The 288,358-nt window shown below is 46.4% G+C and overlaps 1 protein-coding gene across 2 annotated transcripts; it reads right to left on the bottom strand.

The window, feature by feature from the left end:
* Positions 1–66,495: 66,495 nt before the first annotated feature.
* Positions 66,496–260,154, bottom strand: EGR3 (early growth response 3). 2 transcript variants are annotated; one of them, XM_069617694.1, is made up of 3 exons: positions 260,056–260,154; positions 201,117–201,257; positions 66,496–71,865 (listed from the first exon to the last, which is right to left on the bottom strand). In XM_069617694.1, exon 3 carries the CDS (start codon positions 71,855–71,857, stop codon positions 70,874–70,876), a length of 984 nt encoding a protein of 327 aa, XP_069473795.1. In that variant the 5' UTR covers positions 71,858–71,865; positions 201,117–201,257; positions 260,056–260,154; the 3' UTR covers positions 66,496–70,873. The 2 variants fall into 2 exon arrangements, with proteins under 2 accessions (XP_069473795.1, XP_069473794.1); XM_069617693.1 differs by lacking the exons at positions 201,117–201,257; positions 260,056–260,154 and adding an exon at positions 75,606–76,835.
* Positions 260,155–288,358: the final 28,204 nt, after the last annotated feature.

Here is a 288,358-nt window from a genome sequence, read left to right as displayed (position 1 = left end):
GAGGACAAACGATCTCAGCTTTCTGGCACATTGGGTATTGGCCTCGTTATGTGAGAAGCGGAAGTTAGGATGGGTGGTTTTCGGGGAAGTGACGTGGCCGGATTCAAGGCCGGCAGTTGGCTGAATAAAGGAGTAGAGACCAGTCACGCTGTGTAGACCTCCTTCAGTTAAGGGACAGGGCCTAGTTGACTTGGGTACTAACTGCCTCCATCCAGAGGCACCTGCGCCTCTGACAATGGTGACGAGAGAATCCGCTGTGCCAGCGACACCCTGGAGATAAGTGTTCGCACTGCACTTATTGCAGGCACTGCCTACAGCCTATCACCCAGGCAGCGGTGGTTTAAAGGGGCGGAGCACCCCGAATCTATAAGGGCAATCCCAGTCTGAGATCCACAACATGACATGGGTGGAGGGTACACAAGAACACATGCCTGACTGAGTTTTTTTGCTTCCCGCGAGGCGGGAGAGCTTTCATACGGATGCATTCAAGGGGGTGTGTCTCTCTGGAGACAGAGCAGGCCGGGACCAGTCACAGCTGCACCAGGGCCCAGCAACACATGGGCCAGCAGGAGGATGAGCCCCCCTCTGAGGGGCATGTTGAACAGCATGTGGGGCCCACCTGAAAAAGACCCAGAAGGTGACGAGGTACAGCAAAAAAAAAACAGAAGATGACCAGGCACAGCAGCCAATAAAGGTGGCCCATCCACTGGGCGAAGAAGCCTCACAGTAAAGGATTCCAAGTTAGCGGATATCAAGATGTCAGAAGAGGAAGGGCCAGCAACGGTGTCTGTGCGCTCTTCAGGGATGTTTCAAATGGCGCAAGGTGAGGCTATACCATCGGAACTGCCAACATCGTTTGACCTCAAGGACATGTGTAACCTAGGCCCGAGGTGGATCCGTTGGGAACAGGACTTCAAGGTATATATTGGTGCCACGGTCCTCATGGATGATGAAAGAAAAGTATGTTAACGCTGGCAGTAGGAGCACCTGTGTGAGACATACTATACAAGTTGGTAGATGAGGAACAGGTGACGTTTCAGGAGATACAAGAAGCATTGCCAATGTATTTTTCTCCACACAACAACGTGGACTATGAGAGACATGTATCTCATACAACCATACAGGAGATAGGTGAGACACTGGATGACTTTGTCATGTGCCTTCGAATATGCATTAAACACTGTTTATTTAATTGTTTTTCCAACAAAGAAGCATTACGTTCCCAGGTTACAGTGGGCTGCGAATCTCCTGAATTTAGGAAAAAGTTCCTACAGAAGCAAAGGTCACTAGACCAGATCCTGGCTATGGCGAGAACGGAGTCAGCCATCTCACAAAAAGTACTCAACATGGGCAGAGTGAAACTGTACCTCGCGTCAAAGGAACAAGAATCTGTTGAGAAACTTATGCCAGCTCCAGCAGAGGGCCAAGAACACAATCAAAACATGTTTCCGATGAATTCCCTCATGAGAGCTCATTGGACAAAAATGTGGAGGGGACAATCACTTTCGGTCACTGTGTCAAACGCCCCTGCCATGACCCCACAGGACGCATCACCGAGAAGCGACACCAAAAGTACCGCCCAGATGATCGGAATCTGAGCTGCGACGGTGGCAAATATCAGCGAGGAGATTTTATAGATTACCAGAAAGAAGAGGGTTGCACAGGACATGAGGAAATGTAACATATGTAGAAGTTCGGTCTCAGTCAGGGAGTGACTCATCTTCCTCCCCAGACGAAAAGCAGCAAAGGGGTTACGTGTGGGCAATGCTAAAAGAGGTTGCCAAGAAACACAGTCCCACCCTCATTTTGCAGGTCAACAATACACCAACTGAATTTCTGATCTACACTGGCATGACAGTGAATGTAATGAGTGAAGAAGCATATAACCAAATTCCCCACCCACCGAAGTTAAAGCTGTTATCAGTGAACATCTATCCGTATGGATCAAACACACCCTTACCCAGCAAGGGCATATTCACCACAGTATGTGTCCACAAATCTCACACAGCATGCGTACGATTACATGTGCTTTCCACCGAAACCAACAGCTGCTGCATATTAAGCTTCAAGACTGCTGTTGATACGGGACTAGTGCATATCGTGTTCCACCACATGGCTCATTGCGCCAGATGGCGATGCAATGAAGACATTCCCCAACTTATTCAAAGGTCTGGGCAAGCTACAAAACTGAAAAGTGAGGCTGCACATCGATCCATCAGTCAAACCCGTTGCCCAGCACTACAGGGGAATATCGAATAACATCCACAAGCAAGTATAGTAGGACATTATGCGTCTGCTGGATTTAAACATCGTCAAACCAGCAGTCGGGCCCACTCCCTGGGTCTCCCCGATAGTGCCAGTTCCAAAGAAATCAGCAGAGGGCTCCATCAGGCTATGTGTAGACATGCGGCGGCCAAATTAAGCCATCCAGAAGAGAAAGATACCAGGCCCCCAGGATTACAGACATGATCCATCTCCTCAATGGGACAACAGTATTCTCCAAGCTAGACCTCAACAAAGGTTACCATCAGCGGGAGCTCACTCCTGAGTCACGCTACATTACTACCTTCGTGACCCATATGTGGTTGTACAGATACAAAAGGCTTACCTTTGGGATATCTTCCGCAGCTGAGATATTCCAGGAGGAAATCCATCAGGTCATCAAACACATACCCAATTGCCTCAACTATAGTGATGACATCTTAATATTTGGCAAATCAATGAATGAACATGATGATACATTACATTGTGTCTGCCTGGCGCTGGAGGCGGCCAGAGTGACATTGAATAAAGACAAATGCGAATTTAGAAAACAAACACTGACATTCTTTGGCCACATTTGTTCAGAACGAGGCATGCGACTGGACCCGGACAAAGTGGCTGCATTAAGTGAAGCCCCTCGGCTCACCAACATATGTGACCTGGGGTCATTCTTAGGTTCAGCCAGCTCACTGTATTTTAAGAACTATCGCACAGCGAATACCCTGCTACAGGAGCTCATGAAGGACCAGCAGGAATTCAAGTGGACCCTGTGTGAAACCTGAAGGTATCCTCATATTTTCTCCCTTTAGGTCCTTTGCTCATATGATCAGGGAAAGGCTATCATGATTCGGTGTGACCTTGGGGGTGGACAAGCGAAGGATGATCACCTGAGTAGGGGGTCCTTGGGGAGCGGAAGGAGGATGCCTGAGGGTAAGACACAGCCCCCTCCCCTTCCCAGTTATCCATCACCCTACTCTCCCTCAACCTTCATGGGTTGGACGTGGTATCCCAAAGGGACGATAGGCGAGTAAGGAAGAAGTCCCTGAAGCCTTCATGGGATATGCAGGCTCTGTTGTCCCTGGTCCAAGAGGGAGGTGGGAGCATTGCACCAGAGCAGGAGCCGACAGTAAGAAGGGTCAGGTGAGACAACGGTCTGGCTTTGACATCAACACCGGTTTGACTTCCCCTACTTTAAATCCTAGGGGGTGCTGTCAAGACCATTATCTTCATAACAGAGTACCTGGGGTAAGGAATAACTTGCAAAAAGGGGAATCATGCCCATTGTATAAAACCAAGACCAGGGGATTCCCTTCCTTTTACTTTCCATAACCCTCTGATTGGTACCCCTTTCCTAATTGTAAACCAACCCACCCCCCCTCAGCCTGTATGGGGTATTTCCAGTCTCACCCCATCTTCCCCTCCCCATTTCCAATAAGCATTGTGACAAATAAGAAGCAACCATGAGTAGCAAGGATTACCCATAGGAATAACATTGGGAGGCAGGAAGAGGCTTACTAGATTTCACCACTAGGATGTCTCACTATTAGAGTCAGGCAAGGTCAGGCATTTCACCTTAACCATGCACACCTGACTCCACTTGACTCTCAGGTAGGGTATAAAAGGTGTGGTTCTGCCAAAGAAGATGAGCAAGCTGGGATTGATGGTTGGAACGTGAAGCCAGGGAGCAGGAGGCGGAAACAAGAGAAGCCTCAAAGATCCGGAGGAGAGCGGAATGCCAAGATGCTGACCTGTTGGTGTCAGAAGGGTTGCAGCGTGGCGAAGAAGCTGTGTCTCCAGGGAGCTGGAGTGAGGCATGCTGCCAGCTCCTGGCCATGTCCAGCCCAGTGCTCGTTCCCCTGGGACGTGTGCCGGTTCCAGGAGTGTCTGAGGGGGAGGTGGTAAGACCCTGACTTCAATCGAGAGATCCCGAGGACCAGCTCGCCAGCGCAGCACTAGCGGGTGAGTTTCGCACAGAAAGAGAGAAACTCAGTAGCGTGCGGATGGCTGGAGCGGGAGCAAAAGTGATGAAAGATCCAAGCACCACGTTAATCGGAAAGCAGAAAGAAAGTGAGGAAAACCAGAGAAACAGTGCACTGGTGGCGTGAAGACAGAGAAAGACAGAAAGTGTGACTTTAAAGGGAGTGGAAAGCAAAGAGGGGGTGCAAGAGACCCGAAAGCAGGAAAGAGGGTGCAAGTGACTCGAAAATTGGAAAGAGGGTATCATTGACCTGAAAGTAGGAAAAGGAAGTTGCAAGGGTGCACATCAAGAAAGAAGAGTGTGCCAGGTGCACGGCAAAGCAAGAGCAGTGTGCAAGAGGCACAATAAAGACAAAAGGAGGTGCAAGTGTGCACAGCAAAGTGGAAAGAGAGCTGAAAGAGAAGCAAGAGCAGAGTGGAAAAGGCACCAGAGGGAAAAGGTGCCAGAAGACAGATACAAGGTGCAAATAGAGGGGTCAGAAGTCAGAATGGTTGTGCAGGGGAGGAGCAAAAGCCCAGCGTTTTCGAAAGTCTCTGACACTGCCCCATGAAAGGACTATGGGGGTCATTACGACCTTGGCTGTAAGGGGTTAACGGCGCTGGTAATGGTGCCGGAGCCATCAACCCCTTAACGCCCCATTACGAGTCTGCTCGCGGGACCCGCAAAGGGCGCCTGGTAAAACCAGGTTCCCTTAGCGGGTCCCGCTAGCAGACCAGGGAGCTAACAACGGGCCCGTTATTAACGGGCCCGTTGTTAGCTCCCTCCTCATTCCCATTGAGCCCTATGGGGGCTCGAATGGGAATGAGGATGTACCGGGTACGGGTTCCTTGAATGAGGAATTACTGGGTCCTCCAAGATTGGAATGGCCTGGTAATTCCTCATTCAAGGAACCCTGACCCAGTACCCCGTAAGGGGGTTAGCAGGCCGCAAATTGCGGCATGGTTACCTCCAAGGTCGTATGACCCCCTATGTGTTGAAAGGTACATCCTGACAAGGTGAACTTTTGTTTGAAACTAGGGGGCCCTAAGCTTGGGGAGGGGAACCCTGAGAGGCCCAGAGACATTTGTAGCTTTGCAAGAGAGGCCTAGTGTCAACTCCAGGCGTCCCATGCACTCCCAAATCCCACTCCTCCTCACCTGACTCTTCAGATGACGATTTCCTCCTTTGTCCTTTCTTCTTCTGTGGCTTTTTTCGTGAGTAGAGGTAAGGCAGTCCCCGGATGGAAGCCACCCTGATACCCTAATTGGACAGGGATACAGGGGACTCTCCTCCGGAGGGGCCAAAGAGAGGAAAAAGCAGATGCTAAAAAAACCTCTCTTGTAGGTGGTTCAAGCTGGGCGTAGAAATGTTCCAGTATCAAAGACGGTAGAAGGAGGTGGCAAAGAGAGTCTCTTGTGAAGCGACTGAAGGTAACAATCTTCAACTGTTATTCTCTTGCAGGTAACTCTCTTGTAGAGAAGAGTAGTTTTCCGTGGGAGGAAAAAAGCTGGAAAGCGGAGTCTCACTGGAGGGTCCAGAGCAGGCATAGAAACAGAGAAACAGGAGGCGGACAGGCCGGGAAGGGGAGAGAGGAGGCAGGTAACAAGGAGTACGAAGGTAAGAAGAGGCAAAAAGGCTGGAAGGCAAGAACCAGGGAAATAGACAGAGAATGTAAGAAAATACACTGGCCCGCCCCGTAAAAACGGAGTACGGACAGAAGAAAGACAAAGACAAGAAGGAAGGAAGGTGAACCGGCACCCGTTACGAGGGAGATGGGCGGCGGCACGCAGGAAAAAAAAGAAAGGTAGCGAGAGAAGCAACCAAGGGGAAAAAAAGGAAGGCAGAGAAATGGGAACGAGACCCGGAAGAAGGCAGTGACAGAAGCGGATCCAAAAGGGAAAAAGCGCAGGCACCCGGAGCAAGAAGCTCCGGGTGTCTAGGAAAAGAGGCGTGGCTTAAGAACGGAAGCAAAACAACAGGAAGAAAACGACTAGACCGATAGACACAGAAGTGAAGAGAGGAAAAGTGCAACATAATAAAGGCAAAAAAGTTGCCATCTACCCCACAAGCGCCATGATGGAAAGCGCGAAAGACGCAGGACACCTAGACTTGAGTAAGGGAACCCTGGGATGCCTAAACAGAAACTGTGGGCCTCATTATGAGGAGGGCGGTAAGGGGTTAACGGCACCGGTAAAGGTGCCGGAGCCGTTAACCCCTTACCGCCCCATTACAAGGTCCGCTTGTGGGACCCGGGTCCCGCGAGCGGCCCGGCATGCTAACTACGGGCCTGTCATTAACAGGCCTGTTGGTAGCATGCTCCCTATTCCCATTGAGCCCTATGGGTGCTCAAATGGGAATGGGGATGGACCGGGTCCGGGTTCCCTGAATGGGGAAATACCGGGCCCTCCAAGGTCGGAATGGCCCGGTATTTCCCCATTCAGGGAACCCGAACCCGTGTTTGGGGGTAGCCATGCCCTTATTAAGGGCATGGCTACCTCCAAACTTGTAATGAGGTCAGTGTCTTTTTTGTTTGAAACTGGGAGGATTGAAGCTTGGGAAAGGGAACACAAGAGACCCAGAGACATTGAGAACGTTATTGACTGGCTGCAAGAGCCCTACGTGGAAGGTTCTGAGGGCAATCCTTTTGAGTTGAACTATTTTTGTAACTGGCAGAACTACACCTGATGGTAAGGCTGTTAAGAATGATGGCAAGGTGCGCGCTCTGGTTCCCAGTCAAGTTTTCCTGCTATGGCAACAAATTCTCTTCTCTTCCAAACGTTTTCTTGACTCCATCAATCATCAGGGAGGCTGTGTTTCTTTTCCTTTTCAGGCGTGTCTAGTTACATTTCCTTTTCAGGTGTTTCAGGTTAATTCACATTCATGTCTCTAAGGATTCTGGTACTTGTATTCTCACACTTATTTCAATTGCAGGTGACTGGGAAGCAACTCCCTCCAAAGCACAAATCTTACCCTTGATAGGGGGAGGGGGAAAACCATGTTTATGGCTCTCCATAGTAAGGCATGATGGCCCTGGTGCTGCAGCCTCTTGAGCTCGGGACTCCTGGAATATAGTGTTAAGAATGATGGCAAGGCGCGCACTCTGGTTCCCAGTCAAGTTTTCCTGCTGTAGCAACAAATTGTCTTCTCCTCCAAACGTTTTCTTGACTCCATCAATCAATCAATCAATCAATCAGGGAGGCTGTGTTTCTTTTCCTTTTCAGGTGTGTCTAGTTACATTTCCTTTTCAGGTGTTTCAGGTTAATTCACATTCATGTCTCTAAGGATTCTGGTACTTGTATTCTCGTACTTTTTTCAATTGCAAGTGACTCGGAAACAACTCCATCCAAAGCACAAATCTTGGTTTGCATTTCTTTTTTTTGAGCCACCATTCTTTCTTTAAGAAGACACCAGAACACATTGTGTCTAAGAGTGAGGGCAAGCATAGGTTGTGACACAGACAGATTTTAGTTTTGGACCTACGGACATCAACGCCCCTTAGAAACATCAGCTGAGGGAACAACCCCCTTAGAGTTAGGGCCAGTTAGGTATTACACCACCCCAACAAAGGTTTTCAGTAAAGGTTTTCAAACTGTTGCTTTTGAGTCTATGTCTTTCTTGATACCGTGCCTGTCTCACAACCCCTGCATGCCAAGCAAGCTCTGAGACCATACGAGCGAATATTGCATCTGCCGCAGACATGGCATACTTCAGCTTGTCGAAAAAGACAGTAGTGACAGTGGATGCTAGTCCAGTGGGTCTGGACGCCATTCTGACGCAAGATGACAAAAGAACACCACACATCAAGCTGATAGTGTCATAAACAAGCCGCAGTCTATCGACCACCAAGCAGATATACTTGCAGGTAGAGAAGGGGAGCCTGGCGGTAGTCTGGGCCTGCGAGCAGCGCTGGCTCATGGTGCGCTCAGGGTGTGCGGCTGCACAAGGCTGCCTTGTCTCCAGTTTACATGACACTGAGCTAGAGGCTCTGGTTCAGTGTCATGTAAACTTAAGTATCGGTCTGGTCCGGCCAGTGCCTATTAAAGAATCACACTGCACAAACTCATTTTACAAGAACAGCAGGGGGCTCAGTTATGTGGTTCGGCTGAGAACCAACCAAAATACCTGAGCCCCCTGCTGTTCTGCATTTGTGGTTGGATGGTGGGGTGGGGCACACTGAAAGATCTTGCACAGGGCACTGGCAGACCTGGGGCCGACACTGCCTGAAAGTACTTCCATCTTTTCCTCTATAGGAAGGATTTCATAATTGTCATGGACCACCAGGCGATACTCACTATCTATGGCAACCCAAAGGCTAGGATACCCCTGTGGATAGCGAGATGGGGGCTCCGTTCTTCAAGACCATAAATGCACGATTTGCCACAGACCAGGGAAAGACAAGAATCTGGCGGACTACCTGTCCTGCCACCCCACAGGATCCACCTGGCCGGAAATATTCGATTGCAGAGGCATACCCTTACTACGTTATCCATCAGATTAAGCCATTCCCTATCACTTGAACGACGCTCGAGTCAGCAGCAGACCCAGCACTGGTCATAATTGCTCACTGCATCACTACAGGACAAATGAAACATGCCAAGGACAAGACAAAGCACCTCGACCATGCCTCCCAGGAAGATGTCAGGGGCATGGCTCTCGTACAGGAGGAGCTCACAGTCACAGAGGACCACATCGTTATGAAGGGTTGTTAGATAGTGTTGCCCAGGTCGTTGCACCAGCAGATCATCAACTTGGCACATGAAGGCCATCAGGGGTTGTGTCGACCAAGAAACTGTGCAAACAAAAGATATGGTTCCCACAGCTGGACAGCAGAGTAGAAGAGACCCTGAAGAACTGCACCATCTGCTGTTTTATAGCCCTGGCCCCCTGACCAAATACCAACAGATGTCACAGGGCATTTGAGAGGAGCTGGCAATTGACTTTTTCAGCCCAGTCTGGGATGGCTCCTATGTCTTGGTAGTAATGGATGAATACTCGAGATTCCCTGGACTGCAACCTATACCCTCCACTGCTGCCACTTTGGTAATACCGGCTCTGGATCGCATTCTCACGGCATATGGCATCCAAAAACCATCAAGTCAGGAAACGGTTCACCGTTTACGAGTTAAGATTTTGCCAATTTCACACAGTACACTGGGTTCAAGCACTGGAGGATAATGCTCCTCTGGCCCCAGGCCAATTGTATGGTCGAAGGCTTTATAGGAAACGTCAAAAGGGCACGGCAGGTCTCCCATGTCTCAGGCAAACCATTTCAGCAAGTGTTATACCCACTTCAGAGGGATTACCGACATATGCCTCACAGCACCACGGTATGTGCCCGGGAGACCTGAAGTTTGGCAGGAGTATCAGACTCAAATCCCGCAAGGTCCAGAGCTAGGTGAGCAGATGGCCTGTGACCAGTGGGTTTGCGAGAAAGACATGGTGGAAAAAACGGATATGAAAATTATTGCTGACTCCAGAAGGGGTGCCAGAGAAGATTCTTTAACTGTTGGAGATAGGGTGGTGGTGAAGCAAGTGAAACACAAGAAGGAAGACCCTGTGATTTCTCCCGACATTCTCACAATCACGCAAAAGAAAGGCACCATGATCACGGCAGAGGGCAAGCAAGGGACGGCAATCACGAGAAACAAATCTCACTTCAGGGAATGCCGAGAGGAGAAGGACGATGCGTGGAACTCGCCCAAAGGAATCGAGAAGGCGTGGGACTCTGAAGAGCCATATCAGGGAGACTGTGAAGAGTGCAAAGCGCCATATCAGAGGAAGAGTGGGAGGTGCCAGAACATGTCTCGCAGAGAAGAAGCCTGTGCCTGCAGAGGCAGGGGCAGCCATGACAGGGCAAAGAAAACATGTAAGACTAATTAAATAGATGGGTTAAGTTACAACTGTTTGTTTAAAGAAAGGGGGAGATGTCCCATTGGGTATTGGCCTTGTTATGTGAGGGGCAGAAGTTAGGGTGGGTGGTTTTAGGGGAAGTGATGTGGCCTCCTTCATTTAGGCATAGGGCCAAGTTTATTTGGGTAAAAACTGTCTCCATCTGACACGCTCCACATTAAAGGCTGAAGTAGCTATGGTGCTACAGGCCATGGAATGCTTCCATTTTTCCTGTGCCATAACCTTGAGTACTGGTACTCTCCTTCAGCTTGTTAAAGTCCCAGTACACAATATTGAGAACAATTAAAAGTGCCTGGCCTGGGAGCAGGCTAGGAGAGGACAATTTTAATCACTGCTGGCCCTACATATTTGGACTGTGTCTGTGTGCTGGTATTAAAACCTCCCAGTCCCACAGTGTGTGCTGGCCCCACAGTCTAACAGAAAGCGCACGTTCTGGAATTAGACCGGCAGTGAGTTCACATTTACAGGCAGACTATCAGAGAGAGAGTAGGGCCTGTTCTGTCCCTGGATCCCCTATTGTGCGGGGGACCCGGACAGCTATATGGGCACGCTCTGGCCTAGGGATGTCACGCAGCACAAGCGAGATAGGACTCGTTAGGCTCCCGCCCCCTAGCACGTGACCCGGTCTCCCGTGACATCACATTCCTCCAAAACTTAGAAAGCTTTTTCCAACAATAACAGTAACATTGCATAACTTCTTCAATGTCTATTCTAGTCTCTTAGGGGCGTGACCTGGTCATGCTTGACCGGTGATAGACGCCCTGTATGACGTACCCTTGGAGGCGGGGTGATGGTTGCGGCCTCTCCCTCAGATGGTAGCGGGGATGGGTTCTTTCTGTCTCCTCCCTTCAGGGAGTCTCTGGTCGGGCCTCGTCTCTGGGTGGTGTTGGTTCTTGGGACTCTTGGGATGCGCTGTTCTCCTCTGTCGTCCTTGGGCCTTCGGGTCGATGGGGTGACTTTGGTTCTTCTCGTGGGCTCCTCGGCTCTTCTTCCCACATTGCTGCGGGGACCTTTCTGAAATGGGATATGTTTCTGGTCACGGTTTCACTCCCCCTGGTGGCTGTGATCATGCTGTGGTTCGTGCTGCATACGGTGCATGGTCGGGACTCAAAGTTCAATGACATCTTCTTGGGCGGAGCCCGGTTCTTGACCAGCACTGTGTCTCCTGGCTGCAACTCCCGGTGGCTGGCGCATGGGGTGCGGCTCTCCTGTTCATTTCTCCTGACCTGTTGTTCCTCTAGGAGGGGAATGTCTGGATCGGGGGCCACCCAGTTTGGATGTACTGGGAGTTCCGCCTGGATCGGCACCCTGAACATGAGAGCTGCGGGGCTGATGCCGGTTGATGAGTCCCGGGACTAGCGGTGAGTCCCCAGGAATCAGTACACAGTGGTTAGCCATGAGTGGTTGCATCCTTTTGCAATGCGGGTCACCTTATTCAGTGATCCCATAAAACGTTCAGCATCCCCGTTAGCCGTTGGAGGGCCGTTATCACTCTTAATCTTGGTCGGGATCCCATGTGTTGCGAATATCTTCTCGAGCGCCAGGATCATTGTCTCTGCGTTGGAGGACATTACATGTTCGACATGTGGGAAGCGGCTGAATTCGTCCACTAGGACCAGCAGGTAGCCTTCTCCCGCGATGGTGCAGTAGTCTATGCTGACAGACTCCCATCATTTGTTGCTTCTTGGTGCACTGATGATTGGTTCTGGGTTTTCATTTCTCCTGGTAGATTGGCAGGCTGCGCAAGAGTCTATGAGGTCCATTACTCGCTGCTGCATGCGAGGCATCCACATATGGGACTTCAGGTATGAGGTTGTTTTCACAATCCCTTGGTGCCCACTGTGAGCTAGCTTGAGCGCTCGCTATTCCAACGTGGTTGGTAGCACAATTCGGTGTCCCTTTAGTATTACCCCCTTCAGGGGCTACGGTGAGCTTGTGGCGGACACCAAATATGGCTTGTAGCTTCTCCTGTGCCGGTTTTGTGCGCTGGGATCCCAGGGCCAGGAAGTTTTTCCAGTTCCCTGTCTGGATGGCCTCAGTGGTTCGAGTCAAGATTGTGTCTGCTTTGGTCTTGTCAGAGACTTCTTGTAGTGTGACAGCCCATGGTGGGGCGCATGCGACAACGTGACACACGTGCTCTTCCGTCTCTGCCGCGTGTTGCGTCTCTTGTTCAGTAGGGCGCCGCGAGTTGCAGGATAGAGAGTCTGCAGGGTTTTCAGCCCCCACCCGGTACTTGACCTCAATGTTGTAGAGTTGTAGTTGTAGCATCCACGTCTCAATTTGTGCCGGGGGTGTGGTGCAGAGCACTTGAAGATGGGATGAAGGGCTTATGGTCTGAGAATACCTTCGTTGTTTTCCCCAGTAAGTACACCTTAAAGTGTCTGAATCACCAGAGGATTGCTAGCGCCTCCTTCTCAATAAGCGCATAGTTCTGTTCGGTCTTGGTCAATGCGCGGCTAGCAAAGGTGATGGGGTGCACGTTGCCTTCCTTATCATTTTGAGTTAGTACGGCCCATAGGCCGAGTGGGCTTGTGTCCACAAGGAGCTCAGTGTCTCTTTCGATGTCAAAGAATGCCATGGTAGTGGAGGTGGACAGAGAGTCCTTGATTTATTGGAATGCCTGTTGGTGTAGAGGCGACCATTCCCATTTCTGGTCTTTTTTCATGGATTTGCGGATGGGGCTCGCCAGGGTAGCAGGGTCCGGGATGAACCTGGCACAGTACGTGACCATGCCCATAAAACTTTGTACTTCGGTGGCGGATAGTGCGGCTTGGGTGTTTTTGATGTCATTCACCTTCGCTGGATCTGTTGACACACTTTTAGCGTTAAGATGTATCCAAAGAAGCAGAGTTCTTCCTTGCCGAATTCACACTTCTCTGCGTGCAATGTGAGCCCTGTGTCTTTTGAGTCATTGTAAGACGGCTACTAGGTGTTTGTGATGTTGTTTGTTCCGTACACAATGATGTCATTGCTAATGTTCGTCGTGCTTTCAAGGCCGCTCAGGACCTTCCGGATTTCAATTTTGGAAACCCTCAGCATTCGAGGAAATTCCAAAATGTAGGTGCTTGTATCTCCTCAGACCAAGGTTGGAGGAGAAGGTGGTGATATATCTTGACTCCTTTGCTAGTCGGAGTTGGTGGTACACCGACCTGATGTCAAGTTTGCTAAACAGCGTGGCGCCCATCATGTCAACAATGAGTTCATCAATGGTTGGTGGGATGTGCCGCTCTCTCCCGATTGCTGCGTTTGGGAGCCTCATATCTATACAGCTTCTCACAGCGTCAGGTTGTTTGGGCTTTTGCGCTACCACCATGGGGGACACCCACGGGGTCTGTCCGGAAGTTTTCTCTATGATGCCGGCCTTCTATAGTTTATCAAGTTCTTTTTCGACAGCTTCCCTCATGTGGAAAGGTATCCGGCGGTGTCTCACAGCTTTGGGCTCAATGGTAGGGTCTATGTGTAACTTGATGGACCTGCCTAGTAGGCAGCCGATACCCTGGAGCACGCGGCTGTGCTTTTTGAGCAGGATATCGAGCTCTGCAGGTTAGATGCTGAATGCGAAGTGAATTAGTTGTAGTTTTTCCGCTGTTCTGCAGCATGGGAGAGTCTTGCACCCAGCATCCACAACATAGATTCTTGCTCGGCAGGCTGTTTCGTTGTGGGAGAGGTCTGACCGGAAGGAACCCTGCACCGGTAGCATTTTCTTACAGCCATAAGGAAAAGCTGCACCTTCCTTTCGTGGAGTGTTGATTTTGGGTCGAGTTTGTTGAATTCTCTCTTTGGCATCACATTGACGGTTGCCCCTGTGTCGATGACTACTTTCATTGGTCTGCCCTCCGAGATGACGGTGCAGGAGGGCCTCTTCCATTGTTTGGCCTTCTTTCCGAGTCTGGACTTTTGTGATTCTACGGCCGAAATGACGTGCACCCGGTGTATCTTCTTGCGCCTTTCTTTCTTGCGCCTGTCAGGCGAAGCACTGACATCGCTTTCTTCGCTTTCGCTGCTGGGTGACTCTTGTGCATAGTCCACGGCTCTTGCTCTTCCTTTCCTCCCCGGTTGACGAGGGGTTTCCCGTGGTGCAAATTTCCTTCTGTGCTCCTGCGGCTGTTGCGGTGTCTGCTCTCCGTCTCTTCCACCTGGTGGGTGAAAACAGACCGCCGCATAGTGGTTGAGGCGGTTGCACTTCCAACATGTCGAACCCCATGAGGGGCATGGTTCCGCTCGGTGCCATGGGCCTCTGCACCATTTACAGGAGCTGTCCCACCCTGGAAGTTGGTAGGATCGGGGGGTGTTAGGGCCCTTGCCTCCTTGATCTCTGGTGTTCTGTGTGGGGCTGAGGTGCAACGAGACAGCTGCTCGGTCCCAACGGCAGGTGCAGATGCTGGCAGGGCGCAAGTCTCGAAGCGCCGTCCTCATCGCCAGTGTTCTGTACCTGGATCCCTTATGGTGCGGGGGACCCGACAGCGATATGGGCTCGCTCGGGCCTATGGATGTCACGCAGCACAAAAGAGAAAGGACTCGTTCGTATGGTGCATAAACCCGGACTGGCGCCAAACCGCCAGTTCCGGTGATTTCTTTATTTCCGGCTCCCGCTCCCTAGCACGTGACCCGGTCTCCCGTGACACGTGACATCACAGGGCCTACAGTCTGTCTTACAGCCAGCGTTTGCTTGTCCAAATGTGCTGTTCGTACAGTCTGTCACTGAGTGGTTATCGCGCAGTCGCTCTTTCTGTGTGTGGTGGTGCGTGGTGGTTGTGCGGTAGCTCTTTGTGTGTGTGGTGGTTGTGCAGTAGCTCTTTCTGTGTGGTGGTGGTGCGTGGTGGTCGTGATGTTGCTCTTTCTGTGTGTGGTGGTGCGTGGTGGTTGTGCGGTAGCTCTTTGTGTGTGTGGTGGTCATGCAGTAGCAATTTCTGTGTGTGGTGGTGCGTGGTGGTCGTGAAGTCGCTCTTTCTGTGTGTGGTGGTGCGTGGTGGTCGTGCAGTAGCTCTTTCTGTGTGTGGTGGTAGTGCAGTCGCTCTTTCTGTGTGTGGTGGTGTGGCAGAGAGTCTGGCAGATATTTCTGACCATTTCGAGCTGTTGCTTGCTTCATTGTGAGTGTGTGCGGTTGCTGCCAGTCTTTTAGTGACTACCGGTCACAACCTGTCACAGAAAGACGACCCTTCATTATGCGGGTGCTGAACCGGGGTGTTCCTGCTACAGCCTGTCCGTATTTGAGTCTGGCACTGGGGACGCCGCTGGCTCTTGGCTCTCTTTCCAGCACTGGCTCCGATTTATTTCTATAGAGAGTGACTAATGTTTACTGAGGGGAAAAAAACAATTGTTTGGATCCTTTCTACTTTCCACCAACTGTGAGTGTTAGTCACATTTTCTCGGGAGTTGTTTATTTATTTCTAGAGTAGTTTGCTATTTTTTTCTTGCAGTTGGGATTAAAAATATCACCAGCTCTTCAGCGCGTTGAAGGTGGGGGTTCTTTAAAGGCTCCGAACACCCACGGCTCCCACCAGCTATGGGGGCGCCACTAAGCCCACTCGATAGAAGGTGTCTGGGGGCGAACCTCGGCAGGTCTGCGTATCTTGGGCTATGACTCACTCAGTGTGCAGTTTTTACAATATGTGTGCTTGACGCTTCTATTCGGGTTATCTAGGGCGCTCCGGCCTGAGCCACTCGCCCCTCCTTTCCGAGGCACCGCGCGGACTGTGGAAGAGGTCTCAGACAGGCCCTTCTGGTGAGCGTTGTCCCGTCTCCATAAACCCAGCAGATACACTGCAGGCTGACTGCAGCTACACAGATCTCTTCACATGGCCAGTGGGTATTTCTGACAGACCACGTGCTGCCTGGCTCTCTGCAAGACAGCTAATGCCCCACGGAACCTTGGTCGTCAATGCTGCTGTGCTAGACGGTCGGCCCAATCCCTGCGCCAGGTGTGGATGTCTGGTTAACACAGCTATTCTAGCATGTCCCAGATGCCAACTCGAGGCCTCCCCCTGCCCCTTCAAGGTGAAAGGTTGGAAAAGTGTACTATGGTTAATCTTTATTTGCAAACGTTTTGTCGCTCATTCGTAAATTCCCGTCTTTACATCTGAGCATTTCTAAAAATGACCGCACCTTCACATGCAGCACACAGCATTGGCTGACCTTGCCTTGGGACGTAAACAACTGTGTCTGCAACGTGCTCCATGCCTTCATTTCCTGATGCCTGCATCCAAAATGCTTCACTCAAGGCACTTCAGCAACTTTCAGCGTGCCATGCTTTTGCACAAGTGCATTAAGCATGCACAATCACATCCAAATTAACACTTAAAAAAACACTTAAAAAAGAGATTGCCATTTTGGCGGATGACAAGGGTGTTGCTATTCCAGATGGCAAGGGTTGCAACTTGGATTTCTTGCTTCGTAAAAGGGGTGTGCCATCAAATGCACGATCTCTTTCGAAAATCAACAGAATTATACAGGGCTTTAAGTGGGCTATGGCTAGCTGGGTCAGAACCCCAGCACTCTCCAAAAAAGAGGTAGCAGAGAAGCCAATGTTGTCTCTTTTTTCTTCGCATCCCCGTTTGCAGAAGCCAGTACGTTGGGAGCAAAATATGGCCCAGGCCCCGGGCCGCATGAAATGCAGGACGATAGAGGGTCTGGGAGTTTAGGCGCGGGGTGGGGGAAAACGGCGCAAAAGCGTAGGGAGGGGCGTCCGAACGGCGCCACAAGAAACAAAAGCCCAGGAAAGGGCAGGAAGCAGCACCTGGGAAGGTGCGAAATATAACAGCAAGGGGTCAGGGGGGTAACCCGGCTGCCCCCAAGAAGGAACAAAAGGCCAGGGGTGTATAAGTAAGCCAGGAAAAGGAGAGGCGGCACAAACCAGGTAAGAGCTCACCTCTCTCGGGTAGGCTCTTAGTGCCTGGATAAGGGGAAGGAAAAACGTTTGCTCTTGCGGGCTCACACATTTCCACCTCCTCTGATTTCGACCTAAACACAGTGGCTACGAGTCGCCCAGTGGTGCCGGAGCAGGAGCGACCCAGAAGTACCAGCTGTGAACAAACAAAGCACCTTCGCCGTGGACAAACGAGACGAGCGAGGAAGATCGGGAGTAGATAAACCAGAAAAAATAGAGGACGCACGGTGCGGAGGAGCCGGAAAGCGTGGCTGACAGAATTCAGACGAGAAGGATGGCAGAAGGAAGAGCAAAAAGGGCCCAAGAATTCTCAGAATGGGCGAGAAAGGCAAAGAAGGAATATGGGGCACAATGGGTGCTGGAGATAATGCAGAAAGAAGAAAGGGCGAAGGCAACGTCACCGCTGCTGTTCATAGAGCCCAGCAGCAGCGAAGGAGAAGACGAGGTACCGCAAGGACAGAAGAGGGGGAGAGCGGAGTCGAAGAGATCGGAGGAACAGACAGAGGCACCAACCAAGAGAAAGAAAAAAGTTAAAAACAAAAAGGTACTGTGAATAATAATGTGGGGAATCAAATTGTAAAAATGTTTAAAAATTGCGTCACGGTTTCGGGTAAGTCACCCAGAACCAATGGCAAGAAGAGCAGACGGGAGAAGGAATCCAGGGAGGAGCAGCAGGGGAGTTCCTCAACTGAAGCAAGCAGTGATGACGAAGAAAGGGATCATCTAAGGGCTTGGGTAAAATGGAGAGGAGTGGTGAGCAGGGAGAAACAGAGAGGGGCAGGGGGGCAGGGGCAGAACCCAGGGAAACCCCGGTCCTGGCACCGCAAGGGGTACCAGTAGTCCCGGTGCCGCAAGGGGCACCAATAATCCCGGCACCACAAGGTGCACTGGTAGGGCCAAACGTAGGGGGAGCACCACAAGGACCCAACCCACAACCGGGGGTGCCAAAGGGGGCACCAGAGGCAACAGTGTCAGGGGACCCACCACTGGGGGCAGCACCGACGGTGGCAGCGGCAGAAAATGGGGGGCCACTCATGACAAAATATGGCAGGCCATCCATGGGTAAAGATGCACAGGGCAGGTCAATGAAAGCAATGGCTTGGTACATAAATGACAAAGTAAAGGAGAAAATATGGAGGAAGGAATTGATCGATATTTTCACATTTTTAGATTGTTAAAAGAGAGGGATGAACGTGACCCTAGAGGACATTAAGGAGGACGAAAAAAGTTTACTAAAGAAGGGGCCAGTGGTAAGGAATTTTGACAACTGGATGGCGGCCTTCACCATAATGTCTACAATTATATTACAAAAATTCCCGGAAGACAGGGTAGCATTAGTGGCGTATCAGCAGAGGGTGCTGAAGGAACCCGCGGCGTTTGGTGGTTACGCATGGCTGGAGTATGATCACGAGTTCAGAAAGGAGATGGACTGCTTTCCGGATATGGGTTGGGATGAAGAACACTTTAATCCCTACATATTTAATGTGCTAGAGGAGAAATGGGATTCCAAGGAGAGAAGCACAGGGGGGCTGCAGAGAAGGCAGTATTGGCAGAATGATTACAAAGCGGATTATAGATACAATAACAGAAGGTACGAATCCAGCTATGACAGAAATAGAGACTAGAGTTTTCGGAGCAGAAATTATGGGTCACAAAGAGGGTGGCAGAGCAGCCTGCCCCCGACAACACAGGGGGGTGAGGCAGCGGGAGCACGGGAACAACACGAGCAGAACCAGGACAATGTCGGAGTTTTGAAAAGGGGGTACCCTGTAGCTGGGGATGGAAGTGCAAGTTCAGCCACAAGTGCGAGAGATGTAAGGGTGACCACAGCAGCGCCAAGTGCACAAGGGCCGCAGCTCCAAGCGGCAGAAACGATGAGACGCGGAAATAAGAACTGGGGCGGGAAGGGGGCCACGTCGGTAAAAATTGAGAGGATGGAAGGGTGGCTCCAGAAATACCCAGACCAGGAAACGGCAGATCAGATCAGACAAGGCTTTAGAGAAGGTTTTAACATCCCGTTTACCGGGCAGGGTTCGCAAGACATTCCTAGGAATCTAAAGTCGGCAACCGAGAACAGAGATATAGTGACCAGTAAGATCCAGAAAGAGGTAGAACTGGGGAGGGTGGAGGACCCCTTTACGGCCTTACCATTTGAAGAATTTGTATGCTCTCCACTGGGGCTGGTGCCAAAAAAAGACAAAGGGGAATACAGGCTGATACACCACCTATCCTACCCCACGGGGGCCTCAGTGAACGACGGCAGCGCCCAGAGCGATGCAACAGTATTATATTCAGACTTCGAGGAGGCAGTAGAACTGGTCAGGAAAGCGGGAAAAGGGGCATGGATGGCGAAAGCCGACATTAAATCTGCATTCCGCCTGTTGCCAGTCAACAGCAGATCGCAAAGATGGTTATGCATGCATTGGGAGGGGGAATACTTCGTCGACAAATGTCTCCCGATGGGGTGCGCCATCTCATGCGCATATTTTGAGAGGGTAAGTTCATTTTTGCAATGGGCGGTAACAGAAGAAATGAGGGAGTCCACGATGGTACATTACCTGGACAATTTTTTATTTGTTGGGCCCAAAGGTTCAGAGCTATGCAGGGCAACCCTGGATAAATTTGTGGAAATAACAAGCGAGTGGGGTTTTCCTCTGACGGAGGAGAAAACGATGGGCCCAACGCAGATTATCCAATTCCTAGGAATAGAAATTGACTCAAACAAAGGAAGGTGCCGGATCCCGGATGACAAGGTGACAGATCTGCTGAAGACAATAAAGGAACTACAAGGAAGAAACAAAGTGACAGTGTGTAACGCTCACCTGATTCCCACGGAGGCGCAGGTCTGGCTTCGGGACTCTGAAGATGGACAGGAAGGGCCCTCTACTCTGGCTTCTCCGGCTCGCAGGAATATTCCCCTGTGCGTGAAAAGGGAGTATTACCTACTGACTGAGTTATGCTCAAGCCTCCCACTCTCTTCCAACCCAACCCTCCACGATACCCTTCCACGATTCCCCGTGAAGTCGCACCTTAGGGTCTGAAAGGACGAGCTCTCCATCCTGCTTCTGACGCAGGGGCGCGTTGAACCCAGTTACTTCACTGGATTGAGGTTGGATGGGAGTTCAGGTAAGCTTGATTACACTGGTAAGGCGTTGTAAAAGTTCTGTTGCACGTTCAAAAGTTCAAGCTTTAAATAATAATGTTCATTGTCTTTTTTCAGGTGATGAATGAAGATTCCTTTGGAAACTCCTTGCAATAAAGCGCTGATGTTGATATCTTTTCCCCATAGGGGCCGGGGTTCGGAATGCCGGAGATATGGCGCCGACCCGAAGTGAAACGTGCAGTTCCAGTAAAGATCTGGTAAGTCATAGATGAGCGCTCAGGTAATGTTTTTGCATTCGCTCATCTAATGTCTTTGTCTTTTTTCCCCATAGGGGCCGGGGTCCTGCTTGGAAGCAGCAAGACCCGAAATGAAATGGGAATGACCCAGCAGGTAAGTCTTAGAAGGAAACTGAGCTTTTCCTATTCCCTTCCTTCTCTCACCTCTTATTCTTGTCTTTTTCTCTAGGCTCTGGGAAGTGGCTGTGTATCCGGATGATCGCTGCTGAAGATGGAGGAACCCAGGAAAGGTGAGTGAAATGCAGCGCTGCAGCGATCGTAACGAAATGCTTTTAAAAATGTCTTCCCTTTCAGGATCGTCGGTGATGTCTCCGTGGTGCGGTTTAGCTGGTAGGTCTCTTGTCTCCCTTTGCAGGTGACCCAGGATGCTGACAGGCGTGGCTGAAGTCCAGATGCAGGAGCCGACACGGTGAGCGTCCAGCTGCGAGGAGCAGAACAACGCGAAGCGTGAGTTGCTGATCGGGTGTGGTTTAAATAGCTTTGGAAGAAGTCCCAAGTATGTATCCTTCCTCCGATCAGGTATGTATCCTTCCCCGACCACACCCGGGTGGAAAGTAATCCCACAGGTAAAGTAGTTCCATTCAGGCCTCAAGAGGGCCTGGATGTGGCAGCATGGTCTGCATCAGGTAAGTGCACATTAAAACATTTGAACATATGTCTAGCTTTATGAGCCTGGCACCTAAGGCGCCAGGACAGAGGTCCAACATGAGCCTGGCACCTAAGGCGCCAGGATTGCGTCCAAAGGGCCCCAGCTTGGGCCCGCTGGCACTCCCCTGGGGGAAATGATGCCTGCCTCTGGGGTCGCTGGGTCGGACCTGGCTCCTTGGAGGTAGGCATCATGACAGTACCCCCCCTCAAGGCCCCTCCCAAGGTTCTTCCCTCCGGGGGTTTGGGCTTGTTCGGAAATCTCCGGTGAAACCTTTGTACTAATCGAGGTGCGTGGACATGGTCACTAGGCTCCCACGATCTCTCTTGAGGTCCATATCCCTTCCAGTCAACAAGATAGAAGAGTTTCGACTTAACCACCTTGGAGTCTAAAATGTCTTTAGCTTCGAATTCTAATTCCCCTTCAATTTGAACTGGATCTGGAGGCTTGGACAATCGGGTTCCTGGTTGTACTGGCTTCAAAAGTGATGCATGAAAAACTGGATGAATACGCATGTTGGACGGTAGATCCAGTTTAAAGGCCACTGGGTTGATTATAGCTTTGATGGGATAAGGTCCTATGAATCTGGGATTGAAGGTTCACGGGCCCTTGAGGGGTAAATGTTTAGTTGCTAGCCATACCTGGTCTCCTACTTGGTAAAGAGGAGTTTTACTTCGGTGCAAATCAGCGTTTTCTTTATACTTTTTCTTGGCTTGCTGTAAATGAGTTGCAGCTTCTTTGAAGGCTCAGGTTATTGTGGAATGCAGATGATTTACTGCGGGCATTTCCAGGGTCAGAGGTGGATCTAGGTCAGAGGTCCGAGGATGGTGACCATACAAAGTATAAAAGGGGGTTTATCCGGTTCCTGAATGCACTGAATTGTTGTATGCATATTCTGCGATCCAAAGGATGTCTTTCCAATTTAACTCGGATTGGTGTAACATGCACCGAAGATATTGCTCGAGAGTCTGATTGGTTCTCTCGGTTTGTCCGTCGGTCTGGGGGTGGTGGCTGGTGGATAACCGCACATCTATTTGTGCTAGTTGGCAACACTTTTTCCAAAAATGTGAGATAAATTGACTTCCACGATCCGAGACTAATATGGAAGGGAAACCATGTATGCGAACTATATTCTCCAGGAATTCCTTGGCCAAGGTGGAAGCTGAAGGCAAACCCTTTAAAGGGATAAAGTGGGCCATTTTGGAGAATAGGTCCACAATTACAAGGATTGTGTTGTAACCAGCACAAGGAGGCAGATCTGTTATAAAGTCCATTGACAGGGTGTGCCATGGCGCCGGAGGAATATCCAAGGGTTGAAGTAGGCCGGCTGGCCTTTTCTTTTGAGCCTTGTTTTGGGCGCAAATTCCACAAGACAGTACAAAAGACTTTATGTCTTTTCTCCAAGAAGGCCACCAGAAGTGGCGTTTGATTTTTTCCTCCGTTTTAGCGATACCAGGGTGTCCTTCCATTAAAGATTCATGATGATGGGCAATAACAAGTTCTTGCAATTCTTTACTTGGCAGAAACAACCGCTCCTGGAAGTAGGGTAAGTCATCCTTAACGGTGTAATGAGGACCCTTTTGACTCCATTCCAGTAAGGTTGAAGAGTCTAGAAGTTGTTTTACTTGCGTTTGAATATCCTCAATAGATTGCAATGAAGTTAAGCCTAAGATTCTTTGCTCAGGTATGATGGGCACAGGTTCTGAGCTCGAATTAGGTTCTTCCATGCCAATCCGGGATAAGGCGTCTGCTTTTCCATTCTTGCAGCCAGGGCGATAGGTAATTACAAAATCAAATTCCGCAAAGAATAGAGCCCATCGGAGTTGTCGTGAAGATTGAGCTTTGGGCGTCTTTAAATACTGTAAGTTTCTGTGGTCCGTAATTACGGTGATGGTGTGTCTTGCCCCGAGAAGGTAGTGACGCCAAGCCTTGAAAGCAGATTTGATGGCCAGTAACTCTTTATCGGTAATTGCGTAGTTGATTTCAGGAGGAGAACATTTTCTGGACCAAAAGGCCACTGGGTGTAGCTGGTTAGTTTTTGGGTCTCTTTGCGACAGGACAGCTCCCATGGCCGAACTGGAAGCATCGGTTTCCACTATGTACGGGAGATCTGGGTGCGGGTGCTTCAATACAGGTGCAGAGGTGAATTTGGTTTTCAGGTCCTGGAAGGCTTGTTCGGCCTCAAGAGTCCATTCGAAGCATTTGTTTTTCTTTAGGAGAGCGGTGATGGGTTGGACTGTTCGGGAAAATTCCGGGATGAATCTTCGATAGAAATTGGCAAAGCCGAGCATGCTCTGAACTCCCTTCACCGAGCTTGGAGATGGCCATTTGAGGATGGCGTCCACCTTTCGCGAGTCCATTCGGACTCCTTGAGGTGTCAGGATGAATCCGAGAAACTCAACTTCTGTGGTATGAAAAACACATTTTTTGAGTTTTGCAAATAGTCTGTGCTGGCGCAGTTTCTCAAGAACTGCCCTAACATGTTTTCTGTGATCAGATTCTGAAGAAGAGTACACCAGGATGTCGTCAATGTAAACAATGACGCAGACATCGATAAGTTCCCGAAGAACATCATTCATAAAGTACTGAAAGGCGGCAGGTGCATTGCACAAACCGAAGGGCATCACCTGATATTCGAAGAGCCCAAATTTGGTGCGGAATGCAGTCTTCCATTCGTCGCCTTCTTTTATGCGCACCAGGTGATAAGCTCCTCGGAGATCTAACTTGGTGTACACACAAGCGTCTTTCACCTGGTCGATAAGCTCAGGGATCAAGGGCAGAGGATAACGATTCTTAATCGTTATTTGATTTAGGGCGCGATAGTCTATACACGTTCTAAGGTCGCCTTCTTTTTTTGGCACGAAGAACAGAGCTCAGGAGACTTGGACGGGCGAATAAAACCATTGGCTAGGTACTGATCTAAATACTGACGCAAATGCAGGTTCTCAGGTTCCGTAAGAGCATAAATCCTACTACAAGGTAGTTGAGCATTGGGTACCAGATCGATCTGGCAATCATAAGACCGTTGGGGAGGTAACGTGTTAGCCTGTTCTTTCTGAAAAATGTCTTGGAATTCTTGGTATTCTGACGGTAGCTGTACAGGGGTGGAAGTTGCTTGGCTAGACCCATAGCTGGATTTCTTGGATAACAAGTTGGTTCACAATCAGGAAAACTTATCTTCTTTGCTCGCCAGTCAATTCTGGGATTATGTGTTTCTAACCAAGGAATTCCAAGAATTACTTGAAATTGTGGGGCCTTGATCACATCAAACACGATTGCTTCCCGATGTCCATCCTGACCCACCAGTGTCACTTCAACAGTGGAATGCGTTACAGGCCCTGAGGCTATTTCGGTTCCATCTACTGTAGTAATGACATCTTGGGTTACTTTCGGGCGGAGAGGAAGCTTAATCCTGGAAGCCAATTCACGGTCTATGTAATTTCCAATAGCTCCACTGTCGATGTATGCTTTTATAGCATGCAACTGCTGAGGCTGTTTTGGGTCCACGAGCACCATTGGCATGACGAAATGTGAGGTCAAAGAGTTAGTTTTCAAGCTCGGCAAGCTGACCCCTACGCTTGCCGGGCTAGGTTGTTTCCCGAATCAGGTGTCACTAATTCGTTATCAGTAGCTCCAACCACCTTCTTAAGTGGTTTAACTGGACATTTTCGAAGAAAGTGACCGGAAGTCCCGCAATACAGACAAAGTTGCATTTGCCGCCTTCTCTCTCGTTCTTTCTGCGTTAATGGTCCTTTAACACCACCGATTTGCATAGGTTCAGATACGTCGGTACTCTTGGAGGTAGCGTGGGTTTGGATCGGTGCTCGGTTTTCATACTTGAACCGATCTGCTTTTCTATTTTGAAGTCTGTGATCAAGTTGAACCACCAAGTCAATGTAGTCTGTGCAGACCTGGGGTGGGTTTACCATCTGAGCTAGAACATCCTTAAGCTCTCCGTGCAGGCCTCGATGAAACAATGTGATCCTTTTGCTTTCTGGCCATCCAGTTTCCACAACCAGTCTGTTAAAGGTGGCTATGTAGGACAGAAGATCCTGATTACCTTGTCGTAAGGATAGCAGTTCGTTATCAAGGGCCTGTCCTTGAGAGTGTCGAGCGAACAATCTTTCCATGCGGCCTGGAAGCCCTGAAAATTCTGGAGAATGGGATCATCCTGATTTACCAATGGAATAGACCAATCGGCAGCACTGCCACTGAGGTAAGATAGTATAAAGGCTACCTTGGTCTGGTCGTTAGGGAAGGCTCCGGGTCTGCATAGAAAGTGTAAACGACATTGGTTCATAAAGACGGCATATTTCTTGGGATCCCCCGCAAAACATTCAGGCGGGGCCAAAGGCATGTGTCCAGGTAGATTAATTTGTACCGGGTTACTCAAACCCATTGATGTGGAAATGTCTCCGGAATTAGGTAAAGGAGTGTGCCCTGCCTGGGCCTGTAATAACCTTTTGGCTAGGTCATCAGTTCTTTCCTTAGATAAGATCAGTTCTCTTTTGAGAGCGTTAGTCTCCTGGCGGACTGAGTGCACCTCTGCCCGTAATTCCCCCAAAAGCTGGGCCAGCTGGTCAGTCTCGGAAGTCTCCATAGCGCCCGGGTGGGAAATTGTGGGTAGGCTTCGCGTTCTGTAACGCTCACCTGATTCCCACGGAGGCGCAGGTCTGGCTTCGGGACTCTGAAGATGGACAGGAAGGGCCCTCTACTCTGGCTTCTCCGGCTCGCAGGAATATTCCCCTGTGCGTGAAAAGGGAGTATTACCTACTGACTGAGTTATGCTCAAGCCTCCCACTCTCTTCCAACCCTCCATGATACCCTTCCACGATTCCCCGTGAAGTCTCACCTTAGGGTCTGAAAGGACGAGCTCTCCATCCTGCTTCTGACGCAGGGGCGCGTTGAACCCAGTTACTTCACTGGATTGAGGTTGGATGGGAGTTCAGGTAAGTTTGATTATACTGGTAAGGCGCTGTAAAAGTTCTGTTGCAAGTTCAAAAGTTCAAGCTTTAAATAATAATGTTCATTGTCTTTTTTCAGGTGATGAATGAAGATTCTTTTGGAAACTCCTTGCAATAAAGTGCTGATGTTGATATCTTTTCCCCATAGGGGCCGGGGTTCGGAATGCCGGAGATATGGCGCCGACCCGAAGTGAAACGTGCAGTTCCAGTAAAGATCTGGTAAGTCATAGATGAGCGCTCAGGTAATGTTTTTGCATTCGCTCATCTAATGTCTTTGTCTTTTTTCCCCATAGGGGCCGGGGTCCTGCTTGGAAGCAGCAAGACCCGAAATGAAATGGGAATGACCCAACAGGTAAGTCTTAGAAGGAAACTGAGCTTTTCCTATTCCCTTCCTTCTCTCACCTCTTATTCTTGTCTTTTTCTCTAGGCTCTGGGAAGTGGCTGTGTATCCGAAAAGGTGAGTGAAATGCAGCGCTGCAGCGATCGTAACGAAATGCTTTTAAAAATGATGTCTTCCCTTTCAGGATCGTCGGTGATGTCTCCGTGGTGCAGATTAGCTGGTAGGTCTCTTGTCTCCCTTTGCAGGTGACCCAGGATGCTGACAGGCGTGGCTGAAGTCCAGATGCAGGAGCCGACACGGTGAGCGTCCAGCTGCGAGGAGCAGAACAACGCGAAGCGTGAGTTGCTGATCGGGTGTGGTTTAAATAGCTTTGGAAGAAGTCCCAAGTATGTATCCTTCCTCCGATCAGGTATGTATCCTTCCCCGACCACACCCGGGTGGAAAGTAGTCCCACAGGTAAAGTAGTGCCATTCAGGCCTCAAGAGGGCCTGGATGTGGCAGCATGGTCTGCATCAGGTAAGTGCACATTAAAACATTTGAACATATGTCTAGCTTTATGAGCCTGGCACCTAAGGCGCCAGGACAGAGGTCCAACATGAGCCTGGCGCCTAAGGCGCCAGGATTGCGTCCAAAGGGCCCCAGCTTGGGCCCGCTGGCACTCCCCTGGGGGAAATGATGCCTGCCTCTGGGGTCGCTGGGTCGGACCTGGCTCCTTGGAGGTAGGCATCATGACACAGTGAGAGAGTTACAAGCGCTGGCAGGAAAGCTGAACTTCGCAGGAAGAGTCATACCACAGGGGAGGGTGTTCCAGAGAAGTATTGAGCTGAAAACGAGAGGTGCTACAAGGGGGCACCACAGAGTCAGGCTAGGGGGAGGAATCAAGAAAGATCTGGAAGTATGGGTAGAATTTCTGAAATACTTCAATGGGTCGGTGATATGGCGCTCACCAGTGAACGAGGAAGGTAAAAGGGTGTTGTTCACCGATGCAGCAGGTGTCCTTGGTTTTGACACGATACTGGGGAAACAATGGTGTGCAGGCAAGTGGCCAAAAACATTGCAGGTGGCGGAATGGACAAAAAACATAACGCTGCTGGAGCTCTTCCCGATATGGGTCGCGTTATGCGCATGGGGGGAAGACCTAGGAAACAAGGAGTTGGCAGTATGGTCAGATAACATGGCGGTGGTGCACGTGTTAAATAAAGGAAGTGCGTCATGTATAATAGTGTTGGAATTAATGAGGGCAATCACGCTGGAAAGCCTAAAAATGAATACATGCATAAAGGCGAGGCATATCGCTGGGGAAGTAAATGTGGTGGCTGATGCAATCTCTCGCTTTCAGTGGGAGAATTTCAGGGAGCTGAGACCAGACGCCGACAAGGAAAGAACGCCCACGCCGCGGAAGGCATGGGTCCCGTTGGAGGCACTGGAAAGGAAAGCACGGTTGGCCACAAAGTCGACTCAAAAGAAGTGGGAGATGAACGTAGAAAGGAAAGGGTCATTGACAAGCTGACCAGGAACGCCCTAACGTACAAAACGGGTAAGCAGTACGAAAAGCATGTAAAAGATGTGTTGGTGGAAACAGGTGTAAAAAAGGTGGAAAAGATTTCAACTGAAAAAATGTGTGAATTTCTCAAAGGGGCATTTGCCAAAGGGAAAAAGAAAAGCTGGGCAGCAGCGCACCTAGCGGCGGTGGCATATACCACAAAAGTGGCGGGCATACCGGACCCAACCGACAGCGCTAAAATAAAATACGCTATGAGAGGATGGGCGAAATTAGAGGGGAAGAAACCAGATTTTCCGGGAAATTTTGGGAAGTTGATAATTCTGTTAAAAGTACTGCGAGACACATGCAGCAGCACGTACGAAACCGCACTGTTCAGGGCAGCATTTGCGCTAGCACACTATGGGGCTTTCAGGGTAGGGGAACTGGTGGCCAGTAATACAGTGGCAGGAGACGGCCTGGCAAGGAAAGACATTAGTATGGGAAACAAGGGGATGTCTATAATGCTAAAGAAATCTAAAACAGACCAAACAGGGAAGGGGAGAGCAATAGACCTCAATTGCATCAGAGAGAAGGACCACCGTCCCAGATGCATCACCCAAAAATTCCTAGATCTTCGACCAGTGGTCGACGGGCAGCTATTAATACATAGGGACGGCAGCGCACTCAGCAGGTACCAGTTTCAGGCGGTATTGAAACAGGCGGTGGCAAAAGCAGGATGGGATCCAGCCGAATTTGGAACACACTCTTTCAAGATAGGAGCAGCGACCTTTGCATGGGCGGGGGGCCTGGGAGCGAAGGGTGTGAGGAGGATTGGGGGATGGAAGTCGCAATGTTTTAAAAAATACATAAGTGAGGAACTGATATAACACTTATCTTCCCCGTTTCCATAGAGGCCGGACCCTACAAATCGACATCAATAGTGGGGCACTCTTTCGTGACCCGGGCAGGCAGGTGGCTGGAAGAAGAGAAGCAAGTACTACATTTCAGAAACACAATTACATCCTGGTGGGGCCTCCCGGGGATGCACTGGGATCTTCACGACAGGCTGTCGGACCTGATAGGTTTCAGGGATCCCCCCCCCCCCCCCCCCCCGAGTACCTAGTTATACATCTCGGAGGGAACGACCTGGTGAGCACAAATAGGGGTAAATTACAAAGGAACATTTGCGAGTCGCTGCATAGCATAGCCCGCAGCTGGTGGAAAACCGAGATCTTTATGTCAGAAATAATACCAAGAAGGGTCTGGTATGGGGCACAGAAGAGGCACGCAATCAAAATAGCTAGAAAGAAACTAAATAAATCAGTAGAAAAGTACTGCAAGAGCACAGGGCTGCACTTCATAAAACATGGCTTACACTGGAACAATCCGGACATGTTCCACCAGCATGGGGTACACCTATCAAGGAAAGGGATGGGGGTTTTTTCCGACAACATTTTTAGGGCACTCCACGAACGGGGTTGTAGGTAGGGTGCTTTTGGGGGGGACCTGAGTGGGCGTAAGGAACACCCGCTCAGGTGTGGCGGCATGTGCCCAGGAACGAAGGCCCAGGGATAACAAGGACTCAGGAGGAGCCTTGGGCAACTTCGGGACTGGACACAAGGTGCCCAAAAGCATATGGCAGTGTATTTATTTTGTTGTGTTGTATTTTCTGTAAGAAAATAAAATGCCTACGGCCTACAACTTTTCCATACACATAAGTTGTCTGTGATTTATTACTTAGGTAGGGATCTGGAGCAAAGCGAGCCCACACTACTCCGCCTATGGCCCAGGCCCCGGGCTGCATGAAATGCGGGACGATAGAGGGTCTGGGAGTTTAGGTGCGGGGTGGGGGAAAACGGCGTGAAAGCGTAGGGAGGGGCGTCCGAACGGCGCCACAAGAAACAAAAGCCCGGGAAAGGGCAGGAAGCAGCACCTGGGAAGGTGCGAAATATAACAGCAAGGGTTCAGGGGGGTAACCCGGCCGCCCCCAAGAAGGAACAAAAGGCCGGGGGTGTATAAGTAAGCCAGGAAAAGGAGAGGCGGCACAAACCAGGTGAGCTCACCTCTCTTGGGTAGGCTCTTAGGCCTGGATAAGGGGAAGGAAAAACGTTTGCCACCCAACCCACCCTACAATAATAATAACGGAAGAAGAGGGGTGCCGGCAGGAGATGGTACGCCGAGTACTCTTTCCGTACACGGTCCAAAAAAGGCACAAGTGGGAACGCCGAGTACTCTTTCGGTACACGGTCCAAGAAAAGAAGGAGCAGGCAGAAGTGGGAACGCTGAGTACTCTTTTGGTACACGGTCCGAGACATGTCGTAGGCGGCATGTGCCCAGGAACGAAGGCCCAGGGATAACAAGGACTCAGGAGGAGCCTTGGGCAACTTCGGAACTGGACACAAGGTACCCAAAAGCATATGGCAGTGTATTTATTTTGTTGTGTTTTATTTTCTGTAAGAAAATAAAATGCCTACGGCCTACAACTTTTCCATACACATAAGTTGTCTGTGATTTATTACTTAGGTAGGGATCTGGTAAGAGGAGCAAAGCGAGCCCACACTACTCAGCCTAGAGGACTGGCTGATCTAACTGGAAAACATCCACACCCATGGATCAGATCAGACAGTACCCTTATTTTATGGTTTTATTGTTAATTTTGTGGGTGAGGTTTTGGGGCAATAGCTGCCTGATGCAAAGAGGCATTTACCCCTTTTATTTTTTGAACCCTAAATGGCATGGCAGGATATTTTTCTTTGTTGCCAACTTTATTTAACCACGTTCAGTTGCAACAGTAGTAATCATCAAATCAGACTGTAGAAATGAATACAGTTAGCTGAAGTCGCACTGTCTCCCTTTTCACCACCATCATCTCCTCCTCTTCCATGTGTCCACCCCCCGCCACCCCTGGTGTCACTCAGAGCCGTAAAAAACGTTCTAAGGACCCAGGTTTGTGTGCTGGGTAATTTAAGTCAAGACCATGCACAGATGACCAGATGTCCGCGAACCTGTGGAGTTAGTTGTCCACAGAAGCTGTAACTTTCACTGCCACCAATATGTCCCACACTTTAGCCCACAAAGTGCAACCAATGGGCCCTCTTCTGCTGTCCAAAATGTAGCAATTGTGATTCTCGCTGCACTAATAAATGGGTAAGCAATTTGGCCCCCTCTGCCCCAATTTTGGATATTTCTCCATCCAAGGAGCCCCTAATAAAACAACCACCGGATCCATGGGCAGTTGCTCCCCTGTCGTATCTGTTATGGTCGCTAAGATTTGTTCCCAATAGGTTCGGATGCTTGGGCAATCCCACCACATGTAAAAGTAGGAGCCCGGTAGGCCACACTTACGCCAACAGCGAGGGTCAATTGAGTTTTCGATTCTATGTAACATAACGGTGGGTAATACCATCTGCAAGTCAGATTTAATACACACTCTATTTGTGACACATCTGGAGGAGCAGTCATTTTTGGCCCATATGTCTAGCCAAGTGTGGTCCACGATTGGCTAGTTCCTATCAGTTTTTCAAGTACCTGTATATCTAGGCCTAATCACCACCATCTATGTTCTCAGAATCTTATATAGTCTGGAGATAATCCCCCTAGTTGCACCGTCCACAACAGTAAATTCTAGAGTACAGGGAGTTCACAGTGCTGCCTGTTTAACTTGTGGATGGACAGTCCAGTGCCTAATTTGAGAATATCGGAACCTTTTCCTTTCTGTGATTGAAAATGTCTCTTTGCAGCCGAGAAAGGTTAGGGGCAATGTGTCTCTAAATAGTTGTGAGATATATTGTAGCACCCCTTGTGTCCAGATTTTGAAACCCCTTGATCTAAGCTCTGGGGAAAAGTCTGGATTATTGAGTACGGGAACAAGGCGCCCAGGCCTGCAGAGATTTTTTGTTCTCAATTCCTTTCCCCAATAGTGCAATGTAATTTTGGTGGGCGATAGCAACAGAGCCCAGTGCGCTCGGGCCGTGGGTGTTATATATGATAAGACATGTAGGGGCGATTTCGTCCTTGTCTGTTTTAGATGTACACATTTTGGGGGAGAGTCAGCATTATTCCACTTCACAATGTGTGAGATTTGGGTCGTAATGTTATACTTGGCCAAATCTGGTTCTCCCATTTCACCCAGACGAGCATCTCCCATCATAATTGCCTTGTCTATTCAGGGTTTTTTACCTCTCCATATTAATCAGGATGTCAGCGAGATCTTCACCAGAAGCGCCGAGCAGCAACAGAGGTACCAAGGAATCAGGTTAATTTTCACCGCCATGATTCAGCCCACTAGAGAGATTTCCTGTTTTCTCCATCATTTTAGGTCTACCTCCAGTGTCTTAAAGATCTAAAAGAAATTGATCTTAATGGCATAACTTGGAAATTCAACTCTTTCACAAATTGCAAAACAAAATGGTCGGTCTATGGTATAAAATGTCCATGTGGTTTGATATACATTGGCAAATGCAAACGAGAAATCCGACAGCAGATTCACAAATATAAATCTTGCTTAAAAAACGAAGTATGGGACAAACCAATGGTTCCATACTTCAAATCAAAGACACATCTTCACACAGACCTATTTTGGTTCATTATTGAAATGGTAAAAAATCCTTATAGAGGGGGCGACCGCGATATGATGCTACGTCGCCTAGAACAAAAGTGGATTTATCGCTTAGATACCGTTAGGAAGGGCCTTAATGTTTTTATAGAGTGGAATCTGTTTTTCAACTAAACCCAGTTTACTTTCCACACCCTGTAGACAGACTTTGAGAGATAATGGTCAACTGTCTTAAATCACACCTCGCTGTGTCTTAAAGTATATTACAGACCTTATCATGTACACACATGTGTGATGTTGTTACTATACACCAATCTATTCTGTCATCAAGGTCCAGGATAAAACATATATATGTGATCCTTGCTTGGTCGTCAATAACATGACTATGCCCCCTAATCATTTATGTAAATGTAACTAAATGACCCTGGGAGTTTTTTCAAAAACGACAATGCATATTTTCATTTGTCAAATAGTGGACCATTCTTTAAGCCAATTGTGTATAAAAAGTTCCTACTATACATCTAATCTATTTTGTCATCATGATCTACGACATAACATATATATGTGCTCCTTGATTGGTCGTCAATAACATGACTATGCTTCCCCTCTTATTCACTTATGTAAATGTAACTAAAATGACCTTTTGAGATTCATACCATCTTTATTTTCATTTGTCCAATAGTGGACCACTTCTAAAGGCAACTGTATAAATGGAAGCAATTAGTATGTTTTTTCAATATGTTTTTTCAATCATTAAATCCAACACGTGACATTCTGCTCGTACGCTAATAATAACAATGATGGAAATGGTTTTTAGAACTCTGCGTAAAGCATTCCTAATTTTCGAATCACGAGCCTATCTCGACCAGTAAGTAAGTCTGTGCTCGATACAGCTCCCTTTTTCACGGCAGAAACCAATAAAGTGATTCAGAGTTCATTGTCCCGGCTCTCAATGCGTCTGCACATATGCGAGAGCCTAGATACTGCGTTACAACGATCGCATTGTTAGGGAACAGGCGAGGGTGAGTTTTCTGCTTTTTGGTTCCTTTTTTGATCTATCAGTCAGGCATTATTGGGCTCCTTTTTCTGTGCTTAAGCACAGAGCCATGTGATTTTACCCGTGTTGACAAATCTTGTCATACGACACAACGTGCCCTTAGCAATCAAAGCCACCATACGCCATTACTTCTACTTTGCTCTAGCGTCCTTAGCTACCGGGTAACCTAGAAGCATTGACTTTGAACCGCACCTAGCCACCAGCAAGAGATAGATATAATTGTTTTGAATTATGCAAGGCTTCATTAACATTTTGATTTTCCCACATGCTACCTATAATTGAATTTTTAGTTTCTCAGGAGTAGCACATGCTGATTTTTTTTCCTAGGGCAACTTAGAAGCGTCCATCGATGAATGAGCCAGATTTCATTACTGGCTTAAGGAACACCTTACCCTCTATGCCTTCAGCTATAATATGCTGATGGTTCCAATCACAGCATATGATGAACATGTTTTATTACGTGACCTAAATATCTTCTTTAGGTAATTAACCACCTACCCTGCTACCATGTATTTAGTATTTATAACTATAGCATGTAGTTCTAATCAGATTCTACGTCTCTATCATTCTAAGTTAGCCGCTGGGCACTAGAAACCTCCTGCACTGTACGTCAGACAGTTGGAATTTAACCTTCAATCCCAAGACGCCACTTATTATTGAAAGATGAGGTTTAACCTTTTTTACCCTATTCCACCTGCTCAATAGTAAAGGGCAATCACACTTTTTAACCAATACATCATACGTAATTTTAATATCCCAAACCTGTTACATTTAACAATCTTCACATTGTCCTGAAGAAAGCTCGGAGCTCCTGAAAGCAATTTGTTACTACACATTAATCTATTCTGTATTCAGTATTTGTGACATGACATAAGCATTTGCCTTTTTGGATGACAACGGGGACCTGTTGCTCTTTTGTTTTTAACGTGCTGTTTTTTTAAATTAAACTTTTTTTTATCTGTATGATTATGAGTATGATCCTGAATAGCTAGCTTTAATAATTACTAGCTCTAATTAAGGTTTCCCCCTTGTACGTTTAGAAGGGAGGGGTAACCTGGTCTCTATTTCCCTTTTTCTTTCATATTGACCTTGCTTTCCAGAACCAGGCCCCCCGTTAACAAAAAAGAAAGCTATCGCCCTTATATTCTTTCTGCCTTAAAGAGTTTGGGGACATTTTCCAAGTAGGTAGTTTGGGGGCATGAATGGATCTGAACCCACAGGTATTGCACTGTGTCAACCCCCATGTCCGTGGACACAGTAGGCTTTGATATCGCCTGTCAGATTGTGTCACGCAATGCCTAAGGCTACCGATTTCTGATATTTGATTGCAAAGGCTGTTGTTCACTACAACAAATCGAATTCTGACATGGTCTCCGTTATTGAAGAGTGCAGGTTCGTCAATAGTAGCATGATGTCCTCTGTGTACAGGAAGATTTTATACTGCCCCCTTCCCTGGTTAATCACTTCAATATTGGGGTTCTCCCAAATCCGCTTAGCAAAGAGTTCCATTGCCAATCCAAAGATTAATGGGGGTAGGGGACATCTTTGCCTCGTGCCACAGGAGATTGGTATGGGGTTGGTACGCTTACGATTCACCCATATTTTCGTAATGGATGTTTTATAGTTGGCCAGTATCGTCAGCTGAAATGTGGTGATAAAATTGAAAGCATGGAGCGTGGCTCTCATAAAGGGATTCACCCATATTTTCGTAATGGATGTTTTATAGTTGGCCAGTATCGTCAGCTGAAATGTGGTGATAAAATTGAAAGCATGGAGCGTAGCTCTCATAAAGGGGTGTTATACATGGTCAAATGCTTTGGTGGCATCCAGTGTTAATTTGCCTTTTAAAGTTTTCTCCTTTTAGCTATTTCCATTAGATCTAGTGCCCATTATATGTTATCAAAGGTGGTTCTCCCGTTAATAAAACCTGTTTGGTCGGGATCCAGTAATGATGGCATCACATCGGACAATCTATTTGCCAAAATTTTTTAGTAGATATTGGCATCTATATTTAGTAGTGAGATAGGTCTATTTGAGGCACAATCATTGGGATATTTCCCTGGTTTGAGTATTAGCATGGTGGACGACACCTCCATTGTGTTGGTCACCCGTTCCGTTTGGAGGAAAGAATTATATAGTTTAGTGAGGAGTTTAAGTAGTTGGACTCTAAACGTTTTTTTTAAATTAATGTTTAATAGTTAAATATAACCATTGACATATTAAAAAAGAAATAACACTTTTGATAACAATTGAACCTTTTACATATTAAAAGAAATATTTCCATTTTAAAACGTTCGTGTGACTTGTCTGAATATTCAAACAAACATCCATCTCTAATATGGCACAGCAATCACGTTCATTTGTAAATAAAGGTCATCCCACAGATAAAATATCGTAAAATTCATAACCACATTTTCCCCAGAAAATAAGCCCAAAATTGATTAGAGCAGATAAAATACATATCAAAATCCTGATATACATATGCATTTTCATACATTGTAATAAGTTCCACACATTCCATCAACAAATGTCTGGGGGTTTCTAGTGTTTTATTACATATTCTACATGCACATTCTCAAAGCAGTATATTGTAGCGGGCAACAATGGTGGCCAAAGTCGGAAGTTGATTGAATCATAACAACATTATAAACCGCCTCACATAGGAATTTTGCAAATTAGATACCAACAAGGGACATTTACCAGGAAGGCTTGTCTAGAATATACTCCATAATTCGTTTTACTAGATAGATAAGTACATCTAATTTCACGATCCCAAACCTCCACTTTTTACTTGATTTCTTTAAATAAGTGGAACACACTTTTGGTTGGATCAATAAAACAGTCTATCTTCTCCAGGAAGTTCTTAATATCTTTTGACCAGGGATTTAAGGTCTTACTATCTGCAACATTCCCACTATTCTCCACAAAAAGTGAGTCAAGGGATCTGTTTTTATCTTTATTCATCAGCATCTTCACATCAAAATTGCACATGGCTATCACCTTTCTCGTACCTCGAGAAATGAGCCAGAGTTCACTACATATGGCTGCCACTGGCACCGCCTGTGATAGCCAAAGGGATTTCCTCCATAATTTCCCTTCCAATTAGTTTAGCCATGCTGTTTCTTTCATCGTACATATCTCTAGCCCATATAAGATACTAGGTACAATACAGGTTTTGTACAACTGTATTAATCCCTCTGCAGAATATCCTCCTGTCTTAGATATAAATGATCTAACTGCTGTAAATTTTGCAGAGACTATATTCTCTATGTTTTTGGCGAATTATGCTTTATCCATATTATTAGTAATAAGTGCTCCAAGATAAAGATAACTGTTAACTTCCTCCAGCTTTGTCCCTTAAGTTTCTTCTATTGGATTTTACGGTCATAATTTTAGTTTTCTGTAAATTGATGATTAACCCATGGGCTACTGCACATTTTTCTAATGCTTTGAGGCTATGTTGAAGACCTATCGCTGTCTGGTCAAAGATAGCATCAGCAAATGATAACCAGGGAATAGGACAAGATGATATACGAGGAGGAGAGTTACCACACTGATGTAAGGCCCTACCCAATGCAGCCAAATATATGTTAAACAGGGTGGGCGCCAGGGTACAGCTCTGATTCAGTCCATAATTAACTTCGAGTTCTTTACTGAGTACTTGGTCCAAGTTATTTCTTATGTAAACCTTATTTTTCATGTATAGCGCTCGTATGAAATACAAGATTTGCATATGTAGGTTTCCTTCTTTCAGTTTATTCCATAAAATATGCCTATCCGCCGTATCAAATGCCTTAGTAAAATCTATAAAACAAATGTACATGGTCTTCTCTTTATTCAATAAAATATCCTGAATGAAATACATTAAAATCCAGGTCCGTCACTGTATTAAAACCCTTCCTAAAACCTGATTGCTGTGCCCAAATCATGTTTTTTCCCCAATGATTAATTAATGTCCTGCAAAAGTAATTTACAAAAGATTTTAGTGCTTGAATCTATCATTGCCAGGATTCTATCATTTGTTGGTGAACCTCTAGCTCCCTTTTCATATGTTGGGATAATCACTGACTGCCTCCATGACGTGGGGATCTGTCTCGTGGCTACAATTGTTTGAAAGATAATGTACATGATTTTACTCCACATCTTTTCCTTAGTTTTGTACAATGCATTCGGGACACCATTCAGTCCAGGAGTTCTGGATGGTTTTAATTCCATTATAATCTTTTCCATATCTTCCTTGTTAAATGTAAAATAACCCCTCTCTGTTAATGTTTTGTACTGCTCTCCTGTCTCTAATACTGTGTTATGATAGTATAATGATAAGATATAATTTTCCCAAATCCCATTAGAGATGGGATTGATTTCCCTCATGTACATATGTCCATGATTATGTTTATGGAATATACACCAGAATTGTTTTCTGTCTTTACTTTTCAGTGCATTATACATGATCTTCCATTGTGCTGATACCATGTTCCCTTCCTGCTCAAGATCCTCGACAAAATCGCCTACTCACAAATACAGCACTACCTCGAAAAAACTTGCATCTTAGGCAAAAGGCAATCGGGCTTCCGCCCGGGGCATGGGACCGAATCGGCCCTATTAGACCTTAAAATCCAACTTAACGACATCATGGACAAAGGCAAACCGGCTCTCCTCCTTCTATTAGACCTATCTGCTGCCTTCGACCTGGTCAACCATGACATCCTAGGCACGCAACTCAAAAATGAAGCTCACTTCTCGCCTGAAGCCGTCTCCTGGGTCAAATCCTTCCTCGAGGGTCGACTTATGAAAGTCTTTTCTGATTCGGCAAACGCTACCCCAACCACTATCCATTGTGGCGTCCCACAGGGATCCTGCACTGCACCCACCTTATACAACATTTTCACCCTCCCACTGTTCAATGACCTCGACCATCGCCACATAGCTTACACCAACTATGCTGACGATACACAAGTCCTGCTCCCCCTTACTGGGGTATATGAACAAGACGCCGCAGCACTAACAAAAATATACACAGCCATTCAAACCTGGATGGCAGCCAATGGACTTTGCCTTAACAGGGACAAAACAGAGATCCTACTAGTTGGCACCAAAGAAACACTAAACAAACTCCCGCCTCTATACAAATCCTTTAACGTTGATAACTCCACCATCACAGTCTCCACTGCAGTAAAAACACTAGGAGTATATCTTGACTCCACTCTCTCTATGACACGGCAAGTCAATGCCGTAGCCTCTTCTGCTGCACTCACCACTAAGATAATCAACGCCGTTAAACCCTTCCTATCCTCGAAAAACTGCTTGAATGTAGCCAGAGCCACAGTAGGTACCAAACTGGACTACTGCAACGCCCTCTTCCTGGGCACATCTGCACAAAACATTAAAAAAATGCAAGTCACACAAAACAATGCCCTAAGAGCAGCCCTAAGCATTCCAAAAAGGGAGCACATCTCCCAAGCCAGAAAAGAAGCACACTGGTTACCTATAAAAGAGTGCATACTATTCAAATCCATGGCTATCACCCACAGATGCCTCTCTGCCAATGCCCCACCCTATCTTTCTGAAAGGATCACCCCCCATACTTCCACTAGACCCACCAGGTCACACATGACCAAACAGACCTATGTACCCACCTTTAAAAGAAGCAAAGCCGGAGGGTCCAGCTTTCAACACCTAGCACCCAAAAACTGGAACGCACTCCCCACCGCCTTAAGGAACGAAAAATCATACCATGCCTTCCGTAGACTACTCAAAACCACGCTGTTCAACTAACCCTGCCTCACCTGTATTCTCACCACTGTATATTTGGAAATAACAGCAAATGTATGAAAATATGCTTCTATGCAAATCTGTCTATATGTATATTCACTATGCATGCCTGTAACAAGTAAGACTTCTTTAGCGTCACGATGCCCCCGGGCAGATGTGCGCTCTATAAATCCAAATAAATAAATAAATAAATAAAATGGCAAACTTATCTATTTTATGCCAATTCTTAAATTTCATTCTTGTACTTTTTATCGCCTTTATTTGCACATGTGAATCCCCACATTTTTTTACATTGTGATATTTCATATTTTTATAATTTCTTTTTCCTTGCAATTTCATAATCAAAGACCTTGTTATGCTTTTTGTTAACAATGGCTATTCTTTTCTTCTGTTTGATTGCTAACTGATCAATAGTAGTCTTAGTGCTCTTCGTTGAGAATTTGGATACCTCCTCTCCAAGCATTAATTTGGCACTAGAAATTGTCAGATTTCTCTCTGTCCATTTTATATAGTTTCCTCTATTGGCACATGATCACTCAGGCTATTCAGGTTCAGTATAAATGATTTTATCATCATAAAAGTAGTTTCTGTTGTCAATACAAAATCAATGCATGAAAAAAGTGCCCATTCATCTAGGTAAAAATGCAATCTTCACTTTTTACATTGGCCAGCTGAAAGAGTTGATGAGCCAGGAATAAACGTAACCAGGGACTGGGGTCAATCATAGACTCCTCCTCAGCTGGGCCAATTGCCCAAATGTTTTGCCAATTTTCAAAGTAGCTGTAATCTTGGGATATTAGAACCCTATTTTTTGGAAACTTAGGGTGATGGAAATGTAGGTCACCTATCAGAAAATGTGACCCACTAGGGTGTTTACATATATCGATCAAATCTTCTAAATGCTCTACTGTACCCTCAACTTTCTCATTACCCATTGGATTGTATATATTTATCAACAGAAGTCCAGTTTGTACTTAAGTTATCATTATTTCAACCTTATTTCAACCTTAATGGCCAAAACCTGGTCCAGGTAATTATCCTGGACAAATTCTGTGCCTTTTAAATGTTGGCCTACTGCTGTTATTAACCCTCCAAAGGAGCGCCCTTTAGCATTTTCTGGGGCTTTCCTCTGAAAAATAACAAACCCATTCATTATTACATCTTAGGTAACCCATGTCTCTTGAAGTAAGAATATATCTGCTATGACCAAAAGATGTAATCCCTTCACATTGTCCATGAATGATCTGTACCTGCTTGTATTCCAAGACATTATCGTAACATGAGTATTGATCAACTTCTCCTGTCATTCTACTTCATCCCATCCAAGGCGCATGTTTGCTTCACTGTTTTGAGTGCCTTTCTTGATGACACTGTAATGAGGCACAGATCTTTGTTACAATGTTACTAATTATATTGTTGGAATGTCTCCTCTGCGGTGTGGTGAGATGGCCTTTTTCTTCTGAGTTTTTGTTTCCACTTTTTCCGTCCCGTATCCAATTTCCCGAAAGAGATTAGCGTGAGTCATAATTAGTTCAGTGATTATAGGAGAAACTAAATGTATCACCGCCCAATTTTGTTCCCAGGATTTACAAGGAATTTCTACTAGTTTTAGATCTTGACTAGTAATCATTTGCAGAGAAGAGTTTTGATGCAGTAATTCAATCACATTTGATCTATTTAAATAGGGGCTTTCTGTAGTTGCATAATAATCAATGATTTTTACTTTGTTGGATGCCATGTTCTTAGTTTGTGTACAAATCAACTCCAAATCTAGCGTGTTATTATTCTACTAATGAGGCAAATTGTCCAGTTTGTTATTAGCTTCTATTCTTTCCACAAGATTGTCTTTATGTGTATCCATGTTTGTGTAGCTGGCTGCCGTAGTAGCCTTTTCATAGTCTGCTTCTGTATTTCTCAGTGAAAGGAAGAAGTTATCTTTTAAAATATCGCCATTCTTTGTTGCTTCTTTAGTGGGTCTATTGCTATGCTTCAGACATAGACCCGGGATGTATCCTTGAGGGTTCCTTTTATGATCTTTCTGGGCTTTCTTTGCACTTATTAGGAAGCTATTAGCTGTCTCACAGCACTGCACATGTTTTGGGAATGTGGGGGCCAACCCTTGAATAGCAGTCGCTGGTTTTGTAGTAGGCTTGCCAATAATGTTAGTATGATTTTTTTTTCTAATACATTTTCTATTGGTACCTACTGTTCGTTTATCAACCTTTAGAATTCCCTGACCCACCACTTTCCGATGTCTAATAGGACGAGGGTCCAGGGAATATTGCACAGTGATCACTGTGTTGTTCTCCTCGTCAATCTTATTCTCACCCACGTCTTTAATTCTACGTTGGCTTGCCTCCTGTATTAACATTGTTTTCTCCTAATATACATATCTTTCATTTTATTACTTGTTGGTCTTTATGGATATTGTTACATAGCGCTGGTTATGCTTTTAAAATTGGCATTGATTCTGGTTTTATCTGCGAGTCTTCCAACAGGGAAGAATCAGTGGTCGAGTATCCCTCTTGTCTTCTGGGGGAGGAGGCATAAGCTGCTTCAGAATAAGATTTGTGGATTTAGCTAAGTCAGTAGTTTGAATACTGTATTCACTGCCTGCCTCTACATTATGATCTTCTACTGCTGTAGGCCGATTCTCCATATCTCCTGCTGCTTGTCCGCTCAAGTACAAGTTTAACAAAGAGTTATTATTATCAATAAATTTATTTAAAGAGATGCTGGAGATACAGTGTGTTTCCTAGTTTGTACTTCAGTATTTTGAATAAGTATTTCTTCTCTGGGCGTAATTTCCTTAATAGGTTTCTAAAAAGCACTTATTTTTCCACAATCGTGGTCCTTATATACCATTAATTTCCAAAATGGATTCAGTGACTCCTTTGACTAATGCCTTTTTGCAGCATGGGTTTACGATTTTGTTTTTTCAGTTTCTTCATAGCTGACAAATCTCACACACGCGGCTCGTTCCTTTGATCTTGCGAGAAATTCCCGGCATCTTATCACATCCTCTGCCTATTAATCATACAGCCGTTTTAAACACGTGTTTCGTGTGTTGGAAGATCTCTCTTGCTCATATAACACCTTTACATATTATATCAATAGTTCTTTCCCAGGCTTTCCCAATCTTTTTTCCCTGTAGAATATAACATTATCGGGATTGTCAGGCAAACGGCTGTTTAATCACTTGTGTATGTATCGGTCAAGTAGGAAAGTTTCGTGAGGGCCGTTTGTAGTTTTCTTTGTTGCTTGATGTGTGCGTAACAGCCTTTTAACTATACTCCTTCCCGCATATAACCGGGAGAAGGTCGTTTTCTGCTTTAACACTGGACAGAGCTGACCACTTCCGAGCTACAGCTGGTCCCAGAAGGCTAACTCAGCAGAGCTCTCAGGGGTCAAATGCTGTCACTTGAAGACTTTACACAATCTCCCACCATACGCTGCCCAACACTTTGGAACACTTTCACTGTGGGGGCACTTCAATAGGGCCACTCACCAACTCATTGGTGCAACAGAGCAATATTGAGGCACAAGGCCAACTGCCCACAATGGCCCTAAAATGCAAACTCAGTGCGGCAGTGTCAAAACACGTGGGAAGCCTCGCGCACCTTTAAGCCCACAAGTACACTGCACACAGCCCTCTCTTCGTGCCCCTTCTGTGCTCTATTCCAATGACAAGAACAGTGCTGGAAAAGCCACACAATTATAGTCTATGTCAGTGTCCTGTCCTGTTTTGTTTGCAGGGTGCAATTGCACTCACTGCTAGATGCTGATGCAAGTTTACAGGTCGTTACAAGGGGATACTAGAGAGAGAGGGGTGAGTATGAACCACGGGCCGTTACCTGACTGGTGCTGGTGCAAAGGAGCCCATTTCTTACCCGGGCTCCTCCGCACTCCTCCAAACTTCGGCTCCCAGGCTTCCTGACTGGTAGGCAGGCTGGTATGTCATGCACGTTGGAAGGAGGCCGGACAGGAGAGCTTATGATATTAGCCGCGACCCGGGACTCTCCACTCTGACTCTGCTTCCTCTCACCTCTGCCTTTGCTTCGGCTTGCCACTTTTGAAAATACTAGAGGAAAGGGCCTAGAGGCATCCTGAAACGTAACTGTCAAGCCTCACGACGGAGTAACACAGCGAAGCCGCTTCCGACAGCCTGCTCACGGCATCATTGCGTTCTATATTGTTGTATCTGAGAGCGAGGCAGTGGAGTTTTTGCAAAAGTCGTAAGAGATCGCCTTTGCGATGTGATCCCGAAGGGCAAAGACGCTTAAGGATGGGGTCATATGATTTCCATGAGGACAAGTCAGGATATTTTATAGTGCGCTGCAGGGGCGTTGCTAGGGGGGGGGGCTAAGGGGGCTATAGCCCCTGATCTTTTGGTTGTAGCCCCGGATAGAATCTCAGGAGCTACAGCCAAAAGACTAGCTAGCCCCCAGTCCCAACAGTTCCGACATCAGCGTAGCCCCAGGTCTTTTCCAGACCTAACAACTCCCCTGGTGCACTGGTGAAGGCTATAAACCTGCTGCCTAGCTGTTGTCGAAAAGTAAATTCCACTCAAATCAATTAATTATGCAATGCATCCTATGTCCACTGTATTGCATACAGTTTGTGTGTTTAATGTACTAAAATTCCTGTAGGGTTTTCCATTTTTTTGCTAACAATATATTTTGATCACTTACAAAGACCAGTGTTGAAATGCATATGGATAGATTTGAGTGCCACTATTGTTCAGAAGATTGCTCAGGGTGTTAAACACTTTTTATAAAGATCATGGACTTCATTACGAGGTTGGCGGTAACCCGCCGGGCGGGTTGCCGCCAAGCCTGTAACACTGAATCCGGCGCCTGACTTCCCGTTGCCACCGGGACATTACAAGTCCCGGCAGCACGGGAAGTCAGGGGCCGGATTTTGTAAGTCCCCATTCCCATGGAGTCCCATAGGACTCCATGGGAGTGGGGAGATGGAAGCACCGGCACCGTTGCTAACGGCGCCAGTGCTTCTGTGACGACTCTGCCTACCAGGCTGATGCGCTGGGCAGGGTCCGACCAGCCTGGTGCAGCGGCACCGGCAGGCAGACTCGTAGTGCGGCGGTCCGGAAACCAGGGTGCCAGTGAGCTTACCGGCACCCTTGTTTCTGGACCGCCACACTTGTAATGAGGCCCCATGTTCATATAACAGATCGCAATACCACGTTCGGGCAAGGTTCACTCTATCTTTCCTATGGCTGAGGCTGATAAACTTGCATGTACATACACCTGTGATTTTAATGCCTACTTTTTTTTACAAAACAAAGTACCTGTACCAGTTATAAAAATGAACATAGCATCAGTATGACTTTGTATCCATGATTTGACTTTGGCCTTACAAGTTCTTTATTGAACCAACATATTTTCGTACTACACCTCTTCTTTGTGATTCTAGATGTAATGTAGCCATGATGGCGGTTTTGGATGCGTGGTCTAGATCACAGAGTCCCACGTTGTCTTTCATCTGGTAAAGGCTGTTGGATTGTTCTAAGGTGCATTAGAAGATTACATATAGCTTTGTTTCTTTATGTTATAGATGGTGGAGTTACTAGGTTATTCTTTCCATAAGGTGGAATCCTTCATCTCAAAGAAAAGCCAAAGGTGATGGGAGCAATCTATATGTTTACTTTACACATTGTCAATATGGCAATTTCTTGATAGAATGCAATCCAATGGTGAGGTGCAAGGGAAAGATTACATACACTGTGTTCAAATACAACGTTTTTTAAGGTAATCCATAGGTCGCAATCCAGAGGCTCCAGATGCTCTTCAAAACCTAGGTTAAATTCCCCCGAGATTAGCGGGTTACATTAAAGTAGGTCAAATTGAATGTAATAGCATTTCCATGAAATTGTGATTTGCCCAATGAGTGCGGTATAAAAGCAGTCCTGCTTTCCAATCCGCTGCTCCTGCTCTCTGATCATGTCTTTCTGCGTCTACCTGGGAAAGAGATACTTATGCGTGTGTGGAGGGATTTGTGGGTTAGAACTATAAGTGGTTCTATTTTTTTCATATCTTAGCAATTTCACTGCTTTCACTACTTATCATGAGGCACCCGCATTTCTGTAACAAATATTCTGCTGAATAATGTATTTCTTCCTCCAAGTCCAAACACAACTGGCCACTCCTTGATAGATATCCATGTGGCACCTCACACCGTTACAAGTGGAGCAGATAGAAAACAATTGGGTATAAGGTGCATCGCTCACTTCCAATGACTGGTTGCTGGAATTTCTTTTATATAGTATCAAACAACATGGGGATACCTTAAAACAGCATGGTATGGGTAGGATAACATTTGTTTAGCAAATAAGCTGTAATAGCTTACTTATAAACTATGTACAGTTCAGTGCAGTAGACCACAATTGTATTTGTTATGGATAGGAAGCTAAGAATGTCCAGCGTGTACAGGCAAGGCCCAATCAGCTATAAACAGATTACGGACTAATGATCAGATTGGTGATTTCAATCCATTGTGCTATACCGTCCCAAGAATTAACACAGCAATTTATTTATTTAATTGTTTTGTTACCCGAGTTGGGTTTCTGTGCACGGATCCAGGATTCGAACCTCTGTTGCTCTGCATGGTCTTGCTTTGAAGACCAGCGTGCTGCCCCTGTGCTATCCTCCATTCAATTATGACCTCACCAAAGTCTGAGGCATTTCCAAAGGGAACACGCTATGCAGACTTTGTTGCTTGAACATGCCACCACTTAAAGGATGATGTAATCTGGAGGAGGCTACCCCTGGTCTGATGAGCAGGGTTGAGGAAGGTGGCCCAGCTAATCCAAGTAGTTGTGTTGTAGGTGGCCCAGCAAATATATTCTCAGATGTTTTCCCTAATACGCTCACTTGGGCTACTGTATCTCCCGCTACACTCAGCCCTGCAGATAACGGGTGTATCAGCCACTTTTACTCCTTAAAAATAGGCAAATACTCCCCAAAAATTTAAATAGGGAGTAAAAATACTCCCAACAAAAAATAGGAAATAGACACGTAGGAGCTTGTGCCCCTGCTTTCACTCACCCAGCTATATGTATACGTTTGGATCAGTAGGGCACGTATTACCACAGGAAGAAACTACTATTATTACTGCCTGATCGGAAGAAGTAAACATGTATCTCTTAATGTGTATGAATAACTAGGTGCAAAAAAATAATTATTTCTAAAACTTTCAGTTTTCCAGTTAAAACATATTTTTACTCACTTATAAAATACTCCTATTGGGAATTGGACTTACATTTTTATTCCCTAAAAAATCATTTTACTCCCAACTTTAAAAAATAGGGAATAAAATACTCCCACTTCCTTATCTGGAGCACTGGCTACACTGCAGCCTATGCCAGATAAAAAGCCTGTTCAAAATCCCTGATTGCTGGTGTGTGCAGCAATTATGTTATTTGAAAGAAGAATGTGAAAGGATTTATATGGCTTGAGTTCACCTTGGATGCTCTGTGTGTAGGGAGGTTAAATCAATGGGTGGTTTATTTGTACACCCAGAGGGTAGGGGTGGCGCATCAGCATGTTGAGGGCAAACAAAAAGATGAGTACCTTAAGTCCCGTTAAACAGGCTGTGCAGAAGCAAAAGAAGATTTTGGAGTATAAATCAGGTTATGCTCCTATTGCTTCAGAAGACATTATTGCAGAGAGAAAAAAGAATTGCATGATAGAAGCCATGCCGTAAAGCGTGTGCAGAGTTTTAAACACAGATTTCGGCCTGGCCAAAAAGAGTGGGCCATTCACAGATCAATAGACCTTCAGGAAGTGAATGGCAGTTCAATGGGCAGTGTGTTGTGCAGAAATGCTACAGCAACTGAAATAGTGAGACATATTGCATCAGAAATGCAACAGAAGCTACATTAGAGAACTCAAGCCAAAGATTGCTGTGCGTGTGGGCGAGAGCATGACGATAAGCAATAAAGCCACATTCATTATTTGTCTGGGGGGGACTTTTTGAGACTCATAATAAACTAGTCACCATTTTCTTTGGCCTAGTTGAGCTGCAAGAAACAAAACTATTGACCATAAAGGCAGCTCTGTTGGGTATTCTGAGAATGCTGGTATTACAAGGACTTTATTGCATGATATCTGGAATGCTGTTTCTTGGGATAGTGGTGCAGTTGTAATGTTTGGCACAAATTTGTGGAGTGACAACGCCATTGCAACTCGAATTTCCAAATCTGGTATTATTTTGGCATTGCCAGGCTGACCACTGTGAACTTGCTGTAGAACAGGGGTCTGCACCCTCTGGATCTCTGGGTGTTTTGAACTACAGCTCCCATCAGCCCCAGCGTATATAGTCAATGTCAACGCATCATGGGAGCTGCAGTCCAAAACATCAGGAGAGCGACCGGTTGCAGACCCCTGCTGTAGTAGACACAATTGATGAAGTAGGTACAGCCAATCATTTTAAGGTGTTCGCATGCCCTTTGCACCCCACATACAGCATGTTTCAAAAAAGACTCAAGGCAACTAGAAATGGGTGTCCATGATCTGGGTCTGCAACTGCAGAAAATAGGCCAAATGCTTGACACAAGATGGGTTGCATCACGTTATAGAGCCCTGCCGCTGTTTGGAAATGCTCTCTTGCTTTCTGTAATCATTTCAAAGAAGCTTCAAAGGAACCCTCAATACTCATAAAAGGTCAAACCAAAAATGAGGGTCTGCCAAGGAAGCTTACCCCCTCTTCATTTGTAGATTGAGAGATGATATGTAATGCCCTTCAAGAATCAGAGGACTTGTCACTGGCTCTAGAGAGGTGGGATATCACAGTTCTTCATGCTCAGACTTTTTGGTAAGGGGAGTACATCCGTTTTCTGCAGATAAGGAATCTCCTGGTGAGTTTGATTCTGTTGTTCACAACTTAAGGACACTCCCATTTGCCAGGGAAGGGGGAACTTTGTGTCCAACAATGAAAGGCAGTCTTATGCAAGTCTCAGTTACTATTGCTAAAATGTGTGCTTCTGACGGTGACAAATAACGCATTGCCAGTTTCGCAGTGCTCGATGCAAATCATAGACCTGGGAGTGAAGAAATAGTTGAATATGGACAAAATGAAATTCAGACACACGGTTTAAAATTAGAACTTCTAGTCAGAGAATCCATATATTCCTACAGATACTTTAAGGATTTTGGTGGCAAAAGGTGTCCTGAACCATTTAGGAAATAAGTTGTCTGCATGGAAAATGTGCTTAACTTTACAAGCCCATCAGAATCAGCCCCGAGTGATATTATGCAACGCGGCGTCTGAGCCCTTCAGGACATCTACCAGTGTCATGCTCGGGCTCGAACAGGGGCTTCCATGCTGCTTCTGTATATCGGCTCCCTCAATGAGCTGTCAGTGCCACACCTGTGTTTGACTACCTTAATGATCACAGTCCTAGCAATACTGTAAATGGACACTGGGTGTCATTGGTGCACCCTTATTTGTCTACTCCCTTCTCAATAGTCAAGGCCAACTCGTCCCTGGGCGTCTCCGTTTATATTCAGGCTTGCGAGTGTCGAGCAGTCACTGGTGGACTAGTCTTTCGTTGCTGTTGAGTGTCTGTAGTAAACAGACATTGACAAACCCAGCAATTTTGGCGTTTCTGTAGGCAGACGTTCCAAGTATTTTATTAAAATGATGTGTTACCATTTTCTAAAAATGATCCCAATACAAGCATGTTACTCTACTGTTCATGGCTGTATTTATATTTATAGACAACAACCTGCTCAATGGTCTTCTTCTCGATCACAAGCGCTCGCCCCTCCAACTCCTTGCCCCGTTATTCCCTATGAGCATCTGCAAGGTGGTTGACATAGACAACTGCTCACCCCCCTCCCAAAACGAATCCATCCACCTCTGCGGCTTCGCCTGTTCCCAGATACTCTCCCTACATGTCCCTGTTTCGTACCCCCATCACTCTACCCAGACTCTGCAACCCACTACCCCAGTGCTGTACCCTCCAAGCCCCCCAGCCCTGATTCCCCCGGTTAGTTACCCCAGTTCGCCCACCACTCCCCACCTCACAAGCATACCCTTATTTATTTATTTCATTTGTTGATAGCGCCCAAACCCCGAAGTATCACGGCGCTAGGTTACATTGGTTGAAAAAAGAGTTGAAAAGAACAGTTGCTGGGTTACATAATTAATTTGGTTGCAGCAGTATTGGTAAGTAGGATACAGTTAGACTTATTTGTTGAACAGAATGGTTTTGAGTTTTTTACAGAAGATCAGGTAAGAAGACTCGTCTTTGATAGATGGAGGGAGAGCATTCCAAAGAGTTGGAGCAATAATTGTAAAGCTGGCTCCTCCCGTTCTTTGTCTGGTGAATCTGGGCGTCGTAAGGGAGGAGGAAGTGGAGGATCTCAGGCTGTGGGGCTTGTGTTTTTTGGAGATGCGCGCAGTGAGGTAAGTGGGTGCCCTCCATCATGCATTGCACCTACCCCCACAGACCCTCCCCAAACTACTTGCATACTCCCCACCATGCATTCCTCCACAGCCTTCCACCCAGCCCCCCTACTCACCTTGTAGACTTTGTTGCCTGCTCATCCCTAACTGATCGATTAGCTTCACAGGTCGACCTGTTTAAAGGGTCTGTCTACCAGTCCAAAAAAGCAACCACTTCATGATGAGCACGTTCAGAAATATTTATAACAATAGAAACTACTTGATAGCTGCAATTAACCAATTACCTTTAAGATAAATACTTTTGTGGGAAGAAATGTCTGTTAACCACACAATGTAAAAGGAATTTAAATAAAGGGTTGCTGAATGTCTCCAATAAACCTATGGTCTTTTAGAAACTGCTTTTTTAAATCACAAACATGTGACAAGGATTAAGATAACACCAAGACCTTGTTACTAGTTATAGTACTGGTGTCCCTTTAAAATGCCAGAACTAAAAGTGGCAAGCACACATATACATTGAACACCAATATCCCTTTCTCATACATATGTCTATTGCCAACTCTATGGCCAAGAAGACACTGACAATATTTTGGTTAAAGATGTCTTAATGGCTTTTCTGAAGGCCAAGGTATTAGCACATTGAGCTTCATTATGAGTTGGGCGGTGTGGGTTAAATGCGGCTGCATTACCGCATACCTCCGCAATACTGCACCGCCCAACTAAGACTTGGGTGGTAAGTTTGAGAATTCTCTGCCAGCAATGAGCTCGAGGTATAACAGCCAACTTACCGCTGATTTGGGCAGAATTACCACTGTGGCAATTCCATCGAAAAGGCCCCATGGAGTCCAATGTACTCCAAATAAATAGGGATTAACGCTGCCACCGCCACTTGTAATCCGGCTGTAATACCGATAGGCTAAGTGGTGGTAACTAATTCCATTTGGTGGTATGACAGCAGATTTACTGCAGAGATACCATCAAACGCATAATGAGGCCCATTATGTTAACCAAGCGAGAGTTCATTGCACGGTTGCTTAGGTTTAACTGTGATGGCATCCCTCAGAACTTATCTTAAAGAATTTGGGCATTTGGAGAAGTCTGGATTATGATGGGCATTTGCTGTGTCGTGTTTGGTGGTCTTGAACTAGTGAACCAAGAACAGTGGCCCTCAATGGTTGTAGACAATGGATCAACCATGGTGATTTTAATTGTATAATCTGGAATAATTATAGTGAGTGTGGTGCTCTGTATTGTCTCAATGACACCAAATCATTAGCAGGTGAGACTTTAGATCGAAAGATCAGATAAGGATAGGTGATTTTTTACTTCAACTATTGATTTAAATTCTACAACACCTCCAGGTTAAGCGGGCAACATAACACCCTACTAAGGTTTCAAGGCAATTTATTGGGCAATCTAGCATGAGTGTTTTTTCAGTAGTGATACGGGCATATATTTGGCCACACCAGCATGACAATGGGCCTCATTACGAGGTTGGCAGTAACACGCCAGTGCCACTGGTGGGTTGCGGCCAACCTCGTAACACTGTTTCCGCTGCCTGACTTCCCGGTGCCACAGGACATTACGAGTCCCGGCGGCAGGGGAAGTCAGGCGGCAGAAAATGTTAGTCACGGTGCCGGTGCTTCAGTGAAACTATGCTTTCCGGGGCCGTTGTGTCCGCGGGTAAGTCCTGTCGTGGTGCAGAGGCTCTGGAAAGCAGAGTTGTAGTCTGCCAGTCCAGAAAGGGTGTCGGTATATTGCTGCCGGCACTCTTATTTCCAGGCTGGCAGACGTGTAATGAGGCCCAATGTCTTCTTACAGTGGCAATGCAAGCATTACAGCCATGTTTTGCTTACGTGGCATCATGAAAGTGTTTTATAGGAGCAATTCTGACATATATTGTAGGTACACAAGGCTTCATGAACATGTGCTTTATTGTGAAAATGCAGGTACATTGTGGGCATAGGCATCATGAAGCTTGTTTTTCAGTTGCAATTCTGGCATATAGTGTGGGCACAGATGCCGCATGGGCTTTACAATGATGGTGCTTGCGTATACTGTCTTTGCATGCATCATGAAGTGTGTTTTACAATGGCAATGCTGGTATATATTGTGTGCAAAGGGCTCCTAAGTGTTTTACATTAGCAATGATGGCATATATTGTAAACAGTGGAATCATTCAAATAGGTTTTTTAATGCTCCTGTGTACTATTGGTAACCTGGCAACTATTGCATTTTTCACATGTTACATTAAATAAATGGTTGTAATTGAATGGCATTTTGCACATTTGTTGGCACAAATTGCACTGTAGAATGCACAAATTCAACCCATTTTAAAAATGTTTTAAGGGGTGAACACATCCAATATCCTATAGGTACATACATTAATACAAAGTAACACCATAGTTACAAATTATTTTTAAAACTCTTGCCAAAGTCGAAGTTTTTTTTTAAATTAATGAATAAATGAAAAAAAGTGCAGTAGATGGGGGTCACTTAATATTTGACATAAGAATGATTACAGAATATCATGCTGTATATGTAATATAACGTATGGACTGTGGTGTAAAATAAAGGCATTGCTTATAGAATGAATGGACTGCTGTGAAATATATGGCTTTGGTAGTCAATGATTTTCTGTGTTGTAAGGCCTGGTATTATAATAATGTATGGTATGTCATGTAACAAATGGCCATTCATAGAAAATCAGGCAGAGCTGGTCTTGTAATTTAACGTTGCAAATGTAACATTCTATGTGGCTTGTCGTGCAATATAATTCTGTAAATTGTGGCTATGGAGTACTGTGGAATGGAAGGCTTTATACATCGGTTGCTATATAGTATGGTAGTATATACGTCTTGCGACTGAGTGGCCTATAACGTAGTTTCTATCGTGTAACACAAGACTATAGAACGAAGGTGGGGTAGGACTCGCCATATCATTCCCATCCTACAGATTCATTCAGATGTTTTAGGCCATTTGCCTAGTAGGTTTCTCATGTCCATACAAGAAAACGTGCCGCTCCCAAGCGCCATATTTCCTTCCGGCATTCAGGCTCCACTGGCAGTCATCTTTCTTAAGGAGAAGTGAGCCTAAGCACTTAAGATCTTTTTGGATTTCTGCTATTGCGATATTTCCATGTTTGCTTCTTTGTGTCTTATTTAAGTACACAAAAATTCTCCATCGATTTGTGAAAATCCACACATATGATGTGTGGCTTCATACCCTGTAGACACTTGGATTTGCACAGTATACATGTTTTACGGAGTCACACAAGTACAAAACTGTAAAATGTAAAAATATATATATAAACAAGGAATTTTAAAAAATGAACACATATTCTGGGGATATCAGGTGTTGGGAACAAAGGAAACGAACAAGTAAAACGTTTTAAATGTACAACTACTTAAATTGAGCACACCTGAAAAATAGTTTTGTGTTTTTTTTTTATATTGAACAAATCTCACTGCGATTTCTACAATGCGGTCCGGTTGAAGTGCATGCTTACCAAACTTGCTGGGAAGAGCTAGTTATACTGATTGACTGGTCTCTGCCTAGTGGTGTTGTGGGTGGGATGCACCCAGGGATCTTCCTCCAAGACATAGAATTAGTAACTTGGCATGGACTATGAAGAAAAAACAGGAATCATGTAATATAACTCTAGAGAGTAGGTGCTGTGCAGTCAGAAAGTGTCCTTTAATCTATAAAGCCTTCACTAATATTAGATTTGGTTGGCTGCCAAGAAGGCTCTTGAGTTATCCTTAATTAGTTAAAGGTACCTTTACGCTTTCCGTATAATGTGCCGTCTCCAGAAAATGCTGCAAGATGGTATACAGAAGTGTGGCGGCCACCAGAGAGCCATTATGAACAAGACACACAAGATTAGGAGGAAGAGGGAGTCCACTTTTAAGAGAATTACGGGCAGAACATTGGAGGTTACCTCTCGTGACCAAGGTGCGAAGGGGCCAGAACTTAACTGGTCCAGCATGTAAATCTATCTATGCCCCAGTAGAAACTTAGTATCTGGTGTTAAATTCGGAAATTAAAGTTGAAAAGATTTAAGTGAAGAAAAGGGAGAACTATTTCGGAAATTAAAGTTGAAAAGATTTAAGTGAAGAAAAGGGAGAACTATGTCGACAACATGAAGGAACCATTAAAAGTAAATAAGAAACAGGCGCCATTTAGTTGTGGGGTTGAGTAAATGGAGTGGATGGGCAGAGGGGTACCAACTCATTTTAATATGAAAGGAAATCTTTAAAAAGGGCAGAAAGGCAGTTAATGTAATGGAAATAAGGTCTTCAGGCACATAGGTGGAAACGGGGATGTCCTACCGTTATAATGTTAAAATAAATTGCAAGTGTGTGTCATGACTTAGAGAATAGGAGGAAGGACGGAAAAACGTAATAAACAAATAAAATGCACCAAAAAAGAAACATTTTCAAACTTACGTTTTGGAACTTCAACGGATACAATGCAAAGTATATGAAAAGATGAACTTTCACTTTAGAGGTTTAATTTTCAAATTTTGTTCTTTCAGACTACATTTTCAAACTAAAGACCTACAAACTTAGAATCTAGGTTTAAGGTTCATGCCCACTTTCTCAAATTACAAGAGAGAGGAAGAAGGGACTTTAGTAAAGCGCTCGTTTGAGGAAGAGTTGGGACCAGAGAACTTGCCTCAGTGAGGGAAGTCAATGCTTTCAAGACCATAGAGAAAGATTCAAGTTAACCAGAATGCTATGAAACTGGAAGATGAAGGAGGGAATGGGACTTGAACACAGTGGTGAAATCGAAAGGTGGTTTGGAGGTGGCAGAGGAGAAGTATTCGGGAGGAGGAGAGTGTGGTGATGAACCGGCTGAGGGTTAGCAATTGACATTAATACAGCGCCTTTATTGCACTAATATGGCCTCAACACGCTTGTGGTGGAAACGCCCTTGGGGGCTGAAGCCAAGGTATGGAAACGTTGTCCGTCGGCTTAGAATGCGTCTGTGCATTTGGCCAAGTTAAGGAGTTAGGTGGGCTAGCGGAGCTCCATTAAGCTACCCGTTGGGTCAGGCACATGAATGGGTGCTGAATGTGCAGATGATTATGTGTTGTGGCAAGAGAAAAGTTATGTGTCCAGTTGGACCGAATTTGTCATAGGTCATTGCTGCATTCTGATGGCAGAGGTGCTGTGCACTGTGTTTGAGTCTGGTGGCACGCTATATATCCAGCTAGACTGAATTACCATTGTAGGTCATTGCTGCATACTGGTGCATGCAGGTGGGTAGCCGTGCCTGCGGCAGATGTCCACTGAAGGGGTGGGTGCATGCGTACCTTCAGGCTGGATGGATCTTGTCCTTGAAGTAGCTGTGTGAGGATCATCTGCATAAAGGCTGAGTTATCTCTAGTGCAATCGACATGCTGCTCTTATATAGCTTCTAAGCTCAATAGGTAGGCTATACTCCTGAGTCCAAGATTCCTATATCTAGTGTCTTCTAAGTGCAATTTTATCAGCATTCCACATGAAAGAGCAAATGACAGGCTAATATCATGGATCTTCTATGTGCGAGATCAAGGCTGAGTGCAATAAACAGGTAACCCCATACATCTTTTGCGCAACAGGCAGGCTACCCTAAAACCTTTCATGTGTAATAGACAGGTTACTTTCAAATTGTCAGAAGATTATATACAGGATGCAAGTGTGCCTAGGACCGAGAAGGGGGGCCAGTTGGGCTGGCCACACTCCACCGAGCCTTCCTGGATGGTCTAGTGTATGGGGTGAATTTGGTGTATGTCCTGCAGGTCTGAAATGTGTTATAGGTGGTATTCGCAGTCTGATGGGTGTTATGCATTATGTATTTGTGTACATTGTGTAGGGTGTGGTTGTGGTTGTGGGTGAGCGAGGGCGGCTGCTGCAACAATGGCCAGCATACGCAAAGTGGTGTATGGCCACATATCTCGTTGGTGTTTTATATTTGGTGTTGCCAAGAGACTCTGCGGTGATCCGACTGTTCTGAGAACAAACTTTACTTTGCAGTGGGAAATGTTCAGGATACACGAGAGACGCTGAAGGGGGTGTAGGATGCTGTGATGAAAGAAATGAAGATCGAGAGGAGAACATTCAGATTGCCAAAGGGAATAGCCACGTTTTGAAGGCCTTTCTGAAGAAGAGATAGTTTTCATTGAGTCAGATGTATAGTGGGAGGGAGTTCCGGGCTTGGGCAGAGAAGGCGGATCCTCCAATTCTGGCAGAGTTGTAAGGGAGATCACAATGAGGAATGCAGAGTCAGGTCTGAGGATTGTGGTGGGTTGGTAGCATATGAGCTTGTCCTGGAGGAATTCTGAGCCGGTGTTATGGTGGGCACGGTGTGATGCACATGGCCTTAAAGGCCGCACGTCGGCTGATGGGAAGCTTGTGTAGTACTCTAAGGGCAAGTGCGATGTGTTATCTGGGTGAGAGGGCAAGGAGAAGTCTAGCCGAACTTTGGTTTCGTTGGAGTTTTCTGAGCTGATATGCTTAAATGTCCAGGTCGAGGGAATTGGCGTAGTCTAGGCTGGAGAGGATGATAGCAAGAATTGCAGAGACTGTGGGCCTCATTACGGGTCCAGCGGTAACCCTGCCGGTGCTACGGGCGGGTTGCGGCTGGACCCGTAATATTTTACCGGCGCCTGTCTTTCGGTTGCCACCGGCTCATTACGAGTCCAGCGGCCTGGGAAGTCAGGCGCTGGCAAATTTTAAGTCCCCTTCCCATATAGTCCTATGGGACTCTATGGGAGTGGGTACACGGAAGCCACGGCACCGTTAGCAACGGTGCTGGTGCTTCCATGAACAGTCTGCCTACTGTGGCCGCAGCACCCGGCAGGGTCAGACCTGTTGGGCATAGCGGCCATGGCAGGAAGACTCAGAGTTTGCCGATCCAGAAACAAGGGTGCCGGTGAGCTTACCAGCACCCTTGTTTCCGGACCGGCAAACCCGTAATGAAGCCCAATGTGTGGGCAGGACAAATAGGGGAAGATTTGCCTGATGATGCGTAGGTGGAAGTGGCAGGTTGTAGATATGGTGTTGACATTGTGGGAGAGTGATAAGTCTGAGTCCAGAGTGTGGCCAAGGTCCTTTACAGTTGAGGACTCTACCACTGTTGCCCCTAGGGGCCGAGGCCAAGGGGTTGGTTGGGGAAGGAGGAATGGTTTGCTGCATATTAGGATTTAAGTTTTGCCAGGGTTGAGAATGAAGTGATTATTTGTCATCCATTGGTCAATGTCAGAGAGACAGGAGGCGAGGTCAGGGCGGGCGGAGTCCGCAGACTCGAGAATCTTGAGAATGATCTAAGTGTCTTCTGCATAGTTATAGCAGGTAAGGGTATGGGAGCAGATGAGTGCTGAGAGGGGACTGAGGTAGAGGTTGAAGAGGAAAGGGGACAGGGGACATGGAGCCGCCCTGAGGGGCCCCTTTGGGGACAGGGCAGGGGAGGAGAAAGGGGGGAGGATAATGATTTGTGAGTTGTTAGAAAGGAAGGAAGTGATCCATCTTAGAGCCGAGTCTCTGATGCCTAGAGAGTGGAGTTGGTTTATGAGTATGGTGTGATCGATAGTATCAAAACCGGCAGATAGGTCAAGGATTGCAAGTGCTGTGCCCCCTTCTGAGTCTACCATTATTTTTAAATCATCCCAGATGGATACAGGAGAGGATTCTGTTCCTCGAGCAGGTCTGAAATCAGATTGGGCGGGCTGTAGGAGGAAGTTAGATTCGGTGAAGAGGCCAAGATGCCTGTGTGCTGCGCAGTCTAGGAGTTTGGCAATGAAACAGGTGTTTGAGATAGGGTGGTAGTTGGTTGGAAGGAGGGGGTCGAGGGTGTTTTTTTTTAGAAGGGGCTTGACATAAGAGATTTTGAAGGCTTCCGGGAAGATGCCAGAAAGAAGGGAATGGTTGATTTTGAACTGTGCTATGCTGCTAGCACAGGTGGTGGATAGTATGTTCTTAAGGAGAGAGGAGGAGCAGGGATATCGAGGAGAGCCGGATGGGCGGCTTTTTGCTAGACAGTTCAAGAACTCTAGACAGGAAATGGGAGTGAAGGAAGAGAGGGTCGGTAGAGTGGGCAGATGGGGGGCTAGGTAAGGGGGGGAAAAGGAGGGGGTGAACAAAGCTAGTTTGGAGATGCTGGCGATATTATGTAAGTGGTCAGATAGTGCATTGCAGAGCGATTGCAATTGTGAGTTGTGGGTGGGGGGTTTTGAGCAGCCAGGTTTCTTGAATTCTTGAATTCTGTGATGGTCCTGTGGAGTTCCCTGCTGGGGTTACAGGAGTTGGAGATTCGGTTTCCATGGAAGTTTTTTTTGGCTTTGCTAACTTCAGTTTGTTAGGCCCTGGTCAGTCTATCGAAGGAGGATTTGTTTCAGAGCGTCAGGCAGGTCCTCCAAGTCTGCGCCAGGTGATGTTTGAGGGGTTTAAGGGCTTTGAGGGAGGGTGTATGCTACTTGGGGTTGGGGACTGATCTCTGAGGGGTGCGTCTGGTAGTAGTGAAAGGGAGAAGGGCGCCGGAGTACCAATGATCGAATGTGTCAATCGATGGGCCTGTTCATGGAGTGAGAGTGTTAGAAGTGAGTTTTGAAGGGCATTAGCCAGGACGGAGTGTATGTACAATTTAGTTCCAGAGGGGAATAGTGGATGGAGCGATTGAGGGGGGGGGGGCGGTGGGACGGGGGAAGGGGTCAAGAGGGAGAAGAAGATAGTGGAGTGGTCGGTCCAGATTAGAAGTTGGGGAGGCCGGGTGGAGATCTGGTCCCTGGAGCTGAATAAAACGTCACAGGTATGTCCTGCTGTGTGACTCAGTGCGATATCAGCTGGGTCATGTTGAGGGCTTCTAAGTTGTTAGAGAGTGAGAGGGTCATAGGACTGGAGGGGATGTCAAACCAGATGTTGAAGTCTTCTCATAAGATGATGAAAGGACATATTAGGCTGGCCAATAAGAAGTCGCTGAAGGAGTCTGCAAAGGTCCTATTGTAGTCAGGAGGTCTGTATATGATTAAGAGGATGTGGGTGGAGGATGGGGAGAGTAGAATGTTTTACTAGCAAAGATTTGCAATCAGTGTTGCAGAATGATTTCTCTGTTAGAAGGACTGAGAGGTGTTGTTTGTAGAGGATGGCTATGCCTTCAGCTCTGATGGACCTGTTGGTGTACAATCATGGAGTAGCCGGGGGGAAGGCCTTGTGTGTGATGGGCTCGAAGTCAGTGAAGCAGGTCTCTGTGATGAAGCGGATGTCTGGGTTTTCATCAAAGATGAGATGGAAGATGCTGTGTTTGTTTTTGGAGACCGATCTCATGTGAAAGCGGATGCAGGAGAGCAGCTGGGGGTTCTCAATAGGGTTCTGAATGGAGGAGACAGAGGGGACTGCCGACATGGGTGGCGGGGAGAGGTGACAGGTGGGAGGTCAGTTTGAGATTGGCTGGAGTGTGAAAGACCATAGAGTAGAAGGTGGAGACAGTGAGTTGAGGAGGTAGGTCTGAGGGTAGATGGGGAGGTGGAGAACGGGGGGAGGGAAGTTGTGTGCTGGCAGGAGTTTAGGGTTTAGGAGGGCAAGAGAAGGGTTCAGGATAGGAGGGGAGGGCTGGTTGGTGTAAGAGGGGGTGTTTGGTGAGGTCCTGTGCGGAGCCGGGGAGAACACTGAAGGTGTGAGGTTGTGCGGTGGGTGAGACGTGAGCATTTTGGCAGGCGTATGTGGACAAACAGAGTGTGAGTGAGCGTAGGATGGCTGTTGTACGTGGTGTGTTGGCCAGGGCGGCCCGCACTGCCTTCATGGAAGGGAAGGGAGAATTAGGGAAGCTTGGAGTGGGTTGTAATGAAGAAAGGGGAAGAGAGGCTGGTGGCGAGGGGTGGAGGGGTCTAGGGGGTGCATGTGTGGGTGTGCGAGTGGGGAAGGAGCAAGTGAAATGAGGAGAGGGAAGGGGTGTGGCAGTTAGGTCTAGTGTTTTGGTTTGTAGAGCGCCAGCGTGCAGCTCTATTCTGGGATGTGTGAGGTTCGCATCAGGGGAGGGGGGAGGGGTTGGGAATGGATATGGAGAGGGTGAGAGGTGGAGGAGGGGTGTGGGTGACAGGAGAGAGGGAAGTGTGGGTAAGAGAGAGGAGAGCGGGGGAGAAGGAGGAATGGGAGGTGGAATGGTTGGGTAAGGTATTAAGGTTTTTGGTGCGCCATCATGCAGTTCTGGACCGGGCAGAATGGGGCATGATGGAGAGAAAGGGTGGCCTAGTGTAGAGAGGGGAGGAGAAGGAGCGGCGGCTGTTGGGATAACATTAAGTGTTCACTATAAGTGTCAACATTTAAAACATGAATGAATAGTGCTTGGAGACTGTCTAGGTGCAATAGCAGAAAAGTGCCTAGAAGAACTGTCTAGATACAATATATGAACAGCGCCTAGAAACTGTCTAACTACAAAACATGAACAGTGCCTAGAACAACTGTAGGTGCAATACAAGAGCAGTGCCTAGAAATCTGTCTAGATACAATATGTGCTGGAGGAACCCCAGGCAGAGTGTGTTATCAGGGTGAGAATGAGGAGTGGACAAATCGAGAATGTGTACGGGAAAGTAATGGGGAAAGGAAGGAGGAGAGTAAGCGATACCAGGAATAGAATAATGCCCATCAAGCTCAAGGGTTACAAGGTGAACAAAATAAAAAAGAGAGTGGGGTGCAGTGTATCATTCAGCCTCAGAATCTAGCATGTAGAGTAGGAACTCTCAGGGTCCCCAGGTCTAAAATGTGAGGGGAACAGCCCCATGTTATACTCTACATATCAGAATCAAATAGAGGGTTACCCAACTCCAGGCCTCGAGGGCCGGAATCCTGACTGGTTTTCAGGATATCCCTTATTAATTTTCATGAGAAGAAATGTGTATACCTTCAGAATCATTGTGTGAAAATGTATCTCGTGAATATTAATGAGGGGCATCCTGAAAATCCGATAGGTTTCAGGCCCTAGGGGTCGGGAGTTGGGCAACCCTGCATGAACTTTAGCATCTATGGGGAAAATATTAGAACGGGTCGTCTGTATTTTGAAGGTAGCTTCTGTTGTACAATTTAAAAAAAAAAAACGTAATGCTTTGGGCTTTTACCAAGGGTTGTTTTACCCCGACAGTCTGCAGACCTGCATAGATCGAGAGCTCATCTCTCTGCTTGTCGCCCCGTTTTGTTTGTTCTCTTCATTTTTTAGGTTGTTTGTAATTACTTAACTCTGGAGCTTCATTGATCTCAAAATGCTCACATTAAAGTGAAGAGCCCCAAAAATGGCAAACACTAGTGGTTGCATGACTTCTTTGGCTGACTGTGCTGCATTCAAAGTGAAAGCCCCCATGTAGAGCAACATTTTACAGGGCTGTTGCTTGGAATTGCTGAGGTGTGAAATGGGCGTCGTGTCCCTCTCTGAACATTGGCATACCCACTGCTTCTGCCTTGATGCTCGAGGTGAAACTCCTTGCTAAAGAGCTGACCGGAGGGATGGGGACTGTTTGGTGCATAGCTAATCACACCAAAGATATATTTTCACTTGACTGATTGTCAAGTGGTTCTGTCCACTTTGTTTCATGACATACCATGTATTTATTTACTACGGTTTTATAGTACATGTGAGGCCGCTTATTCACTGGCACATTGCCATTGCTCTATGACATCTCTTGTATGTGTATCCTGCGAGACTTAATCAGATGGTTACACACTTCATTATCTGCTTCAGGTATTGCCCTGGGGCCTACTTTAAGGCCCTCGCTTCGCTCGGACCTGTACTATGGGCCCCGGGGCATTACCTGAAGCACTAATAGCCCACCATCTCTGGGCTTATTGCTTAATTCATTTATTTACTGTATTTTCATTTATTTGTTTCAAGCTGTATTTATTAATTTACTGACATTTTAAAATGCCCCTCATGCAATGCTGCTTTATCACTGGCACTGTGACATTGTTTCATGACATATCAATTATTTATTTACACAGGATTTATAATGCGGCATATTCCAGGTCGTTTTATCATTGGCATTTTGAAGTTGTTTCGTGATATAGCATTTATTTATTTACCAAGGTTTTATAATGCACCACATGCAAGGTTGCTAGATCACGGACATTGAGACGTTATTTCATGACATGATTTTATTCACCGAGATGTAATTATACGCCACGTGCAACGCTGCATTGGGACTTTGTTTCATGACATAGTTATATATTTATTTACTGAGTTGTATAATGCACCACATGTGAGGCGGCTTCTTCGCTGACATTGTTTTATATCATTAATTAATTTACTTTCGGGGGTTTTATAATGTGCCATATGTGAGGCTGCTTTATCATTGGCACTGTGACGTCGCCTCATGACATATCATGTATTTACTAGGGCTCTGTTATGCGCCACGTGTTAGGCTGCTGTATCACTGGCCTCTGACCTTGCTTCATGAAATATCATTTATTTATTAAGGTTTTTATAAAGTTCCACATTCAGCGCCGTTTTCTCACTGGCACTGTGTCGTTGTTTCGTGAGGTGCCCCGGGTGAGCATGGCAACCGGGGTGGGAGCTGCGCTTTTTCTTGTGACCCATAGCCAGCTGCCCAGGCAAGGCTGCCCTGATATATGTATTTGTTTACTGACGTTTTATAATGTTCCCCATGCAAGGCTGCTTTCTCACTGGCACTGTGACGTTGTTTCATGACATATGTATTAGTTTAGTGACGTTTTATAATGTTCCCCATGCAAGGCTGCTTTCTCACTGGCACTGTGTCAGTGTTTCATGACATATGTATTAGTTTAGTGACGTTTTATAATGTTCCCCATGCAAGGCTGCTTTCTCACTGGCACTGTGACGTTGTTTCATGACATATGTATTGGTTTACTGACGTTTTATAATGTTCCCCATGCAAGGCTGCTTTCTCACTGGCACTGTGTTGTTGTTTCATGACATATCTATTAGTTTAGTGACGTTTTATAATGTTCCCCATGCAAGGCTGCTTTCTCACTGGCACTGTGACGTTGTTTCATGACATATGTATTAGTTTACTGACGTTTTATAATGTTCCCCATGCAAGGCTGCTTTCTCACTGGCACTGTGTTGTTGTTTCATGACATATCTATTAGTTTAGTGACGTTTTATAATGTTCCCCATGCAAGGCTGCTTTCTCACTGGCACTGTGACGTTGTTTCATGACATATGTATTAGTTTACTGACGTTTTATAATGTTCCCCATGCAAGGCTGCTTTCTCACTGGCACTGTGTTGTTGTTTCATGACATATCTATTAGTTTAGTGACGTTTTATAATGTTCCCCATGCAAGGCTGCTTTCTCACTGGCACTGTGACGTTGTTTCATGACATATGTATTAGTTTACTGACGTTTTATAATGTTCCCCATGCAAGGCTGCTTTCTCACTGGCACTGTGTCGTTGTTTCATGACATATGTATTAGTTTAGTGACGTTTTATAATGTTCCCCATGCAAGGCTGCTTTCTCACTGGCACTGTGACGTTGTTTCATGACATATGTATTAGTTTACTGACGTTTTATAATGTTCCCCATGCAAGGCTGCTTTCTCACTGGCACTGTGTCGTTGTTTCATGACATATGTATTAGTTTAGTGACGTTTTATAATGTTCCCCATGCAAGGCTGCTTTCTCACTGGCACTGTGTCGTTGTTTCATGACATATGTATTAGTTTAGTGACGTTTTATAATGTTCCCCATGCAAGGCTGCTTTCTCACTGGCACTGTGACGTTGTTTCATGACATATGTATTAGTTTACTGACGTTTTATAATGTTCCCCATGCAAGGCTGCTTTCTCACTGGCACTGTGACGTTGTTTCATGATACATAATTTATGTATGTATTTCCTGGGGTTTTAGAATGCACCACATGCGAGGCAGCTTTATCATTGGCATTGTGACTTCACTTCATGGCATATGTTATCCAGTATGTATACTGTGCCCATCACCACCGTAGTGGTCTTGCAGGCTTTCAGATCAATTACTTATTTATTGACTGAGGTCGTATAATGTGTCATATGCGAGACAGCTTTCTCACAGTCATTCGGACGTCTTTTCATGAAATATGCATTTACTCGTGCAGTGCTGCTTTATCTTGGTTACTGTGATGTTGTTTTAAGACATTTCATGTATTTGTTTACAGGGGCTTTATAATACTGCACGTGCAAGGCTGTTAGATCACTGACATTGAGAAGTAACGCAGCGCCACTTTGTCACTGGCATTGTGATGTTGTTTCATGACATATTTGTTTACTGACGCTTTCTACGTTGCACATACATGGCTGCTTTCCCATTGGCATCGTGGCTTTGTTTCATGATATATCCTTTATTTGCTGAGGTTTTTATAATGCACCGCAAGCGAAGCAGCTTCTTCACTGGCATTAATTCATAACATATAATTTGTTCATTTATTTACCAGGTTTTAATAAAGCAAGCGCCACATGTGAGACAGCTTTATCACTGGCACTGTAATCTCAATTCATAGCATGTATTATGATGTTATGATATCCAATATTTATACTTATAGTATAGTGGTCTTAAAGACCTACATATCATGTATTTATTTATTTACCAAGGCCTTATTATGTCCCACATACGAGGCCGCTTTGTCACTGGCATTGTGATGTTGTTTCATGATATATTTGTTTATTGTTTACTGTTCCCATTGGAACGCCCCATTAACACAAGAAGACCCTCCTGGTAAGTGCGGGCCCATCTTACACTCGCTGCACCCCCAAAGGCTCCATTTCGATTCAAATCCCTCCCTTTGCGTGACCCTCCCATGCCCTTGTCTTCCATCCCCCTGCCCGCCTTCCTACCCACCTGATTAGAATGTGATCAAATCACATGACAGGAAGACCTTTTCTTCAGAGGCCCTCCCAGAGCAGCCTTGCCTGGGCAGCCGGCTATGGGTCACAAGAAAAAGCGCAGCTCCCACCCCGGTTGCCATGCTCACCCGGGGCACCTCATCCAAGTCCCAAAACTGTCTACAGGAACCTTCAGGTAAGAGACGACATGTGTTTCTTTTATGTATTGTTAATTACATAGCTGAAGGGAGGTGTTTTAAAGTTCGGTGCATGTTTAAATGATACCCACTGCATTGAACTTAGGCACACACCAAGTCCATAGTCAATGATTAAATTCAGTGCATTTCTAGAACATAGCCTCTATTCTTGCTGCGCTCCAAAGCTGGTCAATGTATTGCATATAGAAGAATTTATGAGGGTAGCCAATGTAGTGTACTTAGATTAATTTATGAGGGTTGCCAATGTATTGCACTTAGAAGAACTGTGAAAGTAGACCATGTGTTGCACTTATAAGCATTAATGAGGGTAGCAAATGTGTTGCACTTAGAATAATTTGATGGTAGCCAATGTATTGCACTTAGAAGAATGTTGAGGCTAGCCAAAGTAACTACCCCTGCTCCTCTCCCGCATACCTCGCAAGTATCACACACGCCCTAAGGGCCAGCCAAACTACACACACAACACACATCCAACATAACAAACATTTGCATACAACAAACTATACCAGACAAAGGTCCATACCCACCTGGATACAACAAGCCACTGCAAACAATCAAAACTCACTTAGATAGCTGACTCACGCACAGATGCTAGTTTCTCCTGGTTCTACAAGCATCAACAAAAGAGCACCTCCTCTATACTATCCCTATTCCCTCACTAACCCACCCCGCCCTCTTTCTTACAGAGCCACACGAGCTCCTGGAGATCATGCTAATGGGGAGGGTGCACGATATAAGTGAACTTAACATTGCATAACATTGCCCTTTAGAACATTCCACGTGGCATTGAGGCCTTGCTTCATAACATGTAATGTTTACAATGTGCCGCCTGCAAGGCTGCTTTATCACTGGCACTGTGATCTCATTTCATGGCATATGTTATTGTTACCCAGTATTTATACTGCACCCATCGCCACCATAGTAGCCTTACAGGCCTTCATATCATGCATTTGTTTATTGATTTACCCGGCTCTTACAATGTGCCATATGCGAGGCCGCTTTGCCACTAGCATTAGGACGGTGTTTTGTGATATATCATTTATTTATTTATTTACTGGTATTTTACAGTGCACCACTTGTGACTGGCCTTGTGAGGAAATTTCAAAGCATATCATGTATTTCTTTATTAAGCAAGCATTTCCAATGCGCCATATTGGAGGCTGCTTTATCACTGGCCTTGAGAGGACGCTTCATGATGGAGCATTTATTTGTTTTTGGGTTTCAGAATGCCCACATGCAAGGTTGCTTTCTCACGCTCATTGTGACGTCTTTTCATGAGATATCATTTCAATATTTAGTGAGGTTTGCTAATGCACCACAGGGAAGGTCGCTTTATCACTAGTGCTAGCTATGCTGCTGTTTTATGCCATTGCATGTGTTTATTTATTTACCAAAGTTTTATAATGTACCTTGTGCAAGGCCGCTTCACCACTGGTATTGTGACATTATTTCATGACATATAATGTATTCATTTATTTGCTGGGTTTTTATAATGCACCACATGCGAGACCGCTTTGTCGCTGGGATTGTGACGTTGTTTCATGGCATCCCATTTACTTGCTTTTTCTAATGTGCTACACGCGAGGCTGCTTTATTGCTGGATGTGTGATGTACGCTGTGAGCAAAGGAGTCCTACGTAATCATTTGGAAACGTTGGGTTAAAGCACGATCATACAAGAAATACCCAGAATTTTTTTAAAAAAAGGTCGTCTTATTTCCCATTTGTCAAACATTCCCCGTTGACTAGCACCTGTCACAAACCTGGACAAAAATAATATACAATGAACACGGAAATAAAAGAGTCTCACAGCTCAAGTGATTGTCAGCAAAACACAATATATTTCTCGCGTGTAGCATTTGCTCACAGTGCAAATAGGAGCTGAAGACATGGTGGGTGCAGAGCTGGGTCGCGCCCCCTCCACGCGTTACAGTGCGACAAAGAGCGAAGGACAATGGCGATTCATTATCCTGTCACGTGTCTTGACAATACGAAGCATCGTTTACACCTTAGTATAAGGTACAGTAGAATTCTAAGAAATAAAAACAACCACAAAATATATTACATCTGGAGCGGTTTTTTTTTAAGTTAATAACTTTGTACAAAACTCTTTCAGAAAAATATCTTCACCCCAGGTTGGTTTTCTGCCCAAGCCTGTATTTGTTCTCAGAGTCCATACGTGTAACAGAATGCAGTCTATCTCCGTGCATGCAGACAGGAACACTGGACAGCGGGACCTTTTGGCAGCAAAGAGTCTTAATTAGCTTACAAAGCTGACCACTGTTGCAGTAAAATAAAAATAAACCGGAAATCGTCATGCAGTGCATGCACCCACTGAAGAAAGGGGGGCAGGCGAGGGTGTGGGCCTGGACCCCTCCCTCTGGAAAACCACAGACAAGCTTACATTGCAAAAGGATTTTAGGAAAAGAACAACCTGGGTTTCACTGGGAAGCAAAGCTCCCCAAGGCCCACCCCCCCTACTACCTACACAAAAAAAGTGGGCCATAGGCTCGGTATGGTTCGCCGGTGGGTGCCATGTTCTCCTTGTAGCACAGCCCTGGAAGAGGCAACCCTTTGGTGGCAGGCTAACCCAACGCACGGTGGGTACCTGCAAAGGGTGCCAAAGAGGACTTGGAAAAGCAATTCAGAGGTTGGCCAGCACCCCTAAGAGTCACAAGGCCCCTGCATAGTGAAGCCTTAGCTGGCGGACCCGTGCGGGGTGGGGGCTAGGCCGCCCAGCAGCTCTCGTGGACTGGGGTGAGGCTGTACATTCAGGACTTCGGGGGAGCCCTCGGCGTAGTCACGACTTTATCAAATATATATTTATACACACGTTATAAAAGACGCAAATGTGCAATCTGGCAACTTCTCTTCGCCCATTGTGTCACACACATCACCATGTATTCTTCGTACCGTGTGAACGGAGGGACGCATTCAGCAGCTCAGGGAGAGGGAATTTGGTGCAGCGTTGCATGGGCTGCGGGCAAAGAAACCTACAGCTCGAATGTGTGGAACACTCCGACCCACAATGGCCCCACTACAGCTCCAAATCCTACCAGCCCCAAAGTCTTTTATGGATTGGAGCAAACAACACAAATAACAATATTGAATTTGACACGGTAGTTGTGTTTTAACAGCAATCATGAAGTCATGTTATTATTCAGTCAGGGCCAATAAGGTGTGCAAGCTTGTTTGAGGTGCATGGGACTAGCCTGATGTTCATTCTTCATTTACATGCAAAAGTTCCTAAACGTCACCAAAGTTGCCATGTGTGCTCGCCTCTAACTAAGGCAGCCGCACAGCCACATTGCTGAACTTTCAGGGACAGAGAAAAGGAGCATGGATTCGTTTTCCTATGCAAAGTGCCATGTAAGCTTCACTATATGTGAATGAAGTGAAACAGATATTATTGTGCGAGATTGCCCTTCAAGAGGTGTTGCAGTCATGGGCCACAAGACTCAAAGAACGTTTTATGGCGCTGCAAACCTGAACACGGCATGTTTCACTATACATGTAACACACAACATGCATACAAAGTCGCCTCAGGGAGCCGAATGGTCAATTGTTTGTTTGATGGTCAGCAGTTCTGATTAAAATGTTGTGAAAGTAACTGTTACCTTTTGCTTTTGTGTGTCAACAGGACTGTGAGGCTGGTAGCCTTCACCACGCCACAGCTCCCTCTCCCTTGCCTCCAGGTAGGGCTAAAAAGACAAACTCAAGCAGGATTTGAAGTGGAGCCGACTATAAAATCATGGAGTGCGGGTATTACCCTGATGACGTAATTGAGTGTTAGATGTCATCGTGGGGTCGGGGGATAGCTCAGGGGCAACGCGTCTGTCTAGGAAGCAAGACAGAGCAGAACAATACCGGTCCGAATGCCCCTCCTAGAGACTTGTCTCCGTTGTTAAGCGCGTAATAAAAGATGAATTAATGGGGACATCAAACAATTTTAGATATCTTCACAGGCAGGAGATATTGGAGACATATCTCCCCAAATGTTTTCACTGTTTTGCAGCTAGGTTGAGTGCACAGTGACATGTTGATACCTTCATATATAAGCATGAGCGCCTGATGGAAACCATCTGGGTTTAACTAGGAATCAGGCCTGCTCTGCCTTTCATACTCCTGGGTTTAATAAACTAAGTACCACTAAACAGTATAATGACGTCATGTGTTAGTGCAGTGCTACGACGCCCCAAGCCACTGGCATTAAGTGCTATATAAAAGGAACTACATCTCAGTTCTTCTGTGACATGGCCTGGCTTATAACTGAAGCCATTGGTGTCTGAATACTCAATTCTGCATGACACCCACACTCCCCCCTGCCCCCCTCCCGCCCCATTGGACAGTTAAGGTATTCTTTCGGGGATTGCGAGAGACCCGCTGTCATTGTTCATCTGTAAGTGCTTTGGCATGGGATTAATATAGTGTCATATATTATCTGTAAAATGAGCCTGAAGGTTTATGATGGCAGCACTGGGAAGCAGTCTTTGGACTGCAATGCTGCACTCCATGATGATCAATATTTAGATACAGGGGATGCATAATGGATAACCGTGCATTATGGACTAGTGCCATCTAAGGGGTTCCGGTGACGCAATAAACCTCAAGAACAGAAGTTCATTGTGGTTCTAAAGACACACGAATCTCAAAAGTGAAAGGGGCCACTTGGGCTATGCTTGGCGGTGGCCATATGGAACGGCGTCTCTGGGGGTGACATTGAGTAGTGTCCAGTCACAGGTACTCCCTAGAGCTTTTGATGCATGCATGTGCCCATATAGCCGCGCACACATCACGTGTTTGGATGTGCATTTGAGAGAGTTTTAATTCTTACCCAAAATTTCTGATTTCCACCAGTACGCACCCAGCACATTATACATGCAATAATGCCATGTGTGCATTGTATTGTGATTAACATACCGCTCAGCCTTTGGCACTTGCTTTATTCTCATTGTAGCACTAGAAACGTGCCATCCACTAATATGGCATATATGTTTTATGCTTGGAAAATGCCCAGAATCGGACCCCTTGCCCACCATATTCGCATTGCCCACCCAACCTGCATGCAGAGATGCACGGCCATCCCTGTTCTCACAGGAGCCGGGTGGCACCTGCCTTAGAGTCCAGTGTCCCCAGAGACATTGCTGCATGTCTCGGGAGGATAGCTCAGGGGCAACGTGATCGCCTTGGAAGCAAGACGAGACGGAGCAAAATGGGTTCGACGCCCGGGTCCGCGCTTAGAAACCTCTGGGTATTAAGCACGTTATAAATAACCAAGCATATCATAAGCACTATTGGGGTAATGTGTGCACGTGGTCAGAAGTAGCCCCTCATGTATGCAGCAAACAGCGCCTGCAAACCTTGGCAAGCGGGCAGGGCGTAGGCTAAACTGAACCCCACTCTGTAAGCAAACTCTGCTCTGAAGCGTGTCCTTGCCCCACCCCACCCCCACATACCGTGCAGCAAGACATGAACCCCAACACGTTACTAACAAATACGCACAGCCACACAATTAAATAGGCCCGGAGTATGCACAAGACGGATTTTGTTTTTGTAACTATCACCCCGGATGATTCAAGTGTTTTCTTTTTGCTCTCGATGTTGAGCAGAGGTTTCAACGTTAATTAAAACAGAAATGTGTGTGGGTACTTGTTGGCAGGGAGGACGAGTTTTGCCTTTAATGGGCGCTTGTAGTTAAGTGGGAGCGAAAATGAAGCGACAATAGCGAGTAACACAGATGGGAGGAATGGAGAGGCGGACAGCAAGAGGGTGCAGAGCTGGGGGGGGACATTTTGTAGGGAGGAGGATTCTCGCACACACGCACACAATCAGCAGCAAGGCTCTAAGCATTTCTTTAAGAAACATTCCAGCGTGTGGAAAGCCACCTTCTCGAATGGCAGCAAGGCTCCCTGCGACCAGGGCTGCCATCCATCGCCCTTTCAGCATAGCACCACCTGGACAGTCCAAGTGCAGGCTTTAGGGACTGAACCAGCAGTCTCCACGCCTGCCAGTCACAGAGACAGCCATGGGGCCGGGGAGTGGACTGCAGACCAGGGCCCTTAATGTTCACCTCCCCATGACTGCAGAGACAGCCACGTCGACCCATGGCCACCTAAAGACGGCAGGCCTCAAGCAGTGAGGCACTTTCCCCTTGGTAGGTCCCTTGTCAATCCCTTATGGCTGTAGGCCCATGGCTTCATGCACAGGTAGTGACCACAGGTGCTAGTAGCACGGTGGGTGAGCTGGAGCCCTTTTCACCTTTCTTGTCCTTCTGCTTCAAATGGATCTTGGCATGCCGCTTTCGCTCGTCACTTCGTGCAAATTTGCGCCCACAGAACTCGCAGGAGAAGGGCTTCTCACCCGTGTGGGTGCGAATATGGGTGGTGAGGTGGTCGCTACGGCTGAAGCTGCGCATGCAGATGCGGCACTGAAACGGCTTGTGGCCAGTGTGGATGCGCAGGTGCCGGGTCAACTCATCTGACCGGGAGAAGCGGCGGTCGCAACCCTCAGCCGGGCAGGCATGAGGCCGCTCGTGTACTGGTGTCTTGCTGGGCCTGTTAGGGTACTTCCGAGGCCGGATGGGCTTGAGAGTCAGCGGCTGATGTTGGAGGCTCCCAAAGCTGGGATGGATCTGTTTGTCCTTGAAGGCCTTGATGGTCTCGAGGGGGGTGATTGGTGGAGGGTTGACCCGAATGGGGTCAAGGCTCTGGAAGGGCTTGTGCTCAATGATGGTTCCAATGTCACTGCTGTGATGGTAGAGGTTGTAGTCTGGGATCATAGGGAAGATGCTGGAGTCCATGGACTGCTTGCTCGTTTGGTAGTCTTGAGGCGAGTACGGCAGCGAGGTGGTGGTCTGAGGGTTGTGGAAAGAAACCTGGTCCTGGTAGAGGTCACTGCAGCTCGAGTATGGAGGTAGTCCGTGATACATTTGGTCGAGATCACCCTGATTCTGGACCATGCTGGCCGTGCTGGTTTGTGTGGTGATGGTGCTCGACGCAGGCGGCACCCCCAGAATGCCAGCACTCATCAGGCTGATGATATTGTCCTGACACCAGTTGGAAGGAGAATCAAAAGCAAATTTACCCAGGTAAGTGACGGTTTTGCTGCCGGGGGCGGGCTGGTAGGTGCTGGAGTACGAGATTTCCTGGCTGCTCTTCTCGTTCGCCAAGCCCATCTCCATGGCATTATCTGGAAGGAGAAGAGGAGCAGAGTGAGTAACGCGGCATCAGAACCTTCCAAGATGGAAAACAAGCGCTGTTTTCTGAATTGGGACCAGTGCCATGTAAGTGTATCGCAGGAGAAGCGAGAAGCTCGGGATGTGGCTGGCAGATGGCACGGGCCTCGAGATGTTTGCAGGAATCCATCTGGGCCATGTGAGCTGCGCTGCCATGGTCTATGTGCGGTGGAAATCCCTGTGGAGTCAACCCTGGGTGGGGGGTGGGGGGGATCAGGGACAAAGAGCTCAGAACAGGTTAACTTTGAGAAAGGCCTCCAGATCAAGGAAGGGATCCCACCCACCAAGCAGGAAAGCATAAAGCAGAGGCCGGCATTGTGCAGTGCCCATGACTCTGTCCCGTGCACATACCTTGCATGAATTCCAGCTCCCCCATGGCCAAATCAAGTGCTCCCCCTGCGCTTTACTTTCCTAATATGTAGAACACGGAGGAACTAGCAATAAGGCACAGGTCACTATTAAGCGCAGTATTACAAAATGGGCGTGTGCATTAGCTATTTACTCAAAAGGGAATCCTGGGCCCCCTTGTGAAAAATCCACTGCAGTTCTCAAGTGTTCAAGTCAATTCACAAATGACGGAGAGATACATGCAACCTCCAGGGTCGCGATAATAATGGGCGTGTCCTGATTCCGCAAAGGCGCATTCTGCATTATTTATTTATTTATTTATTTATTTATGCGTTTCCGTTCTTAGACCTTTTCGTATATAAATTCACATTACACATAAGAAAAAAAGTATTAACGTAAAATTTCACATCATTTACATTGTGTACTTCATTTCATCTGCAATGTACCCTCAGGGCACGCAACACGTTATAACCAAATACTCATACACATTCTGCATTATACATTCCCCGCAGGGTAACTGATGTACTGGTTGTTGTTACCTAGATGGTTTTACCTTTCTTTTGTTTATTTTTGCCGGCAATGTGATGGGCGGACCGTGCCAGTGCACGTATTGAAAATAGGAAAGTGCCAACGAAAAATAAGGACGTGTCCAGACTGCAGGACGCCGACCAAGGAAACACACCGCACGGAGTGATCAGTCCCCGGAGGAGATCTGAGGGGGTCTGGGGCCAGCGTGGAATGTAGGTACATGTTGAGATGAGGCCCACCCTCCCAGGTGAGTCTTAGCACGCACAGGTTAGGCATGCGCCCACACTCTGAATCGGGGTGCGAAGGTGGGGCGCCGGGATCCAAGAGACACAAACAGGAGACTCCCGGGTACACCCGGGCCTGGCTTCACCCCGCACAGGAGCGCTATTCAATGAAGTGATCAGCGCCACGCACAGGTGTGCCTGGTGCTGCGGGCCAGTGGGGGCCACCTGTATGGATTCTGGGAGATTTCCCAGTTTCTTGAAGCGGTAAGGGCGGCTTTATCCGTGGTCGGCCATTTTACGCGTGACATGTGCCACTGTGGAGGCACTATCCTGCGGGCAAATGCCTGAATTTCAATATAGACACTGCAAAACTGCACGCGGGAAGCCAATAGGAGCTTCCTTCGAACACACTTTCCGCTCCGAGGGGCCAATGGCAGGTGGTGTACCCACATTTACAGTGCGTCCATCGAAGAGGCCGTGAATATGGTTCTTCGACGCTTTTACCAATAATAAAGCAACACGCACACACATATGGTGCCTTGCCGCGGTGCTCAGATCGCCATAGAGCCGTGTCTGTACACTCCGTCCCCTTTTCTGTTGCATTCGCGCCTCCCTCGGCTGCTGCCCGTCGCCATGGACCCGCGCGCTGCCTCCTGCCAGTGTGGGAAAAGCACCGGCAGTTTCCAGCGTGTCGGAGCTGTTCTGTGCCCGTCAATCATGCCTTGTCTTGTAGACACTGTGGCACGTGCGGGCTGAATTATCCCTGGCAACTGGCGGACACGGGCGAAATACGGAGCTCGGGAAAAAGAAGGGGTAACGGCCCCCCCACCATGGCCTGGGGCGCATGAAAGCATGACCAGTTCCCGTGCCCGCAAGAGGGGTGTGGGCAGAAAGGTAGAGTCCTTTCCCCAGCGACCCTACCCAGGCGAACTCATTATTTCAGCCAAGGGCCCTGGCACTGAGGGTATGGTATTAACCGAGGGACAAGGCGACACCAGTGTCAACGAAGACGGTTCATGGGGGCAGAGAAGGGGCCTTCTCCCAGTGACACTGCGCAGGAGAATGACCCACCAGCGACACATCAAAGGGGGAGGTTAGGCTTTATGCGCTGAGCCCGCGGAGGAGACGCGGCCCTTTCCAGGTGACCCACCTGAACTGGCGAGAAGAGGGTAACTCTCAGTTCGATTGGTTGATTATGTATTATAGGTTCATGCAATACAAATTTGAAAATCAAAAGTTGTACGAATAAACAACATTCTTTTAACAGGTAATCTATTCCAAGGAGCTTGACTCCCATTCGGCAAGTCTAGCTCACCCTGGCCGTGACGGGCATGCGTGACCCGATGCCCACCCCCCGAAGTTGTATAGCCTTTCTTCGGCATACTCTATGCGGGTCCCTTCTTAGACTTCATCATAGAGCTCATGCCGATCTGTGCAATTTCTGGAGATTATGATAATCTCGGTTTCCAACCAGCACCCCCGCCACACAGTCTACTTGCTTCTCGGTTTGCGACTGTCTATGACCTGTCTTCTAATCACGGCGGTGCACACGCGCCATCTCGTGCGATCCTCGGCAAATCACTACAGCTTGCAATGCATCGCTATTCTGATCTCACACGTCGGCAGGGTTTAGAAAGACGCCATCGCCCCCAACTAAGCGCTTTTGACATTAAAGGCTAACATCTACTCCGTAAATTTCATTGTTAAGGGAGATTAGCGCAGGGTTGTTTGGAGGCCCACTCTCGCCCTACACGTCTTCTCTAAGGGCCACCAGGGGGGGAAGAAAAGGAGACGCGGTTCTGATGCCGGCAGTAGACGGGGGTCTATGGAGTCGAATTTAGAAATGAGTCCCTCTGCGTTCTTTGGGAAAAACAGGCAGCACCGCGCCTCTCAGGGCGAAAGGCCCCGGTTCTCGAGGGGAGCGAATGAGCGTCGGTGCCCGGCTGGGAGAGACACTGTACCCCTAAAGGTGTGTGAGGCCCTGCGGTACACCCCAATCAATACTCCCATCTCCCAGTACCCCTTGCGAAGATAGAGTACCCTCCATCTTCAAAGAGAGACGACCCCAGACACCCCAGCAGTATCCCAGTAGAACTAAAACAGACACCCCTTACTTCTTCTCAAGGCGTGGAACCCCCAAAACGGACCCTTCGTGGGCCCTTCTTCCTGTGCACAGGCAGAGACCACTCTAGTAACCCTCAGGGAGAGACCCCGCGCCCCCACAGTAAGTAGTCTTTAGCGTCCAAGTACCAACCCCACCGCCAGAACCCCTCAGGGAGACGAGTCCATTGGGGCTGTCCCCACCCCAGAGGAAGGTCTAACCTTAACACACTCGATGCCCAAACGAGGCCCGGTCCTTAGGTCCCCACCGGAGCAGTGGCGCCGTCCTCCCCATGGACAGTCGGGCACACTTATCTTTCCTAAATCAACCCGTCTGCAGCCCCCCACCTCACCCCCCTGCCACTAAACGGCCACCTGGTCCACTAGGTCCTGCGCGTGTCTTCCGACCACACACACTCGTGCTCTCGCCTGCCACTTCCCAACCCATCAAAGTCCGCGGACCGACCCCCCGCCCCACCCCCACCCCCGCTCACCTGTAGCCATGTGAGAATAGTGGCCCTCGGCGCTGCCGCTGCTGAAGAGGTTCATGGAGCCGGGCAGCTCGTCCTCGGTGTAGATGCTCTCCGGCAGCTGGTTCAGGAGACTGCTCATGGTCACCGGGAGCTTCTCCAGTAATTTCCCCGTCATAGCCCCGCCGGAGGAGAGTCGACCAGGTGAGGACCTACATCAAGCGACAGCATCCGTGAGTCCCCCCCCCCCCTCCCTCGCCGCCTCCCGGAGACAGCAGGGGCTCCGTGGCAGCTAGAACGGTGCCAGGGGAGGGCAGTGCCAGGGGCAACCAGTCTAGGGCGCAGAGGCGGCAGTGGTAGAGGCCGCAAGTCCAGAGCCACGGGGAGTGTGTCCAAAGACAGAGGCGACAGGGGGGGGGGCAACACCTGCACGGGCGAGGTTGCAGCAAGCCTTGATCCTGGGTGGAGCGGCTATGGGGACACGCTTCTGAAGCCAGGGGTGATGGGTCCAGCGGGAGCGCAGCCCAGAAGCAAACTCCTAGGCACCCAAATGCTGCCTACGAGGGCGAGCGCCGGGGCTCCAGGGGAACACTCTACACCCCGGAGAGCAATACGCACAGCAGCAGGCATGACGCCTGCATGCTGGCCCCGAATCCTGGAGGATCCATGGGGAGCGCTTCTTATATGGGGGTGCCACCATAGGTCGTTGCGGGTGCTGGCCTCCGCGGGCACGGAGAGGTTGTTACGCAGGTGCTGTGGTGGGGCGGGACGCGTGCATGCCGCCGGCGGGTGGCTTTATTGCTCTCATTTATGATGGAACCACCTTCAATCCTTCTCACTTCTGAACGGAGGAGTTCTTGTGCGTTCCACTGGGCGGAGACCGCTGCTCATTTTTTAGAGGTTGCCCCCCTGCTGTTCTTCATTATAGGGGTCCATGTGGTCTTCCTCGGTGGACGGGGCGCTTTCTAAGGGATTGGGGTCTCTTTGGAGTCTCTGGGTCAGGAGTGCTGTCTTCAGGATGAGAGGGGGTCGTCGTTCATTCCTTATTGGTGCTTTGCCTTCTCCTAGGCGGGGATCTATCAGCCTCTACAGGGTGAGTGCCCTGCTTCCGCCCCGTGTGGGAGAGGGTACTCCCCTGTGTGGGAAGAGCAGAGTGCACGATTTCCCTCAATTCTAGCGCGGGGTCCCCGTGCTGTCTTCAGGCAGCACAACTCCTTGTCAGCGCGCTCTCTCCTCGCACAGGGAACTCCCCCGGCATCTTATAGCGGCCCGGGGAAGGCTCCGTGACGTAGCTGCCCATATATGGACACCCAAAGGGCCGCTCCGCTTCGGCTACGTCACAATGGAAGCTTCTTACAATGGAGCGTTAGAGCAGGAAGCTTGAGGTAAGGAGCTGCAGAGGCACACGGGCAGAGCGGCGCAGGAAGGTACAGTGGGCACAAGGACGAGACTGGGCACCGGAGCAAGGTGCAAGGGGGGACGGGCAGGCAAGGCCCCGCCGAGGTGCCGCGACAGGCTGACAGCACGGGGAGAGCAGAGGCGCTGCTTAGAGTAGGCGAGTCTTGGGGGCACACATATATCGAGTGCACAGCAGAGAAACGGCACGGAGGCGGTGCAGGCGGTCTCATTGCGGAGTAGTGGCTTACGGTGCACACTGTGGGAGGCATGGGGGCAGGATGAAGTGCGGAGACTCGTGCAAGAGGACCAGCCTGGGGAATGCATGAAGTTACAGGCAGATGCTGGATGGGGTGGAGTGGTTGTGCTGGCACGGATCCGTGGAGGAGCCACACGGAGAGTTGCAGGGCTGCACCTAAGTGCTATGCTAATAGAACATGCCTCCCTGCGAGGGAAAGTGGAGAACCAACATGTTATGAGTAGGTTGGCGCCTGAGGCACAGTTTCCCGAGGATAAAAACGTAGCCGATGGAAGAACACACCTCTATTCCAGACATGTCCAAGTCACATTATCAGGCTGCAGAGAGCTGCAGAGCCCCAGCGCAGGTATGCACGCCCAGATTGCACCTTACCCACAGATCTTCATTGCACAGAGTCCTACTTTTCCCTGTCACAGTTCCTATTTCACTTGCAAGGTCCTTCTGCCTCCTCAGGCACCCTTTTCTATGATGGTAAGCTTCACATTAACCCTTTGATTCCCAGCTACTAGATGGGAAGATGACGGGACGAGGAAGCGTAGGACTCAGTGCAATTAATATTTCCGGTAAGCAATCCAGCTATTCGCTCTTCATCCATGTTCCTTGTTCCAGTCCTTAACATGGGAGTGCGTAACAAGCATTTTGTGGTCCCTCTGGGCCGCCTGGAGTCTTGGTCCGCTTCTGGGCCGCACGGTCCTGCTGGACAGGCCAAACACTCTTAGGCTGAGCAGTGTGGGTTCACTTTGCTTCTCTTACCAGATCCCTACCTAGGTAATAAATCACAGACAACTTGTGTGTATGGAAAAAGTTGTAGGCCGTAGGCATTTTTTTTTCTTACAGAAAATACAAACACAACAAAATAAATACACTGCCATATGCTTTTGGGCACCTTGTGTCCAGTCCCGAAGTTGCCCAAGGCTCCTCCTGAGTCCTTGTTATCCCTGGTCCTTCGTTCCTGAGCACATGCCGCCTACGACATGTCTTGGACCCTGTACCGAAAGAGTACTCGGCGTTCCTTCTTCTGCCTGCTCCTTCTTTTCTTGGACCGTGTACCGAAAGAGTACTGGGCGTTCTCACTTCTGCTTGCTCCTTCTTTTTTGGACCGTGTACCGAGAGAGTACTCAGCATACCGGCTCCTGCCTGCACCCCCTTCTTCCGTTATTATTGTAGGGTGGGTTGGGTGGCAAACGTTTTTCCTTCCCCTTATCCAGGCACTAAGATCCTACCCGAGAGAGGTGAGCTCTTACCTGGTTTGTGCCGCCTCCCCTTTTCCTGGCTTACTTATACACCCCCGGATTTTGTTCCTTCTTGGGGGCGGTCGGGTTTCACCCCTGACCCCTTGCTGTTATATTTCGCACCTTCCCAGGTGCTGTTTCCTGCCCTTCCTGGGCTTTTGTTTCTTGTGGCGCAGTTCGGATGCCCCTCCCTATGCTTTCGCGCCGTTTTCCTCCATCCCGCGCCTAAACTCCCAGACCCTCTATCGTCCCGCATTTCATGCGGCCCGGGGCCTGGGTCATTCTCATTCTATGCAGCGTCCCGGTCAGCGCCCGTCTGCATGTCGGGCTCGTCTTGGCTCTCATGGTTCCTCCTGTCCAGTCCTTCGTTGGTTTTTTATCTTACTTCTGCCATTCACTGTTCGCAAACCACTAGACTGGTGAAAGTGGTTCCAATGCGTACTCAGTATTGCTCCACGTTTCCTCGTCGTCTCAGCACTGGGTGGATAGTGAGATAATAATTCACTAGTGCTCCTCGTCTCAGTATTCTAGTTGAGTTGGTGTAGCAAAGTAGATAGGGTAGGAGGGTAAGTGTGAAGAGAAATGAGAGGAAGGAAAGATGGGGCAACTCTCCAAAGGAGCACTAGGGTGATGTGCTGGGCAGTGGCATAACACAAAATTTGGGGGCCCTCTGTGAGCCATGCTGAGGCCCCCCCTCAAATTCGGCAACATATCACGGGTCATGCCACACTCTGGGCCGGCCTAGATTACCATGCTTGTGCAATACGCTCAAACATGCTGCTGCAGGGGTACGCTGTACAGTGCACTAGGAGAAATATATAAATGTGTTTTAATGTATTATACAGCACACTTTCTGAGAAAAATTGGCTAAAATGCCAGAGCGTTTGCGAATTGTATTGTAGGGTAACACCAATCTAAAAATCCAATACATGCAAATCAACAACAGTGCACACGAACATTAATGCTACAATTAATATAATGCTTTGCTATTAAAAATGCCATGCCACATTGAAAACCTGTCCAACTGGCTGCACAATGTAGACCAGTCTAGACACGTAATAACATATTATAGTAAAACATGCCAGGCCACATTTAGACATACCTAGACTGGTTGCACCAAAATGCCAGTCGAAGCAATAACATTTATCATGGTTATTTTATCACAAAATTTCCCAGAAAAATATACAATGCTGCAGTAAGAAACAGCTAAACTGACAGCACCCAAATGCCAGTCTAGCCAGGTAATTACACTTAGCAGGACTGCTTTATCAGAGATGCCCAGTTAAAAAGGTCAAGCCAAACTAAGAAATTACTAGACTGGCTGCACCAAAATGACTCTCTAGCCACTAATACCACATAGCAAGCCTGCTTAGCCTGGACATGGATGACCATTATGATTTATCGCACAGTCCCCACCCCTCTGTAATGCGTTTGCGAAAATGAGCTAAAAAAACATGGCACCAGTGCGCTGCTATTTTGGACATTCACCTTCATAACCACAATGGAAGTCTTTTTTTCTGTGAGCTCAATTAGCAGACATGAGTTCTGCCACGGTTGCAATGTTTATATTTGGAAGCAGACAAGCTCCTTATGGAGGATAATTGGCACATTGTTCCATCAAGGATGCACCAAAAAGGGAGTCGGAGTAGTGCAGGTGCAGTGATAACAGGTGCTGGGAGCGAGCGCGTGGTAGACGAACTGGGTTTTTCCACTATTAACTGGATTTTTCCACTCTGCACCCCTTTGCTTGCTGTCTGTCCTTTGACCAGGGACGGTTGACAACCTAAGGTGGGCAGGGATTTTTGTTCCCCATAAGAAAGGAGGTATCCGGGTAGAAGAATAGAATTGGAACACACGGGTGATGAAGTCTTGCTGAGAGGGAGGACACTCTGTTTCAGACCCCGTTAGCACGCATGATCTCTCTGCCTACCTGCCTTGGGACTGCGTAGTGTCGTAGTGACCGAGATGAAGTTCTCTCATTCAACTACACTAACAGTGATGTAACTCTTCTATTTTTATTGATGTACATGTTTATGGATTACCAACCTTATTATATTCTATGTGAATAAAGGGCCTGTAAAGAGCCGATTATATCCTATCGGTCTAGGAAAGATGCACATTGGCTACCAGTCAAAGAGCGCATTCTCTTTAAAACCATGGCGATTACCCACAAATGCCTAGCACTAAAAGCCCCTCCATACCAATCAGAGAGGATTACCATCAACCCTACCTCTAGACCCACCAGAACACACCTAACAAACCTGATCTACGTCCCCTCCTTAAAACGATTCAAAGCAGGAGGCTCCAGCTTTCAACACCTAGCTCCCAAAAACTGGAATGCCCTCCCCACCGCACTCAGGAATGAGAAATCCTACACACTATTCTGGAAAATGTTGAAAACCAAACTGTTTAACTAATCATATAATGTCGCTGTAATTGCAACACTCTTTCAGGTGGATATGCTGTTCCCTGTAACCAACAAACATGCATTTCCCCCACAGTCCTCCAACTTTGTGAGCTGTGTTGCTTTGCCACTGTAAGCCTGCATTAAGAAAGCATTCTGTAACAGCGCCACAATGCCCCCGGGCCGATGTGCGCTATACAAATCCAAATAAATAAGTGTGGGTCATTGCCTCCCTGAGTACAAGAACTTTCGGTCTGTGTGGTCTGGTATGTGGTTTCTAGGTTAACTACACATGACAGAAAAGCGAAACACCCTCTCCCTCGCACCCCCTCCCCTAACACCCAAAATCTGCTTCTCAGCCCAGAATTACCTCCACATCATTTTTTCTTGTCCCAGTGCTTACATATGAGGCTCCTTGCCTCACAGGCAAGTACTGGTAAGAGGAATAGTGGGACTAAGAGTAATGAAGATTACAGGTAACTAAGTGTAGTATCCCAGCTATATGGAAGGAAGTTTGCCTGGTGGAAGAGAGACCTGCCTGACTATGTCATGGTTCCACTACCACATTTCATTGGTGGAGCAAACATCAGCTCCCTTCTGCATTCTGGAAAATAGAACTCGAGTTGAAAGACAACTGTTGTTCAATTGTTGCTGGCTTGAGCAGACTCCCTCCTCCTTTCCCCTTTCATTGTTACCATATACTTGTGAATATATTAAATATAATATTCTCTTATAATCATACCCGTGTAATGTCCATCATTCCACTCCAACACTACAATTGGTGACGAGGATTTCCTTGTAATCGACCTCTGGCTGTTTCACACGGAGCCGCTCCGCTCATGTCCGAGCATTGAAGGGGCCCCCCGGTGTGTGTCCTGAAGGTAACGCGCTTCGCTATGTGCTGTATATTCCATCGATCCGTGCCAGCATAATTCCTCCCGCACGATCGCTGCCTTTGGCGTACATACGCAAACTTGATTACTTCGCTGCAGTTCGCCGTTACATTTCCTTATTTGCACGCGCGCATGCGCTCTGATTGCTGTTGCTGAATCAACGTTACGACGTTTTTTAAAGAGACACTCACTTCGCTGCTGCTCGCCAGCATGTGTATGGACAGGGAATCTATATATGAAGTTTTATGAAGAACAAGACTGTTCTATTCCACAAGACAAGGCTGTTCATAGACATACACACAATTCTGCTGCATGTAATGAGATGGTGATAAGGAACAGCAAACTGCATGCCTGTTGGACAGTGATGGACAAACTTTAAAGGAGCCTGCACAGAAACCCTATACAGGCTGCAACACTTACAGTAATCTCATTTTGGATTGAAGTGGTTTCACGGGAAGTTCCATATCAAGCTCAACATTTCACACCAGTCTCATAGATGGTGTTTGTTGTCTATATTAAGGGCTCCTCAGACACGTTAGTGAACAAATAGTACACCACTCAGAACTGCACTAAGTTTTCTCCTTCTTCAATACTCCACTTTATTGTATCATGGCCTTCAGCAGTGTACCCCCACCTGCATTTTTTTATGCTGGGTACTGATGAACCTAACATTCCATGGAAAAGATGGATCAAGTCATTTGAGCACTATGCTGGAGTTGTCTGTGGCCCTAATTGCAGTGCAGAAAAAAGAAAGTCGCTGTTGTTACATTGTTTGGGCCCAGCTGGTAAGGAGAAATATGAAACCCTGCCGGAACTATCAATAGAAAAAGGTTCTGACATCAGTGAATATGAGCGTGCTGTCAAGAAGATTGACAAACACTTTGAAAAAAAATAAGTATTATTTTGGAAAGGTATACATTTGGGAAGAAAACACAGGAGGAGGGAGAGAATGTGGAGAAATGTATTACTGCCCTGAGGAAGCTTGCCAAATCGTTCAATTTCAATGAGCAGCTGGATGAGAGACTAAGGGACCAGTTTATGCTGGAATGCCGCAGTGCTAAAGTGAGAGTAAAACTCTGGTCAGAAAATGACCCACCCCTAGATACAGTACTTCGTGTAGCGAAGGAAGTGGAACATACCGAAGAATGTGTTAAAGAATCGGAAAATAAGATGAAACATATGCAGATGGAGAATAGCAATATTAAACCCATCAAAGCATCTTGTATTAATGTTGAGGAAAATGAGTCCATATCTATGATCAACAATACTTCTGTCAGACGGAGGGTGCGTAATAGGCAGTATGGGTCATCACAGCCTGATAAAGGGAGACACAAACCCAATCATAAGGGATCTGTCAGTGATCGTAACAGGAAAGATAGCCCCTATAAGCAATCCACGAACTTTAGAAGGAGACGCCAAGGAAGATGTTACAGGTGCGATAGTGTCAACTACTGGGCCGATGACCCAGAGTGTCCTGCTTTAAAAATCATCTGCAGTAAGTGCAAGGGTAAAGGTCATTATTCAAAGTGCTGCGGATTTCGAAATACTTCTACCAATTGGATAGGAAGTAACTCGGATAGTGGCAATAGTTGTGGAGAAGAAGGTGAAGAATGTGTATTTGTCATAACTGGAGATGATGACGAAGAAGTCCTGGAGAGTCCCAAAGCCTTGGTTTCGATTGATGGTGTAGAAATAAATATGCAACCTGCAAGGAATCGGATAAGAGTGAAAGTCAGACATTTGAACTCTTATGAACTACATACTTAGGGCGTCTTGCCGGGAATCTGAGTCAATATTGTTCTGGAACTCACCAATTCCTTCGATCCAGTGAAGCAACTGTTTATCAACGCGCCCGTGCGTTCAATGCAGGACGGAGAGCTCATCTTTCCAAACCATCAGGTGAGACTATAAGAGGGGACATCAAAGGTGATCAGTGGGGAGAACAGCGGGAGTGGGGGAGGGTTAACGCTCAACTCCATGGGTGGTTAATTCCCTTTCTCCATTTGCAGAAGAATATTCCTATGGGCCAAGCAAACGAAGCTAGGTAGGCCAGTCCAGTCCGTCATCTCGGCACTACGCGTCACATTGGTGGAACCCGCAGCTGTCCAGTTCAGATCGACGCCCCTGTGGGAGCCAGGTGAGCGTAACACGTCCTTCAGGCTGTCAGTACTGAGAAACTTTGTTTCTCTTAGTCTTTTAAATTTGTTGCCACTTTTGATAACATTTTATCATCGCGCACATTACTGTACCACGCAGTGGGGTCCTTGTGTTTTCTGGCCCTAGTCATCCCTGCAGGCTCCTGCAGGTCACATGTGTGGGTACCCAAGACGTGGGCTGGGACAGTCTGGTCCCAGTCCACACTACTGGTGCCAGGATGTCTGGTGTGCACGAGAGCATGTGAGCCACAGTGGTCCCTGATTGGAGCACTGCTGGCGTGCATGAGTGTGGCAGACATTTTCTTAGTGGCCGGCTGGGTGCAGGCACTCGGACTTCTGGATATGAAGAGGGATCCTGAATGCGGACCAGCAGATCAGTAACAGGTCTGAATCAACCTGTAGACAGAGCCAAGTATACAGAAGAGCTGAGCAAATCCAAGGACTATCTGGAACCACGCTGAAGAAGGTTGGCACCCTGAGCCCGCTGTTGTCCTGGTAGAGCCCTGCTTTGCACTCAATATCAGAAGACCTGCAAAGGTGCTTTGAACCTTTAGAGTGGTGGGGATAATCACTCTCGACGCCTCCTGGTTGCCCTGCAAAAGAGCGTGTTCGGAAGTGTTCCTGGGCCATCTAGTAAACTGTCCAGCTCAAACATTGGCATCAGTGCAGGAGCGTCGCTGCATTAAGTTTTGCTCCGAAACTTTGGGGAATCTTAACTTCCATTGCAAAGCACATTTTCCACTGAATTTTGTCATCCTAGCAGCTTCGGGCCGCGAGAGAGAAGGTTGCTTCAGATCACTAGAGTTAGGTGCCCCTGTGTCACAGTGCGAGAGTCATTGAAGGGGTGCTTCCCGTTTTCCTTATTGTGTTCTGAGACCAGCTCCATTGGTGTTTTCTTTGTTCATCAGCCGAATCGAGAGATACAGCTCCTGTTGCAAACTGGACCCGTATCTGCACCGCAGTGCCATTGCACTTTGAAGCCGAAACCAAGGGCAGGAAATCGAACCTTTGGCAACCTCTTCCAGATCTGCCAAGTTTGGACCAAAACTGAGCTGAGGGCGGTGAGTACTGAAACAACTTACCGGTGGTCCCTTGTTCATCCATAATGTTTCACGCACAGAGGATCCCTTGTGATCCTCCCTTTGGCTTGGGTAGCCTCCGCTTCCTAAAGTCCTCCGAAAGTTGGGAATAGCTTTGTCCATCGCAGCAGTCCCCCCCCCATCCACTAACTCTTGGAACCTGTTTACACCCTTCAGAATTCTGTCTCAAACTTTCCCTGCTTCCTAGAAAGGTACTTTGTGACTTTTACACACAATCAATCGATTTTACGCATGCATCGACCATTGAGCACAAGGCTCCATTCATTGTAGGGTTGGACTTATAAAGTTAGGGTTTTCCATTTCTGAAGATTGTCTATGCTCTAAAGATTGCCTGCCCTTTTTCCTTACAGGCATTGGTGGAGTTCCTAACTTTATCGCATTGACTCCAGTGACTGTATATATTTTACATAGTGGGTTGCTTGTATGGTATTTTGCTATTGCTTTTCATTATTCATTTGTGTTCATTAACCCACTAACCCTTTGCTCAAATCTCTGCATACCTAAATTCACACGAAAATCCACACAACCATCTTCTCGCTCAGCAAACCGCACCCACTTCACCACACCGCAACAGCAAACAAACAGCACATAAACCGCACCAACAGTACACAAGGTCTTGCATCAGTCCGATATTCACACCAAAGCTCAGAACACGATGAAAACCGAACGGAAGCTGCCAACAGCATGCCACTTCTCTCACTTTCCTACTCCCTCTTACCCTACTAACCCACCCTGCCTTCCTGTTTACAGATCCGCCAGAGTACCTGGGGACCAATTCCGTTGGTGACCGTGCGCTGTATAAATACCTTTAACATTAACATTATTTTTGGGCCTAATACATTTTATATTTTCGTATACTTCTGTCTAATGGTAATTCTTGGTGTTTCACTCTGTGCACTTATCAAAGACCTCTGATCTCCTCCTGATATTTGGCATTGACTGCTCTGCAAGCTACCATGAATTGCTCTGACTATCTTCTCTGAAGTGTCCCCTGTTTCACTAACAAGGGTGGCCTCCTAAACCTCTGTCCACCAGGCCAGAGTTTATAAATCAATTCTAACAGTTATTAGTTTCTACTAATTTAGTGCTAGTACCCCCACCAGGAACCTATATAAGGTTAGCTTGTAAATCTATTTTTGCCTGGCGGTTCAGTCTAGATGTCATGGCTGGAGTAATAGATCTCGACTTATAATGTGAAGTGAAAATCCTAGTACAAAAAAACAGTAGAAATCCCTATCAAATTAAAGTGGGAGAGAAAGGCTTTGGGGAGACAGATGAAACCATACCTGTACCGTCAAAGCCATTACCATAAAAACCTAGGGACAAGGACACAGAAATCATCCCAGACCTAGCGTTTGCCCAGCGTAACATTCCCATGTTAGCCGAAGCCTTCCTACATGACATTGTAGAGGAAGAGGGAAGGAAGGAAGGAGGGATCTTTTTCTTTTATCCAACAAGGGTTGTTGTACAGGGGAGACACTGGTCCCGAGGGCATGCATAGAACCCTGATTGTGGTCCTCAAAAGTCACAGAAGGATGGTCTTAGAAATTGCCCACTTGCATTTAACAGGTGGTTATTTGGGAGCCACTAAAACACAAGGACAAGTGATAACAGATTTTATTGGCCTGGCATTTACGCCTATGTAAAAAACATCCTTACCTGTGCCTTGTGTCTGAAAACCAGCCCACAGATACCTACCCCCATTACCCATTATTGATATACCCTTCTCCCATATTGGTATGACATAGTGGGACCTTTAGAACCATCTAAGTTAGGGAATCTGTACATTTTAGTCATTTTAGATTACGCAACCCGATATCCCAAAGCTTTCCCTCTAAGGAATAACACCTCCCAGCAAATACTAAAACACTTGATTCCTTTTTTTCTCCAGTGTTGGCTTTCCTAAAGAGATCCTAATAGATCAAGGAACCACCTTTATGAGCAGACTAATGGCAGAAGTAAAGCAGGTCCTACAAATTAAAACGATTTGAACATCATTTTATCACCACCAATCTGATGGGGGGGTTGAGTATTTTAACAAGACTCCGAAGAGCGTCCTTAGGAAATTGGTGGAGGCAGATGGGAGGAATTGGGACCTCATGGTACCCTGGGCTCTCTTCTCCATCAGGAAAAAAAACAATCTTCCTTAGGCTTTTCACCTTTTGCTTATGGTAGAGAGCCACAGACTATTTTGGACATGTTAAGGGAGACGTGGGAGGAGAGTGAAGAAGCTTTGTTACCCCATCTCAGACCACCCTAAGTCTGAAAGAACATATGACAACCATAAGTTCTATGGTCTACTCCCATTTCGCTAAGACGTAGGAACACCAGAAATTCTTTATGATAAAAAAATTGACTCTCAGGTCTTTTTTGATAGGACAGAAAGATCTTGTCTTATTGCCAACCTGTGCAAATAAAATGTTGTCGAGGTGGCATGAGCTCTTTGAGGTCCTAGAAAAGACAGGTTCTTGTAATTATCGAGTCTCCCAGCCGGATAGATGAGTTAGAACCCAGGTATATCACATTAACCTGATAAAGGAATGGAGGGAGGATCCAGAGGCCTCCACAACTGTGATAATGGCAAGCCTTCTAACTGCCGGACCGGTTGAGAACAATCGAATGCCTCCAAATCTTCCACAAAATCTAAGACAGGATTTCCAGGACCTACTGGCCCAGTCCCCAGATTTTCTAGCCATGAGCTGAGAGTGAAATTAGCATTTAATTACATTCATACTCCTCATGGGACAGTTATAAACTAGAAGCCCTTTAGAATTCCAGGAAGAAGATAGTCGTACAGGAAGTGGAAAAGATGTTAGTTGCCGATATTATTGAACCATCTTAAAGTCCCTGTTCCTCCCGAATAGTCCTTTTCACAAAACCTGATAAATCGGGGAGGTTTTGCATCGATTTTCGAAAGGTAAATGCAGTATCTCAATTCTACAATTACACTATGCCATGGATCGATGACTTAATTGATCGATTGGGCTCTGCTGTTTACCTGTCTGTGATTGATCTGATAAAGGGCTAATAGCAGGTATCAGTGAATCCAGCGGACAAAGAGAAAAATGCCTTCTCCACCCCTGTGGGGCTATTCCAGTGCAAGGTATTGTGTGAGGATAGGCCCATCAGCAAAAACCGAGGGGCAAACAAGGGCACACCATTTGACAATATAATTGTTAGATATTCACATATTTATACCATACTCAGTGGTTGTTTGTAAAATGTCATATTTTCAGCGATAAGTGTTCAAAGAAATACAATTTCAATTTCTAATACAAAAATAATAATCACATAAAGAGACTACTAATCTTACAATGCTTCCTGTCTTATACTCTAAACACTATTTTGCAATTGTGAGTTGTATCATCAATCTCCATAATTTAACAATAATCCATTCTTAACTTTCAAAATGTACATGCAGTCAAAGCAATATTTTCATATTTAGATTCGAGTTTATATCATAATACAGGTTGTGAGTCTGTGGCTAATCATGATATCGCGATAGGGATAATAGTCGATTTGTGAATTATACTGAGCAATCTCAGAATGACATCTCCTATTCTTTACTATGCGTTCGGTCTGTCGTGCCCTTCTTCAGGTATGGATATCAGGATTTATGATTTTATTCAAATGCTAGAGTCATGCGCTGGTTCTTAGACCTACAATTCTATTAGTCTAGCATAAAACAGAGGAAAGGAAAAGAACAGTGCAATGTGGATGACCTTTCTCGTTTCCCAATAGGTATAGGAGAATCCACACTCCCTCTCCAGAGAAACCCTCTTCCCATATGGCCAGGAAAGGGCAGCTGCTACCTAATCCCAACCCTGGGGGTGGCTGCCCGAGGGAGCACCATACGGGAGAAGAGGACCCTCATGGGGGGGAAAGAGACTCGTTGGAAGGAACATGGTTTCCTCCTTTCTACTCAAGGTATGATATCCCTCTAAGTTCAATAACTGTTATGACCTATTGTGATGTTGAACCAGTTGAAGCCCCCCATGCTGACAGAAGAACTACTTTTGAAAACTTGTGTCAAAACACTGAGGCAAGGAGGAGCAATGCAGAGCGCTAAATTCTTGGAACTGGAGGCACACTCTAATGGTTGGAAACGTCCAATTAGGACTTTGACATTTACAATCCTGCCAGCTCAAGGAAGATAGAGTTCTACTTTCCCTGACGCCGGTCGGGTGACGAGAAGCAGAGTAGCTGCAGCAGAAAGCAGAAGTCCCTTTACCACAGCCGTCTCAAGAGACCCAGAGAGAGAGAGTGACTGCATGCAGACTGACATCATGGAAGGCTGGTGAGCGAAGGTCCAGGCACGGTGAACACCAGGAGACAGACGAGACGGGAACCGAAGGAGACACTGCCCTGCTGGAGAGTAAAAGAAGCCCAGAGAACGCAGAAGCAGCCAAGCAATACCGGCAAGCCCAGGGAAGAGACATGGGTAACCGGGGCACTTTGCAGCATGTACCTCACACCAAGAGGGGGCAGAGACTCTTACCAGGCGAAGCCAAGCAGGGCAGTTGGGACGCCAGAGTATTTGAGAGAGAAAGAAGGAAAAAGGGGAAGCGTGCAGGGATCAAGGACCGATGTTTCAGAAACCCAAATTGTTACACTGAAAATAAGTCCTGGCAGCAGAGTACACCAGGCAGTTCATTGGGAGTCTGGAGACCTGCACCCAAAGAGAAAGAGAACATTGACAATAAGTCCTAGCAGGAGAGTATGCCAGGCAGCCTGTCGTGAGTATGGGGACTGTGAGAAACCTGAGGGTAACCTCACTTCTGGTCCCCATGGATCCTCTATGCAGGTGGCAAGAGAAGGCCATCGCTCTTGGATCCCGACCCTGGTGGTGAACAAGCGAGGAAGGATCACCTCGGTGGATGATCTGTGAGGAGTAGGAGTGGGATGCCCTTGGGAGAGACATGGTATCTCCTTTCCCTAATATCACTTATCACTTAGGGACTGGGACGAAGAAGAGGCCTGCTGAGAGCAGTAGAGGTCAGGCATGTCCCTTTGATGAAGGTCAGGCAGGGCTAATAGTGCATTTACACCTGCAGCCTGTTACAGGGATGCACGTGTATAAAAAATCCCCACCTAATGAGTGTGAAGAGAGGAGGAATGATGACAGACACAGCTGCTGTGATTTTGCAGCAGCAGAGAGGCCAAGAAGTAAAGCAAGGTGTACTGTTCATCAGCAAGACGCTTATGGTTCATGGAGGAGCGGCCCTTGAGCAGGGGCTCCTTAGAACTGACAGAAGAGTGAAAGGGGAGTTGTGATGTAAGGCTGTCCCTTTTTTGACTATTCAAGGTGCTCGTCCTCCTGGGGTCAAATGCTGGCCCAGGAGAGACTGAGGTGTAGGAGGTGGAGCCCTGAAGTGAGAGCAAGATGGCTGGGATATCTGCGTTGCTAGCATCAAAGCAGCCAGTGAGTTTTCGAGACAGATGGAATCCCGGAATGCAAGTGTTTGATGCCGCCCGTAAGGTTACTGAAGATGGATGTCCAAGTGTGGCCCTCGTGGCCCTCAAGACGTTCAGTCCGAAGGCAGAGAAATGAGAGCTGTACATCACTCCTGGGCTCTTCATCATCATAGTCAATGTATCGAAGATGTGAGAAACGTTACTCACTCAGCAGCCATCCAAACCGTACCCAACTGACAATATGGAGGATATAGGTTGCCATTAATCGATTAAGTCGACTGACTAGAACTTCGGAAGATGATGATGTCTCAACTGACATCAAGACGTAGATGCATTTAGACATGAAGTTTATAGGCATCCATGCGCAAAGCTACACAAACACATTTAGTTTATTGCATATAGAAACAAAACAAATGCTTATGACTCATGGAAGTTAAAGGCTGCTTACACCAGTAAATCTTAAGCTACGGTGATACAGCAAGATGCCAATAATACGTACAATCAGCTTGCACATGCTTAAATGCGACTAACACAGAGGGCTATAAGAACAAAGATGGAAGCCATAGGTATACTGAAGTGAATGGAGAAGGCAAGACAGACTTCGAATACATGGGGATGCTGACAGCTTGTCTCTGCAGAAGGCAGACAGACTGAGCTTACAGCACATACATGGTGCACATGCTAGCCAAGGTCAAGCAGAGACAGAAAGTATCCAGTTTACTGAGATGATAAGACACCTGCAAGGAGTATAGCTTATAATCCTCATAATTACAAGCAGGAGAGCTCCATTTCGTGGTCCACACAAACGTGACTAGGACAGTGCCTATTGTGAGAAACTCATGGTGACAACAAGTAAGACAGACACAAGTGATCACAGTTGAAGGATGTTTATTGAACAATGAATGATGTGTGCAGGTTGGCAAAACACCTAATCTAAACCTAAATCTAAGATGGGAGCAAGCGACGACCATCAAATGAAAAATAAGGCGGTCCTAGTGGCGTTGTGTCAAAAATAAAAAGGGCCTATACTAAGAAACCTATTGCCAAACCCTCACAACTAATACAAAAAGGGGTGTAGGATAGATCTCAATAAAATAAAGAAGGGCTCTCAAATAATAGGTCAGGATGCATTAGCTTAGGTCTCCCTTCCCCACGTTTTGGACACGGGTTAAGATGGGAGCTTGGAACACAGTACAGTCTCAGGCTGTTCCAGTATGAGACGACAGTTCCAATGGCAGTTTTCAGGATTGTCGATGGCCAAGTCTTGTTTCCTTAGAAAGTCTCTTGCCTTCAGGGCCTGATGTGCTCAAATAACAAAAACAAAAGTTCCTTTAAAAATTGAAAGTTTGTTCCAATGTTCGTTGGGTGATGGGTTCACCCCCTCTTTTGGGAGTCGACCATTCTCAATCTCATATCAGAGTTTCACGTAGGGTGACTATTTCACCGCTGGGTCCCCCCTCTTCTATGCATTGACTCTTCTTGTATCGTATTCCAAAAATATACCACAGTTTCTTTATCAAACAACTTTGGGTGATAGCTTCACCCCTGGATCACCCTTGGTTGGGCTCAGACCCCTCTTGACTTCCTTTTCACTTTATTCTCAAGTGTTACAGGATTCACTTCCCTTGCTTTCTCTCGATGCGGGATTCACGTCCCTTGTTATCTCTCAATGTGGGATTCACTCCCCTTGCTTTCAAAGTGCTTGCAGATCAAAGTCTATCCATTGTACAGGGATTTTGTATGACCACTTGGACCTATTTCGCTGGCCCTCCTATGGCCTTCTGGTATCTGTAGTTTTCTCTGATATGGGGATCGACCAGAGTCTCTTGAGTTACCACACACGTGGTGCCGGTTTCCCACTGCCGCTGGTCTCCCCTTCACACTTTGTGCAGTCCATTCAAAGTTTATCAACTTTGATTCAAAACTTGCCACTTTGCGATTCCTATTCAACACAGCCCAGTTCTTATCAGTTCACCCCTAGACTCACCTGCAGTGATGAACCGCTTGGCTGTTGGCTTCTCTGCAGTCATGGCCGGTACCACGGACGCGGGAGCTTCCCTCGCTCCTGCTTATCGGCATAGGTTTGCCCCATGTACCATTGACATCTGCTGCAGGACACTTGTGCTATTGCTCGCAGTGTTAGGCTCTCTTCCACGAAGGCTCTGCGGGTCTGGGACGAACAGGGCAAGGTCACTTATCTCCTCGCCACCCTCTCGATTCCTGCTGCCTTTCTCCTTCTTTTGAACTGTTGCGTGGTAACCGTCTCGTCATGCTGTCTGCTCTACTTGCCTAGCTCATACTGCGCTCGCTTGCTCCACCTTTTATCCCTGTGGGGAAAAGGAAGGGCCATCAGGTGTATGTGGGTCAAGTTAATCGCCTCACTTTGCCTGACTATCGGGTTGGGACTTGTCAGGTACACAAACTTAACATTAGTCCGTTGTTTGTGGTGTGCAAGTGTTTGTGTCAGAAAAGGGGAAAGTTTGAATGTCAGAGCATCCTACCAAGTCGGAAGGGAAAGAGGTGTTGTATGGGATCATATCCTTTTTATTTGGGGTGTTCTTGGAAGGGTAGGTTTTGGAGGGTTTGTTAAATGGACGAGAATGACCGGGATGAAGAATAGAACATAGGGGATTGTGGGAACAATAGTGTTCTGCCATAGCAGGTTGGGATTTTGCAAATGACAACCAGGGAGATGGGATTGGTAGGGTTTGCAGGATAAGCGGGAATAGCTGGGGTCGTGACATGATTGTGGGAATCGTAGTGTTTTGTCTGATCAGGTAGAGAATGCAGAAAATTATACTCAGAGGAACGGAAAGAAGAAGGATAGGAAGTATTCGAATGGAGACCGGTGAAACAAAGATTGTGGGAGTTATGCTTTTTGGATGTAACCAGGTTTGGGACCTTAGAGGATTGATTATGTACAGAGGGTTTGTTGGATCTGGGATGGAGAGATCTAGCAGGAAAAAGGAGGCATATGCAATTCAGCCCATGGAAGCCTCAGATGTCTCGCCTTTCTCTCCTTCTCTGGCACAATACCGGGTCTTCCCTAGTGTATTCCCCCGAGCATAACCCTGGGTTCCCCTATCCAGTTGATCGATCCTCACTGGTCCACCCCCAGGAACTGGATCCAACAGCGATGGCCATGTCGTGGCCATCTGAATAAGGGATTCTAAAGGTTTTACTGGGAGAACATCCTCAGGTTTCTCACACTATTAATTCGAAGCAGATGGAGGAAAGCTGCTCACATCGAAACAGAGGTGGAAAGATAATATTGCTACACAAGTTAAAAGCTGGATGTTCAGGGTGGGGATTATAATTATAATTGGTAGTTTAAACAAATGTGTATGCTCTCAGGGCTTAGGCGATCAGAGATGGCAAGATGATGGGAACATACAGCACCTTCATGATCATTCCCATTGCCTTGAGTAATTCCACTCAGCCTGGTAGTTGTCCATGATCCCAAGGCTGGGTAGACGTGTCCTATCCAATCCTTAGGTACCTTTCACATTAAAGCAAACTATGTTGCAGTGGGCAATAATTTCCCTGTTAACCTGCAACTTTGTATTTGTTACATTTAGAGGTGGTTCCAGGAGGAGCCATCAAATATGGTGATTCAATAACCAAACTAACCCCTATATGTTACATATATAGTTATCCTAAACTGACCAATCCCCATCCCTGATAGTTTCTGAGGGATATGCCTTGTGTTTGTGATGTCACTTATGCTTAAAACTGTGTGACACATGTTTAGAGAACGAGAACCTGTGGACTGCTATGCCGTTCTAGTGTGATCCCTGTCACTTTGTTTGAAAATAAAGACAGTAAAATGTGCTCTATGGTTGAGTCTTCCATTCTTGCAGCAGGGATTTTGTTGGGGCTCAAGTACCCTCTTTCTGGTAATCGGGGTTGCTGCTAAGAGTGCCCCTGCCGCTCCTTTGCAAGTGGTAGCAGAGGATGGCTGATAAGACCTTTCAGCACTAAACCAACCTCGTCCCGCAGCATGCCTGAAGGGCTTAGACCCCAAGACCACGCATGACAATAATTGAAGAGGTCATCAGGAGCCACCTTGGAGGGATTCCTGCCTGCTCCCCGTGTGACGCCAAGCAGACCGGACGGCAGAGTGGCAGATTGTGGGAGAGTCGGTGTCTGAGGGGCTTCAGCGGATCACGGAGTGTAAGTATAGACTCAACTATACGGCAAATATAGGGGAAGGGAAAGTTCACGCTTAGTGTTGTGTTTCTGTATTTTTGTGTTTTATGTGACGATCACCCGTTCTTTAGGTGGTCAGCTTAGCTGGTCAGCTTAGTGTACAAATGAAAAATACAAAATAACACTATAAAAAGGTTACCTGTACTCGAGGCGTTAGCTTGGTTTATGGATAAAAAATACTAAAAACACAAAGGATACCTATGAGTTAGGCTGTTTATCTTGGTTCATGGATGATTATGTATGGTACCTGTGTATAGGTATTAGCAAGAGACGCTAGCTTATATCACGGATGGTGGTTTCATAATTTATCTCACTGAGATGTATTCCTATATGCAGCAGTATAGAAGAAGGACCACATGCTTTTTTGGGATACCCTGTGAGCCAGGAATATGGCTGTGCTTTATGTTATGTTTGTTATTGTGATTATGTTGTCAAAAGCGGAGACATATATCAAAGTATTAGGGGTTTTTCTTTTGACAGTTGGTGATGTCACATGTGAGGTTGATGAATAGGACTTGAGGTGCCTGGAAGATGGTGGATCCCATTCTGTTGGACTGTTTAAATTGATGAAGTGTGGTGCCATTTGGGCGGAGCTTGAGGAGCACATGAATGAAGTTGCAGTTTGGGCCTTAAGGGCGGAAAACGCAATATGGGCGGTGCACGGAGCACGCTCTTCTTGATTGTGGTGAGCCAGACTGGTTGTTGAAAAGGTTCCTTGGATTGCCATGGTTTTGCGAATTTGATCGAAAAGTGATGTTAATTATGTAAACTGTGAATTGCCAAAGGTAAATTGAATGTGTCGGAATCCCGATTGGAGATCAAGTAAGTATTGACGATTACAAAGTAACGTGCCAAAATGAGGAATACACCCCTTCAACATTTATGCAAGTCCCTCCCACGAGATCAAGACAAATTATACAAGTGACCGATCCAGCCTGCCCACCATGTCTGTGGTCAGATCATTACATAGTCAACCTCACTGTCTGTCTTCCAGATGCTCCTACGCGCCCGACAAACAGCCGAGAATTGTAAAAAACCGACGTAACTTTAGGAATGTTACTCCCACTAAGTTAATCACACTCCTCCAAATGAAACTGCCTCTACCTGAATCACTTTACAATGTGACATCCTTAGTTCCCCATCTGTCCTCCTCTATCTCCTCTTTTATTGAGGTGCTAGCCGCAGAAGAAATCAAGGTCATCAGACCTGAGACTGTAAAAAACTCTTGTTTCAACGACAAAGTCCTTAGCTCTAGACTATTGAAATACACTAGAGAGAGTGTGGCGGAAGAAACGCTCACCTGAAACTCTTAGGAACTATAGAAATGCAGTAAACAAATACAAACTGGTTATTGTGGAAGAAAAATCTAAAAAGTTTAATAATAACATTTGCAATGCCAAATCAAGAACAGGCGAGCTGTTTAAAGTATTAAAGGAAGTGGAGGGCAAAAATATTGACACCAATAGCATCAAGCATGATGCTGCTTGGTGTCAGATGAGTTCTCTAACAATATTCCTGGTCACCAAAAAGCCATTCATGCAAAACAACAATCTGGCTCAAATACTAGCTCACAAGAAACATCGACACTCACTGCCTCTATTAGCAGTACACCAATAGCTGAACTCAAGTTTAAGCCATGCTCTGAGACTGAGATCATTGAGATAGTCAACAACCTGAAACCCACATCCTGCAAGGGTGATGTCTGCCCTGCAGATATCATTAAGCAATCCATTGAATTTCTGAGCCCCATGATCACTACAATGATTAATTTATCATTTAGTGATGGTGTGGCCCCCCCCTTCTCACGAGGAGGTAGGGATAACACCCCTTCTGAAAAAGAGCTCATTGGATCCTACTGTAGCCAATAACTATCGCCCCATTACCAATGTCCCATTTCTGCAAATAAATCTTGGATAACGTGGCCTAACTGCAGTTCCAGGCTTTTCTGGAAATAAATAACATCTTAGGTATCCATCAGTCCGTTTTCTAGAGCATGGCATGGGACAGAGAAGGCTTTCTTGGACCTTTAGACCACTCTGTCCAGCATAATGGAGAAAGGTCACTCAGCACTGTTGATGCGGTTGTATCTCTCGGCCTAAGGTCTCGAGAGTAGCAGTGGAGGATGTTCAATCTTCTCCCAGTTTCATCAATGCAGGGCTCCTGCATCTCACCATCGCTCTTTAATATCTACAAAAGACCTTTGCTAAATCTAATGGACCACTTGGGCATCCGATAAACCAACTACGCGGATGATACCCAGGTGGTCCTCGAGTTATCTAGCAACTATGCCCAGGATTCTGAGATGCTTAACAGCGTGTATGTTGCAATACAGTCATGGATGCTGTCCAATTGTTTGGCTCTGAACGACGACAAGACAGAGCTCTTGGTTGTGACCACTGGCCAGCGTCTTGCAAAACGTGATGCCTCCCATAGAAGCTTTAACATTGCCAACAACCAAATTGTGGTGTCAGACTGAATCAAAACATTGGGCCTCATTACGAGTCACCTGGTCTGGAAATAACGGTGGCGGTAAATCCGCCGCCACTGTTGTTTCCGGACCGGGTGATCTCGAGTTCTGCAGGCGGGAGGTGTCATTCCCGCCAGGTCTGACCTGGCGGGTTTAACACCACCCGCCTGCAGGCGGACGTGGAAACACCGGCACCATCACGATATGGTGCCGGTGTTTCCACTTCCCCATTCCCATTGAGTCCTATGGGACCCATTGAGTCCTATTTACCGAATTCCACCGTAGAATTGCCCCGATAATTCCGGGAATCACGGAGGCGGAATAGTAATACGAGTCCAGCGGTAACCTGGTGGAATTTCAGGCACGGTTACCGCCGGACTAGTAATGAAGCCCATTGCGTGTTAACCTGGATGTAGAACTGAACATGAAGGCCCATGTATCCCATATGCACTCTTCTTGTGATTATGTGGTCAGGCTATTGAATCAAATTAGACCCTACCTATCCCTTGAAAACAGATACATTCTTGCCTCTTCCCTGGTGAACTCAAGACTAGATTATTGCAAAAGCCTGTTATCAGGAACAACACAGGCCAATGTACAATCCCTACAGGCAGCCCACAATGGGGCAGTGCCCGCAGTCTTTGGGGTGCATAGACAGGACCATGTAACAGAGCCTAGAAGGGCCTTGCATTGGCTACCCCTTAAACATAGGATCCTACACAAGATCCTATCATTAACCTACAAGTGCTGGACATTGATTGCACCTTTGTACTTGACAAAGCAACTGATCATAGATCTCCCTTCCCATTCTTTGCCATCCAATCACGGCCATAAACTCAAACAATCTCGTTTTAAATTGGGAAAGGTCTGGTGGTAACAGCTTCCAAGTACAAACTCCCAAGGAATGGAATGTGCTTCCATTGGCAATACGAGCGGCAAACTCACTCTCTGGGCCTCATTACAAGTTTGTCGGTAGAAAATCTGAATTACCGCCATGCCGGAGCTACCTTGTCCGTGTGGCACTGCTGCCGGAATCAACAGTTGATTCCGTGTCACGGTGCACATGCATTCCGGCATGCTGGAAACCGTAGCACTTGCATGCCGGTAACACCACCAAACGGCCCCAAAAGCCCCCATACTGGCAGCCTCGCTGCCGCTGACTCCGATTCCGGCTCCGCACTCCCTGACCTCCGGCACAGTTGTTACTGGTACTGGTATTACCATGACCGGAAATAACATGATCGTCAGAACAGGAAATGTACCGATGGCCATTAACAAAACACAATCAATTGCAATCCTTAGTGCACAGGAGTCAGAGCCATATCCTAAGCACTGACAAAGTGCCCCAGACATGTCCTCAAGGCAACCAGCTGCACAGAGAAACAAGCCGCGTTTCAACATGGCTGAACTTAACATGTTGGCCGATATACTAGTGGAGAACTCAGAAGAAGTCTTCTGCAGTGATCTACGCCGGCAAACCCAATTGCGGGAAAAGGCCATCTGGGAGGAGATAGCCCAGAAGGTGTTGACGGTCAGGACAACCCTCAGAACAGTCAGGGACTGCCACTAGCGGTGGGACGATCTACGTCTTTGGGTGCGGAAGCTCCTTGCCGCACAGCGCGCCCAGGGCACGGCCACGGGAGGCGGACCTGCATCACCAATCAAACTCCAGGCCTGGGGAGAAACATGCAGCAGCATCATGCACCTGGAGGCTATCGAGGGAGTCAGAGATGCGGAGGCTGGAGGGGTGTCACATCTGATGAGGCTGGTGAGTCTCCGTAAGCCCAATATCAGATCACATACCTTGTAGCCGCAATGCAAATGAGTAGGCCAACATGTCAAGCATGTCGTACCCAAGGCCAGTACAGCCTTGCTGGCAGTCCACCCACCGTCAACCAGGTTGCACGCATCCACATCGAACTTGCCTGCAACCCACATCCATACACCACTCATACATCACACAGTTCCCCTGTATCGCCCCCACAAGATGTACCTGCAGGCACTCAGACACACATCCGCTTGACACTGCACAACTGCTGTTGTCACCGCCGTGCTACCACATGCCCAAAGTCACGTCAGTATCAAGCACCTCCAACACCAGCAAATGATAAGATGCACACATCTAGGATACATGTGGCCACTTTTCCCATCCACCATGTCCCATCCTGCTAAATTATCCTCAACGCAGCAACTGCCATAGGCAGCAGTCACATGTGTAACACATCCGTGTCACAATCAGACACAACAACATGTCATACAACTTGTGTGGCACACCCATAACACCCAAACTGGGAAACACCAGTACCCCAGGCAACAGTCACTGCATACACCATGTACGCACATCACACAGCATCCCCGACACATGCATGTGTGCACCATGCCATGGCCACCATCATGCCCATGACAACCCACGTACATCGGAAAGTACTAGCACTTATGTCTGTCTGATGAATCCACACCCATCACTGATGCCCTGCCTTTCTGACCCACACAGGCACATCATCTGGCAATGAGGCCGAAAAGCCGACCACATCCAGGAACACCAGGCCATGCTGCTGCCGGACAACCACCATCTCCACCCAGGATTCAAATGCATCCACCAGCAGATGGGAGCAGGCAGCTACTCCTGCTGCCCAGACACCACCCGACCAGGTGGCAGCTGCCACCCAGCCACCACCCGAACAGGAGGCACCTGTGGCACATCCACCAGCACAGCAGGAGGAACCTGTGGCACAAACACCAGCACAGAAGGAGGAACCTGTGGCACATCAACTAGCCAAGCAGGAGGAACCTGTGGCACATCCACCAGACCAGCAGGAGGAACCTGCACCCCTTATGCAAGGGGGTCTACCCGACAACATTGGGAACGATGGTGGAATCGAGAATCTATCTACCGACCAGAGATATGCGGAGGCTGAGGGATTCAGTCCTGTAGGCCCAACGAGCCCCCAACCAACACAACCACCACTCCTACGCAATGTTAGGGATATAGAGGGGCGCCTGTCTAGGATGGAGGCACAACAGGAATCGATGGCCAGAATGGTGCAACAACACCTGCACAAGGTGCAGGTCATGCGTGAGACACTTCAGGCCACCTCCAGGAGGTCTGCACGAGTGCAGGGCCAAGCCACAGCAGCCATCTACTATCTGGCATGGCGCGTGAGGGAGGGGAACGGGGTAATGTCATCCCTGGTGGAGTCCATATCGGTGTTGGTGCATGCACATGCCCTTGCCACTGGCACCATCCACAAGTACCACCCCCGCAAGTTCCCTACCAAACAGCGCAAGGCGTAGATCAGAGCGGCTGACTCGCCCTGTAGAAGGGCACACCCCTCAGCCTAAAAGGTGACGTAAATAGGACACAGATTGGGGTGGGGGTGTGTGGGGAGAGATAGTTGAGAAGGGGTTGTGGGGAGGGATAGTTGGGGAGGGGGACTGGGGAGGGATAAGTGGGGAGGGGGTGTGGGGAGGGATAAGTGGGGAGGGGGTATGGGGAGTGATATTTGGGGAGGGGGTGTTCAGAGGGATTGCCGGGTGGGATGGTAGAGAGTGTTAAGGCCTTTTTGTGTGTAACAGGTGCTCAAAAGTAGTGATCAATAAATTCCCAACGTGTGACACGTCCATCCCTGCCATCGCGATGTTGACCAATAGCCTCCTCATCATCAGTGTCCTCATCAGCCTCTGGTGGCAGCATGTCCACGTCGGGGGGCAGGGGGCAACATGGCACATGCAAGCACAATCTTTCCAACCTTTTCAGGGCTGTACATCAGCTTGTGCCACCAGATCTGCTGAGGCTGAGGAACCTGGCCTTCAACAGGCCGAAAGTCTGCTCAATGGTGCAGCGAGTACGGACATGGGCACGGTTGTACGCCTGTTCGTCGATGTTGTGTGGTTGCCTGACGGGGGTCAATAACCATGGCTTCAGGGAATACCCAGCACGGGAGCAACAGAAAGTGTACATGCCATTTTCCAGGTTATATCATGTTGGCACAGGCTGTATAGTGTACATTTGAGACAAATAATATGCACACGCAAAAGTGAGTTTAGCTCTCATTTTTTATTGTGCGTGTACCAGATAGGGCACTTGGTCAGTATGCATGTGGAGTGTGTGTTGTGCAGTTGCATTGACATGGACCATTCATACACTATATGAGCTGCATCACTTCTCGTGCAAGTGATGCACATGGAATTGATGTATGTCAGTTATGGGTCACACATGAAAATGTACTATATATCCACGGAGCACGGTGTCTTTAGCATTATGCACCATGATGTGCAGGTGTGATTTAGTGGTACGAAAGGTATCCAGTCTTCATGACAAATTCTCTATATAGACTTGCCTATGTGTCGTGACTCACACATATGGATGCAACATGTGAGGTTGGTGAGGTGTAGTAGCTACAAAAGGGTGGGGGAGGGTATTTAGAGATGGGAGGGGTTGGTTGGGGGTAACCACTCCAATCATTATATATTGGAGAGGGTATCCGGTACTAATAAGCTAACTGTACCAGTCACATGTGTGTGCAGCAAGATGTTTTGCGGGCTGTAGCCTATGCATCCTGTGGCTGTGCATTATGAGTTATGTGATTGCTTGACTGCATTTTTGCTTGTTGTTGTAGTCACAATGGTGTGGTGCATTCTGTAAACATGTAGTTTCTAGGATGTTGCGGTACAGAATAGATGTAGTTATGTATGCACTGTATATTCATCATACATGGTGGCGGCTGTCAAGGCCTTTCACTCTGGCATGGTACTACTGTATTGCGCCTTGACTTACACCTACACACTTGCACATTTCATGCACTCACATCGCTGAGTAGGGTCCTGTGCACTTCAATGTATGCGGTTTACTGGTCTGATAATTGTGAGTATGATTTCAACTTGCTATTATTCTTCGTCTTCCTTCGCCATTTTATGCCCTGTGCGGCCTCTGCGCACCTTCACAGAAGTCTGCTAATTGATTCAGAAAATTGCAGTAGGAGTAATGATGGTTTAATGCATGCAGTGTGCACATCCACTGGTCATGGGTGTCATACTGGGACATGATTCAACACAGCACATGGCCTTGTAGTTAGACTCACCCAGCTGCCAGGTATGCTATGCTGGTTACTGCCACCCCCCCAATTCAACAAAGCACATGGCCTTGTAGTTGGACTCACCAAGCAGCCATGTACGATGTCCAGCGTGTCGTGCCATGTACCAAGGCAACGTGGAGTTCCAGAGCACCAGGGAGTCATGTGTTGAGCCAGGAAATCTTGCACAGCAATGGGTGATGAGGTGGTGGGCATCACACACCATCTGTATGTTGAGTGAATGATACAGCCTCCTGTTGCAGTACACTACCTCCACAGCATGCCTAGCCACCAGTTCCACATGTGTGCAGCCCACCGCACCAATAACATTAGGCATTCCTGTAAGGGCATGGAATGCTATTTTTGTGGCATTCACCTCGTCAGCAGTCCGGGGTAAGCTGATGTGGTCCCGTACGTGACACAGGAGTGCATCAAGCACCTGGAAGAGCACACAGGAGAAACACGGTTGGGAGATCCCATGAAGCTACCCAACTGTGTGCTGATGTGTGCCTGTGACAAGAAAGTCTAGTGCAGACACTACCTTCAGCAAGGAGAGGATGCCTGTACGGATATTAATGAGGCTCACCAGATCATCATGTATCAGGTCCACTATAATGGTGATGGTGTCCCTGTCTAGCCGGTACAGGGTGTGAATCTGACCGGGGGTGAGGTTGAATGGGGTGGCCCTTAGGCGTAGGATTGATGGCTGCCTGCGGGGTGCAACCTTCTGCAGATTGTGCAATTTGCTAGGCCATGATGGCCCTCCTCCTCCTCATGCGCCTGCGCTGCATACTCCGCCTCACTGCCTCTTCAATAGATAGTTCTGCAGGCATGGCCTCCAGGTCCTGTACTGCTACAGCTACTGCTATCATTGTGGTTTTGGGTGTGGGATGTGGCAGTGGACCGTTTGTGCAATGGCACAACCCATTGGGGCCAACTGTGCTACTTTTGAGCACCTGTGCCATGTTCCTACACACCACAGTCCACTTAACTCCTGGTCCGCGATGCCAGTGTTTCCGGCATCGTTTTCACGTTGGTTGTTACTGGCATGTCCATGCCAGTGATTGCGTGTCTGTGCAGCTCGGGATGTGCACTTACGCCATGCCGGTATCTCAGGCACAGGTACTGCCTGTCTCCGCAGATACCAGCAACGGTGTTGCCGGATGCGGTGGGTCACTTTCGGTGCCTGTGTTACAGACATCGCGACTCAGACTATGCCAGGAAAAAGGTGCCGGAACGGATATATCGGTACTGCTATTTCCGGACCGGCATACTTGTAATGAGTCCCTCTGTCTTTAAGAGGGTGTCCAAAACATATCTATTCAATGAATAACCAGCGCTCTGTTGGCGTCCCTGGTCTTTTGATCCTATCTGTATTTGTCCTGTTTTCTTTTGTTTTATGTGAGCCCTAAGGCCCACGGGCATGTGGTGCGTAACAAGAAATAAAAACACAACAAAAAAAAAAGTACAGCGCGGAATGGACTTGCAATAAAGAGCAAATTGGCAAAGCCATGGGCCAATGACGGAAGCTTTTCCAAATGTGTGCAGCAACATATGACCACATACTTACATGCAGCCTATAAGGGGAAGAAATTGAGCAACTGATAGGCTATATCAGAGTTATGGAAAATGTTTCAGGATGAGGAAGGGGACCTGACCCAAAAGCAATGGAGGTTGAGTCAACGTGATGCAGGAGTCAAAGTGCCTTCGGCTCCCCCCATCCTCCTCAAACTGCCGACATAGACCCAACAGCAGAAAGTCAGGGATTTTATCCCTTAAGGGTATTGAAAGCACCAGCAGGATACACCAATCCTATTTTTGTACCTCCAGCGGATACACTTAGCAGCGCAAAGCAGGTCAATAAAAAATGTGAGGTTATCAATGGAGAGCATACAGAGCGCAGCGAACTACAACTGAAACTGACAAAAGACGATGAGGGACGGACAGGATATAGTGGGGATCATGAGGCGCAAGTCCCGACAAATTAATGGGTAGGCAGACAGATATTGCTTAAATTGGACGGGATATTGCTTAAAGACCACTAGCAAGCTAGAACGTATGGGAGAGGAAGCTCCAAGTCGGAAAGATGTGGAGGCAGAAGCTAAAGAATGGGCAGAGATAATGGAGGAAGTGCAGAAAAGAGAAAGGGAAGAGAAGAGAAGGAGGAATACAAAAGGTTAAGAAGAGAAGGAGAGCGAGCACAAGAAAGGGAAAGAGAGGGGAGAGAGAAGAAAAGGCAAAGAGAGCTAGAGGAGGCAGCGACAAGGAAGGCCGAAGAAGAGAAAGAAAGTTAATTGTAAATAAAGAAGGAAACGAGAAGGTTGAAAGCCAAACGACTCGTTAAAGAGCACCAATGCAGAGATGAAGAGGAGGAAAGGAGACACGAGCAGGAAAGAGACGAAAGTAAAGAGAGACACTCTAAGAAAACAGCTGACATTAAAACGGACTTGACACATCTAAATGACGATGAGGGAGAGGGGATACGAAGAAGAATAGGGGAACTTTGTAGGAGCAGAAGGGACAGTTTGGTTGCCCCAAAGGCAAGTAAGAATACTACATGTTGAGGGGGATAAAACAAAGGGGAAACAGTGGAAGAAACCAATGTTATGGAGGCTCAGATTTGAGGATGAAAGAGAAGGAGACAGTGATGATAGTATTGGGACTATGGGGTCAGATGAAGATCGACAAGAAAAAGAGGACGACGAGAGAGAGAGGCCTTGATGCCACTCCAGGGAAGTAAGCCCGGACAGAGACACTTTGGGCCTAATTCATGGAAGCGTTTTATAATGGCAAAACCCCATTGGAAAACATTCTGTGAATAATGACCATTATGGGGGGACAGGGAAGACGGGAGTAACACGGGAAGAAAGACAGGGACAGGCACATAGTGCAGACAAGTGCAGATGAGTGCAGACATAGGAGAGACGTTGGAGACACAAGAAGAGACCCAGGCACAGCTCACATAGTGCAGACAAAATTATTCCATATGAGCAGAGGCTCAGGGTCCTGCCACGATGGAAACGGGGAAGATGACAAAGGTCTTCACAGCCACCAGAGACATGAGTAGACGTGACGAGGGAATGAGGCTGACACAGTTCCCGTTATTAGAGAAGGTGGGATGGATGGCCACAGTATATACCATGGCAACAGATGGATAAGGACAATTTGAGGTGTAAGCTACCCTTGTTGACTGCAGAGGCTGGAACATGGATTTACAAGATAGAAAGACTGACAGCAGGGACAACATTGCCAGTGGGCGACATGAAAAGCCTACTCTCAGTCATTCTTGGGGAGTGAGATAGCTGATGATGTTTGTAAAAGAGCAGGATACCCCGGAGTGACAGCACAGAACATGGCGCATGATTGCGCACCGTTCAATAACTGCCAAGCAGCCATGTGGCAAGCTCCAAGGGTACAGTACCCGGACAAATCTGACATGAGCGTGATTATGGCATGCAAAAAGTGTCAAGACGAAGATCCACTCCAATACATTCAGGAGATTCAAGAGCATTGGTGTCTTGAGACAAGAGAACCGTGGGATAAAACAGTGGGGCTATTTTACCATATATTATGTCAAGGGTTGCCAGAACAAGTACAGAAACAACTGAAGAAATTAGTGGGGATGGTGGCTAAACCATGGTCAGAAATCCAAATAACAATAGCACACTATTGTTAGTTAATGCAAGCTATTGCAAGAAAGAAGCGTAAGGAGAGAAAGCAGGAAGACGAGAAGTTAGTGCAGAAAAAACTATCGAAGTACACAATGGAAGAGGTGATGTTGACGAGCGGAGAGAGAGTAGTTAACCAGAATATGCAAAATTTACCGCAGACAGTGGGAGGAGGCTTCGTAGGCAGGGGCGATGTAAACCACTGGCCAAGGGGACAGGGAGGAGTGCCCCGGGAAGACATTTGGGATATCCGATGGAACAGGGTGAGGATGGATTGAATGGGGGACAGTCAAGACCATTGGGGGGGCCAGTACAATGCTGGCTATGTGGAAGGATAGGCCACAGATGTAGAGGCAGGGGCAGAATGCAACAGAAGAACAAGTTAATTACCAACTGGTAACATTCTTTTGACTGGATGTTCTTCCAACGTATTCCACATCTTTGACATGTATTGTTCACAGCTGTACACTTCGGAAACTTTTTCAGCAGAGGGCGTCCTGTGTCAATGACGTCGGATCGATGTCCCTCTAAGGCCTCCGTCAAGGGCGACATTATCGGATGTTATAAATAGGACGCACGGCGCCCGTAGCCTCAGTTTAAATTTTTTCCCTCAGAACGTGTGGCACCAGTCTCATGCCTGCTTGACTGCACTTAGCCTTGCGGAAACGGAAGCTGCAATCACATAGGAAATTCTCCAGAGGGGCAGGCTAGGAGGGCGATGTGGAATACATTTGAGGAACATCCAGTCGAAAGAACGTTACCAGTTGGTAAGTAACTTGTTCGTCGAATGGATTGTGTCCTCCAACGTATTCCACATCTTTGACAGACTCCCAAAGCAGTATCAGTAAATGGAGGAGGGAAAAGAATTTAGAGTACCCAATTAGATTGCGGAATAAAGAACCGCCTTCCCAAAGGCAATATCCTGACCATGGATTGTATCCAGGGAGTAATGTTTAACAAAGGTGTGGATTGAAGCCCGTGTGGCTGCATCACAAATATTCCTAATAGGAACCCCCCGCTGTAGGGCTGTGGAAGTAGCCACGCCCCTAGTGGAATGAGCTTACAACCCTTCAGGAGTGTCCTTACCCGCCAATCGGTAACATTCTGTAATGGTGAGGATAATCCACCTGGACAAGGTCTGTTTGGTAACAGCCTGGCCCAATCGACGTCCAGCATATCCTACAAAGAGTTGATCGTCCACTCTGACCCTGGACATCCTAGAAATGTAAAAGCTCAGAGCTCTACTAGGATCCAACCGATGGAGTTGCTCCTCTTCCTTAACAGGATGAGGAGGAGGCTAGAAAGATGGAAGAACCACCCTTTGACTCAAATGATATTCATAGACTACCTTAGGTAGAAAAGAGGGACGTACCCGCAGTACAACCCTGTCCTTATGTAACACAGTAAAGGGTGGCTTAGATGAAAGTGCCTGCAATTTACTTTCACTCACTCTGCGAACGGAAGTAACCGCAACCAAGAACACAGTCTTGAACGACAGTAATCTCAAAGGACAAGAGTGCAGAGGTTCAAACGGAGCATGCATGAGAAATTTCAAAACCAAAATCAAATCCCAAACAGGCACCTGGAAAGGAGACGACGGGAATACATTAGTCAGTCCTTTAAGAAACTGAGAAATCAAAGGTATCTTAAAGTAAGAACATTCTTCAGACAAGTGCTTAAAGATAGACAGCACCACCAGGTAACCCTTAATGGTACCCACCTGAAGGCCCTTGTGGGCCAAAGAAAGTAAGAAAGACAAAACCATAGGAATGGAGCACTGAAAAGGATCAACATTGTGACCTCTGCACCAGTCGCAGAATTTACGGCAATGGTACAGGGATTTTGTTGCAGTCCACCTGGCCGAAAGCAACACCTCCATCACGTCATCCGGGAGGCCCCAATCCTTATTCCTCAACCTTTCAGCGTGAAGGTTGAGAGTCTTGACCTCTGGATGGAGAACCTGACTCCCCCCCGCCTCATGCAAGAGCAGATCCTCTCGTTAGGGAAGACGGCGTGGAGGGCAGATGGACATTTCTAGAAGGTCCGGGTACCACGCTCTCCTGGCCCAATCCGGAGCAATGAGGATCATGTGAGAACCGAACCTCCGTAACACTTGAGGAATGACGGGGACTGGAGGAAACGCGTACAGCAGTGTGAATGACCAATCCACTATAAACGCGTCGCCTAAGGCTCCTCTTGGAAGAAATTCCCTTGAGCAGAATCACCCGCACCTCCGGTTGACACTGGTGGCGAAGAGATCCACTTGCGGGGTTCCCCAAAGGGCGAAGATCTCCTGAAGGACTTACTGAGCCAACTCCCACTCGTGAGAGATTGTGCTCTGCCTGCTCAGAGCGTCCGCCGCCGCATTTTCGTCGCCGGCCAGATGAACTGTCGAGATCGAAATTTGTAGATGGATGGCCCAGAACCAGAGCTGCATTGCCTCTCTGCACAACGAGAGTGACCCTACCCCCCTTTTTTGTTGAGGTGTCCTTTCTGTGACCCTTTTTCTCCCACTTCACCCCTTGCCTCCACACTCTCCTCACCTGAGCTGCTCGATTCGAAGCTTTCGGAGGACAGGTTTCGTCTGGCGAGGTAGTCTTTCTCCTTCTTAGATGGTAATTGCCTGTCACGGAGGGAAGCCACAGTGAACGCTGATGGAACAGCAAGCCTGTGGCTCCCTTTCCGGGAACAAGCCGATACACAAGGGAAAAAGCCAAGCGGCAGAAAAAACCCTTGTCAGGCACCGCAATGCACTCTGTCCGACTCCAAGTAGAAACCTCCGATGTGGTGTTGCAGACGGGAAGGAAGACTGTAGCAGGAAGGGGCGCAGGACCCAAACAGCGAGGATCCGTAGCAGACGTGGAGCCAGAAGGCGTGTCTGGTGTCGAGTGCAACCAGGAAGGACACAGGGAGCACAGGACTCAGGAAAGAGAAGAGAAAGATGGAAATAGGAAACAGACCGGAAATCCAACTGGAGAGGGAGAGAGAGGGTTTTGGACAGATAAACTACAGGATGTTCCACTTCATTCACTGTCTGTAACAAAACTGTTCCTATGGCTATGGCAGAGGCATCTGTCTCCAAGGTGAAGGGTAATGTCTGGTCTGGATTTCATAGTATGGGGGCAGAACAGAAGAGTCCTTTGAGAAGGGAAAAGCTACTTTCAGCTTTGGTTGACCAGTGGAAAGGGAGAGCATTCTTTTTAAGAAGACGGGTAATGGGATACACCACTTCAGAGAAGTCTGGTATGAATCGTCTGTAGAAATTGGATAAACCAAGGAATCTTTGTACTTCTCGGACTGAAGTAGGGGCAGGCCAATCAAGAATAGCTTGAACCTTGTTGCAATCCATGTCAATACCCTCTGCTGATAAGATGTACCCTCGATATGGTACCGAAGGAACTGCAAAAATGCACTTCTTGGCCTTGACCAATAGTTGGTTCCTTTGAAGACGATCCAAAACCTGAGTGGCATGAGGAATGTGTTCTTCCATGTTGGAGGAAAAGATGAGAATGTCGTCCAGGTAGATAATTACGGAAATGGTGAGCATGTCGGAAAACATTCGGTCCATAAACCGTTGAAATACAGCGGAAGCGTTCACCAGGCCAAATGGCATTACCTGGTATTCGTATAATCCAAATGGAGTGCGAAAGGCAGTCTTCAAATCATCACCTTTGGCTACGAGGAGCATAAGGTATGCATTCCTTACGTCAAGTTTAGTGAACACCATATCCCCCTGGACTGCTTCAATGATGTCTGTGATGAGAGGCATCGGGTAGCGATCCCGGATGGTGACCTTATTCAGACCCCTGCAATCTATACAAGGCTTAAACTCGTCGGTACCTCCTTTCTTAATGAAGAACAAAGAAGCCCCAGCGGGGGATTTTGAGGGCTGAATGAGGCCATTCTTCAAGTTGGTATCCAGATAACCTCTTAGCACCTGTTTCTCTGACAGTGTGAGGGAGAACATTCTACCAAATGGCACTAGAGCGTTAGGCTCAATGTCGATGGTGCAGTCCTCTGGTCGATGTCGGGGTAATCTGGCGTGATGATTCTCTTGGAACACCTCTTCAAAAGGTGAGCAGAACCGGGGTAGCGCATGCACTCCAAGATGGGTATCCGGAATAATAGTTACAGACTGTAAATCACACCGATCTTTTAAGGGAAGGCAATTGGTGGTACAGTAGGTAGAAGAGAAGCTCAACTGGTTGTTCGTCCAATCAATACAAGGATTGTGTCTCCGGAGCCAAGGAATCCCAAGAATTATGGGGAAATGGGCTGGTCGTATGATGTCGAACTTCAGCATTTCAGTGTGATGGTTGATGGTCAAGAACAGATCCTCCATGGAATGAGTTATTAGACCGGAGGACAAAGGGGATCCGTCTACACCTTCGACCTGTTGTCCTTCTTGACGGGCGATCCTGTGTAGGCCTATTTTGTCAGCCCACAGGGTATCAACAAAGTTCCCTGCAGCTCCGCAGTCCAACAGGGCTAAAGACTCGACCTGCTTACCCTCCAATCTGAGGGCCACGGACAGAACCATGAGTCTCAAATCTTCTTTGGAATCCAGAGCTGACACTGAGAGAGAAACGTAGGGACAAGACATAGAACTTGATGATCCTCGGATGCCTGTCCCTACTGGCGCCGAGGGTAGTCGTTTCCCGATTTCGTGTTGGGTACCTCCATGCAGTCTTTCAAGAGATGCTGATCCGAACCACAGTAAGCACATAGTCCTTTTTCTCTCCGTCTTCATCTTTCCGCTGCTGATAGGGGTGTTCTTGTAGCTCCAATTTGCATAGGTTCGTCTGAAGACTTAGTAGTAGAGAGAGAGGGGGAAGGATGTGAAAGGGGGTCCGACAAGGAGCCTGAAGTGCGATGCTTGCGACATTCAGATCTTCTTTCCTGGAGTCTAAACTCTATGTGGAGAGCGGCTGCGAGTAGATCAGAAAAAGTCGGTGAACGGGGAGATCTGGCTAGTTCGTCTTTAATCTCCTCTCTTAAGCCCCTCCCAAAGATGGCGTACTGGGCGGGTTCTGGCCAACCTGCCCCAGCCGCCAAGGTCTTGAAGGAAGAAATGTAGGATAAGACGTCCAAAGAACCTTGTCTGACATCCAACAGTTCCTCACAAGCGGTAAAAGTTAACTCAGGTCTCTCGAAGGTCTGTTTAAGCAGGTTCTGGAATCCCGTAAAGTCATGCAGTATAGCATTGGCACTGGTTACCAATGGAGTTGCCCATGCCAACGTAGCCTGATCGGTAGCTAAAGTGCAGGGTCTAAACGTGAAATAGACAGTACAAGCCTCCAGAAACTCTTTTACCCTTTTGGGAGAACCATCAAACTTTCCCGAGGAGAGTGGCATGGGGGGTTATTCCACAGTAGGATGTTCTCTAGCCGATACGATTTGTTTGAGAAGAGCATTCTCTGTTTTCACTCCCTGTAGCTCTACGGACATCGCTTGAAAAGCTTTCCAAAGCTCTTGAACTTGTTTCTCCGCTGACATCTTGTTATGCTTGGGTGTTGCAATCTGTCCTTTCTGTGACCCTTTTTTCTCCCACTTCACCCCTTGCCTCCACACTCTCCTCACTTGAGCTGCTTGATTCGAAGCTTTCGGAGGACAGGTTTCGTCTGGCGAGGTAGTCTTTCTCCTTCTTAGATGGTAATTGCCTGTCACCGAGGGAAGCCACGGTGAACGCTGATGGAACAGCAAGCCTGTGGCTCCCTTTCCGGGAACAAGCCGATACACAAGGGAAAAAGCCAAGCGGCAGAAAAAATCCTTGTCAGGCACCGCAATGCACTCTGTCCGACTCCAAGTAGAAACCTCCGAAGTGGTGTTGCAGACGGGAAGGAAGACTGTAGCAGGAAGCGGCGCAGAACCCAAACAGCGAGGATCCGTAGCAGATGTGGAGCCAGAAGGCGTGGCTGGTGTCGAGTGCAACCAGGAAGGACATAGGGAGCACAGGACTCAGGTAAGAGAAGAGAAAGACGAAAATAGGAAACGGACCGGAAATCCAACTGGAGAGGGAACCAGGGGAACGGAGAGGAAAGAGCAGAAAGAGAACAGGCACCGGGTCTCAAAGGAGGGAGACGCAACCCGGGTGAAAGGACCAGGTGAAATCGGTAAGAGGCAAAGTAGTGAAGAGAAGGAAACATTCGTACAGAGGACGAAGTCAGTAGCAGGCAAAAAGCACTGACGATCCGTACGGAGAGTCAGCAGCAAGCGTAAACCCGGAAGCTGGGAACAATATCCAGAGGGGTTGCAACGCAGTGTCCACCGGAAGGCGGAGGATTAAATAGTCCCGGCGGGCTCCGCGCTGAGGGAACTGGGACAGCAGCTAGAGCCGTAAAAATAGAGGAAGGACTACCAGCCTCTAAACCCATACTGTAAGCGACACAACAAAGGTATCTGCCTGTCTCGGCAGCGGCGGATGACATGAGGTAATGCATGGCTACTGTGTTGTCCGTCATGATCAAGACACTCTTCCCCCGTACAGAGGGCTGAAAAGCCTTCAGGGCTAGCCTGATAGCCCTCAGCTCTAACAGATTGATGTGGAGGCTGGTCTCTGATGGAGACCAACGACCGCTGGCGGTCAAGGCGTTGGCATGAGCGGCCCATCCTGTGAGGGAAGAGTCTGTCACTACAGTCACCTCTGGCCACGGTTGCCAAAACGGTTCCCCCCTCATCAGGTTCCCTTCGTTGGCCCACCACAGAAGATCCTGGGAGACCGAGAGTGCAATCTGAACGGGATCCATCATCTTGCCGGAGAACTGCGATCACTGCATCTTGAGGACCCATTGCAGGGATCTCATGCGCAGCCTGGCCTCTGGCACCAGAAATATGCAGGATGCCTTGAGGCCGAGCAACCTTAAGAATTTGAAAGCCGGGAGATTCTGGGCATGTTGAAACTTGTCCACCATCTGCACAAATGTGATGAGCCCTCACCTTGGGGGGTGAGCACTTCCCCAAGGACGTGTCTAACACAGCCCTGATGTACTGGAGCTGTTGGGTGTCAGATGCGACTTCTTGAAATTCAGGGAGAAGCCCAGCTGGTGGAGGGTACGGCAGGTGAGACCGAGGCGATCCAATGCTTGCTCGGGAGAGCGCGCCCGGATCAGTCGTCCAGGTAGGGGTAGACGTGAATCCCCCTCTCCTGAGATAGGCTGCCACCACCACCATTAGCTTGGTGAAGACCCTTGGGGCGATGTCAATCCGAATGGCAGGACCCGAAACTGAAAGTGCAAGTCGCCAGCCGCAAACCTCAGGTACTTTCAGTGCTTGGGATGAATCGGCACATGAAAGTAAGCATCCTGCAGGTCCAGAGACACCAACCAATCCTGAAGTTGAAGGGCCTGGAGGACATGAGAAAGAGTAACCATCTTGAACTTGTCCTTCCTGAGAAGTTTGCTCAACCAACGCAAGTCCATGATGGGTCTCACTCCCCAGTCTTTTTTCGGAATAAAAAAATAAGGGGAATACCACCCTGTGTTCTTCTCCGCTACAGGCACCAGTTCTATAGCGCCTTGCTCCAGCAGGGTTAGGATTTCCTGTGCAAGGAGCGGATCCGGAAGCTTCAAAGAGTTTCCCCAGTGGATTGTCGTGAGGCCGCTGAAGGAAGGGAAGGCAGTAGCCGTGGGCAATGGTATCCAGCACCCACACATCTGAAGTAATGGCACGCCATTCTTCGAGATGGTGAGACAGTATGCCCCCAACCGGCAAACCATGGGACATGGCCTCATGACTGTTTGGAAGCAGCTGCGGCAGTGCCTGAAGGCAAAGAGGCAGCTGCCTGAGCGGCTTTGGCACCGCGATTTCCCTAACCACCACAGGTACTTATTCGCAGACCCCTTTGACTGGCGGCCCCTCTCGTTCTACCAAAGGAGGAGTAGTAACGAAAAGAATCTCCCGTCCATTGCCGTCCCCTAGGACGAAAAGGCGGAGGTTGACACACAGCTGCGCTTAAAGATTTAGCTGCAGCTTTCGAGGTCTGCAACCTCTCAAGGCTCTCGTCAACCTTGATGCCAAACAAATGTGCACCATCAAAGTGCATGTTGAGAAGATGGCCTGCACATCCCGGGCAAAATCCGACTTTCAATACCACGCAAATCTGCGTATAACGGTACTCGCAGCCATGGATCGGCTAACACTGTCGGCCGTATCCAGACCCGATTGAAGGGATTTGCACATGGCATCCTTGCCGTCCTGCACGAGAGCAAGGAACCCATCCCTTTCTTCCCCTCGGGAATATGCTCAGCAGCTAAAGAAAGACAGTTCCATAGAGTGTGTGAAAACCTTGCCAAGATACAAGTGGAGTTGGCCGATTTCAATTCCAGGCTCCCAGCAGAAAATACCTTCCGGGCCCAACCGTCAAAGCGCTTGTCGTCCCTATCCGGAGGGATGGTAGGGTATGCCGCCTGCCTCGAGGTGGACGTAGCCGCCTGAAACACCAAACTCTCTGGAGTGGGGTGAGTAGATAAAAAGCTGGAGTCACTAACGGAAATGTGGTATTTCTTTGTCAAAGATTTATTAACAGCCAGAAGAAATTTCGGGGACTGCCACACAGCTGCCACCCTTTTCTGTAAGGTAAAATGAAATGGCAAAACCGGGTCAGAGGACGGACCTTGATCTAAGGTGTCTGTTAGATCATCCTGTACAAAGTCTTCAGGAGGACTGGACCAGCCCAGATACTCTGAGACCCTTGCCATGAGCCTCCTGTACGAAGAATCTGCATGAGCCCTAGGCTCAAGCCTACCAAATTCCACTTCCGGGGAAGCGTCCAACCCACTGGCATCATGGAGGGTCTGCCTCAACTCCTCCAACTGACTGTCTCCAGAAAAAAGTGGAGCTTCAGCAAGTTCCCCAAGGTCCTCAAACACAGACCTCCCCTCCTCTTCATAAATATCAGGCAGAGGGAGTTGAAACCCAGGTCTGGCAACAGAAGAGGGCCTGGAGTCCAAAACAGGTCTCACAGACTTTGCCGTAGCCTTCCTAGGAGGATCCACCACATCGGGGTACTCCAAAGGTAGATTGCAGGCAAAAATACCCAAAGGCGCCGAGAGCACTGAAGGCTTCGACGTCGAAAGCGTCGACAACCTAGTTGTCGTGAACGCCCCAGGCTTTGACATCGGCAAAGGGGTGCCGATGGCACTTTGGGCTGATACGATGGCAAAGCGTCGACCTCCAAGTCGACGCCGACATCGAGCTCTCAGTAGGTTGCTGCGGTCTCGCTGGGGAGGAGGACCAAGACCTAGATGCACATCTCTTGCAACTTTTCGGAACCTTGTCCGTACGGGACCTCGAAGACTCCCGATGCGAGTTGCGACGTGTACCCGAGCCCGAAGGCGTGCGAGCCACGGAACTAGACCGATCCTGGCCGGCTTCATTAGAAGGAGCGACCAGACCCACGCCCTACGATTGAAAAATCGCTAACATTCGTTCTTTAAACGCAGCCCATTCCTGCGGAGTCGAGGACTTCGTCGGGCATGCTACCTTCCTCGAAGCACCATCCTCCGAGGAGGACGGGGAAGGCGACCAGTGATGGTGCTTCCTAAAGTGCCGGGATGAGGAAGACGAATGGCGGGAACCACTCCGGGACTGAGATCCCCAGGACTCCTTCCGATGCAGAGTCGCCCCTCGAGTCATCGGTGGAAACCCCCTTGGACTTAGATTTGGATTTTCGGGACGGACTTAACAGGCTTAGAGCCCCTACCTACCTGGAGCTTCCCCTTCTGCTCCCCCAAAGCCTTGGCAGTCAGCAACTGGCGTTTTGAGCAGTCGTCAGTGTCGTGCGACTCGCCCAGGCACCACAAACAAATGCGATACAGGTCGGTGATCGACATTTTCGACTTGCAGTCCCGGCAGGTCTAGAAGCCAGATCGCTGAGTCGGAGGGGTCGAAGAAAAAGACATTGTAAGGATAATGACACATGAGGCGCCCCGAGTCCTATTTATAAAATCCGGTGATGTCGCCCTTGATGGAGGCCTTCGAGGGACATCGACCCGACGTCATTGATGCAGGACGCCCTCTGCTGAAAAAGTTTCCGAAGTGCACAGCTGTGGACTTTACATGTCTAAGATGTGGAATACATTGGAGGATACAATCCATTCGAATGGGGGAATGCCACATCAACCAACATCAGACAGAACAAGCCGACTGTTGTGCACAAGATAACACGCATGCGCAGACATATGCACCACAACCGCTGCAGGCACAGAGCATGCGAATTCAGCATACCAACCCATGACACATGCACCGCAAGCACAGGAACATACACAGCCACTTCAACCAATACAGCAAGCACCGATGCAGCAGAACCTTGTAGCAACGACACACAGACTCCATGATGCAGACTCTCGTATGAAAATTGGGAGGAGTGACTGTAGCAAGGGGCAATCCTTATACCTGGACAGGAATGTCAGTATATCCGCAATAGGACAGTCCACAGACAAACCTGATGTGGTCGATCCCATCTGTTACAACCAACCCAAACGAGGAACCACGTATAGCAGTGACAATGCGTGACAAGACTTTTGTAACGCTTACCTCAGGTGCCCTGCAGGAGTGCCTGGTCCAGGTCGCTGGAAGTGTGTTCCTCTTGGATGATATGCAAGTCCAAGCCACTCCCTTCCCACTGTTTCGCTGCAAGGCTGCTGCCCAGCACACAATGCAGATGGGAGCGGTTTGGCTAGGTCCCTCAGTACTGTCAATAAGGATGGTGAGCGCTCCAGATGAGCCTACGGGCAAACAAGTGAAGTGCACTAATGTCTGTTCTCCCACTCTCCCCCCACCTCCTTTCCACTACCCCTAGGTTGACTGGCTGGAGGGGGCAAAGGGCTCACCTTCGTACTGCAGTTGGGCTCTCAACGGATCAGGATAGCATCAGGTTCAGTTCCATCACTGGAGAGTAGTGGCCCAGTCCTGCTGCGGCGCATGCAATGCTTTCTACATAACAATGTCTTTCTCTGTTCTGCAGTTAAGTCTTTTCTTGCACTACAATGTCTTTCGCTGCTCTGAAGAAATGCAGAGTCCTTATGAATGCTGAGAGAGTTCTAGGTTGCTTTGTTGTTTTCCTTCCAGATGGCGCGATGCTGTCAGCTGTGAGGATTCGCGGAATGCCAAGGTAAGCAGTTTCAAAGGAGTCACCGGGGGCACAGGATTCAGAGTTCTCAAAACTTACTGTATTGTTCTGCCTTTCCTTTACAGGTGCGGAGAGAATGCTGTGGTGGACTGAGGAAGCGTTCGAGTAAGTATGAGAGCCGATGGGGCCGCTGCAGTCTATCGGAGAAGAGTTTCATTCCAGCTAGCTCCGCGTGAGTATAAAAGCAGGCGAAGTTCTAGAAGAACAAGCAGACTACTGGAGGTCCAGAATCAGGTACGTTTAAACTACCGACGCAGGAAGTGTTACACCACTTGCAATCAGCAGGGAAAAAATGCTATGCACTGGGCGTGGCAGGTTGGGGTTTTTATAGTCCCGGACTGCACCCTTCCACTAGACCACCAAGGATGCTGGAAGTATGAACTACTTGGGGGGTCATCTTGGTTTCTGAGTTGAGTCCTGACTAGGCGGCCATCTTGTTGGGAGCTGCCTGTATTTGCAAATAGGTGCCCACGCCAGCCAGCAACCCTCACTGTCTACTGCTTACCCGTGTCACTGTCAAGTACACAATAATGGGAGGAAGGTGTGTCAACACTCTCCCCCGAACCACAGGAGCTGAGTGTAGTCGATCCTCCACCCGTGGTTGGCACAGATACCTTATTTTTAAATACAGGATACCACGTGGCAGCCAATGGGGGGAATAGGGTTAGAGAGAGGTTGTGGACGGGAAGGGGAACATAGGAAAACCGGAGAGAGGGTTAGGAAATGCCTAAGGTGCATAGGTTCGGGGAAGCAACAGGGAACAAACCCTACACTGTCTAATGTCACATGTAATAACATAGACCAGAACATGTAAAACAGCACACCAGTAATACCACTTAATACAGGTTAGTGATGCACATCCTAGAAACCTTGCAATTCCTAATACCCCTTGATACAGGCATAGGTTGTCATACACTTACATGGACCACATATAGGCAAGCAAAAATGAAACAGACTCTTGGGATGACATTCCCACATGAAACCACATGACACATGGCCCTCTGGGCAAGCAGTAGCAACATGTACAAAACATAAAACATATATAGTCATAGACCTGGCTCAGACCCAATAATATGCGGTGAACACCCACTCTGAGGTATCGAGTTAACAACACTGATACTCGAGTAACGTGTATTTCAGACCCTAATAACGACAAGCTAAGTAGCGTGCTCCTAGACACGTTTTGGAATGATCAAGTTAGCCGCACTAGTACTCGAATAAATGGCAACCAAGAGTTCATACACGTGGGCGCGGCACATTAGGAGTTCTTTCTCGTATCGAACAGAAACATGATTCCACAACATCAACTGATACCAAACCCCTTCCCGCACTTATCTTTTCGTCTGGGAAGCTAATAAGCTTTCCCGGACGTAATCTGTTGTAGCCTTGACAGCAGCGCAGGTTCTCCTTCAGCTGCTGAACAACCCCGAATGCCGCTCCGGACAATATATAACTCCGGCATAGTATTCGCGCGTCTCCTCCTCTCGCTGCTCTCCGCTCCCACAGTGACCGCTCAAGAGAGGAAAAGCATGGGCAGGCGCGGGTGAATTTCCTCAATCCTCCGGCAAGGCTTTGCCTCACAGAACAAAATAAGCCACACCTGCCGTGCGCCGTTGGCCCTTGATAAGCTGTTACCAATTAGTGTCAGCTGGCTAAACGCGCACGGCAAGAACTACTGAATACTCGGGAGGATGCTGGGAAAGGTAGTTTATAGCTTAAATCATGTTCTTCAAGCTGTCTGAGACCTCCGACACCTCTTCAGTCTCCACCCTCCCATATTCATGACAGTTACTAAACCTCCCCCAGTAGTTGTGTGAGAGAGTGCCTGGCGTTCTGCTTGGGATCATGACAGCACTCGCCTCCAAAGCTCCCCCAAGGAAGGTTATCCCTGTACCTGGTCGATCTGGGTAGTTACGGTGGTAGCGAGCTAATCAGTGTGGTGCATGTATGTTACCTGCTGGTTCCCAGGGCCTGTCCAGTATGCTATATCCCTTCCAAAGAACAAGATAATACAGTTTTCTTCGTATGATTTTGGAGTCTAAAATATCCCTGACTTCATACTCGGCTTCCTCTCCCTGTGCTTTTACAGGAGGGGGTAAGGTGGTGGAGTCCTGAGTGCCGGTTGCATCGGCTTTAACCGTGATACATGGAAAACTGGGTGTATGCATAAGGTGGAAGGTAACTCAAGTTTTACTGTAACAGGATTGATGATGGAAACAATGGGGTATGGACCAACGTATTTTGGATGGAATCTCTTTGGGCCCTTTAGCTGGATATGTTTTGTAGCGAGCCATAACTTATCCCCTACCTGATAAGTAGGTGCTTCTATCCTCCGTTTGTCTGCAAAGTGTTTGTGCGCTGCCTTTGAGTCACGAAGGGTCTTTGTGGCCTTTGCAAGGGTTTCTCTAATGCTCGTGTGCATGGAAGTTATGGCTGGCAATTCCAATGGCATGGGCGGATCAAAGGCAGTAGTGCGTGGATCCCTCCGATGTAAGAAAAAGAAAGGTGAAAACCTAGTGGAACTATGGACAGAATTATTATAAGCATATTCTTATCAACCCAACTTTTGTCTGCTTGAATGAACATGCAACGCAGGTATTGTTCAAGGGTTTGGTTGGTCCCATTGGTCTGGCCATCGGTCTGTGGGTGATGACTGGTGGATAATCGGATGTCAATTTGGGTTTTGGCACAGCAACTCTTCCAGAAATTGGAAACAAACTGGCTTCCTAGGTCGGATATTACCACTGATGGAAAACCATGTAACTTGACTATGTTCGCCAGGAATACTTGCGCCAGTGTTCCTGCATTTGGTTACCCTTTCAGAGCGATGAAGTGTGCCATCTTGGTCAGAAGATCAACGACAACAAGGATAATGTTGTAACCTTTACATGGCGGAAAGTCTGTAATAAAGTCTAACAATATGGTATGCCAAAGGGCAGCTGGAATAGATAATGGGCAGAGTAAGCCTTGTGGTTTGCTTTTTGATGTCTTGTTTCTTGCACAGGTATCACATGTTTTAACGTACTGTATGGTATCCTTTCGCCATGTAGGCCACCAGAAATGTTGTTGAATCTTGGCCATGCTTTTTGTGATTCCTGGATGTCCTGCTGTAAGTGTATCATGATACGCATGGAGGACCTTATTTTGCATAACAAGATTTGGTCGATATAAACGCTTCTGGTAATACAGGAGCCCTTTGTCTTCTGTCCGCAAGGGGTCCCGAGAGACCCAAATACGTAGTTGGTCGGGTTTCATGGCACACCTGATTTCATCCTGCAGTGATTATTCAGAAGATGGTTTGGTTCCCATAACCCCCAACAACTTGTCTTCTGGAAATATTGTAACCGGCATGGGAATTGCATACACGTCCTCACCTTCCGCATCCCAACCCATACGGGAGACGTCGTCAGCCTTCCCGTTTCATGCTCCAGGACGGCACGTTACAGTGAAGTCATATTCTGTGAAAAACTGTGCCCATCTAAATTGGCGAGGAGACTGCGCTTTGGCTGTTCATAAATATTGTAGGTTATGATCATCGGTAAGTACAGTAATGGTGTGGCGCGCTCCAAACAGGAAGTGCTGACATTCTTTGAAGGCTGCCTTAATGGCGAATAAGTCCTTATCAGTCACTGCATAGTTCAATTCAGCTGGGGTGAACTTCTTTAACCAGAACCCCACAGGGTGCAGCTGGTTGGTCTCTGGGTTCCATTGGGACAGCACCAAACCCATTGCGACGTTAGATGCATCGGTCTCTACTAAGTATGGGAGTTCTCGATCCAGCTGTCAGAGTAACGGTGCGTTGGTAAACTGGTGTTTGAGCTGAGTGAAAGCCTGTTCTGCTTTGATGGTCCAAGTAAAGGTTTTGTTTTTACGGAGTGATGAAGTGATGAGATGGGCTATGTTTGAAAAATCAGAGATAAATCGCTGGTAAAAATTGGCAAACCCCAGGAAGCGCTGGACTGCCTTTACCAAGGTAGGTGGCGGCCACTGGAGTATTGTGTCTACCTTGCGGTTGTCCATTTGAATTCCTTACGGGGTAAGGATAAACCCTAGGAACTCGACTTCGGTTACATAAAAGGCGCACTTCTGTAACTTGGCATATAACTAACGTTGTCACAGTTTTTGCAAGACCGCCTTCACATGTTGCACTTGCTCCTCCCTCGTTCGAGGAGTAGATCGGAATGTCGTCTATATATACCATGGCGCAAACATCTAGCAGTTCCCGTAGAACATTGTTCATAAAGTATTGAAAGGTTGCCAGCGCATTGCATAAGCCGAAGGGCATAACAGACAGCCCAAACTTGGTACCGAAGGCCGTCTTCCACTCGTCACCTGCTTTTACGCGTACTAAGCGGTATGCCCCCCTAAGTTTGAGCTTGGTATACATCTTGGCACCTTTTACTTGGTCCAGCAGTACAGGAATCAGTGGCAGGGGATACCGGTTCTTGATCGTGATCTTGTTAAGCCCTCTGTAGTCTATACAGGTCCTAAGGTCTCCCTCCTTCTTGGGGATGAAGAAGAGAGCCGAGGAGGAGGGTGACTTGGAAGGCCGAATTAATCAGTTTGCCAGAAACTTGCTCAAGGTAACTAGCATAGATGTTGCTTTCCTTTTCTGTAAGCGTGTACATGCGACGGCATGGCGCCTGGCAACCTGGAATCGTATCTACTGGCAGTCATAGGGTCGATTTGGCTGCAAGGAGTTGGCCTTTTCTGTTAAGGATTTCAATCAGGCACACACCCTATGTCTTGCCTAGCATGTAGTGCGCAATGAAATACTTATTTATTTGTGTCTATAAGTTCAATATTCTGAATGATATACCACTCATATCACACCCTTCTCAAAATACCCTCGTAGGTCATAGAGGATCAGGAATCAGGCTAGTTTGTAAAGGTAAATATTTATATATTAAATATTCAAATCACACATATATATATGGGGCAGCAATCACCAAGTGGTGACAATACATTTCAGAAAATAAGTAAAGCACTTATATTAATGCAGAATGGAAAACACAGGAAAAAGAACAGTTTTGGTTTGTGAACAGATAGCGTTTAGGTTAATATTTCCCCCTGCAAAGTACTGAAAGTACAAATGAGCAATCCTACACAGATGTCAGTAATCAGCAGCTATTGAGGAATGAAAGACAATGTCTAGAGTGTAAATGCAATCTTCCCTCCCCAAACAAGAGAGAAAACCGTTTTGGAAATTGACATTTTTAAAAATGGCTTTGTAAAACAATGCAAAGTGGGCAAAAATGCTTAAATAGAGAAAAATTCTTATGAAAGCAACACTATCAAGACCCCCATCGTCGTGGAGCGGGCAGGAGCCCCCCACCACCGTCCTGGACCTCAACAAAGACGACTCGACTGGGCCGAAACCCTCGGATCTCACGGCGGCGTTGATCCCCTCACAGGATCTAAAGCAGATCCCAGCTGCCCCTGCATTTGGCCAATCTGCCCCCCCTGGGCACCCCACCTCAACAAAGGAGTCCCCGCAGCCTCTACAACCCCCAGGTCCGCTCGCGCCGACTTTTTCAAAAACAAAATGTCTGGCGCGATGCGGCCCGAAAGCGAGGCTGGGCGTCCCACGTTGCTAAGCAACGTTGCGTAGGCTGCATTTAAGCCTAAACATCCGCCGGCAGGCGGAAGCCGGCGGCCACCTAAGGCCAACATAAGGCTGCTTGCCCTGTTTGCCCCCACATACCCCCATCGTCGTGGAGCGGGCAGGTGCCCCCCACCACCGTCCTGGACCTCAACAAAGACGACTCGACTGGGCCGAAACCCTCGGATCTCACGGCGGCGTTGATCCCCTCACAGGATCTAAAGCAGATCCCAGCTGCCCCTGCATTTGGCCAATCTGCCCCCCCTGGGCACCCCACCTCAACAAAGGAGTCCCCGCAGCCTCTACAACCCCCAGGTCCGCTCGCGCCGACTTTTTCAAAAACAAAATGTCGGGCGCGATGCGGCCCGAAAGCGAGGCTGGGCATCCCACGTTGCTAAGCAACGTTGCGTAGGCTGCATTTAAGCCTAAACATCCGCCGGCAGGCGGAAGCCGGCGGCCACCTAAGGCCAACATAAGGCTGCTTGCCCTGTTTGCCCCTGTTCGCTCCGGAAGCATACTGATGGACCCCTGATTTTCATCATAAAGGTCGCGCTGCACAATCGCCTCACTAGGGGAACTTTTTTTTTTATGCTCTGTACGTGGGTGATCGACAGTATACTGGACCATAAACTACGTGAGTACAATCACTGGTTGTTCATTTGCTACGCCATGCAAGTTGCAGCAGTGCCTTTCCTGCTACCCTGACAGATTTCGAATCTAGCTGACACCATATCTGGCATTTGAGTTCACTTAGCTTTTTATCTGAGTTCCTATGGTGTCCTTGCATGAGCTGCCTACTTGCCCAAGCACCCCCGTTTGAAACTGACCTCACAATCTCGCTAGTACGCCACCACTCGTGGGCATGCAAACTGCATTTCTCTTATCGTGACACTTCAAATTGAACTGTTCATCCAAATGCATTACGTGCTGTGCCCCATGGTCTGGCTCAGACACCCATTTGTCCTATGCTGTGCCCTATAATTGCTACGTGACCCATGCTGAGCCCTGTGTTGTGCCCTATGGTCGCCATTAGACCACATTTAACCTATGCTGAGCCCCGCGTTGTGCCCTGTGGTCCCCACTAGACCTCACCTGACCCATGCTGAGCCCTGTGTTGTGCCCTATGGTCGCCATTAGACCACATTTAACCTACGCTGAACCCTGTGTTGCGCCCTATGGTCGCCATTAGACCACATTTAACCTACGCTGAACCCTGTGTTGCGCCCTATGGTCGCCATTAGACCACATTTAACCTATGCTGAGCCCTGTGTTGTGCCCTATGGTCGCCATTAGACCACATTTAACCTATGCTGAGCCTTGTGTTGCGCCCTATGGTCTTCATTAGACAGCACTCTCCTGCCATTGGAACTGGAAGGATGCCACACCTAGCATTAGCCTTCTGTATTATGGCTACAGTCACACAATCGGTCCTCAGCAGTCACGACCACATTATTCAGTCACCAATACCTACTTCAAACTTAAGCCAACTCACTACTAACGCTATGCAACCCAAGCTCTCCACATTCTGCAAGGCCCAAGAAACAATACTTTATGCCTCCCTACCTTGTACCACGTCCAATAGAAACAACAGACTCTGCGCAAGACTAGCCAAATTACATGAACCATTGAGAAGAGCCCTTCCGGCCTCCAACCTCAAAACCAATTACAAACCTAGCTCACGCGACTCATACGACCAACGCATTGCTAGCTCAAACTCAAGCATGAAAGAACTCTTCTGCATACTCAAAGAACTAGAGTCCCCTATTGCTACCCCGGACGTCTGCACCAAGGACAAATCCTGGTGCACAGACATACAACAAGCCTTAGCGCATAAAATCAATACACTTCAGAATAAAATTCAACTAAAAAAGAAGGCTCTAAACCTACAGCAATCGCCTAAAACTCTCAATCCCAATGAACAACAACCGGCACATAATGCCACATTCCACTTCTCTAAAATGTCCATCCTAGAGGTAGAAAAAATGATCCTATCGTTAAAGCCCTCAAACTGTAAAGGGGATATCTGCCCTGCACAGCTAATAAAAGACGCTGCTAGAGAACTCTCCCCATTTATAACCAAACTGATAAATGCCTCTTTTGCTACAGGTACTATACCTGCCAACCTCAAGCAATCCTGGGTGCTACCACTCCTCAAGAAACAGACACTTGATCCCCTCATTCCTACAAACTACCGACCTATAACCACGCTCCCATTTTTACTAAAAATACTGGATAAAGCCGCCTACATTCAAATTCAGAAGCATTTAGAATTGCACAAACTCCTGGGCAACAGACAATCTGGCTTCCGTCCACTGCACGGAACTGAGACTGCCTTAATTGACCTTAAGTCCCAGATAGACGAGCTGAGAGACAAAGGAAAGACGGTACTCCTGCTCCTACTCGACCTCTCCGCTGCATTCGACCTGGTCAACCACAAGGTCCTATGTCGGCACCTTGACTCTGCAGCTCACTTCTCCACGGACGCTATCAAGTGGATCGAGTCCTTCTTGAGTGAGAGGACCATGAGAGTCTTCTCCTCCTCAGCATCTGCCGAGCCTACACCCATCCTATGCGGCGTTCCGCAAGGATCCTGCGTCTCGCCCACCCTCTACAACATCTTCACTAAGCCACTGTTCGACGATCTGGACCAGCTGGGTGTCACCTACACTAACTATGCAGATGATACTCAGATTCTCCTACCACTTTCTGGGGATTACGGGACGGACACGGGCCTAGTGAACAAAGTTTACCTTATCATCCAAGCATGGATGGCCACACACAGCCTATGCTTGAACGATGATAAGACTGAACTAATAATACTGGGTTCGCAGGCCAATATTAAAAAACTAGGTCAAGAATACTCATCTTTCAATATTGACGGCAACACCATTAAAGTCTCCAAGGAAGTAAAAACCTTGGGATTCTACTTGGACTCCACACTATCCTTTGACAAACAGGTCAAATCCCTTACCTCGTCTACGGCTAACACATGCAAACTTCTTAGAGCTGGTCAACCGTTCCTCTCTGACTATAGCTGTCTGATCCTGGCTAGAGCTCTTATACTCTCTAGAATCGACTATTGCAATGCCCTCTACATTGGGGCTAACAAATCCACCACTAATAAGCTCCAAACGCTACAGAATAATGCCTTAAGAGCAGCCCTTGGCATAAATAAGAAAACCCACATCTCTGCCTTGAGACATCAACACAAATGGCTCTCCACATCCAATAAATACTTCTAAAAACACTCTCTCTGACACACAAAGCCTTGAACAATGCGGCCCCCAGTTACCTTATAGACAAACATCAGAGAAGAACTTCTCTCAGACCCACCAGAACGGGGAACACTAACTTCCTAAATATCCCCAAATACAAACTTACTACCATCGGGGGCAACAGCTTCACTGTTAAGGCAGCCAGAAGCTGGAACTCACTGCCCCAGGAGTTGAGAGCTGACCAACCATATCCACTTTTCAGGAAAAACTTAATAAAGCATATCACTGCCACCAATCCTTAGCTCCCCATCACCCTCTCCCTGAGGACACTATCCTGCAATCAAGAAACAGTATATCTTGCTATACTATTTCTTTATGTAAATACTGCAGCCCATGCATTTGTAACCATATAAGTTTTATATCCTAGTGCTTGCACCCTTGCTCCAGCCCTATTGTTCATATTGTATATATCCTGTAATCATGCAATATTGCTTCAGTCCTATTGTTCATATTGTATATATCCCGTAATCATGCAAACTTGCCACAGTCCTGTTGTTCATATTGTATATATCCTGTCTGTAACCTGTGTATACGTAATCATGTAAGCCTTGCATTTCCTTGTCATTGCGCCCTTTTACTTACGAGTCTGGTGTGCTTAACAAATGAATAAACAAACAAACAAACAAACAAACTAAACAGGTCCTAACAAACTTGAGCTTCCAGCTAAACAAGAGTACACACTTTAGTTCAGGATGGGATGGGAAAAAGACATGTGTAAACTTTTGAAAATTACAAATTCGCAGCAAAATTTCTCTATGCGATTTTTGATAAAAACAGGTCAAATACACTGTTCTGCGATGCGGTTTCTATCTTTAAAATTGAAGAAGTTATGGAAGTTATAGGGAGAGGCGTTTTCGCAAAATAGGCGCGAAAATGAAAACAGAAATTCGGTTTTAAAAATGACAGATTGGTTTTATTACACTATATTAATGACTATGAAAAAGAGAATGCCACCCGGGAATATTCATAGTTACGTGGCCGGCGTAACCCTTCACGTGGTGGATACTCTAGTTCTTTCTGGGATTTACTTTAGTTACTCAAAATCACTAATGACTTATGGTTTTGTAACACAAATGAGAAAAAATCAGCGCAATAATGGTTCTGACAATATTAGAGTTCTGAAGTTAAAGATGGTATGGGTTGAGATTGGGATAAGACAATGCAAATATACTATGGGTCACTGTTCTTCCTATTAATACTTACAGTCCCTTGTAATTAAGATTGGACCGTCAAAGTTATGGTCATCGGATCGGGTCTACCGGCAGCAGGGCACCTATGGCGGGATTGGATCAGCAGTGCGGTTCTGGTCAATTTTGGACTGCACATCAGACTGGATTTTGGATGGGCCCTTCAGGTCACTGGACACGGAAGATAGCAGGTTGCGAGTTTCAGCAGGCAAACCTCAATGGTAGCAAGCCAGACTGAATCAGACTTAATTTCTCTTAAGTTTTGGGATGGTTGAATTTGGGCCTAGCTAAAAAAGAGTTCAGCAATGCTAAGGCCTGGATTCTGCAAAGAAATCTTGAGTCAGCTGCAAGATGAAGAGTTCTGGACAATATGAAGAAGTCAGGAACAAGACGCTGCGTGGAAATCTGGATGTGTTCTGGAAACAGTGTGTGTTTATGTGTTCTTGAAAGGGGCCCCTAGGGGTCCCTCGCGTTATGGAAACAAGGCAAGTCACCACACATGATAGATACGCCAGATATGAGGTTGTATTCCCAAAGCTAGGTTTTATTGCAAAGCAAATAGTCTCAGTTGGCCAACTCGGTCTCACGCCCCGCGACGTGTATCTCTAGACCTCGAGGGACACAAGAGAGCGAATTACTACATCAGTTACATATATACAAAATGCATATCATACAATCAGCTGTGACATGTTTCACACCCCCCTTTATTGGGTTTCTTTGAACTCGGTTTGATGATGTACACTTTCGACGAATATGACACCTTCAAATATCTAGTCTAGTAACAATATGCAACCTTGCAACTGCAGAGACATCTTTTCTTTGTCGAACAGAACACAGTGATTCTGTTCTTGTAAGCAAGCTACATACGGGGAAGAGTCACATTCCAGACCTTACTATCTATGAGGTGCTATTCGTGTCCTGGGAGCTGCCACGCTGTACAGGGCTCGTAAGAAGAGCATAATTCAAGCCTTTAGCTGCTTTATTCTAACATATTCTACCATATAACGAGACTGGCTGGCAGCTGTGAAATGATTAAATGCCCTGCAGCTCTGCTTCAAGGCTACATTTTGGAGGGAGCTGGGCATTCCTCCCCGGAGCTGCCTACGTTGTGTTTCAACGAACTCTTATTAGCCTTGCGGCCCTGCGGCCTTGTCCTTTCACGTTCAGACAACAATGTTGACAGTCGAGCAGTGTAAGCAGAAAATATGCTGCAAAGCAATTCGAACAGAAAGCAATGAGCAATTGTTAGAAAACAAAATGGCGATCCTTGTTACATAAAAATGGCCGTTCATTGGTAAAACTCGGAAACCTGTATTTCTATCGTTTCGTATATGAGACGGTTGGCCTTCGGCCACCAAAATACATTTGCCGTCAGTCATGAGAGGTATCAATTTTTCAAGACTGACATGGTGAAGCTCCTATATTTATCCTACCAAATGACATCACAAAGTTTATGGTGTGGGCAGAATTTAAAAACACACCCCCACGGCTGTGAGTGGCCACAGGCACTTGCCTTGTTTTGGCTGGCGGTCAGAACAGAGCTGTCATCATTATGATGGGATTTAGGCACTCCCACATTGATTTTGACCAAAACTTAACTTTTGCACAAAAGTACATTTCTAAAATGATGTCCCCTACTAAAATCAGACACATACATTTCATATTTGATGGGCTATATTCACATTCAATCCCCATCTCTGTGAGAGATGTCTTTCTCAATCTATAGAATTTTATCAATTTTAATCATAACAGTCTGGACTAATAATTTCTAATTCGGTACATCTCTGGGCGATTATCACTCGAGGATGAATATACAATCTTAGGCTTGCAACATTAATAGTTCTGCTACAATTAGGGTTTTTCCCGTAACTTTGGTTCCTGAAATGGTACGGGTCCATTAATGTCCTCAAAGCAAAAGCCTAAAATGAGGTTAACATCTATCAATTTTTAGATTGATCCTTTTTCATGTTGCACAGTTAAAGAGTTTCAAACTTAACCACAAATAAAGACTTAAACACCAAAAGTTCCAGAGTTATTTTTCTCTCCTTTCAACAAACAGCAGCTGTCAGGTCCCTTTGATCAGGGTGGGTGTAGAGGGAAGCATCCTGCCCCTCCCAAGCAGAGGCCAATGCTCAGCCTGTCCTTTGTTCTTGGCTCAGCCAAAAGACAAATGTCTAATGAAGTCTATTGTGCTCCATATGTGAGAACCTCCAGCATCCCTTAGCTTTCCTGTAGCAAGGGAATGTCAAACTGAAGTGTCAAACTTTCCCTGGCTGTCCACTGTCTAATCAGAATTTAGCAGTTACTTAACTCCAATGCTGGGTTGCTTTAAAATTCACAATAAAGTCTTTTCTCTAACACATATAAAAATAAGCACAGTTTATGAGAGATTTGGACATTTAAAAGAATTAAGCCTTTCACAAACATGCTTTAAATAGGCGAATTTTGCCATTTCTTCAGGAAAAAGAAACACTTTTAACCTGAGTTTGACATCTAATTTTCTTATGCAGCTGTCAGGCAGTGAGGCCCGGTTTTCTCTGACTGCAGTGGATGATTGTGGTTTCAGCACACTTTAATTTCAATAGTACACGAAATTAGTGCCAAAACAGCACTTTGAAGGTTGCAATTGATTGGGAAAACTGTATTTTAAAGGCATTTTCGGATTTGAGCCCACTTCTGTGGACTTGCTTCATGTGACAGGTAACAGCACCCCCTGGCATTCTCCTGCAAGGAGTTACGTTTTGACATCAACTTTGCCTGTGTGTGGCAGGGTGGTGCAGCCTTTTTGTGATTGATTTATGAGCCATGCACAGTTTTCCAGATTTGGCGCGCACAAGGTTTAGCACATTAATTTTTGGCAGTTTTCTTTCCCGCATTGGCAAAGGGATGTAGTAGGGCGCATTGGCATGGGTTGAAATATCCCACAGTTCCTTCTGGAAAACATCCTGATATGCTTCGTATTCAGGAGGTAGCTGTCTGATGATGCCAATCGTTAATCTGTGGTTGTTTTCCTGTGCTCCTGTAGCTGAGTGGGCGGCACTGGGTGTGAGTGAATAACAGTTCTGCAAGCATTCGGCGGGGAAGGTCAACATATGTGTCTGCCAGTTTATGACCAGATTGTGACACTGCAACCAGGGCATGCCTAATATGAGCTGGAATTGGGGTGCGTTAATTAAGTCAAACACTATGTGTTCCCGATTGCCATTGTGATACAACAGCTTGACCTCACCCGTACACTGGGTCAATGGTCCAGATGATATTTGCATTCCATCGACTGGGACTAGGTTGTCCACCCTTTCCCTCTCCTGCATGGGGACGCCTATCCGCTTGGATGCCCATGTAATTCCCTACTGTACGCAGTCCACGTATGCCTCAAGGGCATGCCTCTGCTGCGGCTGCTCAGGATAGAGAAGGATGACTGGTGTTGGGTGATGTGAGACTGTTGATGCCTTCTCATTTCTTGACAAGCCAATCTCTACTCTTGTTAAGCCACAAAGTTTTCTAAAGGCTTACTTGCTTTCACCATTCTGGCATCGATTGCTCCTAAAGGTTTCCGAGGTGATTTGCTTGGACAATCTCTAAAAAAATGTACTGCTTTGCCACTGTATAAGCAAAGTTGTTGTTGCCTGCGCCTCTCTATTTCTTCCTTGGTCAGAGGTCCTGTGACACTGGCGAGTTGCATAGGTCGCGGTGGAGTTTCCATAAGACGAGATGCAGCCTCCCCTGGGCGTACGTACAAGGGGCATCCTAATGAACGAGACCAATCGGATCTTCTTTCCTGTAACCGATGGTCTAGCTGCACCAGTAGATATATATTTACTCAAAACAACGCTCCGGCGGATTGACTACTTGTGCCAATACATCTTTGAGTTCGTTACGGAGACCTCGGTAGAACAGGGTTGTCCATTTTTCTTCTGGCCAATTAGTTTCTGCTACTAGCCAGTTAAAAGTGGTGATGTACACTAAAAGGTCCTGAGATCCTTGTTGAAGGATCAACAATTCTCCATCCAAGGCCTGCCCTTGTGTCATGTGAGCAAAGAGTTTGTCTAATTCTTGTTGAAAACCCATAAAGTTATACAGAATTGGGTCATCTCGATTGACCAGCGGCACTGACCAGCTGGCCGCGTGCCCTCCCAGGTATGATAAAACAAAGGCAACTTTGGTTTGATCTGTCGGGAATACTCCCGGGCGACACAAGAAATTGAGTTGGCACTGATTCATAAATATGGCATATCTCTGTGTCTCCCCCAAATAACCGTTCACTGGTACTAAGGGGACAGTGACAGGAATGGTGACTTGAATTTGGGAAGACGCTGCTGCGCCATCTGGCGGGCCTGATAAGGGGACCTGACCCGCTTGGGTCCTAGTTAGGCATTTTGCTAACTCCTCTGTCCTTTCCCAGTTCACCACCAGCTCCTTCCTCATAGCATTGGTTTCAGAGCTGGCTGCATGGATCTCTGCCCGCAGCTTGCCTAATAAGGCGGCTAACTGGTCGATTTCTGACTCCATGACACTCGGCCAGGGTTTGTGTACGTGGGTTTAGTGTTCTGTAATGCTTACCTCTGCTGCCCTGCAAGAGGGCCTGGTCTGGGTCGCTGGAAGTGTGTTCCTCTTGGATGGGATGATGAGGCCTCTGGGATGAGATGCACGTCCAAGCCACGCCCTTCCCACTGTTTCGCTACAAGGCTGCTGCCCAGCGCATAATACAGTTGGGAGTGGTTTGGCTAGGTCCCCCAGTACTGTCAAGAAGGATGGTGAGCGTTCTAGATGAGCCTATGGGCAAACAAGTGAATTGTGTTAATGTCGGTTCTCCACCTCTCCCCCACCTCCCTTCCACTACCCATAGGTTGACTGGCTGGAGGGGGCAAAGGACTCACCTCCATACTACAGTTGGACTCTCACGGGATCAGGATAGCATCAGGTCCAGTTCCGTCACTAGAGAGTAGTGGCCCAGTCCTGCTGCAGTGCATGTGAAGCTTTCTGTACAACAATGTCTTTCGCTGTTCTGCAGGTAAGTCTTTAGTTGCACTATAATGACTTTTACTGTTATGCAGTCAAGTCTTAATTGCACTACAATGTCTTTTGCCGTTCTGCAGAAATGCAGAGTCCTTATGAATGCTGATGTGCGCGGTGCACATATTGTATTTGGCTGAGTTCTTATCTCTCTTTGTTGTTTTCCTTCCAGATGCTGCGATGCTGTACGTTGCTGTCAGCTGTGAGGATTCACGGAATGCCAAGGTAAGCGGTTTCAAAGGGGGCGCCAGGGGTGCGGGATGCAGAGTTCTCAAGACTTACTGTATTGTTCTGCCTTTCCTTGCAGGTGTTGAGAGAATGCTGCGGTGGACTGAGGAAGCATTTGGGTAAGTATGAGAGCTGGCGGGGGCCGCTGCGGTGATCGGAGAAGAGTTTCTTTCCAGCTTGCTCCGGGTTAGTATAGAAACAGGCGGAGTCCCAGAAGAACAAGCAGACTACTGGAGGTCCAGAATCAGGTACATTGAAACTACCGCCGAGAAGTCGAAATGCAAGAATCTTCTTGCATTTGGAGCTGGAAACGCGGCAGGCGTTACACCACTTGCAATCAGCAGGGAAAAAACGCTAAGCACTGGGTGTAGCCCACGGCGAGGTTTTTATAGCTCTGGCCTGCACCCTTCCACTAGACCACCAAGGATGCTGGAAGTATGAACTACTTGGGGGCCATCTTGGTTTCAGAGTTGAGTCCTGACTCGGCGGCCATCTTGGTGAGGGCTGCCTGCATTTGCAAATAGGTGCCCACGCCAGCCAGTAACCCTCACTGACCACTGCTTACCCATGTTCCTAAACCTCCTCCAGTAGTTGTTTGAGAGAGTGCCTGGCATTCTATTAGGGATCATGACAACTTTCTCTTTTCTCGTAGATACGGGGGGACTCCGCCTGTTTCTATACTAACCCGGAGCAAGCTGGAAAGATGTCAGGCAGTGCCATGAATGTGCAGGGATTCTCTAGGGCTACACATTTGGTTCCTTTTACTGACAACCCTCTGATTTCTGTAGGAGAACCCGACTTGACTATACCATTGCTATATGCCCGACAGACACCAGTAAATGTAATGGGTAGGGACATGATGAGCGAATTAACATGACTATTTCATTTACTCACCAGGGGATAGTGTGCACGACTCCAAGAATTCACTACATGAACATGAGGGACATCATTCACGGGTATTGGGAGCAGACTGTACAGAGAGGGGTGCAAGCAAACCTTGAGCTTTTCCAATATGGAGTTGAAGTGCTGATGGCATGGCTTCCTAGGGATACAAGGCAAATTGCAGGAGTTCTTGTTCAGACCTGAGGTTCCCTTAGATCAGAAGGAAGGACATGTGATACCAATAGAACTAGAGGTGGTTATAGTAAAGGACAATAGAGTAGTATTGCATAGAACTGATGACACAGGACGAGCATGGAGGACCGTAATCGCGGTGGGAGAAGGGCACAGACTAACTGTCTCAAAACAGCTCCTCATCTGTCAAGTCAATTGTTCAGATCATGAGAGAGTGTTTTCCATGAGCATTACCCACTGGGGGAGAATACATTATTTATTGGACTTTTGTATGGCGCCTATACAAAAGTGTTTCCAGGTGGGGGTGGGGCATAAGGAAAAACAAACAGTAACTGTCGTACTAGGCCTTGTGACATTCTTATTGTGCAAGTGCAGAGACAAAAAGAGCAAGAGAGGGAGGAAGCAAGGAGGGGGCAGGGCTGGGGAAGGCACAGGGAGTTACCACAGAGAATGGCATGTCTGAAAAAGGCACCCCCACCATTTATCGAGGAAGACTTGGTGCAAATACTTTAAGGAACTCATGGTGGTAACAGTAAAGACAGACACACGTGATCACAGTTCAAGGGTGTTTATTAAACTGCATAGGAAGGTTGGAAAAATGCCTAATCTAAACCTAAATCCAAGATGGGACCAAGCTACGACCATTAAATAATAATAAGGCAGTCCTAGTGGCGTCTTGTCAAATAAAAGGGCCTATACTAAGAAAAACCTATTGCCAATCCTTACGCTAAATACAAGAGAGTGTGGGATATTGTTCACAAGAATGAAAGAAATGTGCACAAATAATTAGTCTGGGTGTGTTTGTTCGCCGGTGGTCTCCCTGCCCCACGTTTTGAGCATGGGACAAGGTTGGATTCCAGAGTACAGACGACGCTCAAGCTTTCCCAGCACAAGCTAACAGTTCCGGTCTCAGCTACCAGGGCCTTCAGTGGTTAAGTCTCCTTTCTACAAAATGTCACTTGCCTCCGAGGACTGGATGCATCCAAAATAATAAACAAAAAGTTCCTTTCCACATATACATTGGGTGCTGACCTTTACCCCTGGATCCCCCTCTTCTGGGCTCAGATCCGTAAAAAGTTCTTGGCAATATCAGGACCTTCCATAGTTACGTTTTCTTGCTTCTGAGGGCCTGAACAGCTCAAAATAATAAACAAAAGTTCTTTCCTGATTGTACTTGGGGTGATAATTCTTCACCCCTGGTTCCCCTATTCCGGGCTCAGACCCCTCTCAAATCTCAGCCTCCCTCCGTCGGGTTCACCCTGGCTTGTATTTAAAAGATCTCTCTGTTGTACTTCACGTGTCAGTGGGGTGGTAGCTTCTCACCCTTGGGTCCTCCTATTCCGGGCTCAGACCCTTCTCGAATATCAGCCCCCCTCTGTCGGGGTTCTCTCCAGCTCGTATTCACAAGAGTTCTCTGTTGCCTTCATATATCGGTGGGGTGATGGTTTTTCAACCCTGGATCCCCCTCTTCCGGACTCAGATCCTTCTCAACGTTTGCCTCCCTCCGTCGGGTGCACTACAGCTTTTAACACAATCTCATCTGTGATATTCATGAATCTAAATGTCTTTTTAAACAGTTCACTTTGGACATCCCTCTGCTGGGTTTACTCTTGTCAACACACTGTTTATCAGGACTTTAGGCTTCGCCCCCTTTTCATCGGCATCCCTCAGTTGGGTTCACTCTTGCCAACTTTGCCAATCACACAATTCCTTGCACAGTTCTTACGATGCAGGATTCACTTCCCTTAGCTTCACAATCATCTGCCGGTCAAAGACTTTCAACTGTATAGAGGATTTTACTAGAAGCCTGTATGACCACTTTGACCCCTTTCTCGCCTTTCCCAAGGCCTTCTGGTTACGGTAGTTTCAACAATAGGGTAATCGCCCAGAGTTTCCCGAGTGAGCACCCGCGTGGTGACTGACTCCTCTATAGCTGTGTTGCCCTCTCGTATTAACAGTTCTTTATACTTTCTTCAATTAGCCATTTGCTACTTTTGTTCAACACAGTTCGGTTTCTTATCGGCTCTCCCTTCGACTCACCGGCTGTGATGAACCGCTTGACTTTTCTTGTTCCTGGAGTTAAGGAAGGTACCACATTGGCAAGTGTCTCTCCCCGGCCCGGTTATCAGTGAAGGACAAACAGGTGTTCAGGGGACGGGAGTTCCTATTAATAGGAATTCCATGTTTTTTAATTTTTTTTATCAGTGAAGGAGGGCTTGTGTACCGTTGACATCTGCTGCAAGACACGCTAGCTATTGCTTGCAATCTTACGATTCCTACCGTGGAGGTTTCACAGGCCTGGCTTGGAAAGGCCAAGGTCGCTTCTCTCCTTGTCACCCTCTTGGTTCATGCCATCTTTCTCCTCCTCTTGAACTGCCGTGCTAAGTTAGCTCTCTAGTTGTGCGGTCTGCTTTGCTCATATTGTGCTCTTGTGCTCCACCTTTCATCCCTGTGGGGGAAGGGAAAGGGCAGTCAGGTGTGTGTGATTCTGGTCAATTGCCTAACTTTGCCTGACCCTTGTGTTGGGACATGTCAGGTAAACGGCTCTGGTGTTTGTCTGTCATCTTTCGTGGTGTGCGAAAGCGTTTGTGTTGGAAAAGGGGGGTGTAGAGTGTTTGAATATCCTACGTGGTAGGATTGGGAAAATGTGTTATAAGAAGGGGGATACTCCATCTCACCTGTCGGTTTCCCACTTGCACTCCCCTGAAGACCCACCCATCAAGGTGATCCTTCCTCATTGGTCCACCACCCCAGGAACTGGATCAAATAGCAATGGCCGTGTCCTGGCCTCCTGGATGATAGATCCCCAGGACCAGTCAGGAAGACACCTTCAGGTTTCTCACAGTACTTAGTGTTCTATGGACTAGCAGTCCATATGATATGGGCCTGTTAAAGGGAATAGGAGCTGTTAATATAAAGCTCAAGCCAGTTGCTATTCTACCAAGGGCAAGACAATATCACCCATTTAGAGAGGCAGATGATGACATATATGAGACGATCGCTGCTTTAGTAAAGCATGGCAATCTAGTCCCTTCAGAGTCACAGTGTAATACTGCTGTGTACCCAATGAAGAAGGTGACGGGGGATTGTGGCATTTTATCCAAGATTTACGTTCTTTGAACCAAATCATCGAGGCAGAATTTCCATTAGTTCCCAATCCAGCATCAATTTTATGTAGCGTTCCGCCGGAAGCTACCCATTTCACGTTAATAGATTTGAAGAACGCCTTCTTTTCTATACCACTTGACGAGAAGTCACAGGACTTGACTTCCTTCCTATATAGAAACCGGAAGTGGAAACACACAAGATCACCACAGGGATACTGTGAATAACCCTCTATTTTTAATAGGGGTCTCCAAATAGACTTCAGAAACATACAGATGGAGAATACTGTCATTCAGTACGTAGACAACATTTTGATTTGCAGCAAGTCTGAAGAACAGTGTCGAAATGACTAGTGCACTTGTTGACAGCACTAGCAGAGAAGGGTTACAAGGTAGACTAGGTAAAAATACAATATTGCCAGGAGGAGGTGTTGTACATCGGACAGTTGATATCACCCCACAGTAAGGCCGAAAGGTAACTCCAGAAAGGAGGAGACGATCTTCAGAACAACACTGCCACAGACAGTGAGAGAAATGCAACAATTCTTGGGCTCCTGCAATTATTGCAGAGCCTGGGTATTTGATTACAGCACATTCACACGTCCTTTTTTAAGCAGGCTCCATGAGGCACAGAGGAGGGACGGTAACCTATCATGGACACACAAAATCACAGAAGCCTTTGAGGGGCTGAAGAAGGTGATATGCACAGCTCCAGTGTTAGGATTTCCCAATTACAATGACAAATTATATTTGTTCTCACACTCCAATGGAGTAGTGATGACTGTGCTGCTCACACAAAAGACAACCTTAGGACACAAGCCAATGGTCTACTATAGTAGACGTTTAGACCCAGTGATGAGATGACATTACCCTTATGAACAAGCCTTGGCTGGTGCTGCATTCACATTAGAAAAGTCGTCAAGTATCACAATGGGGTGCGGAATGACATTTTACGTGGAGCATGCTCTCTTTGCAATCTGCAAAAAGCCCAAAAGCACATTGACTACTGTGAGACAGGCATGATATCAAGAGAGACAGACTAAAAAGCCTTTGTTTTAAAACCTTTATTTACTAAGGTTCCGGGGTTGGTGGAATGCCTGACTAGCCCTAACTCTAAAGGGATGGTTCACTTAATTGATTTTTCCAATGACCGTCGTCGTCTAATAGTCCAAAATAAAAGTCTGTCTGCGTCTAAACCTATGCTTGCCCTCACGCTTTACAAATATGTGATGGGAAGTCTTTTAAAAAGTGAAAACAGTGGTTCAACAAAAATGGCAAAAACCAGAGTTGGTTTCAAGTGGTCTTCTCACCAGGTTCATTTGGTCAATACCACATAGATGGCTTCACTCAACAGGACTGTTCCTAACACCTTCTCCAAAGGGCCCTTACAGTGATTTCCAATAACTTCAATATCCTTAAATTCCTTGGGATTCCCTTCCCCAAGTGTCAACTTGTTCAATTTACTTTTCTCAATAGGCCTCTCAGGATTCCCTTCCCCAAGTTCAGGCCTTGTCCAGCTTTCAAAAAGCAAACACAATATTTCACAATTCTTTTGGTTTAATAGGGCGCCTTTATTCAAGTTTAGGCCCCTCTAGTTCCAAACACCAATTCAACTAGTCAGGATAAGCCTTTAATTTACATATGGCCTCTCTTACACATCATCCTCTCATGGGGTAGAATCAGAGTCTTTTGAAAACGCCAGGCTCTTTGTTTTTTCTCAGTACGACCACTCTGACCTTTGGTCCCTCTCTTGGTGTCTCACTATTTGCACTTTTAAAAAAAAAATTCAGGTGCTTCCTGCACCACTTTCATGCCTTTCTTTCACTTTCCTGTGCGCACTTGCAATGCCCTTTACTGCTCCTCTTTGTCATGCCTCTTGCATGCTTCTCCACAGGCTTCTGGCCCTTTTCCATTTCTCTTGACTTTAGTACCTCTTGCACATTTTTCGTGGGCTTCTGGCCCCTTTAAAAAAAAAATCCTTTTGTGCCTCTGGTACCTTTTTCTGTGGGCTTCCGGTCCCTTTTAACACTTTCTTTTCTTCCGTGCCTCGTGCACCCTTTTCATGAGCTTCTGGCCCCTCTTTATACTTTAACTTCAATTTCTGACTTCATTCCACTTATTACTCCACACACGTACGTCCCCCCTTTGTTGCGCTTAATCTATTGCTTTCAATTTGCTGAAGTCTTTCCTTTAACTTCACTCGAATAGTGAAACACACACAGTCCTCTTGCTTGCGTGTGTGTGCCAAATGCCACTTTGTATCGTGCTCTTCACAACCCGGCTCTGCAATGCGTTCAGACTTACCGGGCTGACTTCTGCACTTCACAAAGGTTCTTCATTCTGAGGTCAGGGTCTCATTGCCTGCCCCTTGGACGCTCCAGGGCTGCCACACCGGCCCTGGGGAACAGGCACTTGCATCTGCAGTCTCCACAGGAGACCAGCAGGCGCCTGGGCTCCTAAATGTGGACTCTCCTGGGCTCCCTGGAGATACGGCTCACTCGCCAGGCTGCTGCTCTTACGAATTGCAGCTTCCCTGCGTCTCAGCGTCCTGGTCTCTGGTCCTAGACAGCTCTGGCATCTTGGCTCTCCTTCCAACTTGCACTTCTGCTTGCTCTCCTACTCGCTCATCCATCTGTGTAAGGCCACACTTTTTATAACAAAAAGACCAGGCAAGTGGAGTCAGATGTGAATAGTTACTGGTGAATGCCTGACCCTGCCTGACTATTAGTGGGACAACTTGGGTTTTCTCTAGGGTAGGTTTTCCTTATTTTCCTCATGTTATTCCTATGGGTAATCCTTACTGATCTTAGTTGCCTCTTCCTTGTCTTTGTATTTGTTGGAAATCGGTAGGGGGAGATGGGGCGAGACTTAATTTGGCCTTGACAGGCTATACTAGGTGATTGGAAAGGAATAGGGCAAGACCCCTTTGGCCTAATTTGGTATACAAAATGTGAATCCTTTTGTATTAAAGTATTCCCTATGTTACCCACCCGGATATGCGAGTGTGGGCCTGAACAACCCTTCCCATGATCTAAATGGGGAAAAGACAAAGAAACGTTGGAATTGAGATTCTGTTTTTGTCTCATCTGGCTTCCCTCTTTTACTGGGGTTGCTCTGGGATGCTCGGTTTGCCTCTATACTGCATTAGGGTTAATGAGGAAATTCTCCTGAAATTCTCCTGAAGGCCACCCCGGTCTCCCCAACCCAGGCGCTCATCCCTCTCTTGTCCACTCCCAGGGTTGGGAACCAAAAGCGATGGCCTTCCCTGGGCCACATGAATAGAGGACTACCGGGGTCTATATGTGTCATGATGCCTACCCCCGGAGCACCAGGCCAGGCCCAGCACCCCCGGGAGCAGGCATCATGCCCCCGGGTAAAAGCCCAGCGGCCCCTTATAGGGGCTCTTTGGACTCTGTCCTGGCGCCTTTGGCACCAGGCTCATGTTGGACATCTGTCCTGGCGCCATAGGCGCCAGGCTCATAAAGGAAGGTGTTTTGTGCACTTACCTGATGCAGACCATGCTGCATGATTCAGGCCTCCTTGAGACCTGAAAGGGACTATTTTTTCATTGGGACTATTTTGCCACTCGGGCGTGGCCAGGGAAGGATACTTACCTGGAACTACTTTGGGGCTATTTAAGCCACGCCCAGACAGTAGCTCACGCTTCGCGTTGTTCTGCATCCAAGCAGCTGAACGCTCACCGTGTCTGCTCCTGCATCTGGTCTCCAGCCACGCCCGCCTCGATCCTGGAACACCTGTAAGGAAAGAAGAGAAGGGAAAGGTGAAAACCAAGAATTTTATCAAACTTCTTACCGCATCCGGAACCTTCACGCCAGCGTTCCTGAGAAAAGACTTTAATTTAAAAGCACTGCGTTGCTCGCTGCAGCGCCGCGCTTCACTCACCTGTCCTCGGGAGTTCTTCTGGCTCCACCGCGACTGCCTGCACCGGTCGCCACATCTCTGCGCCTAGGGGAGAGAAGAAGAGACAAAAGGTGAGCAGAAGGAACATATGAGGAAAGCCTAATTTTCTGCCATAACACTTACCGGCCTTCTGTTGGTGGACCATTCCTCATTTTGGGTCGGCGCCACTTCGTTGGCAGGTACCGCACCCCGGCCCCTATGGGGAAAGGACAAAAGACATTACTGGAGGAATATAAAGACATTAAGAGGGATCGCCCCCATCGCTAACTCACCTGAGTTTACCATCGGCAATTCAATCCCTCAACGCATCGCCTTCATTCTGCACCTGAAATAAAGGACAGATCACATGTTAGGAAGGCAACAGAAAAGGAGGCTCAACACTTGAACTTTTGTAATCTTCATACTTACAGCGTTCCGCTCGGAAAAGTCAAGTGGATTTTGCCAGCGCCATTCTGAAAACCAGTGAAGTAACTGGGCCAACACGCGCCCCTGCACCAGAAGCAGGATGGAGAGTTCATCCTTTCAAACCATAAGGTGAGCTTCAACCTGGGATTTCGGAGGAAGTTAGAGAAGAACGATGGGGGGAAGGTGGGAGCAAGCACACTATTCTGCAGACTGTTAATCCCCTTTCTCATCTGCAGAAGGATATTCCTACGGGCCAGACAAGCACGATTTGAGGGTCCTGTTCAGTCGGTGTTCCGAGTTCTGCGCATCACGCTCGAAGAGGCCACAGCAACCGAGACTAGACCAGCACCTCTGTGGGAGTCAGGTGAGCGTTACAGAACGCGAAGCCTTCCTAAAAATTCTCACCCAGGCGCTATGGAAACTTCTGAGACTGATCAGTTGGCCCAACTACTGGGGGAATTACGGGCCGAAGTACACGCCGCTCCTCAAGAGACTAATGCTCTCAGGAGGGAAGTGATTGTATCAAAGGAAAGAACTGATGACCTGGATAGACAATTTTTGCAAGGTCAAGCTGGACACACTCCTCTACCCGGTTCCGGAGGGAACCCCGCTCCTGTGGTTCCCAGTAACCCTGTGCAGATTAATCTACCTGGAAACATGCCACTGGCCCCACCCGAACGTTTTGCTGGGGACCCCAAACGATTCGCCGTATTCATGAATCAGTGTCGTTTGCACTTCCTATGCAGACCTGGGGCCTACCCTAATGACCAGACAAAGGTAGCCTTTGTATTGTCATATCTCAGCGGCTGTGCTGCCGATTGGTCAGTTCCACTGGTTACTCAGGATGACCCGATTCTCCGTGATTTTCAAGGATTTCAAGCAAGCATGGAAAGGTTATTTGCTCGACACTCTCAGGGGCAGGCTCTGGATGACGAACTTCTATCCCTGCGACAGGGCAATCAGGACCTCATATCCTACATTGCAACCTTTAATAGACTAATTGTGGAACCTGGGTGGCCAGAGGATAAAAGAATCACGTTATTTTATCGAGGTCTACGCGGAGAACTTAAAGATGTCCTGGCCCATGTTGTAAATCCGCCCCAAGAATGCACAGAATATATAGACTTAGTGGTCCAATTGGATCACAGACTTCAAAACAGAAAAGCAGATCGGTCCAAGTTTGAGACCCGGGTGTTGGTCAAGACCCACGCTAACCCCAAGGGTGCTGATGTCTCTGAGCCTATGCAAATCGGAGGGGTTAAAGGACCTGTAACTCAAAAAGAACGTGAAAGAAGACGGCAGATGCAATTATGTCTTTATTGTGGGTCCTCTGGACACTTTCTACGAGATTGCCCGGCAAAACCGCCCAAGAAGGTGGTAGGAGCTGCTGATAAAAACCATGAAGACTCTGTTTCGGGAAACGACCACGCCCGACAAGCGTAGGGGTCCGCTTGCCGAGCTTGAAAACTAACTCTCAGACCTTGCATTTCATTGTGCCAATCGTCCTCGTAGATCCGGAACAGCCTAAGCGGTTGCATGCAATAAAGGCATACATCGATAGTGGGGCTATAGGAAACTATGTGGATCGTGAATTGGTCTCTAGGATTAACCTCCCTCTGCGCCCTAAAACCAGCAAAGATGTCATCACCACAGTCGATGGAACCGAAATTGCCTCTGGACCGGTAACACATTCCACTGCTGAGGTGACACTGATAGGTCCGGACGGCCATCGGGAGGCAGTTGTGTTTGATGTAATCAAGGCTCCACAGTTTCAGGTTATTCTCGGAATCCCTTGGTTAGAGACACATAATCCTCGAATTGATTGGCGCGCGAAGAGAATAACCTTCCCGGATTGTGCACAAACCTGCTACCCAGAAAATCTGAAGATTAGTCTAGCGTCTGTAACCTCTGTCTCCATGCAACTACCTCCGGAATACCAAGACTTTCAGGACGTCTTCCAAAAGGAACAGGCCAACACGTTACCTCCCCACAGATCGTACGATTGCCAAATCGATCTGGTGCCCGGTGCACAACCCCCTTGTAGCAGGATTTATGCCCTTACTGAACCTGAGAATCTGCATCTGAGACAATATTTAGATCAATACCTTGCCAATGGTTTCATTCGCCCGTCAAAGTCTCCGGCATCCTTGGCTTTGTTCTTCGTGCCCAAAAAAGAAGGCGACCTTAGAACTTGTATTGACTACCGCGCATTGAACCAGATAACTGTTAAAAACCGTTACCCTCTGCCTCTGATCCCTGAACTCCTTGACCAGGTGAAGGACGCTTGCGTATACACCAAGTTAGATCTCCGGGGGGCTTATCATCTGGTGCGAGTAAAAGAAGGTGACGAATGGAAAACGGCCTTCCGTACAAAATATGGATTATTCGAATACCAGGTGATGCCTTTCGGGTTGTGCAACGCGCCTGCTGCCTTCCAATTCTTCATGAACGATGTCCTTCGGGAACTCATCGATGTTTGTGTTGTATATATCGATGACATTCTTGTGTACTCCTCTTCGGAATCTGATCACAGAAAGCATGTCAGGGCCGTCCTTGAGAAATTGCGCCAGCACAAACTGTTTGCAAAGCTGGAAAAGTGTGTTTTCCATACCACCGAGGTTGAGTTTCTTGGATTCATCCTGACACCTAAAGGGGTCCGAATGGACTCAAGAAAAGTGGATGCCATCCTAAAATGGCCATCACCTAGTTCGGTGAAAGGTGTCCAAAGCATGCTTGGTTTTGCCAATTTTTATCGCAGATTTATCCCAGAATTTTCACGTGTGGTACAACCCATCACTGCACTCTTGCGGAAAAATAAACGCTTCGAATGGACAGAGGAAGCCGAACAGGCCTTTCAGGAATTGAAAGCTAAATTCACGTCCGCACCTATTTTGAAGCACCCGCGTCCCGATCTCCCATATGTAGTCGAAACCGACGCGTCCAGCTTAGCCATGGGAGCTGTCCTGTCTCAGAGAGACCCTGAAACCAACCAACTGCACCCCGTAGCATTTTGGTCCAGAAAGTTCTTGCCGCCTGAGGTAAATTATGCAATCACCGACAAGGAATTATTAGCCATTAAGTCCGCCTTTAAGGCTTGGCGGCATCATCTTCTTGGCGCCAGGCATACCATCACCGTGATCACTGATCACCGAAACTTACAATATTTAAAAACTGCCAAGGCTCAATCGTCACGTCAGCTCCGATGGGCTTTGTTCTTTGCTGAGTTCGATTTTGTAATCACTTACTGCCCCGGCTGTAAGAATGGCAAAGCGGACACGCTATCTCGAATAGGAATGGGAGAAATAGACACAAACTCAGAACCTGTGCCGATAATTTCAATTTTGGGGATAACCTCTTTACAAACCCTTGAAGACATTCAAGCACGGGTAAAACAACTCCTGGACTCTACAGCCTTGCAGGATTGGATCCAAAGGGGGTCTTACTTTTCGGTCAACGATGGCCTACCTTACTTCCAAGGACGCTTATTTCTGCCAGAAAAGGAATTGCAAGAACTGGTTATTTCTCGTCATCATGATACCCTGATGGAAGGACATCCTGGCATTGCCAAAACTGTGGAAAAAATTAAATGACAATTCTGGTGGCCTTTCTGGCGAAAGGATATTAAATCTTTTGTGATGTCCTGTGGAGTTTGCACCCAAAACAAAGGCCAAAAGACAAAACCCGCCGGTCTTCTTCAGCCTTTAGACATTCCACCAGCACCTTGGCACACCTTGTCACTAGATTTTATCACGGACCTGCCCCCTTGTAATAGATACAATACTATTCTGGTTGTGGTGGCTTTATTTTCCAAGATGGCCCATTTTATTCCCTTGAAATGATTACCTTCAGCTTCTGTCCTTGCCAAGGAATTCCTCGAAAATATCATCCGTTTGCATGGATTCCCGTCCATACTAGTCTCTGACCGGGGAAGCCAGTTTATTTCTCATTTTTGGAGAAAATGTTGTCAACTGGCACAAATCGACGTAAGACTCTCAACCAGCCACCACCCACAGACCGATGGTCAGACGGAGAGAACAAACCAGACCCTTGAACAATACCTACGATGTATGTTGCACCAATCGGAGGGTAATTGGAAGGATATTTTATGGGTGGCCGAATATGCATACAATAACTCGGTACACTCTGGAACTGGACAGAGCCCCTTTTATACCCTATATGGACATCATCCTCGTACTTCAGACCTGGACTCACCTATGAGCCTTGAAATGCCCGCAGTGGACCATTTGCATTCCACGATAACTCAAGCCTTCAAGGATGCAACTGCACATTTGCAACAAGCGAAAGGGAAATACAAAAAGAATGCGGATCTGCATCGGAGAGAGGCGCCTCCATACCAAATAGGGGATCAAGTATGGTTGGCTACCAAACACTTATTGCTCAAGGGACCTCGAACTTTTAATCCAAGGTATTTGGGCCCTTACTCGATCAAAGCTATAATTAACCCAGTGGCAGTCAAGCTCGATCTACCAGCTAACATGCGGATTCACCCCGTTTTCCATGTGTCACTTTTGAAACCAGTGCAACCAGGAACCAGATTAATAAAGCCACCAGAACCAATCCAGATAGATGGGGAGCCTGAATTCGAGGTGAAGAACATTTTGGATTCTAAGATCTCAAAATCAAAACTTTTCTATCTAATTGATTGGAAAGGGTACGGGCCTCAGGAAAGGTCTTGGGAACCCAGCGACCACGTACATGCACCTCGGCTGGTAAAAAGGTTCCATCGGAATTTCCCAAACAAACCAAAACCTCCAGAGGGAACGACCTTGGGAGGGGCCTTGGGGGGGGGGAGTGCTGTCATGATGCCTACCCCCGGAGCACCAGGCCAGGCCCAGCACCCCCGGGAGCAGGCATCATGCCCCCGGGTAAAAGCCCAGCGGCCCCTTATAGGGGCTCTTTGGACTCTGTCCTGGCGCCTTTGGCGCCAGGCTCATGTTGGACATCTGTCCTGGCGCCATAGGCGCCAGGCTCATAAAGGAAGGTGTTTTGTGCACTTACCTGATGCAGACCATGCTGCAAGATTCAGGCCTCCTTGAGACCTGAAAGGGACTATTTTTTCATTGGGACTATTTTGCCACTCGGGCGTGGCCAGGGAAGGATACTTACCTGGAACTACTTTGGGGGCTATTTAAGCCACGCCAAGACAGTAGCTCACGTTTTGCGTTGTTCTGCATCCAAGCAGCTGAACGCTCACCGTGTCTGCTCCTGCATCTGGTCTCCAGCCACGCCCGCCTCGATCCTGGAACACCTGTAAGGAAAGAAGAGAAGAGAAAGGTGAAAACCAAGAATTTTATCAAACTTCTTACCTGCATCCGGAACCTTCACGCCAGCGTTCCTGAGAAAAGACTTTCATTTAAAAGCACTGCGTTGCTCGCTGCAGCGCCGCGCTTCACTCACCTGTCCTCGGGAGTTCTTCTGGTTCCACCGCGACTGTCTGCACCGGTCGCCACATCTCTGCGCCTAGGGGAGAGAAGAAGAGCAAAAGGTGAGCAGAAGGAACATATGAGGAAAGCCTAATTTTCCGCCATAACACTTACCGGCCTTCTGTTGGTGGACCATTCCTCATTTCGGGTCGGCGCCGCTTTGTTGGCAGGTACCGCACCCCAACCCCTATGGGGAAAGGACAAAAGACATTACTGGAGGAATATAAAGACATTAAGAGGGATCGCCCCCATCGCTAACTCACCTGAGTTTACCATTGGCAATTCAATCCCTCAACGCATCGCCTTCATTCTGCACCTGAAATAAAGGACAGATCACAGGTTAGGAAGGCAACAGAAAAGGAGGCTCAACACTTGAACTTTTGTAATCTTCATACTTACGGCGTTCCGCTCGGAAAAGTCAAGTGGATTTTGCAAGCGTCATTCTGAAAACCAGTGAAGTAACTGGGCCAACACGCGCCCCTGCACCAGAAGCAGGATGGAGAGTTCATCCTTTCAAACCATAAGGAGAGCTTCAACCGGGGATTTCGGAGGAAGTTAGAGAAGAACGAAGGGGGGAAGGGGGGAGCAAGCACACTATTCTGCAGACTGTTAATCCCCTTTCTCATCTGCAGAAGGATATTCCTACGGGCCAGACAAGCACGATTTGAGGGTCCTGTTCAGTCGGTGTTCCGAGTTCTGCGCATCACGCTCGAAGAGGCCACAGCAACCCAGACTAGACCAGCGCCTCCGTGGGAGTCAGGTGAGCGTTACAATATGGGAGAATACCGCTAGGTTTCGCACACTACCCAGACAGCACCTAGATACAAGGTGATTATCTCAGATCCAGCAATAACGGTAGTAAGATGCAGAATTGTAAACCCAGCAACCTTTATCGCCGAACCAGTGGAGAAGGGAGACTATGTGCACGACTGTACTACGTACATGGAACAATATGATGACATTCCTAAGGTGGGGAGAATGTCCTCGAGGGGGAAAAATGCTTTTCATTGACAGGTCATCAACTATAGACAAGACAAAGGGAGAAAGACATACTGGGACAGCAGTGGTGAAAAGTAAATCGGACCGGACAGCCGAAGTAGTAGCAAGCGCAAGACAGCCTTCACATTTTTCAGTGCAGGTAGCAGAATTAGTGGCTCTCATAATGGCATTAGAAGCTTGCAAAGACAATGAAGTCATAGTGTATTCAGTTTCAGCCTATCTGATGGCTATAGTACACGCTGGATTGTCACGATGGCAGAGGAGGGGATTCTGACGTGCTGACGGCACACCAGTACAGCAAGCACCCCTAATGGGTCGACTCATAAACGTGCCATAACTCCCATCAGCCATAGCCGTCATGAAGTTCCAAGCACACACGAAGGAGGAGGACTTAGTCTCCCATGGCACTGAAGCCACAGATGCAGAAGCGAAGCACGCAGCATATTTTGCAGTCATACATGAGTTTGATAGTCCATATAACACACAGATACGCTTGCACAATACAATGGCCCTCATTAGGACCCTGGCGGAGAGGGTTTTACGCCAGCGTAGTGCATGGCGTACCTCTCCGCCAGACTACGAGTTCCCGTAGCGCCATGGATGATTTTTACGCCTGCTTTTTGCAGGCGGAAAAATCCATGGCGCTAAGGGACCTTGATGTTAATTACGCCACCGTAATTTACGGTGGCGTAATTAACGCCTTCCCCACTCCCATTATACCCTATGGGGCAAGAATGGGAATGGGGAAGGGTAAAATGGGGATTGGGGACTTACCGCCCCGCCAAGGTCGGCATGGGGCGGTAAGTCCGCCAACCACCTTGGCGGAGTTGGCAGCTTAGCGCCATGGACCATGGTGCAAATTGCACCATGGTCCTCCGCCAAGGTCGTAATGAGGCCCAATACCTAAAGAAGGATATAGCTGACTACCTGCCACACAAATAATGGAGTTTCAAAGAAAGGCTCCATTAGAAGAAAAGTAATTATGGGTAAGAGGGGTTGTTCAATATCCCCTACAGACACACTATGGCGACAGGAGAGCCCAGGCAAGCTAGTGATTCCAGTCGCATTGCGGCACATTTCACTCACGCAATTACATCATCCCACTCATTTAAGTAGGGACATACTTGCCACACACTTTGGGGAATAGTGGTTCTGTCCAAATATGGTAGAGCATATAGCCGCGTTCATGGAAAATTGTACTGTCTGTATAACGCTGAGTCCAACAAAAATCATCAACCTGCACTCCTCTATTTATCACCAATCACTTCAGGCTAAGATGTTTAATGTTGTTAAAGTTGAATTATATATACTTCAGGTGCAGGGGAGATAACAATCAACCCTGGCATATGGGTTGGAAAATATGTCAAACAAACAATAAGTTCGAACTAAGGGAACTCCCGTCCCCTGCACAGTATCAAAGGCTCAAGAAATGAGTCCAAACCTTTAAAGATACAATGTTAGATTGTTCAAAATAAATTTGCTCAACAATATTTCATAAACACACATTGAATAATCAGTAATAATCAGTTCAGTATTAGATAAACTAACACAATCTTGTTTGAGGTAAAACATAAGCTGTTTATTTGTGGCCCAACGCAAAAAATGTCCCAAAAAATAAATTATGAATGATTTACATATGAGTGTATTACACTTATAACGTTATCGTGTTTTCCAATTTAGATTCCATCATCAGAAACATATCTCAAAAGTTCCTTAAAATACATTCATATCAATACTTTTATCCTCAGCATTACATGATTTGTTCCTTTGACCGATAACTTTGTCTCGAGAACACTTAACCGTATATGTTACTAAAACTAGGAACATAATCTGCTCTGAACATTTTTTAAACACCTTAACGGGTTGTTTATCAGTTGTACTGTTAAACATACTATTCAAACGTGTACTAAGCTTACCCGAATTGTAGCCAACAACACTGGTGACCGGTCTGGTGTGTTACTTGAGTCAGTCAAGTACTGTCCAAATGTTTTGCGGTGTGCCCACCAGAGTTAAGTTGTTCAGAATCAATAGTCTGATTATATGATACTGTATAATCAGAAAGAAGGCAAAGAACCTGGTTACTGTAAGACTGTATGTACAGGGTTACAGCAGATTGTGATCTCTATGATTGAGACAGGATCTGACTAAATGACAGGATACATCAAATCCAATAGTTTGATTATATGATACTGCATTATCAGAAAGAGGGCAAAGAGTACAAAGGTACAGGATATGTGTTATCAAATCAAATGATTATAAGATTGAATGTGATCTCTGTATTATGAGATAGAAGACCTAGTTTTTTCTTAAGATATTGTCACACTACCATCAACTAGTGAGTAAGAAACATGTAAATCTGTTCACATTGGGACTAAGTGGACTGACTTGGTTAAGACTTTTTAAATATTTCAACATTTAAAATTCACATATTGTTGGATGTGCTCAAACTACATATCAAGTACATCCTTTTTAAGGAACAGATCGGGTTGACCGGACCTTGTAGCAATTAGCGAATTTTCCAAATGACCAATTAATTTTCACCACGTTTTATTTACCATGGTATATTTTTACATGGCAGGATGCTATTGGGGATCATAGCCTTTTCCGCTTAAACAAATCCTTAATTTTATTAATTTCCGTAAGGTATTTTCTTCACAAGGAATTCTATTTTTTCAATTAACAATATAGATCGTTTTACTTAACTAATACTTATTTACTGACCACAGCCTTGCCATTTTTTACTCACTTCCGTAAGGTATTCTCTTTGCAAGGGATTCTATTCATCATAACAACATAGAATGCTTTCCCGTAACAAATACTTGTTTATTTACCTTGCGACGTCACTGCACGTGTCAACGTGGTGACGTCATCAATACACGCCGCAATATTGAGCAGCCATTTTTAATTTTGGAATAGGACCCACTCACAGGAAGGACCAATATGAACTCCTAGGATGATCCAACAACTACTACTTTCAGTAAGTGTACCCTGAAATTAAGCCCTTTAACAGAACCTTGGGGGGAGTCAGAAGTTTTCTTGGGAACTTACCACTCTCCATACCAAAATGTGTTTTTAACCTTAGGTAGCAAGTGGGACTGTTTCCTTGAACACCACAAACCTCCACTGCCAATTCCATATTGAGGGGGAGTTGAAGAGGGAGAAAACATTAGGACATATTTTTTTAAGCACAGTGGACCTTTTGGGTGAGCTAATATATATATATATATATTTTTTTTCTGATCCCGTGTACAAGAAGACATGAATAATAACGCATTAGGGTAGCACGTTTACTTGCAACAATAATTTGAGACAGAACAGTTTTTTTAGGTGGACTACGTTAAAACCACTGTGAAGCAGACCAGACCTTGATTCTGAACAACTTAACTCTGGTGGGCACAGCGCAAAATATTTGGACAGTACTTGACTGAATCAAGTAACACACCAGACCGGTGTTGTTGGTTACAATTTGGGTAAGCTTAGTACATCTAAGGGTGTTATTTAGCAAACACAGTCTTAGAGTTTGAATAGTATGTTTAACAGTACAACTGATAAACAACCCGTTAAGGTGTTTCATAAATGTTCAGAGCAGATTATGTTCCTAGTTTTACTATCATATAAGGTTAAGTGTTCTCAAGACAAACTTATTGGTCAAAGGAACAAATCATGTAATGCTGAGGATAAAAGTATTGATATAAATGTACTTTAAGGAACTTTTGAGATATGTTTCTAATGATGGAATCTAAATTGTAAAACACTAACAATGTTATAAGTGTAATATAATACACTCATATGTGAATCATTAATAATGTATTTTTTTGGACATTTTTTCTAGATATATTTTGAATTTGATAAATTTGCCCCTGAAGAAGACAAAACTCTCGAAACGCATTGGGCCACAAATTATGAGCTTATGTTTTACCTCAAAAAAGATTGTGTTAGTTTATCTAATACAGGACTGATTTTTGAATGTGTGTTTATGAACTATCGTTGAGCAAATTTATTTTAAACAATCTATACATTGTATCTTTAAAAGTTTGGCCTCCTTTCTTGAGCCTTTGATAGTGTGCAGGGTAAGGGAGTTCCCGTAGTGGGAAATTATTGTTTGTTTCACAAAAAGTATAACGCTGGCCATATTTTGCACATAGTGCAAAGAGCAACACCCCGCCCAATTGGGCCTTGTCAACACCTCCAAATTGATTATGTAGACATGATCCAGGTCTGCCAAGGCTACCGTTGCATGATAGTAGTTGTATGCCCGCTTTCCTGATGGATTGAAGCTGGTCTGTGTACACACCGCAATGCCCTCAGTTCCACAAAATTCCTTGTTAAAGAGGTGTTCCCACAATGGGGAGTGGGGTGCGAGGTCCTGTGGTCTGACAATGGACCTCATTTTGTAAATGAGACCTTTCAGCATATAACATCTCTGCTAGGGATTAAGCACGTTTTCCTGTGTTTATCACCCACAAGCAAATGGAATATGCGAGTGTCTCAACGGCCTACTACAAGATAAAATAGCCATAATTAAAGCCAAATTGAAACATGGATGCTCCATTGCCTGCCCTTAGCTCTGTTCGCATTGCGCAATCAGCCTGGATCCGACCAACATTTAACCCCTCATGAGGTGGTGACAGGACGACGCATGCAATTTCCACTTGCATGCTCCTCCCACTAGAGCACTGACAGACGCCCACAGTTCTGCTGTTGTCTTAGAAGATGAGATGCTGGTTACATTGCTTCGATGATGGCTAGTGCCTCTTATTTCTCGACAACTTCAAGAACCGGCGGGAGAGGTCAAAGAAGATTGACAAAGACAACACACCAGAAATTAACGCCGAGCTTCTAAAGCAACCACTACTCTATCCAGGAGACTGTTTTTACATACTTTTGTCAGGCCTTATTTCAAACCAAGGTTTGAGGGACCCTTTTTTGTAGAGTGGGCCACTGATTGTGCTGTTAACTTGAGTAGCATAAAAGCCAGGAATTACATTGGAGACGTCAAACCCTGCCGAGGTGCGACCTCCTCCCACCAGAACAAAGACAATTTGATGCAAGAAGAAGAACAAGACAAAGGGGAAGCACCACAACAAAGATTGACTCGGTCTATGACCAGAGTTAGGAAAGGATAAAACACAGAATTAGATTAGGCACACTATCTTTTCTTACAGTAGGTATTCATCGTGAGAGTAAGAGGGCTGCTTAAAATACATGATGCTGTACGTACATAAAACCTTTGAGGAGTACTTTATTAGATTTGTAATTGAAAGCAAGACTGAACGGATGATCCCGCCTACATTGTTTTTTCATGCTTTTCTGCTTTACATGGCACAAACTCACATCTAACCCACAGGGATCCCTCCGTCATCACGCTCTTGAGCAGTGCTAGGATTCGTATAGTGTGAGAATGATTGTTTTATGCAGCACTCACTCAATATTTTGGATGGAGAGCTTAACTAACACTTAAACAATAATCATATATTTCTTAAGGCTTTTTAGGTGATTCTTACGTACTTTCAGAACAGCACAGAGGACATCCGATACTACAATAAATGGGAACTGTCATTCAAACTGCTGTATTGATGTTTTGTGCCTTCTGTTGTCTCTACTTCTTTACTCTCTTTGCACTAAGGAGGATTTTTTTTGCATGCACATGCTTTGATTCATACTAACCCAACCCCCATCCATGCTTTTACGTAAGCCATATATGGGCAGATGAGAAATACTGCCAAAGAAGTGAAAAGACAAACGTAGTGCAGATGGAGACTTTGACCAAGTAAATTTGTATCTAACTGATTCGGCCCATATTTCCAACAACATGTGGTACAAGCACATGCCCTAGGTGGGGAAAGAAACTACGAAGGAGAGCTGTTATGTATGCTCTCTTCTCCCCTATGGCATGAGTACATCCAGAACATTTATAGCAACTGAAATTCCAACCGCCAGAGCACAATGCCTCATGCACTTGTCGCTCTGCACCACCAGAGGTCGATTTCAAGGGAGATGGGCTACACTAAGAGGGATGTTGTGGAAGACGTTCCTGTATGAAGATAGTTACATCAATACTCAAGACATGATGGATGACTACTGGAGCACTGACAAGACAATACAGTACTTTTCTGATGGCCCACACAAAGGAGAAGCAAAGATAGGGGCACACACGCTCCTAACAGTTCCAGTAGAAGTGGTACAAAAGGAAAACAAATGCCTCAAACAATGGGGAGCAAGTGCAAAACTGCTCAGATGGGTAGAGAATGAAGCAGGTCCTATGCCAATTCTACCACTCAAGAGTGTTTCCCTGTGTTTCCAGAATGATGGTCCAGTGACGGTTGGAGAGAATAAAGGATGCAAGCAGATATTGAAGATACCTTGCATAAAGGTCCGCACTGCAGTGCTAATGGACCATTACTGGGCCTGCTGGTCAAATGCATAATGCAATTCCCACCCAACTGGGGAGGGATAGGCTCTCTCGTACAGCTAAACACACCAGCATTAGTAGTACCACAGAAAGAGATACAAGTAGACGGGTTGCCTAAGATGGATGCCCATCAAAGGAAGAAGAGATCTGTATAGCTGACAAGAGTGAAGAGAGGGAACTATGCATCATCAAAAATGGAAGATGCACAGGACGCAATACCACCAGAGCATACATTGTTCAGGTAATGTGAATTCCAAGTGGCTCCAAATCACACAATGGGAGCTGATGCAGATGATAAAACTGAACCGTTAACTGGTTCAACGCCATCAAAGAAGAATTGAGAGCTGTCATATTAATGGATTTACAGAATAGCTATGTTCTAGACCTTCTCATGGCTATGGAAGGAGGTGTTTGCACCAAGAATGGGCCTTCTTGCTGTACATTCACACTTGCCCAGCATAAAGAGAATAGGACCCTGACAGAGGCTATCACCCAACTATCAGACCTGCACGCTAAACTGGAGGCAGAGACAAATGCTGTAGGAAAGGATGACTACTGGTTATCATACATCTTTTCCTGGATACCATAATGGATGGCCAACAGATTAAAAGTACTGGTAGCGGGGCGTGGCCTGGATCACCAGCGATGTGGCAGCTCCTCTAATGGCCTCCGCATGGGACCGCAGCAACATTTAAAAATCTCTGGTTCCTGCTATGCCCAAAGTGCATGAATGATGGATCGAGCTGGCGGAATGCAGGTACCCTCAACAACAGCAACCTGGCAGCTAAACGGGGGCTAGATCCCAGAAAACGCGGCTGGGGGACCCGCCGACGGCGTTCATTTGGCGGATTCAAGATGGCGGGTGCCCCGCTGTAGCCCTGCTTCTGCAGTCCTCTAACAGCCCGCGCTGGCACTGCGCTGCCCCTGGTTTTCTCTGGGGCTCGCTCGCGTAGCCTGAAGTCTCCAGCACCTCTGGCGGTGCCTTAGCCGCGGCCACGGCACTCTCAGAGGCCAACTGAGTGCCCCTGACCCGGCCCACGAAGCCTGTACCCTCACCCCCGGATCAGCGACTCCAGTCCCCCTCCCTCCCGACTTGCCTCCCCACCGGGGGACTCCGCCCCCCCCTCGTCTGGGCACGCGGGCCGCGGAGAGCCCCGGCGGCGTCCTCCTGCCCCTGCTGCACCGAGCCTCGGAATGCTCCTCCTCACACCGCATCCCTGCAGCGGACCCCCGGACACGGGGCTCCCACCCTTCACTGGAGAGCAGGGCTCTCACACCAGGCCAGCGAGAGCTGTCACTGTGGTCCTCCCTCCCTCCGTGCAGCTAAACCACCGCTCACCGCCTGGGGAGTGGGCGCACCGGGAGCGGGACACTCCACTGACATCTGCTGGCCTCGGGCCCCCAGGGGCTCGGACACCATCTTCAGGACCCTGATCTGAGCTCCGGCTGCCTGGACCCGACAGCACCACGCAGGGTCATCCTGCACAGAGACCCTCCCTCCTCCCTGGCTTCCTGGGGTGCCCCTGTCCACGTCCTGCCCACATCTGCTGAAGGAGCCACTGCACCTGAAGCTTGGACCTGCCTCGGGTGCGGCGGACCACTCACCGTCAGCCCACAAAAATGGACCCCACCCCCATCTACCACCGGAACGCTCACGACAAGGGGTGAGTTAAAAGCACCCCCCCTTCCTCGCCAGCAACGCATCTGCCCACTGACATCTGGGGCAGCAATCCAGTATCCGCTGAATGCCCTCCTCGAGGGGGGCCCTCTCACCTTCCAGCTACGACGTGGCCCCCGGCTCTTGAGAAGGGGTCACACACATCACTCAGGTGATCCCTGGGGCCACCCAACATAAGGGGTGTCTGGAGTGCCTTGGGGATCCCTCTTCTTTCTCCCCCGTTGGTGCAGAGGTCCCCTGCTATCCGCTATCAGCCTCCCCCTAGCCGCCCTGGCGGGGGCCCGCTGCTACACCTCCCCCAAGACCTTGCTGAATCACCCTGGTCCCCCTCCCTGCGAGGGCCCCGGAGTCCCCCAATTACTGACCCCCAGGACGGAGTGTGACGCCTCCTCCGGCTTCCTGGGGCACCCCTGCCCACTTCCTCTCTTCTCCAGCCGGGGAGTGCCTGTCTTCGTCACCTGCACCCTGGACAGCCACCCTGCCTGATCTGCTCCACCACGGCGAACCTCACCTCCCCCTGAGGGCCTGGTACAACCGTCTGGGACGCCCCCGCCCAATCCATCCCCACACCCTCCTGGCCGCCGCCTCTTCAGATCCTGCGGGACGTGGGCGCGGGGCTAACCCCCCAGAGGGCGCCTCCTCACCTCGGAGCCATGACCAAAGCACTGAAGCTCCCCAAATCGGCTGACATTTCTACCATGCTGCAAGCCTCGGAGAAGGGAAAGAAGACAGACCCCCCCTAAACTTACGCCCCAGAAGGCGACCGATGACATAGGGACGCTTGCAACCAAAGAGGACCTCCAGGCCTTTATGTGCGACATTAAATCAGAATTCAGAGCCTGTATGACGGAACTCACTGACAAACTGGAGCAAACAGAGCAAAGGGTCAGTAGCATCGAGCAAAGGGTGGGCGAGGTCAAGGACTTGACCAGGGACCACTCCAGCTCGCTAACGGAGATACAACGCGCTGTCCAGTCATTAATGGAGAGAACCGAAATTCTTGAGTATAAACAGGAGGACATGGAAAACCGCTCTCGCCGTAATAACCTGCGCATCCGAGGGGTGCCCTCTTCAATCTCTGACAAGGTGCTCCCTAAATACGTCGGCTCCTTCTTCCAGTCTCTCCTGCCTGACTTAGATGAGGCCCAGCTCCTGCTGGACCGAACCCACAGACTGCGCCCTCGCCGGGGTATGGACACAGACCCCCCTCCTGACGTAATTACAAGGGTCCACTTTTACACCACCAAGGAGGCCATTGCAGCGATAGGCCGCTCAAAGGACAAGCTCTCATTCCAAGGCGCCCCACTTCAGATCTTTCAGGACCTCTCCCCACTAACCCTTCAGAAGCGCAGAATGCTCCGGCCACTTTCGCTCTTCCTCCCAGATCAGCAGATCCGCTACTTATGGCTCTTTCCCACGGCACTACAATTCTCGTACAAAAGCACCCCGCGCACCATTAGCTACCTCGACGATGCAGCATCAATTCTCCGTCCAGACTCCCCTGGGACCTCAGATCCATCCTTCCCGGGCCGAACAAGCCCGGCTCCAAACACAACCTCCCCAAAATGAAACGGGCCCCTTGGTCAAGAGTGCAGAGGAACCACAAACCCAAATGACGTGCGAGGACACCCGCACAGGATATATAGCACTGGAACCACCTAAATCTCTTAAAGCTCGCCGCGGACCCCATGCGGTCCACACCCCCCTCCAAGGCGGATGCCACCACTTTACCCTGGGAGAGACTTTCAACCATGTTGGTTCTGTCGGAAGACAGCCTGGGCGCCCAGGGGCCATGCCGATAGTTCAAAATGGGCCCCCCTGGCCGCAGTTTGGACCTCCCGTTGGAGGCCGTTGTTGAATGCTCATTTCTCCCATTGGAGACTAGTTCTAAAACCCTCAACCACAGGAGAACCTGAAATAGCCATGCTCTCACACCCATGGCTGACTTAATCTCTCCCCAATCCCCCCCCACAGCAAGCAAATCCTTTGAACCAGCCCCTGCATCTAAAACTTAAGTGCACCACCTTGAACGTTAGGGGCTTGATCTCCCCCCCGAAGAGGAAATCCATCCTGCAAAGACTACAAAATGACGGGACCTTGATCGCTTTCCTGCAAGAAACACACTTAATCCCCGCGGATTTCTCTCACCTGCGAAACAGATTCTTCCTGTCACAATTCTTCGCTTCCAATGGAACTAAGAAGGGAGGCACCGCTATCCTATTCGCAAAGGATCTGAAGCCACAGATCCTGGACTCGTTACGAGGTCAGGATGGTCGCTTTATCGCAATCAAATGCACCGTCCTTGGTCAACTTTATACCCTCATCTCGGCGGACGCTCCGAACGAACTTCAAGAAGGCTTCTACCAAGACCTAGAAGACTCCCTCCTTCCATTCATTGAGGGGCATGTCGTCATGGGAGGGGACTTCAACGGGGTCCTGGACCCCCTCAAGGACAGATCCCACCCCCCAACATCCAGAGATCTGAAGTTGGCCACTGGCCTGCTCCACCTTCTCAGCACTCTGAACATTGTGGACTCCTGGAGGGTATTGTCCCCGGATGTGAAGGATTTCACTTTTTACTCGTACGTGCATCGCACCTTCTCCAGGATTGACCTGCTCCTGACCTCCCCAGTGTGACATGTTTCGAGAATGAGAACCTGTGGACTGCTATGCTGTTTTAGTGTGGTCCCTGTCACTTTGATAATAAAGACAGTAAACGTTGCCCTATGGTTGAGTCTTCTGTTCTTGCGGCAGGGATTTTGTTGGGGCCCCAAGTATCCTCTCGTTGGTAATCGGGTTAGCTGCTAAGAGTTTCCCTGCTGCTCCCTTACAATACTTTGTTATGGGGTTGTTGCGTGGATTGAAAGACAAGTTGTCGAAGGTTTACGCATAGAATCCATACAAACCAATAAACATTAAATCTTAACTCGAGAAAGCTGCATGAATACTTTGCTATGGAGCGGTCTCAGGCATAGGAAAGCCTCTTATCGAAAGTCTCTGAACGATAAGAACAATTTAAAGGTGCATCGGAGAATGGGAATGGGGAAGGGTAAAATGGGGATTGGGGACTTACCGCCCCGCGTAAAACAACCCGTTAAGGTGTTTCATAAATGTTCAGAGCAGATTATGTTCCTAGTTTTACTATCATATAAGGTTAAGTGTTCTCAAGACAAACTTATTGGTCAAAGGAACAAATCATGTAATGCTGAGGATAAAAGTATTGATATAAATGTACTTTAAGGAACTTTTGAGATATGTTTCTAATGATGGAATCTAAATTGTAAAACACTAACAATGTTATAAGTGTAATACACTCATATGTGAATCATTAATAATGTATTTTTTTGGACATTTTTTCTAGATATATTTTGAATTTGATAAATTTGCCCCTGAAGAAGACAAAACTCTCGAAACGCATTGGGCCACAAATTATGAGCTTATGTTTTACCTCAAAAAAGATTGTGTTAGTTTATCTAATACAGGACTGATTTTTGAATGTGTGTTTATGAACTATCGTTGAGCAAATTTATTTTAAACAATCTATACATTGTATCTTTAAAAGTTTGGCCTCCTTTCTTGAGCCTTTGATAGTGTGCAGGGTAAGGGAGTTCCCGTAGTGGGAAATTATTGTTTGTTTCACAAAAAGTATAACGCTGGCCATATTTTGCACATAGTGCAAAGAGCAACACCCCGCCCAATTGGGCCTTGTCAACACCTCCAAATTGATTATGTAGACATGATCCAGGTCTGCCAAGGCTACCGTTGCATGATAGTAGTTGTATGCCCGCTTTCCTGATGGATTGAAGCTGGTCTGTGTACACACCGCAATGCCCTCAGTTCCACAAAATTCCTTGTTAAAGAGGTGTTCCCACAATGGGGAGTGGGGTGCGAGGTCCTGTGGTCTGACAATGGACCTCATTTTGTAAATGAGACCTTTCAGCATATAACATCTCTGCTAGGGATTAAGCACGTTTTCCTGTGTTTATCACCCACAAGCAAATGGAATATGCGAGTGTCTCAACGGCCTACTACAAGATAAAATAGCCATAATTAAAGCCAAATTGAAACATGGATGCTCCATTGCCTGCCCTTAGCTCTGTTCGCATTGCGCAATCAGCCTGGATCCGACCAACATTTAACCCCTCATGAGGTGGTGACAGGACGACGCATGCAATTTCCACTTGCATGCTCCTCCCACTAGAGCACTGACAGACGCCCACAGTTCTGCTGTTGTCTTAGAAGATGAGATGCTGGTTACATTGCTTCGATGATGGCTAGTGCCTCTTATTTCTCGACAACTTCAAGAACCGGCGGGAGAGGTCAAAGAAGATTGACAAAGACAACACACCAGAAATTAACGCCGAGCTTCTAAAGCAACCACTACTCTATCCAGGAGACTGTTTTTACATACTTTTGTCAGGCCTTATTTCAAACCAAGGTTTGAGGGACCCTTTTTTGTAGAGTGGGCCACTGATTGTGCTGTTAACTTGAGTAGCATAAAAGCCAGGAATTACATTGGAGACGTCAAACCCTGCCGAGGTGCGACCTCCTCCCACCAGAACAAAGACAATTTGATGCAAGAAGAAGAACAAGACAAAGGGGAAGCACCACAACAAAGATTGACTCGGTCTATGACCAGAGTTAGGAAAGGATAAAACACAGAATTAGATTAGGCACACTATCTTTTCTTACAGTAGGTATTCATCGTGAGAGTAAGAGGGCTGCTTAAAATACATGATGCTGTACGTACATAAAACCTTTGAGGAGTACTTTATTAGATTTGTAATTGAAAGCAAGACTGAACGGATGATCCCGCCTACATTGTTTTTTCATGCTTTTCTGCTTTACATGGCACAAACTCACATCTAACCCACAGGGATCCCTCCGTCATCACGCTCTTGAGCAGTGCTAGGATTCGTATAGTGTGAGAATGATTGTTTTATGCAGCACTCACTCAATATTTTGGATGGAGAGCTTAACTAACACTTAAACAATAATCATATATTTCTTAAGGCTTTTTAGGTGATTCTTACGTACTTTCAGAACAGCACAGAGGACATCCGATACTACAATAAATGGGAACTGTCATTCAAACTGCTGTATTGATGTTTTGTGCCTTCTGTTGTCTCTACTTCTTTACTCTCTTTGCACTAAGGAGGATTTTTTTTGCATGCACATGCTTTGACTCATACTAACCCAACCCCCATCCATGCTTTTACGTAAGCCATATATGGGCAGATGAGAAATACTGCCAAAGAAGTGAAAAGACAAACGTAGTGCAGATGGAGACTTTGACCAAGTAAATTTGTATCTAACTGATTCGGCCCATATTTCCAACAACATGTGGTACAAGCACATGCCCTAGGTGGGGAAAGAAACTACGAAGGAGAGCTGTTATGTATGCTCTCTTCTCCCCTATGGCATGAGTACATCCAGAACATTTATAGCAACTGAAATTCCAACCGCCAGAGCACAATGCCTCATGCACTTGTCGCTCTGCACCACCAGAGGTCGATTTCAAGGGAGATGGGCTACACTAAGAGGGATGTTGTGGAAGACGTTCCTGTATGAAGATAGTTACATCAATACTCAAGACATGATGGATGACTACTGGAGCACTGACAAGACAATACAGTACTTTTCTGATGGCCCACACAAAGGAGAAGCAAAGATAGGGGCACACACGCTCCTAACAGTTCCAGTAGAAGTGGTACAAAAGGAAAACAAATGCCTCAAACAATGGGGAGCAAGTGCAAAACTGCTCAGATGGGTAGAGAATGAAGCAGGTCCTATGCCAATTCTACCACTCAAGAGTGTTTCCCTGTGTTTCCAGAATGATGGTCCAGTGACGGTTGGAGAGAATAAAGGATGCAAGCAGATATTGAAGATACCTTGCATAAAGGTCCGCACTGCAGTGCTAATGGACCATTACTGGGCCTGCTGGTCAAATGCATAATGCAATTCCCACCCAACTGGGGAGGGATAGGCTCTCTCGTACAGCTAAACACACCAGCATTAGTAGTACCACAGAAAGAGATACAAGTAGACGGGTTGCCTAAGATGGATGCCCATCAAAGGAAGAAGAGATCTGTATAGCTGACAAGAGTGAAGAGAGGGAACTATGCATCATCAAAAATGGAAGATGCACAGGACGCAATACCACCAGAGCATACATTGTTCAGGTAATGTGAATTCCAAGTGGCTCCAAATCACACAATGGGAGCTGATGCAGATGATAAAACTGAACCGTTAACTGGTTCAACGCCATCAAAGAAGAATTGAGAGCTGTCATATTAATGGATTTACAGAATAGCTATGTTCTAGACCTTCTCATGGCTATGGAAGGAGGTGTTTGCACCAAGAATGGGCCTTCTTGCTGTACATTCACACTTGCCCAGCATAAAGAGAATAGGACCCTGACAGAGGCTATCACCCAACTATCAGACCTGCACGCTAAACTGGAGGCAGAGACAAATGCTGTAGGAAAGGATGACGACTGGTTATCATACATCTTTTCCTGGATACCATAATGGATGGCCAACAGATTAAAAGTACTGGTAGCGGGGCGTGGCCTGGATCACCAGCGATGTGGCAGCTCCTCTAATGGCCTCCGCATGGGACCGCAGCAACATTTAAAAATCTCTGGTTCCTGCTATGCCCAAAGTGCATGAATGATGGATCGAGCTGGCGGAATGCAGGTACCCTCAACAACAGCAACCTGGCAGCTAAACGGGGGCTAGATCCCAGAAAACGCGGCTGGGGGACCCGCCGACGGCGTTCATTTGGCGGATTCAAGATGGCGGGTGCCCCGCTGTAGCCCTGCTTCTGCAGTCCTCTAACAGCCCGCGCTGGCACTGCGCTGCCCCTGGTTTTCTCTGGGGCTCGCTCGCGTAGCCTGAAGTCTCCAGCACCTCTGGCGGTGCCTTAGCCGCGGCCACGGCACTCTCAGAGGCCAACTGAGTGCCCCTGACCCGGCCCACGAAGCCTGTACCCTCACCCCCGGATCAGCGACTCCAGTCCCCCTCCCTCCCGACTTGCCTCCCCACCGGGGGACTCCGCCCCCCCCTCGTCTGGGCACGCGGGCCGCGGAGAGCCCCGGCGGCGTCCTCCTGCCCCTGCTGCACCGAGCCTCGGAACGCTCCTCCTCACACCGCATCCCTGCAGCGGACCCCCGGACACGGGGCTCCCACCCTTCACTGGAGAGCAGGGCTCTCACACCAGGCCAGCGAGAGCTGTCACTGTGGTCCTCCCTCCCTCCGTGCAGCTAAACCACCGCTCACCGCCTGGGGAGTGGGCGCACCGGGAGCGGGACACTCCACTGACATCTGCTGGCCTCGGGCCCCCAGGGGCTCGGACACCATCTTCAGGACCCTGATCTGAGCTCCGGCTGCCTGGACCCGACAGCACCACGCAGGGTCATCCTGCACAGAGACCCTCCCTCCTCCCTGGCTTCCTGGGGTGCCCCTGTCCACGTCCTGCCCACATCTGCTGAAGGAGCCACTGCACCTGAAGCTTGGACCTGCCTCGGGTGCGGCGGACCACTCACCGTCAGCCCACAAAAATGGACCCCACCCCCATCTACCACCGGAACGCTCACGACAAGGGGTGAGTTAAAAGCACCCCCCCTTCCTCGCCAGCAACGCATCTGCCCACTGACATCTGGGGCAGCAATCCAGTATCCGCTGAATGCCCTCCTCGAGGGGGGCCCTCTCACCTTCCAGCTACGACGTGGCCCCCGGCTCTTGAGAAGGGGTCACACACATCACTCAGGTGATCCCTGGGGCCACCCAACATAAGGGGTGTCTGGAGTGCCTTGGGGATCCCTCTTCTTTCTCCCCCGTTGGTGCAGAGGTCCCCTGCTATCCGCTATCAGCCTCCCCCTAGCCGCCCTGGCGGGGGCCCGCTGCTACACCTCCCCCAAGACCTTGCTGAATCACCCTGGTCCCCCTCCCTGCGAGGGCCCCGGAGTCCCCCAATTACTGACCCCCAGGACGGAGTGTGACGCCTCCTCCGGCTTCCTGGGGCACCCCTGCCCACTTCCTCTCTTCTCCAGCCGGGGAGTGCCTGTCTTCGTCACCTGCACCCTGGACAGCCACCCTGCCTGATCTGCTCCACCACGGCGAACCTCACCTCCCCCTGAGGGCCTGGTACAACCGTCTGGGACGCCCCCGCCCAATCCATCCCCACACCCTCCTGGCCGCCGCCTCTTCAGATCCTGCGGGACGTGGGCGCGGGGCTAACCCCCCAGAGGGCGCCTCCTCACCTCGGAGCCATGACCAAAGCACTGAAGCTCCCCAAATCGGCTGACATTTCTACCATGCTGCAAGCCTCGGAGAAGGGAAAGAAGACAGACCCCCCCTAAACTTACGCCCCAGAAGGCGACCGATGACATAGGGACGCTTGCAACCAAAGAGGACCTCCAGGCCTTTATGTGCGACATTAAATCAGAATTCAGAGCCTGTATGACGGAACTCACTGACAAACTGGAGCAAACAGAGCAAAGGGTCAGTAGCATCGAGCAAAGGGTGGGCGAGGTCAAGGACTTGACCAGGGACCACTCCAGCTCGCTAACGGAGATACAACGCGCTGTCCAGTCATTAATGGAGAGAACCGAAATTCTTGAGTATAAACAGGAGGACATGGAAAACCGCTCTCGCCGTAATAACCTGCGCATCCGAGGGGTGCCCTCTTCAATCTCTGACAAGGTGCTCCCTAAATACGTCGGCTCCTTCTTCCAGTCTCTCCTGCCTGACTTAGATGAGGCCCAGCTCCTGCTGGACCGAACCCACAGACTGCGCCCTCGCCGGGGTATGGACACAGACCCCCCTCCTGACGTAATTACAAGGGTCCACTTTTACACCACCAAGGAGGCCATTGCAGCGATAGGCCGCTCAAAGGACAAGCTCTCATTCCAAGGCGCCCCACTTCAGATCTTTCAGGACCTCTCCCCACTAACCCTTCAGAAGCGCAGAATGCTCCGGCCACTTTCGCTCTTCCTCCCAGATCAGCAGATCCGCTACTTATGGCTCTTTCCCACGGCACTACAATTCTCGTACAAAAGCACCCCGCGCACCATTAGCTACCTCGACGATGCAGCATCAATTCTCCGTCCAGACTCCCCTGGGACCTCAGATCCATCCTTCCCGGGCCGAACAAGCCCGGCTCCAAACACAACCTCCCCAAAATGAAACGGGCCCCTTGGTCAAGAGTGCAGAGGAACCACAAACCCAAATGACGTGCGAGGACACCCGCACAGGATATATAGCACTGGAACCACCTAAATCTCTTAAAGCTCGCCGCGGACCCCATGCGGTCCACACCCCCCTCCAAGGCGGATGCCACCACTTTACCCTGGGAGAGACTTTCAACCATGTTGGTTCTGTCGGAAGACAGCCTGGGCGCCCAGGGGCCATGCCGATAGTTCAAAATGGGCCCCCCTGGCCGCAGTTTGGACCTCCCGTTGGAGGCCGTTGTTGAATGCTCATTTCTCCCATTGGAGACTAGTTCTAAAACCCTCAACCACAGGAGAACCTGAAATAGCCATGCTCTCACACCCATGGCTGACTTAATCTCTCCCCAATCCCCCCCCACAGCAAGCAAATCCTTTGAACCAGCCCCTGCATCTAAAACTTAAGTGCACCACCTTGAACGTTAGGGGCTTGATCTCCCCCCCGAAGAGGAAATCCATCCTGCAAAGACTACAAAATGACGGGACCTTGATCGCTTTCCTGCAAGAAACACACTTAATCCCCGCGGATTTCTCTCACCTGCGAAACAGATTCTTCCTGTCACAATTCTTCGCTTCCAATGGAACTAAGAAGGGAGGCACCGCTATCCTATTCGCAAAGGATCTGAAGCCACAGATCCTGGACTCGTTACGAGGTCAGGATGGTCGCTTTATCGCAATCAAATGCACCGTCCTTGGTCAACTTTATACCCTCATCTCGGCGGACGCTCCGAACGAACTTCAAGAAGGCTTCTACCAAGACCTAGAAGACTCCCTCCTTCCATTCATTGAGGGGCATGTCGTCATGGGAGGGGACTTCAACGGGGTCCTGGACCCCCTCAAGGACAGATCCCACCCCCCAACATCCAGAGATCTGAAGTTGGCCACTGGCCTGCTCCACCTTCTCAGCACTCTGAACATTGTGGACTCCTGGAGGGTATTGTCCCCGGATGTGAAGGATTTCACTTTTTACTCGTACGTGCATCGCACCTTCTCCAGGATTGACCTGCTCCTGACCTCCCCAGTGTGACATGTTTCGAGAATGAGAACCTGTGGACTGCTATGCTGTTTTAGTGTGGTCCCTGTCACTTTGATAATAAAGACAGTAAACGTTGCCCTATGGTTGAGTCTTCTGTTCTTGCGGCAGGGATTTTGTTGGGGCCCCAAGTATCCTCTCGTTGGTAATCGGGTTAGCTGCTAAGAGTTTCCCTGCTGCTCCCTTACAATACTTTGTTATGGGGTTGTTGCGTGGATTGAAAGACAAGTTGTCGAAGGTTTACGCATAGAATCCATACAAACCAATAAACATTAAATCTTAACTCGAGAAAGCTGCATGAATACTTTGCTATGGAGCGGTCTCAGGCATAGGAAAGCCTCTTATCGAAAGTCTCTGAACGATAAGAACAATTTAAAGGTGCATCGGAGTTACAATATGCATGAATGTAACTATGTTACTTACCATAAAATCTGTACATGCTACGGAGATAATGAATTACAGAGAAACTTCCAACTATAAAACTGCATCATTTTGAATACTACATTACAAGAAAACTTTTACTCAGGAAAAAACCAAGGGAATGAAATATTTCTCACTTTAATGACCTACACCAGATGATATTTTCCAAAGTGAAATAACCTTTATATTGCAAACAGCTTTCCACTATATTATTTCTACTTTTGTGATACAAAGACCAGCAATATTCAGAGGGTCTTAGTGTGGCACAGAATATTAAAGAAATTGGGAAACATCCTCAACTGAATACATCAATGAAGTTGGAATGGTTTATGTGTCTTGAGGACGGAGCCTCAGGATATTTTGTGTTTTGAACTGTGATTTGAAACTTGGGGAAGGGAACCCTGAATATTACTCAAACTTGTATTCTTTTGGAACTCAAGGCAATCTTAAGACTTGTTATGAGAAGTGTTTATGCCTGGGGGAGGAGGGCTGAAAGAACATTACAAGCTGAATCCAGTTTTGAACTCTATGCTGAACATCCTTACACGTTGAATTAGATTATTTGGGAGGGCAAGCATAGGTTTTAGACACAGACAGATTCCTAAATTGAACTTATTGACTTTCCTTGGTTTTGGTTTAGTAGGCAAATCCTACCATAGTATAGGGCAAGATAGGTGTTTTCCATCCTGACATTTAATTTAATAAACAGGTTTGTCCTGAACTTTGAATCTGTTGTCTGTGTCTTAATCCAAGATGACCTCACAGGACCCACACCCAAAACTTAAAGAGAAGCAGCCCTGGAAGGAGAGTAGACCAGGCTAAAGTGATTGCGAGTCTGGAGACCCGCACCTAGAAGGGAAGTTGAATGTTGCAAAGGCCTGCCAGGGAGTACACCAGGAAAGAGGATTACGAGTCAAGGACCTGCATCCCATTATAAACAAAGACATTCAAGACAGCCTCTTGAAAGTGTGTGAAGATAGGGTAAGGGAACCATACCACCTTAGGATGGAAAAGTAATCGAACTTTGGTGAAATAAGTGAGTCAAGTGGTAAGGAAGAACCCTTGAGTGTGTGAGTCTAGGGGAAGGGAGCCATACACCCTCCATAGGAAAGTTGCCTGTAACAAAGGAAATGAACCATGAGTTAAGAGCTGAGGAGAAGCTGAAAACTCAAGGGAAGGGTAGACCTTCCCCCATCATTACAAGAGTTGTGAAGCCTTTTAATAATGTGTTAATATGTGCACCTTTTGGAACTTTATGTTGAAACATTGAAGAACACTACAGATGGCCAGTTGAAATACGTTATCGGTTTGCACGTTTTCTTATGCTTAGTTTGTAAGGGTCAGGATTTTGGACACAGGACAGAGAACGCTTTATTTTTGGACATTCTGACACGGACATCCTTTAGTTTTGTTGTGGCAGGGAAACCCCTCATAGAGTTATGGCGAGATAGGTCTTTGTTCAACCCTTCTATTACTTAAAATAAAAGTCTATAGCCATCATCACAATGCCTCTGTGTCTGAGTCTTACTTCGGATTCATTACACAATACATAGGTAAAACCATTCAGAACATTAGAGTATGCACTGAGGGCATAAGCTGCATCAGGAATGAAGTGTTTTTGATTTCTTTTTTTACTTTCTTTATCGTAGCACTTAGTTGACTTGCAAGAATATAACCATTCACATCAACAGAAAGCGTACAACCACATAAGTACATAGGCATTGCTTTTGAGGAGATATCTTCAAATGATCAGAACAGTCACATACATGAGTATGGGTGGAACCACACTGTGCAACACGAGGGTAACATGGCAGAGGAGATCAGAAGGACATATTTAGTCCGATAAGGGGTCTCCGCCGGTGCTAGATGGGTAGGCTTTAAAGGGAGACCAAATGTCTTTCGGATTGGTTCAGCGCTGGCTGCATAGTGACCCATTGCTCCCCGGTATCACTTGCCCAAGCAACAGACCTCAGCCATTGGTGAGTTGATGGTACAGTGGGCTTTGACCAGTGCAACAGTAAACATCACATAGCAAGCAACAATTATATGTTTACCAGTTTCCACCCCCCTCCCTACGCTCTTCAAAGACATGAAAAAGGTATTGCATAGGCGTGGTGTCCAATCTGACACCAGTCATGTCAGTGAGGATAGTGCAGACATCCTTCCAATAACCATCTAACATGGGGCAGCTCCACACCACGTGGAAGTACTCTGCTTCCCTCCCCCCACACCTAGGGCAACTTCCTGCAGCAGCTTAGGAGAACAGTTTCAGTGTTGCCAGCGAAAAATGTATTTGCAGAGAACTATGAGCTGTATCGGGAATCAAGCGATGACAGCCCCATTAGTCCTTTTAAAGACAAAGAACATGAGAAAGGGGCATTCACTGGTCATCGTCCAAAATGTGTCTGCCTGTAATCAACAGAGTGCACACAAAAGGATGTTGAGAAGTGAGCATACATACATTTTTCTGACTAGATCACATATGATCGGCCTAAGTAATAATGTGGAATGGTACAAACTTGAGCCAATGAAATTTCAGTTAAATGCAATTTTTCCACTCTTAAAATGACATGGTAGTCCAGTATTTTCAGTCTTGTCCTTTCAGGCTGAACGTGTTGCGCTGAACAGAATTCATAAAAATGCACAATGTTTTCAAATTTGTAAACCAAATCAAAGCAGGTTTGAAATTTTAATAAATGATGGTCTATTTTCCGTTTCTACAACATAACAGTAGCGCTTCACAAAATGTACCTGGGGCTATCTATTTTTCCCCATGTTTTGGCCTACATTAAAAACAGAAATCTAGTCAAGTTTTTCCAGACAAGAAGTGACATGTTGGTTGACACATGTAATGATTCAGTGTATGCTCTCCCATGACATTGTAAGATTTAAAATTCATATTTAGAAGCCAATAGTGTTCGAACACGATGTCAGAGCACGGTTGCGATTCCCCTCGATACTCTGGCTCAAAATGAAGACAAAGTGTGAAGAGGTAATTTGATTATTTGTCTTTTCCCGGAAAACCTGTGCTCCAATAGAACAAATCATAGAATAGAAGTTCATGTTTTGCCTTTATGTTTAGAAAAAGTTAATGTAGGACGAATGAGTCACAGATTGATGGCAAATTGGTCTGAGAACTCCAAGATCCATTATATTGGGAAATGTAAGAGCTGCATCGCCCCAAAGAAAAACACACACCTTTGGGGGTCTCTGCATGACATTGCAGAGAGTGATTTGCAGGGATCCGGATGCTTTGTTTTAGTCTAGAGTAAATAATACTTTAACAAACTACAATTTGGAACAGAATAATAATAATGGTTCATATAATCTGGTGTCAAGTCAACTTTATATATACATTATATATCACCGCTCAAAGGACTAATTACTGGATTTGGGAAGAAGATTAAACTAGGGTTATGTATCTTGTAATTATTTCATCCATCCAGAATGCCAATCAAGTCTGGCGTTTCAAGAATCTCCCCCAATTTCAGAATGAAACGAGTCATGCATGAGGTTTTCATTGTCCTCAAAATTGGTACAAAAGAGCCAGAATAGATTGATTTTCATGTGTTCTTTTGTCACTCTTTTGTCAAAATTGATAGATTAGTAATTAATTGATTTATATCATTATGTGGGGGTAGAGCACAGATGCCCTCATGATTAAATGTTTCTCTTTCATTTTGAAACTCAAGAGCACATACTTATATGATTTGATGTGTAGACGTTTTATTGTATGTTTTTTTTAAGATGATGTAATTAAATGTATGTCCTTTGTTATTAACTCAGTCACAGTTTTGGTCCTTTTTTGAGAAGTAACTGCAACCCGTTCATTTATGCGTATAGGAAATATTGGTTTACAGCTGTATATAGATCCTGGTACACTGGGGAATAGTTCTACCTAAAACAGCAGTATCCTTCTTATGCTCTAAAGGTGAAGTATGTCAACACATTTGAAAAATTGTGTTTGGGGGAAAAAGGGTAAGTATATGAAGTCCCTTTTTATGTATTTGCCTGTGTATCGTCAAGTGCAATATTGAATTGGCAATATTACAAATAGATCATAATTAAATGTGGCAAGCAGCAAATGATGAATGCTGGCAGGAACGGTCAGTCTCCCTATTAGTCTACTTGTACAATGATGATCATACACCTGTATGTTTTACTCTTAGTGCCGCTTTAATCAAGAAATGTGGCATATTTTGCTATTAAAAAACTAAAGGCAAGCCATCATGTCTTTCTTTAGCTCTACTTCTGGATCTGTTCGCACGATTTTAAATATTACATGCCAAATGTGGCAAGCTAGAAAAGATAATTGTGGACAGTTATTGCACATTTACACTACTTTATTGTCAATTAGTTTATTTGTATAAGTGGGAGAAAACTTTTTTATTATTATTATTAAGTGTGTTAACAGTTGAAAATTAAACTTTCCACACCATATAAATACAAAAAAAGGAAAGAAAAAAGAAGAAACTACAAATAAACAATGACGGAAACGCAACCTAATATGAGATATATGCCAACACCTTCTCACTGAACACCATTACATTCAATAGATATCCAGACCTTTCAACATTACCATGAATCCATTAAAATATATTTCTAGGTTATAATCCTGGTCAGTACTATACCTATCCCAGAGGTGGCACTTCTTTTTCAATTATGGTCCATAACCTCATCAGAGCAATAACCAGAGATATTTGGATAGCTCTCAGACAGCATTCCCCAAAACATTTTGTTAATAAAAGAAGAGGAATGAAGAAAGTGGCTAAAGTATCGTTGTCTAAGATGGTTTACTCCAGGACATTAAAACAAAAGATGCTTAACAGTTTCCTGCCCTGTTTTTGATCGCAAAGATGGCAGCAGCTCTTGCCGATGGGGAGACCAACCCTGGGGCCAAGGATAACAAGGCATGTACGTTGGTTAAGACGGAGGAATAGAAATGTCCTTCTTATTTTAAGACGCTGACATTTTTGCGAACGGGGCTCGCCACTGTAAAAGGTGTAACATACCGATGACTGTAGATTGTTTGTTCAGGGCCAACTCACAATTATATATATTGTCCTAGGTTTCTGTTGTTGTTGTACAATACATTTCTCGTAAGGTAAAGCCCAGCCAATCATATTCAGGAATGCTTGTACACGTTTACAGATAACGTTTAGCCACACACCTGTATTATTGGCTGAAAGCACCAATGCCCAGATTGGATGGGCAACACTCATGTACTTTTATATACAGGGTTGCTTCCATTATCATGGCCAATACAAACATGGAAGTAATCCCCAATTCCAGTCTAATAACCGGAAAAGGAACAGCACTAGCAAGTGTGATGACTCCTGCAGAGTCATCACAGGATCCCAGCCTAAAGTCGCCTCCCAGGCGGCAAGGGAAAGGCATCTGATACCTGATCCTAATCCTGAGGGTGGTTGTGGGAGGGATCATCAGCACGGAGGAGAAAGCCATCCAGGGAATGTGAGGACTCTGTCAGCACAGACGCTGTATTCATCCTCTTTTGAGGATGAGATTTCCCCTTTGCCAGAATATTTAATGGCATGTTGTCACAGTGTGGAATCCCTTCCCAGACCTAACCAAGGTGTCAAGCATGAGAACTCTTTATGTAAACAAGAAAACAATGTATATAAGGGACAGGGAGTTAATACGATTACTTTAAGTAGCTATGATTCTACAGTGTGTTTAGATTATAAACTTAAGAGAAGAGCATTACTTCCTTTACAATCTTCCCTTAAAAGTACATCTTATGAATTCTATAAACAGAATGGATTTGATAATGTTAAAACAAGTAGGAGCATTATGGACTTCAAGTCCATAATGCTCGTAATACTGAGGCGAGGAAGAGTGGTCCAGAGTTACCAAAGAGTAATGTGCGGTATAGTTGTTGTAATGACCCACACCTGAGCGAGACGGGCCATCAGGCGTGGGCCAAAGCAAGGAAGAAGCAGAGGTTGGAGTTGCCGCTACGCTGACAGTGGGACGCCGTGCTGAGAGTCTGGTGGAGGTCAGGATCCCTGGTGTATGCAGAGGATGCACTGCAGGAAGCGGTATTGAGGCCGGCGACCCCAAGGGAGAGAGAAGCTCCGTGCGTCCTGCAGTCCGCTCCGGTGTAAGGCTCTCATCGGTGAGTGCACAGGGTTTCTGATTTCTGGTGAGTGCACAGGGTTGTGCAGGCTTTGTTGACGGTTAGTGCGAGCAGCAGCAAGCTGGTGGGAACTGTCAAACGTTGCAGGAGTCCCGACAAACAAAGAAGTGGTGGAAGCAATGTGTCAGAAGGAGATGCCAGGACAGACCAGTAAGTTACCCTGAGGCAGGCCTGGGACGCTCTGAAGGAAACTGCTGAATGATATTGAATACCAAACATTTTAATTTAAGCAAACTGGGTGCATCTCTCCTATTACAAGAGGTTAAATAGGAGAATATTGTTGAACCGGGACAGCCGACCCAGCCCTTTAAGATGAGTTACTCAAACATTAATAATCAAAACGACTCAGGAAGTTGGCAAAAGTTAACTGTTTTAATATCAATTATCGAAAACAGGGAGTACAACGGACATCAACGGACATCTCATAGCATGGCTTCTCAATTTGCTTCTGAATAAAATCATACTTATAGTAAAAACTCGTCATTGATGACATTAACCTACACACTTACTAACGTCATCCTACGTGGCAAACTACAAAAACCTAGTGGTAAATGTGATAGGCTTAGAGGGAACATCTAAGTATACGTTCCATACTAGTCTAAGCCCTATCAGGTCACTATGAATGTCACTAAATACATGACGTCCTATTGGTTACACAAACTATAGGGCTCTTAATCATGGGGCCCCCTACAATTGATTGCCACTCTTACATCCATCAGTACTTTTCCACCCACGTTAGCAGCACGCAGGCTGCACTTCCAGGTACCGGTCAGCTGGCCATAACCATAGCTTCCAACCAATTAGCATATCATCTATCATCACCTCAGTGGTCTGAACATCAATTAATGCTTTGAACTTGGCCTTGGAAATGTTCCTTGCCCTGGAGAATACAGGGGAATAGAGGCGCACTCTGCCTCTCTGCGTAGATGTGGTTCATCATGTTTGTCCAACTTCATCCATCCACATGACTGAAGACCACAAATTTGAGCTCTAGTGCATTTAAAATACTATTTTTTAATAGACCTCTGATGTCTTCCTTCTTTTCGTCCATTCTTTCTGAACAGGAGTTTCATTCTTTCACACGATTGTAACTAATGTCTGCTCATCCCAGTCTGATAAGACCTTGGCTTCTTGGGGCTCGTCCAGCCTCGTCTTTCTGAGATTCACTTTTGCAAGTCTGTTATTTTTCAACTGCGACACACTGAAAAAGGCCTTCCTTCTTTGGTCCAGCTCTGCTATAACATGTCATGGAAACATCCATTCTTTACTTAATTCCTATATATGTATACGTTGGCGCATGCTGCAATCTATTCACTACATAGCTAGCGTCACAAATACTTTGTCTGCTTGTGTTTCTCTGCATCTGTACACGTGTAAAATTACTTGATCTCTTCATTGTTTCTGTAGCATAAGTTTCTACATCTCGAGCCCGAGATGTCACTTATCTTTGATATTATCTTCATGCCTTATAGACTATATTAAATTTCTTGTCTCTGCATCTCTTCCTAGGTACGTCAGTATTAATTTGTGTGACGTCACCAATCTGCTCTTTCATTTCTTGGTCCTCCTTCTTCTGGGATTTCATTCAAATGGCCATCATACTGTCTCGTATGCAAGTATGGCTTTCTCAATGGGAACCTTGCCTCCAGGATTCGCCTTGGTATCAGTATTTTCACTGGTACTGCACATGTCTCAAACTCTGGTTCCCAAAATATAGGCAATATGGGCGAGATGGTTGAGGTGGGGGTACTTGGCTCCTTCTCTACACTCCCCCCTCTGGGCGATTCATCAACTATTCTCCCATCATTCTTCACATCTAGACATCCTCGTCTGAAGAAATGCTTCCTTGGGACCCATATCTTGATTATTCCTTACAGGCATCCTGCTAATTTCACATGCTCATCCTTCTTCCAAGCCATGAGCATGCACTGTCTACTTGGACTGCAATAGATCCATCTTCCCACATACTACTTATGATTCTTTGGATACATGAATTTCATTCCCTGAGTTGCATGGATACTGGCCTTCACGAAATCTTAGAATTCTTCATCTGTCAACTCTTTGGTCATCCATCCTGATTCAATATCAATCATGATCTTCATCCCTATGGCTTTCTTTGCTGTCTTCTTGCATTGTGAAATCATTATACTAATCACACAGAATCCAAGCAATACCATTACTATTCATCAGCATCTCTATGGCCTCTCTAAGGGTGCCATTCTCGTCATCATGGGAAGGTATAAATGTGTAACATGATTCTCCAATTTTTGCACAAACACCTCCATCCATAGCTGAGATCATATCCAAGACGTATCTATTCTGAAGAGTCATCAGTCGTATGGCTCTCAGCTCTTCCCTGATAGCATTGAATCCCTTTATGGTAGTGTTGATGGTCGGCAACAATTCCCATCTGGTAATTTGCAACCATTTAATATTTGCTCCAACCTGGATACTCGGCATAAAGATCAACATGAATATCGACATAGTCTGACTGAACAGCCTGTGTTCATATGGAATGGCATCAAAAGCTTCTATTGACTTGGCTAAGAAATAATTCTCTCTCTTCATTCTACTTATCAGCTCCACAGATCTCTTCTTCCTCAGGTGAGCATCTGTTTTTGGAAAGTTGTCAATGTTCAAGTCACTCTTAGGAATCACCAATGCTGGAACATGAACATTTACTGTGGAACATCGTCCTCCCCAGTTCTTGGGCAGCTTCATGTAAGCTCTGGATCCACATGCCCACTGGTGATCCATTATCACTGCTGTTCCAATGCTCATTCCTGTTACATTAAAGATTCGACCACAGTTCTGGTTCTCTCCAACTTTTCTTGAGCCATTATTTCTGAAGCACAGTTTTGCACTTTCCAAAGGCACTTTCTACAAGGGTCCTCCTTTATCTCGACCCATGTCAACAATTTGGCAAGTCTCGGCCATAGAGGTTTGCATCCATTCTGCACTATGTCAATGGTTGGCTGATAGAAACCAATGACCACCCAGGCTCTGCAGATGACCACTCCTCCTTCCCAGCCATCTGGTGAAAGCACTGATCCCCCAGATCTGCATCTGTCCTCTGTTCCTCCATCTTCAAATTTCTTCTGCAGTCTTCTGTTTACTTCCCATCTGATTCCAGCTCCTTTCGCTCCAGGCTTTTCGTATATGATCACGTGATTCCTGGTGTGAGCTCTTAACCTTATCTTTGTATCTTGGACATAACCATCTGCTTCTGGATCTGTCCATTAAGTTGCCCATTTAAGATAGGCTGTTCGGCCCATGAACTGACCCCGTGTAGGGCAGAATGCTATGTGTGATAGACAATGTGCTGTCTGGACATCTATTTCAATAGCTATGAAGATCTAGATTTATCTATCACAGAACTAATTGCTTTTGAATGTACCTCTAGAGTAGGGACAATTACATAAGGTCTCGGCTGCCTTGTAGTTTCCACATCTGTACCCTCCTTCTGCATAGGAAGATAAACAGGAATCTTTGCTTTATTTGGATCCAAACAGTAAGCAGTGTGCACTGTAAGTGAGACAAGTATCACTATAAACAAAATGGATGTATAAATTACATATAGGTAGGCCCACTTCTTACAACAGTAGCTTCTTGCATTTCGTGGAGGTCTCTTGTTGTCGGCCATAACATTATTACTATCAATGCTGCCCATTCTCAACTTTTTTAAGGAAGGAAAAATCAACTTTTATTCGGGCAACATCATGCAATATTCTGGAAGATGCTGAATCTGCTCCACAAGTTCCTCGATCAGCTGACTGATGGCAGGATGTCTAACAAAGTTCCCAATGTAAACAAAGGAATCGTCCTTTCGCCAGACGAAATGTGGATGCTCCTCCAGCAAGTGATAAAAGACTTCAGACAGTAGACCTTGATTTCTTCGCTCAAAAAGTCTTATTCGGGATGTCCTTAGTGTTCACTCAGAATATAGATTAATTTGTTTGATTATGTCGCGTAGCAATTAATTAAGTGCCACTGTATTCCTCGGATCTCTCAAAAAATTTGCAAGCATCAGTTTGTCTTCCAACAAGATGTGGTCATTCCTCAATCAAGTAGTGGAAAACCAACCCTACTACATTTTCATTCGAAAATGGCATTTGTGTTTTCCCCACTGTACTCAGGAAGCTGGAGAACCTGCTCTATTATGGCTGCTAGCAATCTCCTCACGATTGGGCCATTCTTAGGATCTTGCAGGAAATTACGAACATCAGTAGTTCTCCCCACCAACGAAGGGCAAGAACGAAGAATGTAGAGAAAAATAGCAAGAATTATCCGATAAACGTTGTCATTGGGCACCACCATGGGTGCCTCCAAAGAGAAACTCAGTGAGAAAGGAATTGGGTAATGGTTCCCTCTTCCAGTCGTCTAAAAGGAAATCTAAATCTGGCATTCAGAAACTCAGTGAGAAAGGAATCGGGGAATGGTTCCCTCTTCCAGCCGTTGAAAAGGAAATCTAAATCTGGCATTCTTTCCTTCCTGATAAAGACTTAAGGATGTCTCAGTCCAATGTTTAGCAAACTCCTGTGGCTCAAGAGCAAATAGCCTTCTTTCACTCCTTTTTAAGCAGCTTAAAAGAGTGTCCCGAAACAAGCCACAGTCCTAAGTATTCTGTATCTATTTATTTGACAGCTTCTGTATCCTTCTTCCTTGTCATAGATCTCGTCTGCACGTGCTGAGGTTCTTCCCTGATGCTTGCTTCCGATAGGGGTGGGGGATAAGGGTGTTCTCCAGCATAGATCTTTACATCTTCAAGAAATATCTAGGCACGTCTTCCTAGTACTTTCACTGCTGACAACGTCACATCCTCCACGACAAATGGGCCGTTAAAGCGCAGCTCGTGCCATCGACACGTAAAGTTCCTGATCAGGATGTGATCCCCTTGGAAAAGTTTGGGAAGACGTAATTCTTCAGATCCAGTTGTTGAATTGTCTCCATCTGTGTTCTGAGCCCCACAACCCTTCCGTTTGAGCTGATCTGAAATGACAGAGATACTTCAAGTCATACAGGTTATGTAATCATGTAACCCTTTCCTAACAAGTCTGCTGTCATCTGGGCATCACTTCTAGTTCTGGATGGAGGTGTGAGGGGTGTCGTCATCCGCCTCCCTGTCACTATTTCATGGGGCATAAGATGGTGAACCTGGTATATTTCTCAACGCATACAATGCCAGTGGTAGGTAATGCAACCATCCTTTCTTCAAGGTAAGCTTCAATTTGGCTATTCTTTAAGCAAGCCGTTGAGTCTCTCACAGAAGCTGTTCGCTTGCATGTGATAAGCCGATGAAAACCTGTGCTTTATACTGAGCAACAAGCTTATCTGTTCAAAGACTTCATTGACAAAATGAGGGCCGTTATCTGATCTTAATACTTCACATATTCCCCATCTAGGAAATACTTCTCGTACTAAAGATCTTGCTGCGCAGGTGGAGTCTGGATGTGTCATGCACCAGCTTCAATCCACCTTAAAAAGGGACATGCAACTCCAATCATATATCTGTATCCATTAAGACTTGTAACATGTCGACATAGTCGATATGTAAATGCTGAAAGGGACCATTAGGTCTCGGGATAACTCTTCTAACTGTACACAGCCTGTGCCCAGCAGTAAACCTTTGACATACGATGCAGTTCACTACATCAAATGCAACGTGTTCTTATAAATTCGGAACAAACCATTCCTCTGCAATTGTTGCAGGGAGGCTCTCTCTAGTGGAATGGGCAGGCTAGTGTAGCAGTTCCAACACCACCCTTAATAAGGCTAAGGGCATCACCGGTTTACCAGTGCTCTCTTGTCACCACAATGATTCAGAAGGAGTTAAAGAACACCCCCTGCGCGTCCACAGGTCTTTCTCATCATGCAGCGCTTCCCCTTGAATTTCCATTAACTGAGCTTTGGACAAGTTGTTATAACAATCAGGCACACTCATCATCACCACCATACTTTCATTCACATCAGGCGTATAAAACTTCATGATACTGTCTGAATATGCAATATGCTTTGTTTCCTCATCTTCAGCTTGATTTCCACTAGATAAGTCTGCCCTTTTACTGTGAGCTGCGCATTTAACAACTGTGATGGCTACTGGGAGTTGTAGTGCTTTAACAAGTCTGTCCAATAAGGCGGCATGCTGCAATGGAGTGCCGTCCGCTCCGAGGAAGCCCATCCTTTTCCAACAAGCTAACCCTGCGTGTACCATTGGCGTCACGTAGGCAGAGTCACTGTACATGGTTACTTCCTGGCCTGCATGATTCTAGAGTGTGACAATCAGCGCCACTAATTCTGCAGCCAGTGCCAAAAAGTAAGAAGGTAGTCATGCACTTATCAATACCAAACTCCCCATTTGCCTTGTGCTGTACCACAGTGGGACCTGTATATCTCTATCCATTATCTTGATCGAATCTAGAAGAACCGGCTAAGAGAATCTTTCCAGCTGCCAAGCATTTTCCTTTACCCTCAGGATCTCATCATAAAATTCCTCATAGTTTGAGCAATCATGTGCATGCTCGTTTTTTAGGAATCCCTAAAACTGGAGCTGTGCAAATTGCCTTTTTCAACTCATCAAACCCTTCCTCCATTTCCTCAGTCCAGACATTTTTTTTCCTGGGTTGCCTGTGCTTTTTTCAGAGCCTGCAACAAGGGCCTTATATATGAACTGTAATCAAAGACCCATGTTCTCACATAATTGCATAGTCCCAAAAACCTTTGCATGTGCTTTATCGTATGTGGCTTTGTTGTTTTCAAAATGGCCTCAGCTCTCTCAGGGGACACTTTCTTTCCTTCATGCAAAATTAACTGACCGATGTACAATACTTCCTCTTGGCAGTACTGCAATTTCTCCTTATCTACTTTATATCCTATCTCTGCAAGAATAATCATCAGGTGAACTGAGTCACATCTGCACTCTTCTTCTGAGGTGCTACAGACCAATATGTCATCCACGTATTGCAACACAACACTTTCTAAATCAATATTGCTTAAGTCCATCTGCAGGACTCTATTGAAAATCGATGGAGACTCGCAGTACCCCTGAGGCAATCTCATGCTTTTTAACTTAGTCTGACGAAACGTAAATTACGTCAGATCTTGAGAATCCTTATGCAATGGGATTGAGAAAAACACATCTTTCAAGTCAATCACAGTGAATTATCGTGCCTCAACAGAGATACTACATAAGATTGTTGCAGGATTAGGAACTAGAGGAAACTCGGCCTCTACAATCTAGTTAATCGGGTGTAAATCCTGAATTAAACACCACAACCCCCCTTAGATTTTGGGATAGGGTGCACTGACGTATCACATGGTGACTCTGATGTCACTAAAATACCTTGTTTTTGGCGGATATCATCTTACAAATACAATCATCTGCCTCTCGAGACATGGGATACTGTTGTGCTCGAGATAAAATTGCTACTGATTTCAATTTAATCTTAACTTCTCCAGCCCCCTTCAATAGGCCTACCTTTTAGGGGCCTGTAGTACATAATGAAGCTGGCACCTTTGCCATATCTTCATCGAAAAACTCAGGATGTTTCAATGCTAACATCATTTTCTGAGGAACCTCACGTTTGATTGCTCTCACTTAAGTAATACTAATTTCAAATACTACTTCGTCATCTGGCGGATGGTCTTTAAACATATCCTCGTCAGTGACGTCAGTCAATCTATAACCATCCCCAATGTCAATTAATGTGCACCATCGTCTTCCTTCATAATCAGTTCCATCAAGCAAAGCCATTTCCCCCCGCACTATGACTGCTTGTAATTCTAAGGGAAAGACTCGTCCTCCCTCTTCATCCATAGGTATCCTTGGTCTGAATAAAAACTCATTAAGTAGTCTCACAGTTTTACCCACTAAACCTGGTAGCCATGTTAACAAAATGCGTACGCCATAGTAAAAAACCTCTGGTACTTATGGTACTCCTCGTATGGCCATTTATCCCGTGAATGCCATGATAAATTCACTCACATTTAAATAATGCATTCCTGGCATTGAACATATTATGCCTTCATCAGTAAATGAAATTGTCATGTTCAATTTTGTCATTAGATCTCTAAGTAATATATTAACAGGCGTCTGTCTTGAATATAATAATGTTAGAGACATGCCACATTCTCCTATAGAGACTGGCAATTTTTCAGTAAGAGGGACTCTACTTGTAGCTCCTGTGAAACCTTGAGCATTCATGACATTCCCCAATAACGTAAATTTCCCCTGTCATATATATGAGCGTGTTGCCCCTGTGTCTACTAAAAAAGAAAAAGATTTGCCTCCTATATTGACGTCAACCCTCTGTTCCTCTTGAAGATTGGGCGTTACTGATAGTATTGAACACATCAAGTCTCCCAGTAAGCGGCCCTATTGTGGGGATATGCTTATTCCTGTACCTGTGATTTCCTCCTTCGACGGTGACACCCCATATCCTAGGAATCATTAACTGTCCTGTACTTCGGCCCTGTTGCATCTGCATGGGCGAATGCTGTGACTGCCCTTGCGGCAGATTCATTATTGTCTGCTGTGTTTGAAAACCTGGTTGCATTCGCTGCATTTTTTCAGCACTAATTTAGCTTCTTCGCCTTTCTTAGCGTCCTCTTTCTTTTGATTCTTCTCCTGCAACAGTCTGCAGTAATGCGCAATGGTCAGCTGAATTTATGACCATGGCTTCGCTTCCATGGCCACTAACTTCTTGAGCTGCTTTTGTACTGGCTCAGGCTGCCCTTCGCATGGTATATGATACAATAAAGGTATAGATTTCCCTCAAGGCTCGCGAGTCTCCAAGCTCCATTCTTCCTGAATATTCTGGATGTAAACAAGAGGATCATCCCCTTCCTGCATCTTTTCCGTCATTATAGCTCCCATATCATACAGCACTCTGAGCGCTTTCCAGACTGCCGCTATACAGTTATAAATGGTGCTCCATCGTGAGCCGGGTTCTGCATAGTGACACTCAAGTATTCTGCTCTTGACCAAACATTGTCTGCTCTCTCCCTAAGAATAGCAGATAGAAGACCGTTATTGTCTCCTATAGCTAACGTGTTTCCTCCTGTCATTTTTTCTAACTCATGTATCCATTTCCCAGCGCCAGAAGTTAAACTCTGGAGTTTACACCTTAAACTGTCCTTACCCATCTGTGGCTATGGTATATATTGTGGTCTGGCTCCTCCTTTCTCTAACAAAGGAAACTGCGATATCCCAAATTCACACTCATCCCATCGTCTGTCTGTGCATAATGGTTTCGCACTGCTTCCTTACTGGCAGCGATCTCAATCTGCTCACATAAGGTGGTGAGTCCCTCCTCTCACTGTGGGATCTCCCTCTAGGGTGATCTAGTCGTTTCAGAGATTCTTACACCATACATTTTGGTAGATCTAGATCTGACCATATCACTTCTTTGTCCATCAGAGAACATCTCTCGGGACCACATGCATTACCTCCCTCCTCCCCACGGAAGGTTTCCCTGTCTCTGTATGACATATCCTGTCCTCAAATTGTATGGCTTCCCTCCTCTTCGTCTCTATTCAGAGTTAGTGTGTCTAAAGACTAGGCTAAAAACTACACAAGCCTCCCTCTCTGTCGTACAACTGTGTACTTTCAAATCGATTGTTTTTACCCTTTCCCTTCAGTTCCATCTTAGTCCTCATATCATTATAGACTATCGATTGTGTCCCTGTTGCTTCTAGAGTCAAACTCATCCTCTAGATTTGCTCTACACGGACCATGCATTGGTTCATGTGTCGGGAAGAATTCTTCTATATTCTCCCATGCTACTACTGGATTAGGATCCATTAATTATTTTTCTACACGCTCAACATCGTGTGCTCTCTGTCTTCTCTTTCGTTCTATTTCATCATCAAGCTATCTTGGTTTCCTTGCTTCTTCTCTCACTCTTTCTTCCTCCTTTCTTTTCAAATCTCTTTTCTCATTTGCCCTTTGTATTTCTTCGTCCCTATGTCTTTGTATCCTTTTATCCCTTAATTTGTGTTCTTCCTGTTCCTCTCTTTTTCTTTCTAGCCTTTCTCGTTCTTCAATTGCCCTCTGTTGTCATATTTCCTCTGTTCTTTTGCCCTTTCATGCTTTTTTAGTTGTTCATCCTGGCACAACTGTTCTCGTCCTTGTCTATCCTTCCTTTTTGCCCCATCCTCTTTCCCTTGTTCCTCTCCATTCTTATCTTTTCTGTCTTGTTCGTCTCGATCTTTTCTTTGCCTTACTTCCTCAATGCTTTTACCATCAAGTTTGAGCAAAATCTGACCACCCATCCATTCGTTCTGTATGAGCGCTACCTCATCAGCCTTATCCTTTTCTCCCTTCATCTCTTTATTTCTCTTCCTATATCTAAGGATGTACATGGTCGGTCACTTCTCTCTTTGTCCCTTCTCTCTTTGTCCCTTGAGATTTTAGAGATCACCTCTCTTTCAGGAATCTTCTCAGTACTCTCGTCGCTGCTATGCGCAGGCGACTCATATGCTGGATTGCTGTACCCTGCTGCTGCCTTACGTTCTATTCATGGGTATACTCCATCATAATTTATACTATCTCCTTTTGCTTCAGATGCAGCGGGGGGAGCAGAAGGCTCCTCACTACCTTCTTTGCATATATTAAGTATCCAGTCTTTAGGAGGCGACTCTTCTTTTTCCTCCTGGTACATTTTCCAGAGCTCTAAGCTCGCTAGCCTTTTATCTAACTTCTTTCCGTGTATGCTGCATGCAAATATGTTGTCATGTGTTGCAAATCTGCCTTTGAAAGTGATTCCTCTTGTGGCCATGGCATGAGCATCTTGTCTGCCATGCCTTTAAACCATTCCGCACTGTACTGTTTAAGCTTAGGTGCATGTTTAGCAACTGCTTGCATAGATGTGTAAATGGAGTAATATCCTCCATTTTGACTTATCACACTTGACTGTCAATACTCACCTTTAGACTCTGCACTTTTTCAAAAATAAGTTTTTCAGAAAAATAATACAATAAGAGCATGCACCAATCATCGCAGCTCCAAACCCTTTATATCACGTTTTACTCCAATCTACTTATTTACTAAACACATCAAGTTAATTTCAACAAATAAATAATGAACTCTTAAATCTCATGTTTTCCTTTTTACACCTCTTACTTCATCTAATATTTCTTCACCACACATATATCTATACAACACATCAACAAACAAACTGACATACTCGACCGGCCACATGTACCTCAGTCTGCGATCCGTGAGACTTAACCTCGCCCCTAAAAAATACCCCGATTGGGATGTGAGTCGTTCTCTTTAGACAAGTCTTTAAACAAGTCTGTAGCCTACATCATCCGCTAATGGGACTCTAGATACGACTCCTTCTGTTACGTGTTATGATGCAGGACACTGGGCTTACTCTAATGTGACGTTCTTTGTCTCACAGTGTCTTAATTGCTTGGCTCCTCTCCTCAATTCAAATACTTAATAACTCGACGCTCATCGTCTCGAGTTGTCTTTTAACCCAACCTCCCTCTGTTACTTGTTTCCCCTTATCACTTTCTCCAATCACTGCCCATTCACAATTTTGCCACCTCACTCAGTATTACTTACAATTCGCTTTTTCGACTTCCGGCTCTTGGGATCGCCTCCTCCTTATCAAAAACCTATTTCCGCTATCTACAGGGAGCTTCACGTCCTTTCCGCCGAATGGCAGAGGACATGCGATATTGCCGGGAACCCAAAGCTTACTTAGGTAGATGGCTTTTCAACCACCCTCTCCACTACCATGTGAACCGGGACAGCTGACCCAGCCCTTTAAGACGAGGTACCAATACTTTGAGATGAATGGGGCTGCAGAAGTTACTCAAACATCAATAATCAAAAACGACTCAGGAAGTTGGCAAAAGTTAACTATTTTAATATCAATTTTTGAAAACAGGGAGTACAACGGACATCAACGGACGTCTCATAGGATGGTCTCTCAATTTGCTTCAGAAAAAACATCATCCTTATAGTAAAAACTTGTCATTGATGACGTTAACCTACGTAATTACTAACGTCATCCTACGTGGCAAACTACAAATACTTAGTGGCAAATGTCATAGGCTTATCTAAGAACATCTAAGTATACGTTCCATACTAGTCTAAGTAAGTGATAGGCTCCTTAACATCAGTTGGGCAACTAAGCCCTCCCCTCACAGGTCACATGAATGTCACTAAATACACAATGTCCTATTGGTTACACAAACTATAGGGCTCTCAATCATGCAGCCCCCTACAATTGGTTTGGTACTCTTACATCCGTCAGTACTTTTCCACCCACGTTAGCAGCACGCAAGCTGGATTTGGTGAGCTGGTCATAACCATAGCTTCATACCAATTAGCATATCATCTATCATCACCTCAGTGGTCTGTATGTCAATTAAGGCTTTGAGCTTGGCCTTGGAAATGTTCCTTGCCCTGGAGAATACAGGGGAGTAGAGGCACGCTCTGCCTCTCTGCGTAGGTGTGGTTCATCATGATTGCCCAACTTCATCCATCCACGTGACTGAAGACCACAAATTTGACCTCTAGTGCATTTAAATACAATTTTTTAATAGACCTCTGACGTCTTCCTTGTTTTTGTCCATTCCTTCTGAACAGGAGTTTCATTCTTTCACACGATTGTAACTAATATCAGCTCATACCAGTCTGATAAGACCTTGGCTTCTTGGGGCTCATCCAGCCTTGCCTTTCTGAGATTCACTTCTGCAATTCTGTTGTTTTTCAACTGCGACACACTGGAAAAAGGCCTTCCTTCTTTGGTCCAGTTCTGCTATAACACGTCGTGGAAACATCCATTCTTTACTTCATTCCTATATATGTATACGTTGGCGCATGCCGCAATCTATTCACTACATAGCGAGCCTTGCGAATACTTCGCCTACTTGCGTTTATTTGCATCTGTACACATGTAAAATGACTTGATATCTTTATCGTTTCTGTAGCATAAGTTTCTTCATCTCGAGCCCGAGGTGTCAGTCACTTATCTTTGATACTATCTTGACACCTTAAACACCTTACGTCAGTATTACTTTGTGTGATGTCACCAATCTACGCTTTCATTTATTGGTCCTGCTTCTTCTGGGATTACATTCAAATGACCATCATACTGCCTCGTGTGCAAGTATGGCTTTCTCAATGGGAACCTTGCCTCCAGGATTCTCCTTGGTATCGGTATTTTCACTGGTACTGCATGTGTCTCAAACTATGGTTCCCAACATATAGGCAATATGGGCGAGATGGTTGAGGTGGGGGTACTTGGTTCCTTCTCTACACTGTAACCCGCATTGCCAAAGCCAAATTGGGGAATAGCCAAAACAGGAATATTATAGTTTGCATTGACCAAGTCAAAGAGGGGCAATATTCACCCAAAGGAGATACAACTTTCCTGAAGAGGGACATCTAAAAAGGGGACAGCATAACTTACATTGCCAAACCCCAAGAAAGCTGAGAGGGACAAAAAGGTTATTTGAATTGGACAGTCCCATAACACGATACCTTGAGGGAGGAAGTTGTAATCCACATTACCCACAGCCAAGAGCTTGTGTAAAAGAAAATCAAATACAGCAGGAGAGAAGGCCTCCTTATAACAAGGAACAGGGGGAGAGAAGTGTAACCTGCATTGCTTAGGGCAAACAGATCACTGTGAAAATTATTATCCTTTTGTACAGTATGTTGAAGAAAGAAACTGTATGCCAATTGTGTTACCAAGCTTTGCCACAGAGTACAAGTTGTAGTAGTATGAGTTTTATTCTGGCAGGAGAGTAAACCAGGAAAGGGACCAATAGTGGTTAGTCCTGGCAGGTGAGTAGACCAGGAAGAAGATAACTTGAAGTACTGTGAATGTGGTAGAAGGTTTTGGAGGAAATAAGTGGCAAATCCATTACAGTGTTTGATGAACTGTTGTATAATCATCCTGACTAAGATGTTGGTTCTAAAGAAGGAATAGAACGTGATAAAAACGGAGTGATCTTCAGAGAACATTTACCTTGATCTCTAATTTGCTGTGAGAAGAGAACGTCTTTTGTTTTACCAGGCAGAATGTTGTGGAAACTTTAACTATTGTTTACAAGTGTGAAACACCCTTTGAACTAAGACAATCACTTTGCCAAGTGAAGGATATTGAATGAAAAGAACTTTAATTTTTACCTGGAGTGGAACTTGGTTTGTGCAAAGAACCTTTCAGAAATTGAACTTTTGTTTGGAAAATCCTGACTTGATCCCGTGGAAGAGGATCCAACCCTGGTCACACGGATTCCTGAATATAATATTTGTATTTGAGGATGTTATATGTTATTTTGTGAAGTTTAAATGGCCAAATAATTCCTGTATGATTGTGTTGCATCTATTAGTGTGAGGGACAGATACTTTTGGGGATTAGTTAATTTTCTTTTAGTCTTAGTTTGTTAAGAAGGGAAATCCTTATTGTCTAGGGTAAGATAGGTGTTTGTCTCATCCCTTTTTATTTAATAATAAAGGCAACTTGTGAGAAACCTATACCTGCGTGTCCGTCTCACATTTCTGATCCCTCAAACAAGACTTAGAATCTTCCTCGGTATAATACCCCCTAACAAGTCCAATCTGTTTCTGTCTGAAGGGTTCCAGGCCCACATTCATACCATGTAATGCAATAGACTGGATATTACATAAAACACACAAAATTGTGTTGTCAAATGTCTAAGTGTTCCCAGTTTTCTCAAGACTTTAGTCGTGATGTACTCCCAGATGGCGTGTTCACTTCTTATTATGAAAAAGGGTGCCCAAGTATATATATATATAAGTACCAACATGTTCCAAGTTGAAATTAACCAAAGGCCAGTTGTCGGAAAGACCAGTTTTCCTTCTATCAAAATACATTATCTTACTTTTGGACAGATTGATGGTTAGGTCATGCTCAGTTGAAAACTTCAACAGGGCATTAAGTGATCTCCTGAGTCCTACTGGACGATGATCCAATAGGCAATATCATCTACATAACCCAACCATCTTACATGTGTGCCCATGATCCTGAGAGGAAAATGATTAATTTCTTTTAGCCTATCTGGCATGTCTGCAATGTAAAGTTTGAACAAAAGTGGTGCCAACGGGCATCCCTGCTTCAGGCCCCAGTTAGTGCTGGTCTTCCCTGTAATATGTCCCTGGTTATCTAGCTTAACCATGACCATAGTGCCAGTACAGAGCTGTACTAACATATTAAGGAGCCCCTTTGGCACACCCCAACCATCTAGTTTGGCCCATAAAAGGGGCCTATTAACTGAGTTGAAGGTTGCAGAGTAGTCTATAAAGGCGGCATATAAGGGGACATTCCCAGCTCTGCCCTCCCTAGTGAGGAGTCTGAGCAAAAAGATGTTGTGGGAAGTCCTGTGCCCCTTTCTAAAGCCCTCTTGAAGGGGTTTTAAAAGCGGTTTCTCCGCTGCCCAATTGGTTAATTCCCTTAACAGAATGTTAGCAAAAATATTTTCCTGGAAATCTAGTAAGGCCAGATGTCTGTAGTTGGAAGGATCCGTACGATCATTTTCCTTATAGGCCGGTACTATAAAGAATTCCTTCTAAAAAGCGGGTTTGCGATTAGTGTGAACACTTTTGTTTAAAAAAGTAGCGAATATTGTAGCCCAAATTTCACTATTATTTTTTAAAACTACATTCGCCAGGCCATTGGGTCCTGGCGCTCATGATTCTTTTAAAAAAATGTATTAAGCCGGTGATAGCATCGACCGTCGACCAGTTTATATCAAGAGGAGTATTTAGATAATTAGTGGGAACCTGAAACTCTATTTCCCCATTTCAAAGGGTACTGATATGCCTGCACCATGATTCTTCATCCACAGTAGTGACTAAGGAATCAACGGTAGGTTCAGCCGATTTGATAACCAGATTCCATTTTTTTTTGTTTCATCTCTGGCCATGGTGCGCAGCATTACTTGCCACTGTGCAGTGCGCTCTGACTGTTTGTAACTGAGTAGCCAGTTACCATACCAGTTCTTCCTCGTCCTAATTCACACCAGTTTCACTACAACTGGTAAGGAATTGGCCCTGATATTATGAATCTCTTCTCATGTTCCGTTTGTTATATGAGATATGCACATCAAATGGTTGCCAGCCTTTGGGATATTCCAATTGACTGCTTTGGGTAATCTGACCAAATCTAGCAACCAGGCCATAGATCTACTCTGAATAGTCTTCTACAGTGCAATGATCAAGCATGGATAAAATGTCCATACTTAAACCATTAATATGGCCATTGATTTCGCGAATGTTTGCAGCAATCCATCTCACCCTATTACTTCTAGTATTGGCCTTCACTAGTCCTATTTTCCCCATGCAAGGAGATTTGGTCTCAAGGGATAATGTCAGGGAGATGAGTGCATGATTGATACGTTGATTGTGGGCTATTTCAAGGAAGTCAACTGGGTGGAAATCTTTCCATGTAATGAAAAGGAAATCAAGGGTGGATTTCTTGTCACCCATTATCAAAGTGAAAGTGCCCGGTATATCACTCGGAGTGCGACCGTTCAGCATGCATATATTATTTTTAAATAGTCGTTTGGTGTCATAAGTGTGGGCAGCCGGAACTCCAGAAGGGCCTAGCCCAAGCGAGCCATCGGTGGGCTCACAGCAACGTGCATTAATATCCTCTGCTATCAATACAAAGGCTTTCTTTTGGTTAAATGTGTACATTTCTAAAACGGCCTCTAAGATTTCCAGGATAGTCTGTGATAGTCTCTGAATCCCCCCTCAGGGGTCAAAGATGTTAATAATGATCCCAATAAGATCTTTATTGAGTGTTACTTATTTCAGTAGTATCTATGGAGATAAATTAACTGAGAACACCTTTTCATTCGAAGTGGCTCGAAATTCCTGTAAATAGACCTCCCATGGGTCTCCCCTTTTAAGCCCTTTCGGGCTTTTCAGTCAAAGATTTTGTAACCGCCCACCAATATCTCTGAAAGAAGCCAACTCTCCTGCACCAGGAACACATTATTAGATAAAAAGCAGCATCCTCCTTCACACTTATTAATAAACTTCCCAAATCCCTGTATTCTCCAGAAGCACGTAGACAGCTTCCTTGAGGCCTTTTTAGGGTCATTGCAATAAATCAGGTCAGTAGTTGAAGTGTACGAAAAGAAGTAGTGGAACTATGTTCCCTGCTGGCCTGCACCCACTCTCCACAAAACACCTTGCAGCGCACCATAAAAACCCCTTAACAAATGCACCGGCTTTTTAGTTCAGTCCAGTGCACAGAGGTGTAAGTTTCAACTTCTCTTTACACTTTTATTATAAAAGGAAACCATTTCGTAACGGTTTCTTTTTAAAATAAAAGTATAAGAACAGTCAAACTGAATTTTAAAAAAGTAGAGGAGCACCGCTCCCAACCACTCCCACCCACTTCGTCCAATGGATCAGGTTGGAGAAACCCAGGTAACCAGTCACAATCTATGTTCAAGATCTGAGGATTGGCAGTCACTATGTTAACGGGTTCATACTGTAATCTGCGGCCAGATTGGTTAATGGTCATCTTTGGTTGTTTTCTGCCATCCACATTGGCTGGCTTAGCCTCAAATCGGGTAAAATCATACCCCATTTTAAGAAAATCTAGTACATAAGCCATTATGAAAGCCGCACTATGACCAGAAGGTCAAGCAAAACAGAGCTTTTCAATGGGATGTCTTCTAATTGTTCAAGCCACTTAATATCCGCTGATGCTGGTTTTACTTTGGGCGAGTATTCTTCACCCCTGGATCTCTCCACTCAATATCTCGCCCACCTTGTATAATTTCATACCAAGCCCCTGTTCGACCTCCTAGAATCCCTTTGCGTCTCATAAACCAACTATGCAGGATAGCACACAGATCCTCATTCCCCACACAAGCGACCACCCAACAGACACCCTCCGAATCAACGCCACCTGCAAAACTATGGCCGCTCACCGGTTTATGCCTCAACCATGAGAAGCCCACGCTCCTCATCGTTGGCACCCTAAACTGCCTCTGCAAACTACATAAAGCCTAAAAAACCTACATAAAGCCTCCAAAACCTTCACTATTGATGGCTACACACATTGCTTCCTCCGTCAAAACCCAGGCGTGTACTTTGACGCCTCGATCTGTATGACCAGACACATTCATTTCATTGCCTCCTCCTCAGGTTAAGTACCAAACTACTGACAGCAAACCCTTCCTCACCCCCAGAACAGTCTCAAAATCTCCCATGCACTAATAGGATTGAAACTGGACTACTCCAACACACTTCTCTGTGGCACCTCGGAAAGGAACCTGCACAAACTTCAAAGCACCCAAAATAACGCCCTCCGTGTGGCAATGGACATCGGCAAGCATGCCCACATCTCTGAGGCAAGAAAAGCCACCCACTGGCTACCCGTCAAAGACTGAATCAACTTTAAGATTCTTACCATCACCGGTCCCTCTCCAATGAGGCCCCCACTATCTCGCAACCAAAATCAAAAGACACACCTCCACCAGACCAACAAGAACTGCATAACAGCATCGCCTTACTACATCTAGCTTCAACAGGAAAAAGGCGGGCGGAGCCAGGTTCACAGCTCGTGCCCCCACTCTGTGGAACAACCTCCCCCCTGTCTTCAGATGCAAACCTTCCTTCCAATTCTTCAAAAAAAATCTCAAAACCTCCCTTTTTAACCGACACTCTCACCATTCTCCAGTATGTAACCAGGGCCTAGATGCCTAGGGGTTTTGCACGCTCTACAAATGTACAAATAAATACATGTTAATTGGAAGTTTCATCCAGTATTTCATGCGAACAAAGTTAAGTATCTGGATAAGGATCCTTTTGAATAGCATTTTGTTACCCTTGCTTCTGTGTCAGAAAAAGGTCATGAAGAATGTAACATTTCTGTAAATGATAATGGTCACATTTATTGGGTGGTATGCAGTATCTGCTTCAGTGGGAAAGTTACAGAGTGAGTGATAGGTCTTGGGAAATGTGACAAAGTCCCCTGCCTTTGCCTGTGGGCATTTAATGGGGTGGCACGGGAACTCAGTACCACCACTTGCTACGTCAGATGAGATACATGGGGACCACCTTCATCCCCATCTCTGCGGCATGGGGCTGTCACTTGCCTCATTCATGTGAATTCCCAGCCCATTAAAGTGAAATTCCATATGCCGGGAGAATACATACAATTTCCTCACTTCATGGCCCCCTCTTGAGGTGTCCCAGAGAGGGGAGAATCACAGTCTTACTTCATTTCACAACAGTGATTGGGGCAGTCAGTAGGATTCATAGGGAGTGCTCTCTGTGTGGCAGCAGGAGCATGAACACGGAGCGCCCTGCCACATGTGGACTGCGTGACTGCCTTTCAAGGTAGTGACAAAGTCTAATTCGGGGTTGGTTCTTGTTGCTGTGTATAACAGCAGGTAATTAGCAAAAATAGCTGGGGTTAACAACCAATTGGAGTTGCTCCAATCAATTTCGAGAGCAATCATTGCACACACCTGTTCTTACTCGAGATTAGGATGGCCTCCGGAACCGGACGGAGGTTGAGTTCCTATAAGAAAGCTTCCCATTCTGACCATGGTGTGGGTGTCAGGAACGTGCAACCAAGCCACAGAGTTGGAGATAGGTGGTGAAGGTGGTAGGAGAGAAAGGAGAGGGAGGTGGAAGGGGTGAGGTGAAAGGAGCGAGGTGAAAGGATATGGAAGAAGTAAGGAGAGTAGAAGCGGAAAGAGTGCAGAGAGGGGAGGAGGAAGGAGGCCAGAAAGTGGTTTTCTAGAGGGAAAGGAGGAGGGAAGAAAGAACCTTATTGAGAAGGTGGGGAGATAGCAAACCGGAAGCAGGTTGGAGAGGAAGACATTGGTGAACTGACTCGGAGAGGAGCAAAGGAGGACAGACTAAAGCCTAACATGGGAAAGCCTAGGAGTCGTTGAGGCACGAGAATGTATGAAGCATTTAGGGAGCACAGGAGAAGAAATTTGAGACAGGTGTGCAGGTGAGTTACCCCTTGACACAGGATTGTTGCAATTTGCTGGGAAGCAAAGAAAATGGTTTGGGGAAACCGATCCAGTATCCCAACTTTGGGAGGTTTGTGAGAATCCTAACCCTTAGCCTACAGACAAAACGAGCTTGTCACCCTCCATGGTGGGAGCTCTAGGGTTTTGCCAGCTGTTATCTTACCCAGATCTCCATTGACGAGCGAGCTTAGCATACACTATGTTAGTGACTCAACTAACCAAACCCTCTGAAATAGGGACCCGGACAGGGGATGTGCAACTAAAAAGACTCATCAGTTAAACTAGAGGAAAAACCAGCCTGTTTTGTAAGTTTTGCTATTTGCTTGTTTGGCCCACCATTGTAACTGTTCCTAATAAACTCTTGTTTAATCAAACTACCACAGTGTCTGGCTCATCTCGATTTTGCATGTTTTCTGGACACACCCACCTGTTTTATTCACATTTTGCAAACAGGTTGCCATTTATCACAAATGTATTGATAAGCTAGTCCTCTGTGGTAGAGTGAAGGGTGTACTGTCATGCCTGAACCATAGGACTAGCAGGATAACCAGGGTTGTCAGGTCAGCATGGACCAGATTGGAGGCATTAGGGTTAGTGTGGTCTTGGCGTCGGTGGTCAGAAATGTGAGACGGACAAGTAGATAGAGTTTTCTTACAAGTAGCCATTTAATTAAATAATAAGGGTGCGATAAACACCTCACTTGCCCTAACCAAAATAGGATTTCCCTACCTGTCAAACTAAGACAAAGGAAAACACTCTAATATCAAAAGGTATCTGTCCCTCACACTTATACATACAACAAATCATACTGGTAGCAAATGGCTGCTTACACTCAATAAAATAACAGTTATATTCAAACACAAACTTTGTAAATATGTATCATTGTAACCAGGGTCAGATACCCTTCCCTAGATTAATTAAGGATATTTCAAACCAAAGTTCAAATCAATAAAGTTATTTTCGATAGCCAAGTTCCATTCCAAATACAATGCAAAGTTCTTTTCATTCGACAAGTCCTTCACTTGGCACTTGGAATGTCTTATTTTTAAGCAGGATTTAACACTCTTCAAAATGTTTGTCTAAGTTTCCACAAGCTCTTGCTTGACAAACCAAAAATATGTTGTCTTCACACATCCTGTCAGTATTCAATGTAATTGCTCTTCTTTGAAGAACAACCACTTTCACATTTCCTCATAAACAATAAAGCTTTGTCAGGATGGTTTTTCAACAGTTCATCGTAACCCATTAGTGGCATTGACACTTTCTTTCCACCACAACCTTCTACCACACTGCAGTACTTCAATTATCTTCCTGGTACACTAACCTGCCAGGACTTACCACTAATTGTCCCTTTCCTGGTATACTTGCCTACCAGGACAAAACTCCTACCACTACTTCAAGCACTTTGTGATGAGACTTGCTTCACACTTTCCACACTTAAATCCTCAACGGGGAAAGTTACATTAAAACTGCTTTTTGGATAAGTCTTTGACTTCCAATAGCAACAAAGGGGTTCACATCTTCCACAAGAGTACAGTACACATTGACATTGTCTTTCCCACTGATTTGTTTGTCACAGGCAATGCCGGGTATATTCCTCTCCCCCCTGATGATTCCTACAAGGAGGCCTTCTCTCCTGCAACTTTTGGATTCCCTCTACACCACCAATTAGCTGCTGGTAATGTTTCTTTTTCAGGTTTCCCTATTAGGGAAGCCGTTTCCCCTTTTATTTATAATTGCCTTTCTTTGGCTTAGGCAATGCTGGTTGTAATCTTCCCTTACAGGTAATCTCCCTTTTTGTAGATTGCATTCATTTGGTTTGAATATTGTCCCACTTTTACTTTTGCAATGGTCGTTACAATATACTTCCACTCGATCTCTCTTAATATGAGAATTGCGTCCAAAATGCTTTAATTCATCAGTTCGGTATTCAAAAGGTTTGTTTTGAGCCAGCGGTCTATTTCGGAGCACCCAGGGGTTAGCTAGCGAAGGGCCTTTCCTTGCACTTCCGTTGGAGCCACTGCTGCTTTGACTTTTTCTCTCGTTGGTATTGTCTATGTGTCTAACAGCTATGGTAACACTACCGCTGCTCGCGCTTCATGAAAAGGGAGCTTTCTGGGCTCCTACCTTAGTCCGGCGAACGCCACCCGCTGGAGTAGTATGCAGGACAAGGAGAGCTTCTCTTTCCTATGGGACAGCTAGTTCCAGCACCGCTTCTCACTGCGCATTCCCTGCATTCAGGACTCCCGACTTCTGCAACTCTCTCAATACCGTGTTCTGCTGACAACACAGCGGCGGCTCCGGCATCTTCTTCCTCCTGCTTCTGCTGCTCCCACTGCTTCTCAGCAATGGCCTGCACCTGAAGGGGCTTTACATTTTAAAAAGTCTTGCTCAGGCGTGGGTCTTTGTAACCACTAGACTGCATACTACAGTACTGCAACTCTGAGCCCCTCTTCCTCATTTCAGCATTTCAGTACTAAGAGCATTATGGGACTTTAATTTCCTAATGTTCTTATTAATTCCAACATCATTTATTTCACCCTTAATGTTTTATAGAGTATACTAATAGAGGAAGCTTTCAAATGATTTAAGGGTTGGTTATTGTTTTCATAATTCAATCCTGAAGTGGAATTAAAATGATCAGAAATAAGTGTATTAATTCCCTGACCTTTACATATATCACTGTTATGTTTACTACAAGGGTTTTCACAACTGACAATGTGGGTAATTTTGGGAAGGGAAGCCTTACTATGATAAAACCCATTAGGTATTCTAGTATTGGAGAAATCTCAACAATGGAAGACTAACAGAGTCAACCTACTCCCTTGGTGGCCTTCTCCTCTCAGCTGACCCACCCGGAAAATACCACCCCCAGGGTTAGGACCAGGTAGGGGCTGCCTTCCCCCTGGTCACCTGGGAGGAAACTTTAGGCTGAGATTCTGTGAGGATGCCATAGGATTCATCACATTGCGTATGTAGGTCTCAGACGGTCACCCGATATCTTCTGAACTAGTCTGGTTGTGTGTGGGCATAGTGTTGTCATTAAAAAGTGGACTTTAATATTGAATGCCCTCAGACCCCATTGGTGCTATCCAAGAGTTGTGCTAGGAACTTTGTCATCAAGCAGCAAGTTGTACGGCTAATTTTCAAGATAGCTAGGTTAGAGCGGTATCTAGTGAAAATGTATCCAGCATGTAGTCAGAGAAAAAGTTGGCGTGAAAATACCTCTGCAGTGAAAACGTTGCCAAGCAAAATGAAGTCAATTAATGCAGCTGAAAAGTAGACACAAATGTACTGCTGCAAGGGTAATTGTTAGGGTTAAGGAGGGCTTGGTGGTCTTGTGATTGCCTGGTTTATGGTTAGGATAGGGGTTTGGGTAAGGCTAGGGAATAGAGTACATATGTTGGGATTTGATAAGTCGTTACGGTAGATTAGTGTCTGGTTAATTGTCAGTATAGTAAGGCTAGGCCATAATAGAGTAATGGCTTGGGTAAGTGTTAAAGAAAGGGATAGGGAGGTTTGAGAGAGCTGGTAATTTTGATGTAGGATAGCGGTTAGGATAAACCAAGTGGTTAGGGTGAAGGAAGCATTAGGGTAAGTATTAGAGTTGCAGTTAGGCTAAGGTTAATATTAGAGCAAGGGTATGGGTTAGGGCAAGGGCTATGTAATTTGTGGCAAGTTGGTGATGGGGTTGGAGATATGTTCACTGTTCATTTTCTATTTAGTTTCTATTTAGTAACATGCAAATAAAATACTTCATCATGCTGAAGGATTAGTGTTCTGTAAGAGTTCAGGGTAGGATAAGGGTTGCAATTAGAGTTAGGGGAAGGTTTAGGAATGGAGTTAGGGGGATTGTGGAGGTTTTGTTAGAGGGTTGGGTCATATTTAGGGTTACAGCCTTGTAGTATTGTGTATTTAAAAATCGTTTTTTTGTCGACGATATTACTGGCAACATTTTCACACTTTGGATTGCTTGTATTGAATGACTATATTTTGAAAAATGACTTTTTGCTGATACATTCTCCTGCGGACGTTTACACATAGACCCGTTAGAGCCCCAGTACATTCGTAGGCAGTTAATGTTCGCAATAGGGTTTCATGGATCAGTTCAAACATACCAGCTGAGTTGCACCTGCTATCAATGAGACATTTGATAACATGACGGTGGCAGTGTGCTCAGAGGCAATTGTGGGATACCTCTTTGGCATCAATGTAACCTTAACTACATTTATGGACGCTTTGACTAGGTTACAAGCCAAACAACAAGAGGAGGCAGATCCCACTGGGGGTCAAAGAACAGAAGCTGGGATATAGTGTGGACCTGGCACTGATGGGGAACCCACAGTGCGTACAGAGCTGACTTTCCTATAGACTCGTGAGGATCTGGGATGGCTAGGATGACATGTGGGCCTTCTGGATGATCTGAGCCGGAGAAAGGAAGCAGTTTTCCCACTGCTTGACTGACATGGCTAGCATGCAAGAGAACTGGTGTTGCATGTCCGGAGGTACGACTGTGACATACCTGTGGAAGTACGACTGTGACATACCTGTGCAGAAAAGCCACAGGGCTCTGCTATGTAGATTACATAATCTCCATTATTTTTGCTTTTCGATCCTGCGGACTAATCTTGATCTTTAATTTTGCACCCTTCAGGCATATATTATCAGACCTTAACTGTATTATAATTCATGAGAAGCACTGGGTAAGGGTTGCACCATGTGCCCTGTTTTTTCCCCAGACACGTATATTCAACTAGCTGGCTGTGTTGGGAGTAGTTTATAATTCGTTTTTTCAGTACAACATTGGCTGCAGCCCAAAGTGATGCCTGCCGACCGACCCTCTAGATATCCAGTGGTCCACAGCTCCCAGCCATTGTATGAAACATTACATGACAATACAAATGCAACCAAATGTGATAATGGGGATGGCGTGCCCGTCGCAAACATTTCCTGGCCAGATTTGGCACTGGTTTGCCACCTTCTTTCTTTTTTGTGAAATCCAAAAAGCCTGTGCAAGCCAGGGATTTCTTTATGAAAGTGCCCTCACAAGAAGAAGGATGGTGCCAGGCCCTGATTGCCAGCATCCTCTTTGGAGAGAAATTGTGCATCTCCGATTGGGACAGAAAAACTCATCTCGCCCCCAATTCCCCTTAAGTACTGAACACTTTGCACCGGTCTTTTAAAGAAGCCTTGAGAATAAACCATGCAAGATACAAACTGTGAACAAGAATCGGGCAAAAAGAACTGCTGCAGGAGACGTTTTCCCCACCCCACTTGCTAATCACTGCTAATGTTTTGGTACCCTTCATGGTAGTCTTTTCTTAGCCCAGCCCTTTTCTTTCCCTTTTATGCTGCATTCCAGACACATTTCTTTTGCAGGTGGTCTGATGATGCAGCTTGACCTTGGTCAACCTCTCCAGCACTTACCTGCTAATCACTGCTAATGTGTCGGTACTTTCTTAGCCGCACCCCTTTCTTTCCCTTTGCAAGCTGCCTTTCAGTCTGCAAGATCATAGCATACATCGCCTTGGCGTCCCAAGCGAAGGGCAGAAGAAGAGGGCATTTCCTCCATTTCATGTTTGTTTCTATTAAGACCTTGGAAGGGCCTCAACTCATGTTCCACACATCTCAGGTAAGCCATGTGCATAACAGCCCCTTCCCCCCTTCGTATCACCACCCGCACAGGCAAACACCCAGTCCGCCTCTCGCTCCCACGCACTTCCAACCAACAGAACCTCACCCACATCCCTCATCACCATTCACACTCCTCCAAAACACAAATTCTGCAGTACCACTTGCAGTAGACATTGCTGACTTCATCACCACTTACAACCCACACACACTATCACTAAGATGTGGCTCAAATCTACCGCCACACACACACCCTGGATGTACTCATCCGCAAAACAAGGACCCAAAATGGAATAATAGTGAAAGGATTTCTATTATCCACAAGACCTTAAGCACCTGCACCCTCCAGGAGCACACATCTGCATCCTTGAAACTTCTCACCTTGCCGCTTACTTCTAACCTACACAGACAGCTACCTTCCACCTGATCTATCGACTGTGCCAAACCAATAAGGCCTTTCTCAACAAAATCACAGATCTTCTCACAACAGCACCCATTAACAACACAACTAACATTTTCTTCCATGGCCTCAACATGTCCGGGACATAAGCCACCAAAGAAAAACAGGTGTACTTGCATTACTCAGCACCATGGACATCAAGCGAATCATCACAGAAACAACCCACAACCAAGCCAACACACTCCTTGCTATCCCAAACAAGCCATGTGTTTCTCAATATTATCCCCAGCAATGAAGCGTGCGGTTGAAAAGTCCAAACAGTACATGTGCATCATCATCAACACCAACCTGGTAACCTGACAAACCTCACTGTGGACAACTGGTCTGTGGCTAGAGAACTGCCACTGCTATGGTGCGACCCTGCATGAACCTAACTCATTCCAAAAAGTCTAACTTTCAGATTCTGACACTATTTTTTCATGATATACTTATGGACTACTGACTGTATTGGGAAATATGTATTTCTAATGTACCTAATAATTTCAGTAGAATTATTTGAGGGAAAGAAGAGCTATTTTCTTATATAAGTAAATACCTTTAGACATCAGTCTTCAATGCCGGTGAAATATCTTCATTCTATCCTGTATCGTGGGTTCCCCCACACCACACACCTAACAGAATGATGTAGAGTGCTGCTTAACTTCTCTTAAACAAAGTAGCCAGTCCCATGCGAATTCAGAGCCCGCCTGGAATTAGTGGTGCTTTTCCATATTTACCCCTTGGGCATGGAGAGCAGGTCTAACCAGTACCAGTAATTCTCTGGGGCCACTCCATTTGCCTGGGACTGGCTACTTTGTCTAAAAGAAGTTGAGCAGCACTCTGCAACATTCTGTTAGGTGCTGTGTGGGGTAATCCCAGGTCAGGGACATCATTTCACCAAAATTCCAGGGGTAGCGGACGTGACATCATGCAGCCCTTGACCTCCAGTGACATCACAGGAAGTGATGTCATTTGACCACGCCCCAAGTGACATCACGGGAATTGATGGCACGTGACCTTCAGATGCGTCTAGCACCCGTGTTTCCAGGTGCTCTTATGAAAGCCAGAAATAAGAACCGAGGCACAATCAGTGGCATAGCACAACATTTGTGAGTCCCCCTGTGAGCCATGCTGAGCCCCACGCTCCCAAAGCTCTTAAAGCACAGGGCACGCCACACCCCGGGCCAGCCCGGACCACCACATATGCGTAATATCCATGAAGATTATGCAGCTGCAGGCGCATGCACTACTCCAAGTAAAATGAAATGCTTTTAAATCAAAGCTTAAATGTTTCACCTAGCATAGAAAGAAGTTGGCAGTGTCTGGTCCCAAAATATATACCAGTGGTGGCTGATGAGTTGTATTATTAGAGGATGTAAATATTTGCCACAAATATGCAATTGCAACCGAGCATAGCGAGGTGGCCAAACTAGCAAAAACGAGTTTGGTGGGTGGTGGCAGGTAGTCAGGGGGATTCTTCTCCATCCTATGAGAGTACGTCTGTGTCCATTAGAAACCATGTCCAACTGGTTCCAATGTAAGCCAATCTAGACGCATAAGAACACTTATCATCCTTGCTTCATCATAGATGCTCAGTTAATAAAAAGTCATGCTATAGTAAAGAATATAAAGCCTTTTGCACCAAAATGTCAGTCTTGCGAGGTAATACTACTTATCATGCTTGCTTTATCAAAGATGATGAATAATGTCATGCCACAGTAAGCCATGGCTAGGCTGGCTGCACATTTCTACTCATTCACCCACCACTCACTGACCAATACACCTTCTTTCGTGTCCATCCATTCACACAGACACGTACCCATCCACAACATTGAAACACACTATCACATTCATACTCATTCACCCACCAGTCACTCACTCATACACCATCTCTTACATCCACACTCACTGCATTCATTACACAGGCACACACCCACCCACCCTCCCAGAACATTCAAACATACACTACCACATTCATACTCATTCTCCTACCAGTCACTCACTCATACACCTTCTCTTACATCCACTCTCACTGCAATATCTACACAGGCACACACCTACCCAGAACATTCAATCACACTATCACATTTCATCAGATTCACCCACCACTCACTGACCCATAGCACATACATACATCTGACACACTTTATGCTGTTTTTTCCAGTTTTGGTCCGTCACTCCAGGCCACCCTCTGCTCCTCTGTGCATCTCACACAAAGGAACCTGGAAGTTGGGAGAGTTTCCTGGTTCCTATATATGAGCCGCGAGGAAGCCAGAAGAGAAGGGGTTGGAGCTGAACATGGCATGTGACACATGCCAAATGTCATGTTCAGCTCCAACCCAAAGTGAGTGCTTCCTTCTCACGCTGCAAGCCCCGCCCCAGCCTTCACCCTGATGGGATAAGACTGCGCCAGAGTACCCCCAGACCTGGTGTGGTAGGCCCCCGCTACTCCAGGAGCTTCCGTTTGTTTTCCTGGGGTAGCAAGGGAGATTGCATGGGTAGTAAGGGAGAACACAGGGGTCGCGGAGTGACCCCTGGCGACCCCCAAATGATGTCCCTGCCGCAGATACTTGTACCAAACTTTTCGCGTTATAGTTGGCATGTATCAGCACAGTCAAACCCTGTCAGCATCTTTTCACCCCTGGTCATTGTGTCCTGACTTGGGAGATTTGTATTGGGTCTGTTCTTTTGTTGCTGGGCATCATTCTGGTAGTGGAACCCATCCCCCATTATACACCCTGTACTTTAAAGGGAAGTCAAAATAGATTCCAGGTTGGAAGAGGTGGAGCCACGTAGTTTCTTGGGAGTACTTTTTTACTTCAATAATGTATCCAACAATACACACATGTCATACAAATATAAAAACAAAATACATTTTCGCACATCCCCTTTCGCACCTTTTCAAATCTTTCATGTATGTCCGACCCTGCTCCTTCTTCATCCTTTCCCGCTCTGATGCCCTTTTTCATTTCGCTGCAGACGCAATACGTCACTTTCAGGACAAGCCTCAATGCTGCAGACCACTGCAGTGGTAAGCGCTGCAATACAGAAAAGTGATTAACATAACATAACACACCCCAACATCCACATCATCTCGTTCTTGGAACAGCATTGTGTTTCAATGAAACGGTCTGTCCAAGCCCTTAACAATATAGCAGGGATCTATTCTTTCAAATGTAATTTACAATTGATAAGCACATGAAGGGGGATTGTAAGGACTCGAAACAGACACGTTCCTTTATGGCGCAAGTCCAATCATCTCCATAAACAATCAAGCAGAGGCAGTCACCCTAACCCAGCCCCATTTATTTGGGGCTGCCTTCTGGACTATTCAGAGACAAATAGTTTGCTGGGCTCCAAAAGTCCAAAGGAAACTGATAGGCAGGCAACGAAATGGCAAACCCTACCCTTTCAATTTGTTCACATCAGTTAACTCAACTTACCTCTGAAGTAGGTAATATGTCTCAACACGTAATAGATTGACCTAGTTTACTACCTTGAACGTCCAAAGTAATAGCAATGCTCTGAGTGTTAAGAGGGCATCATCCCCTCTTAACACTTTATGGGATACGCTTTTAAAAGTCTGATTTTTCATCCCATTTAAGGTTCTGCTGTTAGCTGTCCTGCAGGCTTGCCCTTTTTTTCAGTAAGTGGTTGAAGGTGGACATTTCATTTCAGTGCACTAGAACAGGAGGGCTATCTTGAAGCCCAGTTCTATTCGTACAGATCAGTCAGTGTACCAGGTCACAAACATAGAACTTGGCTTTCAAGCGATTAAGTGCCGCAAAATCCGAGTTAACCCAAAATGTTAATCCCAAATATATCTGAAGGAAAAGCTCTTGGCATTAAATATGTGGATTGCCGGAAGCACTGCCCCGAGAGATGGTCATAGTCTTTTTCCCCCCTTCACCTAGAGTGTCAACCCATTAGTGAATGATGAAAAAGCAGGCCTGGTCAATTTTTTCTTTTATGCAATCATCTTTCCAGGGTCAAACAAACAATAACACACATCTTTGAGCAGTGTGAGAATATATGAACATACAGCATTAACTGCCAGATGGTGGAACTGAAAAACAAAGGGCCTCATTCCGAGTATGGCGGTAAGGGATAGCGGCCACCGGTAACGAGACCGGTGGCGGTGATCCCTTACCGCCATACTCCGAGTTCCCTTTGCGCCCTCGCCCTTAACGCCTGCTTTGAGCAGGTGTTAAAGTCGAGGGCGCAAAGGGGCCTCCAAGCCAATAACGGTGACCGTAATGAACGGTAACCGTTATTTGCATCTTCCCCATTCCCATTGAGCCCTATGGGGGCTCATTTAGGAATGGGGAAGAGCCTTGGTGAATGGGGAATTACCGCCCCGCCAACCTTGGAATGGGGCGGTAATTCCGCCATCCACCAAGGCGCTGCCGGTCCGGGTACGGCGTCAACCAAGGCGTTAATAGCGCCAGTGGTTATCGCCGTACTCGGAATGAGGCCCAATATATTGCTGGTATGTGTCATGACATCATGTAAATTATCATTTGATTTGTTATTTTGTAAAGAAGGATAGCCTGTTCAAAAGGCCTGTTTATTTCCTTGCAGGCTGAGAAACCCCATTGGCAATGGTAATCAAAGAGTATAGGGCTATTCATTAACCTGATTCAAGAAGATGGTAAACAATGTAATTATCATGTTTTAAACAAGTCCGATTATTTACTGACGTTCTAGTCCCCTTAAATGTACAATGGAACAGTCAGGACAATCCGTGCCTCCTAAAAAATCATCGGCAGGTGAGTGCTTGCGGCCCCCGACCTCCATTTTGCCCCGCTGACCCCCCTTCCCACCGCATCCCGCATCCCTTCCCCGAGCGTGTCCCTGCTCCCTCCCTCCTCCCAACCCGCCCACCGCCCGTGATTGGTTACTGGGCTTCCGGGCCCAGGGTCTAGCGACCCGCGCTGCAGGCGCCCACTGCCTCCTAAAAAATCATCGGCAGGTGAGTGCTTGCGGCCCCCGACCTCCATTTTGCCCCGCTGACCCCCCTTCCCACCGCATCCCGCATCCCTTCCCCGAGCGTGTCCCTGCTCCCTCCCTCCTCCCAACCCGCCCACCGCCCGTGATTGGTTACTGGGCTTCCGGGCCCAGGGTCTAGCGACCCGCGCTGCAGGCGCCCACTGCCTCCTAAAAAATCATCGGCAGGTGAGTGCTTGCGGCCCCCGACCTCCATTTTGCCCCGCTGACCCCCCTTCCCACCGCATCCCGCATCCCTTCCCCGAGCGTGTCCCTGCTCCCTCCCTCCTCCCAACCCGCCCACCGCCCGTGATTGGTTACTGGGCTTCCGGGCCCAGGGTCTAGCGACCCGCGCTGCAGGCGCCCACTGCCTCCTAAAAAATCATCGGCAGGTGAGTGCTTGCGGCCCCCGACCTCCATTTTGCCCCGCTGACCCCCCTTCCCACCGCATCCCGCATCCCTTCCCCGAGCGTGTCCCTGCTCCCTCCCTCCTCCCAACCCGCCCACCGCCCGTGATTGGTTACTGGGCTTCCGGGTCGGCAGGCGCCCACTGCCTTTCACCAACCAAAGCCCCCCTCTCCTCCTCTCCCAGCACCGTTCTCAGTGGTCCCTCCAGCCTTTATCACCGGTCCCCCCGGGCAGCCCTCTGCCCGGCAGCCCCCAGCGGCTAAAGGCCCCGAGGCCAAGGGCGACTCCAACAGAGGCAACTCCAGGAAATGTCAGCACCCCAGTGACCAGCCGTCAACCAGCGACTACAAGGACCAGTAAGGTAGGAGGGCCGGGGTTGGGAGAGGTACAGCTTTACACCAGATACCTAACCCCGTTGCCCCAAACTGCATTTGATAGAAGGGCCGCCGTGCCCAAAGTGTACTGTCTATTCTCCAAACTGCATTGATAGGCTTTTCTCCCACTATACAGGTGTCTCAAACTTAGCAGGGCCGCCGTGCCCAAAGTGTATTGTCTACTCTCCAAACTGCATTGATAGGCTTTTTCTCCCACTACACAGGTGTCTCAAACTTAGCATGGCCGCCGTGCCCAAAGTGTATTGTCTGTTCTCCAAACTGCATTGATAGGCTTTTCTCCCACTATACAGGTGTCTCAAACTTAGCAGGGCCGCCGTGCCCAAAGTGTATTGTCTATTCTCCAAACTGCATTGATAGGCCTTTCTCCCACTATACAGGTGTCTCAAACTTAGCAGGGCCGCCGTGCCCAAAGTGTATTGTCTGTTCTCCAAACTGCATTGATAGGCTTTTCTCCCACTATACAGGTGTCTCAAACTTAGCAGGGCCGCCGTGCCCAAAGTGTATTGTCTGTTCTCCAAACTGCATTGATAGGCTTTTCTCCCACTATACAGGTGTCTCAAACTTAGCAGGGCCGCCGTGCCCAAAGTGTATTGTCTACTCTCCAAACTGCATTGATAGGCTTTTCTCCCACTATACAGGTGTCTCCAACTTAGCAGGGCCGCCGTGCCCAAAGTGTATTGTCTGTTCTCCAAACTGCATTGATAGGCTTTTCTCCCACTATACAGGTGTCTCAAACTTAGCAGGGCCGCCGTGCCCAAAGTGTATTGTCTGTTCTCCAAACTGCATTGATAGGCTTTTCTCCCACTATACAGGTGTCTCAAACCTAGCAGGGCCGCCGTGCCCAAAGTGTATTGTCTGTTCTCCAAACTACATTGATAGGCCTCTCTCCCTCTATACAGTTGTCTCAAATTTAGCTGGGCCGCCGTGCCCAAAGTGTATTGTCTATTCTCCAAACTGCATTGATAGGCTTTTTCTCCCACTATACAGGTGTCTCAAACTTAGCAGGGCCACCGTGCCCAAATTGCATTGTTTGTTCTCCAAACTGCATTGATAGGCCTCTCTCCCTCTATACAGTTGTCTCAAATTTAGCTGGGCCGCCGTGCCCAAAGTGTATTGTCTGTTCTCCAAACTGCACTGATAGGCCTCTCCCACACCGTACAGATGTCTCAAACTTAGCAGGGCGGCCGTGCCCAAAGTGTATTTTTCTGTTCTCCAAACTGCACTGATAGGCCACCCCACACTATACAGGTGTCTCAAACCTAGCAGGGCCGCCGTGCCCAAAGTGCATTGCCTGTTCTCCAGACTACACTGATAGGCTTTTCTCCCACTATACAGGTGTCTCAAACTTAGCAGTGCCACCGCGCCCAAATTACATTGTCTGTCCCCCAAACTGCATTGATAGGCCCCTCCCCCTCTATACAGTTGCCTCAAATTTAGCTGGGCCGCCGTGCCCAAAGTGCATTGTCTGTTCTCCAAACTGCACTGATAGGCCACTCCCACACTATACAGGTGTCTCAAACCTAGCAGGGCCGCCGTGCCCAAATCTGCATTGTCGCTAAGGGAGACGGAGACTAAAGAGAGCCACTGTTAGAACCCAACTACATAACTATACAACCCTTAACTCCACCCTTACACCCCGACCAAGACAACAACTAAACTAAAACAACTCAGAATCGTACAATGCCGCGCAAACGACCCACCCAGAGGGAAAGAAGAGAAGAAAGAACAAACACCCCGAAACTTCAACTAAGAACCGCAACAACAGAACACACCCCCACAGACAGGTTCAAAGATCGGACCAACACTGAAAGAAGAGACAAATCCCTTTACCTAACTCCATACCTCACTGAGACCTACTCACCAGATCGAAACAACGCGACGCCAAAACCATCTACACTGAACAACCTACCAACATCACGAAGAATGACAAACTCCACCAGATACAACATGCGCACAACTGAAGCGATAACACCATACATCACCAAAGCAAGAAGAACTCCCAACCCACAACCATGTCCCCTGGAAGACGAACCAGATGAAAACAAAAACCCCAGGCTAAACCTAGAAGTACTACTTGAGAACGCTGACAACCCGAAACCTGCTCCTGAACAAGATCAGAAAACGACCCTAACAAAAAAAGGCAAACCAAGCTACACCTCTAAACTCCACTGCAATCTAATAAATGCAAGATCCATGTCAAAACACTCTACAGAGATCTTCGACCTACTCGACGACAACGGCATCGACATCCTCTTCATCACAGAAACTTGGCTGGACGACAACTACAAAATCACACTCCAAAGCTGCCTCCCAGCAAACTTTAAATGCCTTCAAATAAACAGGAAAAACAGAAAAGGAGGAGGCATCGCAATAGCATTTAAAGAGCAGCTAACAATAAGAACAGACGAACCACTCAACATCCCCAACTGCGAGTCCATGATCATACACCTAACAACTAGCCCAAAAACCAACATAACATTCATCCTGGTTTATAGACCCCCAACTTATGATGCATCCTTCGTCGACAACTTCATAGAAGCCATAACCAACATAGCCATCAACCACGAACACCTAATCATACTGGGGGATTTCAACATCTGGTTCGAAGACAGTCATGCCAACTCCCAAAACTCACTGACTGAACAACTCGCCACCATGAAACTACGACAACTAGTAAAAGGGGCAACTCACTCGGCAGGACACACCTTGGACGCAATATTCGCAGAGGAAAAACTCATCACCATGGCACCGCCGATACAAATACTGTGGAGTGACCATCTCATCATCCCATTCGTAATCACTTTGCCTACTCAAGTCTACATCCAACCTCCCAAACTCACAGCCACCACAAAAAGAAACTGGAAAGACGTCAAAAAAGGCAACCTATTCGAACAACTGGAGTTAACCAAGCCCTCAACAACAGAACTAGACCTAGCTGACCTAGACGGGAAAGCGGAGATACTACACAAATGGATTGCAGACACAATCGACAAGATGGCCCCAGAAAAACCATTCACACCATCAAAAAAAAGAGCAATGGCAAAATGGTTTACCCCACTACTAAGCACCATGAAAAAGGAAAACAAAAAGATGGAAACGGAATGGAGGAAAGATTACAATCCAGACAAAAAAACAATGTTCCAGAAGCACATTCGCGCATACAAGAAGGAAATTCAAAAGGCAAAGAGAAAGCATTATGATGACAGAATCACAAATGCCACCAACACACAAAAAGAAATGTTCCGTATCATTAAAGAAATGAGAAACCCACCAGGCTGTGACAACACCCCAACCCCCTCGGAGAAACTATGCAACAACCTTGCAGACCACTTCAAAAAGAAGATCAATGACATCCGACAAACCATCCAACAGAGACCAACCAGCAGCGACTTACAACCAAACGAACCCAAATCAGAACCGCAGCACAAACTCAATAACTACCCTCAAATATCAGCAGAGGCATTCGCAATGCTAATAAAACACAGCAAGAAAGCAGGCTCACCGATGGATCCCTGCCCCCCGGACATCTACAAATCCATCCTCGGACAAGGAACACCAGCAGAATACTTCAGAAACCTTCTAAATCTATCACTGGCAACAGGGACAGTACCAAGGATCTTCAAATCGGCTTACATCAAACCACTTCTGAAAAACACAAGCGGGGACGTAGATGACCTCTCCAACTACAGACCAATCTCCAACATCCCCTACCCAGCCAAACTCCTCGAAACCTACGTATACAAACTAACCCAAGAATATGTTGAAGAACACCACCTGCTAGACCAAGCTCAAGTCGGCTTCAGACCCACAAGAGGTACAGAAACAGCACTACTATCCATCTGGGATGACCTAAAAACAAACGCAGACTCCAACACAACATCTGCCCTTATCCTGCTCGATCTCTCAGCAGCCTTCGACACAGTTAGCCATGACACCCTAACCAAAAGACTAGAAGACATAGGCATAACAGACACAGCGCTACGCTGGACTAAATCATTCCTAGCAGACAGAACTGAAACCGTCTGGATCAAACCCTTCAAATCCACCCCACGAGTCAACGACTGTGGAGTACCACAAGGATCCTCACTATCTCCATTGTACTTCAACATCTACCAAACCCCTGTAATCAGAATCTTCAAGAAACGCAACATCAAATGCTACAACTATGCAGACGACACTCAAATCATCTACAAGATCGAAGACACCCAAGCCGATCATTCGAACCTAACCGACTGTCTAAAAGAAGTCTTCAACTGGATGAATGCCAACAACCTGAAAATCAACCCAGGAAAAACAGAAATCATGATCATATCCAAAGACCAAGAGAAGGAAACCGCCATCCCGTGGCCAACGGAAATGGGATCTATACCATCACCATCTAAGGTAGTAAAAAATCTGGGAGTCCTGATGGACAACACCCTAACCTTAGAACCGCAAATAAACGCAACAGTCAAGAAATGCTTCTTCCTCCTCCACACGGCAAGAAAAATACTACCTTTCCTCTCCTTCACACACAAAACACTCACCATCGTCGGCCTCATCATGTCAAGTATCGACTATGCAAACAGCCTCTACCTCGGTATACCGGAATACCTACTGAAGAAGCTACAACGGATCCAAAACACTGCAGCCAGACTACTCCTCAAACTATCCAGAAGAGACCACATCACCCCGGCCCTAAAAACACTACACTGGCTCCCAGTAAAACAGCGTATCATCTTCAAAACAATGTGCATAACGCACAGGGCAATCAGCGGACAAGGAGCTGAATTCCTACAAAAAAAAATAACAATCTACAAGCCAACGAGACCACTCAGGTCAACCAACGAAATCCGACTGGAACAAAAACCTTACATCAAGAAGAAACTCGGAGGCACCGCTTTCTACCACCTAGCCGCGAAAACCTGGAACAACATCCCAAAATTAATAAGGAACACCAAAGACCACCTTAAATTCAGAAAATTACTAAAAACCTACCTCTTCAACACCGGAGAATAAAACCAAAACAACAATAAGACAAACGAATCATCAAAAAAGGACAGTGACAAACCGCTAGAACCGACAGAAGTACCCGGGGCACCAACAGGGCTGACGCTGGACACAGGGGTCCACCCGCGAGACACAGAGAAACGGATACAACTACTCCAGCCAACCCTTACCATCCCCCACCGCCCTTACAGCCACAACTAGGTCCCACGAGGCTGTGGAACAGACAATATACCACCAATCACCACACAACCGGGTGTATGGACACTAGCAGCGGCGCTAGTCATGTGGAGGGGGGGAGGAGCATGCAAGGTTATTAAGGGAGCGGGCGGAGGGGGCAGCTAGATCCTCAAACGGCCTCGAATGGAAAATCGGGCACATACCTCCTGAGGCTCAGGGTGTACAAGCATCCCGTCGGGTAAGATTACACGGTTCAGTCCAGGATAGAGATGACTAACGAATACCATTAACAATTTCCTTCTCTGCATACACCTCTCAAACTCCAAACCAAACACAACCACAAACCTCTAGCGCAGCAAACCGCACGAACTTCACTACACTGCAACAACAAAACAAAAAAAACACATAGACTCGCACATCACCACACGACGACTACCGGCTGCATACACCCCAGGCCCAGCCGACGGAACCACCGGGCTGAGGCTGCCAACAGCACATCACTGCAATCTTGCACTTTTCCAGCCTCCACCCACTAACCCACCATCCCCCCCCTCTTTCAGAGCCGCCAGAGCGCCAGGGGACCACTCCGGTGGTGATAGTGCGCGGTACAAATGACCTTTAACATTAACATTAACATTAACATTAACAGCAATGAGACCAGCCCCGATTACCAGCATGGCCAGTCACGTCTTGATGCCCAGCAACAAGTTAGCCCTGCCGACCTCCACCTGTGTTTTCGGAGCGCTTTGATGCTTTCCAACATGTTCGCCAGGGCTTCACAAGCATTACAAGGGACGTTTATGCAGGAAACGCCCACCTCTGCAGTCGGTGGATTGGTCGGGGTTCGCTTACATCACATGGAGTGGGCAGGCAAAGCCACACCCTCAAATGGCCTCCTTTAAAGGCCATGCACTTACCGTGCTTCCTTCATTTTGTTTTTGTACCTGCTTAACTTTACTGCATGCGTGCACTTTGAAATGTGCATTCAACATTTTGTTTTTTCAGTTTAATTTCACAGCCTCCTATCATCCCATTACATATGCCCAGCTCGGAAAGAACATATTTATCTGTATTTATAAAGCACTTACAACTAAGTGCTGTGCAATTGTTACCAAACACTGGAAACAATAAAATACATGAGTAGAATAAAAGCAATCAGCATGGTGTAACTGAGACAGAATGCCATAAGTGATTTGTATTAATATGAAATGATGCAGATAATTCTGTTTCAACAGCAACTGAGTCAAGCCACCTTAAATAGTAATATGTCGATGCAACATTATTTCAACCTGAAAAAGGAAAAAACTCATCACTATAAAAATTGGTTAAAGCAAAATATGGTGTCAATAGTCATTCGAAAAGATGCCAATCAGTTTTGGTTCATTCTAAATAATGATAACACGAATTTGAATGCAAGGACCAGCATTGTGATGAATGTGTTTACTTGGCAATCTTTCTTAGATTCCTCCTTACAATCATCTCAATGTCGAAAGTTTAATTGGGAAATCATTAAGTGGGATAATTCATGAAACTTCGATATTGATGATGAAGAAATCTTGCAAATAATAAGCATGTTAAAACGATCTAGAGTTCTGGGTCCTGATGAACTGCCCAACATTGCAACACAAATGTTGGGGTTGGCATTTGACTCCTTTATTTAATTACATTTCAAAAACAGAGGATATTCCTTTTTCTGGTTGGGTTCTTTTCTTGTCCCCATTTTAAGACAGGGAAACGGAACGACACAAATGCATACTGCTTAATTGCTCTATTCGACGGTGTAAGCAAACCATTCAGCAATTTTGCTGAAAAGATGGAATGCATGGGCCCTCTATAACAACTTCTTTTTAAATAACCAAATTCGTTTTTGGAAAGACCTGTTCTACCTCGCATAGCCTACTTATTCTCAACAGTGTCATCAAAAATGCCTTAAGAAAAGTTCAACCCCCCCCATGTATGTGGCGTTCATTGACTTATCTTCCGCTTTCGACTCAGTATGTAGGGACTGCGGAAGAAGGAACATGATGAATGCTGGAATTGAGCACAACCTGCTAAAATGTATAATAAGCCTCTACAAGGACTCTTTGGCTAGAATAAGGTTACCAGAAAGAGGGTGCTTTACCTATAACATTAGGATTGAGAAAGATGTTAAACAAGGTTGCACCCTAGCTCCCTTTTTATTCAATTTCTATATGAAGGATTCTAACTCTCAATGAAGAGGCTCAACAAGTCCGGAAGACATGTCTGGAGTTGCCGATGGTCCTCTTATTCAGAGGAGAATTGTCTAGCAGTTCGTGCTGGACTGCCCATTTGTGTGGGACCAGATTAATCTGCAAATGGATATTTCTCATCTATGAAGGGTGCAGTGAGCTTTAACGTGAGTAGGCGAAACCCTCCTGAGTGGAAGAAGTTCCATAAAACTGGTATTTTGATTGATGTTCGTCCTCAGTAGAGGGGCTCCCACACTGTTGTTTAACTCTTTTTTAAATTTTTTACAAATTACAAAATACTTTCCACCAAAGATTGGCACTTTGCATCTCTCGTTTGGGAGGAGTGTCAAATATCATGTATAATATAAATGTATTCACAATCACAAACAATCACCAATGATAAAAACAGATCTATAGTGCACATTTTTGAGATTCTTCAATCTATAGATTGTAATATATGTGTATCACTCGATGTTTATCTGTTTTTATCATTGGTGATTGTTTGTGATTGTGAATACATTTATATTATACATGATATTTTGTGAATATATTTTATCTCTCACATAAGATGGTTCCTTGTCCTGGTACTCTGGCCTTTCGTGCAATTCTTATTATGTGCATGAATTGAAAAGTGTCTGACTTTGCTTATTAGTAGGCTGTAAGTCTGTTTAGCCTGCTGTGGTAGCACTGAGAGAGGGGTAGCCAGTTCTCACTTTCTTATTTTATCCTCTTAATACGCCTCCCGTTTTGAGATACTGGCCCTCCGAGAACAAAAATTTGGGGGTTTACCTTTATCGATATAACATGTTTTTTCTGCTATCCAGGAGTGGTGTGCCGCCAATGATCTCTGCCTCAACACCAGTAAGACTGAGATTCTCCTCATCGGCACACACGCTCCCTCCTTTCCTGTCACTCTCTGGCCGGCCTCTCTTGGCCCTCTTCCTGCTCCCACCTGTGAGGCTAAAAACCCCTGGGTCATTTTCGACTCAAAACTCACCTTCTCTCCTCACATCTCTGACGTCTCTAAGAAGTCACACTACCAGCTGCACCTTCTCAGAGGTATTTTTCCTTTCCTCTCCTTCCCTCAGAAGCTCACTGCCTTTTTCTAAATCTGCCTGCCTCTACTCTCTGCCCTCTGCAACTCATTCAAAACAGGACTGCGAGAATTGTCCTTGGCCTCAAGCCCAAGGATCGTATCTCTCCAGGACGGAAATCTCTGCACTGGCTCCCAGTGGCTGTGAGGATTAAGTTCAAAACCCTCTGCATTGTCCACAAGGCCTTCTGGGGCCTGGGGCCGCAATACTTTCAACTCTCTCTTCCCAAATATCTTCCTTCTCAAGCTCTTCGCTCATCCGCCTCCAACCCCCTCAGGGTCAGTCGCTTCTCCAAGCAACGAGTTGGTGGTAGATCTCTTTCTTCGGTGGGGGCCTCCCTCTGGAACAGCCTCCCTGCCTCTCTAAAAATTGAGGAGAACCATCCCAGGTTGCGGATGCACCTAAAGACCTTCCTCTTTGCTTCTGCTTTCTCTTCTCCTCTCCCCTGCTGAACTCCTGGCTGAAACAAACTGCACTGGTCACCTGGCTACACTCTGTTCTCGGGCCCAGGTCCCCTTCCCAACCAGTTTCACACCTGCACTGCCCCCTTGCACTCTGGGACTGTTTCTGTATCCCTACAGGCCCCTACCAGCACTTGACACCTGATGTCTGCACTTACCCTTGCACTTGCCACCAGCTGGCTGCACTTGTCATTTATTGTTCTTATTTATAGTTTTTATTTATTTACTGTTATCCCATGTACTGCACTTCCTCTCCCCCTACCCCCTTGCACTCCCCACCCCTCCCCTCCCCTGCACTTGCGTGATCTCAATGTCGCCTGGCCTAGTAAGATCGTTGTCTCTGTCTTCCCCGTGTTCCCCTCCCTTGCAACACTTGAAACACTTGTGTATAGGCGCGTTATAAATGCCATAGCATATCATATCCCAATACCACATCGAAGGTATGAAAGACGTTATGCCATAAGACAACCATACTGAATGTATCCTTGAACTGAGGCGGTAGACATGCGTCTGCAGACACCACTGGACTTAGAAGAACTATAAGTAAAGCCAGACAGGTGCAAAGTGACTTTATGAAGAGAGAAGATACATATACACACTGAATGTGATGGATAGATGTCTGAAGAATGAAGATGTAACTGAAGCAACGAAGCAAACATGCATGTGAATATGAAGAAAACCATATACACGCAGAAGATAAGTGACAAGAGATGCAGTAGATGTATATACACAGAAACGCAAGGTAGAAAAGACAACGTAGAAGCTTGCTAAAGTAGGAAATATAACGCGAGTAAAGCAGCCATGTTGAGAAAATGGACGTCAGCATCATATGATAGTAAGGGAGAAGCCTCGAGGAGAGAGACCAAAGCTGCAGAGCTGACAGGCCCTGGAATACAGCTCTGTGTAAGAACAAAAGGTATGTGCTTGGCTCAGGATCAAGGATGCCACAGCAAGAAGCAAGTGCATGGAATTAAAGGAGTCAAAGAGGATAAGCCAAGTACGTAAGACATATTTCTCTCAGATTAAGTAACGGAGTGAATAATTATGAGTGCCAAGTTGTGAACAATCAAGGATGCAGAAAGTGCATGCAGGACGGAGCAACCAAATCTCGAAAGGGCAAGAGGAGTAATATCACCCAATATAATTGAATCAAATAGCACTAAATAAAAGGATAGAATGGACAAAATCATGGTCTCGTCACACGTGGTGCAAGACTAGAAGACAAGGCCTATTCATGAAGCGCCAGACGAAGATAGCAATGTACCTTTACCCCCTTTAAAGTTCTGGGGAAGAGAACGGCCAACTACAAAAAAGAAGCCTTGGTTTAGGGCCTAACTGATGAGAAATGTAGGCTAATTAGCTAAGAAAGGCAGTTGTCTGACATTGTTCCCCTGCACCTGGGTTTTGCTGCTTACGTGCTGCTAACCAGCCGAATGTCCAGAGTTGGAAGAGAGTGCCAAACAATCATGAGGGCCTAATGTGATGGTGCCTATCTGCTGCTGGTATTATGTTAGTATCTGTATTTTAAGTAGTTATAGGGTATTTAAAGCGTGCCTACCAGATTTGGGGCAGACAATGATGAAACAAACCCGTATATGAGTTAGGTTTATATGTGCCCATAACCAATCCATCCACCCAATATGTTTTTACTGTTTTCCACAAAGGATGACATCATAGCTGACGTACATCAGGGTATAAAGCCTTTTGTGTAATGGAAATGTGCTAAGAGTGTTGGAGCTACAATCAGTTTGTTCGCCAGGTTTCCCTACTAAAGTAGTATTTTCTCATATTCTTTGAGTCTATCCAGTTATTTGGGCCTCCGATCATTTATTTGGTAATCTCATTCGGCCCTTGGAACGCTCCAGGTGCTATTGCACACCATTGCAGCCATAGGTAGCATTTCTATGTCTGCATCGGTAAACAAAAATGTTGTACTTTTTGCCTTATCAGTCTGGTGGAAGGATTATCTCCAAGAATAAGCCACACCTGGTTATGGTATGGTGACTGATAAGAGCACACAATTATTAAAGTCATACCTGTTTGGTATCATACCAGTGTCAAGCCTGAGGGCCAAGGTCATGATGTCAAGGTGATGTATATTTACTGTTATCCTGGCAGTCGCCAATGCTCCAAATGAGGCAATATCAATAATGCTCCCTTCCTTTGATTCTCCGGGAGGAAGAGTAACACCCCCCTCACCCATTAGGGCAACAGGAGCTCTCAACCATGAGATTGCCTAAAAAAACCTGCTTCAAAGGGGCACTCGCATAATAAAGGCCAACTTCACAGCAGTGTGATGCTCTACCGAGATCCTTAGAAGTCAGCAGGCATGGGAAAGGGGCATATTTTGAGTTGCCAGAGAGGGAAAGAAGCGGCCCCACCATATTGCATTTTGGGTTGGCTACTTCCTTTCCTGTGCCCTCATTTCCTTGCAGGTTAAGGCACTCTGGGTATGATCTAATAAGATAAGGGTCATTTGTTACAGCAAAATGGATTGAACTCCTTATAGCATGCTTGCTTTTGTCTAATCCCCAGTGCCAATTTGCCTTTAAAAGGAAGCGGTCTCCCATTCCTACACTCCTACTTTGATTAATCTTTGGACCTTCAACAGAAGAGGAAGGATACACTATTGGACCTCTGTTGGGAGTGACAACCAATCCCAAATTCCTCGGCCACAAAGGTGGATCTAGGAGGCATCCAAGGTAGAGGAGAGCTGTCCATTAAACATTCCCAGGGAACAGTGGGGGAGACTGCTGGTGGACCAAGGCCTCACTGCTGGCTGCACTAGAACCAGAACGCTGTTCATAAGAGGTGACAGATCCCCTGTGGGTGCCAGCCAAGCTTATTAGAGTGGAAGTGCAACCAAAGGACCTACATTGTCTCTGGATTGGGTCTCCCAGCAACCTAGAAGCCAAGGATCAGCACTGGGCCCAGATTCCCGCATTGAACTGCTTGCATGTTACACCGACAGACATCTCCTGCTTGTCCCAATCCTCTTTGTACCACGTGCCATTACAGCTTGTACAGTACTGCGTGTTAGGTCCAGTCAATCTGCTCACCAACCCAATGCTGAATCACCACCTCAGAAAGCTCCTAGAAGCCTGGCTCAATGCTATTGAGTCCAAAAGACAAGAATAATGTACTGTGAAAATGCCCTGTCCCCTTGGTCCACTTTCAGGACAATAGTGACTCTTAAGCCCCCATTGCTGCCTTTTCTTTGAATACATATCCTTTGAACAGTGACATTGATGCAATTGCTGCCCTGATCACCCCTGCTCAAGTACCCAGTGTGCTATTCTAAACCAGTTCTGCATTTTCCATGCTCTCTTCACAGACATGAGTTTCTGTTAGTGTTTTTAGTTGTTTACATTTTTGATTGTTTAATTAAAGCATATATATTTTTAAAGAACCTTTATTGGGCCTTTTTTTTATTTTGGCGTCTTTGCCCCATTGCTGTTTGTGCTGCTACAGTAATCACTTCACACCCCTCCTGCCAGTATAGCCAGGCCTCGGCCCATGTTACTGCAAAACAAGTTGGAGCGTGCATCTTTTACCGTTATGATTTAGTTCACTTCTGGTTTGTTGTAGTGTGGGGCTGAGCAGGCTGTTCACCCACTACTCATCCCTGTACTCCTACAAAGCAGTAGTCATTCCGTCACACTAATAATATTATTGGTGCAAAGAAGAGGAGAAGAGTTTTAAGAAAAGTGGGAAAAGAAGAGTGAGAGCAGGACCAAGAGGATAGGGAAGAACATTCTAGAGTTTAGGAGAAAGACAGGAGAAAGAGCAGGAATCGCAGTGGGTACTGGGGGATGAGGGATGGCTAATAAGAAAGAAGATGAATGAGGAGACAGAGGGGGAGAATAAACCGAGATAAGAGAAGAAAAGATAAGGGCTGTATATACATTTAAAAACAATACAGAGGAGGCACAATTGAAGATGGGCAGGGGAAGGTGAAACAAAAGTAAAATTGAATGGGTTATGATGTATGTAAAATGTAATGTGCGTTATCTTTCAGTAAAACACACTTTTAATTGTGGCTTGGGATTGATGGGGCGTTTCTCTCTGAGGAGGTATGGGGGCCCTGCAGGGGTGCCCCGGGACCCCCACTGGGCAGTGGGGCAGTCAACAAAGTATATGGTAGGAGGCACAACCGTGTCACAAAGTGTATATTTAGGTCATTTCGCAAGGATATGGTTATTATGCTTCAGGGAGTTCATATAAGGCTTCAGGTGCAGCAGGGAGAATCTCGAGGCCACTCGAGATTCAAAAAACGAAACACCAAACACACACTAGCCGTTGCCAGCTGTTTACCCTATGCTGCACTCCTAATGGGACAAAAGTCCCCATGGTTATTTTTAGTGTCTCGTGAACCCAATCCCACTCCAGCCAGGAGAAGTTTTTAGTCAAGAGAGACCACAATCTAAATTTAGTTATAATGCAACCAGCATTCAATGTCTTCATAAACTATTCAGTGGGGCGGTCAACCCACATGCGATGCAGGCACCCATGGGAGGGGGCAGCACCCTGGGCTGTCCTGGAGCTCTGGCCGGGAAGCAAAGGAGCTTTTCCCTGCAGGGAGGGACAGCGACCCTGCCTGGGAGCCCCGGGACCTCAGCTGAGTAGGGGTCCGGTCAGCCCATGTGCGAGGCAGGCACCCAAGCGAAGGGGCAGCACCCATGGCCGTCCTAGAGCTCTGGACTGGAAGCGCTTTTACGACCCTCACGTGAGGAAGGCGTCCACGGGAGGGGGCAGTAGCCCAGGCCGTCCTGGAGATCTCAGCCTGGGCGCATTGGAACCTTTCCCTCCTGGGAAGGACGCAGACCCTACAGAGTGCACCGGGTTTGCCGCTGGGTAGAGGGACAGTCGACTCACATGGGAGGTAGGTGCCCAAGGGTGGGAGCAAAATCTCTGGCCGTCCTCGAGCTCTGACTGGTTGGCAATAGAGCGTTTCTCCTCCAGGGAGGGAAAAGGACTCTTCCGGGTTGCCCTTGGACTGCTGCTGGGCAGGGGAGGGGGGTGGCACAACTGAGAGGTAGGTTGCCCAATGGCAGGAGCATTGCCAGCACCCAGGAAGGTTGGCTGCAGAAAGGTAGGCCTCTCAGAAGAGCGCCAAAGACTTTGGCAGGACAGCAGGGCTCCACCCCTCGACCCACCAGCAGGCTGGCTCTACTGGGACATCTGGTGGGGAACGGCCCTTGGCCGTGTTCGTCGGGGCACAGATGTTGCGACACAGGGTCCGGATGCAAAAGCGAGAACCAAGTGGAGCACAGACAGGACCAGACAGCATACAATTTCTTACTCGCCAAGTGTAAATTATCGCTAGTGGCAAGTCAAATTATGCGTCCCGTTTACACCCACATCCTGAAACACCATGCCCTGGTGACCTGGTTGCTGCCTAGGGGAAGTAGCCCCGATGGGAAATATTTCTGATGTCATCTTTGATGTTCTGGGTGTTAGTCTTAGCATAGGTGGCGCGAGTTATGGTTGTTTAGCGTCCGATATTTAGGGATTGTCAAGTGTTTTTCAGTTTTACTGTGAACTATAACGTCCCAGTAACAACGTTTTTTCACTGAATATACATATATATATATATGGCAGTGAAGAAAAACAAAGGGGCGAAACATGTGATGTCGTCAGTGATGTCATCAATGACATTTGTGATGGCATCTTTCATGTTCTGGGTGGTAGTGGTAGCAGTGCACAGTGCTAATGGCAGGAGTGGGTGCTTAGCCTACCATAACTGGCGAATTTCAGGGGTTTTTAGGTTGTAATGTGAACCGTAATGGCAGGCTGGAAAAGTTTGTTTAGTGAAGTGCACGGGTTTTTGGTATGACAACTTAACCATAACGTCCCCTTAACAAAGTTTTTTTTGTAGTGAATTTTACAGGTTTTTAGTAGTGCAACATAACCATAACGTCCCTTTAACAACGTTTTTTCACTGAATTCCATAGGTGTTTAATAGTGTAATTGAATCATAACATTACTTTAACAAAATGTTTCTACTGCTTTTATCAGGGTTCTAATAAACTGCCACCTTACGAAGAATTCCACATTATCATATGTTGGCACACAGAATGGGGGCGTGTGCAAAAACACATACACACTTCACAATAACATGTGTGTCAGCAGTAACCCGTGGTACCAAAAAAGAGGATTTTTTGTCTTCAACCGGAGCGCCTCCGGCTTTCCCGGCTGAAGACAACAAATCCTTTTCCAAGATGGCCACCATAGAAAGGGAAGACGGGTGTTGGATAGAAACCCTTCTTCGCTTTCCATTACAGCCTGCAGAAAAGAAAAATGAAACCTTGTGACCGTAATGGCAGGACCACATTTTTCTTCCTTGTGAAATATGTCATTGTGAGCAAGACCTGTACCAGAAAGCCAGTCCCTGGTGGAGATGGCGACTTCAATGCTATGTTTTGTCCCTTCCAGTAATGGCCAGTACCCACATACCCGACATTGTGGCCACTAACCATACCTAGAGCCTACCCCTCAGAGACGGAAGCTGTACCGTTGATTTGTTATGTACATGACAACACTTGTCAAACATCAAAACACTACCGCATGCATAACACAAACCTTTTCGGTCGTTGGCAATGACCTGTACATACATGTGTTGTACATAAAGTAATTTTTTCTGTTGTAAAAATATGCGTACAAAACGCAAACGAGTAGTCTTCTTACGTCTGCACAAAATCCCAACAAACTCTGTGATGTCAAGCGCAATCACGTCAGAAATATTGCAAGCAACACCATTACCACTCACCTCTCGACACATAATTTCTTAAGTGGCACAGGTCGAAAGATGTGAAGATATGTGTATTGGGAGGCTATAATCATGTATTATTTTACAAACATTTCTATACAGCAAACACTTTCAGTGCACCTTACCTCATTTTTCCTCTTTTAGAAATATACTAATCATTCTGACCTAATGTTGGTTAATGGGGCATCTGGGTGACAGAAATTGGCCTGACGACACTAAAGCATATGAGATGGGCCTGACCCTCCCGTAGCCAAAGCAAGTGGTATGCAATACCTTTTTCCATAACGTTCCTTGGCAGCATAAACAAATGCATCCATAAGGACTTACGTGCCGTGATGCATCACCTACAAAAGAACCCATTACGACCTGCAACGTAGCACGCCACATTTTGAAATAGGAGAGTAAATTTGTAAAATAAACACTAACATTTAAGAATTAGTAAAGTAGTTTTATTACACAATAAACTGTGCAAAATCATCGCCCAATGCAATTAGTAAAGTAGTTTTATTTCACAATAAACTGCGAAATTATCACCCTATTCACATTTCAACAGAAATAGTAAGTTTGTCTCTTTGGTCGACAATGAAAATGTTAATGGTGATGGCCACGTTGTTGTTTTCCCACACAGAAAGTATGCGTTGTCGGCACAGTAGTCGTTTTCCTCGCACATTGATTTGCAAGACGACGTCAATCGCTGTGATCTACACCACCAGAAAGGATGGAATGTTACTCCTTATGGCGACAGCAGCGTAAGGACATAGAAGTCTGACACGGTCATCCCACTGAATTATAATGCACAGACAACCGGTGACGAACAGTTGCATTTGACGGTTAAAAAAGCCGTCACTTGGCAGCTGCAATCTGTGACAATAACAATAGGGAAGGAAGTAGCTGAGGGGGAAAGGGGAAATAAAACATGTGTCAATAGGCAACCTTTGGACAAACCAAAGTTGTAATACATAACATTTTCAGTAAAAATTAATTTAATAGGAGGAAATGTAGTGGGACCCTACAGACGGAGACAATATGCAATCCCCATGAAAGGGAAAAAAATGTCAACGGTACAGAAAGGTGGTACGTCATTATTAATCATAAACATTTTTTTTTGGAAGTAGCTGGGCGGGAAAGGGGAAATAAAACGTGTATCAATATGCAACCTCTGCACAAACCAAAGTTGTAACACATACCATTTTTACTAAATATTAATTTAATTTGGGGAAATGTAGTGGCACCCTACAAATGGCGACAATGTGCAATCTCCATAATGGGAAAAAAAAATTCTATGGCACAGAAACCTTGGAATTCATTAGCAATAATAAATGTAATGCCAGTTCGGTATACAGGCGTCAAAAATAAACGTACATAATGTGGACCGCCTCCATAGCGTTCGGAACAGTCAGACAATAGGGTATTTGGAAGAGTGCCTCTTAGGGAACTGATATTTCATGTTCCTTACAAACGTTTTTGAAGCATAACCTTATCAAACTCTCACGCTGATTCATGGAATTTCTGCACTGAAAAACGGGGATTTGTGCGCCATTCTGGCCGCAAATCCCCATTTGTTAAACAGGGATTTGCGGCCAGAATGGCGCACAAATCTCCATTTTTCCACGGAAATAATTCCATGAATCAGCCTGTCTATGTTTTTCAAACTGTTACTCCCTGCATTCTTTCTGCTTTTTCCCGGTAGCTCAAGGTAAAAAAACAAGTGACCCTTATGGGTGCCGACAAATATGTGGCCGTTTTTGAAGCATAACCTTATCAAACGATATGTTTTCCAAACTGTTACTCCCTGCATTCTTTCTGCTTTTTCCCTGTAGCTCAAACAAGTGACCCTTATAGGTGCTGACACATATGTGGGCGTACTGAGCTCGTATTGAAAAGAGAAAATCAAGTGACCTTCACTCCGAATGCAAATACATTTGGCCTCATTACGAGTCCGGCGGTAACCGCAGCGGTAAAACCGCCTGGTTACCGCCGGACTCATATTACCATTCTGCCTCCGTGATTCCCGGAATTACCGGGGCATTACAACCCCGGTTTCCCGGGAATCACGGAGGCGGAATGGTGTTAATCCCCATTCCCATTGAGTCCTACGGGACTCAATGGGAATGGGGACCATGGAAACACTGGCAGCATCTCGTAATGCTGCCGGTGTTTCCTCGTCCGCCTGCAAGCGGGCGGTGTTAAACCCGCCAGGTCAGACCTGGAAGGAACATCACCTCCCGCCTGCAGGAGTTGTGATTGCCCGGCATGGAAACAACGGTGGCGGCGGGTTTACCGCCACCGTTGTTTCCATACCGGGTGATTTGTAATGAGGCCCATTGTCATTTTGTAACAACATATCAGCAGCTATTCATGAGAACCGCTACTCCCGTACACGTGCAGAAGTGCTGTGTGTACGGAACAGTGCAGGTGGCTGCCTCAGATTCCCGCCAGTCTTACCGCAGGAACGTTGTTAATGTATTGTAACATGGACGCAGTGAGTTCATGTCGTACAATGAGTAGCAAGTCCCACTGTACCGTATGACACTGGTAACAAGAATACACCAATGTTTGACTTTCTACTGCCATATCTCATTAACGCTCACCTTTCGAAACAGTGTTCCATAAGTGTAACAAGTGCATTGGTGTCTTCTTCGTTTATGTATGTTAGCGGCGATGTATGCGTACAACAGAAAACAAAGTAAACATGGCGGCCGTATCGAAAGATTATGACGCACTTCACGCTGTGGCACAACCAATTGGTGAAAGCGCAACATGGTCATAGCCAATTGAAATCTTCTCCACGGAGCGAACAGGGACGTGTGACCGCGGAGCGGACATAGATATCACACATTTTTAGAGACATACTTTTTGATCGTTTTTAAGGAAACTACTGGACGGATTGTCACACAATTTATAAAAGCACGCTTTCGCGACCAAGCTCCTGCCGGAAATTTGGTGCAAATCCATCCAGCGGTTTGGCCTGTAGTTGTGCGCAAAGTTTTCCCCCATTCAGTTTATGGGAAAAAAGACATTTTGGGACCCCCCCTATAACTTTGCCCCCTCTGGACCAAACATCACCAAACTTTGCAAAAGAAAATCAGAGTGCCCATACACTTTTCTTGCAAAGTTTGGTGAGGATTCGTCCAGGAGTAGCAGAGTTATAGGCCGCCCAAAAAGTGCTCTTCCTATGGAAACAGCAACTTAACCATAACTACATGACCACTACCATTATAACTTCGCTCCCCCCGGACGAATCCTCACCAAACTTTGCAGAATAAGTATATGGGCCACTCTGAATTGTTTTGAAAAGTTTGGTGAGGATTCGTCTGGGGGGGAAAAGTTATAGGTGGGGTCCCAAAACTTCTTTTTTTCCTATGTAGTTGGCATTTTTTTTTCTTTTACGGTGCATGCAGAATCTCAGCGTTTGTAGCCTTTTACTATAGGTACACATGGTCATTAGTAACATTTCAATAAAATGTCATGTTTGACCAGTTACATTTGTGTATTACTTTGAACATGTTTTGTGTCTTTTTTTTAAATGTTTTGGTAAAGGTTAGTTATTGACATGTATTTTCTGTAATGTTTCCCGCCCAGGTACATATTGCCGTACTGTCCGTGCCATGGTTTTCAGATGCCGAGTGAGGGCTTTTTCGGCCGGCAAATACAACTGCTCGTGAGCAGTTTCCTGTCCATAACCATTATGTGGGATGACACTCTAAGCCCGCTTTGTCCGTACGCTGAACTCGATGAGCATTAGGTTGGGTCCCTTCCTTCTTTCGGGATCACAGATATTAATGCCTTACTGAACATAGCCAGTGCCTCCCCGGTTTCTAGGATATGGTTGTATAGTTTCACCATGTACCCTGAAAGGACCCCTACATACCTCTTATAAAACCCGATGGTATATCCATCTTCCCCCAGAGCTTTTCCGTTTGGTAGGCGGAAATCGCCTCTTGCACCTCTTCGGGTGTTATCAGGCTCTCTAAATGGTCTACCTCCGGGTCCTTGAGCTTAATCATGTTCCCTTAGGTATTATTCCACTGCGGCGTCCCCTCTGGGGGCTTCGGATGTATATAGCTTTTCATAATACTGGGCAAATCCTTCTGCTATATCTTTTGGTGATACTCGGTCGCCCCTTCCAGGATTCCCCAGGTTAGATACCCATCTTTCTGCTCTCTGTGCCCGGAGCCTTGCTACTAGCAGTGCGTCTGCCTTGTCCCCCTTCTCATAGAAATTCTGTGTGAGATACCTCAGTTTCCACATAGTCTCTTCCATTCCCAGCACTTTCAACTCCGCCCTTTTAATGAGCAGTTCCTCCGTCAACTCATCTAAGTTCCCCTCTGTAGCATGCATCTTTTCCTCTCCCTCCACTATCTCTTTCCTCAACCTTTCCTTCCACAAATTTCATTCCCTTTTACGTCTCGCTCCTTCTCTAATTAACAGCCCTCTCCAGGATGCCTTCGCAGCATCCCAAACCACTCCCGCGCGTACTTCCCCAGTGTCATTCAGTTCAAATCAGTGATCTCTGTAGCCAATAGGTCTGCAAAGATGGGGTCCTTCCATAGCGTTTCGTTACAGCGCCAGCTGCTCTCTGGCCTGTTGAACCCTTTTACGTCTAAGGTCATGAGTACCATGTCATGGTCTGTCCATCCCACCAGCCTGATTTAAAATCCCATCACCCTCGTCCGCTGATCCCCATTTAAAAGAAGGCAGTCAATTCTAGTATATGTTTTATGCAGGGCTGAGAAGAAAGTATATCCTTCCTCCAGTGGGTCCTGTCTTCTCCACATGTCAACCAAGCCACTTGACTCTATCGCCCTCCCTAAGTGCCCTAATCTATCCGCCCCTCCCTTTGGCCTCTCTTGTCCCCTCCCAGGTCTCATTCGCCCAGGAGTTAAAGTCTCCCATGATGTACAAATCTGCCTCCAACTCCTGTATCGCAGCGAGCGCCCTGTGTATGAATTGTGCTTTTCCCTGGTTGGGTGCATATATCGCTGCCAGTAACACTCTCGCCCCCTCAATGGTACCATGCAGTATCAGCAACCTCCCTTCCAGCAGGTTAGTGACTACGCATTCCTTTAGTTTACATTGTTTGTGTAACACTATTCCTATTGCACCCCTCTTGAGATGCCCAGTGGACTTGTCCTACTCCTGCCCCTCTTAGTGCCCACTCTTCACCTTGTATTAAGCGCGTTTTTTGCATGAAAAGCACGTCTAGGGAAGCTTTGCGAAATTCTCTCGCGACCAGAGATCTCTGTGTCGCAGAGTTTAGACCTTTAACATTTAGTGTCCCCAGCACCAGTCCTCTGTTGGCTTCACCTTTGCCCATTGTGAATGTACCACCTTGCCCACCTATTCTCCATTTGTCCAGCTTGTGACTCTATCCTTTTCTCCTCCTCCTTGTCTTGGGTTCAACAAAAAACCCCTGAGAACTGCATAATTGTTTGCAACTGTAACTTAAGTTCAACATGAGTCATTGAGACACCCTCTCTCCCACAGAGGGCCACCGTGGAGTGGAGACTTCAGCCTCCCTCTAGCAATCCATGTCCATACCTGTACCTTCCACCCGGTTCTGCACTTGTCGCATCAGTCCGTGTTCTGTCTTTCCTCAAGTATTGTTCTCTCTCGGCTGAACTGGTGGTCTTGTGCGGTGAGGGGCCATTTAGCCGCATATATTTTCTGCATGTTTGTCCCCTCTTTCTCCTCTGTGGGACAGATGTTAGGCCTGCTCTCTCCCTGCTCTTACCCGATTACTCTGGGCCTCTCAGGTCAATTTCGGTGTCAGCTGTGTGGTGAATTAGACCTTGTTCTGCCTCTTCTGCGGAGTTTAGGTGATAGTCCACCGCTTCAACCTCGAATTGTAGCGAGAACGGGTATCCCCACCTGTACCTGATGCCCTTCTCCTAAAGCCACTTTGTGAGGGGCCTACAGTAACTTTGCCTAAAGAGGGTGAGGTTTGACAAATCCTGGTAAATTTTCACCTTGGAGCCCTCGAAATCCAGTTCCTTCCGTTGCTTTGCTTTGTTCAATACTTCGGTTTTGTCATGGTAGCTCAGGAACTTTGCCACTATGGAACGGGGGCCACTCCCATATGGTTTGCCTCCTCTGTACGCCCTTTCGAGTTGCACCTGTTTCGCCCCCCCCATCTGCCTTAAATAGGTGGTGTACTAGGGCCTGTACTTTCTCTTCCACTTGCCTCCGGGTTTCTCTCGCCGTTTCCTTCAGGCCCAGTATCCTTGCATTGTTTAGTCTTTCTCATTTTCAAAGTCATCCATTTTCAACATTACTTCTTCTCTGAGTTCAAGTTCAGTCAGTCTGGTGTCAAGCCTCATTTCAAACAGGCCAGCATTCAGTTGGTTATGCTCTAGGCGTTCCACTTTGCTCTCCACCGTAGTCATCCTGCCAGTTAGATCAGCAACCAAGGCCTGTATATCTCTCCTATTTCTGCCAATATGTGTCCTAAATCCACCTTCATTGAGAATAGAGACATGTCAATTTCTGTAAGCATTTTCCCTGATTGCGGCACTCTGCTGTCCATCCTTGTCTTGTCGCTGTTCAGGGGTTCTTCCCAATCCCTCCTGGTACTTCTTTTTCCCGCCTGTCTCTTATCTGAGTCCCCTCCGTTCCTCTTCTTTTATCCTTCATCATTGCAGGCTCGTGCTTCTCGTACACTCTCCTCAGGCCCCTTTCCCCCATGCACTTTGACTCTGTGACCTCCTCTATTGTGCTTCTCATCTCCTCCTGATGGTTCTCTGTCGTTTACTCCCCAGTGGCGTTATGCTCTCCTCCTCCACTCCTCTCCTCCTGGCGATGCGTCCACCCTTCAATCTGGCTGTCAGGCAGCCTCAGGGGGGTCCCCTACCCACTTGTGTGGTTCTAAGGGCTGTGGGGTAGGTGTCGGCATTGGGCTTTCTTTCTTCTCTTTTCTGTAGGATTTGTAGCTCGTTCAGCCTGTGGCCGTTGATTCCTCCTTGGTTGCCTCGTCCCCCCACTACCAATTGCCCCGGCACTCAAGGCTGTTCACTTCCCTGTATTCAAACTCAGGCATGGGTCTTTTTGGTTGGTTTTACTGTGCTTCACTCCTCCCACCGTTCTCTTCCCTTTTCTTCAGGCTTCTCCAGTCTACTGCTGCATCAGGGGGACCCAAGGCACCAGGGGGAAGGTCACAACTCTGCGCATCCTTCCTCTTATGCTCCTTGTTTCCTTCTGCCTTCCCAGCCTTCCCCCTGTGGTATCCCCTCTGAGTGTGCTGCGGGTCCCCTTGTGCTGCTACTTTTCTCTTTGCACTGCTGGGCACTCGTGTACCCTTATTGATGTTCCTCCTCCGGCCTTGATGGGGTTACTATCGGGAGGGATGTACTCACTGCCTGTCAACGTGTCTGGATAGCTCCAGGGGTGCAGCACCACCACTTCCGGTCCGGGAGGGACCCTTTTGGGGTTTTATGGGGCTACACAGGGTCCGGGGCCCCCCGCTCACCACTGCACCGCTTCTCCTCTACTCTTCAGCCAATTCCACCCTCCCCCGCTGCCAGCCAGGGGGAGGCGTGGGTAGTCGGCGCAGGGGCTGGGCTCGCCGCGGCCTCATCCACTGATCTCCTCCACCCGGCAGAGCTATCCCATCCCCCAGGACGGATCCTCCCTCACTTATGGGTTCTCCCAGGGCGGGGGGGTTCTTCTCCAAGGCCACGGTTGCTCTTACCGCAGCCACTCACCAGCCTCTCTGCCTGTCACGCTGTCTCCACTCCGGGTCTCCTCGCTTCCCGGCCTCCACTCCTCTCCGCTCTCCCCTCGGTTCCGCCTTCAGTTCCGCACTCGTTGGGGACACATGATCCGGTGTCCCAGGCTGGGGTGCTCAACGGCTACCTTCACCTCCACTTGTCTGCTTGGGTAATCGGGGCTGCACGCCACTCCACTGCGCCACGCTACTGGTTCCCAGGGATGGGCCTGGTCACCACCTCCTCCCTAAAGGGCCTCCCCTTTGTCTCCCACTGCTCTCCTTTTCTCGTGGCTCGCTGTTCTTCCCGGTTCTGCTGCGTTTCTCAAGCCGTGCCCCATTGTTGACCGAGGGACATCAATACATTCCGTTTTAACGGGTGGAATAAGCACTGTCTCATCCCTTTATTGATGGAGGAAGTGGGAGCTGCACGCTTATGCAGCCATCTTCCCCGCACCCCCAAGCAGTCTCCCCCAATGCAGGCACTTTTACTAAACAAACAGAATGCATTTGAGCAGTTTGGGCAAAGAACACAACTCATGTACAATATGTGTAAATATGCCAGAAACAAGTGTTCACTAGAGTACAAGCAGGTATGCGATCAAAATACGAAGCTTCCGGCTGCAGAGGGTGTGAGGGTAAGAAAAAGTTTGTCTGCCAGAGGCTCAGAAAGAAACATGCCAACACAGAAGTCAGAGCACCCTGATATCTACCATAACCAGCATTGGTGCTGGGCCTCGACCACTGCCGTGCCAACCAGGCTGCTGCAAATGACACGGGATGATTACTATGAATAAGCGAGCTACTTCCATGAGACTGTGGGGACCGATAAGCGAGCTACGTCCATGAGACTGTGGGGACCGTAGACAGAGCTGGACTCCATTGGCCAGAAGTAATGGATGCTCCCACGCGACAAGGTCATGCCAGCCTTAAGTGTCTCCTCTGTGAACGGGTTATCTACAACATGGGCTAGTCACCAAGACCCAAAGCAGATCTCGACACAGCAGGTGGCTTGTAAATATGGTGGCATCATTCCCTGTCATGGTGGGGGAAAGGGAGGGTATGTAAAATATGTATTTTATTTATGAGTTTTAAAATAAGCTTGTCATACTACACATCCCTCCAAATCAAATTTCGCATTGAAAGAATATCTTCACATTGCAATACTCTGACAGGTTACTGCACTTTAATATAAAATCGGTTTTAAAAACGTGCCCAAAGTAGTACCAGTGGTAGCAAGGAAATAGCCACCGAATATTCCAAAATCTAACACTCTTTCTTCAGCCAGAACATTACATTCCATCAACACATGTCTACCCTTCAACGTGTTCTCCCTGTGACAGTCTATAATATTCTAGCATATATTGGAATACCACTTGAGTGACAAGACCTCCTACAGTTCCCACAGAATTAAACGAAATGCCACACATTTTCTAAACTTCCCGAATAGGTCAGAGCTCAAGCTGTAGATATGGCTCTGCTCTCTTCAGAGATCCTTTCAAGTGTTCTTGTGCCATCAATGAGGGGATCTAAATCATCATAAGCCCACATCTTCTTCCCAGCTCAGGTCTCTGCAGATTATTAAGGCAGTGTAGTTCAATCAGGCACAGCTACACAAGGGACAGAAGAAACCAGGTACTGACCCAGGTCCAAGTACCCGAGAACAGGGGTTTCCGAGGTACTGGCTATGGTCAGTCTCCACTCAATGACCAAGGGGGTGGGGCCCCTTCTATTGGTGGTCGTGAGTATTCCAAGAAGCGGGTCAGGGATATCATGAGTGGCAATGGCCCATCAGCACAAGTACCATCTCAAAAAGGTCCTCGCGTCATGGAGGGGCAGTATATACGTCATTGCTGAGACTAACAATGCTGTTTCAGTGGCAAATGTAGCCTTTTCAACAGTGGAATATGGCCGATACCAATGTCAGAAAAAATTCGGGTACAAATACTTGTCAGCTTTCCTTGATGATAGCAGCTGCTTGACCTTCAATGGATGCATCCAACAACTTAAAGCCTGCTACACTATGAAGAGAGGGGGGGAATAGAGATCACTGCACAGGTGTGCGGACCCTGTGGCCTTTATACCTTGACAGTGTGCCTGGAGGCAGAATAAATCATTGGCATTCTTCCTAAATTATAGGATGCTGTGAAAAAAAAACATTCTTCTATATATGGAGAAATGCAGAATGCATACAAATTGTCCAGTAGTTCCAAAATACCAAAAATATTGTTCTGTGTTAATCTTTTACAATAATACTTTCTGAAAGGAGTGATATGGGTTTGTGCCTTACACAGGGCTTGCTCCATTGATATCATACATCAAGGCTCCTGACGTTCTTGCTGCATTGTGGAACTCAGCTTAGTTTTCACTATGAGTGTGCAGAAAATTAGCATTTCAAACTTGCACTTGGGCAAATAAAAAAATTAAAAATCTCTTCTCTATCGATGGTGCGAGCTGCAGAGAAAGGTGTATTCAAACATGCAATTAATTAATTGATTGAATTCCGACTTACTTCATGGAATACTATTTTCTTTTGGGGCGGTCTGTACATAATTGGAGAAGGTGTGCTGTACTGCCTCCCATTATGAAGGAGCCAGAGAGCAGTCTCATGGAAACATGAGTGCTTCCACATCTCAAGCGAGCAGCTGAGGCAGCACGACTTGGTCAGTCGGTACCCCAGACAGTCATCATCCTTATATGACCCATTGGGCATGCTGGCCTGGGTATTACAGTTGATTTATAGAACAAGAACCCACACAGAGAAAAGATTTTTTCAAAAGCAAATTTGTATCCCTTATCCCTTTGTTATCCAAATGTAAAAGAACACAAAGAATGTGTCAAAAATAAAAAATTAACCAAAATAATTTCTTCTTGAATTAGTCTCATTAGTAGTAGTAGTATTTTGTCATTTATATAGCGCCTTTATCCCATTAATATGGCCTCAACGTGTTTAATGGGAGGGTGGACACTCTTGGGGGACCAAAGTCCAAGGTATGGGAAAATTGTCAGAGGGATTAGGATGTGTGGGTGCATTTGGCCAGAATATGGATTTTGGTGGGATGGCCGAGCCCCAGTAAGCTACCCATGACGGTCAGGCATGTGGATGGGTGCTGGGAGGTGGTCAGGAGAATGTGCAAGCAAAAGAGACTCGTTATGTGTCCAGCTGGACCAAATTTGTTGTAGGAGGTAGCTGCATTCTGATGGCACAGATGTTGTGCTTTGTGTTTTAGTCTGGTCTATGGAGGTGGATGTGTGCGGCCGTGCCTGCGCTGGTGTCCTCTGACGTGGTATGTAAATAAGTACCTTGATCCTCAGTTGGAGCTTGCTTTTGGTGTAGCTGTGTAATCTGATCGTCGCGTCTGCTCAAAAATTATACTTTACATTCTGGAGAATATATTGGGGAGGCACTGACAGAGTCAAGGCCTAGATGTCATGAAGGCAAGTGTGAAATGGAGAAAGATTGTCAGGTTGCTGGAGGGAATACCCAGGTTTTGAGGGCCTTCCTGAGTGGTAGTGAATTACAGAGGGTGGGAGCTTGGACGGAGAAGGAGGATCCTCCAATTTTGATAGAATTGATGGGGGGTTGCAAGGAAGATTGCAGAGCCAGATCCAAGGTTTCTGATGGGTTGATACCATGTAAGCTTGTGTTGTAGGAATTCAGGACCTGTCTTGTGGACAGTGCAGTGTGTAATGCACATGGCCTTGAAGGTCACCTGTCGGCTGATTGGAAGCCAGTGGACCACTCTGAGGGCAGGAGCTATGGGTTCTCTGGGTGAAAGGGCAAGGAGGGGTCTGGCCGAGTGGTGGATTCATTGGAGCTTTCTGAGATGATAGGCTGGGCCGGGGGTGACCAGATAGAGGGAATTGGCATAGTCTAAGAGGGAGAGGATGATAGCCGAGACTCGGTGAGGATAGGAGAGATAAGGGAAGATTTGTCTGAGGATGCATAGGTGCTAATGACAAGTTCTGGATGCAGTGTTGATGTGGTGAGAGAATGTTAGATCTGAGGCCAAGGTGCATCCCTGTTTTTTAATGAGTTGGATGCTATGGGCAGGGCCCCTAAGGAAGGTGGCAAGGGCTGGGTTGGTAGAAGAGTGAGGTTTTATCGCAGATCATGATTTCGGTTTTTCCATGATTAAAGGAATGGTTCGGTCAGAAATTTTTATTGTCCCTACGGGTCGGCCATGTGTTTTTAAGCCTAGGTCGCTCGATTTTAGAAAAATTTCCTATGGACCGTACCCGAGTTTTCGTCCATTAAACGCACGCGAAAACAGGGATCTGAGAGCTGCCATTTTGTGATAATCCTATCACTTGCCCCATCGGCCTGGCTGACCTGCTTTTGCGGCACTATATCATATCCCCCGCCCCTGAGCCTGTCATCAGCAGACGCATACCGCCCATTTCCCAACGCCAAAGCACGTCTCGTGTCAAAAATCGCTGCGCTTCAGCTAATGACGTGTCGCCATGGAAATGGCAAGACGCCTCTTTCCTCAATAAGTATAAACAGACCGTTTCACAACACACAGCAGCAGATTTACGATTCCATTCCTCTCTCTGTGTTACTTTGAGTATTCTGTGACTCGTTTCTGTGCTCTGGTCAGCTACCTTCGCCGCTTGTAGCCCGTGTGAACACCTGTACCATCGCTATAAATTATTTTAGTTTGTTTACCACACAATGGCTACAATAATGCCCTACATGTACGAGCGCGAATATACAGAGGAGGAACTACTGGAAAGGGAAACATGCGAAAACGAAGGGGCTTTGGACGGCAGTTGCCAGGCCGAATCAACGGATGAAGACACTGGACCTAGTCGCATGGACGGTGTTTCCACCTGGTGCACATGCAATCGGTGCGAGCTAATGCCAACCGAGGACGAGAACTGCTGCTGCTGTCAAAACTCGGGATGCGTGGCCTACATTTCGGAAGGCAATCCACAGCCGCAATGCATCACCGAGCTGCCAGACTTCAGGGCAGCCTGCCTCACACGGTCCGTGTTGAGGATAATAATGGTGCTTATGCACGAACTTCGCGCAACTGTTCGTCCTCGTAATCCGAGTAACGAGTAAGTATACTCTGCTTGTCATGCCACTACTATTTCATGGTTGTCTCCTATATCCAAAATTACATCTAAATAACATTGTAACGCATGAAAGTCGTTCAATAGTGTGCAGTGTCTAGATAGCATTTGTCCGAGCAGAATGCCATTAGTTACAAGCATTGTCATTGACAACAAACGTTTAATAAACTTATCTTGGTCATTTAAAAACAGTTTGTATCATTCTTTTTCACAGGTGGTACAGGCTGGTGGCCTATCGTTCCTTTACATGGTGGCCTCATGGGAGGCTTGGACACCGCGTTCGAAGAGTAATACCCGCCTGTGCCATTCGTTAGGGGGCGCGAACGGCCAAGGTGCCAAACACCATGTACACTTCAAAAGGTATACCATGCCCAGGGGCCATTGCTCACATGGCCTCCTCAGACCGTGTCTCCAGGCAGGCCGCGGCCCTGCAATCCACATAAGTGTGTCTCCATTCAGCAGTCTTCCTGTGCCTTATCTGCACGCCCCCGGCCCATCCATCCCACCCCCCTCTATCAAAGGCAGTTTGCGCTAGTGGATGTGCGCTGCCATGGGGGGCTGTCAGGGGCGCAAACGGCCAAGGTGCCAAACACCATGTACACTTCAAAAGGTATCCCACGCCCAGGGGCCATCGCTCACATGGTCTCCTCAGACCCCGTGTCTCCAGGCAGGAACCCCCCCCCTCAGGCAGGAGCCCGCGTCAAACCACATAATACCACAACATACACACGTCATTCATTCACAAACACACCCGTTTCTAATACTTTATAAACCACTTGATATGTCTCATGAGAACATCTTTTTGCTTTGCAAGTCAACTCCTGAACGTGCTACCTGAGAACCACTGAGATCTATGCTAATCTGCTCGTCGTCGTGCTCTCTGTGAACTTCTGTGACCGCTTCGAGCAAACTCGTCAGTTTGCTACCTGTGGCCATCTACCTGTTCTCCTGCAACATACTGCTCGGCTTGCTGAATCCAAATGTTTGTTGGTCAAGGTAAGGCCATGTATCCTAGTCATATTTCGTTGATTTTTAAATGTCTATCTATTTGCGAGTAGAGTACTCAATAGTGCTATGTTCATTGATCTCATTTCTATTGACTTGAGTTTCAATTGTTATGCTATCAATACATCTATTTATTTTCATCTGTGTCAATTGTCATCGAATTGCATCCTTCGGGGGTCCAGTCTATAATGTAAGCATGTTTCCTTCTCGTGCAAGACAGAACATCCAAGGGACGAGTCACATGTTCAGAGTTTAGTCACATCTTTTATAAATTTCTGCAACTTATGCAAATACTAAGCCGCACATGATGAACTGGTATAGTTCCGGCGACCAAAACAAACCTTGCATTGAACATTGTATGGTTCATTTACTTTTGTATCACATTTTTATTCATCAAGATTGTATAATAATGTCGATATTTACTTTTCAGAATTTTCAACAATGTCTGCCTGTTCGATTAGCGGTTGCCCTTCGAAGACCCATGCTAAATCTGAAGGCACTACAATGCATGTATTCCCGAAAACTGTTGATCGAATAAGAGAATGGGTCAGACATTGCGGATATCCACTGGTTGAGCTGGAAAGTAGAGTCCAACAAGTCTTAGAGTACAAGAGGGGTGATCGATACCGCATCTGCAGCCGGCACTTTTCCTCGAACATGTACGCAACATCTTGGATAACAAAGAAGAATAAACGGCGAACGACATGAAAATTGCTCGCAAACGCTATTCCCACTCTATTCGTCCACATTCCGCCACTGGTGAGTCAAGTGTCCGGATTTAGCTTTAGGCCTTGCGGTAGTGTGTAGGTAGCAGAATGGATTAATTGATATTTTAGGTGTTGTGTCCCTTGCAATACTTTCGACATTGATATGAGTGTATAGCTTTTTGAATAATGACATTTATCAATATATTCTTTTTCGATTTCATAACCCAACTAAATCTATATATGGGCACAGGGAACTGTTCTATATTGCGCATTTCCAATAGCATTACTCTCAAGTATTCTGTCTCCTTACATGGCAATTTTTAATATTGGCATTTCATTAACAAACAATAATTTACCTTTACAACTGCTTGACTATCCCTTGAATCTGAAGCAAGAACATTCTACATCAGTGACATGCTCGCAGTCATCAACCACTTGTAGCGCGTATTAGGTAATCTTACTTGGCTATTCCGCTACAGACTTGTTTTATGCATGTCAAGTAAGGAACAAGTTACTTACCTGTAACTGTTGTTCTCCAGCATGGGTCTGGCATGGATTCACATGCTCATGAATATTCCCCGTCGTCAGGCTGGGAATCCTCGGTAAAGAAAAATCAGTATCAGTTTCGTTTCTGATCTGTCTTTCATAGTAGTAACCAATCACTGATCTCTGCGTCATACTGACCACAGCCAATGACTGCCATCTCCCTAAGCCCCGCCTCTGGCAGCCATCTTCAGATTTGGTAGCACGTGAAGTGGCAGTATGACCAAGTGAAGAGCCGCAGAGGGGTAGGCGGGAGGGTTCGCATGTGAATCCATGCCAGACCCATGAGGGAGAACAGCAGTTACAGGTAAGTAACTTGTTCCTTCTCCAGCATGGGGTCTGGCATGGATTCACATGCTCATGAATAAAAGAATACATAGCAGTACACACATGCACAACCACGGGAGGTGGCAAAGGCTCAACATTAAGCATTACATCCAAAACTCAACATTAAGCAATTCTTACCTCCTCACCAGGATCACCTTAGGCGAAAAGGTTGCGCAGCACTGCTTGGCCGACCCTGGACTCCTCCCTGGAATCCCGATCGACGCAGTAGAATTTCATGAAGGTGTGCGTCGACCTCCACGTAGCAGCCCTGCAGATGTCCAGCAAGGGCACACCAGATAGGAACGCCGTGGTAGCTGCGATCGCTCTGGTGGAATGGGCTCTCGGACAGCCGGGCAGCGGTCGGTTTGCCAACCGATGACAGTACATGATACAGCCGGAGAGCCATCTGGAAATGGAAGCCTTCGAGAGAGCCTTCCCCTGATTGACAGGTCCAAAGTTCACAAAAAGTTGTGACGTCTTCCGAAAACTCTTTGTGCGGTCCACGTAGAACTTCAGCGCTCTAGCCACATCCAGCGAGTGCAAAGTCCTTTCAGCCGGCGACGAAGGCGACAGGAAGAAAACAGGCAACACCAAGGGTTCGTTGAGGTGGAAGTCCGACGGCACCTTGGGCATGAAGGAGGGGTGCGTCCTGAGCACTACCCTCGTGTCGTGAAAAGTCAAGTTCGGGGGCTTGCAGGAAAGGGCCTGGATCTCTCCCACCCGTCGTGCGGAGGTGATGGCCACAAGAAACGCTGTTTTCCACGACAAGAACTTCAACGGAGCTGAGTGCAGAGGCTCGAACGAAGGTCCCATGAGCTTGGTCAGCACCACGTTGAGCTCCCACGCCGGGGCCAGGGCCTTCACTGGCATGAACGATCTGAACAGTCCCTTCAGGAATACTTTCACCATGAGATGAGACTACAAAGACGTCCGTCCCGTGGTTCTGGTGTATCAGGAGATCGCAGCAAGATGAATTCTGATGGAATCGTGCGCCAGTCCAGCCTTGGCCAGCGTCAGCAGGTACGGCAGTACTTGAGGAGGCGTAATCCGTAGAATGTTAATCTTCTGTGCATGGCACCAGACAGAGAACCTCTTCCATTTGTGCCCGTAGCATTTAAGAGTTGAGGACGCCCTGGCCTTTGCAAGAACCTCTCTGCAGTCGGCCGGTATGTCGTAACCTCCAAACTCTAACGCTGCAGGAGCCAGGCCTGCAAGTTCAGCGACTTCGGGTCGTGATGGAGGATGGCGCCTCCTTCCCTGGAGAGGAGATCCGCGTCCACTGGCAGTTTGATTGACGGGGACGCTGACAAGTCCAGAAGGTCCGGGAACCATGTCTGCCTCGGCCACGCAGGTGCGACGAGGATCATCCTGCACCATGACCTCTTGAGCTGGTTGATGAGCCGGATCAGCAGCGGCAATGGAGGGAACACATATAGGAACAGGCCCTCCCAGGGGAACGAGAAAGCATCGCCCATGCTCCTCGGCTGGGGAAACCTGCTGGCGAACCTCCGGCACTTGGAGTTCGCCGCCGTCGCAAACAGATCGATCTGGGGTGTGCCCCACCGTCGGAAGAGGCGGTCCACTAGATCCTGTCGTAGTTCCCACTCGTTGCACGAGCGCAGCTCTCTGCTGAGCGAGTCGGCGATGGTGTTTTTTATTCCTGCCAGATGAAACGGCACCAGAAACATCCCTTGGGCGACGGCCCGATGCCACAGATCCTCCACCTCCTTGGACAGGGCTGGGGATCTGGTACCGCCCTGCTTCCTGATGTAGAACATGGTGGTGGTGTTGTCGGTGAAGATCCTCACCACCTTGCCCTTGAGGGACGGAAGAAAGGACCTGAGGGCCCAAAACACTGCACAGAGTTTCAGGACGTTGATATGGAGGGACTTCTCCGCCGGCAGCCAAAGACCCCTCGCGTGCAGGTTTTCGGTGTGTGCTCCCCACCCTTCCAGGGAGGCATCCGTGGTCACTGTCTTCTGGTGGCCCGGGGTCTGGAAGTCCATGCCCGCCGTCAGATGCGCGTGGGTGCCCCACCACCGGATCGCTCGTCGGAAGCTCTCGTCAAGTGTGATCCTGTCCTCGAAGCTGCCCGTCGTCTGGATCCAGCGAGCGTCCAGGAACTCCTGTAACGGGCGCATCCAAAGCCTGCACAGGCGAAGAGATAAATGCAAGAAGACATCATTCCGAGGAGGGACTTGATGGACCTCAGGCTGGCCGCGTCCGCAACCAGCATCTGCTGTCCCTTGCCCAAGATGGCCCTCGTCCTTTCCTCCGACGGAGAGGCCAGAAGCGACACTGTGTCGAGCTTCGCTCCCAGAAACAGTGCGTCTTGTGCGGGCACCAGGTGGGACTTGGCGTAGTTTATGGAGAATCCCAGGTCCGTGAGTAGTTGGACGGTCTTTGCCGTGTGCTCCGCGGCGAGCTCCTTCGTCTTTGCTCGGATGAGCCAGTCGTCCAGGTAGGGGTAGACGTGGATCCCCTCCAGGCGCAGCTGTGCCGCCACCGGTGAGAGGCACTTGGTGAACACCCTGGGTGCCGACCTCAATCCGAAGGGAAGGGCTCTGAACTGGTAGTGACGCCCTTGGACCACGAATCTGAGAAACTTTCGGTGTCCCTTTAGGATGGGGATATGGAAGTAGGCATCCTCCAAATCCAACGACGACTGGAAATCTCCCTCCTCCAGTTGCCCCAGGACCTGCTGGAGGGTGACCATCCGGAACTTCTGTGCCTTGTTGAATTTGGTCAGTCGTCGTAGGTCCAGGATGGGACGCCATCCTCCCGTCTTCTTCTTCACGAGGAAGTATCTTGAGTAAACTCCGGAGCCCCGAAGCCTCTTTGGGACGAGCTTGATGGCGCCTTTCTTGAGCATCGCCTTTACCTCCAAGAGAAGTTGAGGGACGTGCTGTTCCTTCCTGGCCATGGGGGGGACGCGTGGGCACTTCTTTAGAAACTCGAGCATGTGACCCTGGGCCAGGGCGTCCAGCACTCAACGGTCGGTGGAGATGGACTCCCACACGCGGACGAAGCTCGCCAGCCGGCCTCCCACCGGGGTGCTTCGGTGGGGGCCCGACCCCACGGCCGGTTCAGTCCTGCTTCGACGAGGCTTTGCCGCCTTGTCCTCCTTGGCGATGACAGCGGGGTCCGTCCGACTTGCCTCGTCCCCTGTAGGCTTCCTGCGACGACAAACGGGCCGCTTGATGATAGGTGGAAAATCCGCCGCCGGAACCTTTGGAGGCACCCTGTTTGTCTCCGCCGCTCCGAAAGGGCAGGCGTCGTTGCTGGAGAACACCAAGAGCCCGGGCCGTCTCCGTGTCCGTCTTGATGGCTTGTAGGGAATCTTCCACTGCTTTCCCAAACAGGTTGCTCCGGTCGAACGGCATGTCCAAGACTCTGGTCTGCACGTCCTGATGGAAGTCAGTTGCCTTGAGCCATCCACGCCGCCTAAGGCACACGCCGTTGCCCAACTGGCGAAATCCAGTGTCAGCGATGTCCGTCGCTATCGTAATGGCGTGGTCCGACGCCACTTCTCCTTCCTGCAAGATCTCTAGGGCCTCCGCCCTCTTGTCGTCTGGTAAGAAGTCCAGCAGGGGGGCGATTTTGTACCACAACTCCCTGTCGTAGCGGGCTACGATAGCCAAGGCGTTGGCAGCCTTAATAGTCGTCGCTGCCGATGAGATGACTCTGTGTCCCATCGTGTTCAATTTGTTTCCCTCGCCGTCCGGCGGGGAGGTTGACGTAGAGGCCGAGGCCCCCCCCCCCGCTTTCTTCCTGGCCGCCGCGGAGACGACCGAGTCCAGGGTCGGCTGTGCCCGAAGGCACAAGGGGGCCGTGTCCGGAACCCGGTACTTCTTCTTGTACCGATCCCTTCTCGCAGGCGTTGTGGATGGGTTCTTGAGGAGGGCGAGACCCTCATCCCAGATATCGTCCAGTAGAGGTACAGCGAGGACCGTCTTCCTCTTGGTCTTGTGCCGTTGATAAGGGAAACCTTCCTTCTTCTTCTCTTCCGGGCAGAGCTGGAAAAGCTCGGATGCCCTGGCGATCATGGCGTGAAACGATCCAATCTCGTCGGGCGGGGAAGCACGGGGAGGAGGTGACGACGGGAGATCCTCGTCGTAAACCTCGTCGTCTGTACCCGTCGCAGCCGTGTCAGTCCCCGTATCATCCCCACGGGTCGTGGATGGGGAGGAGGGCTGAGCAGGGCGCGATGGTTGAAAAGGAGGTGGAGGATGAATCCTTCTTCTCTTAAGAGGAGGGCTCCCAGAAGGGCCTGGCTCCGGGTCCCCCGTCGGGAGCGGTTCCTCCGTTGGTGGTAACGGCAATCTCGTCCTTATCTCCGAGCATAAGGACTGTATAGCCAACAAAATGGCCGCCGAGTTGTCTTGCGGCACTGGTTGAGGGGATTTCGACGGGCGGTCAGGAGCCCCGTCGGCACCCTCGACGTTCTCGTCGTCTCCTACATCGGAGTCCCTCCCGACAGGCTGGTCTTCTTCCACGCCACCACCGTGGCCTAAGACTTCGATCCGCTCCTCCTCAGAGGTTGAGGCCGAATCCACGACGACCTTCTGCCCCCCCTTTTTCTTCTCCGTCGGAGGTTTCACGGGGGTCCTGTCGATGGGCATGAAAGAGGACTCCCTCTGCGGTGGCAGGGAGATTCTGGGCCCGAGGTCGCCACCACTGGTGTAGCCTCCACAGGCTGAGCCAGGGGGCCGGGTGGATCAAGGCTTTCACCACCTTAGGTGCGCTCACCGCCTTCTCCTTGGGGGGAGGGACAGCTTGAGAGCAATAGCACGGGGATCCCAACACTTGAACGTGCGGTAAAAATCTGAAGATGGCTGCCAGAGGCGGGTCTTAGGGAGATGGCAGTCATTGGCTGTGGTCAGTATGACGCAGAGATGAGTGATTGGTTACTACTACGAAAGACAGATCAGAAACTAAACTGATACTGATTTTTCTTTACCGAGGATTCCCAGCCTGACGACGGGGAATATTCATGAGCATGTGAATCCATGCCAGACCCCATGCTGGAGAACAGCTTTTATGTATCAAGTAATTATTTTACCAAATGTTTGGTTAGTGCTTTCCAATTGATATACACCTTAGTTATCGTCCACTGGTGTTTGTTTTCAGTTATAATTAGTGTTATCCATACTAATGCAAGTACTGTCTTTCAGGGAGATGCTGAAGCGTCCACCACATTGACAACATCCCTAGATGTTCTTCAGCAGCATGAGGTATGGATACTGACAGCTCCATCGAACTAGATCATCAGAGCTGGAATACTTGTCGTTTGATTGTTCTACACAATGTTTAATTCATGGTTAGCCATTAATATGTACCTGTGCGGTCGACCACAAGTGTGTGTTATGTTTTCAATATTGTAATCCTTACTAATGCAAGTACTATGTTTCAGGCAGTTGATGGAGCGTCAACCCCTGCACTTGATGCGGGGCCTGACATTCAAGTAATTCCAGGGTAAGTGGAAGCAGGATCTTGCATATACGAATCGGCGCAACAGCTTTCGGAAGTGCGCACTACATTTACAACATCCCTAGATATTCTTCGGCAGCACGAGGTATGAATACTCACAGCTCCATCGGGCGTGATCATATAACGTGATTCCATTTGCTATACTTTCTTCCCTATTAACGCAAGTACTGTGTTTCAGGGAGACGACGGAGCTTCCACTCCAATCACAACATCCCATTTAGATGATGCAGATGTAAATAAATCGGAGAAATAAGTTGATTAAATCTGATCATATTTAGATATTCCTTGCTTCTTTTAGACAATGCATCATTTGTGGTTATCTCTTTATATGGACCTGTGCCATCTACCCCAAGTGTGTGTTATGTTTACAATATTGAAAACCATACTAACGCAAGTACTGTGTGTCAGGGAGACGACGGAGCTTCCCCTACAATCACAACATCCCTTGTAGGTGATGCAGATGTAAAGAAATCAGAGAAATAAGTCGATTAAATCGGTTCATATTTATATATCCATTGATTCTTTTAGACAATGCATCATTTGAGGTTATGTCTTCATATGTACCTGTGCCATCGACCCCAAGTATGTGTTATGTTTACAATATTGAAAACCATACTAATGCAAGTACTGTATTTCAGGGAGTTGCTGATGCCCCCTCTCCAATACAATCATTCATGGCAGTCCATGCGGAGCCATAGGTATGGATACTGACAGTTCCATCGAACTAGATCATCAGAGCTCGAATACTTGTTGTTTGATTGTTCTACACAATGTTTAATTCGTGTTTAGCTATTGAGATGTACCTGTGTGTTCGTCCTCACGTGTGTTTGATGTTTTCAATATTGTGATACATAGTAATGAAAGTACTATGTTTCAGGCAGTCGATGGATCGTCAATCCGTGCTGTCTATGCGGATCCAGAAAATATAGTCTTTGCAGCGCAAGAGGAAGGGAAGACATGCGGAAACCAATCGGAGCAACAGCATGCAGATGTTGAAGTTCGAGTCAAGAAAGTTGCAAAGAAAAGAAACAAAAATAAGGTTAGTTACAAACAGTTCATAATTTTAGAAATTATTTTGTGCTGAGGACTATATTATGTTTTTTTCCTGTCAATTGTACTATACTTTATCTTGTGTTTAAACTGAACATCCCTTTTCCAATCTGTCCTCTAGTACCCGTGGACGTACGAACTATACATACACAGACAGTGAAGCAAATGAGAGATGTTGCTTGCCAGACTATTTACACTATGGAGGAACTATTAATTCAGACGCGGCGTGTTGAGACTCGAGATGCTTATGTCCAATGGCTAGAACATGAATTGAATGTGTCCGGAGAATCCATTAAAGTTTTATTGGACCATTGCTACAGTGCGACCACACCACCACAAGAAGATGATACTGAATGTATTGAAGATAGCTCTGAAGTAGTCGCAGATCAATTCACACAATCTACACCCACCAAAAAAATGCCACCCAAAAAGCTGTCAACATTGTTGTGTTCTCCCATCAATGTTGAAGTAACAGATGTTGAAATGACAGAGAATGAACCTGCAGCAGCATTCACCGACGCATCAGAACTTGATATCTGCGATATTTCTTTCAATTGTAGTGATATGTCCTTAACGATACAGTCCGAAACAACTTTGACGCCGTATGACAGTCTAATGAAAGAGGGCAAATACATAGTATTCGACAGTTGTTTGATGGATATTATAAGTATGCTGAAATGTGGGCATTCCGTTAGAGGGGAAGTATGTGGGAAGCCATTGATTCATGTGACTTGTCAAAATACATGCCGCCTGTAGATTAAATCATACGTTCTCATGGTCTGCACAACCAATGCTGGGGAAACTGCCAGCAGGCAATCTACTGTGTGCAGCTGCCTCACTTTTTAGTGGGTCCAGTTTTAAAAAGTTAGAGTCTTTCTTTCAGTTTGTGGGACTCCATTTCATTTCTAAAACGCAGTACTACAAATTCCAACATAATTATTTATTTCCGGCCATTAGTGATGCTTGGAGAATTGAACAATTGTCTCTAGCAAGTACATTTGCAGGCAAACGATTCAGGCTAGCCGGCGATGGACAGTGCGACAGCCCTGGATTTTCTGCCAAGTACTGCACCTACCACTTTCAGGGCATGGATAGTAAGAAAATGAGTTTGGTGGTCGTGCAGGTGTCCCAATGTAAATCTTTAGTGGCCATGGAGAAACTAGGATTTATAAAATCATTGGAATATCTACAATCGAGGGGAATGCACATCGACCTCATAGCCACGGACAGACACGTTTCAATTGCCAAGACAATGAGAGAGCAGTTCCCACATATTAAACATCAATTTGACGTATGGCATCTTGCTAAATCAATAAATAAGAAAATCTCGGCTGCAGGGAAAAAAAAAAGGTTTGGAAAGTATTTCACAGTGGTCCCAGTCTATCAGCAACCATCTTTGGTGGAGCTCCAAAACTTGTGAAGGGTCAGTGGAAATCCTACTTGAAGAATGGCGGTCACAGATGCACCACTGTACCAACATTCACCGCTGGACAGAAAACCAACATTTCCACCAATGTGAACATGGCCCTTTTTCCACAGAGGAGGCACGGAAGAAGAAGTGGTTGATTCCATCTTCACCTACACACAAAGCCATTGAGAAGATTGTTTTCGATAAAACTCTATCAAGAGATTTGAGAGGACTGACAGAATTCTGTCACACAGGAGGTTTGGTGGTGTTCCACAATATGTGCCTAAAGTACAGGCCAAAGCGATTGCATTTCGGCATACAGAGCATGAAACATAGGACTGTACTTGCGGTCTTGGCCCATAACGGGAATGTGTGCCGTGAACAATCTAGGACTACGGGAAATGTAGGGATGCCTCGCTACACTACGGCCTTTGCAAAAAGAAATAAGAAATTGGTGGTGAAACCAGTATATAAGGAAATGGAGTTCGACGTTGTTAAAGGCCTTATTGTTACTGTACTAGAGAAGCACAGATATGGAATTTTGAGCGTTTCTGTGCACAGCACTGATGCATTGCCACCGAACATTGCCACTGTGCCATGTGCACCCAAAGCAGAGCTTGTTGAGAAGTACAAATCCCGGTTTAAATTATTGTAATCTGATTGTCTTTTTGAAAATAATGTTATTGTACAGTGTGCATACAAAGTACGCTAACCCTAACCCCTCCCTTCACCATCCTGGGTGGCGAACAACATGGGTGTCATCTTTGACTTCTCTCTCTATTCACCTCATATCGCTGACCTTGTGAATATGTGTATGTATATATTTTTGTTGCTGTAACTAAGTTTCGCAATCTAATGTGAATGCTGCGCACTGTTAACCGAGGGGAGGCTTGGTATTGCAAATAATAAAACAAACAAACAATAAATCTCACTTTCAACTCAACTCCTCGGGTACTTTATACTTTCCCTGACCTTCCCCCAAAAAGTCGATGGGCCTCATTACGAGTCCGGCGGTAACCGCAGCGGTAAAACCGCCTGGTTACCGCCGGACTCGTATTACCATTCCGCCTCCGTGATTCCCAGAATTACCGGGGCATTACAACCCCGATTTCCCAGGAATCACGGAGGTGGAATGGTGTTAATCCCCTATGGGACTCAATGGGAATGGGGATCATGGAAACACCGGCAGCATCTCGTAATGCTGCCGGTGTTTCCTCGTCCACCTGCACGCGGGCGGTGTTAAACCCGCCAGGTCGGACCTGGCGGGAACATCACCTCCCGCCTGCAGGAGTTTTGATCGCCCGGCATGGAAACAACGGTGGCGGCGGGTTTACCGCCACCGTTGTTTCCATACCGGGCGATTTGTAATGAGGGCCAATGTCTCCATAGTTATGGTTCTCTAGGGCTGCAAAGCTCACGGACAACAAGGACAAAATTGGGGGCCTTAGAACGCGCCCAGCGAGGCGTTGCAGATGGGAGAGAAGCCAGTTCACATTTGCACATTGAGGCCTAGTACATAGATGGAGTCGAAAATTCAAGTTCTCACAGATGGCTTTACACGGGATGTTGCAAAGTAAGAATGTATGCTCATGCAGAGTGAAGGTCAGCGGCTTTGATTTTTTGCTCGCGGGCTGAAGAGGCCCGCGACTTGCACTGGCAGTATAAGGTTCTATTGTTTTTTTACCTTGAGAGACAGGGACCATGCCGAAAGGACTTCATTTGAAGGAGGGGTGCAATACCGTAAGAGACGATAAGGCTGAAAATTCTGAAACTAGACCGAGTTTCATGTTAGTTCAGTGTATGAAAAATCGTTGGCACGAACACAGTGGGATTTACGGACTACATTACGCAGAGAAACAATGGAAATGGCAAATATAATGTAAGTAACTCTTTAGACGCTTTTATACCGGAATGAAGAATGAATGAATGAATGAATGAATGAATGAATGAATGAATGAATGAATGAATGAAGAGCAAGTAAAACATTTGTGGGATCGTCTTTCTACCGGGCACATGGGCATGCATGTGCCCATTCGACACGCATGTAGACAAACAGTCGTTTCTCAGTGGTTCAACGCTACAAAATCATTACATTGTGTGTTTACATCGATTTATTTCGTTATTTTTCGCATTGCTTTTAGAGCCGAACATACTCCATTGCACTATCCTCGCAAATAGTTTCAGCTCGGCCACAATAAATAAAATGAATAATAGTAACAAAGATCGGCTGGTGAGACTAATTTCAATTTTTATGTGCTCTAAACGGGTACATCCTACCGTACTGCTACTGCCACCTATTCCAGACCCCGGCCGACTGATTTTTTAATCGCCAGCTGCAGCTTCTTGTAAACAACTGCACAACGTTGACCCTTTTATGGGACGATCGCCAAGGGCCCATATGCCCTTACGCAGTACTAGCGGCTAGAAGCAACATATCAACCTTTACGGTGGCCTAGTGCCTAGTTGATGGAACAGCCTTGCGGTTCACTGTGCGTCCAAAGTGCCTCTTTTAACGAAAATCAACACCCTGTGTACCATAAAGGAACAGCGAGTGACTCACGATACACTTTAGAGGATTTGCGGATCAAGAGAAAAGAAAAAAAATTCCATTCCGATTTAATATGCCAATTGCTGAATATTCTCTAGACATTCAATGTTAAATAATTGTACTTTACCAAATGTACCGTTTTGCTGTTTGATTGTAAAGTACAGTTTCATATTCCGAATTGTGGCAGCTGTGTTGTAAGTTGATCTGTGTTGGTTTCCGGGTTCTGTGTGAAGTCGCGTAGAAGACGACTGGGCGCGTTTGCCTAGGCAGCACATTAACGTCACGGAGAGAGGCGGGGAATATGAATGTTTTGATAATGTCAGGCTCAGGGGCGGGGGATATGATTTAGTGCCGCAAAAGCAGGTCAGCCAGGGCGATGGGGCAAGTGATAGGATTATCACAAAATGGCAGCTCCCAGATACCTGTTTTCGCGTGCGTTTAATGGACGAAACCTCGGTTAAGGGCCATAGGAAATTTTTCTAAAATCAAGCGACTTAGGCTTAAAAACACATGGCCGACCCGTAGGGACAATAATCATTTCTGACCGAACCATTCCTTTAAGGAGGAGGTGGTTGGCTGTCATCCAGTGATCAGTTTCATAGAGGCAGGAGGCGAGGTCAGGATGGGAGGAGGTCAGGGACTTGGTAATCTTGAAAATTATCTGAGTGTCATCAGCGTAGTTGTAGCAGGTTAGGTCAAGAGAGCGAATAAGTGCAGGAGGGGGCTTAGGTAGAGCTTGAAGAGTTGGGGGTACAGGGAGGCCCCTTGTGGGAACCCTTTGGAAACAGGGCGGGTGGAGAAGGGAGGCAGGAGCATAACCTGTGCGCGTTTGCAGAGGAAGGAAGAGATCCATTTTAGGCAGGAATCCCTGATACCTAGAGAGTGGAGTCTGTCTGAGAGGATGAAGTGGTTGATAGTGTCAAATGCAGCTGAAATGTCAAGGAGGATAAGTGCAGCAAGCCTTCTGAGTCTGCCATTCTTGTCATGCCATCCCAGATGGAGACAGGAGAAGATTCCTTTCCTTGAAGGGGTCTGAAACCAGACTGGGCAGGGTCGAGTAGGGAGTTGGATTGCGTAGTGGCAGAGCTGGTTGTATGCCGTGCAGTCTAAGAGTTTGGCTATGAAGCAAGTGTTTGAGATTGGGCGGTAGTTGGATTGAAGGAAGGAGGGGTAGAGGGTGGGCTTTTTAAGTAGGGACTTGTCGTGGGAGGTTTTGAACACTGCAGGGAAGATGCCGGTCAGTGAATGGTTAATTACGGATCTTGCGATGCTGTAGCAGTGGTTTAAGGATGAACTGATCTTTAGGAGAGGAGGGGGCAGTAGTCTACAGGGGATCCAGAGGGGCGGCTTTGGTATAGTAGTTTCAGGAATTCAGGGTGGATTATGGCAGTGAAGGGAAAGAGGATAGGGTGTGTGAGTAGAGGAGGGGAGGATTTCAGAGACAGGGGAGACGAGGGGGATGAATGCTGCCAATTTGGAGTTCAAGGAGCAGTGCCTTTCACTAGCGATGTAGTAAAAGTGTGTGTGACCTCTGTGTTTAGAGAGTTGTCCGGGAGCCAATGGTATATGTGTTTGAGTGTAGGAGGGACTGTTGAAAGCAATGTGTTTGCGAGGGCGGCTCGAGCTGTGCTTAGGGATGGGAAATGTGAGTGAGGGAGGAGGGGGCGAGGGTCTAAGGGGGAGGGGTGCTGGGTAGGGTAGGGTGGATGGAGGTGAGGGTTGTGTTAGAGAGAAGAGGTGGGGTTTGATACAGAGAGGGAGGAGGGACTCAGGCGGGAGTCTGGTGCCCACTTGCCCCTCTATTCTGTGAGCTGCTATGCACGGTGGAAAGACCTTTTCGTTCCCCTAATACTGTGCTAAATGTCTCATATCTTTAGGGCTCTCCAGGCCCCTTTGGTCTTGCAGATCACCTATTCCTCCATCTTTATTTAATTCCACTCGCCTCCCTCCACCCTGGGCAACCCTGGTACCTTCTCTGCCTCCGGGTGTGCTCCAGTGGGATGGCATCTCTGGCGTTCTCCTTTTCCTGCCCGCCTTGGCAGTCTCTGTGATCCTCGCAATGAGAGTGGAGGATTCTTTCCTCCGTTGTTCCCTGGTCTCTGCCTCAGTTCTCGGGCCCCACACCCACCACGGCTGCAGCATGCTCACGCCACCAGGTAAGACGGTACGTCTCTTGTCTGTCTGGTCAGTTTCTGTGTTCATCATACTCTGAGCAGAGGGCTCCTTCCTCCGTTATCTCCTGGACTCTTTGTCGGTTTGCGGCTCCCAGGCCCACCACCGCTGCAGTGTTGTCACGCCACCGGGTAAGACTGTTCTTCCCCCATCTCCACGTTTCCGTCTTTGCAATGTAGCCCTCCTTGGTTGCAGTCTTCTAGCATCTTGCTTCTTCGGTTCGCACGTCATAGGCTCGCCTTTGCGTAGGATTCTTCCTCCTCCATTCAAGGGACCTCGTCTCTTTATTCTTGCTGCCTCATTTCAAAGGGGCATGTGGTTTTTTGTCAACTGCAGAGTTAAAGGGGATTCCAAAATGATCTCAAGCCAACGATATGGAAGTAATGTTAATAGGGTTGGAATGCAAAACAGAAGTAACAGCAATCTTTTTCACTTTCACATGTATGCAGAGAAATTATTCCTCATAGGGAGTACCTTAAATGAATGTGAGCCCTTGTCCCCTAGAGGGGAGTCACTCCCAGTGAGGTCCCGCTTTCCCAGACTACTGGGGAGGGTCTTGCTTAGCGGGCTCACCTCCCTGGGCTCACAGGGGTTGCTCCTACCCCAGATTTGTCACAAGTGGTAGCAATGGCCTTATTGACACAGCCAGCATGAACAGCTAAATTTCGGGGCAGCCACATGAATATGTTCCTACAGTGAAAATGCTGGCATATATTATGGGCTCCGTCATCCTAAAAATGCATTGCAAAATGCTCAGGGTACCTTTTCATGGTTACCTTAAACAGCCGATTGTAAATTGTATGGCTCTTTAACCAATTTATTACTGCATCTTTGTAGTACATTATTTTCAAACATTTCTTGGGGGAGAACCACCCTGAACCCACCTCGGTTGGTTGGCGCTCCCTCACCACACTGGGGAGCTAATGTTCATTACTGGTAAACATTTACGCCCTTCCATTGATGTGCTTCTTTATTAACATCATTTTGTTGGCTAGGCCATCAGGAAAAGCCTTAAAAAGTACTCGAGTGCGATCCTTAACTGAAGCACAGTCCTTGAGTAGCGCACTTACACATTGTCTAAAAGGAGAGACAATATTCTGTGAGAACAGGTTGTTGTCTACTGATAGTGTATTGTTAAATGGTCAATTGTAGTTCATTCTGAAGGCGTAGCCTAAAACAATCAACCTTTTTAGTCAGTTATGAGGGTTGGTCGGGTGAATGACATGCTGAATCTGGCCTGCCCCAGGAATTGCACGGTGGAGGATTTTGCAAACGAATCCAAACATAATTATTCCTGGTTATTATATATCACCCAACTGTGAAGACTGTTTGCTCATGAACCCAGTAATTTCCAGGATTTGGTGCTGCAAAGGAAACCGGGCCAGGCCCAGGAACCTGAAGACAAGCCCTATGTGCTATATCATTGCTGCCCCAACATTGAAGACCTTGCTTTTATTGTTAATCCACCTCGTTAAGGTGTATAGAGACTTCCTGGTCCATCCCAGTCAATTTCCAGTGTGCCGTGCAATGGGGTGTGACACAAATGGGGCATGATATGAGGGAGGTGTGGTAGGTCAGAAGAGGGACACAGACCAGGTTTAGGCATTTTTTATTTTCTTGAATTGAATAAGAAAAATGGCCTCACTATCCCTAATTTATGGATTTCTCTTCCTAACCAAAAAGATGCTCGTCGTCTTTGGTGAAGCCAAAGTAAACAGTTTGTCCTCTGTCCAAAGCTAAACTGCTCTGTCCCTACCACTAATACAAAATAGCAAAAGACTAGGGGAATGACTCCCTTCTCCTGGATAGGCTTCCTCGGCCTTAGTAGGCAATTTTGAGATCCCTTTTAGCTATCTCTTGGATTCATGTATTTACTTCTTCTAGGGGACTTTTCCAAGTCTTTGGCTCCCCTAATCATTCTCTTGGTAGGCTTCAAATATTCCTGTACAGCGTCTTTCTTAAGTGTCTCTGAAAGTGTCGCCTCTGAGATTACTGGGGTTACTGTACCCCTCTTTCTGTGGTTATTATCCTCTGTGTTTCTGTAGTCCTTTGAATGAATAAGGCATTTAACATCTAGTTTCCCCTCCTCTCTTCCTAGGTCTTTCTACTTGAGAGGTTTATTATGGTATTATGGACCCAACAGTTATTCTTATTCTCCAGTTCAATTCTTATATTACCCTTAAAGTGATATTGTAGCCACCTTCCCAAGTGTTGAATAAAACCTACTCAAGCTTATCTTTACGAGTGGGGGAATCATCTTGAAATGGACTATTTGAGTGCATGCTTTTTGCTAATTAGGGTATAAACCACAAAGAAACGACCTTAAAAAACCTGAAGTGTTTTGATGCTTTCAAATTGTATTTAAATTCAACGTCCTCTTGACACATACAGGGTGTAGAGAGAGTGTTGTACTTACTCAATGCACCAACCTCCTCTTGCGCTGGCATACTTATCCCAGCAGTACACAAGCCATTCTATCCGATATTCCATCAGCGTGCAGGGACTGGAGCCAGGAAACATCATGGAGGGGCAACTTGGAACGAAAGAGGCACCAAACGTTGAGTAATTCCGGCTAGGGGTGTTCCGGGGTAATGTGGTTATTAGAAGAACAGGGAGTTTGGGGGACCTCCCTCTCCCTAAAGGAATAAAGAGATGAATGTGAAGGGAATCTGATGCAAACATGCTGGTAGAACACAGACCCGCTGGCATTTCCAAAGAAAAGAGAACATTTGGCATGAATCTGCCACAAAGCAGCCAAAACATGTTATTCAATTGGCAGAATAACATAAAACTGATTGATTAGAAGAAGAAGTAGATTTAGAAATACATCCTGTTAGATTTATATTCTGTGTTTTCCCCAAAATCGCCAAAACCTAAACTAGTGTCATCCTGAGTCTTCTTTGTTGCAGAGCAGGAAACAGCAACACAGCATTGGGGAGCTGGGGAGGGGGATTGGAGAGAGGGTGGTTCAAGTCCTATTAGAAATGCTGCGTTGATGTTTATGTTTGTTCTACTTGCAAAGCGCTTACAACAAAGCCATGTGCATAGATCAATTAATTGGTATAATCAAAACAGATTAGAAAGGGGAAAAGACGAAGGAAGAAACCGTAAAGAAGGATATGTAAAGGGGAACCAGAAATACTGTAGGTATGAAAGTCTAGCAAGAAAGTTATTGCAAGACAATATGAGATTAAAACTAAAACTAAAAAGGAGGATGAAAGGAGATTTCAAAACTTTAGATGGTGCAGAAAGGGGAAAGCATACAATGCAGAAGGACGCACAAAAGAAATGAGTCACTCGAACAGAGATAAGTCCAGGCAGAAAAGATGGTCCAACGTTGAGCAACCAAACTCAAGCAGAGAAGTCATTGTGATGCCAAGACTCGAGATCCAATGGAGAGATGTCCCGGTAGGGTATAGGGTGTTGTAGCTTAGGTTTTTTCACGTGCATATGTGCGCGTGCAGTTACTTTGAGTTGGGTTCCATGGAATGTGGGTGAGCGTTCTGGAATCCACAGATTCTGTTAATAAACCGCAGGGTGCCACAGCATAAACTTACTTGTGTGTGAGTTTCCTTCTCTTGGGGAATACCACATGCTCCTAATATGGTGGAGAGGAAAGCAAGGGACAAGCAAAACCACAGAACCAAGGCCTAGGAGAGGTAATCCCCAGTCCATCCCACAGTTGACAGGGCATAATCCCAAGATCCTATGGGGTGGGGGGGTGGTGTGGAGAGGTCAAATACCCCAGGGGCCATATGTTAGGCAGTTTGTATGCAGTACCCTTTGGTACAACTACACACAACCATGACTACAGGTGTAAGCAAAACCAACCTTTGGTATAAGTCTGTAATACATAGTTTTTGGTAGCGGAGCTGAGCAGCCAGGTTTATCTCAAGAGGGAATGTGAGCTGTAATGATTTTACAGAGAGGTCTATAATCACAGGTGTTCAAATAAACTCTTACACTCAAGGTTTCTTGGTTAAACACTTATTAATTTATTCAACAGTCAGTTATAAAACATTCACTAGAAGGAGGCAGTTAAATATCATACACAAATACACTTCAGTACTATACTCGTTAAGTTTCTGAGGCATTCAGACTACTTTGAAGGAGGAGCAAAATGGCATTCAGAATACTTTGAAGGAGGAGCAAAAAGGAATAGGTTCAGAACATAAAAGAATTACAATTATTCTTAGACAGTGCAGATACTTTGAGTTCACCAGAAGAGTCAATTCAATTCAATAAGATAGGCCAAAGTCAATGGGCTAAAGGCTTGGATAGGTAAAAACAGTTCTGGTAAGTAAACGGTAAAGTCTATGTAGAGGTGCTCAGAAGTAGTTTGTAAGAAGAAGAATTATATGTTGGGTCACAAGCTGATTAGGCCTGCAAGTTGCAAATGTTTCAAACACTTTCACTGTGAGAGGTAAGTACTCTCAGTCTCGTTTCACAGTACCTTACAAATGAAGAAAAAGGTGCAGCAGAATACTTAGGTTCCTGGCAGGTCCTGCGGACAAGAGGGAGGACGTCAGGGGACTACTGCACTGCACTGGGACTGGTCAAAAAGCTGGAACTGGCAAATCTTCAGTTTCGGTAGCTGTAGTAAAGCACACAAACTGGTGTCCCTCTCCCTGGTTATTAAAATAAAATACAACCAGCTCCGAGAATGGTTTCCAGGTGCCTTAGTGTCGAGTTGATTGGTCCCACCAACTCAAAGGGAGAAGTCGTCCTTGCAGGGCTTCTCTGTCGAGATGAACTTAGCGATTCGGACCTGCAGCGGGGCTTCACCGGGCAAACCAATGGTCCAGGAGTTGCAGCAGCCGTCCTCTTGAAGCTCGTCTTTGGTTCTTTCGTTCCATTGGTCGACTCTGCCTTCCAAGCCAAGAGACTTGCCTTTTATCCAGTTTCCTCCCATTCATTCCAGCCTAGCTGCCACTCACCCAGCAAGGTGGCGGTCCTTGCCGGACAGTCAGCCAGCCAATCACACCAGAGTGCATTTGGGTCTCCAAGGAGACTAAGCACAGGGAGTTTCGGGCACCTCCCTCACTTCCTGCCCACCCCAGACACTCGGCCACCAGAGGCGGTCTTCAGTCCTGAAGCCCGCCAAAGGCGATGGAACAAAGGGATCAAACCTGGTTTGGCGCGCAGAGACAAATTCTAGAAGGATCTTTCCAAAAAGAAATGGTGAAAAAAGAAAACCGGGACCTGTTTAAACAAAGGGGGCTCAGACGCCAGCTTGAAAAACATGACTACCGTGATTTAACGCTACCAGTGTTCGCGGTCAGGAAAAATCATGGTAGTTTGTTGTAAAACCACTACCACCAGCCATTTCGAGAGGAAAGGGTAGCATTGGACTGCTACACGAGTATCTAGACACAGGGGATACTAAGTAAACCCTCCAGCACTCTATTGTAAGATAGGGTGTGCTGGGTCTAGGAATTTCAAAATACTAGAGCAGGAGCTCCCTACGCCCACTGCAGGAGCAGTGCCCTGCCAGGAGGCAGCCTCTTACATCAAGGTAGGCAATCTGCCTGTGACGATCTGCCTGGAAGCCCGATGCACTTTTTTTTTTAAAAGTGCCCTTATTCATCTGAGCCCCTCCACATATTGCCACCATAACTAGCGGGTGCCTAATGACACTCGTTCTCCATTGTGCTTGTCTGCAGCACTCCGGAGAGTATCACCGCCATTGCTGACCACGAGGGCTTTTACCATTCAAAAATGGTCGCCCGCCACATCGTTTGGGAGCTTTCACAGGAGGAAACCTGCTAAGCCCAGATCCACACTCCAATTGGCCCACAGCCCCTATTTCTGGCCAATAGCAAGCCGGCAGGCAGTTTAGCCGGCCCACCTCCAAAGGCACACTGCCTAAGGCTTCCCTCTGTCGTGAGCCTGTCAGGAGCCGGAAAGTGCCGAGTGCCAGGACCCCTGCTCCTCTTGAGACCCATCTATAACATCCTGCTCATGCATGCACTAATATTAGGGTAAGCAGTTTACCAGTGCCTATGCTCAAACCCTTACTGCAACCTTTGCTGTGCTGTGTATTCGTCAGACTGCTGTTTACACGGCGGCATGGAACTGTTCATAAGACACTCTTTTCTGTTGCCCGTACGTGGGTCATTTGCACTTGTGCACTGCTGCCTGACTTTTTGGGGCCTCTCATATCGATTCACGTATGTTAGACTATGTTGAAGCTGTTTCACCACTATCCACTAGCGAATTATCCACCTGAAAATTATATACCTACACCTGTAGTACTAATGCCATGTATATTACAGTAACGCTATATGATTGAGGCGTATTGCTGCTGCTCCTACTTTATTATAGCAATTTTAAGTGACCACTGAAACAATACCACTGCCAGTTGCCTTAGTTCTTACCTGTATAGTGTTTTTAGCCTAATCTATGATTGTCATACCTAGACAGACCCTGCTACTACACTGCCTCCTACTTACCTGTATAGTGTTTTTAGCCTAATCTTGTGATTGTCCCCTACTTACCTGTATAGTGTTTTTAGCCTAATCTATGATTGTCATACCTAGACAGACCCTGCTACTACACTGCCTCCTACTTACCTGTATAGTGTTTTTAGCCTAATCTGTGATTGTCATACCTAGACAGACCCTGCTACTACACTGCCTCCCACTTACCTGTATAGTGTTTTTAGCCTAATCTGTGACGGCATTTGACCTTGCCTTTACAGTTCATAGCATATCTGGACCTATCTAGTCAGCCTTTGTCCAGTACCTTGCCCAATCTGCATTTGTCTAGGACTTGGTAGCTCATAGCATAACTGCACGTGCCCAGTCCACCCTACTTCAAGTACACTGTCTAAACTACACAAGTCCATGCAGGGCCAGATCCTAGCCTAACTTGTACTAACAAACCTAGCTACTCATTGCCCACTACTATAATGAAAACCCCTCAAAACTATACAGTACACCTTGCATTGAGCCTCCTCACTATCATGGCACTTGCACTCATTGCCTCTTGCCCACCTAAAGATAGAAACATGAGACTAAGGGCCAGACTGTCCTATCTACATGAACCATCATCCTACCACACATTTAGGGGCTATACCAACCTAACTAACCTAACAAACAAACGTTCACAACACCCCAAGCCTGCTCCTCTCCCTCTAGGTGTCTCACCGTCCAAGCAGATTATATCTCAAGTAGCTACTTCTACCAAAAAGATGCAACCCCCCACTACCACACCAACTAGCACCCTCTTGCTAACTGGGTCCCTCTTTAATGCTAGATCTATGGTAGCCCATGCCACTGAGATTTCAGACATCCTAACAAATGATAATCTAGACCTGCTGTTCATAACTGAAACTTGGCTCCATGAGGCTGCTGGCCCTGCTATTATGCTAGCAATACCAGATGGCTACCAACTGCTAAGAGTTGACAGACCTAATACCAAAGGAGGCGGTTTAGCTATTATCCACAAAGCTAACTTGCCTATTAGACTAGTCACCACTACGACATCCCAGTCCTGTGAACTCCTTACTGCCAAACTCCAACTCTCATGCAACCGTACTCTCACCATCTATGTGATCTACAGACCACCTGGCCCACTAGGAACTTTCGAGGACGACCTAACTAGTATCCTGACTAACAATACAAAAGACCATGCGCAAATCCTACTATTAGGAGACTTCAACCTTGGCTTAAATGACCGTAATGATAAACATGCCACATCTGTCGCCACACTACTGCATGATTATGGATTAACGCAAAAAGCCACTACCCCCACACACTCTAAAGGTAGGACCCTAGATTGGGTTGCTGACTTGAACTGTAACATCAGTATCACCAGCACAACTCCTCAAATATGGACAGACCACCATTTAATCTCATTCTCTGCCTCACTCGACCTTACCCACCCTAAACCTATAATTATGGCCCCGCCACTCCCCACTAGAAGTAAAAAAGACATTACAGCAGAACACCTCCTTCCACACCTTCTCCCCACCCTTAGCAACGTAGACAACATCACAGACCCGACCTTACTTGTGGAAACCTACAATAGCACTATGACCAAGGCGTTAGATCTGATCGCCCCTACCAAAGTCCGTAAAAGCAAACAACTCTCACACCTGAATAACTGGTTCACACCTCAACTGAAAGACCTTAGAACCCAAAAAAGAAAATTGCAATCAATCTGGCGACATTCGCCCACTGAGGAGAACAAAATCAAGTTAGCTACCCGTGCCAAACGGTACAAAAAGGAAATTATCAACACTAAAAAGAATACTTACAATGACAGAATAGCTAAAGCCAAATCTGATACTAAGGAATTATTCTCCATCCTCCGTGAAATGGAATCACCCATACCGCAAACTGATAATACTCCTAAAAATAAGCTCTGGTGCACTAATATACAAAATGCCCTTGCAGGAAAAATTAGCTCTCTTCAAACCAAAATCGCCATCAAAAAAGCTGCATTGCTATCGCCAGTGGAGTCTATTCCTAAGGCACAGCCCTCCCTAAACCAGCCCAATAACACCCCTCACCCCTTTAGTTTCAAACAGATAACCATACTAGAAACAGAGAAAATTATACTCTCCCTAAAGCCTTCTAGTTGTAAAGGAGATAATTGTCCCGCCCAAATTATAAAAGATGCTGCGAGAGACCTATCTCCCTTCATTTCCAAACTGATTAACGCCTCCTTCAAGACCAACCTAGTGCCCAATAACCTTAAACAGTCTTGGGTCCTACCTTTGCTAAAAAAACAAACCCTCGACCCTCCATCCCGACAAATTACAGACCCATCACCACTGTCCCATTCCTACTCAAAATCATCGACAGGGTAGCTTACCTGCAAATTCAGGACTATCTTGAAACTAACAACCTTCTGGGCTCACAACAATCCGGCTTCCGCCCCCTTCACGGCACCGAAACAGCCTGGATTGACCTTAAGACTCAAATTGACGAGTTGAAGGAAATGGAAAATCAGCTATTCTACTCCTCCTTGACCTCTCGGCAGCCTTTGACTTGGTAGATCATGCAGTTTTATGCAATCACCTTGACTCCGCTGCCCATTTCTCAAGCGATGCCATAAGCTGGGTACAATCCTTCCTTGCTAACCGGACAATGAGAGTCTTCTCCCCCGTAGCAGCTGCCAATCCCATACAAGTCTCCTGCGGTGTCCCCCAGGGATCATGTGTATCTCCCACTATGTATAACATCTTTACCAAACCTTTGTTTGACAAGTTGGATAGACTGGGTGTCATCTACACTAATTACGCAGATGACACTCAGATCCTTATCCCCCTTTCGGGTAACTTCTTGGAAGACTCAGCTCTGGTAAACAAGATATATCTCCTCATTCAGGCATGGATGGCATCCCATGGCCTCTGCCTGAATGACGACAAAACGGAGATCCTGATCCTCGGCACAGAGACAGCGATTAAAAAACTTGACCCGAACTATGCCTCATTTAACATCGATAACAATGTCATCAAAGTGATGCCTGCAGTCAAAACCCTGGGAGTTTATCTGGACTCAGCACTCACCTTCAAGAAACAAATTAACTCCCTAGCTTCCTCCACCGCCTATACTTGCAAACTGATCCGAGCTTGCAGACCATTCCTAACAGAGGCTAGCTGTATTACCTTAGCTAATGCACTTATCATATCCAGACTGGACTATTGCAATGCTCTATATGCGGGATCCAACAAGTATATCCTTAACAAACTCCAAACACTCCAAAACAATGCTCTTAGAGTAGCCTTAAACATTCCTAACAGAGCCCATGTCTCTACCTCCAGAAGGAATATCCACTGGCTAAAAATTAAAGACAGAATCACCCTCAAAACTCTCTCGCTCACGTCGAAAGGGCTTAACAATATTGCTCCCCCCTACCTAGCAAAGAGACTTAACAAGAGAATTTCAAACCGCCCCACAAGAATGACCAACGCATATACCCTGATGGTGCCTAGATACAAAAAGAGTACAGCTGGCGGCGCCAGCTTCCCAGTCATAGCTGCCCAAACCTGGAACAAACTTCCCTTAGAACTTAGAAAGGACCAACCCTATCCAAGTTTCAGGCGTAAGGTTCTCTCATGGATACGATCTAATGACATCTAACGGGATCACCCTCTTCTACTAGAACCACTCGTCCTGAGTGTCACCCCCCGACCATGCCCTTTGTTAACTTGACCTCCTTTAGGGACCCGTCCACCACTGCCAGCATCTAGGAATTTCACTGGATCCGTCCGAGACTACAAAACTGTGGCTGATTGCTACCTAGCACTGTATGCCTCCGACACATGGCATCATCTGTACAAGTAAATTCAGACTGTAACACTGCTGAACTGCCTATTTTTGTGTGTCACTGTATATTTTTGATTGTCATTGCAACTAAGTTCTCAAGTCTTCCTATAAATGTTTGTGCCCGGCTACCTACGGGTTTGGATTTGCGCTATATCAAATAAACAAACAAACAAACAAACTAGTAAAGTCAATTTCACTTTACTTTCTCTGGGAAACAGTAGTTTATCCCAGAGAAGTTATCTAAACCTTGGGAAAGCCTGGAAGGCTTCCCTGTGCCACTGCACTGAGGGTGCTGTGTGACACAAATGAAAAGATGATGCCTATGGAGTCGTCTAAAACTCCATAACCAAAGAAATGACAAGAGTAAAACACATTTCAAAACACATGAGAGAGTGGGAAAAAGGGTCACACTCTCTCCAGGTAAACAATCAAGTCCTCAAATTCCGGCAAAGTTGCTGGGGGTCTCTAAGGTGAAGGGAATTAGCACATTTTTGAGAATTCTCCCTAACACCATAGTTTCATGTAGAATCAGGTGCCTGAACCCTGTCGGGTGACTGAAGATACCACAGCAGTATTTCGTCTAGGAGGACCAATTCAAGGCCCTGAAGATGACTGCACCAGCCAAGAAAGAGGCTCCAGGACACTATTAAAACAGAGACTGGCAATGTTTGACTTGCATGGAAGGCAAGCTTAAATTAAGGGTGACACGGAAGGTCTGAGGACCATGGCTCTAAAAAGAACGATTCTGGCCTGGGCACCCATCCTGATTATTGTACAGCTTCATCACTGGGCCCAGTAAGCCTAATCTCTCAAATAACGATAATAAAACTGTTAAAAAATTCTCACCTTAGTTTGGAGTTATTTGTTAATCCTCAACCAGCACATATTTATTATTTATTTATTTGCATTTGTAAAGCGCACCTACAGCCCAGGGGCATCGTGGCGCTTGTTACAGGAGTTTTCAACGAATTTTCAGTAAGCAAAGGTTACATGTGACCGAGAGGTCTCTTAGTTACAAGTACAGTATTCATAACATTTTAGTAGACATAAGAAACAGCTTATTGGTTAGATGAAGAGTTATGTATTGAGCGCTTTGCGGAAAGCTAGGTGGGACTGAGTGCTGATCATATGATGTGAGAAAGGAGGACACCGAACTAAGGTATAACCTAACTTCCACAAATTTTAATGTAGCTCTGCCAATGCAAAAGCCCCCCCACCCCTGTCCCCTTCTGTTTATATCTTTCCACAGGTAATAGGAAGGGCTCAGTGGTGGAAAGAAATGTTAAGAGGTGAGGGTGTCTCCACACCAATCCATTCCATCAATATCATATGCTATGCCCCCGAAGCCTTCTGTCAAACCAGCCTGCTTCACTGACTCAGATAAAGAAGACTTGATCTAGAGGTCAACGAGCTTCACCCAGTGGCGATGGAGAAACTTTGCACCAGAGAACCCAAGATCCACATCCCTGTTGGGAACCTCAACACCTTCAGTGGATCAGACATCTCGTCTGGCCAGAGGGTCTGTCATCCTTCTGCCCACCAGTGCATGGCAGGACCTAGAGACTTGGGAGGCAATGGACAAGATCTTATCCAGCGCTTCACCCAAGTTCAGTTGGAACCTCAGGAGCAGAGTAAGATAAAAGGTGGTTCCATACATGCTTCCAACCCCATCCCTGTATCCAACCCAAGTCCCTTTGATAACAAGAACAGAAGTGTTTAAAAAGCAGCACCTTTGTTTCTAGTTATCTGTTCATCCCTAAGCCGTGACACAAACCTAATCAAACATACTTTGATAGTTGCTATGAGCTCATAGTTATCATAATCAGTCACAAAGATTTTTTGTCACTAAATTCAACACCCCCTTGACATTTTGGGATTCTTCAATTTTCCACACAGTGACTAGTGGGTGACACCTTTCCGAGTGATTAACATGCTCCCATTGCTCATCAGATTTATTGTTTGCCTGAAAGAGACAGCTGTATGATGGCTGGACCTTCTACTGTTTCGGTAATTTTGTAATTTGTAGAGGAATATCTTACCTGCTATCGCATATTCCTTTGTGATGTTTTGGTGTCAAAATATATCTTCATACCATCAGATGACCTTTCTAGAGTCTTTTGGGAAACGGCATGTTCAAGATGTTTTCTGAATGAAATGAATGCAGCATTCAATACAGCATATGTTGAGGCAGAAACATTTCGTATCTCAGACATTAATTCAAATGGGAACATTTTTCTTGCTGTAGTGCTGCAGAGAGACATTACAATTAGTAGCAATCATGGGTCATAACTCAAACTCGTATCCTGCATAAATTGTTTCGGAATTCCATGGACTGATTTCAATGTTCCACGCCTCCTCCCCACCACACTTCTGGCAGACCAATATAATATATCATGAGGGTGCAACCTTTGTCTCTCCAACTGTTTTGGTCTACAACTCCCACCCTTCCTAGTCAGCATAGATAATGGTGAGGGATCGCAGGATATGTAGTCCAAAGCTTCTGGACAGCCACAGACCCATGCAATTCAAGGAGTTTCCGTTTAACTTTCAAAATCTAGAGGGGGAACAGAGGGAAGACAGACAACGATCTTTCTAGGCCGGGGTCATTCAGATAGCGCAAGTGCAAGGGAAGGGGGAAAGAAGAAACGTGCGGGGGCGAGGGGAAAGTGCAATACATGGGATAATAAAATAAAAAGATAAATAAAAGGACGACCAGCTGGTGGCGAGTGCAGACATAAAGGCTGGTGGGGGGACTGTAGGGATACAGAAAACAGTCTCCGGGTGCAGGGGTTGCCAGGGAGGCAGTGCAGGCGTGCAAACTGGCAGGGCTTGACTTTTGAAATGAATCTCTCAATCAGATTCAATTGTAGATAAGATATAATTGATCTTTAGACCATCTACTGTCTTTGTTTTACAGTTTGGTGCAGATATATGGTTGGTAAAAAGTCAAGTGAAGGTTAGCACAGAGTGAGTAAATAGTCCCCTTAAAACGCTTGATGATCTCAACATGGTCAAGCAATTTGCCTTTTCTGTAACAATGCTCTATCAATAGGATAATTTAATTGAAACTGGGCATACATTAGACATCCCTTATGGTAGATTTCAATGTCCTGTATCATGACAGGAGTGTCCGTACGTACTCTTGCTTTGAACAGTCATCATTAGGCTGGGGTGTAACAATAGTGCCTTTTAAGCACAAAAATAACTTCAAAATATCGGGATCATTCTTTTGAGCAGTGATCAGATCTGCACCTGGAGCATCTAGACTCCTCTGCACTGTGGGAAGTTCACCATTCTTACAGTCAGGGATTGGGCCGCTTCAGAGGTCTGATGATCCACAAGAGATGCTCCATATCAAAAGGATTCCCATTATAAACACGGATTTGCGGAATGCTATGCTCTGTCATTTCCAACCTTATCAGCACCCTCTATTATTGGAGTGTTTCTTACTTTTTCACCAATAATTGGTTAAGTTCATTGTAGAACTCCAGATCATCAATAACCTGAATTAATCTGAATTGATAGTTTATTTTGTCATGTTTTCTTGACGTCTAACCAGGACACAATCTACAAACCAATGGCTTGCATACATGGAGTGAATGGCTATAACCATCTACTGTAACAAGTGTTGAATGGCAGTGAGGGCGGCCTGGTAAATAGCCATCAATTCAGAAATTACATAGCCAGCTCAGGTATCAATACAATCACCTGACTATGCATTCCTGTTACAAGCAACTAGATGCTTTACATTTCCTTCCAAGATTGTAAACGAACATCCATCCACATGTACTGATGGATCTCTTCATCATATGCCTTATTGGGAGAATGTACAAAGTCTTTTGAGGGGGGTCCGCAGTACAGCCACACAGATCTGCTAGACTGAGCTATTGAATTCTTGTTATCTTGTCTATGTGGAACTTTGATTACAGACCCATTCAAGACAATAAGCCAACTAGTAAATCTTGAAATTGAAAGGCTATCATCAATGATTTCTGCGTTCTGTAGGTACTGCATGGATTGATGGGAGGATTCAATTATCATCGGTCTCTGTATAAAGTTCGGAACATTTTTAAATGCTCTTTCACATGGGAAAACATTTTAGTCACAAATGATAAGAGCTCCCAAGTTTGATCATGATGTTAAAACATGGTTGTTATGCAGGTGTCTGAACGCCCGGTTTACACAAAGTTTTCCTTGTTCTTTTCACGGTATGCTAGACAAGGAGCTTCGGACAATCTCTTTTTCAGAAGATTTATCTCCCGATTCTGAACCTCTCCCCATTCCCACTTGGGATATTTGCTCATTAATTTAGATAAAGGCTGTGTAATTTCTGCATGATTCCCAAAGGACATTCAGCGATAGTTTCTTAATCACAATAACCTCCGAGCTTCCCTCAGCTTAATGAGATTTTTTAATGTGAACAACACTTCTACCTTCGTTTAGGGATTGAGCCCTTCTGGTGTCATTTAGCTTTCTAGAGCTCGTCTTGTCCCAACCACATGCAATTTGTTAAATTGTTTCAGATCTCCAGCAAGTGATCTACAATAGAGGGAGACATTATCAGGAAATGTCTGGATCACATCTCACATACATAAAATGTCCTCTCTTTGAAGCACCTGCCATTGCCTTGCTGAGAAAGATGTTAAAATTGCTCCAGCTACTGATGTATACAAAATAAAAGGTGTTTGGGTCCATGTGAAGTGTTTGCCAAAAGTACAGGCAAACGCATACTTGCTTGCTTGATCAACTGGGACCTGCCAATATTCTGAAGTCAAATCAAGCCAATGCCTGCCAGAGACGCTTTACTTTGGGCATGACCTTGTTCTGTGTAGCGTAGTGGCCCTTGTGAAGTGTACTCTTTTTGTTCAACCTCTCCATTGGTCTTTATGATCCCCAGAATGGGCGAGATCTGGGTACTACAATTTGAGCAAATCATTTTATGATCTTCCAAATGTTTAATGATCTCCTTCAAGGATTTTAAATGATGTGATTAGTGGTTGGTATTGTTTAACAAACACTAGTTTAAATGTTGGATCTGTTACAATAGTGGTGACATAAAGGCCAGGCTTTCCAAAGTTGAAAGACTCTCTGGAGAACATATCATGGAAGTCAAAGAATATTTATGAGTTGCTGGATTTCTTTCTTAGTGGTAAATCCAACTGTTGCTTTACTGGTTCATTAAATCATGGAAACACCTCTGGCAGGGAGATTTTATTATTCTCCTCTATACAAGTTAACAGATCTTAAATTACTTTTAATTTGAGACAATTGCGATTCAGCCACTTCTGGAGAACTGGGCTTGGTACTGTGGCCCTGAAATACTACCCGATTCCATTTCACATCATAAATAATGTCTTGTCTACATGTGGATCCACGCCTTGCCAACTAAGTAATGCCTTAGGACTGGTAGAGAAAGTGTCATATGCCATGACTTCCCTTCTACAGCAGATCTCTAGTAAGGGGCCAATAATTGGAGTTGTCGAGTCTGATTTGAAATGTGCATTTATAATGGCAAATGCATTTTAGATCTCTCTCTCTCTCTGGGAGATGCTATGAGGGTGGTTATTATTAACAAGGATGTAAAAGAAGCACAATAACCATTTTGGGGTACGTGAAACTAACATTCATTTTGTGCTTCCTTACTGTTCCTTCATGTAGAATCTGGTAATTTTTCTGTACTAGGCGCATTCAGGCTATTGTAATGAAGTAGCTGCTATATCAATGAAAGAATTAATAAATACCCTTTGGGTGGCGAAAATGAATTTCCATGTGCGGTTTTGCAGAGAGAAGCAAAGGACTATTAGGCTTAGGCATAGATTTTTGGTATGGCAGGGGAGTCACTTCCAGTGACAGATACATTTTTGTTTTGAGCAACAAGTGTCTTCAAAATACCCTCAAAATCTGGAAGGAATGATTCGCCCATCACACCTTTTTCCCTTAAAGGACCTGCGATTTGAACATCAGTGTAAGCCAGAGGAATGAGAACGCACCAGGCATTACCATCTCCCTGGATGCTATTCTCACTCCATTCGGTCTCTGACTTCATCAACTTATCAGAGGAAAGCTGTAGACCATTTTTAAATCTCACATCTTGTTAAAATGTAGGGTTTGGTTGGCCAACAAATTAAAGGTGACCTTTTTTCTGCATTTTTCCTGGTTGTGGCGATAATTTCTTCCACTGTACTGTGTCTCCGTTCATGCACTGATTTGGGGGGTGAAGCTGAGGCAGTAGGTGGTTGCAGAGAAAACGTTGCTTCCAGCACAGATTTACACCTTTCCCTTGGGTTTTCTGCAGCAAACTGCTATTGTGGAGCATTCCTTACTCAGGAATCCAATTTATAGTCATTTCTTAGCACCCTGGCTTTAGGATTGTTTTCTAAACGCTCATAATTTGTAGTACATTCTAATACATTTGTCTCATTGTTCTTTCTAAAGATGAAATGATGTCCTCTGTTGCACAATCCTACAGAGGATGCCTGTGTACATGTTGGTATCAGGCCCTGGGGGAAATTATTTCTGTCCTTGTAGGAAAATTGGGATACATTTAGAATCCAACTAAAATATTTCCGGTCCTACTGGGTTGGAGGCCATGAATTAGGAAATATTTTTTTATTGTAAATTCTGAAACCACACAGACACAGGAGAATAACGACTGAATCTTTGATTAGGTTTGTAGTTCTGTTTTTGACCGTAATCAGAAACCGGTACATTGTTTTGTTAACTTCAGGGTTGGTCCCACTTTCTCGGCTTTTAACCCGTAAGATTTTCTGGTGTTACGGTTTGGCTCATTTGCCTTCTGTACTTTATACGCAATGGCAGTGTTGGTAATGATCCACTTAAGCATTCTATTTCCATTAAAGTCTCTGGGTATGTGTGCCATAATATATGCAGGAAGGCTAAAATGAAAAGCTCTTTCTGTGCACTCTTCAAGTAGACTACTTTTAGGGCCTTAGAGCATATGGATTTTAGCGACTGAGCAAAATCTCTGTGACTGTCATCTGGGCTAGAGCCAAAATCGTAGGCTGCTTTCAGGACTTCATGAGCATTTCGGTACCATGAAAACATTTCCCATGTTTCATCTTTGTACTGCCTGGAGGTAAAGTAATTACATGCTTTTAGACTCCTGGAAAATAAGTTCTACTCAGAAAAGAAGATCCACAAAATATTGAGTATCTTACTCCCATTCCCATCATACCTCCAATATAACCATCAGGTTCTCATACAGATCCGGAAATACCTCTATATAATAGTAGATGTTTTGTGTCTTAGAGTAATATGACGGCACATCGTTTAACTAGCTTACAGTGTGTGTCAAAAAGTACAGTCCTCTCTACATTGACTCAGGCATCTTCCTCAGTGTTGGAACCATTTGATTTCTGGCATTTTCTTCATTCTTCCTTTGAATGTCTTTCTTTAGAGGAACCTCTACCAAAAATATATTCCTCTCTATTCAAAGAATGCATACCTTAGCAGTCCCTGCCTTGTTCTCTCCTCTTGCAATTCTCACTACTCCTGTCGTCAATGTTAGCCTTGAACTCACTCCTCATATCCCAATTGTTGGAACTCCTCTGTTTTATGTTAGACTACCATTTCTACAGCTTCCCTGCTCTTTAGAATGTCCCCTTTTGTCCATGCTTGATAGGCAATCTTTTTCTTCATCTCCATCTGTGAAACAGAGTTCTCTTTCCGGAACATATTCTTCCTATGTTATGTTGTCTTCATGGGAAGCAGCACTGGTAGGGCTATTCTTTTGCCTCAGAGGGGGAAAAGTATTTCCTATGTGGGATGGCAGAAGGATTCTGAAAGAAGGCACCTGAAGATTCCTTCTGTATATTACCTAAACCCCTCTTAGACATTTCCACCTTCACCCTTTTATGGCCTTTGTGAAATTGTTCTAATGGTGATCAGGTACCACTACTAACTCACTCTGGAGTCACTGTGAAATGCTGATTTCTCCTATCAAATGTTGTCTAGAAGCGGTGAGTTGTCTCCTTAGTTTGTTGTTTCTTTCCTGGGCCAGAATTCCTATTGGCTTCCACATCATCTACACCACACTGTCTTGCAATTCTATCAACATATCTTTTTAGATTTGCAAGCACTGTGCCTGTCCATCTGTAGCAGAGAGTTAGAAGCTTCAATATCTTGGTGTAGTTCTGAGGCAGTTTCCTCACACTGACATGAAATTCTCTGAGCTTGAGAAGGTGTGCTCTGACACAGTCCATGCTCATTTGTTGTATAAATTAAACCTTGCTGCACCGTTTCTTTCTGATTTTATCTTTGTGACATTCCTTTCTAAATCTCTACAGATCGTGCCCATTTTTTGGGTTATATTGTCCCTTTCTGAAAAAGGATAACCTACATGGCCTCTTGTTCATGAATCTACATTGACAGTCTCACATCCTTCTCTTAACGAGTCGAATGAGTGGAAGTGCAGGGCTGCCATGTTTATGTCTTGTAAGTCAGCCTCCTTTTTAGGGATTATAATGGTACCTAAATAACATGTTTCCTATATTTTGGATTCTTCTTTTTTGTTGTTCTGTGTTTTGAGCCAAAATTAAACATGGTCATTAATTTAACATGTTCCTAAACATGTTTTCATAAAGTTCTAAATGTGATAATTTCTGCCTGCCCACTGTCATACATAGGTTTGTATAGTTGAATAGAACTCTCTGTATTCTATTTTGGAGAAGTTTGCTGGTCCGAATCATTGTGTGTAATTTATTGATTTTGTTCATTAAAATGGTCCTGGATTGCATCACACTTTTTGGTGAACATACTAATAATCGCCTTAATACGCCCTGATGCCTGCTGGTTTTCGGCGTATTACTGAATAAAAATCTCTTTCTGTAATAAAGAGTAGATTGCAATAATTCCAAAGCCTAATTAGCTATAAATTGCTTCATTGTTTTCCTCTCTTTTGGGACATCTAAATTATTCAAAGCAGTATGAATGTGGTCTCCCGCTGCCTCTGCGTCTTCCTCAACAGTTTCAATCCCCTTACGAATGGCCATCCATTAATTTAAATCTGCCAACTACCAGAAATCATTTGAATACATGACGGCTAGCACAGGATAAACTAAATTCTACATGGATGTCATTTGCAAATATATGTATATAATGTATATTGCTTTTATAAGTTGTAAGCTTGAAATGGCATTATAGTCCTTTGTGTCTTGTTTATCCAAAAACTGAAACTGCGACTTTAAACTCAAAATGGTACTGTCTACTTCTTTAATGGTTACTTGGGGTGGCAGAACACACTACACATAGAACAAAGCAAAAGGTTACAGACAATGAATAAAACCTGAGAATGATCGCCTTCTTATGAATCAATATCAAATATGAACTGTTTTCCCTAGAGCACAATTTCACTTTGTAACCCACACAACTGTTTGTTGCGGCTGTCGTTCATTAACTTTTTCGCAATCTTAGGTTTTTTTTATTATGCAATGGACTTGCAAGTATCTATATTGATGCTTGTTATTTGTAGACAAACACAACCCGTATATGACAGTCAAGCCTAGTTGAACAAAGCTCACAATTTGTCACTGAGAAATATCATTCGAATTCTCTCTCTCTCTCTGTCTCCACATTCTCATAAAATAGAGCTGACACTGTTCTCGTTAAATGGTTGCACACACATTAATGATGTGGGAAACCCCCATTTAATGGTTGCTAGCATTCAATGTTAAACATTTAAAGTCTGGCTCCTACTAATTAGCAAGTACTTTTCAACATAACTCCTCTTGGGTACCTTACAAAAATGCATGTCAGAATTGGTTTTATTTCTGGCATCACTGAATATCTGAATCAGAGGGCTACCCATAGCAAAATACTCTGTACTTGTCTGTTTGTTATTGGCCAGCCATCCAGATAAAATAAGTCAATGCCACCTCGACAGCTGGGCCCTCTCTTTGATGTTGCCACCCTTCATTTCTCCAATCACCCTCCATCTTTTTGACAAAAGGGTACATTTAAATGATTAGTTGCATGCTTGAATTATATTATTTAACGCTGCAGAGCTCATTTTGCTCCAGTGAATAATTTGGTGGCGGGGAGCCATTGCGTGTAGACATACACATAGGCAGGTCTCCCTTGCCAAATTTTGGTCATTTGCACGTTGGAGTGCAAAACATGCTTGGGAAAAGGCAGCATACATGCGTGTGCACCACCTTTTACCCTGCACATTTATACTCCATCATGAAAATTAGTAAATGCTGCCTACCATGCTTGCATGGTAGGCAGTGTGTACAATGGATCCCTATGGAGTCTGCATAAAGCTGGTTGCTCCATAGGCATCCCCAGCATTTGTGCTGGCAGGAATGGTTATTTGTATGGCGGAGTGGAAGGGAGACACCGGAAATCCAAATTACATTCCACCCCTCCTCTCCACCATACACATGATTGAAAATGGGGCATAGTGTAAGCAATATGTGCATAAAGGCCTTTATGTATTTTGTTTACACTACACCGAACATGAGCCCCTATATATTTGTTGCATTTTTAGTTTTCCACGTTGTAAATGTGGCTCTTACTATTGTTCAAGTTGTACGCAACACGGTATGTAAATAATTAAGGGATGCAGGCTTCAAAAACAGAATAAAATGTCTATGGCAACTTTACGACCTGTGATGATGGTTTGACAAGGGCAGGAAATCTTCCCCTTCGCCCTTTCAAGAGTGAAAGAGGGCAACGATGTAAACGATGAAGAGACTTTTCTACAAGAGAGGACAGATTGGGAAACAAATCCACTGAATACAATAAAAATATGCTACCTTTGAAAGAAAATAATGAGTGCACCCTAAGAGAAGCCTTGTTTGCATGCTTTTCAGGGTTCATGAGTACACAATGCTTGCATATCACTCACTCTCCTTGCTCGTGTAGTTACAACTAGGAACGCTACTTTTCAAGAACGATTCTGAAGGTCTTACTTAAACGTTGGCTCAAACATGGGATCATTAACTTTGCTAGACTGTTTATTTCCCACAGAGATTATGGCCACCTAATTCGTGGACAGATGTGTCTCAAATCAACTATAGAACTCCTTAATTACCCGATACTGAAGAAAACAATCCTTTTTGGCTGCCTGACACTGAAAAGGTACCACATAGAATAACACATTATTATGTGGATTTTTAAAGGAAATCACAAGGGGACTGGAGGTTTTACAATGGATTTTTGAACGTTATTTAACAATAAAGATCATGCAGGAGTGCTGATGCCAGCTTAACTAAGTGATGGCATAAGCAAAACTGATCAGTGGTTTGAATGGGGTGCGAGATCTGGGAGTCAGGGAGTGGTACTATGAGTGGACTTAAACCCATGCATTCATATATATGTAGGTACATTTAGTTTCTTTGAGTTGACTATTTAGTAGACATCACAAAGTTCACTAGAATCATCTGCAAGTGTTTGGTTCGCCAATCTCCGGTTTAGGTGGTCATAAGCTTTATAGAAATCAGGTGTTAAATACTGAAATTAGGATTTTGCGATTGTTGCTAACGTGCATCTCATTTATGACTTTCCTAAAATTATCCATTGTCCACCATTTGCACACAAAAGAAACCAGCTTGATCCGGATAAATCAATTTGATTAGGAAGCAGTCTACCTATTACAAAAGGTACATGTAAATAATAGAGGGATTAGTTTATATTGCATGCATTCTGCCTTCTATATGCCACGATTTGTGATACGTATGGTATCAGATTCTGACACAGCTTTTGTGATCGCTCCCAAAATGAAGAAAATATTGAAAACCTTGGTTAATGTGATGTTTTTGTACAATAGGGTTGTGAGGCCAGGTATTCTTTCAAAGGAAGATATTTCATTTGCTATTCTCTAAGAAGTCAATGGTATTTGAGGGACATTTTTTCTAGCATGTCATTTGGGCATTTCAAGATCCTTCAGATATTGATGTTCCACACTCTACTTGCTTGCTTGCCCTCATTGAGGCCAGTATAATTTGGTGAGCTGGAGGTAATTCTATCTACTTGTACTCATTATGCTATGTACTAGTATTCCAGCATTTTATAGTCATTGTATAGTTCCTGCTTCACCACAATTCCAATGGATTTTTGTTCAAGGTAGAGTAGTCTGATATTAAGCGGTGACTGTTCAGTTCTTCAATCTTACTTGTACTTTTCACTTTTACTTAAGGAATTAATTTGCCACAGAGTGTTTGGTGTTTATTTTCTAACCACCAGAACCTCATTTCAAACTCCAATTGTGTTGCCCAATTAACTTTAATAAGCATGTGTGATAATTTGGTCATGTACCCCTTTGTTACTGGTTTGACCACATCACAAATGGATTTCCATGCCTTTCCCTAATATAGTAATTTTATTAGTATGCAAACGCAATGACCTTTGTAAACCCTATTGAATTTAGCTTTAAAAGTTGTATTTTCATATAATTGCTCCTTTTAGATCAGATTGACTCCTAAGCATCTATTAATTGCCTGTAATCTGCTGCATCTATTTGTTTTTAAATACAGCTGTGTTAGGAGCTGAATTACTTGAAAATATTGCCTCTAGCGCCTTGTGTGGAACGGAACTACAAATTCCTTCGGTTTTGTAATCCAATCGCGTTAGTAAAGCTTCCCACAGGTGCGTCGGCGCTTGTGCGTCAGGGGCAAGCCAATCTGCGTCATACGTGGAAGCGTGACCCCGAACTAGTCTGCTGGAGCTTTTTTGACTACTTTCGTGAGAAGCATACGTCTTTTTGACTCTAGTAATTTATTTTGAAATCTGCACTGTCAAGTGTAATCAAGAGCTTCCATCCAGTTGGCCGCACAAAAACAAGGCGATCGTTTGTAAATATATTAGGCTTAAATTGCTAGACCCAGAGTCTGCTCGCACACAAAATGCAGACATGGGATATATCTGCAAGGAGAATTATACTACAATTAACCAGCCAGACATGGCCACTGTGCTGGTACCCCCCAATAATACCAAGGCAATGAACACAGTGGATCTTGCCAATGAGGCTGATAGGGCTGATCTAATTGATCAGAACTCATTAGACCCCCAACTGAGGCATAGTGCCACTGGTGAAACCACGATACAAATAGACGGGCCTTCCGAGTCCCCTACATGTCCTCGTCCCATTGATAAAATTAATAACAACTCATCTACTCAGGACACTATATGTGCAGTGGAATTCATTTCCCTTGATATTAATAGTCCTGTGCTTGGGAAGCAAGCTATTAAAGTATCCCTTTTAAATACCTGCTCCCAAGGCAAACATGCCATCGATATCCATGATTATATCTTGGATAACGGTATCGATGTCATGTGCCTAACCGAAACCTGGTTAAAAGGCTCAAGTGGACTGAATATCAATTTGGCTACACCAGAAGGATACAACTTCTTTGGCCAGAACCGTAAAATTGGGAATGGAGGAGAAGTTGCCATTTTGACAAGAAAAGAGCTTTGTTTTTTACAATCATCTGTAAAAATCAACATGTGAAATTATACTTCTTACAATCATTCCCTCCCCTAATAATTGTGTGGAAATTATTTTGCTCTACGTCCAACTAATGAAATGCCCAGTTTTAACGAAGAAATAACCAACCTTCTTGCCATATTAAATAAGTCTAATTGCGCTAGCACTGTTTTGGGTGATTTTAATTGATGGCTGCAAAGTACCTCTATTAGTGAGTTCATGCTCTTAGAGCAGCAGTTTAATAATATTGAGGTCACTATACATAGCAAAGAGCCCACCCACACTAAAGGAAATATTCTGGACTGGGTAGCATCTAGGAATATGTATATTAACCTTTTGAGCACCAAGCCTTGCGTTTGGTCGGATCATTACTTTGTAAATTTTCAGTTTACATTACCAGAAGAAATAGTCCGGGAAATACTATACCCCAAAAAGTAATCAGGAGGAACCTGAACAAGGTCCACACAGATGATCTAGGTGACTGCATGAATAGATTTATGAGCGCTATTACGAATCTTGACCCCCTGCCATGTCCTGGCTGCCTGTTACAGGAAGCACATGACCAAACTATTGGAACAAGTGGCCCCCATGAAACCTAAGATATCCTGAGATGGAATGAACCACCATAGTTAGTTCACATCCACTCTGACTAATCTTAAACAAGATTAAAGATGGCTGAACAGACCTGGGCAAAATGCAGAACGGAGGAAAACAGGACTGTTTGGAAATCGTTGGGAAAGGCTTATAGATTAGAAACATATGAAACTAAGAAAAACTTTTTTAATAAACAAATCGAGAACCTGGAGAATACTAAGAAACATTTTGAAATATTTACAAATCTGGAGAAACCCCACATACAGTCTACGTTAGTAGGGACGAAGGACCTGGGTTGTATCAGGGTTCAACAGGCCTTCTCTGATAAAATCAAGCTACCTCACAACAGGATTGTTAGTAATACTGTCTTAGATACGCCGCTGAATCCGTTCAAGTCCCCGAGAAGCAAACCAAAACCTGCCTATAAATTTAATCCCATCTCCATGTCTGTGATGAAGAGTGTGCTTAAGAAATGGACAGAACCCCAAAGTAACCAGCAATTTCTGACCTATTACTAAGGGCCCTTTTTTACTAAATATTGAGGACAGAATTGATACCATACAATTCCAGGAGCACCTAGATCAATCTGACATTCTGAATTCCAGGCAGTCAGGGTTCGATCTAACTATGGCACTGAGTGTGCCTTGTTGGACCTTCAGACTCAGATGTTAGGTCTTATCGATAGGCGTAAGACCGGGCTGCTGATGTTACTCCATCTATCAGCAAACTTTATTATTTATTTTGCAATTTATGAAGCACGCCAAACCCAGGGACATCTAGGCCCTGGGCATGTGCCAACAGTATATAAATCAAAACACAGTGTAACAGGTATAACATTTGCAGGAGATATAGTAGGTAGCATATATACATTTCAGTTCTGGGATACGCAATTAATGATAGTAGGGCAAACAGACGTAGAGGGTAGAAGCCAGGTTGCTAGGTAGGTTTGGCGTATTTGCGAACAGGGGCATGCTTTTTTTACTGGATTCCTTTAAAAAGAGGAGTTTTCAGTTGTTTCCTGAAGGTCTAGAAGGAGCTGTTACACTCACCTGCTCTCTGCGGGGACGTTGGGCCACGGTTGCAGCCCTCCCTGGAGGCGAATACCCCTTGTCAGGCTTCCTCCCCTGCTCGTGTGCGGTGGACTGCGCTGGTTGTCGGCACTGCCCCTGTTTGATGACGGCGAGCTCTCGGCCCTAATTCTCACAGCAAGCTCTCGGCCCTACTTCTCACAGCAGGGGCACGTTGACTGTGCCGAGTTTCTTCACTGATCCATGTGATGTGCGTGGCAGCCCAGGCCTTTCCAAACTCTCTGTGACTTACTTGAGGAAATGGGAGCACAATTTACAAACTACGCTGGCAACACGCAGCTGCTGATTGAACTGAGTGGTGATTACACCAACTAGACTAATAGGATCTCAAGCATATATAAGGCCATAAAATGTTGGATGTCAGAAAATTGGATGTGTCTAAACAGTGTAAAAACGGAGAACCATGATTTTCGGGTCAATACAGGCAGGACCAACCAGTCTCAACGCCTTCTCACGATCCTGCAGCCTGGAGTCTTCGGAAGTGTCCCTGGACCACCTGATGGACTGACCAGCTGAGTTTTGGGCTACCGTGCCAGAAGCATTGCCATTCTCCATGTTGGCCCGGAAAGTCGGTGATCTCCAGCTAGTCCTACAAATCACCTCCCTCGCAGGTTTCAGTGTCCCAACATCGACGGTCCTGTTCTGGAAGGCTTCCTTTGATCGCAACTACTGAGACGCTTGATGTCGCCCTTGTGTGATGACTGTTGGTGGAACCGGCCTTCCCCCACCTTATAGAGTCCTGAAGAAGTGACACTACCAGCTGCACCTCCTCAGAGGTATTTTTCCTCTCCTCTCCTTCCCCCAGAAGCTCACCGTCTCCAGAGCCCTGGTTCTCTCCAAGCTGGACTATTGCAACAGCCTCTATTTAAATCTGCCTGCCTCTACTCTCCACCCTCTGCAACTTATCCAAAGCAGCACTGCGAGACTTGTCCTTGGCCTCAAGCCCAGGGATCGTATCTCTCGAGGACTGAAATCTCTGCACTGGCTCCCAGTGGCTGCAAAGATTAAGTTCAAAACCCTCTGCATTATCCACAAGGTCTTCTGGGGCCTGGGGTCGCATTACCTTCAACTCTCTCTTCCTAAACACCTTCCTTCTCAGGCTCTTCGCTCATCTGCCTCCAACTCCCTCAGGGTTAGCCGTTTCTCCAAGCAAATAGTTGGTGGTCGATCTCTCTCTTCGGAAGGGGCCTCCCTCTGGAACAGCCTTCCTGCCTCCCTGAAACTTAAGGAGAACCATCTCCGGTTCCGGAAACATCTCAAAACCTTCCTCTTTGCTTCTGCTTTCTCTGCCTCTCTCCCCTACTAAAATGATACCTGGCCTAGTAGGATTGTTGTCTGTCTTCCACTGTTTTCCCTCCCTTGCCTCGTCGCACCAATTGTGTATAGGCGCGTTATAAATGCCATATCATATCATATCATATCATGCACCAACGCCTGCTACATTTCTTCACTGGAAAGTTGTGCATACAGCTCCTGGACCCAACCATAAACTTGCTTGCAATGGCAGCTCCTGTGCATCTTCTATTGGAGATAATTCCTTTTACGAGTCTCATACACCAACCTCCGGCGTCAGGACACCTTTCAAAACGCACAATGGCTATTGTCATTTATAAGCACTCTCTTTGAGACTTTTAAATGAGATCCACTTACCCTTGGACTACGGCGAATAGTGATGTGCCCACGCGATGCCGTCATTTGTTTACATTATTTATTATTATTACATGGGACGTCATTGCGTGAGTATGTTGCTGTGACACATTGATATCAGCGGCCATTCTGTGTTTTCCGCGTTCTCGGGATGACACGGCTCCTGCGGCATAAACTCTCCATAGGTAAAGCATAGTGTAGATTTTATCTGCGCCTTCTCCATTAGACCAGTGGCGATACAGATCCACGGTCCCCTATTCAATTATGTATACCCCTTTCCCAGAAGCCTCATGTTGATGGACTAAGGAACACCTCTCCATACTACACCTTCCTCAGAAGCTTCAACAAAGTAAGCTTCAGTGGAAATAACAGCAATATACTTATGACTAAGTAGGGACATGAGCCTAATATAAGCCCTTTATTTTCATCCAAATAGAACCGGGTCGACACCAGCAGTCATGACCTTTTGACCTGAACGCTGAGGAAGGCATCCTCGTCAAATTATTATTAAGACACTGTGACATAAGGTATGGACTTGTGATACTATAACGTTCCATTCTGGAGGTATCAGATGTTTATCTATAGATCTCCTATTTTCTGACTGAGCATCATTATCCATAGGCAGCATGATGATTCAAACCAGGCAGAGCGCCATCCTATACACCTATATGAAGGTAAGAGGATCGACTGATCCCCAGTCATTAAGACACAGATTACTTGACATTTCTAGATATATGACAGGCCCTAATTAATTCAGACCTTGTTCATGCTATAGGTCTAATTGCTGAACTCCCAAGCAATACAGAATGGAAGACCCCCTCCACGAATATCTTCTCCCTATCTCCACCAGGTGAATGACTAGGGATGGAACATGATAGATACAGTGCATAATCCGATGCAATATACATTACCAATTACTATTTAAGAGCTAATGAACTCTGCTCTCTACTTGAAATATAGATCATAGGGAAGGTTGATGAAAGACAAACAGTGGGAACTTGTGCTCCTGATGAAGGGACGGTTGTCCCAAAACACGTAGAGCAGAAACTAATTAATTGATGTAAAATACATGTATCAGAAAAGTGTTGACAAATTTATTCTAATGTGATCTGTACATACATGTATACATTTGATGCTGTTTATTCTTTATCTCTTTTTTCATTAACATTTCTTTGTATAAAACCACATGACTGATCTTATTTCTTAAACTTATTGATATAAGCATATAATTACTATTGTTTGTTATCCAAACACATTAGTTGTGCAGGGGACGCGAGTGCTCCTTGCTAGTGGACACCGGTTTCTTTCTCATTTTAACTTTACAGCCCAGTGCCAGGACTGCTATTCTCTCCCCCGCACACCCTTACATCCATAAGACCAAATCAAATTGGTTTCCTTAAAACACTGGAGTGCACCTACATACCGATTCTGTCTAACATCTTCTATTGGATCCAATGGCCAGAAAACCTGCCTCCAGCAATTCCATTTAACCTGCCAAGTCATTTGGAAAAACTGGAGTATGGGTGGTGAGTAGTAACGATACTTACCGGTGCCCCTATCTCTACCATTATAAAGTTTGTTAAGAACTTTGATTTATATTCCATTCCATTACTGTTTAAACATTTGTTGACAAAGCTGCTCTAGAAGCTAGGAAAATCATTTGACTTAACTGCAAATCCTTTTGATTTGAAAGACTTCTGGAATACTCTTCAACCCAATGGGCACATTTCCTAACTTTTCCACAACTTCTGTCACAATTATCACTACTTTCACTGTTCAGATTACTTCGACCGGTTGATGGGCTCACCAGTGGATGCTTTGTTTGTTTCTTTTTGGCTGACTCCGTATGCCCGCGTTTCCTGGAAGTGCGGGATTCGTGAAGGTAGGGCGACCTTCTTCCGATGCCACTTCGCAGGCGTAGTCTTTTGGGTTCACAGTATGTATAGTCTTTTCCCAGGATGGAGAGGAGAAGGTAGCAGTCAGGCACAAGAGCACGTAATAGTGAGCCCAGGGAGGAATGGTAGCAGTCCGAAGACACCGCGGAAGCAGAATACCCAGGAGAGAAGGTAATGTGATCCGTGAGGACCGCGAGGCAAGGAGTCCAGGAAGGAGGGACCGCTGTAGATCGCAGAGCGGTCACAGTTGCAACAATAGACCCTCCACTACATTAGCACAAGCTCTCCAAGAAATGGGCTTTGAACAAAAAGTACTCCATCCTACCCACAACAAAGGAGGTACTCTTGACTGGATAGCCGACCTCAACTGTGGGATCGATATCAGCTCCATCACACCCACCCCTTGGTCCGACCACTTTCTCATTCATTTCGTCATCCCTACACCCAACAACTCGGTTAAAATACCTCAAGCCAGTACCGCCAGCCTTAACTAGAAGCGCCAAGAACCTCACCAAAGAAAATATTTCCCCCTACCTAGAGGCCCTCACTACCAACCTCCTTGCCACACCAGACCCTGCTGCACGGGCGGATATCTACAAATCCACCATTAGCACTGCCATAGATATCATCGCCCCTCTACAAAAGAAAAAATCAAAAATACCAAACACTCAAATACTTGGTTCTCAGCAGAATTAAAAGAATTACGAACCAAAAAACACAAAGCCCTAAACTTATGGCAAAGTGCGCCTAACGCATCCTCACTATCCTCCTACAAATCACTCGCCACCCAATAAAAAAAAGTATCATAGCAGCCAAATCCACATCCTACAATGAAAGAATCGCTAACGCCACATCAGAATCCAAAGAGCTTTTCGCCATCTTCAAGGAACTATCCACACCGGCCACCAAGTCTCAAAAGATTGTTAAGGACCAAGCCTGGTGTAACACCATACAGTCCGCCCTCATAAACAAAACTGAACTCCTCCAAGCAAAAATCCTAGACCATCACAAAAATCTCACTCAGCACATTTTATCAGCATCCCATACGGAAACAGTGACTGAGAATAAAAAGACAAATCTCATTACTCCATTCAAATTTAGAGAAGTCTCAGAAAAAGAGGTAGTCGATATCGTTAACAGAATCAAACCCTCTAATTGCAAAGGCGACGCCTGCCCCGCTAAACTAGTTAAAGACTGCGTAGAAACATTAGCCCCATTTCTTAAAACCTTCATCAATGCATCTTTCAACACAAACTCAGTCCCAACCAGCTTAAAAGAAGCCTGGGTGCGCCCTCTTCTCAAAAAACCCACCCTAGATCCTGATAACGCCAACAACTATAGACCCATCACAACCGTTCCCTTCCTGCTTAAGATCCTCGACAAAGTTGCATACACACAAATACAGCACTACCTGGAAGAAAATTGCATATTAGGAAAAAGGCAATCGGGTTTCCGCCCGGGACATGGGACCGAATCGGCTCTACTAGATCTCAAAATCCAACTAAATGACATCATGGACAAAGGCAAACCTGCACTCCTGCTCCTGCTAGACCTATCTGCCGCCTTTGACCTGGTCAATCACGATATTCTAGGCACGCAACTCAAAAATGAAGCCCACTTCTCGCCAGAAGCCATATCCTGGGTCAAATCATTCCTCGAGCGTCGACTTATGAAAGTCTTTTCTGACTCGGCGAGCGCTACCCCTACCACTATCCACTGTGGCGTCCCACAAGGGTCCTGCACTGCCCCCACCTTATACAACATCTTCACCCCCCCACTGTTCAATGACCTGGACCGTCGCCACATAGCCTACACCAACTATGCTGACGACACGCAAGTCCTGCTCCCTCTCACAGGGATCTATGAACAAGACGCAGCAGCATTAAACAAGATCTATACAGCCATCCAACCCTGGATGGCAGCCAACGGCCTTTGCCTAAACGGGGACAAAACAGAGATCCTACTAATTGGCACCAAAGAAACTCTAAACAAACTCCCACGTGGTACAAATCCTTTAACATAGACAACTCCACCATCACAGTCTCCACTGCAGTAAAAACGCTAGGAGTATACCTTGACTCCATTCTCTCCATGACATGGCAAGTCAATTCCATAGCTTCCTCTGCTGCCCTTACCACTAAAGTAATCAACACCGTTAAACCCTTCCTATCCACTAAAAACTGCCTGGCCGTAGCCAGAGCCACAGTAGGTACCAAAGTGGACTATTGCAACGCTCTCTTGATGGGCACGTCTGCACAAAAACCTAAAAAAAATGCAAGTCACACAAAACAATGCCCTAAGAGCAGCCCTAAGCATCCCTAAAAGGGAGCACATCTCCCAAGCCAGGAAAGAAGCCCACTGGTTACCAATAAAAGAACGGATACTAATCCGTGGCCATCACCCACAGATGCCTTTCCGCCAAGGCTCCCCCCTATCTTCCTGAAAGAATCACCCTTAACACATCCACCAGACCCACTAGGTCACACTTGACGAACCAGACCTATGTACCCACATTCAAAAGAAGCAAAGCCGGTGGGTCTAGCTTTCAACACTTAGCACCCAAAAACTGGAACGCACTCCCTACCGCGCTAAGGAACGAAAACTCATACCACGCCTTCCGCAAAGTACTCAAAACCACGCTGTTTAATTAACTCCACCCCACCTTACCCATCCTACTGTATCTTCACAACTGTATGTAAATAAGCACAACTGTAAGTAAATATGCAAAAAATGCTCTGTACTGTATCTATATATACTCCATGTACGCCTGTAACAAGTAAGATTGCTTTCAGCGCCACGATGCCCCTGGGCAGATGTGCGCTATACAAATCCAAATAAATAAATAAATAAATAAATAAACAATCCCGGGAGGAAAACAGTCGGCATAGCAACAGGTATTCCAGGTAGGGAAACGCTAGGATCAGCAACCGGAACTTCGGAACTCAGAGGGTTGACACGAGCAGTACCGCGGGGTGGGGCACTTATCTAGCAGTCTTGTGTTTCGCAGGAACTAGACCGTGGATCTGCTTTCCGCCATGTTGGGGGGCATGAGAAGTTATCCTGGCCCGTTGTCGTACCGACCAGGACATCCAGAGGAGGAAGTAGCGTCGATTCATGACAACTTCTAAAGCAGCGGTATTCAAACTGTGGGGCGCACCCCCGCAGGGGGGCGCGGCTACATCACTGGGGGGCCGTGAGAGTCCAGCATGTAATGTAATTGGAAGAAATGGGCAGGGGCGGCTCACATGGTCAGTCTGAAGCATGAAACTGTCTTGGGCACAATGAAAAAGTGGCCCGCAGTTGTAAATGGATATTCATTCCTTTAGTCACAAACTGTTTGAATAGTACCCAAGGGGGGTGTCTTGTGTTAAAATGTAAGTAAATTGTGATATTTAAAGAATATTTCTTCAGCAACAATGGTCAAAATTACTAACTGCATATTGAAGTAACTCATCAAACTGGCTCATATTGGACAAAAGGGTGGCCATTTTGACTGGCCCACAATAACAATTTGCATTTTTGGTACAGGCATTGCCCAATTGTCCTATAGGCCAATCTGAGCCTGGCGGCTCATCCATAATGGCAAAGGTGTGCCCACTCAGTGGCCCCCTCACCCAATATGGAGGACCTAAGGAGCCAGCCCAGTGAAACAATGAGCACTCCGTCAGCTGCTTTTTCCATCTGGGGGAGTGGTCCTGGGCTGGCTGAACTGTCAAAGGGAAACACCATTTCCCTTGGACAGTTCAGTTCCGCAGCCACACAGCTGCGTTTTACTGCGCCAGCATTGCATAGCTCATTGAAAATGCTTGCTGGGGCACTGGATGTCTGTATGTGCGAGGGGGAGCACCTGCGCCTCCTCGCACATACGGACAGAGCAGCCTGGAGCAGGGCGTTTCAGCACCCACATGCAGGCCAATGCAGGAGAAAGGTACGTTTATGTTCTTTTTGTTTTATTTAAACATGTGTATGGATGCGTGTATGCTTGTTTTATGCGTGAGTGTATGGTGATGATGTTCGTGTAAATGATAGTGATTGCTGCATGAATGTGTGTGTGTTAGTTTGTTTTGGTCCGTTGAGTTGATTTTGGCAAGTGGTGGATAGATGGGGGGAAGGAGGATTGTACAACAAAGGCATTTTAAAAATGCCTAAATGCCTTTGTTGCACAATCCCCCTACCCACCTGCCAAAATCGGCTCTCCTTCCGAGGCGCTGTGTGGCCCAGGGGACAGGGATGGTATTTTTTACTGGATTTCTATCATAGATGTCCAGTCAACAATACCATGCTTTCCCCATTGGCACCCCTGCACCTTGCATACACACATAATCATGTTGATTGTGTTAGGCCCAGTATCTTTTTACTGGACATCCAACATAGATGTGAAGTAAAAAATGTCATGCCTGCCCCTTGGGTCCCCCAGCACCAATTGCAAACTGTTTGGATAATTACCCTTTTTTTTTTTTATTATGCTACATTTGAACACATTCTTTTCTTTTTTAATTCACGCGGGGAAAACCCCCTGAACCCACCTTGATTGGTTCGGGCTCCCTCATTGCGCTCGGTCGCTATGGCATTTTTGAAGGAAATAGTTATGCCCTTCCACTTAAAAAAATTCTCCAGCCGCCACTGGCCCTCGGACTGTGTTGGGAACGGGATGGGGGGACCCCAGGGACTGCGGTGGAAGCAGGATGGGCGGGAACCATGGCATAGTGGTGGGAGCAGGGTGGGGAGAGCTCTGGGTGTGTGATGTGGTGGGGAGAGCCCAGGGACTGGGTAGGAGTGGGAAGAAGGAGCCCAGCTACTGTGATGGGAGCACGTGGGGGAGCCCAGGGACTATACTGGGAGTAGGGTGCTGTGATGGCGCGCAATTCATGCTGTCCTTGGCATTTTGGGGGGGGGCTGCCCAAATTTTGCTCGGGGGGGGGCAGGCCAAAAAAGTTTGAAGACCACTGTTCTAAAGGTACGTTGTGAACTTTTGGGCACAAGGCTCCATTTAACTTAGGGTTGGACTCAAAGTTAGGGCATTCCTGTGGACTGGTTATACAATTGCTTAACTACTTACCTTTCCTTTCAGGTGTATGGTGAATTGTATGCATTGTGTTAACCAACTGTGACTGTATATATGTTTTATATATAGAGTGTTTTGTAATATTACCTGCTTGATTCATTTTTACTGCGTGTTTTAGGCCTACAATAAATAGAGTATTTTTGTACTTACCTGTGTAAGTAGAATCATTGTGTATTTAACTGTGTGGACTCATTGTGTAACCGTGAATCCACTCACCTCTCCGGAGACTTCACTCTCCACACTTACCTTGATTGGGTTTGGCTAAACTCCCAGAGTCCTCTGTTGACTATTACTAGGGTGGCCTTCTAAAATCTTTCCACCAGGCCAGATGTTTAGAAATCCACTTTAACAGACAGCAGGGAAGCCTGGCAAGAAAATGACTGCACAGTTTGAATGAAAATGTCTGGCAAATAATGGCTAGCTACATGTGTGATTAATGAATGCAACATTATGATCGGGGTTGGGATGGGAGTCTCATGCACTAATCACCCAGAAGTAGAAGAGACTTTGTGCTAATTCTTTGAAGATGTTATGCAAAGTACTGCTACAAAGATTTAAATACACAAGTAGCTGATGGGGCTACAGTAGAAGTTGCAGAGATAACATCAAAAACTTGGGTGAACCTCGCAGGGTCATTGAAGCCATGCCATAGCACAATTAAATTAGTGATGCTGCCAATATACTGTCCATCACCTCCTGGTCAAGGCTACCATTTGATCTACGAGAATAAGCTACAAAAGTTGGAGACTTGCCATCTGAGAGCTAAGGACTTCACTGCTGACTGAGCCAGAAACTAACAGCACTGTCCGATAGTCAAAGTGTTTAATCGGTGGACCGTGAATTGCAAACTATGAGTTTTTGACCATTACATTATTTTGCTTTCTTTATCTTCTTCCCGTGTCCCCAGACATTCAGAGTTAAATGTCAAATAGCTATGTTTGAAAGACACCAGCTGTGCTGAAGTTTTAAATTAGCTTCTGGAAGAGGTTGGTGTAATTCCATGTTACATTTTTCAATGGAAATCGCCCCTCTGCTCCCGGGCCAGTCCTGTGTAAATAACCCCAACAAATACATTAAAAAAAGAATACTTTTGACTGGACAGTGATCCCTACTGCCTGCACTAATCAATGTGCTAAGATAAAAGGGGAGGCTGGAAGGCTGCTGAGTCCTGTGAGGAGTTGGAGGGGAGGCGGGGGGCGGGTGGGGGCGGTATCAGGACCTTTCAATATTTTCAGTTGAAAGGGGCCCGAGCCTCAGACCCCCTCGCGCCCAACCACTGTCTGTGTTGGCAGTCAGCTTTCTTTTAACGTGGCAATATACAGCTTTCATTCAGGACTTTAAATGTACACTTTGCAGAGCACAGATTACAGGCCTGGTTGGCTGAAGTCCTTTAGGGCGACATTTAGTGTTTTTGCTCCATACTGCCTGGCCGCCTCGTGACAATCTGCGACTATTAACCAACACCCTGGCTGTGTTCCTTTGTCTCCATTATAATGTATGCACACCAAGGGTGCCCCCCACCAGCCGAGACATCTTCAGTCGGCTGGTCCTGTTTTAAACAAAGTGCTCAGGGCTGCTGTTCCCTGTCAGTAAAATCTAGAATTGACAGTGCCCTTCCGCCCACCCCAATTCAGGAGAACTTTGATAATGCATCACTCCTTCATACAGACCAAGGTATCTTGCCAGCAAGACAGAGATCCTCCTCATTGGCACACCATCACCTTCCTTTCCCCTCACTCTCTGGCCGGCCTCCCTTGGCCCTCCTCCTATCCCCACCTGCGAGGCCAAGAACCTTGGTGTCACCTTTGATTCCACACTCCTTCTCCGTCCACATCGCTGATGTATCAAAAAAGTCAAACATCCTACTGCACCTCCTCAGAGGTAGTCTTCCTTTCCTCTCATTCCCCCAGAAGCTCACTGTCTCCCAAGCTCTGGTTCTCTCTAAATTGGACTATTGCAACAGCCTCTTTCTTAATCTACCTGCCTCTACTCGCCACCCTTTACAACTTATCCTGAACAGGACTGCAAGACTTGTCCTTGGCCTCAAGCCCTGGGATCTCTCCAGCTCTGAAATCTCTCCATTTGCTCCCAGTGGATGCAAGGATTAAATTCAAAACCCTCTGCATTGTCCACAAGGCTTTCTGGGGCCTGGATCCAACATACCTTCAGCTATCCCTCTGCAAATACCTCCCATCTCGAGCACTCTGCTGCTCTACCTCTAACTCCCTCAGGGTCAGTCGTTTCTCAAAGAAGCGAGCTGGGGGTAGATCGCTGGGGCCTCCCTCTGGACCAGCCTCCCTGCCACTCTAAAACTTGAGGAGAACCATCTCCGCTTCCAGAAGCACCTCAAAACCTTCCTCTTTGCTTCTGCCTTCTCCTCTCCTCTCCCCTGTTGATTCTACTCTCCCTCAGCATCATGCACCTGGCCACCCTCTGTCCTCCGGGCCCAGGTACCTGCTCATCTTGCCACCATCATGCACCGCCTCCGGGCCACCCCCTGCACTGGGGTCTGTATCTGTACCCATATAGCACTCCCCTTTTCTTCCTGCACTTTCAGACCTAAATGGCCTGCTGTACTCCCATTGTTTGTTGCCTTTTTATTTATTATTTTTGTTTTTTTCCTTCTCGCTCCGCACTCTCCCCCTTCCCCCTCTACCCTGCACTTGCATGTTCTCAATGTCGCTGGGCCTAGTAATATCGTTGTTTTTGTTCTCCCGTTCCCCTTCCCTTGCCACGCTCTGAAACACTTCTGTATGAGCGCGCTAGAAATAAAATATCAATATCTCAGTACCCCTTCTTTCATGTCATTTGTTGTTATCAGTATTACACTACTTTTATTTGTTTACTGTTAACAGCTCCACTACTTTTTGCAACCATTTTCATCATTCCAGGACTGTTCTTTACGAAGTTAAAGCACACTTCTCCACGTTATAACTGGATTACAGCTGAACTGAAATCTATTTCAACTCATTTGGCAGTCAACCAACATGACTGCAACCCTTGAAAAATGTGTTGCTCCCTTCCTACTCTGTCCCCCGCTGGAGTCACAGTTCCACTACATATTTGGTACACTTCTATCACTGGTCTTTATGTATTAGACCATCAGTCAATGTTGCGCCAAGTTCTAATAAACCTTTCCCTTTCCACCAACACTTAAATACTTATTCGTTCTTAGTTCAAAGATGTGCCACACAGGGGGTATGAACACTTGCAAGGACACCCAAATCAATAAACGTTTGGGTTACCTTTTTTCATACGTGATCTCAATACCTGGAAACGTCCTTGTTTGTGTGGAGGGGCGGCCTGAGTCCTTCCCAACCATACAGAGCCGTGCCCCCGACCCCCAATACACTCTGGCAATACCATACATGACAACCCTCCCGATTTAGGCGGGAGACTACCGATTTTGAGATGAAAAATATTGCTATTTTTCAGTCTCCCGCCTAAAATAACTTAGCCCCAATGCATTCCTATGGGGAAATATGCGTCTCCCGATTTCCCTGTGGAAATCTCCCTACCAGGTGCATCTGAATGTTGGCATGTATGCAATACTGTGGCTGGCAAGGCTTCTCTTTGTCGAGAGCAGTGGTCTAAGTGAGCGGGGAGCGGTGCTCCTCTACTTTTTTGGATTAAGTTTTACAGCTCCTATAGTTTTATTTTAAAAAGAAACTGTTCCGGAACGGCTTTGTTTTAAAACAACAATGTAGGAAGAAGTTGAAACTCGCACTTTCAATGGACTGCACTGAACATTCCCTTAAACAGCAGGCAAATGTGTTTGGGGGGGGGTGTATTGTGTGTGGCAGGCGGCAGGGCAATGATGGGGTTTGTGGGGAGCGGGGCAGGCTAGCAGGGAACATAATTCCACTACTTCTTTTCTTACACTTCGACCACTGGTCGAGGGTTCCTGTATGTGGGTCCCTGTGATGCACAGAATGGGCCAGGTTCTACTGAGTGAGATGTGAGTTACGATAGTGGCTTCTGCTTTGCTGTTTTGTGCCCAGTAGAAGAAGGCGCATTCTTTTCTGCTGGAGTGCGCGCTTAAATTCACACTACAGGGTTTTTGTTTAGGTTGTTATTTTGGTGCTGTGTCGATTTCTGTGAAGGTCTGAAAGGGTTTCTAGGAGGGGTCTTTCGGTGCACATTTCTAGACGGAAAGTGACATTTTACCTGGCCGGGCAGTTGTTGAATCTGCAGAAAAGCTAACGGGGCTTGGTCGGTTTCTGTGGGGGCGTGTGGGTCCCGGCGGGAGGGGCCCGCAGGCGATGTCTGTCCACCCACGGGGTTTGTGAGGAGGAGGCCGTGACGTCGAAGTGAAAAGGCTGTCTGTGGCAGAGTTCGTGTCAGGTGCGGGGAGGAGGCAGGGTGCGCCAGAGGGTTGGGCACGCGCTGAAACTCAGCCTGAGAGGCGTGAGTGCCAAACGCGCGCGCGCCCTGGGTGGCCGGACGAAGGAGGGGCGTGCGCGTGTTGGGCCGCTGCCGTACAAGGCCAGCGTCCGGTGACAACACGTCACGCCTCGCGCTCTATTTGGAGACGCTTCCGGCCCTTGCAGTTTGACAAACGGAAAGAGGAACCAGCGGGTAGTGACATTACAGACCGGTTCCATAAAGAGAGATAGGAAGGAAGTGGGGTTAAGGAGAAAATGAGTGGGCTGAGACTAGAAAGAGGGGGAGAAGGAGACACACATATGATATAGAGGGCTGTGGAGCAACGCGTGGAACTGTTTTGTTGAGGAAAGGATAGAAGCCCCGGTTTCTTCTTTAAAAATTGCAGGGCGCCCTGCCATTGAAATACAGGTCGAGTTTGAGATATACGTTAAATGCACGAGCTAGATTGGAGTTTTGCAGAGTCGCAGCTGGAAACGTCCCATAGCTAAATGGGGAGACACAACTAGCTAATTCGTAGGACCGGCTGAACATTTGCCCGGGCCCATTTCAATATGATGTTTGAGGTCCAAAACCGTCTAAGGTACCCAATGCAGTGGGCCTGTTGGTCACTGGATATTATCACGGGGCAGACAGCCAATCAGCTAAAACAGTGAATGTCCACGGAAGAGCTAGTAATCGCCCTTTGTCAAGAACGTGCTGGTGTGGACAAAAGGGAGCAAATCGCAACGAGATGAGAACAACGTTGCTGGATGATGACCGCCAGTAAAGGCAGTCTGTAACGCGATAGCAGTCAGCAATGGCAACTGCCACAGTATGCGTGCAAAGCGCACATTGACATCCTGATTCATGGAATTATTTCCTTGAAAAACGCAGATTTGCGCGCCTTTCTGCCCAAAAATCCGTTTTTGAAGTATCGGGATTTTCGGGCAGAAAGGCGCGCAAATCTGCGTTTTTCACGCAAATAATTACATGAATCAGGGTGTTTATGTAATGTATTAAAACATAAACCGGGCGTTGGTGTGCAGTAATATAGGCAACCAGAGGCAGCTGCTCGAGGCGCATCTCAACTGAAAATGTTGAAAGGCCATGACGCCCTCCTTGCCAATACCTTTTACGTGAGAGCTAGGAAAACGGACAGGGGGCGGGGGTAGCGAATGTGGCTAAGAAGTAAAGTGTGCTTACCTGAGGATAAGAGAGTGAAAAGATTACAGCTTTATGTTCAGTGAGTAATCTCAGTGAATAGGAAGGGGGAGTAAGGGGGCGGAGAGGAAAAGCGAATGTCAGATTGTAAAACAAGAAACCTGTATGCTTTGTAGTTTGAAATCCGAGGGGAAAGGATGGACGTAGGATAAATGAACGAGGGCTTGGGAAGGGTGACCTTGGTGACCAAACCAGGCGTTTTAACAGGAAAGGTGATTGTAGAAATGGGCTGATAAGAAAGAAAGGGGTCGTAGAGCAATAGAGGAAGGATTCCGAGAAGGAGTAAGGAAACGAGAAAAGCTCCGAGGAGGAACACGCTGATAGAGTGGGCTGTCCTGGAAAAAGGGAGTGCCACTTGAAAGTGGTGCAGTCAATTCAGCATCAGCCCATCGTAATACCACCGGGATAGCAATCGCCGCCCCCTCCTTTTCCCCCAGGCACACACCTAATCAAAATACCAGGCTGAAAAGAGCAAAGTTGTGCAACAAGTTATTTTCATATGACTTACAGTGCTAAATATACACCTTGCCTGTTAAGTAGGTTTGAATTATTAAGTATGTTCCATTGACATGAGGGTGCAAGTCACATCAGTGAAAACAAATATTAAAATTGGGAGGATTGTTTTTTGAGCGAGGACCCTTTTGTATGGCGTTGGGTTGTACTAACGACCTATTGAAGAGTTGTCGCTTGTCGGGTTCGTGGGGACTGTTTCAAAACGAAGTTTAGGTCCCCCATTGCTGCAGTTTAGTAAATCTGTCTGCAGCACCTGTGGAGCACATAGAGGGATACAAGAATGGAGGGCGGGGAGTAAGGAGCTGCATATTATAACAAGACAGGATTATCGGCCTCTACACAGAACAAAGAAAGGCAGTCAACGGGTGAAGAAGACGAACCCTAAATGTCCCTCTGCCTGGGGTTTTCTGTGAATTGTAGTGTCAAATGGTGCATTCCGAAGCAAAAAAACGACCTGTAATACTGTCGCTCAGTCATTGATTACTGTATTGTGGACAGTTTTTTCTTTAG

The sequence above is a fragment of the Ambystoma mexicanum genome, chromosome 10 (genome assembly GCF_040938575.1).
Source record: "Ambystoma mexicanum isolate Mex_15411 chromosome 10, UKY_AmexF1_1, whole genome shotgun sequence".
Classification (NCBI taxonomy): Eukaryota; Metazoa; Chordata; class Amphibia; order Caudata; family Ambystomatidae; genus Ambystoma; species Ambystoma mexicanum.
Note: the sequence above shows the minus strand (reverse complement) of the source record. Positions and strands in the feature narration are given on the sequence as shown.

Coding starts and splice junctions, on each gene's coding strand:
- EGR3 (XM_069617693.1), bottom strand. CDS start 75,759: ATGACGGGGAAATTACTGGAGAAGCTCCCGGTGACCATGAGCAGTCTC. Junction 71,866..75,605: donor CTATTCTCACATGGCTACAG/GTGAGCGGGGGT, acceptor TTCTCCTTCCAG/ATAATGCCATGGAGATGGGC.